This window comes from Tiliqua scincoides, chromosome 3 (genome assembly GCF_035046505.1).
Source record: "Tiliqua scincoides isolate rTilSci1 chromosome 3, rTilSci1.hap2, whole genome shotgun sequence".
Classification (NCBI taxonomy): Eukaryota; Metazoa; Chordata; class Lepidosauria; order Squamata; family Scincidae; genus Tiliqua; species Tiliqua scincoides.
Window position 1 is genome coordinate 219,819,865 of NC_089823.1, and position 288,358 is coordinate 220,108,222.

At 43.5% G+C, this 288,358-nt stretch overlaps 3 protein-coding genes across 4 annotated transcripts; 2 read left to right on the plus strand and 1 right to left on the minus strand.

Annotated features, from left to right (window-relative positions):
* Positions 1–6,453: 6,453 nt before the first annotated feature.
* On the plus strand, positions 6,454–16,171 carry LOC136644627 (UDP-GalNAc:beta-1,3-N-acetylgalactosaminyltransferase 1-like). The gene is made up of 2 exons (XM_066620649.1): positions 6,454–6,538; positions 12,808–16,171. The coding sequence occupies exon 2, from the start codon at positions 12,852–12,854 to the stop codon at positions 13,806–13,808; it is 957 nt and encodes a 318-aa protein (XP_066476746.1). The 5' UTR covers positions 6,454–6,538; positions 12,808–12,851; the 3' UTR covers positions 13,809–16,171.
* Positions 16,172–22,829: 6,658 nt separating this feature from the next.
* Positions 22,830–23,678, plus strand: LOC136645304 (UDP-GalNAc:beta-1,3-N-acetylgalactosaminyltransferase 1-like). The gene has a single exon (XM_066621538.1). The coding sequence runs from the start codon at positions 22,830–22,832 to the stop codon at positions 23,676–23,678; it is 849 nt and encodes a 282-aa protein (XP_066477635.1).
* Positions 23,679–28,885: 5,207 nt separating this feature from the next.
* PPM1L (protein phosphatase, Mg2+/Mn2+ dependent 1L) lies at positions 28,886–233,715 on the minus strand. 2 transcript variants are annotated; one of them, XM_066621230.1, is made up of 4 exons: positions 233,022–233,715; positions 88,292–88,466; positions 44,196–44,357; positions 28,886–37,090 (listed from the first exon to the last, which is right to left on the minus strand). In XM_066621230.1, exons 1-4 carry the CDS (start codon positions 233,418–233,420, stop codon positions 36,744–36,746), a joined length of 1,083 nt encoding a protein of 360 aa, XP_066477327.1. In that variant the 5' UTR covers positions 233,421–233,715; the 3' UTR covers positions 28,886–36,743. The 2 variants fall into 2 exon arrangements, with proteins under 2 accessions (XP_066477327.1, XP_066477328.1); XM_066621231.1 differs by lacking the exon at positions 233,022–233,715 and adding an exon at positions 151,777–151,847.
* Positions 233,716–288,358: the final 54,643 nt, after the last annotated feature.

Here is a 288,358-nt window from a genome sequence, read left to right on the forward strand (position 1 = left end):
AACTAAATGTTCACAAAGCGGTTTACAGAGAAAAATCAAATAACTAAATGGCTCCCTGTCCCAAAAGGGCTCACAATCTAAAAAGATGCAAAAAGAATACCAGCAGACAGCCACTAAAACAGACAGTGCTGGGGTGAGGTGGGCCAGTTACTCTCCCCCTGCTAAAAAAAGGAGCACCCACTTGAAAAAGTGCCTCTTACCCAATTAGCAGGGGTAACCTAAGTGAGAAGTAGCAATCCTTTGGCATTTTGTGGTTTCTCAGACCCAGTGGCAACAGTTGCCACATGTTGTACAAATATACCACTCTCCTGTACTAAGGACGTTTCATAATTTGCAGCAACAACTGGCTATGCTCAGTTCTGACTGAATGGAATCAGTAACATCCTAGGACTGTGTTGCTGGAGTGATGGTTCAATTATTTTTAGTATTGACTATGCTTTTTATTATTGAATGGAATTAATGTATGTTTAATTTAACAGAGGCACGTTCAGCACCTTAAACATAAAAAGGCAGATAATCCACCTGATGTATGGAAGGTGGGTTAAAATAATGCACTGAATAAGTGTTAGATGTGCTTATTCAGAGTCGCTTTCTTCCTGAACACACAGGAGGAAGTTTGGAACACCTTGATGGAGGTGGAATGCGGAACATACTGCAACTCCTGTGTTTTGAATGTCTGCTACTATTATTCCTGTATCTATTTCACGGAAGGAGCTTTAGGTTTCTTGAAGACTGCCTGGCAAGAGATTATTTTAGCCTTACCTCCCAGGTCTACTATAACATTGTTACATGACACACACTTGCTCCCAACTTGAGACAAGCCCCTACCACTTGTATTCCTCTTAAACAATCCCTTGTGATCCTGTAAAATAAGTGCGACTTGTCCTATCAGGGCAGAGTTTGGATGTGACATAGCCCCCTGGCAAATAAAAGCATGGAACAGAAGCTTTAAAATTCATTTATTCATTTAAGAATTTCTAACCCACCTTTCCCCCCAGCGTCCAAAGTGGCACTTAAAAAAAGTATCATAACATAATAAAATGGTTATAGGCATTTTAAAAAAGGGAGATGAAGACAGATGAAACCAATAAAAACCCAACCAGCAGAGAGACCAAGAGAGAGAGAAGGGCAAGGTGAGCCTTCCTAAGCACTGTGTTCCACCATTGTGGTGTGGCTATAATTACAGCTGTGTGGTCAGCTAATCGTGTTTGCCCAGTGCACTGAACACAGTGTGCCTAATTTTTAATTATCTGAATAAACACTGCTTCCCTTTATGTCAATAGATGGTGCAGTTTCCATGAGCTAAGGGCCAGTTTGGTTGTGAGGAGCCTTAAGAGTTATTTCCTTGTGCTCCTCCTTACTCAGAGAGGCAGTCATAAAAAGCATTACCTTGAGCCTATTATTGTTAGTATTTATAGAACACTTTTCAAGAAAAAGCACAAAATGATTTAGTATCCTCCAACACTTTTCCCATTTAACAGTACTTTACCCCCACTAAGTAAGGTTTTGAACCAAATCTCAGGTCTCCATATGGTAGTTTTAATTGGGGGGAAAAAAGCTTCCATTGAAAGCTAATGGAAATTTTTTCAAATAAAAATAGCGTGGAAGGGGCCATGATCAGGATCACACCTGCAGCATAGCAGAGACCAAAAGCCCCCCATCACTCTGTGGTTTTGTCACATTTCAGAGCTTCCTCTCTTGCTATTTATAAACAAAAGCAATCCCCCATTAGAGCCCCAAAGGTGCATGATTAGCCCCAGGTTAAGTTTGACCCTTAAAGAACATCTCAATTGACTTTGAATTACAGCTGCTAAGGACTTGGGAGCACTACTCTTAAAACATTACTGGCTTCACAGGCGCTTCATAAAGTTCATACACTGCAGGTGAAAGCCATTTCTACCCAATGTTGCATATATGCAACAGGGACCAAATGTGTATACCTATGGGCCAGGCAAAAATGGGTTAAAGATCTGATTGCATTGTTTACTTGATTTAATGCCTCTTTAAAATTCCTTTGCGTCATAGGGCCAAACTACATGTAATGTTGGAGTTCCATAATTGGAACTGTATCTTAATTTTGTAATTACAGATCTAGCCTATTTATACACAAATTTTTTATGCACGGATTTGACTCAACATGAATGGCCACTGCAAATGAGAAGGAATGTGCTGATCCTTGGAGAAGGGGAAAATGCACCCCTTTAAAATTAGTTTACAAAACTGAACAGTCCTTTAACAATAGCCTCCTTAATGAGAGGGGGGGCAGCTGGCTGACAATGCATCAATCCTTCTCTCCCCAGTGGACCCCTCCCTTCCCCCTGAGTGCATGAAAGAAAGGTGATCCCTTTGCATTGGTGAAGGGCTTGGGAGAACGTGGACAACCTCCCTGGCCCTTAAAAGACCTTCTAAGGCCTCGGAAACAGGCCTAAAAAAGAAAAAGGGGAAGGGTTGCGATGGCACCTCCTGCCACAAGGTGCCGCCCGGAGCATTTGCCCCTCTGACCCCCCCCTCCATATGTCAGTGCTCTCAGCTGCTAATAGGTTTCTTTGAGTAGGAGGAGAATTTGAATTGGGAGCACATCACATGCTGTGCATCTGTTTTTACAAAAAGTTACATTGGGAGATCCAACAGACATAGCATATAGTTTGGCTACCTGTTCCAACCTAATTAGTTTCTTTGCCAATACTGAATACAGCTCCAGTCTATTAGAATCATTCCAGTTTTGTCTTGTCTCCAATGAAGTGGATTGAACTTAACATTCATATTGCTCAAATAAACTGGGTCCATCCATACTGGAAGCTTATTTTAAAAGTGTACTTTAAAAAAAGCCTGTTCTGAATCATCTGCCTCTCCTCCTTCATGAGGTCACCTATGAGAGATTTTGACAACAGCATTGGCTCCTGATGGAAGTTCATACACAGAAGATTGGCTGCATTTGCATTTAACTCGTGCAATTGCAAGACTGAGGGCCCAGTCCTATCCAATTTTCCAGTGCCAGTGCAGCTGTGCCAATGGGGCATGCAATGCATCCTGTGGTGGGGAGGCAGTCACAGAGGCATCCTCAAGGTTTGGGAACATTTGTTCCCTTACCTCAGGTTGCATTGAGGCTGTACCAGTGCTGGAAAGCTGGATAGGATTGGGCCCTGAGGCTTCCTCTGTACTGTAGTTACTGTAGCCTCTGAGGCTGCAATCCTATCCACACTTACCTGGGAGTGAGTCCCACTGACTATAATGAGACTGACTTCTGAGTAGACAGGCATAGGACTGGGCTGGACTGGGCTGACTTCTGAGTAGACAGGCATAGGAAGCCCACCAAAGTTGTGGGTGAGATGTAAGGTGCAAGCTTTTAGTGTAGTTTTTTTTGTCTTAGTTTTTAGCTTTTCAACTTATTTTAGTTTCAGTTTTTAGTCATAGTTTTCTGTTTTAGTTGTCAGCATTCGTTTTTAGTGTCAGCTTTTAATTCTTATTTTTCACCCGCTATTTTCAGTTTTATTTTTTTGTTTCTTAACTTTTATTGGAGTCTTTAGTTTTGAAGCATTAGAGATGTTTTTATCCCTGAGCTGTAGTTTGGACTATGGCATTCATCCCAGAAAAATAACCGTTGTAGTCTAGTATAGAGACTTGAGCAGCTGGTAAACAGAAACTTTTAGGGCAAAATCCTAACCCCTTATGTCAGTGCTGAAAGTGCAATGCCACTCTGAGGTAAGGGAACAAACATTCCCTTATTTTGAGGAGGCCTCTGTGAGTGACACTCAACTGCAGGCTGCAGCACATGTCCCATTGGCACTGCTATGCCAGTGCTGGAAAGCACTGACATAAGGGGTTAGGATTGCACCCTAAGTCTCATAAAGCTAGGTGAGTCCCAATAGAGCAGTGGTACTCAAACTTTTCTGGCCAATTGCTCCCTTGACCCCCGTGGCTGTTGGCCATGACTCCCCATCATGTTCCTGAGGGCTGGAAGTGACATCATTAAACAGGAAGTGACCAGAAATATTAACTATATTAATTATATTAAATATAATATTATAATATATTTATTATAATATAATATAAAATATATATTAAGTATATTAATATTAATTATATTAATCATATTAATTAAATGCAGGTCTTAAAAATATATTATTAATACACAGCAATATACATGCTTTATAAATGATCAGCTGCTGATCACTGTTGGAGACAGGATGCTGAAGTAGATAGATTTTGTCTGGTCCAGGAAGACTTTTTTTTAAACTTTGTAAGCATACCAATAAGATTGTTTATCCAATGAACTTTGTGAACAACCAGTTTGACCAACATTACACACACACACACCCCTGTGGACCCCAATCCAACTAGTCATTTCTCCCATTCTCCTTGGATAGGATTGAACCCTTTATTAATTAAATTTAATTAAATTTTTCCAGCAGCTGGTGGGGAAAACAAAAATAGACCATGAAAAGACATCAGAGCTGATAAGGGTTTGGTTAGGAAGCTGATTTGTCTCCTATATTAGGAGTGCACAGCTCAAGCCTATGCATGTCTACTCAGAAGTAAGTCCCATTAGAGTCAATGGGGCTTACTCCCAGGAAAGCGTGGATAGGATTGGGCTGGCAATCACTTCAACAATGGCTGATAAGTATTCCCTTCAAATAGCAAGATTCATCACTTTAAAAATACAGCCTTTCCCTTTCCTCTTCAGTCAAACAACAAGGTTAATAAATAACTTTTAAAACAGTACCCTTTTTCTGCTCCTGGCCAAGTAAAGTGTGTCCTTCTCTCTCCTCCCCCCCCCCCCTTTGCCAACTGCATGGAAACAACTTAAAGACCTCTGGTGACTGGTAAAATAGGAAGTGTTTTGTTTGGGGAGGGGGAGGAAAGCGAGAAGGTTTGGAGATTGGAAGGGGGGAGTGGAAGAGGGAGGGGTTGAAAAGAGAGATTTCACTTTGATGAGAAGTGATCCCAAGCTGGGAACTAGGATCCAACCAGACAAGGATCAGGGAGGGTTAAGGACTGCAAGCCGAGCATGCTCAGAAGAGGGCGGAGAGGCAGCAACCACTCTTGAAGTTGAGCAACTCCAGTTTCTTCTGCTTTAAAAAAAAGCGCAGAGGATGGGCAGAAGATGGGCTCATATTCTGCCCAGGGGTATGACTGTATGGCTGCAGGAGGACATTCCCCCGCCTCCCCTTTGAGTTCCTGGCACCTCCCTAAAACTGTGCCACACAGTTTGAATAATACTGTAATAGAGTATCATTTTTAAAAAGTGGGTCTTTTTAAAGAGCTCAAAAGTTTGGGAACCACTGCATTAGTACATGTTGTTGTAAGCCAGCGAGAGGAACAGGCTTTGGCAGTGAGACTGCAGTGCTGCAGCCTTTTGTGGTAGTACTGATGCAGTTTATAAAGCACTATTGTATTGGCAACCTTCAGTCTCGAAAGACTATGGTATCGCGCTCTGAAAGGTGGTTCTGACACAGCGTCTAGTGTGGCTGAAAAGGCCAATCCGGGAGTGACAATCCCTTCCACACCGGGAGCAAGTGCAGTCTGTCCCTGGTCTGTCTCCCTGGCTATGGGCCTTCCTTCTTTGCCTCTTAGCCTCAGACTGTTGGCAAAGTGTCTCTTCAAACTGGGAAAGGCCATGCTGCACAGCCTGCCTCCAAGCGGGCCGCTCAGAGGCCAGGGTTTCCCACTTGTTGAGGTCCATCCCTAAGGCCTTCAGATCCCTCTTGCAGATGTCCTTGTATCGCAGCTGTGGTCTACCTGTAGGGTGCTTTCCTTGCACGAGTTCTCCATAGAGGAGATCCTTTGGGATCCGGCTATCATCCATTCTCACGACATGACCAAGCCAACGCAGGCGTCTCTGTTTCAGCAGTGAATACATGCTAGGGATTCCAGCACGTTCCAGGACTGTGTTGTTTGGAACTTTGTCCTGCCAGGTGATGCCGAGGATGCGTCGGAGGCAGCGCATGTGGAAAGCGCTCAGTTTCCTCTCCTGTTGTGAGCGAAGAGTCCATGACTCGCTGCAGTACAGAAGTGTACTCAGGACGCAAGCTCTGTAGACCTGGATCTTGGTATATGGCGAAGTTGGAGTGTCCTCTCCAGTGCGCGAAGCCTGGGTAAAGAAGGTATGGAGGATAGGCTGTTACCCATGCAGCAAATCCCCCTTCTCCACGTCGCTGGAATGGTCCAATGGAAAGGCAGAAGCCAATACGGTTGGTTCCAGTGGCGTCGCAGGAGTTGCCAGAACGTGACTGTGTTCAGCCATGAACTGCCTAAGAGACTCCGGCTCCTGATTTTGAGCACTGTCCCAGCATAAACAGGATGTGAAACAGAGCCCCGTTAGAACTCTTTCAACTTAGGTTTTGCTAGGGAAGCATCTTTGAGAACATGTTTGCTGAAAAGTGGGGCGTTAATGGTGTTATACCAGATGCTGCCAGCAGCTGTCGCTGCGTCCACTTCGACGACAGGCAGAGCCTTCGCAACAACCCGGAACGTTCGTAGCTTGGGCCATGCCCTCGCTTCCTCTGTGCCTGGATACCAGCAGTAGGTGAGGCTGCAGGTGAGTTTGCACGCTCAGCAGGAGCAGCGGGCAGGACCAAAGGAGGCAGCGCGCCTGGGTGATGGGGAGCAGAGCAAGAGCCAGCTTTGCAGGCAGAAAACAAGGGTCAGGGGCGAGGCTGGGGGCTGGAGAAGGAATCCGGAGTGGCTCCTTTGCCATCTAGACCAGGGCCATAGCTAGGAGGGGCCAGGGGGTTTTTCCACCCCCAGCCAGCAGTTTACCCCCCCCCCCTAGAATTTTTTTCCAAACCTGTCCTCTTTTTGTTTAGTCTGGCGTCAGTTGGGGCTGCAGGTCCTGCTGGAATCTTCTTGCATTTGCAACTTCCAGCATTGCAGGTCACTTTTAAATACCCTTAAATATGATGCACCTTGCATCATGTTCAAGGTCTGGCTGGCAGCACCTTGAAAGGGCAGTTTATTTTGGTAGGGGCTTTCATAGGAAGGCTTTTTCCCTGTATGGAAACCTGGTTCCTGTTTCTTGCATGTATTCAGACCCCAAATAGAAAGACAGCGTACCTCTCAGTAAGTTGAAGGCTTTAATCCTGTGCATGCTTACCCAGGAGTAAGCCTCCACTGAACAAAGTGGCATCTGCCCAACGATCCATATACCCAATAGGGCCCAAACATTTACATTTGTGGGCCAGGCAAAAATGGGTTAATTCTGAGAAAACACGTACACTGTGTGTATACCTTCCTGCACCTTACTTTAGATAGTTATGATCCCTGGTTTATGTGAAGATACTAACTATATGTTCCTACTTGAATCATAGCATTATTACAGTTGGAAGGCACTTAGGAGGTCATCTAGGCCAACCCCCCTGTTCAAAGCAGGCAACAGCTCAATGGATCCCTGATAGGTGATCCACTCTCTGCATGAAAATTGCCAGTGAGGGATAGCAACTGTCATGAGACAATCTCAGTGCAGGGCAGCTCTTACAGTTTTACAGAAATTCTCTGGATGAAGAATAATGTTAGAATGTTTAAAAAAGACCCCTAAAACATCTGTGTTCTTAAACATAGTACCGTATGCCAAATGCAGAAGACAAAATTAAGAAACCCAGGTTATTATCCTCTTTGCTTGTGTGAAAGCACAAAACAGATTCTCGCTGAACATACCTAGGGCTTTGGTGTGTGAGTGCACCCTTGGTTCACTCTGCCAGTAGAACTTTGCTACCCACTATTGGTCTGTGTGCATATCTTATTGTTCACAGTTTATTTTCTAGAACCCATTTTAGATTCACTTTCTTAGGGGGTTTGGGTCAGATGAAGAAGCACTTTGATCTGGCTCAGATAATACTGGTAGGGAAAAAAAAAGAACTATGCAGACAGACTAATAAAATCTGGCAACTTTGCACATGGGCACATTTTGCTAGCAAGAGATAAATAACTGTAACTGCTCTTACAGTTATTTATCTTTACTATGTACATAAAGGAACAGTGCCCTCTAGTGATGAAGGGAAAGCATTAGACACCTTCATATTCTCAGACCAGCCCAGGTTCTCAAAGGTTCAAACATTTTACTGCAGCAACCCATTTTTTAAAACAGCCTATCAGGATCCACCCTGGGGCCGGAGGTGATGTCATTAAGCTGGTGATGATCAGAAATAAGCACTTTGTTCTCATTCAGGTATGCATTCATTTTGGTACAAATAAAAACAAACTGAATTGGGGCAATTCAGTTCAATTTTTATTCATTTCTAAATGAGGGTCTCTATATGAGTCAAACTGAACAGCACGTGAATTATTAAGTTTGTTCATAACCCCTATTTGTTTTTGTACTTGGTGGCAGGAGTGGGGCTTATCTTGAAGCACAGCAGAGCAGTGGGTCTTTTATTCTTTTTAAAAGTTTTTAAAGTTGAAAAGGAGTATCAGAATTCCTCCTGGTGGCTACCTCCCAGCAATTTCCCAGAGAGCCAGGGTGGTGGTAGTGGTTTGGGAGGTGGACTTAGACCTGGAAGATCTAGGTTCAAATCCCCCCCTCAGCCACAAAGCTTCCTGGGTGACCTTGGGCCTGTCACTTTCTCTTAGCTTCCCCCAACTCACAGGGTTGTTGTGAGGACAAAAGGAGGGGAGCAGCTGTGTACCCTGCCCTGAGCTCTTTGGAGGAAAGGTGATATAAAAATGTGAAAAATAAATAAAAATAAATGTCCATGTCCCCTCCCCTCCTGCGTGTTTCATTGATCCAGGGCATGGGGGCAAGGACGGTGGACACTAACTGGGGCTGTTGTGTTTTCATGGGGGCTACCATTTTCCCTCTCACAATGTCCAGATTAAAGCAACTATGGAGCATTTCAGGAAAAAAAATAATTCTGACCCTCAGGAGGCAGCTCCCAAAAAGAACTTAGCTACTCTTTGCTAATATTGGCAGAGACAGCACAGAAAAGATGCTATCTTTTCCCTTCTCCAAACAGGGGAAAAATAGTGGGTCATGAAAAATCCAGCCCCTGAACAGGAAAAAAGAAAAGAACTTTTTCCCCATTTCTAAGGCAGGCACAGAAACAGAGCTGTTCTCCAAATAGGAAGAAAGGAGCTTGTGAGGGTTGCTGCTATGGAAGTACTCACAGAGACTACAACTCCCACAGGTGTTCACATTTGATCCATGTTGCGTATAGGCAACATTAGGCAGAAATGGCTGAAGTGCCTTCACCTTTCTTCCTGTTTGGGGAATAGCTCCATTTCTTATTACAACCCTCAGTTTGGGAAGTGCTTCCATAGCCTTTAAGCTGCAGTCTTCAGTGTAAATGCAAGATTTATATTTCAAAGAGATTCAAAATCAAATCTTCTTTGATCTGCTTTTAAATTAAATTAATAAGCTCTTCCATTCTATCAAAACTAAATAAATATTTCTCGTCAGGGCCTTCTCCAGTCCTTTCTCCTCCCTGGTTTCTCTTTACATTCTCTTGGCCTTGGCTGGGCCTCCCCCCTTTCTGGGCCTTGATGCCTTTAAGGGGGGATTGGACAAGTTTCTGGAGGAAAAATCCATTATGGGGTACAATCCATGATGTGTATGCGCAACCTCCTGATTTTAGAAATGGGCTATGTCAGTATGCCAGATGCAAGGGAGGGCACCAGGATGCAGGTCTCTTGTTATCTGGTGTGCTCCCTGGGGCATTTGGTGGGCCACTGTGAGATACAGGAAGCTGGACTAGATGGGCCTATGGCCTATCCAGTGGGGCTGTTGTTGTGTTCTTAAACTACAATTCCCAGGAGGCCTTGCAGGTCTCTTGTTATCTGGTGTGCTCCCTGGGGCATTTGGTGGGCCGCTGTGAGATAGAGGAAGCTGGACTAGATGGGCCTATGGCCTGATCCAGTGGGGCTGTTCTTATGGTGTCACCCACCCAGATTGGTTGCCATCTGGCTCTTAAGCATCCTCTTCTGAGAGGTAGGAAGGATCCTGAAGATACTTCCTGTGCCTGGCTGCTCCTCGGCCACTCCAGTGTGTGCAGGTGCTCTCCGCTCGAACACATCTTGCCCTTTTTGATCTTCTCAGCCTGCACTCAGCCATGTGCCCAGTAGGCAGTCCACTTCCTGCATCAGATAAGTCCAGTGCAATAGCATACAACAGTGGTTCTCAAACTTTTCTGATCCTTGTAGCCATTGGCCACGGCTCCCCATTATAACACCTCACCTCAGTTACCCCCAAAATGGGGATGAAGGTGTTATAATTATACACTAGAAACAAGGCTGCCAGCACTCTGATGCTGCAATCCTAACCACACTTACCTAAGCGTAAACCCCACTGAACAAAATAGGACTTACTTCTGAGTAGACCTGGTTAGGATTGTGCCCGGAGTTTGTTAGCAGCACACCTGGAGGGTTTTGGAAAGGGAGGGGGGAAGTGATGAATTTGCAGGAGGGGAAGACTTTGTTTTGTGTGTATCTGCTAATTGCAAACTGATCCAAACTGAGACATAGAGACTGTTTGGCTGGAATCCTAACCCCACTTTCCTGGGAGTAAGTCCCATTGAGCACAATAGGACTTACTTCTGAATAGACCTAGCTAGGATTGTGCCTTTTGTCTTACAATAGCAGCCAACAGAGTACCTCCCCCCCCCCAAAAAGGAGGCAGGAGGAAAAAGGCTCATACCCCCTCCCCATAAGTACACTTATGCATCTTGCCAGTCCCTTCATGGGATCTCACTTAACATACGTAGTTATGCATATACATGTGCTGTTCTATGTGCAGTTGCAAGTATAAGCCCAGAACTTACTGCATGTAGATCTGCCCGCAGTCAAACAGTGTAAACCTGTCCAAGATTAGTGGCAATGTTTGTGCGCATGTTTGTTCATGGTGAGAAGTAACCTGAAAGTACAGTGGTTTGGAGAAGACCAAAATTTTGGTCTTCTCCAAGTCATGGGCGCCGGTCTCATGGAAAATTGGTAATGATTCCTTCCAGCAAGTAAAATCCTTTAAGTACCTTGGAATCACTTTTCATCACCGCCTTAGTTGGTCTGTCCATAGGAAATTGGCTATTTTTTCAACAACACTTCACCTTAACGCAGTAGCTCGTTTCCACTTCAATTGTGGAAACCAATATATTCCTGCAGCCCTCCAGGTATTTCAAGTTAAACTCTTAGCCAACTCCTGTATGGAGTTCCCATATGGATTGAGGCCGCAAATAAAGAACTGGACCAGGTAGCGTCCATTTTTTTAAGGCGCATTCTGGGCGTGCCAAATTTAATTAGATTATTGACCATGGTCTTGGAACTTGGGATCCATCTCCCTTCCACCATGGCGTGGTCTTTAGCCTTTAAATACTGGTTGCATCTTCATTTAAACTCCCAGCCTGATCCCCTCCTCTATGACCTTTTAAAAGATTCCTATACCTCCAATTGGTTCAGACTCTTTGAAGCTAAACTCCAATCCCTGGATATTACCTTAGAATAACTTGCCGACACTAGTCTCAATCAGGCCCATTCCATCATCAAGACCAGACTTTTGGAAGTTGAAACCCAGTTATTATTTTCTAACATCAATCCCACCTGCTCCCCCCATTACTTTGGCCTGCTACCATCCTCTGGCCGCGTTGCCAATTATTTTAGGGAACTAATCAACCCAAGCAAGAGGTGGGCTTTTATGCTTGCCAGACTCAATATTTTTCCCTCTGCAGTTTTCGAGGGTAGATTCTATAATGTTCCGTTTGTTTGCAGGAATTGTAAATTCTGTTCCCTGGAACCCGATATGATGGTTCATATTCTGTGTCATTGCCCCACTCTTCGACCACTTCGTGATACCTTCCTTGACCCAATCTTGTCTGCCCTTTCTGGCTCTCCTGATGATTTTTTCTGTTCCCTTTTGGAAGACGATTTTGTGGCTACCACTGACTTGGTTGCTGACCATTTGTTGGCTGTTTTAAGGAAAACATCCTCATGTGTTCCCCCACCATGAATTTTATGTTGTGAGTAGAACCTTGTGGTAGATTGCATGTTCTGTTCACAATTGTTTTAATGCCAATAAAGGTTCTCGACTCAAAGTACAGTGGTTCTCACACGTTTTGTACCGGAATCCACTTTTTAGAATGAGAATCTGTCAGGACCCACCGGAAGTGATGTCATGACCAGAAGTGACATCATCAACATCATCAACATTTTTAACAATCCTAGGCTACAATCCTACCCACACTTAGCCAGGAGTAAGTTCCATTTGCTATCATTGTTAAAACCATGTTCATAATAGCTTGTTAAAAGTACAGATCTGTAACATTTCGCCAAATGCAGTTACATGCTATGGTGTCAAGTCTAATATATTAAAAATAAGATATTGAAATGAATGGGGACCCACCTGACATTGGCTCACAGCCCACCTAGTGGCTCCTGACCCAGTTTGAGAAATACTGAGATAGTAGCTATTATATAGTAGCCGATAGTAGCTGAAAGGCAGCCCAATCCTATGCATGTCTACTCAGAAGTAAGTCCCATTAGAGTCAATGGGGCTTACTTCCAGGAAAGTGTGGATAGGATTGGGCTGTAAGGTCCAATCCTATCCAATTTTCCAGTGCTGGTGCAATTGTGCCAGTAGGGTGTACTCTGCATCCTGTGGTGAAGGAGCAGTCACTGGGGCCATCTCAGGGTATGGGAACATGGGTTCCTTTACCAAGGGGCTGCATTTTTGGCTACAGCAGAGCTGGAAAGTTGGATAGGATTGGGCCGTAATGCATTTGCTAATGGTTTCAGACAAACCAGGTGTAAAAAACACAAAGACAGTATTTTCCACATATTAACTTGCTTAATGTATTTTTTTTTTGTTCCATTGTATTTACTGCTCTCCAGGTTCTCATCATCCTTTGAACATTTTCCAGTTGTATTCAAGACTTATGTATATGATACGGTTGAAATGGATTTTTTTGGGTCTGTCTCTTCTCTCTCTCGCATTAACAATATGGTACGTGGTCCTTCCACCACCACATGTGATAGGGAAGACAAACTCTATGTACTTCTATGAGTATGAACCTATCTACAAACAGAACTTTCTCTTCACATTGCGTGAGCGATTAAAATGTGAAGATGATACATTTTTGGTCATCTTGGTGACTTCAAAGCCTACGGATGTGAAGGCAAGGCAAGCCATTAGGCTGACATGGGGTTCTAAAAAATCCTGGTGGGGAAACCAGGTTCTGACATTGTTTTTATTGGGCCATGGAGTGGAAAGAGATGACTTAAGTTTATCAGTAGAAGATGAAAGCATTCTCTACGGAGACATCATCCGTCAAGACTTCCTTGACACATATGACAATCTTACCTTAAAAACGATAATGGCCTTCAGGTGGGTGACTGAGTTTTGTTCCAGTGCTCGGTATGTCATGAAGACCGATTCTGACGCTTTCATCAACACTGGCAACTTGGTGAAATTTCTTTTAAACTCGAATGCCTCAGAAAATTTCATGACCGGATACTTGCTTATAAATAATTATTCTGTCAGATGGTTTTTCTCAAAAGTCTATATTTCTTATGGTGATTATCCATTCAAGCTGTATCCTCCCTACTGTAGTGGGCTTGGTTATGTTCTTGATACCAGACTGGCTCGCAGGATTTATGGAACAATGAGTCACATCAAACCTATTAAGCTTGAAGATGTCTATGTTGGTATTTGTTTAAATGTACTTGGTGTTGACCTCTTTGTTCCAGGAGATGCAGAACTCTTCTTTTTATACAGAATTAACTTTGATATTTGTAGGTTTAGGCACTTGATTGCAGTCCATGGTATATCTCCACATGAAATGATTGAATTCTGGCAGAAAATAACAAAAGACACCTCATCTCCTTGTCACTGACTCCACATTATCTTAAAATCAGTTCACTTTAAGCCCCATAGTTAAGTTTTAATAACTAACAATCCAGGATGTTTCTAGTGAAAATCACTAGATACCTCACACTTTCACCTTGTTAGGGACCAGCGCATGGCTGAAAGTGAAAAAAACAAAACAAAAAAAAGGATGAATGTCAAACAGTAGCCTTATTTAGCTTATTATTTTGGTCAGCAAAGAAACCACAAACAACTATATAACACATGCAAATGTGTGTGAAACCCAGAAAAAATAAATAAAAGAAAAATAAAGATGTCGAAGAATTTCATGGAAGTTTGGAAGAAATCAGACAAACGAGGAAACCACACAGATGAAATTTGAAACATGGCTATAATTGAAAATGGCTGAGAGATCAGAGTGATGAAAGTCAAGAGGTTAATTCTAAAAATAAAATTTTAGAAAGTTGGCATGCTAGCCCCAGTCTAATGGTAACAGCGTGACAGCCTGTTGCTGCAGAATGGTTAGCAAGATAGACCCTCAGCTTGGTCTGAATGGTACTCCCTAAGTCAGGGGTGTCAAACTCATTTCATATGGAGGGCCAAATAGGATTCATGATGCCTGCTGAGGGCGGAAGTGATCTCATCAGATAGGAAGTGATGTCATTAAACATTATAACCAAAAATAAGAACCTTTTCTCACTTAGGAAATCATTAGCTTCAAATGACAGAAGAGGAATTACACAAATCTTGATCATATTTCAAGAGATAGGAGACCAAAATTTTCATGTGGGCTGCCCTTTCAGCAGTAACATCTCAGCACTGATCAGCAACTGAGAGCCTGAGGGCTGGATAAAAAGCGTTCGCAGGCCGTGTCCAGTCCCTGGGCCTTATGTTTGACACTTCTGCCCAAAGTGGTACTCCCTCTTAAAGAGCAAGTTTGCAGCTTGGGAGTCCTCCTGGACCCACACTCAGATGGCATCTGTGGCCAGGGGACTTTTACCCAGCTTCAGCTGGTGTGCCAGGGGAGGATGTACCTGTGTCAGTCGGATCTGGTAACAGTGGTCCATGTCTTAGTGATATTTTGGTTAAATTACAGTCTGCGTGAGGCTACTCTTGAAAATGATTTGGATGTTACAGTAAGTGCAGAATGCAGCAACTCGGTTGGTCACCAGGGCTTGGTGTGCTGGATCTGCTATGCTGTTGCTCTGAGGGCTACACTGGCTGCTCATTTTTTCCTGAGTCCTATTCAAGGTGTTGGTTATCCTATCCTCCTTGGGCCTGATCTGCCAACATGGGATCCACTAGGACTTGTGCTAGAAATTTAGCAGGTGCAGGTCTGAGTAGACCTGTTGCATTGCCTGGAGCTTACCCCGGGACAAGGGGATGAATGTTCCCTTACATTGAGGAGCTCACCAGAACTCTTAACTTCCCCCTCCGAATGCAGTGGAGCCTGCACTGGCGCCACTGCATCAGTGTGGGAGAGGTTGGATAAGATTGGGCTTTTAGAAGGAGACTAGCCTCGTTTCTTCACTAAGGGGGTTCAGACAAGTTTGGACTCTTCCATTTCAGAGGACATTTGGAGCAAGAGATCATCAGTTTTCCCAATACAGGTCCAACCTTGTTACACCCGGATTTTTTGTACATGGATTTGACTCAACACGAATGGCCACTGTAAATGAGAAGGGATGTGCTGATCCCTGGAGAAGAGGAAAATGCACCTCTTTAAAATCACAGATTAAAAAAAACTGCTTTTCTTACTGTTGTAGGGAGACAGTCAGGCAAGTGATCATTCCATGCCTCAGCTGAGCCAGTCAAAGGAAAGGGGTCCTTTGCATTTCTAACTGCTGACTGCCTCTCTACAACAGTAAGAATAGCTGTTTTTAAACCACAATTGTAAAGAAACACACTTTTTAATTTTTTTTAAAAAATTGCTTTTATTTAATACATTTTATGGTATCAGCAGGGAGTCCCAGAATCAAACCCCTGTGAATATCGAGACACGACCTTATTAGGAGCAATGGAGGGGCAAGAAACCTGGAAGTGGGTATTTAAATCTGTTTTTCCACTGTTTTTTTATCCACAGATTTTTTTTTATCCACTAGAGGTTCTGGAATGGAACCCCAGCGGATAACAAGACATGACCTGTACTTATCCAAGCTTTTTTGCATTCTTTGAGTGATGCATGTCTGTTTATGCTGCTGTTCTATTATGCTTTTAATTGCTTTTTATATTGTGTATATTTTTTATATTGTGTGAATTATTGTCTTCTTCACCTATGCATTGTAAACACCAGAAGATGGTGCTGGGGGACTGAATATTAATACTGAATGTTGGAAAATCTGGGCATTCATATTTTAAATAAAGCAAATAAATAATGTTTGAATGTTCTCAGTTTTTGTTTACCCTGTATTTTTATTTTTTAGTGTGCCATTCATTGGTTAGTGTCTAAATAGGAAATTTTGCTGCTGTGTGGTTATTCTCAAGTTCGCTGGCTTTTTTTTTTTATAATCCTCAGACCGTATTGGTTTTATTATTGTGTGCTGAAGTTGGCAGCTTCAAATAAAAAACTCAGGAGAAATAACCATAAAAAAAGAATCCTCAAAAGCAAAACATTCACCAAGTGATAGGGCATTCATATTGCTTTTGTGGATATTGTTTTGTACTTTGATAGCCAACTTTCTCGCTCCGATGCCGCCGCAATGCAGCCTTGAAGTAAGGGAACAAACATTCTCTTCAGAAGGTCTCCATGACCGCCCCCCCCCCACAGGAAGCAGCAAATGCCCCATTGGCACCGCTGCATTGATGCTGGAAAGTTGGTTAGGGTTGTGCTGTGAGATTTAGAATTAGAAATGCACACTCTTTACTTTCATTTGAATGGACTGGGATTGTATGCATTGTTCATAAAGGAGAACTCTATATGAGCAATCCTAGAGTTCAGAGGTCTCCAAACCTGGGCCAGATGCGGCCCGCAACGAGCTTCTATCCGGCCAGCAGCAAGCCTCTGGACCCCTGCAAGCCTCGGCCCGCTCAACCGAGTGTGACCAGAGTTGTGCTCCAGTTGTGTCTGGAGAGTGTTCTGAGGGCCGAGGAGGCCATGCGCCTCCACTCAGAATGCCTTCTAAAGTTTTCCTAAAAAACAGAAGTGATGTTATTGGGCAACCTGGAGGCCTTAGGCTTTTTGAGGCTTTCTAATGTATTTATTTAAAATTGATTTATTTTTCTGGCCCTCGACACTGTGCCAGATATTTGATGTGGCCCTCTGGCCTAAAAGTTTAGAGACGCTGTAGTTAATTGGGGGAGGGACAAAATAAGAGTATAAGTGTCACTTGTTCCCCAGTTGTGTATCACATGCTGCCTTATAGATATCTTCAGAATTGTTTGGCTTTTCATTCTGGAAGAGCAATTCTGAACAAGCATATTGTAGCTCATCATGTTACAATACATAGCACAAATTAAAACAGAATTTGGGGGAGCCTCCTGGATTAGCTACTTCAGCTTCTACTGCTACCCAAGCCACTTCTTCTCACACCATAGCTCAGATGCCAGCTGTACAGAAAACAGCAAAATCAGCATCATATTGATTGCTCAGTGCCGCTTGAGCAAATGTTTGGGAGATAAAAGGGGACTGCAGAGATTGCAGAGAAATTAAATGAATTCTTTGCATCCCTCTTCACTGCAGAAGATCTCAGGCAGATAGTGCACCCAAATAGCCCCCTTCTGAGATGGGTGACCAAAGAATTAAGGCCACAATCCTATCCCCTGCCATCAGCACTGATGCACACACACCAAAAAGCTGGCAGGCCTCAATAGGAGGAATAAAATGTCTCTTGCGAGTGAGCGACTCCAGGTCCCACATGGCTGAGAAAGTAAAATAAAGAGTAAAACAACAGGGTTTGCAATTTGCACACATTCCACACCAAGTTACAATGCCACTCGGCAAATAAAACTGCTGGGAGGAAGGTTCACAAGGCTCCTATATGACCAGCTCATGCAGCGAGCATGATAGAAAAGTACTGAGTGAAGAGTGCTACTTTTGGGTAAAGGGGGGTAACTTTGTGATTTTGAGTGTTATGTATTGCTGTTTTGTGCAAACAGTATAAAAGGTCTCCTGCCCCGGATGTTGGGGCTCCTATCCAATCTGAGGCTTTTTCTCCAAGGACCCACTTGAGACTTCAAATAAAACTGCTGCTTTGCTTTCCACCTTGGTATTGTTTTTTTTGCCTCTGCATTACACCGGGCAATTGAATCACTGTGAGGCCTGATCTAGGCCTACTTTAACAGTAGTAGGCAACATAAATTAAAGATTAATAAGTCACTGGACCATAAGAGTATAAGAAAAGCCTGGATGGATCAGGCCAAAAGCCCATCTAGTCCAGCCTCCTATATTTCACAGTGGCCCACCAGATGCCACACAAAACAACAGGAGACCTGCATCTTGGTGCCCTTCCTTGCACCTGGCATTCTGAGGTAGTCTACCTCTAAAACCAGGAGGTTGCACATTCCTGTCATGGCTTGTAACCTGTGATGGACCTTTTCTTCCAGAAATCTGTCCAATCCCCTTTTAAAGACATCCAGCCCAGATGTCATCACCACATCCTGTGGCAAGGAGTTCCACAGAGTAATTACACGCTGGGTAAAAAAACATTTTCTTTTGTCTGTCCTAACTGTCCCGACACTCAATTTTAGTGGATGTCCCCTGGTTCTGGTGCTGTGTGAGAGGGAAAAGTACACCCCTCTATCCACTCTATCCATCCCCTGCTTAATGACTTCCCCATATCATGTAGCAAGGAGTTCCACCGATTAATATTTGCTTTTGTCTGTCCTAACTCTCCCAACACTCAATTTTAGTGGTGTTGTGTAAAAGGGAAAAGAACACCCCCCCTCCATCCCAGAACATCCCCCTATCCTATCAGGGAGGCCCAGATGGCATCCTCCCAAGTGTTCTTAAGGAACTCAAGTGTGAAAGTAAGCCCTGATCTTCCGACTAAAATATGTGACTTTCCCCCTAAAACTGCCAATGTGCCAGAGGACGAGAGGATAGCTAATACAACGCCAAGTTTTAAAAAGGAGAGAGTGGGGACACAACGACAGACTGGTCAGCCTAACATATGTTCCAGGTAAGACACTGGAAAGCCTAATCAAGGATAAAATCTTGGGACACACAGAAGAACAAGTTTTGCCAAGGGAGCCATTGATGGACTCTGAAGGTCAAAGACAAGAATTGCAGCTTGGGAGCAGGCCTGTGAAGGCCCAGGGAGGAACTGGAGTGAAAGAGTCCCTCCTTTTCACCATCTCTCCAGCAAGGCCTCCCTCCCCTTTCCTGGTCAGAGCTACAGCTCACAGCAAGGGCCTTTGGGAAACAAAGTCCCATTACATACAAGTTCCCTTGTTCATGTGTAACAAGGAAGTGGTTGTTTCTGGAGTGTGTGAACTCCTGGTAGGAAACTGAGAGGTTTCCGATGCGCCATACAGTGCCAAGTTGCAGCTAGGCACATGCTCACCACGTCAGCCTCAAAAGTATGGTAAGTAAGTAAGACATAGCGGAAATGGAAAAGTGCAAAAGAGAGCAACTAAGATGATTACTGGGCTGGACACCTTCCTTATGAGGAGAGGCTACGGCGTTGGGGCCTCTTCAGCCTAGAAAAGAGGCGCCTGAGGGGGAACATGATTGAGGCATACAAAATTATGCAGGGGAAAGATAAGGTGGCTACAGAGATGCTCTTTACACTCTCACATAACACCAGAACCAGGAGACATCCACTAAAATTGAGTGTTGGGAGAGTTAGGACAAACAAAATATTTCTTTACTCAGCATGTGATTGGTCTTTGGAACTCCTTGCCATAGGATGTGGTGATGGCATCTGGCCTGGACGCCTTTAAAAGGGGATTGGACAAGTTTCTGGAGGAAAAATCCATTACGGGGTACAAGCCATGATGCGTATGTGCAACCTCCTGATTTTAGAAATGGGCTATGTCAGAATGCCAGATGCAAGGGAGGGCACCAGGATGAGGTCTCTTGTTATCTGGTGTGCTCCCTGGGGCATTTGGTGGGCCGCTGTGAGATGCAGGAAGCTGGACTAGATGGGCCTATGGCCTGATCCAGTGGGGCTGTTCTTATGTTCTAAGATATGTGTTGGCTCTTGGGATGGTGCCCAGAAGCTCTTTGGCCCCAAACCGGTAGTGTCGCACCCCTATTGGGTGAGTGTAGTCCCCTGTGAAATGGCTGGTGCAGTTGTTTATGGCCCTGTGGAACAACGGGAGGAGAGCAGATTCAGGAGACTGCAAGAGGGTTAAGATTCTGGAGTGTTGGCATCAAACCTAAGAGAGACTGCAGCCTTTGGCCATAACCCAGCCTGGCACTGCGTAATGCTACACCAGGTTGCTGCAGGCCCTGGAACACTGACGATTGGAAGGTCCTTAGTGGCTGGAGATTCCCACGGCATTCAGATGAGCTTAATACTGGCTGATGGCTTGTTGAAATATTTAGTAGATGACCCAAGACAACAATACTATAATTCAGTGGTTCTCAAACTGGTGGGTCACGACCCACCAGCCTGGGAAGCACTGACCAATGCCCCTTTAAGGGGTGGGGAAGGTGGAAGGCAGCAAGGCGATACCCAGGATTGCACTGTTGCCAGGGATGGGAGGAGAGGTTTTCTACTTATTTGCAGCCAGCACTGCAGTCCTGGGGGGTCCAGGGAGTCCTCCATGGGGCTCCCCGTGCCTGCAAACCTGAAAAATGCAGTTCCAGTTTTCGTGACAAAAGCCACATGTACCCATCCATACCCATACATAAATCATATGTACATAGCATTGATTACAAAGGTACTTGCAAAGTACCGTTTGAGATGAGGCCTACATTTACTATTTGGCCCCGGGCCTATATCCAGCTCTACATGGCCCTGGGTGATGGCACAATGGGTGCTACCACTGGCACAGGTGCTGAGGACTGGATAGGGCTGGCCTTAGGAGCAGCAGGGTGCAACTGGAAACATTTTTATGGGGCCCTAGGTTCAAGCCAAAGTCTTCAAGTAGGGGCTATTCTTCAAGGAGGGTGGCCAAACTTGCTTAATGTAAGAGCCACGTACAGATGTTTGAGTGCCACAAGAGAGAGGTTTGAGAGCTGCAATATTTAAGAACCATTTAAAATCTGAAACATATTTACTTACCATGAACATTAGTGGACTTTCAGTTTATACCTGGTAAATAAGTATAAGGCTTGAAATTTCTTTATTTAGCTTTTATATTAATTGTAATTAAAAAAGGAGCTCAATCAACATATTTCCAAGAGCCGCATATTATATGTCAAAGAGCCGCATGGGGTTCATGAGCCGCAGTTTGTCCACCTCTGGGCTAGAGCATAGGTGACTCCTCTCCCACCCCCACCCCCCAGGGTTTAGCAGAGAAAGGGGTAATGTGAGCTAGATATTCTGAATAAGGCAGAGAGAGACCGAGAGTTTGATCTGGCAGAGAGTGCAGTTGAAGCCAAGATGAAGAGTAGGCTGTGGCAGCTGCAGACATTATTTATCTCTCTTACCAATTTCATTAGTATGAAATAATAACAGTTCCTTCTAGTGGTGCACTCTATATACATACATATATTTTCATCCATCTTCCTCTTCTTCATCTTCATATATTTTCAACTTCATATTCTCAGACCTTGAGCTAAATTATTCAGTGTAAATGCTACATTTTTATTTCAAATATATTAAATTCAACACCCACTTGCTGCTTCTTTCTAATTTATGCTTAATAAACACACGTTCTTTCAAAAATAAAAAAGGCTTAAATGAGTGGTTATAAACCTACACAAATGGACTAAGATCCATACTGAGAAAAGCTAGTTGAAACTGGACTGTTATGAATTCTTAAGAGCCTTTCATGTAGCACATTCATCCTTCATTAACCTGAACTCTTTGTGTTACAGGTGAGGTGGTTACTTTTGCATTCTTACATCTCACTGTAGCAATCAGTGTAAATGAAATGTCCTCCCATATGGAGCCTCACATGGGTGTGAAACCTCAATACTATATATTCATAATGAAGTTTGTAGGCTTCCACTCCATCACTGAAAACTCAAGGTCATTATTGCTAGCAAGCCAAAGTTCAATTCACATTTCATTTACCTTAGTATGAAGGCTATGTATGCAATGGAGCATGGAGACAAGCTTTTGATTCATGTACATACTCACTGCTCAGTAGACATGTGTGTGTCATGCCAGTTCCTTTACCCTTTTTATTGATCTCACTTATGCATATACAGGTGTGCGCCACTTTACGATGGGGATACATTCTCTGATCCCCATTGTTATGCGATTAGGTCAGTAAGTGAACATTCAGTCCAATCTAGTGTCTTTGTTGTGTAAACAGACATCCCTGCCAGAGGCTAGTTGGCTGCACAGGTTACTGTAGATTGTCTCTCCTTTGCATTAAGAGTCTCTCTGTTGTGTAAACAGACACTCTGCTGCAGGCTACGGGAGACTTGATTGCCTCATTAAGAGCATCTTTATTGTACTTTGACCACCCTCATATATGCGGCCCGTTGTTAAGCAAACAGTTGTTAAGCGGCGCACACCTGTATGTGGTGTCTGTTGCGCAGTAGGCTGGGCATACATGAGTCCAGTTCTTACCATATGTAAACCCGCTCATGTAATGAAGTGTTAACTGGCCTATGGTTCTTTGCAATTTTAATGTGTATAACTCTTTTGTGATGCAATCTGACTGGACAGTAATCATTTAAAGTTACCATGCCTTTAGTAACAGTTTCAGAGATGCTTGGTGTAAAATAAACCTGAAAGCCTGTATTGTCCACATATTAACTTGCGTTATTTTCTTCCCCTCTCTCAGTCCCAGTTATTGGCTGTAATGAAGCATTCCTGATCTCACAATATTCTGAATATCTTGTGCTTGTCCTATCAAAACTGACCTATCCATGGCACACCTGAAATGGATAGGGTTTTCTGGTATGTGTCTTCTCATGCTCGTATTCATGACATGGTACATGTGCAAGGACAAGAAGGTGCCGAAACCACAAGAGCATACAGACCCTATGCATTTCTATAAGCAAGAACCTGTCTACAAACAGAATTTTTTCTTCACATTGCGTGAGCGATTAAAATGTGAAGACAAAGATATACTTTTGGTCATCTTGGTGACTTCAAGACCTACAAATGTGAAGGCCAGGCAAGCCATTAGGCAATCATGGGGTTCTCAAAATTTCTGGTGGGGAAACCAGGTTCTGACATTGTTTTTACTAGGGCATGCCAAGGAGAAAGATGTTAACTTAAGCTTATCAATAATAGAAGAAAGCATTTTCTATGGAGACATCATCCAGCAAGACTTCCTTGACACATACTTCAACCTTACCTTGAAAACCATCATGGCCTTCAAATGGGTGACTGAGTTTTGCTCCAATGCTCGGTATGTCATGAAGACCGATTCTGATGTTTTCATTAATACTGGCAACTTGGTTAAGTATCTAGTCAATTCCGATACTACAGCAAACTTTATTACTGGATACCCATTAATTGAGGCCCGTTGTTATAGAAACATTCATGCAAAAGCCTATGTTTCTCATGAGGAGTATCCATTTGAGATATTTCCTCCATACCTCAGTGGACTTGGTTATGTCCTTGATACAAGACTGGCTCGCAGGATATATGTAATGATGGCTCATGTCAAACCTATTAAATTTGAAGATGTGTATGTTGGGATTTGTTTAAGTCTACTTCATGTGGGCATCTCTGTTCCAACAGATACAGAACTCTTCCTTTTTCACAAAATTAGCTTTGATTTTTGTAAGTTCCGCCACTTGATCGCAGTCCATGCCTTATCTCCAGACGAATTGGTTGCGTTCTGGGATGTAATAACAAGAGGTTCCTTTCTTTCCTGTGACTGACTCCATCCTATTTTTAAAATCTGCTTGCTTGAAGCCCTGTCATTTTCAGTTGTGGGTCAGTGTTGGGTGGAAAACTTTCAGTGCACAGCTGCTTCATTGATCTTCTAGCTTATATTCCTTGCATTTGTAGAAACTGGCTTGGTGTTTGTGAAACAAGGAAATAGCTTTAGGAAGAGCTACGATGCACATCTGTCATCTTTCTTCTTTAGTTATGTACATATTGGACATCCACTGTGGCCAGAACAGAGCTTCAGAATTGTTCTTGTTCCTATATATATATGCACTTTGGCTCTTTGATTCTTTCTGGCTGCTGTTGAAGCAAACAAATCCAGTAGGTGCAGGAGATATTGGATTAACACAAATATCTCCTGCACCTACTGGATTTCTGTTTGCTTCAACAGTTGTATAAATCCCAACATGTTTTGAGCGTTCAGCTCTTCATTGGAAGATTAAAACCTAAAATATACAACCCTCACATCAATTACCAGTCACATCATTGGTGACTAACCAGTAAGCAACCAGTGGTTGATGGTGGTGATCTGCTTGCATTTCTGTTTATCTTGGCTTGGCACTGCTGCCCTTTTACTGTGTTCTGACCACTCTTAATCTGCTTGTCATCAGTTATTAAACAGGGACTTGTGCTACTGTATGATTATTCTCAAAGCTGTTGGATTGTGTGTATTTGTGTGTTTTTATTGCCTTTATTGTTATATGTTGAAGTTAGTACCTGCAAAGAGAAAACTCAAATACATTATAAGCATTGCCATAAAATAAAACTTTCATCATTGTAAAATTAAAAAAAGAGCTACTATCATTTCTTCTAATGCCGAACCGAAGGGCTGGGTGCTGGTATGTAGCAAAATGGACACTCACAAACACATGAGGAGAGGGGCTTTATTTGAATGCAGGAGGCCTTCAGAATTTTAAAATACTTTTTTAAATGCATTCTTTTAAAAGGGCAAACACCCTGCCAATCCATTATAGGGGACCACGCATGTATGAGTTTCATGTCTGGAACCTTCCATTTGCTGCCTAGAAAATGTAGGGATCAAAAAGATACCAGAGTGGATTCCTACAGAGCCTAAAGAGAGCTTAGAAGAGTCAGTTCTTGCCCTGATTGGATTGAGCCAACAGGAGGAGATTTTCTTTCACTATGAGTAGCATGATAGAGTTGAAGTCCTTGGAATGTAGCCAGAGGGGAAGAAATGGAGGAGATGGGGGGGAGGGGAAAGAGGCAGGGAAACATGGAAAAACAACGAAATGAAATAAAAGAGCAGGGTTGGAAACATAGTGCCCAGTGAGCGATTGCTGCAGCCTTGCAGCTTGATTGGGGTATGATTATCTTGAAGAAAGCCCAATGAATCCAGTGAAATTTACTCCCAGGAAGGTATGGACAAGAATTTGGGGGAAAAAAAAAAAAAGGATGGGGAGGAAAGAGAAACACATACAACTCTTCCACTAAGTCCCAGCAGCCTATTGTCCATAGGTATTTATTGTCCCAGTAGCCTATTGTCCAGAACATAGATATAAATATATTTAGTTATAACATGAAAATATTTAAACAAAAAAGGAAGGAAAGATTGGAAAGGCACAGATAGCTGGGAAAGGGGGGTGAGGAATGGAAAACCTGCAAGATGATTGGGGAACTAAAGAGAGAGAAAGATGCTAAAGAAAAAAAAAACACAGAGGAGAGAATAAAAAGGCAGGGAGAAAAATCTAGAAGGATTTTTCTAGATCTAGAACGAAGAAGCTGAAGAAAGTCAATGGAGGCCAGACTGAGCAGAATAATATATACAGACAGGAAGTGCATAAGTGTACATGCGCATAGACACACACAGAACTTTTGAACTATAGTCCAATTTAATAAAAAGCAAACAAATCACTCATTTTAGTTGCCGGCCCTGGCAAACTCAGGGCCCAATTCTATGCTTATGTCCTCCATTGCAATGGGTCTTCACAACAGGTCCTACAGCTGGCAGCGCCAGTTGTAAAAGGTGCTCCAACAGCATGCTACTCAATGTACTGCCAGGAGTGTCAGTGGGAAGTCCTTTGCCTTTCTGTCTGCATTGTGTTATCTCCCACCACTGCCGGATCAGGTAAATCAGCAGAACGGAGGGGTGGGGGAGGGTGGAATGGGGGTTGGGAGAGGGCAAAACATGGTGGGAAAGAGTGGGGGAGGGGTTGATTGGGTATGGGAAGGGGATGGGCTTGGCAACAGTTGTGGCCACTGAATCCTATCCCTTTTCCAGGACCCAATCCTGTAGCGAGGACTGCGCGGACCTGTATTTAGCTAGAGCAAATCTGAGTAACACCTTCCACACTAAGGAGAAGTGGGGTTCAACCTTTTTTGTCTCACGAGATACTGACAAGGTACTAAAATGGTCAAGGCACACCATCAGTCTTTTGACAATTGACAAGCACACCATGCTGTTGGTGGAGGGTTCACATCCCCCAATGGCCAACTTAATAAATGACCCTCCCTCCCTCCCAACTCCCACAGCACACCTGCAGACCACCCGTGGCACACCAGTGTGCCACAGCACAGTGGTCAAAAATGGCAGCTATGGAGGCTTATCCCTGGGTAAGGGAACAATTTATCTTTTACTCAGAGGAGATCTCTGCAACTGCCCACCACCATGGGATGCAATGGTTACTGTTGTGGCAAAAGGATTGGGCACTATCCAGGGCCTCTGAGAGGAATTTTATCAGGGGGTACAAAGTTTCTTTTGGGCCCCTTCCCAAAGGGGGAGGGGGGCAATGGGGGCAGGCAGAATGGGGGGAAGTAGGGCAGGGAGAGGGTGCTGACAACCAGAACAGTCTTTAGAGCCCAGGTCTACTAGTCTTCTTGATGTGCAGCCCAGGTCTACCTGACCATGAGGCAGTGGTAGCTAGATAAATATGGAAAACTCCTCTCTAAAATTTTTGAAATATAGAAAATCCATTGCAGAAAATTAGTATCTTCATATTTGGACTCATACTAGAATGGACAATGTGCTGCGGGCACCACAATGAACTTCTGCAGCAGCTGTAGCCCTGCAGCTGGGTCCCTGATCTCCTATACACTCCTACATGGTAAATGGATCCACAAGCCAAAGAGCTACTGTAGCAGGCCAGTTTCCTCCCAGATTTGACACTGTGTTAAGGAGGGTCATGGATGCATTCTTGGGCCTGGTGTGTATCACTTGCAGCAGCAGTTGCCACTGCATGCCCATGGTTGTGCCTTCAGCATCATGCACAGGCAGTAAGTTCAGGTGAGACAGAAAAATGTCAGATCCCAGGAACTTTCTGGGCCCCCTCCTATGACTCCTGGGCCCCCTTTCTGACCCTGGGCCCAGGTACATATTACCCCCTTTACCCTCCTCTCCTAGGCCCTGGCACTATCACAGAACAGCTTCATTCCTGAGCCTGTTATTGCAGGCAGATCAAGACTCTATGTGTACTTTCCCCTAGCCTCTTACCATGGCGGTGGAATTAGGAAAGTCTCCTCCCTTCCTTCATGTCTCTTTGGCAGAGGCAGCCCCCACACCTTTGTGCACTGCTGTTTCCCCCCCAAGCCCGGCAGCCAGCCTGCTGTTTGACATCAAGCAGGACTGTAAAAAGGAAGCAGGCAGGTGGAAGGATTCTTCTGGCCAGCTGGGAAGAATTTGGAGTAGCAGTGCTCATGGCAGTAGTTGGTGCAGCTGAAGGTACTCAGCTGGCCCAGTGTGATGGCACATGGTGCGAGTGCATCCTGTCATTTTACCTAATGTGCCATCTGGCAGTTGGGCTCATTAGAGAACCAGCCTATGTGAACTGATCCAAGCTTAGGTATACTTTTATAGGCATGGTGGCTTTGTGAAATGACCAGAGTGCCTGTTTCAAGGCTTATACATTTATGGGATGGTTCCAGAGAAACATGGGTGTACAGTATAACATTAGCAGCCAAATCCTAACACCCCCATGTGGTGACGCAGCAGTGCCAGTGTGGCTTCTGCTGTATCCTTCAGGGAGTTTTGGCAAGTTGAAGCCTCTTTGGGGTAAGGAAACATTAGTTCCTTTTTCAGGGTAAGCTCCAGCAGCTGCCATGGGACAACTCAAACCTGTGCCAGTTCTATAGCTGGCGCAAGTCCTTGCTGACACATAATGGAGTATCAGGAAGGGGGGTTAGGATTCAGCGGGCACCTTCCTCCTGACCTGTGCCACCTTACCTGCTCTGACTGGCATTGAGTGTCCATCTTCATGTGGAGCTGGCTGCTTGCCACTCACTGTCAGTTTGCAACAGCTGTAAAGCTGTTTATGCTGGCAGAACGTGTCTTCCACTGGTATAAATGGCCAATAGGATTGGGTTGTAAGCCACTCATATTTTCCATGTATTAACTTTGTTTCTTTTTTTAGCATTTATTGTCTAGTCCTGCTCTCCAGATCTCATAGAGCTTTAAAAATTTTTTTGGCTATATTTAAGTCTGCTGTGATACATTTGAAATTGATTTTTTCAATCTGTCTCTTCTCACTCCCCTGTTGACATGTGTCTTGATATCAGAGGCTGATCCTGCCAGATTCTGTGTCACGCAGGTTCCAGCAGGATCCAGCCAGACTACAATGTATGTTAGAAAGAGCAAAATCTATTTGTATACCGAAGATGTAAAGCAAATACAAATGTAAGTGCATTTGATAAAAGTGTGATTCAGTACACAGATATTTAACTAACCGAAGAAAGCTTACAAACATGTTCCTTCAGCGTGCTGGGGATTTTGTGCTGCAAGATGGATTCCAGAGGAGAAGGTTCTGGGGAATGCCTGATCAGTTCCTTGTCCACTAAGGAAATCCAAAGGGCGTTGACTGTTTTTGGTGACTTTATACATTTATACACAGCAAATTCTAGAAGGCTCAAGATCTTGCTTCTCACCTCCTTCCCTGCCATAGCTGCCTTGGATGCCCTTCGGGAAGAAAGGCGGAATACTAATACTAATAATTCATTGATAATTCATATATGTTATTATTGAAGCCACTGGAGGGAGAAGCATCATATATTAATGGTTCTACAGCTAGTAGGGAAGCCTTAAGCACTGTAAGAAGTGTGTAGGTGTATATCATATATTGGGTAGTATATAACAGAGCCTAACCACCTGGGTAGTATATAACAGAGCCTAACGTCACTCCTATATTGGATGGAGATGTGCATTCAATGGAAAATCAATCAGTGGTTTGCAAGGAATCAAATACAGAAGAAAAAAACCCAATTTATTTAAATATGCTTATTTTAAAGCCTTTATTTTTATTTTAACCATACAACCAAGGTCATATCTGCTCAGTAGTTTACACTTCCTGTAGACATGAATACAGAATCTGCAATTGCATGAAACATTTATTTTTCACACATATAAATTAAAAAAAATCTACCTCTAATGCACACACTGAAGATACCATAGTTACCTACATCTAAGTGACAGGGCACTGTCACTTTTGGATTATACTCCACCTAATGTTTTAGTATTTACATTTTTCTTTTGACCATGTTTCAAATTGTCTCTTAGAGACAGATGTAGAATAGATACAAAAGAGAACCTCTACTAGTTGCAGAATTGCTGAGGTTCACCAGTTCCTTCTTTTACTGTGGATGATGGCCAAACTGCTGGATGCTGATAGGTTAAAGTTGATAGGATATAAGTATAGGTACCACAATGGGTTTGTTTTGAAATTTGGTAACGATTTCTTCCAGAATTCTTCCTGAAGTCTCAGAGGCACAAGTCTGTATCTTAAGATGTGTGCAAAAGTAATGTATGTTCCACAGAAGAAGGCTGTTTTCTGACTTGGATTCCCGATTGATGGACTAATGACCTGTCTGGAACACAGATGTGTTTGTTCCACATTGCTAAATTCTGCCTGCCTGCATCTTAACACAGCCATGTGCGTTTTGTGTTTCCAAAACTCAAATCTAGAAGATGAGCAAAGTAGAAAGCACCTTGGGGCCTTTTCCGGACTTTTGTACCCAGTGCCTGCAATAAAAGATCATTGGCTCTTATGGAAAGGCTTTGGCTACAGTGGCACAATCATCCTTGTACACACACACACACTCTCTCTCTCTCTCTCTCTGTGTGTAAAGCACCATAAGAATGATATTCTGGTATGTTGCCTGCAACTCTGGCACACAGGTGGGAAGAGAGCTAAGCACTTCTTAATCATCCCAGGGCAAGTGATCTCTCTTAGGTCCTACTACTTAGAGATGAGTTGTCCCTGTTCACATTGGGACCTTATCATCCAGTCCCATTTGCTTCTGTATCAGCCCTGTAGTGCTGACAATCCAGCTGTGCTGTACTAACTCTATTCAAATTTAGGTTATTTGAGGACCTACAGTGACCTGGGATTATCGTGTTTGTAATTCTGGAAGCAGCAATGTCAAACAGCAGCACAACTAGGTATTACGAAGTGGTAGAACAAAGGGGGGGTCAGACTTGCTCTGAGTATCTTGCTGTTATTTGTTCTGATTGTTAACAACAGCTAGACTTTAGGCTGGAAATCTTCCAAAAATGTTTACTTATTTTAGTTCACTGAGTATCTTGATGGAACCTTGTTGCTTTTCAACAAAAACTCTGACATCAGGGGTAACAACTGCTCTAGGGAATTGTTTTGAGGCAGACACATTTATAGCTGGGAAAATTAAGATATGATTGTAATGTTAAGAGCCACAGCATCCCCCCAAATTGCTACTTTCCCCAGGGAAGTATGAATAGGATTGCAGCCTGAGTAACCTAACCAATGAATCACATGATTTTTACCCCTAATAAACTGATCTGGATAATTTTTTCTCCTGTTGTATTCCTATTTTTTGTTCTGAAGCTCCTCATTCACTGCACTCTAAGGTAGGGTACTAAGGTCCCAATCCTATCCAATTTTCCAGTGCCAATGCAGCCATGCCAACAGGGCGTGTGCTGCATCCTGCATTGGGGGTGCAGTCATGGAGGCATCCTGAAGGTAAGAGAATGTTTGCTCCTTTACCTCGGGGCTGCATTGCAGCTGCATCAGTGCTGGAAAGTTGGATAGGATTGGGCCCTAAGATATTAGCAACTTAGGGCACAATCCTAATCAGGTCTACTCAGAAGTAAGTCCTATTTTGTTCAATGGGCTTACTCTCAGGAAAGTGTGGTTAGGATTGCAGTCTTAAAGTACTAAGATACAAGGAAGGTGTTATAATTCAATGGCTGAGCACATACATCCTTATGTTAAGTCCTCCAGTTAAAAGGACCAAGTAGCAGGTGATAGGAAAGGTCTCTGCCTGAAACTCTGGACAGCTGAGGCCAGCCAGTGTAGACAGTACTTGGCTAGATAGGTTAGAGCCCTGACTCTATATAAGGCAGCTTCATGTGTTCATTTAAGACCAGTACACAATTAGACTTCCTATGTTTGTCTCAAATGAAAGCTGTGAGAGTTGCAATATCCCATTCAAGTCCAGGGTAGGCCAATGTCAGTTCAGTGTATTTAAAATAGAATATAGAACTTTAAAAAAATGTATCATTTTCAAAATCTTTTTTCAGAAATTTTTAAAATGGATCCACATGCGTTTCAGTGACCAAATGTTTGTGGGAACAGAGTGAACAAGCATCAAAAATACAGCACCCACAGGTTAGGTCTGTTTGGAGCAGGACACAGGTTATGTTTTCTTTCCAGAGAAAGTCAAGTTGATTCACATGGTTGCTTTCACACCCATAAGTGCCAGTCCTTGGGCATGCACTCATTCAAAACTTGCACAGAAATTGCACAGGGTAAACACGAAGTACATATGAACACCAGTACATGCAGTTTTCACAATCAAGGATGGGTCAAAGTTTGTGACAATTGTACTTCCATCCTACAGTATGCACCATCCACATGAAACAGGTCCATATGCATCCAAGGACGGGCATGCATGAAATTGATGCAGTGGTGCATAACCTGCAACAGTGTGAACCACCCTTATTTTATAAACACTTTTAAACACTTAAGATAGCATCCAGCACAGTGGCTCCCCTTGCCCAGATGGGAGTCTCCTTCTGGTCATGGTTATCACATCTGCCAGCACAGTTCCACTGTGCCAAAGCTCTGGATGCCACCCATAAATTCTGTGAAAACTACATGCCATTAATTTCAATAGGATATATTAAAGGTTATGCTCATCTCTCCCAGTAAAATTAATGGGGTTTAAAAGTGCATAATTTTGGCTGGATTATGCCTGTAGATTTCAATGCAACTGAAACACAATTAAGTTTCTGTGGATTGTGCATTAATCGTGTAGTGTACATCAGGGGTGTCAAACTCGTTTCATACAGAGGGCCGAAGTTAGCATTGACATTGCCTGCTGAGGGCTGGAAGTGACATCATTAAGCAGAAAGTGACATCATTAAGCAGATGAAGGCCAGAAATAAGCACTTTGTTCTCACCTAGAAACTCATTAGCTGCAAATGGCAGAAGAGAAATTGTGCAAACTTTGTTCATATTTTCAAGATATGAGAGAGCCCAATTATAATGCAGGCTGGTACACTGCTTCTGGGGGCCAAATTCGGTCCACGGGCCTTATGTTTAACACTCCTGGTCTACATAGTCTGCTAGTAGTGTTAGGAACATTGAACTAATTGCTTTAGATGTTTTCAGGGAGTATAATGGATCACAATAAATGTTGATAGATTGTTCTTATAATGAAAGAAGCTGCTTTGTGGGAATATGCACTCTATCGAGTGCATTGTACACCATGTTTCTCAGAAGGATATTCATTCTGAACAAGCTCTGATACAAGCAATTGGAAACCTCTTGCGTGATCCAAGATGCTTATAGAACTTGCAGAAGAATATACAAATCTTGTGCGTAATTAGTTGCACTTTTTTTTACAAAGCACATACAATGCCCTAAGCAAGTGTACTGTATCACTCCACCATTTTAACTCTAATAGCTGAATACATTGTCATTCCTTCTGTGTCAACTGCAAATGGCCAAGCCTTTTTACCATTCATTAATACAATACAAAAGTAACAAAAAATATATTAAGGACCATAGTGATTTCCTATGAATTCTCAGCATGTTGCTCGTACTTAAACTAATTGAAATTTATTTATGTTTAATTACAAAGCAATCTTCATCATTGTTTCACTTTCCTACCCTCTGTATCCATAAACCTAAATCATGGTTTTTATTTTTTTTACCCATGGTTAAGGATAGCAACAAATGAGGATGGAAAGCATGGTTCAAAGTGGCCTTGTAAATAACAGTTTGCACTAACTAAAATTTGGTATTACCTCCCCCAGTGGGCAAACCAAGGTTAAGGCAGTTACTTCAGTCTTTCTGTTAGTCCGTTAGCAAGCTGGTGTTGCTAATGGTTCACTATATATGCCATCCAGCATGGCTGGGTTCAGTAAGCTCTGCCATGGTTTCATTCTACACTTACAATCTCGGACATGTTTGTTAAGGAAGCTAACCATAGTTAGGATGAACTATGACTATACATTATGCCTGTATAGAGCCAAATCAGAATTAGAAATGAACTGGGATAAATATCAGTATGTCACATCCACAAATTTCTCATATGAGTAAGGTACACATCGTCCAAATGACATCAGTAAGCCTAGAATGTACAAACTTGAACTAAAAGCACCATTCATTATCTGGCAGTACTCTTATTGAACTCAGTGGCAACAAAGGCAAGCTGCTTTGTTTGTTTATTTACAAAAATATGTGTCTTTCTAATGTCCTAAAGGGGGTGAAAAATGAACACTTTTGATGTATCACTCTGTGAATGATAGGAATTCATTTTAAATCCCCTTATATATTTTGTATAAAATTATGAGATGTTTTCTCAAGTCAAACAATAGTTTATGCGATTCCATTAAGCCATGCCCTATTCTCTCGTTATGCTTTTACTTCCTGCTATAGAAGCCTTTCCTATGCTATGAATACTGTAAACAAGTCTATAAATATGCTTATGATGCTATTAATTCCTAATGAACTCATGTACAGTGCAAAACTGGGATTTCTTATTTGTCTGAGTTGCTGGGCAAACAAGGTCTTTTCAACACTTGTTTGAATGCAACCTGTATTCTGTATTTGCCAGTGGCCTAATGCCTGTTACAATGAGTTTTTCTTTCCTTACAACAGAATGCAAATTAACAAACACACTTGCTGGTTGCTTCAATATGTAATACCCTGATTTGTTTTTTTCAACTGATGTCAAATTCCTATTTTCATTTGCTCATTTTGTCCTACATTTTAATATAAAAGTTTCTGACCTTCATTTAAAAAAAACTGAGTGATAGCTATTATGTTCAGTAAAGTTGATACTTTCTGATCAAGATGTGTGATAGGTATACATTTACACTCATCCTTTCTCTAATATTTTTTACAATTTCCAAAGCTTATAGCCAACAACTAAATCTAAAATGGTGGATCAGGCCCCGGAAGGGGGCTAAGAGATGGTGAACTGCCAATTCTGCCCTCTCCAGGGCCCAATCTGCCCACCTGCCCCATTTCTTCCCAGTTCCACTCCCTGCCTGCTCTCCCCATGTTGGACTTACTTGGTCTGGTGGGGCATCTTCACTCCACTGGTGCATGTGAAAAGGTTCTGTTGGGACCTGCAATGCCCCCCCCCACACACACACACTGCAAACGTAGCACGTGGCTTTTGGAAGTAACAAGCAATGATATCATCACTGGTTATTTCAGCGTTCAGAAACCTGCGACTGAGCTTCAAACAGCGGTACGGGGGCCAGGGCAGGTGGACTTTTCCCAGTGCATGAAAACCATATGCGAGCTCTTCCTGCCATGCCAAGCACCCAACCGCTTTTTGGAGCAGTGCAGTACGGTCTCCCTACTGGGCAGAAAGCATCCCATGACACCCTAGCAAGTGATTCACAATGCCACAGTGCATTGTGATGCACAGTTTGGGAACCACTGAGCAACAGGGTCAGATCTTTATTGGTACAGGCAAACTGGTTCAGGGTTTCTCTTGTTGTGTTTTGGCATAAAATGGCATGGCCAAAACAAGTGCATTTTATGAAAGTATAAATTACACTGAACTCCCACAGTGCTCCACAGGCAAACCTACCCATCTCTTTCACCAGGACATTGTCATATGATGAGAACTGTGGGAGATTACAGCAAATTACTCCTAAATTACCATTCAGCAAATACTGAAGTTAGAAAAACCAATTTCCTAACATACAATATTCAAATTACAGCTCTATGTAAATACTTTTCATAGCTAATGCTGGCCTCTTGACTACAGTGGACCCCAGCTTCACCATGCTAATCTCTTCTGGAGGCACCATTGTATTGTGAAAATACTGATGTGAACCAAATAATGCATATTTTTCAGTAATTTATTCCAAGACTTTGGAAGTTGAAGTTCCTACCACAGTACTAAGCTATTTCCTTCTCTAAAAGGTGATTTAGAAAGGTGTCTACTGTGCTCTTTAAGAGCCATGGTTATCCACTTTCACAATGTTCTAATTCTAAAACACAAATTACAAGGCTGCATCCCTCCCTCTATACCAGAGGTTTTCAACCTTCGTTTGGGATATTACCACTTTAGGGAAGGTAGCAACCCAACTGAGGAGCTATAAGTGCTGTTAGTGTGGTACTTGTGGATTTCACTGCCACCACTATCAAATGCATGTAAGTAAAAAATGGGTTTTTTTAAATTGCACCTATGGGTCCAACCAATGACCCAATGTGATGATACTCCTTAAGGGGGTAGTGTCCCAAACAAAAATATCAATGACTGCTCTGGGGAGTCATGACCCCCAGGTTGAGAAACACTGCTGCTATCGGCTAAGATGCTACCGAACACGTGCATTTACATTACTGATTGGCTTACTCATCATCCACAAGGTGGCAATCGTAAGCCCATTGGTAAGTGAATAACGTATTATATAGTGAACCTTGTTTTATTACAACAGAGTCCACTGTAAAGTGATTTTACTGTCTGCTGAATGCAATGTAAAGCAGGGTCCACTGTATTACATCATTAAATACTAGGCCATCAGATTTATTTTTCCCTTCCCAGGTCTTTTGAACTAGGCTTTAATCCTATTGAAAAGCTAGTTTTTAGGCAGTGTGTTCTTATTCCAAGCTCATTTGCTTCATCAACATCTCTGCCTCTTGTATGATCACATCTCACTAACTGAAAAGGAATTCTAAAGTAATCTAAGAATCTCCTGTGCTAAAAACTCTTCTAACTTATTTGATTATCTTTGATGTATATATTTTGCATGGTCATGGTCCAACCCTGACACTCAGCATTTCTAGAAGCAAGAGTTAATGAACGCCACCTGTGCTATTTTTCTGATGAGTGAAGACCCCAGATGCTGTATCTGCTGTATGGAATAAGAAGGCAAAGCGTTGTTAAAAGGCAGGTGTATCAACAGTATAAACACACAGCTATGGAAAAGTTCGATAGCTTCTCCCTAATTATGTGGCAGGAAGGGGATGTTTAATAACGAAGAGAGAGAGAGAGAGAGAGAGAGAGAGAGAGAGAGAGAGAGAGAAGTCTTTTCTGTACCAACAGGCTCTTCCTCTTCATTCTCCTATGAAAGCAATTATAAATCCTTGATCTCCTAAGATCAGCAATTGTAAATCCTTCCCCCACCTCGCCTTCTTACTTCTGCAGTTTAGAAAAACAGAGTGCAGTAGCACTGAAGAAAGCATAGCAAAATGGAGATAGTTGCATTAGTGCAAAGCCCACAAAACATTTCCCATTACTTGCTTACAAGTTACCAGCCGTTCCCGGGGTTGCCCCTGCATAGCCGCTCCAAGTGCCCATTTGAAGCTCTCAGGTGAAATGGCAGGTATTCTAAATAGCCAAGCAGGAGACATTAGCCTTTAAAATGGATGAAATTTTCTAAGCTTAGAGTCAAAGGAACAGAGATGCGGGAAAATATTGTCTTTAAACAATGGTTTTGAAGGTGTTTGCTGCATAGCTCTGACTTATCAAAAAGAGTGATTTTAGTCATTCCTTTTTAGATGTACAGTCTTAACGCTAATGTGCTTGCTACAGCTGTCTACTGTGTTGAAGTGTAAGGGTTGGATGAAGAAGTTCGCCAAAAGAGAGGCAGAGACGTATGATTTTTACTGCTCTTCTGTTTTGCTGCTATTCTTGAACTTCACCACCATGACTGTTATGTTGTCAGGGCATCCTCTGTAAAAGGACTGTAGGACTATACTCTTAGCTCCAAAGTGTGGCTCATCCAAGCGTTCTTTGATGAACCGAACAGCCTCCTCGTTGCTAAAAGCATCCCACAGCCCATCTGAGGCTAAGATCATGAACTCTGGCTGGAGTTTGTCCAGGTCAAAGGTCAGGATATCAGGGTCAGGGATGACAACATTCAGGTTTTTCAGCGGATAATCTCCAAGGGAGCGGGACATCGCCAGGATCCCCTGCACACGCCAGGAACCATTAAAGCTGATGAAACCACCTGCAGGAAAGAAAACACATGCTCACACACATTGCATTCAATTGCTGCTGTATGGGATTGTTCTTAGAAACATTTGTGCCTCTGATACATTAAACCAGTGGTTTCCAAACTGGAGACAGCTGCATCCCGAAAAAGGCTTCTCCGGTGTTAACAGAACACTCCTTTCCGTCAGGGAGCCTCCTTACCGTGCCACTGATCTCCCCCAAACTGCTTGCGGGCCAGCCACTTCTGTCCAAAAATCTGGGCGCAAAGCCTGCTGGGTTGACTGACCCCAGAAGCGGCTGGCTGGCGTGCATTTTGGGGGAGATCGGCAGCACGGTAAGGAGGCTCCATGGTGGAACAGAGTGTTCTGCTCATCTGGGGGACAGATTCACATGTGCACTGGATCCACCCCACGGGACACGGTTTGCAGCGCCCTGCATTAAACTAGAAAAAGAGATGTTTTAGTTCACATTTCTTGTTACAATTTTTTCCCCATACATGTTTCACATCCTGCACCTCCTGTCCACAGAAAAGACTTTCCCATACTGTGCCGCTGAATCATAGGGTAGAAAAGACTCCATGGGGCCACAATTTGGAAAAAGCAAGGCTGAAAATATATTTTTTTTCCTTGAAGGACTATCTCATTATAACTAATTCTAATTGTGCTTCAGTTTAATGGAAGTCTCCAAGAAAAAAAAAGTTTTAGTGGTTTTGGTCTACACTGTGTCATTCCCTTAAGGTCAGAATGACAACTTACTTAAGAAAAGAGGACACTGCCATAAATGAAACCCCTAAATCAAGCTCTTTCCCCTCTATGTAAAAGCACTTACACAACTCACGATGTGATCCTGATGTGTGGTTCCTGCTTCATTTCATTGGCCAGGGAACACAGATGTTGATGCCACAACATGCATATGTTATCCAACACATTACCAGGAATGTGCGTGTGTGACTGGGAGAATATGATATTTCCATCCTAAGGCTGCAATCCTATGCACATTTACTCAGCGGGACTAGCCCCCAAATAAACATGGATAGAATTGGGCTGGAAAAATATGCGCTTTGAGAAAAAGTATACTGAGTAGCATGGAAGCTTAACAAAGCCAGAGTAAACATATTGCAAAGATAATCTCCTTAGAGTTGGATTCCCCCTCCCTGAACCTACCGGAAAATCAATTTTATAGTATGTCTCTTGAAATCTAAGGGATGCATGCAACATCCAAACATTGCTGTAAGAGCTGGGCTGTGTCAGTATGCATGCCATTTCTATTGAAATGGTTGACGCACAGATTCCTAGAGGCAAATGCTTCCTTATGTTTTTTAGCTCATGAAATGGATGTGACAAACTGCTAAACAGCCAGAGAACTCAGCCTTCATCTCAGCAGTTTGACATACAGGAAATCTTCTTGTCTGTGCTCAGACAACCCACCCTCTAGTTCTAATCAAGGCCTCCATTTCCCTTTGGTACAATTCAAGAGGAGGTTCAAGAGGAGGTTCACCACTCATTTACAAAGATTTATGAAGGAGAGGGGTCATTGGAGACACTCTTATAAAGTCCAAAATCTTACTCTAGGGCATTAAAAAAAAGAAAGCACACACAAAGTTTATCCTCCCTTCCATCAAGCAGCATTGGCTGAACTGCAGTGGTAAATGAATCAGAAGTCTTGTGAAAATAATCACCCCATATGTGGAGTTCAGCAGAGAAAATGCAAGGAGAGAAAAAATGAATACATAAGCAACAGCTTCCTTTGAATAAAGGATTCCGTGCCAGGAGGGCAAAATGCAGATAAAATTCAGTAGATTCAGTGGCTCTGACCCATCAAAGCAACATGTTGACTGCTGGAGCTGGATATATGTAGCCCTTTTAAAAAGCTACAACCCCATCAATCTGTAGTTGACAGGGAAAGAGGCGCAAGCAGCAGTTGAATCCAGGACCCCTCCTAAAAAGCCATCAATTAGATTTCAGCCATGGTTCAAAGGGGGCTTAAACTTCCTCCCATGCTGTTCTCTGATGAAAATGTGTGCCCCAGTTTGTTTTAGAGATACAGATACCATCATACAGATAACAATTTTACTTACTTACTTATGAACATAAGAACAGCCCCACTAGATCAGGCCATAGGCCCATCTAGTCCAGCTTCCTGTATCTCACAGTGGCCCACCAAATGCCCCAGGGAGCACACCAGATAAAAAGAGACCTCATTCTGGTGCCCTCCCTTGCACCTGGCATTCTGACATAGCCCATTTCTAAAATCAGGAGGTTGTACATGCACATCATGGCTTGTAACCCATAATGGATTTTTCCTCCAGAAACTTGTCCAATCCCCTTTTGTGTATACAAGTGTGCACAAATACTTGTTTGTGTATACAAGTGCTACATGTACATTTGGAAAAGTTATAGAAAAACTAGAATATGAGAGTAAGGGTGCAATCCTAAAGTGCCCTTGGGCCGGTGCAAGTTCCTGTGCCAGCCCAGGAGGGTTGCAAACGTGTTGTAAAGCACATTTGCGCCTCCTCAGGAGCAAGCCATCCCAGTGCATGGAGGTGCACTGGAGCATGGCGGCTGCATCCAGCCTCCGTGGTGGCTTGCCCTAGGTAGGTTGTGTTGGCCAAGCTCGGCCGATGCAGGGGTCTGGGGAAGGCGGGGAGGAGGTGGAGAAGAGGTGGGAGGGAGGTGGGAGGGCAGGAGGACAGCGGTCCCAGGGGTAGACAGGCAGGGAGCAGGAGGTGGGGCTGGGACTCGGCTGTTATGCCGGATACCAACCCCATTCCCCATCTCTGGAGGTGGTGCAAGTCCAAGGAGACTCATTGGGGCTGTGGTAGCTTATCCAGGAGTAAGGGGAAGAGTTTCCCCATGCCTCCGGCTGAGTCACTTTGGGGCCCTACCTTGTGCTGGATGCAGTGCAGTCCTCCTGGCCTGCCTGTTCCAGAACAAGATAGGACTGTGCTGTAAATTATTGAACTTGGCATGCACCTGTAGCAAAAGAGAAGCAATATTCAAACTTGAACCTCTCCCCTCATTTCTGTCAGGTAGGAGATGGTAATGGAACTGTGCTTATCCTAGTCTCCATAGTTAGTATTCATGCACAGAAAGTCATTTTTTGCTGCCTCTGTAGGCCAGGCTAAAATCTTAACATAGCCAAGTGGCGCTGCCTACAGTTGGATGAGAAGCATTTTCCTAAAAACGTTTCATACTTTCGCCTTTGAAGGAGCACTTAAACATTCTCATTACAAAACCAAACATTTTGCCTTCCAAGCAGCTGCTGAAGAAGGTTTTCAAAATGTTTTTGGCATTGCTGAAAGTGGTTGCTAGACGGGCTCAAGTTAGAGAAGTTAAAGAGGTTCAACATGAATAAAGTACGTTTTTATCAGGAACATGCAGCCTGCCGCTAGTACAACTTGGCATGTTGTTGCATGGTGCATGGCTTGAATACAATTCTGCACGACACAGCACAAGTGTACATGGACCCCCAATTGCAACGTAAGGCAAACAATTTCAGATATTGAAAAGTTTTCTGTCCAGCATGGAGAAGGGATTCAAAATGGTCATGAGCTTGAGCACCTTTTGTATTGGGAACTTTTATTGGTTAAAGAAAGACAATGCAAATTAATTTCGGCAATTTACAACTACAAGATATGGTGGTGGCCACCAGCATAGACAACTTTTAAAAAGCCTAATCTTGAATTTGTCTAATCTTTTTTTCTTTTTTTCTTTTTAAGATTAGAGAACTTCTTCATGGATATTAGCCATGATAGCACTACTAGTGTGTACCATGGTGTGTACTACATGTTGTGTACCATTGAAAACCAGGTGGAGGAGACAGACAGCAGGGAAGGCCACTATGCCCTGCTGCTGGAGTGGGAATCCTAAGGAGGAACTTGGGTCTGATCCAGCAAGACGTCTTGTTTGACAATCATGCAGATGAAGTATTTTATCTTGGATTCCCCACATGTTTCAGTTGGAAGATGGAACAATTTGTCAAGGTCTGGAAGAAAGAGTGGCTTTCTGGAGCACAACTGATCTCTTGATTCTTCACACAATGGCACTACTGGTGAGAACTTTCAGTATGTGTGATCAGTAGTGGTTCATTTGAGGTTGTTATCCTCCCCAGACTAACCTTCCTTCATGGGGTCAGCCCATGGTATCATCCTTTACAAGGTCAGCTCATGGTATCATGCTTCCCAAAATAGCTGACTCATAAGATCCAAAAGGTGCATCCCAGGATCTTTTGTAATGTTTCAGAGTGTGCTGGGACAAAACTCTCCAAGGTGCCATCACATACAAGAAACATGGAATATGAATCAGTTTCCTCCTAGCAGCCTTTTTGGCTAAATCAGTAAAAACACTGTGAATGATCATGTCTAATCTAGTTTGAAAACTAAAAACAGAAGACTCATAATACAATTAAACAAAAAACAAGGCCAATATAACATTTAGAGACAAAACCACATAAAATTACATTTCAAACCAGCAGGAGTGCTTTCTGCTGATTATTTAGTGAACATTTCAGAATATTCATCTCTTTAATGAGACCTTCTCTTCTGGATTACAATAATCAGGTTCAAATGTTAATTGCTAATAGGTGCTATGCTGTTAAAAGACTACTTTGTACTCTCTAAGGAAAGATAATCTACATTTTCTTCCCTCTTCCATAAATAGAGATTTATTGCCTCCTTTGTGTGAATTGTTATTACAGGACATTAAAACCAATGTTATCAAAAGAAGGTGGTGGGGTGTCTGCTTATGCCTACTGAGTCTAAAGTTTTTGTGTCAAGTTATCTGGTTTGTTTGAATCTTCCACTGAAATGAAAACTTGGAAGTTAACCGGAAGTTACAAAAGCTTGGATCTGGACATTCAGTTTATCAGCTTTACCTTTGTTCATCTGAACAGATGTTTCATCTGAACCTAGAGCTGTTGTTTATACAAACTGAGATATCCAATGTCAAAGCTCCATGCAGTGGCATAGCGCAGGTTGCCAGCACCCGGGGCAAGACAAATATTGCACCCCTAACCAGCTTCCAAGATGGTACCATCCAGCGAATTTGCCATCTTCCAAAATGGCTATCACCAGAGTATAGGGACCCACTGAAAAGCATTACTACAACATTTTTTTTCTTTTGAAACTTTGTGCCTCAAAGAATTCTGCGCTCACAGCAACCACCCCTGTGGGCCCCCCCCCCCACTACTATGGTTCCATGTCAGAGGAGAGCATGTAAGGGAAGCAAGTGGAGGGAGCATGAAGACTTGGGAGACTTTGGGTCATAAGAACATAAGAACAGCCCCACTGGATCAGGCCATAGGCCCATCTAGTCCAGCTTCCTGTATCTCACAGCGGCCCACCAAATGCCCCAGGGAGCACACCAGATAACAAGAGTCCTCATCCTGGTGCCCTCCCTTGCATCTGGCATTCTGACATAACCCATTTCTAAAATCAGGAGGTTGCGCATACACATCATGGCTTGTACCCCATAATGGATTTTTCCTCCAGAAACTTGTCCAATCCCCTTTTAAAGGCGTCTAGGCTAGACGCCATCACCACATCCTGTGGCAAGGAGTTCCACAGACCGACCACACGCTGAGTAAAGAAATATTTTCTTTTGTCTGTCCTAACTCGCCCAACACTCAATTTTAGTGGATATCCCCTGGTTCTGGTATTATGTGAGAGTGTAAAGAGCATCTCCCTATCCACTCTGTCCATCCCCTGCATAATTTTGTATGTCTCAATCATGTCCCCCCTCAGGCGTCTCTTTTCTAGGCTGAAGAGGCCCAAACGCCGTAGCCTTTCCTCATAAGGAAGGTGCCCCAGCCCCGTAATCATCTTAGTCGCTCTCTTTTGCACCTTTTCCATTTCCACTATGTCTTTTTTGAGAAGCGGCGACCAGAACTGGACACAATACTCCAGGTGTGGCCTTACCATAGATTTGTACAACGGCATTATAATACTAGCCGTTTTGTTCTCAATACCCTTCCTAATGATCCCAAGCATAGAATTGGCCTTCTTCACCACCGCCACACATTGGGTCGACACTTTCATCGACCTGTCCACCACCACCCCAAGATCTCTGGTTTGTTTGGTGATCTGAACTGGCCCTTAGACCAGTCTGACATTTGCCCTTCCCAGCAAACACAAGTATTAAAATGAAAGCGTATTGCACAGCTATAATATGTTCCAGCTGTTTTAGGTGTAAACATAAACCTTTCAAACCTAACTAACTTTCCAGTGCTGGTGCAGTCTTGCCTATGGGGCAAGCACTGCAACCTGCGGTGGGAGGGGGCGGCAGTCATGGAGACCTCCTCAATATAAGGGAACATTTGTCCTCTTACCTTGGGTGGCTCCATTGGCGTAAAGTTGGTTAGGACTGGAGGAAAATAACTGATCCTGCTCCAATGGCCCAGGCGACACTACTGGAACCCCCATGGCAAGTTTCCTAACGGAAACATCAACTATCACTAGCAGTGTGCGCTGGGGACATCTCATCTCACAGTACATTTGCCTGCCAGTGCCCACTGATCATACAGGGCTCTGAATCACAGTATGTTATAGCCTCAAATCATGCAGTGAGCAATATATTACCATAGGGCACTGGTGGTTAGGAAACACCTCAGAAATGCTATGCTCCCCAGTAGGTGTATCATGGAGCCTGGGCTGAAATAAAGATTACAGTTGATATGGAAATGTGGAATGGAGACATGTGCAATGCTGCTGGTTCTTTATTAATGGGTTTTTGTAGAAGGTAGCAATTTAAAAAAAGATGTAAGAATTCCTGATGAATTCTTCTGTGCTTTGGACAGCTGGTTGTCTACCCTCAGGATTTAGTGGCCCAACCTAGGTCTTCTTTAGTATCCTTCCTCTGTTTCTATGGTACCTTAAGACTCTCCCATTCCATCACTCCCAAGGCTCTCTCTTCACGCTCTTAACTCTGGAGGGTTGACCTCCAGAGTATGAAGTGAGCCTCCCAACAGAGCGGCTCTATACAAATGCATTATCAAAGTACTAACAACAAAAAATGGCTACTAACTCCTCCCTGTTTTATAATGCAGTTTGCTTTTTTTGTAATGCAGGATATTATAATATTTTATCAGGACACTAAAGAAAAAAACATCAAACTTTATAAGCGTACCAGCTCTTTTAATCCTCTTCCTCTCCTTCAGCTGATAGGGTTTGTGATCATGTGACAAAGGAATAGCATTTCCATCCTTATCGCACAAGACGCCCCTCGAATCGCCAACATTGGCCACCGTGAGCTCCTTATCTGACAGTAATGCAATCAGACACGTTGTACCTGAAAGGAGAAGGGGGAAGGAAGACAGCATCAAAACAATGGAGTGGAAAATCACTATAGCTCACACAACAAACTTCCCCCACCTGCGTTATCACCAGTCAGCAGCCATTGGAAATACAAGCTGCATTCGTATCAGAGCGAAACATCTAGTTCTCTGATGACAGCCTGCTTAATGGCATTGATCAAATCTGACAGTCAATTTCTTCCCCTCATCATATTTTGGGTATATTGGATTTTAGGTCAGTATTACAAGGGTCAATTCTCCAGAACAGCATTTTTCACCTGCCCTGTCATTCAGGTGTAATTTTAATTGGCTCTACTGCAGAAATCTGGAGGAAAAAGGAACTTTTTTTCTTTACAGTACAGTATATACAAATTATCCTTAGTTTTTGGAAGCTGCTAATTACATGCACAATGTATAAAATGCTTGATAAATCATGTAAAATACCACACCTTGAAGGACACCAGAAAATGGACGTTAAATTACAAAAGGAAGAGAGAAATGTATTGCCAGTGAAAACCTGACAGCTGTCTTCTCCCACTGGGCAAGAAGAGTAATAAGAGCGAAAATTCCCATTGACATATCAGCCTGTTTGTAGCCTTTCATGACTGACAGCTACTTACATTTACAAGTTGTAGGAATAAACTATATCTGAGACAGCTGTGACCTACTTGACTCCTGTCAAAGGAAGTAATGTCAGGACAGGCAACTTCTGTGCATCTGACCAGGTTAAGCTCCATCATGCAGGGTCGGTAGATTGTACATCCCCTGAACATATGAAACTGCCTTCGACTTAATCAGATCATTGAGTCCAATGCTATGTAAGCAGTTCTCCAAGGTCTCAGACAGGGCCCTTCCCTAGTCCTGCTACCTGAGACACTTTGAACTGGGGATGCCATGCTCAGAGACTGCAATTTTCGGCAAGCAAAGCATTTGCTCTAACCACTAAGTTATTATCCCTTCCCTGAAAGCTCCTTCTCTTGTTGTTCTATAGATATCAGGAAATTAAGGAAGCATCTTTGTGGAAAAGGAGAATTCAAGGTTATATACTTACAGAATGATGCAGCTTTAAGTTACTACTGTTCACTCATGAAAAAATATGAATTTGCACCCTATGGCGGGATGCAGAGCAACAGTCATGTTGTGAATTGTCCATGTAGAAAATTGTACAAGTGGTGAAGTGCACACGTGTCTCTTTTGCCACTAGCTCATGAGGCAAAACAAACAAACAAACAAATTCCATTGTTGAGGCGTTGTATGTGCAAGCAGCAAATTAAATATGTGCATTCCATCACAAATGAAACTGTAGAGACAAACAAACACATTTCCTACTCTGAAGTGACCTGTGTTATGTACGAGCATCAGGTAGCAGTGCATGTATATGTGTATATGAAAAGCATGATTAAATGTAGATGTAAATGTGGATTCCAACAAAGCAGTCTGTGCACAGGCTATTTCACGGTGTATTTAAGAATCCCTCCAGTGAACACACAGAAATAAGTGATGGAACCAACAGGTGTGATTGTGCTTTTCCCTCTATAGGGCTATTTAAATGTTATGCTTTACAGCATGTAGAGTTGCCTGCACCCTGGTATGCATTTCCATCCAAATGACTGCACTTGGGTTCATTTTTACAGACCAACAATCTGTGTATGGTGCACACAGACTGTACCCGTGTTGAATGGAACATGTGAATGATTGTACCTATTTATAGACGAATGACAATGTTGCCTGGGTACACAGATGTATCCAGGTGTGGCATTGCGTGAACAGCTCTTGTGTGATCAATGAATCAAACACTGAAAGTGTAAAATGACTATGAAGGCAGAACTTTAATTGTTTATTCTGAACACTGAATTCAGTTTTACTGTTTGGTGAATGTACAGGCTTGACTACAAAAACACTCTTTTTTAAAAAGTGGATTTAAGAGTAATCAAATGAAGAACCAAAACACTTCGAGAAAGAAGAGAATATAAAACAAAAATGGGTTACGGCCCTAGCTGACTTAAGGTTGTCTAGAAACATCATCAAAACTAAAAGAGGCTGGTTTATAGAGAGGCATGGTGATAAACACAAAACAAATTGCTGTCATACTTTGAGGCAGAAAAGCACAACCACTGAAGGCCTTTTTGCATTCTTTCCTTTTTTCAGTAATATATCTGTGTGATTTTCAGCCAGAACATGGATAGCAATCTCAAAGGATTGGACTGTATACAGATTGCAAAATAGCCTCCTTTTCCAAAATAATCACCTTTTGGGATTCCTTTTAAAAGGCAGCGAGGACACAAGTCTCTTAAAAAACAGCTATTAAATATTTCCAGGGAAGAAAACTTGACATTTAACTTGACTTACTTGAGGACTGCTGAAATTAATTTATTTTCTCATCGTCTCAATTCATGTTCCAGTTATCATTTAACGGTAAATAAAATTAATTTCATGCTTGCTTTCTTTTCCTTTTATGTGGGCTAGAGAAGTGCAAGGTGAATTTTCACCTCAGTTAGTTAATTTACATCTGATTATTCATAAGACTGAGACATTTGTCTTTGCATATAATGGAGACTTGGAAGGGGAAAGAACATCAGCTATGCAGGAGAAGATTAAGAAAACCGTTTGTTTATGAATGCATGAAAACGAAGGAAACACAGATGAACACACCTCATTTTGGGTATTCAGAGACTAAACATTGTGGGAGCAATGTCACCCAGGTCAGCGTAACAACAGAGTTTGTGTAGTGTCATCACAGTGTTACTTATGCTGCATTTTAAATACATATCTGTATAAGAGTCAAGTCAAATATATAATTTGCTTATGCACCTATGCTGAGATAAGCCTTCAAGAGCTGGATTTGCATCTACTGGATTCTATGACTTGGATGCAAATATGCCATTTTGCTCATGGAAATAAGAACATAAGAAAAGCCTTGCTGGATCAGAACAAGGACCCACCTAGTCCAGCTTCCTGTATCTCACAGTGACTCACCAGACTCCTCTGACAGCAATCAAGACAACCTGATAACTGTATCCTATTGCCAATCTCTTGCATCTGGCATTCAGAGGAAGGCTACTTCTATCACCTGGAGCTGTATTCAGGCATCATGATGAAACATATGATGGACTTTCCCCCCATAAATCAGTCAGATCCCCTTTTAAAGGCATCTAGGCCAGATGGAACGTCTGCTTCTGACGTAGTAGAAAATTCTTGAGTAAGAAAAGTGATTCCAAACTCAGATAATTTCGTCTATTTATACACATTCTTGCTGAAAACTTTGCACAAGCTCTGTTCAAGAGCTTTTAGTGGCCCACTAGGGTCTCAGAGGACCTCCTGGTCTCAAAAGGCCAATTTTCACCAAAAACCAGATGTGCCTTTTGGAGGTCTCCATGAGATCTTTAGAGGCCGCATACATCTCAAAACATCTACCAGAAGCAACTGGAAAACACTTCCTGTCAAGTCTGGGAGTTCTATGAAGGTTTTCCACATCGATGGAAATCGGGGTCCAGGAACAGATTCTGGATACCGAGGGCTTACAGTATATCGTTTTCTCCTCCTCCTCACATTTCTTTGGACACAGTCCAAATGTCTAGAACACATATTTACCAAGCCAATATTTCTTTTCTATGCACAAAACATTACAGGTAGCACATGTGTACTCGTAATTACACAGCCTTATACATGCAAAGGCCTTCTTGTTTTTGGAGAACTGCACAAACCATGTACGGAGCAGCCAGTGCATTTCTTGTTCTTCTGTGTATTGCGAAGGAGGGTGCACAAGCATGCTCCTCCACTACAGGAAGAAGACTGATGGTTGAATAAACATGTGTGCTGGTCCCAAAGAGGCAGATATATCCATAAAATACCACAGCACAAAATTGAAGTTGAACAATTCGGTTCCATCACTGTTGCATTTGTGTTCACTGAGCCAAGCAAAAATCAAGACAAAGTTGGATGTTTCAAGATAATAATTATGTAACTGGTTTTCCAAATGCACCTTCAGGAGTTTTTCTGGATGATTTGAACTGATTCCATATGATTTTACTGCAGCACTATAGAAGTTTTTCTGATCCTAAATGAGGCATGGATGCAGAAAGAGAGAACTGCAAGGAATTAGCGGGGATGGAAGTATCAGAAAATGGAAATGTGGTATATACCAGTACATTCTAGGCCAACAATAGAGGAGCAAAAAACTTGGAAGTGGGTCTTTAAAGCTGTTTTCCCACCAATTTGGTATCCACTGATTTTTTTAATCCACTGGGGGTTCCAGAATGGCACGACAATGAGGCACGACCTGAACTGTTGTGTGTACTGTATCCTGCATGGGTTTATTTTTTGTGATTTTTACATTCATTTTCACAGAAAAATAGGGTAGGAAAAAAGTAATAATTATCTCAGAGTATGGTGTGAGAGCTCACACTACAGACAGCTTGTTGAAGCTAAGCTACTCTAGGTCTGGTCATTGCCTGGATGAGGAGCCACTTGTAAGTCACCTTGAGCTCAGTGATGGAAGGCAGAAAGATGAATGAATGAACGAATGGTTTGTGTTCTATTGCTTTTCTGTTCTAACTGTCACCCCCAATGATTTTATTGTTTTTTAAATTATTTTATTTATTGTTTTTATATATTATAAATTTTATTCTTGGATCTCTGTAAGCCACCTTGGGCATTTGCTTGGGCATGGAAAAGGTGGGATATAATTTTTTTAAATAAACAATCAAATGCACACACACTATGGTAATTCTCTTATATGAGTAATTTTTGACCTACCCTTCTATTACATGTGTATAATATATTGCATAGTGATACATTTGCAAAAGGCTGCAAGAAAGGGGCAACCAGACAATGGCAAGAAAGTGACTATGGGTTCTGGAAATGGGGCACACAGAATATAGAATGCCGTTTTCCCTTTACATTTCCCTTTGGAGCAGAATTGTTTCTAAGCACTTAACATGTGGAGTAAAAGGGGAAACATCAGCAGTACAATATGTTTCAACTTGATGTGTGAAAATGCATTTTCAATCTTCTTCTGCTGAGTGAATGACAGCAGGATTAGCAGCCAGCCCCTGACCCCACATGGTAACCAGCCATCACAAGAGGAGGTAAACGCAACGTTTTTCTTTCCATCTATTGTTATTTTGTGCACTTAACCTTGTACAGCACAAGGGGGGAGGAAACCCTGTGCTCTTCTCAGTTGTCTCCAGATTTAATATAATTGCACAGTGGAAAATTCCTCACATAAAGGGTCATATTGTATTCAATATTGTGTTTAATATTGAAAACACATGTTGTGTATTAGTTCCCAGACAGCTAGCTAAACAACAACCTGGTGTACAATTTGAAAATAAAAGTTACCAGGAAATTAGAAACCTATAGCGCACTAATTTGAAGAGAACTGTTTGCTTTTCTCATGTAACAAGAGCCTGAAAATAAAAATTTAAGAGTGAAACACTACATTTTGGTTCAAGTCAGTGTCTCGTGAGTTTGCAAAGACTGACAGAACAATCCTCCCCACCTCAACCCTCCTGATTTTGTGATATGTTCACTCTTTTTTATAACTTGTTTAATTCACTTTTTGGGTGGGTTGTTTTTTTTTTTTAAAACCAGTTTATTTAATCTTAAACAAACTGTAATCACAACCAGCCTCTGAATCAGCAGCTAGAGAGACAGTGACATTACAGGTATAACCTAATTATCCAAGGATTTTTTCACCTTCGGTTTTATAAAGGGCCCTTTAAATAAAAGGAAAAAAGAAGTTTAACAATAGCCTCATTAATGGGGGAAAGGGTAGCCTGTAGACAATCCATCAATCATTCTCTCTCCAGGCACTTAGAACAGTCTCACTCACAGGCAAGTGACCCCTCCCTTCCCCTGAGTACATGAAAGAATGCAAATCAATATCACTTCCTCCATTCTTTCCCTGTGCTGGGCTCCCTGGGAAGGGAGAGATTGCTGGCTCATAGTGAAGCCTTTCTAAGCATCTGGAGAGAGACTTATTGCCTCTGTGTGTATTACAAAAGGTCAGCAAGGCTGTTTTTAAATCACTGAGCAAAAGCACATTGTTTTTTTTAAAGGGATTTGCTTTAGTGCAGAAACCTCGCGAATAACAAAATTCAACCTGTATAGCCTTATAGTGCTAAATTAATCTTTGGCATGACAGTGACTAGGATGAGAATGTGAAGAGGTGCCACATTAAGTTAAAAGGAGTACTCCAGTCTGCAGAATTACACTGGTGTGCAGTAATGTAGTTACAGGGCGGAGGTGCATTAAGTATTGCAGGTGCCACAACGCACCATTTAAGTGGCCCTCCAACTCACCATCCAACTCACTCACCATTTTGGGCAGGGACAGCACATTGCGCATTTCCTGCCCCTTGGCAAACAGTAAACTCACCTTATAAAGAAAAATACACTGAAATCCTAAAAGCTGTATTTTGTTGTTATGGCAACTAATGCTCCATAAATTACTATGATCAAGAAAGTAACACTGACCTCGAATTATGAGGAAGTTCTTCCAGCTTGGGCTCTATTTTCTAGCATACTGAACTGTCTCTTTAATGAGGAAGAGTGTAAGATGACAAAGGCAAGGAACAGAAGGAGAAGGAAGGATGCTGCAGTACTATACAGTAAAGGCAAAAACATAGGAAGGAAGCCAAAGCTATAAGGAACTAACAGCCATCCATTGATAAGGTCACTCAGGCAAAACAACAAAAACAAAAAACCAAACACAATCCCTTCATTTTAAGTTGCAAACTAATAACTCCAGTTGTAAAAGTGTTATGGTGCATATTGGTTCCAAAACATAAAGAGTTTGTCCTCAGTCTGGGCTGCTCACCAATACGTCTGCAGAGTCCAAAGCAGAGGAGTAGCACAATGGCTAAGAACGGGGAGATGTGAACCAAGAAGTTCCTTGGTCACATGCTAACTAGGGCTGCAATCCAATACAGGCCTGTCACCATATCTGTGGGGGTTCCATCCCTGCAGGGTTTTCCTGGGCCCCCTTAATGCCTTATAAGGCATTTAAAAAGTCACTTCCAGTTTCACAGAGAAACTGGAAGTTGTGTTTTTTACATTGTCGGGCTCAGAAGACCCTGCTTCCTCAGGGGACATGTGTGGGTGGCCCCCATGGATCTGATCCATGGATTCGCCCCAGTGAATATAATGGGATTTCTGAGCAGATAGTCCTAGGATTGTGCTATGGGTGGTATTAGACAACCTACCATTCTCAGCTTCAGTCCCCATCTGTAATAAGGAAACAGCACTGGCCTACCTTTCAAGACTGTTGTAAAAAACTACTTAGATAATTTCTGTTTATTTATAGGATCACCTTCAATGTGCATTGCATTTTACAGACTATAATAAGACAGGTCTTCGCCCTGAAGAACTTTCCATCAGAAATCCCTCATGGAAGTCAAAACAGAAAGGGCAATGAAATGGAGGCAAATTGGGGCCACGAATGGTCCATAGGTGTGCCACAGGAGTTATGGGGTGGACAATTTATTAGTAGGGCCATTGGGAATGCAAGCCCCCAATGCCGTATGCCTTGTGTATTGTAAAAAAACAACAACAACAACAGATAGTGTGCCTTAACAATTTTAGTGCCTTCTCAGTGTGCCATGAGATGAAAAGGTTGAAAATCACTGTTCTAATGCATCTCTGTCACTCTGCATACACTCTCTGGTGTGGCCAACACAGACTGGCCACAAAGGCTGCTTAGATGACTGAAAATTGTGACTTGGATGATTCTCAAATGCCAAACTCCAAATGTGCTTAGAAGAGAAATCCTCAGCTTTCTAGTGGCATTTGAAAAACCTGGATTCATTCTTTCCAGGATCAGCTTTTAAAAAATACTAGCTTTCTGCTCATTTGTCCTTTATGGTTTGTTTTTTACTTTAATTCCTGGAATGCCTCCAGAGAGAGAGAGAGAGAGAGAGAGAGAGAGAGAGAGAGAGAGAGCATGATAAGCACTTTTATTCCATTGGCTGCCAAATCTGAATATTAATTACAATTGTTAACATTGATAGCAACACTTTCAAATACACTGCTCTTGCATATTATTCAGTATATCCAAACTACAGTATATCCAAACACCCATATTGGTGATATTGCATTATTCATTTCTCTCTCCCCTATTTGACTGCCCAACAACATTGCAGATTAGAAGCTAATAACAAAGTAAATCTAGATTGCACTGCAGGAAGGGAGAATTGCACGGTTTGTAATCCTGCTCTTTTGAAAATATTGTCATGGAAAATTTTTATACTTGCATCGGAATCAAGCAAAAATGCATAACTGACATGACTTTTTTGGCTCAGAAATGATCAAAGGGCACATCTGAAGTCCTGGTAGAGTTTGGGGCTCTCCCCCACTGCACTTGCTATACGTCACAGTGGGCCACCCCAAGTGAAGGAAATGTGGGTTGAATCCTATCCAGATGAAACACAAGCAAAGGATTTAACAGGCTGGTGCAAATTAAAGATAACAAAAGATAATTAAAGAGGAAAAGGAAAAGGAATGAACACAGCAGCAAGGGCTTGTAGTGTATGTTACCAGAGTAAAGGGCAAAGTACCACCATAAGGGTCAGAAGCATTCCATTTTATGGTCCAGCCAAGACACCATCAGGAAAAGAGATTAGGAAGGCAATCTCACACCTTGCTTTCAGGGGCACCAAGTCCATATGCTTTTAAACAAAGCATTCTGCAAGAATCAAGAGCCTCCACGCTCTTGCTGGAGAAGGAGGTGCTGGCCCCACTCGTGCAACTGCTCCTCCTCCAGGGAGACTCTGGAAGAGAGAGTGCCGCAAACAGTGTGAAGGCAGACTCTTCCAACCTCTCCCCAGAGGAAGGGGCGGCTGCTACGGCCTCTTCATGCACCCCATTGCTTCTCCTCTGGAGACTGGGAGCCTCTAGAGCAGTGTTTCTTAAACTGTGGGTTGGGACCCACTAGGTGGGTCACGAGCCAATTTCAGGTGGGTCCCCATTCATTTCAACATTTTATTTTTAATCTATTAGACTTGATGCTACCATGGCACGGGACTGTATTTGGGAAAATGTTACAGACCTGTACTTTTAACAGGCTACTATGTAAATTCTTTTAACAATGACAGTAAATGGGACTTATTCCTGGGTAGGATTGCAGCCTAGGATTGTTAAACATTTTCCTGCGTGATGATGTCACTTCTGGTCATGACATCACTTCTGGCGGCTCCTGACAGATTCTCATTCTAAAGAGTGGGTCTCGGTGCTAAATTGTGAGAACCATTGCTCTAGAGGAGATGGAATAGGGTGCCGGAAGCAACCGCAGCGTCCTCAGTAACTAGGAGGGAGCGTGGGGCCAGTCTTGTACTCCTCTTGGTGAATCACCCAGGGCAGGTGTCCCTCAGGTTCCACCCTAGTTATGGCTGTATCATCACTGACCCACACACTCCCCTCTATCTTTCTCTTTGGTTTCTGTGCAGTCAAAATGATGACACACTTAAAGTTTCAAACATTTTACTCCTTAGTATGATTGCAGGCGTGTTAGAAATAGCTTGATTTTGATTCCTTCTCTCTTACTAACTTATCCATGTCATAAAAAGTTTGTTTGTTGTACCTTTCACTCTCGCCTCCCTTTTCATTCCTTACTAGACCACTGAGATGTGCCACTGGCCACCACACGTGAGCCCGACACATGAGACAGTTTTCCCTGTGTGCATGTTAATGCATATTTAAAACACACCTGGTAACAGAAAGTAGGATTCCATGACATTCTGATACTTTCAAACTCTATGGATTCCATAAATTTAGGAGATCTGGTTCCCATCCTTACTTTAAGTATCAGCTTTGTGTAACAGCAGGCAAAGCAATGTATGGTTTTCATTTAAAACCTAGAAACATATTTGAAGATTAAAATGGCTCCAGAGGACATTCAGGACCACATTAAGCAGCATGCAAAAAGTAGCTGAAGAGGCAGCTCAGGAGAAAAACAGATGCTTACCTGAACAATCAAGAGTGCGCATAGGTAAAGAGCTTATTATAAATCATGCAGAATCCCCCCTAAGCCACAGATTATATTAGAAACTGGGAAGGAGGGGAAGAGAAGAGACCTGCTGGCAGGCACAGTGAGAAAGTTGTTCATGCAATCATGGAACAATAAAGAGACAGCCATCTAGGTAACAAATCTGCTACAGAAAGATTAGGAAGATGGATATAGAAACAAAATGCATATCTGTGCCAGCTCCAAGGATACACTGCTTTGGAAGAAAAATTAAGTCTGCTTTGGAAGAGACTAGCTTGCCACTTCCCACAGAAAGGAAAACATGTACAACCACTGCTGTGTATCCTAGAACCCAAACCAAATATGCAACTTATCCCATGAGAAAATATACCCATAAGTCACAAGGATGTACACAAAGCCATGGCAAATTGAGAAGGCCAAAAGAACCACCCTCAAAACCTTGAGGTAGGGTGAAATGGCAACCCCCCTCCAAAGATGCCCCAATTTCAATTTTTAAAAAATTAAAGTTTCCAGGGAAAATTTAAGTTCCAAGATGCTCCAGTCCAATCATTTACATAAATAAAATCCTTGAAAATCACTCACTGGACAAATTCTGTATTCTAAATGTATGACGTTCTTGCCAGTAAATGGTGTGGTTGATATACAGGAAAGTTATGGGCATGTCCCAACTCCAGTTGTTTGCTGCCCAGGATGACCAACCAGAGTTGAGTTAGCACACCTCCTGGTCTGTTGACCTGAGAGGTTGCTAGGCTTTGATCTAAGTTTTGTACTACTTTATTGGAGGCTTGAGAAAAGCCTCAGGTCTCCATATTCGAAAAATATCCTCCTTGACCAAACTATCTGAAGGACCAGACAAACAGCCCAATTCGGTCCTGAGTATGCAGCGGCATTTGTGCAGCCTCCACTGCATGCTATGGGCTGGCTAGGAATCAAGGAATGGCAGGGTCAGTTTTTATCAACTCTACCACTGCCTAATCCCCAAAAGGCCTACTAAGATCTGTGCCAGCTCTTTGACTGGTGTAAATCCAAGTGGGTCCAAGACAGTGTGTGAAGGCTGGGCTGGGGACATAGGATATTTGCCCCTATCCCACTCTCGACACGTCCCTGGCTGGTCCTAATCCCTATCCTGATTTTCCTCTGAATGCCCCCTCTAACAGCCTACCTGCTGTAGTTGGCATCCTGTTAGCATGTAGGGCTGCCAGCTATTTGCAATGCCAGCAGCCCCGAGTTTGCACTGATGGAGCACAAGTTCCATCAGTGCAAGTCCCAAATAGGACTGGACAGTAAGGCTGCAATCCTATAAACACTAACCTGGAGTAAGTCTCACTGAATTCAATGGGGCTTACTTCTGAGTAGACATGTACAGGTTTATGTTTTAAGACAGAGGTTTGCAATCAAGAAGAGTGTAGTGAAGATGTTCTTGGAATAAAAGCGGGATACAAAGTGAAAACTAACTTACAGGGCTGTAAGTTGTATAGGGATCTACAGTTGTACTAAGAAAACATTTGGGAAATGGGATGTATCAGTAATGTAGCAATAACTGCCTCAAAGTCCTTCATCCTAAATGAAAATGGGTAGCTCATAATTATGGGGAGAGATATTACCAGTACTAAGGCTAATAAATGCTAATAAATTTGTTTTCTAGTCTCCCCACCCTGCTCTCTTGGGTTGCTGTGAATAATTGCATGATCTTTAGATTACTGAAGCTTGCAAATATTAGGTCTTGCTTAATTATGGTGTGAATTCAAGCTTGAACCCCTGTGGGGATTGGAGAAAATATGCGGAGAAAAGTTTATGTTAAGTCCACTTAAATAAATAACACACCTCATGTTTCCAACTGTATGATATATTTATTCTGCAGAGATATGATGGATCTGAATTCTTCCAGTGCCAAGAATTACAAACACAGAGAAAACCGAAAACCCATAAATGTATTTAAAAGTGCCATTTAATATATTTTTTAGCATGTTAGTATATATTTTTTTGACACAGTGTCAATCCCAGGGCCAGCTGAAACTATTGAACTAAGTGAGGCTAGCCCAATAGTGCCACCCTCCCCACTACCACTGTGCCCCTTAAAACCCGCAGATTGCCCTTGCCCTTTCCTCCACGCAGGTTCTTCAGGCAGAAAATACAAAGCACAGTGGAAACACTCCCAGCATGTTCCATACTTTGTGCATTGTTTAAAGGGCCTATGCGTAGGAAAGAGCAGCATAAGGGACTGGCTCTGCTGTTGGCAGACTGGAGGAAGGTGGTGGGCATCTTTTCGCCATTCCCTCAGTCCACTGCTTGATGCACATATCATCACTCACATTACTGATGGGCTGGCTGTGGTCAGGACTACACATATGGTCCTAAATAGGATACTAGCTCACAGTGGTAGAGCACAAAAGTTGCATGCAAAAGGTCCCATGCTCAATCCCCATCATGTCCAATTTTGGCATTTAGCGAAGACTTTGGAAAGCTTCTCCCAGTGGATGGAACCATAGTCACTAAAAGGCAGCTTAATGTATTCATATGTAAGTAGACTGGGAGTAGTCACCTAAAGCTGAAAATGTGCGCTGGGAAAGTTAACTCAATTTTTGCTTAAAACCATAGGTTGTCACAATACATTAAAAGAAAAACAACAACAAAATATATAACAATAACCAGTAAAAACACTCATCCTTAAGATTTATGGAGTTTTGCACGGATCTTTTTTGCAGCTTTGGCAAACTTTGCTACTTGATAGGTGATAGTAACATCTGTACCCGCAAGCAAACTGCATAGCTGAACAGGCAAGGGTCTATCATGCAATAGTCTTATACCAGCAAGAAATTGATTCCTAGGATGTTCATACAAGGGACAACTAAATAAATAGTAAAAGATATCATCAATAACCCCTAGTCCACATAGACAAACTCTTTGATAAAAGGGGGTATTATTTCCCCTCCAATCAGGCCGATGGCATACATTGAAAGCGAAGGGCCGTAAATGCTTTTCGTAAAACTCAATTTGTCATCCTATTTTTCTCTATATATGGGGCAGGGGAGTGCCCGTTTGTATTTTCCACCTCAGGCACCAAAATGTCTTAGGCCAATGTTTTCATGCATTATAGAAATGAAGACCAATGCTTGGAGGGGTAGTTAAAAGTATGAAGCAGACTTCAAGCTCTGGTCCATCCTTGTATTGTCTAGCAGTAGTTCTAGAGTTTCAGGCAAGAGAGAGCTTTCCCAGCTCTGCTAAATGAGAACATTTAAACTGGGATTGACCTGGAGTTTTCTACATGCAAAGTATCTGTTTCCCCATTGGGCTATGTACATTCTCTATCTGAATAATACATTAATTAGTTTCGTGCAAACCCCACTAAAACTCCTGATCAGCACAGAGTCAAGATGTCTCTGTAACATTTTCAGTGGCTATATATTGGAAGAAATATGCATACATCGTAACGATTTATGGCCCAATCCTATCCAACCTTCCAGTGCTAATGCAGCCTCAATGCAGACCTCAAGTAAGAAAACAAATGTTCCCTTACCTTGAGGAGACCTCCATGACTGCACCCACCCCGCAGGATACATGCCCTGTTGGCATGGATGCATCAGTGCTGGAAATGTGGATAGAACTGGGCCCTGTGTCTGTTTAGAATCATTTTCACCAACATCTAAACCAATGCTCTGTCTACTGTACCATTCTGCTCCGGAGGATTCAAACCATAGGATTGTCCTACATGGACAAAAAGAAATTCAGATAAGCTAGACATAGGCTGATAGATTCTTTTAAATCTGCGGAATGACCTAGAAGTAAAAGAAATGGAACAGCGATTTGCTGTACCTTTAGGCATAGTTTCCAAGGGGTAAAATGTAACATGTACAGCACAAGCCCTTAGAAAAAAGTACTACATAGGAACCAAGGAAGAGGGAAGCTCATTTTTCAGAACAGTAAGCAAGGATGTTGGAAAAGGACGCAAAAGAAACTCGCACTACTATTATGGAGTATGGTGTTGTTTAAACCCACTTATCTTCTTGCAGATTATACAAATATTTTCTTTTTATCCCCACAAGTTAGATGCTTTTCATATTAATTCCTTGAACCTTCTTCCTGTTCCAAAAAAACAAACAAAAAAACCCCCCAAAAAACTCTAGCCATGTTTATAGATTACAGGATTTATGTGCTGACAGAATGTTCTTCCATAGCTTAGAAACTGTGAACTTGGTAAAGTAAATATGGATGAACCACCCCCACTTCCCTACCTCACCGAGTTAGGTACAAAAGAACAGCTGGCAACGAACAAATCTTTTGGGTGACATTACATTTTATGTATCAAAGCAAGGAAAGTTAATCTCTGAAAAATGGAACCACTTTTGAACAGCCTCTCCATCTTCTGGACTGTTCCCTGCACTGCCTCATGAATATAATGCATTTCTCTGCACAAAAATGGATGGCAATACAGCACCAACTTCTTAACACCAGACAAAAGGAGGGTGATTAATTACTCTCCCAGTTCTTTAAAAAAAAAAGATAATACAAGAGCAAGAAACTGTGAGTTCAGAGATGTTGTTCCTACTATACAGAGAATCTCAGTTTATCCATTACCGCGTTTGCAGCCATGGTTTGTGCAATTACAGGAGAACCAGCCTGTTCAATATTCCTCATCTCTTCTGGAAATTATATCTATTATAACTTTCCAAAATGGTGGATTGGGACCCATTAGATGGGTTGTGAGCCAATTTCAGGTGGATCCCCATTCATTTCAATATTTTATTTAATAGACTTGATGCTACTATGGTATGTGACTGCATTTGGGGAAATGTGACACATCTATACTTTCAAAAAGGCTACTATATATATGCTTTTAACAATGATAATAAATGGGACTTACTTCTGGGTAAGTGTGGGTAGGATTGAAGCCTAGGATGGTTAAAAATTTTCCTGCTTGATGATGTCACTTCTGGTCATGACATCACTTCCAGTGGGTTTTGACAGATTCTCTTTCTAAAAAATGGGTCCCGGTGCTAAAAGTTTGAGAACCACTGATCGAAACAGATGTATTTTAAATTCTACCTCCTTGGCCTGACTACTTTTATCTGGCAATATCCAGTTCATAATGAATGTTGCAGCCCTACAATACAGAGTTCCACATTCCCTTCATCTACTTAAATAGGTCAGAATTAGCTTCTCTTGGTGGTTTCTTTTCACAAATAGATTTCAAGATTTTCTCTTGCTAGAAAGTGACCGTCCAACAGAAGGGTAATAAAAAGAAACAATATAAGACTGCCATCTTCCCTAGCTAAGAGGTTTTCCCCTAGAACTAGTATGTTCTGTCCTTGGATACTTTCCTTCGAAAATAAGAATCTGTTTAAATTCTATATAGACAGACAAGCGACTACCTAAGGGCGCAATGCTAACTAACCCCTTATGTCACTGCTTTCCAGCACTGACATAAGGGCAATGCAGCTCTGAGGTAAGGGAACAAACATTCCCTTACTTTGAGGAGGCCTCCGTGAGTGACACCTAACTGCAGGATGCAGCACACAACCCATTGACACCGCTATGCCAGTGCTAGAAAGCACTGACATAAGGGGTTAGGATTGTGCCCTAAGTCAACAAGTCAATACTGCATAGCCAGATTGACATGAGAAATCTCTTTGTTTATATCAGACACTTGACAACTAAATTCTCAAACCTGGGGAGCAGCCACAACTTCCTTGCTCACTTTTCAAATATGCTCAAGAGCCTGGATTGTTGGAAGACAAATGTGAGTATGAGAAGCCAGCAAATTTTCACAATTAGTCTTATCTGCCCACCCAGTGAGGTCTGGAGTTGAGGTGAACTTTAGCAAGGCCCAGAGCTGCTGTTTTCCCAAAGATGCTAAGCAGAGATGCTATTTTCCTATAAGCAAAGAGACATGCTACACATTACTGTATCTTACTACAGGGTTGAGATAAGGCAAGGACTAGACATGGAGGCAGTACAGGGCTGATCTATCTGCACAAGAAAGACAGATTTTTGTAAGACATTAAGCTTCCATCAGCTTCCTTGAAAGTGGGTATAGAACCCAGAGAAATGACAACACCTTTTAGCTGCCACTGGTGGACACAGGGTTGGTATGACCTGGAACACCATCTGCTGTTGGCTTGGGCCCCTGTACTTTAAAAAAACACACACATAAAAAACCATAACCCCTACCATGCTTGTCATGCTGCCTTGAAACCATCAAGGCAACACATATTGAGTATAGAAAGTAGGGGAATGATTTTCCCCTGCAGTTGCGAGATTGCAAAGTGGATGATTCTTGGAGTAAAGGAAGGAGGTGGGTAGCAGCTGGAGAGAGGCAGTGGTGACAGCAGACTCAGGAATTCAATTGACCCACATGCTTTCAACAACAAGGCACTCTTTTCTGTGTAGACTTTCTGCATCTCCTCAGGTTTCCAGCTTGAGTGACTGACCAGAAATTTCTGCAGATCTCTAGAGACAGTGATACCCACCCAGCTCAAATTTCACATACCAACTATATTCAGAGGTCTTTATCATTGATCTTATTTATCAACAGAGTGTTTACCTAACTCTTGTATTCTCAGTCTTTTCTCAATCTGTCAATCATTCCTTGCTTTGAGGAGATTACCAATCGTTGCTCACCCCTCTAGTATGTCGTTACTGTGTAAACCCATAAGCAATGGGGAAGATAATAGGGCCAGATACTTGGCAATACCCCTATTCCCTCTCTCCCATTCTAGAACAAGCAATAATGTTGGAGTTGGTTTTGTATCATTAACCTACTCTAAGAAAGAAGTAGGAATAGAAGTCACAAGCTGGAATTAGCAGTAGGTGTAGTCATTATATATTCTGACTCCCCTGGCGATGTGGTGTCTACGGCAACCTGCATGCTATTTAAATTATTTCAATTATAAACTGTTCAAAAGCAATGACTACAAGAATTCCCATAGGCAATATGACAAAGCAGTGATTGCTTTATATATGGTAGATATGCGTCATTCCAGCTTTGGTTTATACTCATAATTAACTTCAATCAGCTAGTAAAATAAGTCAAGTTCTTAAAACTGAAAAGTCCTACAACTTACCTTTATAACTGAGATTAGTGGTTTCCAAATCGTGGCCCACAGGGCGCCTGCAAAGCTAACTTGGGCATAGCACGGCAATGGCGCTGCAGCCTCTGTTCTTCATACCCAATCTTTGCTGGGTAGCAGCTTTTGCAGCACATTGCCCTAGAAGGCTCTGCGCCTGGATTTCCAGGGGAAACTGCTGCTGGGCCCAGCTCTCTGCAAAAACCAGGTGTGAAGAATGGAGGAGGAAGCGTAGAACAGTAAGGCTTTGCCAGAATCACTGTGCCTGAGATTATTTTGCAGGATCTGGCCCAACAGAATTCCTGTGGTTTGGCAGACTCTGACCAAGATGATGAACCTAATTTTATGGCCCTGTAGACCTTCCATCAATTGACAGCCAGGGAGTTCCTATTTCTGAGGCTCTTTCTCAATCTAATTAATCTGCTCAGTTTGGGGTTGCACCTTCTACGGTTTCAGCAGTCCTGTGATGCTGTAGATTTTATTTATTTTTCCATTTCTGCAATGTCAACATGGCTCCACGAAGTCTTCAGGGCATCTTTCATCAATTACATCCAAAACGATAAATTCCTAAAAACAAACTGAACAATGCAATAAAAACAGCAGAATAGCAACAATTAAATGGAATTTTAAGACCATGTTTCAGCACAAAAAGAAAAAAAAACTCATTCAGGCTATACTCCCAAATGCTGGTTAGAGAAAAATTGGAAGTGCTCCTCAGAAGGCCTTCTGAGATGTGGGAGGCTGTGCACAGCCTCCCCACAACTCAGAACATATCCAAATGTGACTGGAAGCAACTTCCTGTTGCATCTGGAGATTCTCTGATGGCCCATACCTGCAGATTCAATTATCTGCGGGTTTTGGTATCTGTAGGGGGTCCAGGAACAGATCCCCCATGGATAACAACTGTAATAAGTAAGGCTTGAAGAGGCTTATGAAGACCTGATTTCCATCTGTACAGTTTGCGGTGAATATCCATCCTTACAGATAGATATTCACCGTAGATATACAGATGGATACAGATGGATATACAGAAAAGAAAGAGAATAACACACATGTATGTAAAATAATAAAATCTACTGAAGGCTGCTAAGAAGCCTTCTGCTATCCAGAAATGCAACAGTACAGAGCTACCTAATGAGCTCTTGTAGTCTGACTCGGGTTTCTTAATTCAGCTGTTTACTGAACTCAGATCTGCTGATATGCTATTTGGTCCTTGTGGCAAGCAGACTTTCTGGTGAACTTCCTGTTGCAGAACCATTAGGTACAAGTTTATCAGTGCCCCCAATGGCTCAGAACTCTCAGGACCACAAATTTTGAGGTATCGTCATTCAGCAGACCCAGTTGAGGGTGAGGTGTTGGTGTTGATAAGTTCTAGTTTCCTATGAAGCTGTCTTATTCTGAGATAGACCAGCGGTCTGTAGCTTGTTGTTATATATTGACTGGCAATGGCTCTCAAACAGATGTCTTTCCCAGTCCTACTTGGAGTTGCCAGGAGTTGAACCTGGGAGATCCTGCAGGCAAAGCAGGGGCTTTGCTGCTGGGCTAAGGCTCTCAACTACATGGCGGACATTCAGCTTTTCTTTTAAAGCACTGCAAGTTTGTTTATGCTGAATTACAACTTTTCCATTGTATGTCTGGACTAATTATTGTAGTTGGAAATGGTAGCCAACACATTAGGAAATAGTTACGTGCTTGGCCATAGAAAATGCACAGCTTTGCCTTTTAAGGTATCTTGCATACGGCTGAATGGAGCCATTGCGAAAACAGATTCCAGATTTTCCTAAACCCAAACTAATCGAGATTATTTAATTATTAAGTGCTGAATAGAAGTGAAACACTGGGGATTCACCCAATTAGGAACACATTGCTGGAAAATTTGTCTTAGGTAGTTGAAGGCAGTTTTCAAAATTCCTTGGCTGCAGACTTGGGCATACAGTTTAGCAGTCCTGTCACTCTGCAGTTTATTACAAGCTTGATAGCAAAATGAAATGCTTACAAAGGACAAGATCTGAACCTCAACTAGGAATTCACCTTGCAATAAATAGCTACAGGACTGAATACATATTTATGGGCTGAAAACATTCAAATTAGAGAACTGAAAGGAAGGAAACTGGGCACCATTTAAGCTCACTCTTGTATTTGCTGCTCAACAGAACTTTTAGGTACCATAGTAATATCAAAAAGAGGTCATTTCCACTACACACACACACCTCTTTCTCTCTATAAATTTGTTTTATAACATTTTGACAGTCATGGTTTCCCTCAAAAAATTGCTGAAAACTCTCTCCCTCATATTCCATCAGAAAACAACCCCCCCAGCTTCTTAGGGTGAGAGACTGTTAACCCTGTTTAAGTCCTAATTCAAGAACGCTATACCAAAGCTGCTAAACGTGCAGAAAATGTTACTAAAATGATGTAGGGGCTAGAGCACCTTCTATACAAGTAACGGGTAATGTGTCTCAGGGCCCGAACCTATCCAACTTTCCAGCGCTGATGCAGTTGTGCTTATAGGGTGAACACTACATCCTGTGGTGGGAGTCTAGTCATGGAAACCTCCTCAAGGTAAGGGAATGTTTGTTCTCTTATCTTCAGGCTGCACTGTGGCTGCTTTGGTACTAGAAAGTTGAATAAGATTGGGTCCCGAGTCTCTTTATAAAAAAAGGTGACTAAGTGGTGGCAGGGTCGAGGCTTGTGATGTACAATTTTGTATGGTTTGAAGGAAGTCGCTAGAGTGGTTTTTCCTCCTCTTTCCTTATACTAAAAACTGGAATGAGCCAATGAAACCAATTAGCAGTTCTAGGAGAAAATACTTCTTCACAAAGTGCATCAACAATTTATGAAACACATTGTGACAGGATGTGGTGGTGGCTACAAGCTTCTACAACTTTAGGAGGGGATTAGAAAAATACATGGAAGAGAGGACCATCGCTAGCAAAAGTATTCCCATGTTTCAGAGGCAAGATCTCTCTGAATACCTGCTACTTGCAAGTGCGCAGGAAGAGAATAGCATCATTCAATCAAGGTACATAATTTACTGTGGTTGGCATGCTGAAGCCAAGGCGCCAGGAGACCGGTCAATGCTTGGATGAGAGATTGTCTGGGAACCCACATTTGACACCTGTAGTTTCCATCATGGAAGAGATAATGTAATAAATAATTGAACAAAGAGCAGATAAACATTAAATATTCTTTGTTCATGGGAGTGTGTCTTCTTTGTCATATAAAACATGTGCTGGAAGAGATGGAATATTTCTTATTTTAAAGAATGCAAAAAGAGCATAATAACAATTTTCCTAATTTGTATAACTCTCTCCCTGTATAATGGTAAAGGTTGTAAACATTATGCACGAATGCCATAAAAAGAACAAATGTAGCAAATATGAGTGGCACATTTTTCTTCCAAAATTGTAGTTCCTTGGCAGGTCTGAACACTTTAGCTATAAAAGTCAAATTATCTTAACTCAGCTGATATATGCCAATCATATGCATCATAAGCATGATGTTTTTAAAATCTACTTTAAAGGAATACGGTAAAATTTTGCTAATTGTACTTATTCCAAAACCTACTTATACTCAATGCTGAGAACTCGAGTCGCAAAAATGCATGAGTCACACTCATGGAAGACTCTGAAAAAGACTCGAGTCAGGGCCCCCCTGACTTGGCATTCATCCCCACGTATACCAACTTGAGTCTGCCTGTGTTGGGGGGGTGTTTGCTTACTGTTTCGCCACGTGGAAAACCTCTGACCAGCGAGCAGTAGAGAGTTCCAGCTGGGAGGTAGGAAAGGGTTAATGTGAGCAAGACAGAGAAGACGGGACTGGGCTCTCTTTTCCCGTCTCTGATAGGAAGGAAGGAATGGATGATCACTGGACAAAGGATGGGCATTCTGATAATTTCATTGGCTGAGGGAGGGCAGGAGGAGGAGCCAAGGGGGTTCCTGTCTTAAAATTGGCTGCAGAAGCCTGGGGGGGGGAGGCAGGGAAGGGTTCATAATGACCATGCTTTCCACCACATGGAAAGAGAGGAGGAATTCTCACTGAATGACCGGCTACAGTGGGACTACTTCCAAGTATGGCTGCCAAGGATCGGGTAGTCCTAATAAGCCTCCCAGTTGCTTCACATGACTCTCCTCCATCTGTCCCTGCTCTCTTGCACTCCCTTCTACCCTGTTTATTGATGAGTGGAGAGTGAGGAAAGAGAACTCCAATACACACACAGCGCGGCAGCAGCCCCATTTTTCCCCACGGTGGTCTTTTGGAGGGGGGGCGACTTGAGTTCATTAGAGTCTCTACAGGGTGACTTGGAGATTGGAAAGTGTCCCTGTTAGGACTCTTTTTCAAGTTGAGTCATGGGGGCCGTGACTTGGCAACTCAACTTGAGTCAAGCCACGCTGGGTTTTCCCATCCCTGTTTATACTTATTCCAAAACCTACTAATACATGAGGCTGTAGGGAACAATGAGGCTGTTCCAATCAGCCATCAGATCATACCAAAATGGGCAGCCCAATCCTCCCCAGTGCTGTCTGGTGCAGTGGTGCCAAGATGGCTAGGGAGGCTGCTGAAGGTCTCGTCGGGGGACGGGGATGTTTGGAAGAGGACGTCTCCACAGGGGAAGAGGAAAGCCCCAGGTCCCTCAATGGGACTACTTGAATCTGCGCCAGCTATTCTGCTGGCACAGAGTAGCCCTCTACCGGTCCTACCCCAATCCTTTCCCCACCCCAAAAAGCTGCACTGCTGCCCAGAGGTGCTGCTTACTGCTGATGGCTTGCCGTAGGCATTCTCCTGGCACTGAGGTCCAGCGCCAGCACTCCCTCTTCCCCTGGTGCCGTAAATATGCTTTTTGGCACATCTGCGATACCCAGAGCCAAGAGTACATCAACTACTGGTACTAACTTAGAGACCAATCTTAGACTTCCCCCTGCTGGCGCAGCTGCACCAAAAATAAGCATGGTGCATCCAGTGGGGGGTGGGGGGAAATCGGGAGCCTTCAGAGGCAAAAAGGAATTTAAATCCCCTAACATCTCTGTAAGCCTCGTGCTCTGAAATGAGTCTCCTTCAAACTATGCTAGTGATTTCGCTAGCACAAGTCTGAGGAGAGAAAGGCAGTGGGGAGGCTGCAGGAGGCAGCCTCCCCACCCCCATTATGCCTCCCCACTCAGTTTCATCCCTCCCTGCCCCCTTTCAGCCCATGCCTCCTACTGACTTACCTGGTGCAGCAGGCGACAAGGCTGTGGCCTTGCTGCCAGCATCTGCGGCAGAACGCTACTGAGCGCATTGCTGGAACACCTTTAACTACTGGCCCTTTACTGCAGACAGCACCAGCAGAAGAGGCGTTAGGACTGGGCCATTAGTCACAGCTTATCCAGGGAATCAGGGAATTAGAAAAAGGAAGCTAAAATGAAGTTATTAGAGGCAGTATGTATCCCAAACTGTTCCAGCATTAGGCTAATCGCTAGTTTTTGTCTGTGGAATAACACAGAAGCAAATTATGTTTACTTTCTCCATAAAATTCTTGATGAACAGTATTTCAGAGGTAACAAGCTCAACCATAACACACTGTAAGCAACAAAACAAAACTTTTATAGAGATTCCATAGAGGGTTATTTGTTTTTCAACCCTCCAGGGAATCTCTATAAATAGCCGACTATGCAAATATCCAAACTTCCAAGGGAGAACTGGCTGAAGTTACTGTTGGAATTTCCATGATCATCGTGTTTTCAGACAAATAACAGAGTAACAAACCCTCAGCGCCAGAAACATTTCAAGATTTCTATCTGTGGTATTCCTTTGCCTTGAAAAAAAGAAAAGCAAGTAAAATAATGACCTGAAGCAAGAACATGTTTGTGTTTTCAGCAGAACTGATAAATGCCCTCAGAGATATAGAATGACATCTTCTTTATTCTGGGCACTGATATGAAGGCCTACAATTTCCAGGGCAGAAAAAAAGATGTTTTGGAGCCAATTCCTGACCTGCAGCAGTCTGCTCTTGCCTTGTTCCCCTGACACCAAACTGCCTGATACCCTCTCTGATGATGATTTTGGCTAGAAGGCTACAGAAACTCACACCTACCAATTCTTCATGCCTGTTTCCCAATGACTTTATGCTGTTTGCTGGTAATATATAAAACACACGCATCTTGCTGAAGTTAGAAGACTTGCAATAAAATCAGCTAGAGAACGAGAAGGGCAAAATAAGACTAAAAACATCCCAAAGCAAATAAGTCTCAAAAGCTGTTTGTTTTTTGCAAAACCCGGATCACTTTATACATTCCTATGAAGTTGATTCTAATCTATACAATTAAGACAGTGGTTCGCTGAGGCAAAAATTGGAATCTGCGTGGACCACATACCATCAGGGCCTCCAAGAGGAATTTTATCAAGGGATACAAAGTTTCTTTGGGGTCCTGTGCCAAAGGGGGAGAGGAGGGGGTGAAACAGAGGGTAATGACAGGGATGGGCAGAACAGGGGTGGGAAGGGGGCAAAATAGAGCAAGGGGAGGTTGGCAATAGCAGGAAGAGTCTTTGGAGCCCAGGTCTATCTTGTTTCCCCAATTTGGAGCCCAGGTCCACCTGCCTCCGCAGCATTGGCAGCTAGATACAGTAACACAGGAAAACAAATACACTCCTCTCTAAAATCAATATAGAAAATCCCTGCAGAAAATTAGCATTATCATGCTTAGGCTCACACTAGAATGGAAAGTGTCCTGTGAATATCAATACTTGCTTCTGCAGCCACTGTGGTCCTGCAAGTGTGTCCCTGAGCTTCTATTCACTCCTTCATGATCCACAAGCCAAAGAGCTACTATAGCAGGCCAGGTTCCTCCCAGATTTGACACTGTTTTAAGAAGTGTCATGTATGCATTCCTCAGCCCAGCACATATGGCTTGCTGCAGCCATAGCCGCTGTGCGCCCAGCATGCAGGCAGTGAGTCCTGGTGAGTTAGGAAAGTATAACATAAATTTCTGGGCCCCTCCCTTTGGCCGCTGGGCCTCCTTTTTAACCCTGGGCCCCAGTACAAATTATCCCATGTACTTGCTCTCATGGGTCCTGTAGGCAACCCCCATCCCTTCACATAAAAAATACAATTAAATCTGTAATAATTAGAGAAAATTTATTAGAGATTTATTTGATATTTAGAGAGAAGATTTGTTTGAGATATTTGGAGAGAAGATTTGTTGGTTGCTGGTTTGTTTTGTTGCTAGCTACAGGCAGTTTGTTCTCTGCCCTCTGTGGTTCAAGGGTGGAGAACACTGGAAGTGATCAAAGGTAATCTTTTTTTTCCTGAGACTTTGTGGACCACTTCTCGGAGTTTCGCAGACCACCTGTGGACCTCAGGTTGGGAACCAGTGCATTAAGAGAATAAAGATGTGCTTTGGCCAGTAGATGTACTTTCCACCATCCTACAGCATTCTTGGCAGGTGATAATCATACTTGGATACATTTTAGATAAACAGAGTCCAACAGCGCAATTCTAAGCTCCCTGATGCTGCAGTGTATAGTGGTGCTGAAATGGCCATAGCTGTATCCTGCAGGGGCAGGGAAGCTGCTGGAGGTCTCTTTGGGGGAAGGGGACATTTTTCCCCTTACTCCTAGTAAAGCCCCAGCCTCCACAATGGAGCTTCTCAACTCTGCACTAGCTAAATCATTGGAGCAGACTTGAGAAGACCCGTGTTGGGCTTCCGAACCAGAAATGGGGGATAGGATCAAGCGGAAGAGGCCTCTACTGGTCCCATCCCCCTTCTGGACCAGTTTTGCCCCCATTCCCCCCCTCTCTGCCCTTCCCACTCCCCCATACTGCTTGAAACTCACCTTCTCACCAGTGGCAGCTGGGGCTCTAGCAGTAGTGTCGACGGGGCGGCACAAGCCTCCCTGCCAGCACTGATTCCTCTCTGGGTGGCACTAACATGCCTAATGGCATATTTACAACACCCACCACAAAGCCGAGCTGCAATGCCGGCGCTGATGCCCAACAGAATCGAGCTCTAAGTAACATCTGTACAGAAAGTTATATGAACCTCTCTAAATTGATAACCAGGAGGCTACATTACTTTATTTCATATAAGTTTAAGTGTTTAAAAAAGAAACAAGGAAAAAAACTACTTTCTATGTTGAACATGTGGACATGTGTAGGAACTTTTGATCACCTGAAGTGATTATATCAAGAAACAAAGTTTTGGATTTATACTTGCTCAGAAATCAATTCTACTTCTGGTTTCAATTAAAAATTGGATGTGTTATTTTTACTCATATTTGCAATTTTTAAAAAATAAGGAAGAACATAGGCCAAGCATTCCACACATAGCCAAAGCAAATAGGTTTTTTTAAAGCAAAGTATGGGAGATTGGTACTTGGTATGGCCAATTAAAAAGGAACAGGAACAAACCACGTAAGACTCTGCTACAATGGCTGAATTGATCAATTAAGAAACAAAGAAAGACAGAATGATTGTGGAAAACTGGATCCTCTTTGCTGCATTTTGGAACAACAAAATTGTGGTGCAACAGATGTATTCAAGATTTCACAATATGACAGATACAAAGTATTATATGTATTTTTAAATAAATTAAAAGCCTGTTTCAGTTGTACACAGACACGGGAGCCTAATATTCTAACCCATATGCACTATCTCCCGGTACCAGACGTGTGGGGACAAACTGAGGTGAGGAAACAGCATCTGCAGATTCAGATGTAATCTCATCTTTAATTTATCCATATATTCCTGGACTGAGCTCTGGCACTGAACCCCACTTAAACCAACCAAAGCCTGCCTGGAGTGTGCAGGCAGTGTTCTGTCCAATTGCTTTTTAAGCCATTATCCAATTACATCACTTGAAGGCAACGTGTATTTATGCTCTGGCTGTTCTGCAATGATTTCCCAACCTCTTACATCCTCTCACCCATAACATTTCTTCTTATGGGACTGCTCCATTTAAGCCCTAACTATGACCTGCCATGCTTGAAAAATTAAACGTGCCCATGTGAAACAGGTACCTTCTCCCCAATGTTCCAATAAGCATCAAGCTAGGTCCCAGCTGTTAAGTTCTTGAGTCAACTCAAGGGATTTAATTAGCTGATCCATCACAAGCAGTATAAATAATGACTAGTTTATAGATGCCATAGACAGCTCTTGATGGCTCAGTGAGCACCAGTATTAACAGGCTACATCTGCTGGAAAATCCCTTTCAGGACTGGATATTGTATTTGACAAATTGTTTCAACTACAGCCATATTATCCCTAGGCTCTGGCAATCAGATTTTATGAAGGACTAACACACATCAGCTGCAAAACCATATATCAGATGAGCAGCTAATTTCATCAGGACAGTCATAAATAACTGTCCACTCTTCTTTCTAGCTTTGCTGCACCTTAATAATAAAGATTGCTTCCATTAAATCCCTAACAACAAAAGAAGCAAACCTATTAGTGGCCACAAGGAAAGCGTTTTTTTAAACAGTTATTTATTTATTTATATGCTAAATCTGTTCCCCAAAGACAAACCATGGGGTATTATTGGCAGCTGCTCCACAATTACGGAATTCCCTTTACGAGGCTATCGCACTTTTCTGGAGACAGTGCTTTTTGTTTTGCCTACATTTATGAGTATTTTCCACCCACTGCAAGAAATCAAACAAAAACTCAATGTTGAAATCAAACTTTCTGGAGACACTTTTCTGGAGATAGTCCTTTTTGTTTTGTCTACATTTATGAGTATTTTCCACCCACTACAAGAAATCAAACAAAGTCAATGTTGAAATCACCCAAAGAAAAACACCAAGAATGTAAAAAGCAAATGTAAAAAGCAGTGCTATTTAGCACGAACCTTGTTCCCCTTCTCTCACTTTACATTGTCTTTCACTGATCATTCAAGAGACCATTTTGGAAGCTAAGTAGTTTTTTACTTTAATTGTTCAGTTATATCCCACCATTCTGGCCCGAAGCAGGCTCTTAAACAAGTTAAAAGGCTGGTTACAATTATAATTCAGTATTTTATAAGGCATCTACAGCATTTTTCCCCATACTATAAATTATTTGCCACATTCCCATCTTGGGATGGGCCTGGCTACAAGCAGCAGTTAAATAACAAAATAAGTGAGTGGAAAGATTCTGGGCACGTATCAAGCTGAAGTAGTACACACTTTGCTGAATTTGCCTACTGTCCCAAGACTATTTTTCTGGTTTAGTAACAACAGAAAAATAAAAGGATATTTTTTGAAATTACACAAGCACAAAATAAATAATCATGGTAACTGAACACAATTCTTTCCTTATAAAGGAATAAATTAATAAAAAAAACCTGTGAAATTTAACCTACTTTAGACAAAAATTTCTAAGCATGTGGTTCTGTTTTAGAATATTTGTGCTTTTCAACAACAAAATAATGCATGGGAAGTTCACAGTAAAGGAATAAGATTCCCCCCCTTTGCAGAAATGGATGAACAACAAACAATGAATATTGTCTGAAGTGCAAGCCCAGAAAAGGCATCCTGGACACAGGATGCAGCACAATAAGCTGGCAACAGTGGTGGAATTGGTTGTACCACTTCAGATTTTAATTGGGTGACACCTCTTTTTAATGCTCCACTGCATAAACAACTCCCTGCAAACAGAAAACTGCTACAGCAAGGAGTGAGCTAGGTCTAAACATTTCTCCCCAATGTACTACCTTTCTACTTTCACTGAGTTTTGTTTGTTTGTTTTGCTTAAAAGAGCATTTAAAGTGGTACCCCCCAAAACCTACAGCCTGAAGTGATACAAGTCACTTTACTCACCCTACCAGCAAATTCTTCAGCATATGTGCATTAGGCCAGGGGTCGGCAACCTTAAACATTCAAAGAGCCATTTGGACCTGTTTTCTGGAGAAAACAAAACCTCGGGAGCCACAAAACCCTTTTGACATCTAAAATGAAGATAACACTGCATATATAGTTTTTTTTTTTTACCTTTATGCTATGTATAAAAAAACTATAGTGTGTTGCATTTTTGAAATGAATGAACTGCTACAGAGAAAACAATATGTAACATATTTTAATGTTACAAGATCACCATAATCTTAAATTTAGAATTACATATAAAAAACGAAAAAGCTAAAATAAAATACATTTAAATTAAATACTAATTTATTTTCCCAGGGCCTGCCCTAGCCAATTTGGTGCTATAGGCAAGACTTGGGCTGGTGCTCTCACTAGCAGAAAATCCTGACCAACAGTAAATAGTCATCTTTGTGTCTTTTCCACAGTAATGTAAAAGAGGTACAATGAAATACAAAATCTAATGACTAGTATTTTTCAATACAATAAAGAGATTTATAGTTATTACTCCCCCTTCTATGTCGCAATTTATAATGCACTCCCCTCTTGTATATGCAACTTTTATAATGCACTCCCCTCTTACAGGTCCCATTTTTATAATGTAGCCCCTTCTTGTAGCTCCCTTGTAGGTGCTGGGGCACCTTCCTTATGAGGAAAGGCTACGGCGTTTGGGCCTCTTCAGCCTAGAAAAGAGACGCCTGAGGGGGGACATGATTGAGACATACAAAATTATGCAGGGGATGGACAGAGTGGATAGGGAGATGCTCTTTACACTCTCACATAACACCAGAACCAGGGGACATCCTCTACCTGTCTCCTCAGAAGTCAGTCCCAGAAGAGTGAACGGGGCTTACCCCCAGGGAAGTGTGGACAGGCTCCTCTGCCTGTCTACTCAGAAGTCAGCCCCAGTAGAGTGAACGGGGCTTACCCCCAGGGAAGTGTGGACAGGCTCCTCTGCCTGTCTACTCAGAAGTCAGCCCCAGTAGAGTGAACGGGGCTTACCCCCAGGGAAGTGTGGACAGGCTCCTCTGCCTGTCTACTCAGAAGTCAGCCCCAGTAGAGTGAACGGGGCTTACCCCCAGGGAAGTGTGGACAGGCTCCTCTGCCTGTCTACTCAGAAGTCAGCCCCAGTAGAGTGAACGGGGCTTACTCCCAGGGAAGTGTGGACAGGAATGCAGCTCACCTCACTCCTTCCTGCCCAGCCTCGCCTCTTCCGTTCAGCCCCCTGCCCGCTGCAGGGCGAAGGAAGGAAGAGAGCAGGGAAGAGGTGCCCGGCTGCCCCCCCCCGCACCTGCTCGCAGTGGGGCAGGGAGAGCAGGTCCAGGAGAGCGCAGCTGCCCCTGCCTGCCTGCCAAGGAAGGCGCTGCTGTGCACGCGCGGGGGGGGGCGCTTTGCAGGGAAGGAGCTGCAGCTTTGCAGGGAGGAGCAGCGCCCCGCACTCACCAGCAGCCACCTTCAGCACATCACACCGGAGTGAGGCGCCCTCGGGGCTGGGCTGGCTGGGCGGAGGCCAAGGGGAAGGGCGCCCCGCTTCCAGCCCCCACTGGGGAGCCGCATCAGAGGACTGAAAGAGCTCTGAAAACACAGGTTGCCGACCCCAGCATTAGGCCAAAGTTAAAAAGCGCAAATACTGGTGTTGCTAGGGAGGTGCAGGCTGCACCGGGTGACGTGCCAGGGGTGGGGTGATGCACCCTAGAGGGAGGACATGCTAAAATCACAGCATTAGGAGCTAACTCGTCATGCCATACACTGTTGGATGCGGAATGTCCAGCAGAGTGCAATTCAAAAAACATAACTGAAATAGCTCCTTTCCTTCAAATGTTATGGCCAAAAAACCGGAAAGAAAAAATGCATGGATCCCTATAGAAAGTGAAAGTGAGCCGTATCACATGTTTACTCATGAGTAGGCATACTTGCCATAGTCTGTTGGAAAGGGGAGGCTGAGAGGACTCCAAGGATGTCAGAATGGTCCCGATCCAATTAATGCAGCCCCCAAAAATGCAAAAGGGAGAAGGAGGTCCCTCCCTCCCAGCCCTATGGAAAGCGAAGCAGTCTCATGGTTGTGTTTACTTGCGAGTAGGCAGACGTGCCTAGGCTGGTGGTCAGGCCAGGCAAAGGGGAATGAGAGGACACCAGAATGGTCTCGATTCTGGTGCAACAAATGCTCCAGCAGTGGTAAGGGGAATGTTTTCTATTTTGCACTTGCAAAGCCAGGTGGGTCTTTATCTTGATATGCCTGAAATAGAAGAACTTTAAATTGGGCACTGGGGAGGGCTGAAGATCTCACTGATTCTTTTTTTTGGGGGGGGGGGGGTTGAGAAGACATGCATAGGATTGGCCTCACAGGCTGCAATCCTACCCACACTTTCCTGAGAGTAAGCCCCATTGACCACAATAGGACATACTTCAGAGTAGATTCACTTGGTGGAACAGGACTGGCTCCCCCTTATTTCTTTCTTTAATTTTAATTTAATTACTTATAATTATTTATTTTAATTTCCTTGATGATGTCACTTCTGGCCATGACATCACTTCCAATGGGTCCTTGAAAGATTGTCATTCTAAAATAGGGGTCTCCAAACTTTTTGGCCAGAGGGCCGCATCAAATATCTGGCATGGTATGGAGGGCAGGAAAAAAAATTTAAATATAAAATTTAAATAAATAAATTAGAGATGGAACTTAGATGAGTGAATAAATGAATGAATGGGCTCATTCATTCAACCTCTCTGGCCCTCAGAACACCCTCCAGACACAATCAGAGCACAGTTCTGGTCATGTTCAGTTCAGTGGGCCAGAGGCTTTCAGGGGACAAGAGATTGGCCGCGGGCCGGAAAGAGGCTTGCTGCGGGCTGCATCTGGCCCCCGGGCTGGGGTTTGGAGACCCCTGTTATAAAAAGTGGGTCCCAGTGCTAAAAGTTTGAGAACTGCTGCAATGAGGTGTTAGTAAGTTGACATGGGTGTGTGTGTGACTCTACAAGTTTTCAAAATCCCTAAAATCAGAATTTGGAGGAATAATACTATCATGTTATATATCAATCAATGCGTAATTTCATGCAGAATGCAATGAAACAAACCACATTGGAATATCTGCGTTCTAACAAAAGGTACAGCCAAAAAACCAGTGGGGGCGGGGCGATGGTACATCATCACGCCCACCACATGGGGTGTTGCCCCACCCTTTGCATGGGGTGATGTGCAGGCCTCCTGCACCAGGTGTTGCAAATCCTAGTGACGCCACTGAGTGCAAACTTAATACATACATAAAAATTCAGCATGTACAACATCCGTTATTTTCATTCTTTATTGGGAGCATCAATATTGATTACGAGTTTGTATAAATCAAGTTTTTGTTTGTTCAGTGTGGAGAGCCCTTGAAAAAGGCAATCACCAAAATGCATTGGCCTTAGAGATAGGATTTTCTTATAAACGCATCTTGTGTTCTGACTGTGCTGTGCTCTCTCGCTCTCTCTCTCTCTTGCAATCTTATCACAGGATGTCACTATCTGATATTAGGAATGTAGAGTTGTCCTGGCATACAGCTGGTGCCATGGTAAATAAGATGTCATGGAGGTTACCTGGGCCATCACCAAGTCATCACTTAAATGACAACCTGGATCAGCTTGCAACACCAACGCTATATCAGGTTATGGCATTATGGTCAGAACACTCCACCCCAAACATTTACTTGCCAGGGAAGCAGTATCTCTAAAGGATGCCAAAAAAAGATTCGCTAGAAGAAGAGGAACACAGTGCAATAGAACTGGTAAGAATGAGAAGCACAGAAGGTCTTAACTGCAAGGCTACACAATGGAATTGCCTTGTGATGTGCATTAATCAAACACAAAGAAAATGATGTGTGAAGTGTCAGCAGCATTCATTCATTAGTCAGCAAATCACAAATTAAAGCTGTCATGATGTTTGACTGGATTAAAGCTGTCATACTTGTTAATATTTTTGCATCCAATTTCTACAAGAACACTTTAGCTTCGAGGCTCATTTGCAACAATTTATCATCCTTTTGATCTTATGAACAGATATTGCAGAACTGAAGAAGGCCATTATATGTATGAACTTCTGATTAGCAGCTGAATTGCACTCAAAAGAAGTTGTTTTTTTACAAATCCTGATTTTTATCCCAGGAGCTTTAATATCAATGATCAAGGATTCTGGAGATGAGTTCCAACATTCTGCAACCTTCTATTGATCTCTTGAGAACAATTTCCTGGATAAAACTGACAGTTTTGTTACATTGATTATTAAGAGAAAATTCTCTACAGGGTCAGTTGCAACAAAGTTTTCGCTACTTGCCTGACAACTTTGAAAAAGTGATCCTAATTAGTACATGGTTAGTTGGGCACTATGGCCAGGATCCAAAGAACTTTGCAACACATTCTGTACACTGGAGGGAGCATTAAGCTTGAGTTCTTTGAATGACAGTTCCTCATGCTACATATAAAACCACTTTTGAAGCTGAGGAGGCTTCTAGGAGTGTCTTGTGATATTGCATGGGGGTCTTCTGTTAAAAGAAGAAGTAACAAATTCCACTGGGCATGCCTGAGCACCTTTTTGGATTCTGACTTGTAAAGGTTGCATCAGAATGGGTTGTCAACCCAACTTTTCTAGGGATTATTCTATGTGAAGGATCCTAAATTCATACTGCATAAAAACTTTTCCCCAGAATTGCCAAGGTTGAGGGATAGTAGGATGATCTCCATATTTAAGTGGCTTGGTTAAACAGCTGTGAAGATATTAGGTCCTCCGTATCCACCGATTCAGAATCCACAGATTTCATCATTCAAGGGTTCCGAACCCACATATGGACGCACTGAAGACCTTCTGGTTGTGTCTGGGAGGCTTTCTGAGGACCGCAGAGGCTGCACACAAAACAGGAAGCACATTTTTAAAGACTCCAGGTGGCATTCTGAGGCCTGCAGAGGCCATGTGAGGCCTCTATGGGCCTCAAAAGAGCTCCGAACATGACCGGAACCTTGTTCCGGTCGTGATTAGACTGTCCAGGTGGCCTGAATCCATGGATTTAAGTATCCATTGGGGTTGGATCCGCACAGATAACAAGGATATATTGTCCTGGATATATTGTTTTCATATGTAATAGATATTTTTGTTGTTGTTTTGTGTGTACAAATGCTTACTAGTATGTCTTTCATTCTCAGAATGCAATAGGCATTGGTGGTGAGAAAGCTAAACAACCTTGACATATACTTCTGGAATGAAAGATAAAGTTGGGAGCGATAAATAGAAACCATGAGTATATTTTGAGAACTGCTGTGGTCCAGGGGATAAAAACTTTGAAACACAGAGATCCAAGTTCAATTCCCATTTACAAAGGCTTTAAATAATGTTCTGTTTAGTATCATTAATGGTTACTTATGATATGAGCAGTATGAAAATTCTGTGGATTGAATATGTTTATAAATCACAACAATTAATCACAAATATGTTTGCAGGTCCAACTTTGTTATACACAGATTTTTTATACACAGATTTGACTCAACATGAATGGCCACTGCAAATCAGAAGGAATGTGCTGATCCTTGGAGAAGGGAAAAAAATTCATCCCTTTAAAATCACAGTTTAAAAAAACTGCATTTTTACTGTGGTAGAGAGAAATTCATGCAAGCGATCATTCCATTCTTCAGCTGAGCCAGGCAAAGGCAGGGGGTCCTTTGCATTTCTGACTGTCTCTCTATAACAGTAAGAAAAGCTGTTTTTAAAACCACAGTTGTAAAGGGATGCACTTTTTAATTTTTTAAAATTGCTTTTATTTAACACATTTTATGTTAGTAGGGAGTCCCAGAATCAAATCCCTGAGGATGTCAAGGCATGACCTTATTCCATCAGGAATAACGGAGGGGCAAGAAACCTGGAAGTGGGTCTTTAAATCTATTTTTCCACTGTTTTTTAATCCATGGATTTTTTTTTAATCTACTGGCGTTCAGAAATGAAAGCCCAGTGGAAAACGAGGGACTACCTGTATTTAAAAATTGCCTCTGGTGAGTAGGGGGGGTGGATTTATGCGTGCGGGAGGGGGCGGTAATAGCCCATGGGGGGCACCATTGCAGAGCTTTGCCCTGGGCGCGGGGCTGCAGAGGTTAACGGCTGTAGTGCTGAGGTGTTATTACTGAAAGGCCCCACATGAAAACTGGGCTCTCCTATATCCTGAAATATGATAAAGATTTGCGTATTTTCTTTTCTGTCATTTGCAGCTAATGAGTTCCTAAGTGAGAAAAAGTGCTTATTTTTGGTTATGACCTGTTTAACGACATCACTTCCTGCCTAATTACATCACTTCTGGCCCTCAGCAGGCACCATAAATGCTATTCGGCCCTCTGTATGAAACGAGATTGACACACCTGGGCTAAGGCGTGTGTCTACAGATTACAAGGCAGTTCCAATGTCCTAACATTCATATGCCTACTGATATTAAACTTCTTGTTGGCAACCTTCAGTCTCAAAAGACTATGGTATCGCGCTCTGAAAGGTGGTTCTGGAACAGCGTCTAGTGTGGTTGAAAAGGCCAACTTGGGAGTGACAATCCCTTCCACACTGGGAGCAAGTGCAGTCTGTCCCTGGTCTGTCTCCCTGGCTATGGGCCTTCCTTCTTTGCCTCTTAGCCTCAGACTGTTGGCCAAGTGTCTCTTCAAACTGGGAAAGGCCATGCTGCACAGCCTGCCTCCAAGCGGGCCGCTCAGAGGCCAGGGTTTCCCACTTGTTGAGGTCCACTCCTAAGGCCTTCAGATATTAAACACACGTATCCTAATCATGGCACAAGCTGGGTGGATCAGCTATGGGTCACTGTATAAGGAACTTGCGAGAATCAAATGACAGACCAGTACAATAGCTTGTTCTATCACTGCATGTATCTTGGAATGGTATGTGAATCAAGATCTATCCACTCTTACCTGGGAGCCTCATTGACCTCAGTGGGGTTCACATCTGAGTAGACAGGCAGAGAATTGCACTGCAAAATGTGATTTACTGTGATGTTTTTATACCTCTCATGTTATGAGATTCTTCCAGGTTTGGATATTTATTGTGGTCTGTTTGTCCAAATGACTCCACAATGAGCGGGTCCAAACATAGCTGTGTCAACAAAAGGAAGCCAGATGCAAGGCTTCATCCCTTGCTGATGAAAAAAGCTTATTTTCCCGAAGCAGCCACGTTCCCAGTGCCCCTTCTTGAGAGAGAAATGAATTTACTGACCTACAAGATTGACATTTAATCTCGCTTGTTTTTGCCTCCTGTTATTTTAGTCACAATCTTGGAGTAGCTTCATAAATACCCCAGGGACTGAATCCAGTCACGTTATCATCAATCTCTAAGGCTGCAGCCAGTAAAATTTAGTCATTCTAAATTTGGGTTTGAATCTGTGTTTACTAGCTGTAGATATGTGGGCAGGGGAAATTGATCTGTTACCTATAAATTTGATCAAGGGAGCAACTCCCCCTTCCACTGTTTTCTCCCCCAGTCTACTGTTTGTCTAGAATTATAGTCTGAAACTTTGTCAACTCCAGTGTCAGACATCAGTAACTTCAAGCTGTGACATGAAAACGACTAAATTTTCAGTATGTCTTTTTCCAGTTCTCCCCAAGGGGGCCACATATGAGTGAGCCAAAAAAAGAGGCGGTAATTCCCAACATCAACCAACAAACCTTGAAATTGACAAACTGCACTACAGTATAGATGCATTAAATTGCATGACTTGTTACAAACATGCTCTATTATATATAGCAAAATTTTACATATATGTGGGGTTATTTTTTATATATTTTATCTGGCTGTGCAATATATAATTAAACTTGTTTGTGGCAAAACATATTGTAATTGTATTGGCTCGGATCTAAAGAATCATGAATGGGAGCGGAAAATGTGTTATTGGCTGTTCCATAAAGTTTGCTCTTCCATAAAGCACTGCCGCTCCAGTGGAAGACTTCTTGCACTGAAGCACCACAGTTGTGCTAACAGGGTGAAAAACAAGGTGAATAAGGAAGATACAAGTTGTACTGTTAAATGTCTAGTGGGCCGCAAAAAATTCTTAAAAAGAGCTTGTGCAAAGTGTTACCAGTGGAAGATCTCCTTTGAATTTGGGGATCACTCATCTAATGCACTTCTGCTAGGTCAGAAAAGGTCCTTCCAAGAGCTACTGCTTCTCTTTCAAGAGATGAACAAACAGCCACCATTTCTGAGTTGTAGAGAGTTTTATTTGAGCTCAGCAGAGTCATTCTCATAATTTAACTACTGGGGTCTTACGTTCTTAGTTTGGCCCAGGCCCTTACATTACGGTATACCCAACATGGGAAATTTTGCCTTGACAGAGATATGGCAATTTTCTAAAACAGAAAAATTCTGCTGTCCAGAACAGAGAGGAGGCAATGTAAAAAGGATACTACAAAGTGGACAGGAAAGGTAGGTACAGAGTGCTGGCAAAAAGGCCTTATGAATCACCTGCACAATAGGTAGCACACATTTATCAGCATGGTTCAGATATAACAATATACAAAGTGTAGGAATACTATGCTATCTACTTTCAGCATTGGTGGCCCAACATAGTACAGTATATGAAGCTATGAAAAGTCAAAATGTGTTTCCATACTCCCAGTGATGACAAAGATACAAACAAGTAGCTCTGGAAACATATCTCCACTTCTACCAATATAATTGCTGACCTGTTTTGCATGATCTACTCGCTGACTGCATTTCAAGAATTCTATTGTCCAGAGTGTACTGGAGATGAAAAAGTGTCTTGCAATCAAGTGTTTTTCCATTTCTTAACTGAAACATTTTTTCTTATATCTTGCTGAAAAGGATTGTTTACTTCCTTGTCTCTAGGGTTGTGTCATCTTAGCCTTCCATCAATGCGAGACAGCTAGGCCTTCAGGTAACAGAGTTCCTATTTAGACTTGTACAGTTGTACTACTCAACTAGTGGGCTGCCAAGACACTGCCAAGACATTCTGTCTTCCTGTTCTTTTCCTTGGCCCACCACCGCTTCCCCTGAACCATGATGGGAATGTATTTGTTTCCAGATTACATTTTGTTGGCAATAAAAGCTGTAGTCTTTAGTCTTCAGTCTGACATATGTAAAGCATACAGATACTGTGACTGTAGCAGCCTCAAGCAACAATTTGCAATCATAAGTAAGTGATTACCCAATTTCAACTCAAACACAATTGTTTCAGCTAAAGCTGGTTTAAAGTAAGTTTTAAGTTGGCCCTTAATTTACAGCATCTTGATCAGAGCAAAAACAACTCAAACTGCAGTGTTCTTTGCAAATCAAAGCAAGAAACGTCTGAAGCAAAAGTACTGTTTTGATCCTGCAAAGTGCATTTCCACTTTGGGTATTTTTATATACTGTTTGGATAATTGAAAACAGTTCAATCATCATGAACTGAACACATCCAACTGGGTTTTTGATACTTTTTCTTTTTAAAGGGTAGACTCTTCTGAATCACCATCTGGTCTCCTTAAGGCAACTGCAAGTCACCCAGCGGTGATCAGAAAGCATGGTTTGACAAGCTTGAATAAAATCATTTCACAAAGACTCGCAAAGCTTCTTTATTGGGACAATTCTACAGGGGTGTTGGAGGGGAGAACAGAACTGTATGGATGGAGGCAATTGCTTGCATCTTTCCCACTGTCACCCTTTCTTCTAGCATGACTAAGCAAAAGTGTCCAAAGAACTGTTCAGCAAGAACGCCACTTAATTAAATGACAGGGTTTAAATATAACGTGATGAACTGGGTCCATCTGTTACATCTGCCCTGGCTTCCTTTTGCAACGCTTTCTTAGTTAAACTTCATGGAAAATCTTGTCAACATATGTGCCTATTTTTAGCTGAGCTCATTTTGTCTGGTGGCTTTGATGTGCTGCCTTTCTAACAGGAAACATTTACAAGGAAATATTAAGAACATAGACTCTACTGAAGACATGGTATGGTTGCAAGGGTAAATTAACATACAGAATTATATTATAGCACAAGGAGTCACACTTTCAGAGTCGGAATGGCTTAAATGACATCGAGAGTTATATTACTCTACCAGCTTTAAATTAGCCCTTAAGCTTCTATTAATGCATGGAATCTGCTATCAAAGACCTTCGGCTGGTCTGCATGCCATGGGAAACAGGATGCTGGACTAGCTGAACATGGGGTTTGATCCAGCAAGGTTGTTCTTGAGTCCATCCTTCTTTCCCCAATACAAAGAGAAATAAATTGCATCATGCTCCAATAGTTTATTTAAAACTGGACTAACAGCTAGCCATTGTGTATCCTGAAACACACAATATCAAAGCACACATTCCTTGCTTGTTATTTTCCCCTCCCATGCCGAACAGATTTATGATGCAAAAACATCTTCAATTATCCTTCCAGGGCCACAGCTTTCTAAGTCTCACCTTGAAGCCTTTGAAACTAGTAGCTCCTGAGTCGTAATGCCTACAAGATGTCGATTGATTGGCTTGAGCTAATGCAGACAGTTTAGTGGAAACAAATTACCTTGTCCAATGATACAACAAGTAGAAATATGAGGCTGTTTGGTCACATATGATACGGGTGTATTACTAAGCAACCAGGTTTAAAATGACAACTAGTATAGTGTAATGGCTGGGAGGATGAGCTATGAGCTAGGAAGTCTTGGTTCAAATCTCATTCTAGCCACAAAACCGATCAGATGACCTCAGGCAAACTACCATTTTTTTCAACCTTAGTTCCTGTCCCCTTCACCAGCTGCAATATGGGGCTTTACCAGCTACTAATACAGCCTAGTTTATATGCCATGATTCCTGAGATGACGTATTCCAACTATTCTGAACATTCTAAAGCAATAATGCAGCAAAGGGGCGGGTAGGAGGGCAGTTTGCCCTGGGTGACAGCCATAAGGGGCTGCTAACACAGGCAGCCCATCTCCATCCTGTCACTTGCCCCATGTCACTTGCCTATTGGTCCTTCCTTCATTGAAGGATGTAGGCGGCCTCTCAACGGAATGTACCGTATTTTTCGCTCTATAAGATGCACTTTTTCCACCCCAAAAAGTGGGGGGAAAAGTGTGTGCGTCTTATGGAGCGAATACTGCAAAAAAAAAAAAAAAACTCCGCCCTGGCCCTGGCCCCGCCCCCTGCCCGCTCGCTGTGCTCTGCTCGCCCGGGCAGTCAGAGGCTGAGCTGGCTGGGGGGCTCCTGCATTCCCTCAGCGCCCACCCGGACTGTGGCAGCACTGGAGGGAGCACAAGCCCGCATGTCTACTCAGAAGTAAGTCTCAGAGTCACTGGGGCTCACTCCCAGGAAAGCGTGGGTGGGGTGGCAGTCTCGCTGCCCAATCCTGTGCATACCTACTCTGAAGTAAGTCCCATTAGAATCAGGGGGGCTTACTCCCAGGGAAGCCTCTCTCCCCCCCCAAGCCTGGAGCATCACAGCCTCTCTTTCCCCCCACCCCAAGCCTGGAGCATCACATCCTCTCTCCCCCCAAGCCTGGAGCATCACAGCCTCTCCCCCCCCAAGCCTGGAGCATCACAGCCTCTCTCCCCCCCCCAAAGCCTGGAGCATCACAGCCTCTCTCTCTCCCCCCCTCCAGCCTGGAGCATCACAGCCTCTCTCTCTCCACCCCCCCAAGCCTGGAGCATCCCAGCTTCTCTCTCCCCCCCACCCAAAGCCTGGAGCATCACAGACTCTTGCTCCCCCCCAAGCCTAGAGCATCACAGACTCTTCCCCCCTCCCCAAGCCTGGAGCATCACAGCTTCTCTCTTTCCCGCCCCCCAAGCCTGGAGCATCACAGACTCTTGCTTCCCCCCTCCAAGCCTAGAGCATCACAGCCTCTCTTTCCCCCCACCCCAAGCCTGGAGCATCACAACTTCTCTGCAACACAAACACTTTCCCCCCTCTCTCACACACACAGGCTGCCCCCTTCTCTTACACACACAGATGCTCTGCCCCCCCCTCACTCACTTACACTCACTCACTTACTTACACTCACTCACTTACACAGCAGGGAAGGGGCGCTTTCACTCACCTCATCCAGCATCTGAATGTAAGCCCCCCCATCACAAAGGAAAAACTGTCTCCTTGGTCAGAATGCCAGTGTTTGCTTATTGCACAAGCCCCAGGTAAATCACCATAAATCCAGAGGTTTGTTGTGTCTTGAGAATTCAAGTTGTGGTTGGACTTTCCACTTGTTCATTTGTATTAGAATCAAGGAAGAACTGGCGAGGAGGTAGATGTGGTGTCAGCAGTGGCCCCTTTAAGGGTAAGGCCTGGGCATCCAGCAGTGTGCTGCACAGCTGCAGCCACTGGAAGGCAATAGGGCCCTCAGGGATATAAGGAGTACCTGAGGCAGAAAGGGTTTGTGGGTTTTGAAGGAGTGCAGGTTGGAGAGGAGACTGATTGGGTTTATTAAGAACATAAGACCAGCCCCACTGGATCAGGCCATAGGCCCATCTAGTCCAGCTTCCTGTATCTCACAGCGGCCCACCAAATGCCCCAGGGAGCACATCAGATAACAAGAGACCTCATCCTGGTGCCCTCCCTTGCATCTGGCATTCTGATATAGCCCATTTCTAAAATCAGGAGGTTGCACATACACATCATGGCTTGTACCCCACAATGGATTTTTCCTCCAGAAACTTGTCCAATCCCCTTTTAAATTTGGATTTTAAATATTGAATTTGGAATCTGACTGTGGATTGTGATTGGACTTGGACACCCTGATGGATTTGACTAACCTACCTGGAACCTGACCTTGGACTGTAATTTGGCTTATTGGCTCTGGACTCTGATTTGGCAACTCTGATTGATGGGAGTGATTTACTTGGCATCTGTGGACTAGAACTGGACTCACTTTTGCTTGCTGCACTGGTGAGTTGCACAAGGGGGACTGATCAGCCTTAAGCGGGCATGAGGCCCAGTGGATTGGAATTTGGCAGAACATCATTGTAGCAGAAAGATAATGTGATCCCCTATTTGTGTGCACCTGCTTTTGTGGGCTTCATAAATTCTGACTCTAGCGATGATGAGTTCTTGGGGTTTCCAGAAAACTAGAGTACTCAACCCTTTAAGTCTCTCCATTTGTTAATGACAGTGATAATGGTTCTTAATGCCACTGTTCACTGCTGTTCACTTTACATGGTTCAAATGTTATTCTGTTATAGTTTATTAAATATTTTATTACACTATTTGGTTCAGAATATTTTTTTTCCTGTTTTCCTTCTCTAAAAACTAGGTGTGTCTTATGGTCAGGTGCGTCTTATGGAGCGAAAAATACGGTAAGTCCTGTCAGCATAAGGCCCAGATAGCATTGGGACACTAACACTAATTGGGCCACTAATCAAGGGCTGCTAATTCTTCAAATTGTGGTTTGGAAACATGAGGAAACATGGGAAGAGGAGGCTCTTCCTCCTCTTCACACACTCAGATTCAATTAGTCACTCATCAAATAATAGTTTATCATTACAACTGACAACCTATGAGTTCCGCTTGCTCTCCAAACCATGGTAAAATCATGGTTCACTTGTGCAACACCAAGCTATAGTTTGGCATTACATGTAAAACAGTTTCCTGTGTTGTTGAAGGAGCATGCTGGGTCTATTGCAAATGCACATGTACCCAGCTTAACCTGAGACTACATAACCACACGCAAACATGATTATTAGTAGTACTGTAACAGATAAATTCACACGTTCCCTTTAGAAGCACAGGCTTTATGTGGATAGAGTCAGAGGTGGCTCAAGAAATTTTTGTCCCTGAAATAGTTAAAATTACAATCAAACAAATGTCAGGATTCAATTACTTACTTTACATATACCCAAGGGCTTGGCATGCCCAGCAGAATTTTTCTCATTCAACTACAGATTCCCCAGTCATACCACAATCTGACAGTCTCCTCAGCTTCAAATGCACCCTGCCACATGGCAAAATATCACTGTTTAAGAAACAAACTAATTGCATGGTTCTTTGGATCCTGGCCTAAATAAGCGACAACTTACTTTTCTGCCCTACCCTGAACCACCTGCCTGAGATGTGCCACTTCATCCTGTCCAGTTGTAAGAACATGGGTAAGAGGGAATGGCAAGAGCCAGCATTCCTGCATGGAAATTTTTGTCAGAACTGCAGATTACGAAAACCCATGAAACCTGAGGTTGCTTAATCTACATCATGGTCCCTGGTTTGAATCTTACCTCTGTCATGAGCTCAAGGTAGATAGTCATACGGTACAAGGTAGCCTTAGACAAGCCACTCCCTCTCAGCATTCCAGTTACAACATAAGGATAATAATACTTATATTACAGAGTTGTTTTAAGGATAACAAGACTTTATTGTTGCACTTTGAAGCACTCTTGAACATTTAAAGTTGTACAAAAGTGCTTATTCTCATTAGTCCTAACTTTTTGTGCTTCTATGATTTTAGTGCTACCAAGCCCAGCTATAGATCATGTCCATGGTAGATGTTCCAGCAAATCAGATTTCTCAGAGATATAACTCTACATTAAATCTCTGGCTGGCACTTAAGAGAACTCCAGCTGCTTGTGATTATAGATGTTAAGTACTTGAGAGGCAGCCAGGGGATATGTTCTGTTGCCATCCTGCTGATGCACATGAAGAAGCTTACACTTTCACTTGAAAAGGGATATAATTTGTTCCACTTTAAAAACTACGGAGTCTCTCTCTCTCTCCACCCTCAACAGCCTACCTAGTGACGTGTCAGGTAGTCCTGAAAATAGTTTGACCTTCTCATTAAAATGAAAGGACTTTGACAAAGGACTGAAGTCAATTGTGACTGAAGGAAATGTTACCTTTAGAGCTGTCATGTAACTTAATGGCTGTAGGACTTGGAATTGTGAACACCTGCTGCTATTATTATTATTTTTTTAAAGTTGCACACATTTTGCTCAGCAGTCGTAATCAGGCCTTGCTTCAGAACAGGTAGCACCATTACTTCTCTTGTGCCAAACAAGAGACTTGATTAGAATGCTAAGGCAGTCTCTCTTCCTCATTATGGACATAAATACAAGATTCTCCTTGGCACTTTTAAAAAAAATACACCACACAAAAGACTTTTTATTCTAGACTTGCTTATGCAGCTCTTCAACATGATTGCATTCCTTTAGCATTAAGATTCCAAAACATGTTTTTTGAGACATGTCAGGTTTCTTTTCCATTGTCCAAACATATATTTTCCAAAAAGGCTGTTTTTCTTTTAAATACATCTATAATTTTCCTCCAGTTCCCTCTTCTCCCTAAGCAGAATCCATGTATCAAAATGTTTAATATTGAAAAGACAGGGAAACTCTCTCTCTTTGTGTGTGTATTTATATGTGTGTATGAGAGAGAGAGAGAGAGCGCTTAAAACACACACACAGATTTTAAAAAATCTTTCTTGCATCTTTACAAAAACAATACAAATGGTTCTGCAACTATTCATATAACATGATATAAAACAGTGACGAATAGTTGCAAAACCATCAATCCATATATCAATCAATGTGTAATTTCATGCAGAATGCAATGAAAGAAGACATGTCAAAATACCTCTAATTCTATCAAAAGTTATAGCAAAAAAAATCAGCAGTGGTACATCACCATACCTACTACATGTGGAGGAGGTCCATCATCAGGTGATGCACTGGCCTCCCACACTGGGTGATGCGAACACTAGTGACAGCACTGCATTTACAGGCTGTGTGCAAATTGAGGAAGAGATGCTACGTGGTTGATGGGAAGAGAACACGGTTCAGTTATGTTAGTCAAAGGTGACTGATTATGATACAAAGCTTAGATTAACAGGAAAACAACCACCATGGTATTTCTTACATTCATGGAGGAGTGAAATTCATTTTAAAAAATGTTTTCTCTCCAGATAGTTATCTGGAGATCACCAAAAGTAAAAAAAAAAAAAAGTTACCTGTAGAATAATTGTAAGACGTGGCAGCTCTGCAGAAAGGAGCATAGATTAATGAATCATGTACATATAGGATACTTATAATTTTAAATATACCCTGTAAAATATCTGCCACAACAAAGTTAAGGAAAGATGAAGAATATAGTCGGACTTTTTTCTGGAACGGTTATCATACCTGCCTCATCATAGGACACAGTCAACTTTTCCAGCATTTCTCGGTCAATGGACAGAATCTGTTGTTCCAAGATGGTCTGGTAAGACAATACACTGTTTTCCTTATCTTTTTCATAGTCTTGAAGATGCTGTTTTAAGACTTCAGGTAAGCGAGACTTCGCATATTCTGCTGCTGACTACAGAGAAAGGGAAAAGAAAAAAAAATTTAGGGTTTTTTTTTTGTACTATATCTTATAATTTTAGTTACCTGATCATATTTCTACTTGAATCAAAGCAGAAAAGTTGTTCAAAAATGGTACTCTGGTAATATTTCATAACAACTTGAAACATTAGAACTTGGCCAAAAGTTCAAAGTCTCTTCAATGACTTTGAAGGCATTTCAATTGTCCTTTGTATTAAAATGTCTAAGAAAATGAGAAACTGAGAAATGTATGTGACTGATAAGGCATTGTGAGCATCTACCTTTCATTTTAAGAGACAAATTCTTTTTTCATGGCTAGTTCTACCATGAGAGGCAGCCCCGCCACAAGTGGTAGACTTCAGAATACCATTAAAAGGCAGAAAACATTGTTAAAATGTACTATATTTTTGTCACTGGGCTGACATGATTTGAATGATTTGACATGATTTGAATGATTTTGGTTGTACATCAGAACCAAATCCATCTCTTGAGTTTTCTTCGGATTCTAGTTATATCTGTTACCCCTCCCCAATGCACAGCTTCCTTATTTCTTATCTTTCAGATTATTACAAACATATGTTCCACAATACATCAAATATGTAATATTTGCTGTTGCAAGCTTTGTAAAATGATACCACAAGAGACTCAAGTACAAAACCAGCAAACTCTTAACACTGTGCAGTTCTTAACAACTTATCACAACATGGCTGCTCCCCTGGGCTTTAGTTCTTAGGTTCCTACTAGCATTGCAGCAGATACTCAGGAAAACAGAGCTCAAACTCAGATGTTACAGTAAAACTCATATACTGGGAAAACGTTTTGTCTTCAGACACCCCAAATTACCATATTATCACAATATGATTTATATTTTGTGACAGTCACATCACACCTGTCACCTACACATCAGTAGTGTTGCACGCTCTCTACTCTCCTGAGCAGTGAGAAATTCTAGCAGTGTTATCTGTCCTTTTGGATGAGGGCACTGGAGAACAATCATGGGGGGTTTCCTCTCTCTCTCTCTCTCTCTCTCTCTCTCAAACGCATTTGTGCGCTGCCCTTCAGCCAAGGAGGCTCTCAGAATGGCTGATATAACATTCAACAATGGCGAAATACTGTAACACAAAAGAAGTGGAAGGACATGCTTTACTTTGCTTATATCCTCTTCCTCACAGGACAGCTGGTGTTTCTGTGGCCACTTTACAATTACACAAGCAGAACACTAAGTGGCAACAAACTTCAAACTCCTACACAGTAGCAGATCTTCTGCTCCATATTAGATTATTGCTAAAAGAATGTCCACAAGAGAGAGGCCTGGCATTCACATGGTGCTTTCAGCTTTTAACTAATTCACAGCCCTCTCTGCCTGCAGTTTCACTTACAATCACTTCTTTCAGCTGTGTATCTTGTTTAAATAAAGATACCTGCAATGCTCTCCTGTCCATTAGCTCCCATTAAGGAAACATCAACCAACCATTATGGACCACTGACACATTACTTGCCTATCAAACATAGCGTCAGCCAGTATGGAAGAGACAGCATACCTTCAAACATACTCAGCATCCATACCAGGGAGTTGTGGTCAACCATGGCTCTAGGAAAGAGCTCTCCAGACTCTCCAGATTGGCTGGATCTGGTAGCCTGCCTTTTCCAACTCCTTGCATGAATGGTGCTTGCCATTCCACAGGGGAACTTTTTTCTCCTGCTGCTGATCTCCCCCAAAATGCACTCCAGCCCACCGCTTCCATTGACACGATGAAAGGGAGTATCTGAGTTTCTAGTGGAAGTGAAGTGCAGCTCCAGAAAACAATGTTGGAACCTTAATGATATCTCTGTGATTCCAAAGATCTTGGCTAGAAAGATTGAAGATTGAACAAAGATTGAACTGCTGCAAATAAACTGGAGTGCCACTGGAAGTGCTCAAGAGTGCCTTGTTGCTATTTTGTTACAGAGTAAAGAGAGCTTACACTGTCAGATTCCACTGTTCCTGAACAGCCAGTGGGTTGCTGGCTGTTTTTTGTTTTCTGCCGAATCAACAATATACTGGGATGGCTCCAGAGTTCTCCAGTTGATGGATCATTTAAGCGTCTCAGCAGGATACCCAAAGAGCAACACTTTCTTTCAGTGACTTAAATGCAGTTCATGCAATTAGTCATTGTTTGAGTAAGTTATTCAGAATAGCTTTAGCTCAATTTGGCACTTCAGCCACAAACTGTTGCTAAATCATACACATAATCAGTAAATACTACAATGCGGCATTATTTGTGCAAATGGGCTGGGAGGCATCCAAAACGTGCCAGCAATCAAAAGTTGATAAATAGGAAGGGTTGTACACAAAGCTGAATTTGCATGTAAAAGTATATGCAACATCTTGGCCATATTAGGCAAAATATGAATAGGGAAATCAAAATCTTAAAAAAAGAGAAAGTAAAACTGGTGAAGGCAGCAACTCAGAGCCCAGTCCTGAGCATGGCACTGTTGCAAATGCGTTGTAAGGCACGCCTGCGAGGCTTACAGCCGGGCCAGCATCCATGCTAGCCCAGTGCTGGGCAGGCACCTGTCCTCCGCTGCTTGGCAGTCTCAGACCGCTGAGCCGCGGCATGGTAAGCTGGGGTGGGGAGGGGCGGGGAGGAGGTGTTCTGGGGAGGGGGGAGGCAGGCAGAAGGTGGGGAGGGGGCGGGGAGGAGGTGTGACGGGGAGGCGGAGAAAGGGTGGGTGGGAGGTGTGCCAGGGGAGGGAGGAAGGCAGGTCCAGTGGAGCTCCACTACACCAGATCCAAGGCATTCATATGTGGCTCGGTACCCTACACCTTTACCTTACCGCCAACCTTTTGGTCGGCGGTAAAGTGAATAGCCCCATTGCAGGGCTGCTTCCCTTACCTGGTAGAAGGGGACGAAAGTCCCCTTCTCCTGAGGCACCACCCGTGGCAGGCTGAGGCGCGCAGGATGCAGCAGCAGCTGTTCTCGGTGCCGCTGCAGCTGTGTGACCCGGGCAGTTCAGGATTGGGCTGCCCGTAAACTAAATGGTAAAATTGTTAAAGGTAAAAATCAAAATTTATCTCTTGATTGTATAACTTTAATGAACATAATAAGCACCTCCCAGTCAAGAAAGCCACTGTTGAAGCTTGTCCTACTGTAACTAACAAACGTCAAAAGATTCAAACTGTGGCATGTGACTCAGGATTAATATTTTCACTATAATTTAAAAATAAGAACATAAGAACATAAGAACAGCCCCACTGGATCAGGCCATAGGCCCATCTAGTCCAGCTTCCTGTATCTCACAGCGGCCCACCAAATGCCCCAGGGAGCACACCAGATAACAAGAGACCTCGTCCTGGTGCTCTCCCCTACATCTGGCATTCTGACTTAACCCATTCCTAAAATCAGGAGGTTGCGCATACACATCATGGCTTGTACCCCATAATGGATTTTTCCTCCAGAAACTCGTCCAATCCCCTTTTAAAGGCGTCTAGGCTAGACGCCAGCACCACATCCTGTGGCAAGGAGTTCCACAGACTGACCACGCGCTGAGTAAAGAAATATTTTCTTTTGTCTGTCCTAACCCGCCCAACACTCAATTTTAGTGGATGTCCCCTGGTTCTGGTATTATGTGAGAGTGTAAAGAGCATCTCCCTATCCACTCTGTCCATCCCCTGCATAATTTTGTATGTCTCAATCATGTCCCCCCTCAAGCGTCTCTTTTCTAGGCTGAAGAGGCCCAAACGCCGTAGCCTTTCCTCATAAGGAAGGTGCCCCAGCCCCGTAATCAGCTTAGTCGCTCTCTTTTGCACCTTTTCCATTTCCACTATGTCTTTTTTGAGATGCGGCGACCAGAACTGGACACAATACTCCAGGTGTGGCCTTACCATCGATTTGTACAACGGCATTATAATATTAGCCGTTTTGTTCTCAATACCCTTCCTAATGATCCCAAGCATAGAATTGGCCTTCTTCACTGCCGCCGCACATTGGGTCGACACTTTCATCGACCTGTCCACCACCACCCCAAGATCTCTCTCCTGATCTGTCACAGACAGCTCGGAACCCATCAGCCTATATCTAAAGTTTTGATTTTTTGCCCCAATGTGCATGACTTTACACTTACTGACATTGAAGCGCATCTGCCATTTTGCTGCCCATTCTGCCAGTCTGGAGAGATCCTTCTGGAGCTCCTCACAATCACTTCTGGTCTTTACCACTCGGAAAAGTTTGGTGTCGTCTGCAAACTTAGCCACTTCACTGCTCAACCCTGTCTCCAGGTCATTTATGAAGAGGTTGAAAAGCACCGGTCCCAGGACAGATCCTTGGGGCACACCGCTTTTCACCTCTCTCCATTGTGAAAATTGCCCATTGACACCCACTCTCTGCTTCCTGGCCTCCAACCAGTTCTCAATCCACGAGAGGACCTGTCCTCTAATTCCCTGACTGTGGAGTTTTTTCAGTAGCCTTTGGTGAGGGACCGTGTCAAATGCCTTCTGAAAGTCCAGATATATAATGTCCACGGGTTCTCCCGCATCCACATGCCTGTTGACCTTTTCAAAGAATTCTATAAGGTTGGTGAGGCAAGACTTACCCTTACAGAAGCCATGCTGACTCTCCCTCAGCAAGGCCTGTTCGTCTATGTGTTTTGAGATCCTATCTTTGATGAGGCATTCCACCATCTTACCCGGTATGGATGTTAGGCTGACCGGCCTATAGTTTCCCGGGTCCCCCCTCTTTCCCTTTTTAAAAATAGGCGTGACATTTGCTATCCTCCAATCTTCTGGTACCGTGGCTGTTTTGAGGGACAAGTTGCATACCTTAGTCAAGAGATCTGCAACTTCATTCTTCAATTCCTTAATAACCCTTGGGTGTATGCCATCAGGGCCCGGTGACTTATTGATCTTTAATTTATCAATGAGGTCTGAAACATCTTCTCTTTTAACCTCTATCTGACTTAACTCCTCGGTTAGGAGGGGCCGTTCGGGCAGCGGTATCTGCCCGAGGTCTTCTGCCGTGAAGACAGATGCAAAGAACTCATTTAATTTCTCTGCCATCTCTAAGTCTCCTTTTATCTCCCCTTTCCCTCCCTCACCATCCAGAGGGCCAACCGCTTCTCTGGCGGGTTTCCTGCTTCTAACATATTTGAAGAAGCTTTTATTATTCCCCTTAATGTTGCTGGCCATGCGTTCCTCATAGTCTCGCTTGGCCTCCCCTATCACCTTCTTACATTTCTTTTGCCACAGTTTATGTTCCTTTTTATTCTCTTCATTAGGGCAAGACTTCCATTTATGGAAGGAAGCTTCCTTGCCCTTCACAGCCTCTCTAACTTGGCTGGTTAGCCATGCGGGCACTCTCCTGGATTTAGTGGAACCCTTCTTTCTTTGCGGTATACACCTCTGCTGGGCCTCTATTACTGTTGTTTTAAGCAGCCTCCATGCACTCTGGAGAGACTGGACTCGTTTTACCCTCCCTTTCAACCTCCTTCTAACCAGCCTCCTCATTTGAGGGAAGTCCGCCCGTCGGAAGTCAAGGGTTTTTGTTAGAGATTTGCTTGGTATTCTTCCCCCAACGTGCACATCAAAACGGATCGCAGCATGATCACTGTTCCCCAATGGCTCAGTAACGTTTACATCTCTAACCAGGTCCTGCGTACCGCACAAAATTAAATCCAGAGTCACCTGTCCTCTGGTGGGCTCCTTGACTAGCTGATCTAAGCCACAGTCATTCAGCACGTCAAGAAATCCGGTTTCCTTATCGTGACCAGAACACAAATTGACCCAGTCAATATGAGGATAATTGAAGTCCCCCATGATTACAACCCTGTCCTTCCTTGTCACCTCCCTGATCTGTTTCCTCATTTCAAGGTCCCCATCAGATTTCTGGTCTGGAGGACGATAGCACGCCCCCAGTATTACATCGCTGCACAAGCCTGGTAATTTAACCCACAGAGATTCTACGGTGGAGTCGGACCCACCTTCAATCTCTACTTTGCTGGATTCTATTCCTTCCTTAACATAAAGGGCCACCCCACCTCCAACACGCCCCTGCCTGTCCCTCCTGTAGAGTTTATAGCCCGGGATTGCGGTATCTCACTGATTCTCCGCATTCCACCAGGTTTCCGTTATGCCCACTATGTCAATATTTTCCCTTGTCACCAGACATTCCAGTTCTCCCACCTTTGCTCGTAGACTTCGGGTATTTGCATAAAAGCATTTATACACGGAATGCCCCAGGATGGGCTGCTTATTCGCTCCTTTGTCCCCGCATCCTCTCATTGTGCCAAACCGTCTATCACATCCCATCACCCTACCTTTCCCAATTTCTTCTCCTACCCTGCCTTTGTCTTGTTGTTCTCTAACCTCCCCATCCTCATCCCATAGGGATGAGGAGTCCCGAACCGGATGCCCCTCGGCTCCTGTCGGCCTTCCCCCAGGGATCAGTTTAAAAGCTGCTCTGCCACCTTTTTAATGTTATGCGCCAGCAGTCTGGTTCCATTCTGGTTCAAATGGAGCCCGTCCCTCTTGTACAGGCCCCGCTTGTCCCAAAACGTTCCCCAGTGCCTAACGAATCTAAACCCCTCCTCCCTACACCACCGTCTCATCCACGCATTGAGACCCCTGATCTCCGCCTGCCTAGCTGGCCCTGCGCGTGGAACAGGTAGCACTTCAGAGAACGCTACCTTTGAGGTCCTGGCTTTCAGCTTCCTGCCTAAAAGCCTAAATTTGGCCTCCAGGACCTCCCAGCTACACTTGCCCACGTCGTTGGTGCCGACATGCACCACAGCCGCTACCTCTCCCCCAGCACTGTCTACTAGCCTGTCTAGACGAGAAGTGATGTCCGCAACCTTCGCACCAGGCAGGCAAGTCACCATGCGGTCCTCACATCCGTCACAAACCCCCCTCTCTATGTTTCTAATAATCGAATCCCCCACTACAAGAAGCCCCCGACCCCCCTCCCGCCGAGGAGTATCCCGAGTGCGCTCGGATACGGGCCCATCCCCTGGAGAAGGGATCCCCCCTAGGGGATTGTTTCCCTCCTCTCCAAGATGACGTCCTCCAGTCCCGAGACTTCCCACCCGGGCAGCCGAGGAGCTGCACGCCTGAGGTTGGGACGAAGCCTGATCGTCCCCGGAAGTCTCCCCATGGTCCTCCTCTGGCTGCCTGCGCTTCTCCAGGTCGGCCACCAAGGCTTCAATGGAGCGGACGCGTTCCCTGAGAGCCTGGAGCTCCTTGCACCGAGGACACACCCATGACTTATGCCCCAGAGGCATATAATCATACATGTGGCACTCAATGCAGAACACTGGATAGCCCCCACCCTGCTGCTGGCTGTCTGACTGCATAGCTTTGTTGTTGTTGTTGTTGTTGTTTTATTTAGGGGTCCTTTTAAAAACCGTACACTGGATAGCAGCCCTCTTCTCAAGGGAAGAGGAAGGGCAGTGTATGGGGCCCTGGCCTCCTCGCCCTGCTGCTGAACTCGCCCAGATGCTAAACTCTTGTGCCTTACCTGGCACTTGGTTCCCAGAGGCCACACGCGTCTGCAGAGAGCCTCACGCGATGGCCCGCCTAGCTTTATACTCCTGGCTGGCTCCTCCCCCCTCCTTCCTTCCTGATTGAAAGGGGGCTGGCCTTCCCAGGTGAGTTTACAAAAGCTCAGGAAGGCAAATGGCTGCTGATGGGCGTGACCTACTCTGCAGGCTCCTGAATGGACTGCTTGGATTAGCCTAATGGGGCTCTTAATGGGTTGGGAATTGGCCCTTCCTAGGTCCTTTCCCTCCTAGTTCTGTTCTCTTAGGCTGGACTGTTTTTGTAACCTCAAGCTAGTTTTTATTTGGGTTTGTTTAATTATTTATTGCTCTCTAGATCCTGTGTCCCAATTTACTGACCTGTTTAGGTTATGTTCTAACTTAGATTAGGTTTAACCTGGGTTAAGTATAGGTTTAATTTAAACAAGTAGAAAAACCTGCTTTCCACTTTATCCTCCTCCCTTCCTTCGATTAAGTGCTACCTTAGGTGCAGCTAACTTTCAACTTTGATTTAAATGCCTGACCCTTGGGCTCTTACTCACGAGTAGGACTCTGCTCTTACTCACGAGTAGGACTCTGCTCCTGCTCACGAGTAGCCCTATGTACCTCCCTTAGGTGCTAACTTTCAATTTTGATTTTGCTCACGAGTAGCCCTATGTACCTCCCTTAGGTGCTAACTTTCAATTTTGATTTTGATAAATAAGATAACATCACTGAAAAGTTTTATTTTTTCCCTGTCCTTCCTCTGGACAGTGCACTTATATTTGTAGGCAATTGGTCCAGCTCTCTGAGTGTTTCTTTCCATGAAGCTTGAGCACTAAAAGTCTTAAGGACACTTAAAAGTCATCCAACAACATTCCTTCCCACTGTTTTGAACACCCCTGGCAGGACCTCGCTTGTCCAGCAAATGAAAGGAAAATGGACAGGCAGCAGGGTGCAATGGCTCCACAGCAACTTTCTGAGTGAAAAACCCTGGATCATTAACAACTCAAACCTAACCTGTGCTGGAACAGGCAGGTCGGCTGGCCTGCGCTGTATCCAGTGCTGGGTTGGGACTGGCTGCAGCTTAGTCCAGGGCAAGGGGAATTAATTCCCCTTACCCAAGGTATCATGGCAGCAGCCCCATGGGACGACTCAGATCTGCGCCACTTACATTGTTGGTGCAGATCCAAGCAATCTAGTGCTGTGCCAGGTGGCCCAGGTTAGGATCTGGCCTAAGTGTCAGTTCCTGGCCCCACCCCCCACTGCAACCTAGGCCACCCACAGGTTCAACTGCTCTCCCCTATCCTGGAATGCTCCCATTCCTTCCTCACAACCACCCTCCCCAAACACCTGTGCTGGACTGACTTGACTGGCATGAACTCACTGCTCTCCAAGTGCAATGGTGCCGGATTCGGTCTCCCGACTCCTGAGGTGGTGCAAAAGTGTGACACTTCTGGGCCGGTGCAAGGGACTTGCACCAGCCCAAGGGCGATTCAAGATTGTGCCCTAAGACATTTATACAAAATAATACCTTCTAAACATCTCACACAAAATAAACAGTTGTCTCAGGGACACCCCCTGTATGGAAACACAAAGAATGGGGCATAAAATTTACAGGTCAGATCTTCCTGGGGTTTTTTCTGGCATCAGCAAGGATGGCCACAAGGACACCACCCTGAGTTCCTTAGAGGAAGCTGTACACTACAGAGGAGAATACAACTGTGACAAATAATACATTATTGTCCCAAGGTAAAAATATCTGCAGCTGTCACAACTGTAAGTTGTCCAGCAACATTTCTAGCTGCAGGACTAGAAATATTCTGGAGGATGGATAAGAAAACTGTGAGCTGCTTCAAACATCTAAATTGCAGAGGGAAAAGCGGAGAGATCCAAGTGATTGATTCATCCCAGTTATACTCTCCTGTATCAACTGCATCAAGGACTTGAACAACTCTCCTCTGCGCATATTCGTGCAGCATGGCAGTAGCAACCCATTTGGGATGTCAAAAAGAAGCACTAAAGCAGGAGCTTAGCTAACTGCACTTTATTTCCTCTGGAAGTTCACATGTCTAAAACTGCTCTGTCACAAGATGGTGTAGGCAGAGCTTGCTGATGAAAGGCAGGAGGCTCCATCTGCACACAGTCTGCAGGTGTCAAAATCTGGTGTTGAAATAAATGTATTAGGGCCCAATCCTAACCAACTGTCCAGCACTGATGCAACTGCAATGCAGCCCCAAGGTTAGGAGACAAATGTTACTTACTTTGAGGAAGCCTCTAAGATTACCCCCCCCCCCAACTGCAGGATACAGTTCATGTCCCATTGGCACAGCTGTTTCGGTGCTGGAAAGTTGAATAGGATTGGGCCCTTAGCCTTTGTTGGCATCCTTCAGTCTTGGAAGACTATGGTGTCACGCTCTGAACGGTGGTTCTGGAACAGAGTGTCCTCTCCAATGCGCAAAGCCTGGGTAAAGTAGGTATGGAGGATAGGCTGTTACCCATGCAGCAAATCCCCCCTCTCCACGTCGCTGAAATGGTCCAATGGAAAGGCAGAGACCAATACGGTTGGTTCCAGCAGCGTCGCAGGAGTTGCCAGAACGTGACTGTGTTCAGCCATGAACTGCCTCAGGCCCCCTTAGCCTTTAAAATGCCACCAAGCCTTTAATTGTTTCTGCATCTGATGGACTGCAGCCCATAAGAGGTTATGCTACAATAAATTTGTTAGTCTTTCAGGTGACAGACTCTCTGTCCTTTCTGAAGGAGGTCCCATGGAGCTATGTACTAACCGTGTTACAGTGTAGAACACTAGAGTTAGAATAGAAGTCCTGGGCATGGTGCACCCTTGACTGGCTTTTGAAAAAAAAAAAATCTCTTCACTCTTCCCAGCCCCAAACAATTCACTGCTACACACATCCAAAATGGCAAAACTTTGCAATTGCCCAAACCAAAAGACAGTCATGGTTAAAGGCAATTCCCATTCCACCTAAACCTCACATTTCAACAGAAGGAACAATGAAAATGTTAATTTGAAAGCCCATTAGTATCTCAGATAAGGACTTCTCTTATCCATCCTCTCAGATAAGCAAATTGCCACTTTCTGGTCAACAGATAAATGAATTCATTCCTTGCCAGCCCTTTGAAACTTTGTTTTCTTTTCCTGTCCTGCTTCTAACAAGACACCCTGTATCAGTTAAAATGTAAATTACAAAATCTATTATCTTTTGCTTGTAAAGGTTCTACCCCTACATCAAAGACACTCTGAGTTAGATGTCTGTTACAGTTCTAAATGCTTCCTTCTTTGCAGGTGCTGAATCATCAAGATTTAAATACTGCATTTTCAATTATGGCTAGATAGCCACATTTCTATAGGAGGAAATGTATATCCTTTACAGGGTTGCCAACTCTGATGGAAGCGATTTCTGGATACTTTCTTTTCCCTGACCAACATGAATGAAATGTCACGTAGCTCAGAGAGGCCCTGTTAAAATCACTAGAATTGGTTTCAGTTGTCTCCTGGAGATTTGTGCTAATTCCAGGAGATTCTAGGCCCCTGGTTCCCAACCTCTGCTCCATGCAGCACAAGTGGACCACAAAACCCTAAGAATAGGTACATGAGGTCTCAGAAAAAAAGATTGTCTTCTATAACTTCTAGTATCTCGCTGAGTGAGCAACCCCCATGGACCACCAGAGAGGGCAGAGAACAGACTTCCAGCAGCCAGCACTGAAGTGTTGCTGCAGTTGGGCAGTCTGCTCTCCACCATCTCTAGCAGTCCACCGGGAAGCACTCACTCAGGAGACGCTTCCCGCCAGAGAGAGCGGAGAACAGACCACCTGCACCCACAGCCAGCAATAAAAGTAGTAACCTACAAATCTTCTCTGATAAATAATACTTATCATAAATCTCTTAGAAATTTTCCCCTAATTAATACACATTTAATTGTATTTTTTGTATGCAGGAGGTGGGCAAGTTGCATGCGATCCATGATGCTTCCAATTTTTGCCTCAGTGGTCTCCTAAAGGTCAGGAACCACTGAGGTCAATCCAGGAAGGTTAGCAAACCTACCACCGATACTTGGCTTTAAGTTGCTCTCACAGATAAGTCGAGGGCAGGGTTTGAGGGAAAAATCATGGAATTTTCTACGACCCTCGGATAGGGGTTAAACTTACGGGGGTGTCTGACTATAGTTTTGTCTAATTTTACCCGAGGCCAGATCCTGAAAAACAACCTACCAGTAATTGTTACCTAAGAACTGTACAATCTCTAATTTATTAAAAACATAGTGAAAGAGCCTAAGATACATTTTTATTCTTTTTAAATTCTGGTCTTCACCACCTTTATGTAAATGCTATAAGAGTAAGTGCACTATAAACAACGTACTAGTAAAACAGTGGTTCCCAACCTGGGGTTCATGTACCCCCAGGGCCACTAAACAGGATCTTTAGAGGTACTTGAAAAACAATGGAATACTGGCAGAAAAAGGCAAGTAGAGCTCCAGAATGCTTTGCAGGGCCAGCAAGGCAGGAAGGGAGGTAGCTAGTTGACTGTGGAAGCCCCACCAATAGTTAGTTTTTGGCCATCAATTCATGTATGAACCAGTGATTGAAATCCAGCACAGTAAAAAAGCTGAAACATAATATGGAAAGTGATTAATCAACCAGATTTTCTCAGGACACTTTGGGTGCAAAACAGTGCAAAGGCAGAGTCTTCTGTTCTTCAAACAGATAAAAAGAGAAAGTACTGTGATGAATACATGAAGTCTGGGTTTTCATTGGGAGAAGATGAGGGCTTGTATTATTAATTACAAATATTTTGCTAATATGAAGGGTACAATTTATGGGAATAGGCTGCCAAGGGATATGCAAGTGAAAAAGGTTGGGAACCACTGCAGGAGAATCATGAATCAAATCCACCTTTAAGGTGTCTGGTATGCTAAGCCAAAGCTCTACATATAACATACAACTTGTATCATGTAACTGGGAATGTGCAATTCAATTCACAGCAGAGAAATGAGCAAGTGCAGCTGCATATAGTTGCAACCCTTTTTACTCAGAAGTAGACCCACTGCTTTCCATGTATGTTATTCTTAAGTAATGGTGCACTGAATTGTAGCCTGGGACTTTGGAAGGAGGAGAATAAAATATTAACTTTGGCTGGAATTCCCCAGGAAGGTTACTATAGAAATAAATAGCCCACTAATGATCTCTGAATTGCTTCTAATGATCAAGTTGCTTGAAACACAACTGCTTGAAAAGAAACTCAGGACAGGAAGGAGTTGAAAAGCTCTGCCCTCTGACTTACTTTGGAGATACTGCTGAGGTGAGGTGATAATTTCAGCTTGAGTACTTGGCAAAAATTTGTCAACCTGTAGGTGAGTATCTAAGTTAATTCTTTTCCCTTCTATGCAAAGTTAAATTACCTCTCATGCAGTTTTCATGGGGAATGCATTACTAATGACCCAAAGGATCATAAACTTCATGATGACTAATTCACACAGTCTTCTTAGATTGCCAGATTAAAAATTTTACCTGTCCTGTCTTCAACTATGCCTAATCAGGACACTATAAAATAGATGCTACAACAGAACAGGCAGCCCTGTTGGATTGAAGAAAGGGCCCATCTAGTCTAACATTCTGTCTGTGACAGTGGCAAGCCAATAAAGGTGGCTCTTGGTGGATGTAGTTTTTCCAAGGCTAGGATCATCAGATCTTTCAGGTTAGTGTACCAGGGAAGGAAGTAAGACAGATCTCTTCTTCCATCTTCCAACATGTCACTGCTGCTCCCTCCACCATCTTGGTGCATCTGCTTTTAATTAAATGGGGAAGAAGTGGGTAAATTTTGAAACGAGTTTGGCTTGGAAGAGCTATTTCCAGTTTCTTGGGAAGTCTATTTTCCAAATCACTTCAAGCCTGGGGGAGGACAACCATGGTTCCTAGTTAGAAATGCATTTCTAACCATTTTCTTTTCATGCCTGGATTGCTATGAACATTTTAAAAATAATGCTTCTTTTATTTCCATTTACAAAAATTATACCCAGGCTTATATGTGAATAAGCTTATCTGTGCCATGTCCGCCTCTGTCACTCTTGTCTAAAGCTACTGAGAATTAATATACTATAACATGTGGATTGTGAGTCAACAAAGGCCTTGTGGTTGAACTAGAACAGGGGTCGGCAACCTGCAGCTCTTTCAGCTGTCTGCTGCTGCTCCTCCTGGTGAAATTGGCAAAGGGGGTAACAGGAGGCACCTGTGTTGGGAGGGCAGGCTGCTTGCCTCCACCCCCTGAGCTCACTGCCCTCTTCTCCCTTCACCCCCACCTGCTCCACATTGGTTTCCCTTTTCAATTTTGCCCGCTCTGCAGGCTTATGCTCCCTGTTTTTCCCTTCCCCAACTCTCCAGCAGGACGCCCTCCTTCTCAGCCATTGCGAGCCCTTGCAGCCCGCCTTTCCCTGAGCAGGTCCCCACTCAGTGCAAGGAGAGGCTTTTCCTGCACAGCTGAGGAGACATCCTGTGTGTCTACTCAGTAGTAAGCCCCATTACAGCAGATGAAGCTTACTCCCAGGAAAGGGTGCCTGGGATGGCAGCCTTGGAGCCGTGCCCAGCAGGTCTGTTCTCGAGCAAGCCCCGCTGTAGTCCCTGGGCTACTCCCAGGAAGGTGTGGAGGGCTGCAGCCTCAGCCCCCTCCTATGCAGGTCTACTCACAAGTAGTCAGTGAGGCTTCCTCCCAGGAAAGTGTGGAGAGGACTGCAACCTGAGAGCTCCAACCAACTTGTCTGCTCAGAAGTCCCATTGTAGTCAATGGGGCTTACTCCCAGGATAGTGTGGAGAGGGTTGCAGCCTGAGTGAGGGAGGGCAGGGAGGCAGGCAGGCGGGGCAGAAGCTGGCCTGTGGCTGCCCCCCACCTCTGGCTTCTTCTCTTCCCCACCTCTGGAGTCTGTGTCCTTTTTTCCTTCCAGCAGGGTGCCTCTGGAAGGTGGGGGGAGTTCTTTAGTATCCATGTAAGATAATCAGATGTCATAACCGACATATGTATTGGAATCCTGGAAGATCTGGTGAGGAAGTAGATGTGGTGTCAGCAGTGGCCCCTTTAAGGGTAAGGCCTGGGCATCCAGCAGAGTGTGCTGCACAGCTGCAGCCACTTGAAAGCAGTAGGGCCCTCAGGGATATAAGGAGCACCTGAGGCAGGAAGGGGTGTGTGGGTTGGAGAAGGAGTGTAGGCTGGAGAGGAGACTGACTTGCCTTATTGATTTGGATAGTCTGACTGATTTGACTGACTTACTTTGGACTCTGCCCTTGGACTCTGCCCTGGATACTCTGACTTTGTGACTAAGGACTGCTGGAGACACTGGAGTTTGGTGTGTGGCTGCTGTGCCCAAGACCTGCTGATGACCCAGGGTCTGCTGTAGTGGTGGGAGGCTGCTGGCAGGAGAGAGGACCTCTGCAGGTTGAACAGGCGAGCTACCCTGGAGGGGGGGACCAGCAGGAGTGCAAGGCAGAACCAGGGTCATTTCTTGGGGGAAAGAAGGGAGCTAATTTGCTTAAAGTGGGCATAATTCTCCAGGCAGAGAATGGCCGTGGAATCAGGCAAAACACCATAGAGGACCAGGCGTCTGAAAACACAGGACAAGAATGTATGACAAAACTAACTAAAAGCTACAAGAGGGGGCTACATTATAAAAATGGGACCTATAAGAGCATAAAGGTAAAAAAAAAAACAACTATATGTGCAGTGTTATCTTCATTTTAGATGTCAAAAGGGTTTTGTGGTTCCTGAGGTTTTTTTTCCTCTGGAAAACGGGTCCAAATGGCTCTTTGAGTGTTTAAGGTTGCTGACCCCTGAACTAGAAAGTAGAATTTAGACTCAGAGCTTACAACAGTCCTCCCTGATGATTCCTGATTGGTTTTTTCCAGCAACTCACTACCTACCTAAGGTTAAATAGGATGCCAAAAGGCAGATAGATGATCGGGAAATCACAAAGCAATGTGAAGTCTTGTATTCTAAACTTTTCTATAAAGACATACAGGATGAAATGATTTGTACTACTGCTTCTGGCTTTTGTATCCGCAGTACAGGTGTGTCCCCATATCTGTGGGCGTTGCTTTCCAGAACCCCCCACGGATACATGAATCCATGGATGGGGGGGGAGGGAACCTATTCTGAGCCTAGCAGAGACCATGTGTATCTGCCCGTAGCCTCTGCTGGGCTCACAATGACTGTAAGTAGTGAAAAATATCTCTTCCTTTTTTGGAAAACCAGAAGTGACATTTTTATGCCTTCAAAAGGCATTCTGAGGGCCGGGGAAACCATGGATTTGGCCCTCCTCCACACTCAATGAAAACAGAAAATCAGCCTCTTTCTCTGCTATCATAGGTGCAACCATAAGCACAGGTGAAAAATGACTGGAAGGGACCATGTTTAATATTGGTTCCTCCCTTCCAGTTTCCAAGGCTAACCAAGAATATAACATTTGTTTGATTTTAAGCTATTGTGAGATTTGGCAATAAATTACCTCCTCTAATCCAACAGTGCTTACATATTTTGCAGGTTTATATTTAGTTTCCCAAATGCTACAGCTAATTGTATTAGGAAACCCTAAAATATCATTGAAGTTGCATTCAATTTGTCTTGAAGCCAGGCTGTGCAGAACGAATGAAATTATTCCATCAAATGCAAATTAATTCACAACATGAGCACAAGATACTTAATGCTAGGTTTTAAATAGTCATTTGCTTCCAGCATTTGAAGGGAAAAGATACACTATAAAGTAATTGTTTTAGTCCATCAGCATACTGCTGCCAAAGTCAGCAGTTCTTTGCAAAAGGGCCAGTGACACGCAGAGGTATTCTGTACTGTCCAAGCTGAATGGGATTTCCATTCAAACATCTCTGCAGCTATGAGGACGAGCATAATACGTGGCTCACTTTCCAATTCTCATAGATTATCACTGCACAGAATACCCAATGACAATGGGTGTTATTGATGTCTCAAATCAGAACTGACCTGTGGTAAACACTGTGTATAGCCAAGCCCCTGGAAACAAATAGATTTAGACCAAAAGTCACTGCTGCATTACATTAGTGGAGAAGCCACAGCAGGACCAACTGTGCTACCAAAAACAGCAGACAAAAGAATAAAATAAGTGTTGTCATTCTGTGGCTGATAACCACTGTTTTCGTGTGGCTGAAAACTCTTTCTAAGCACCATTAAACCATATTTCTCACATTAAAAATTATATGCACTAATCACCCAAAGTTATGAACCATTCAGAGCGTGCCTAAATCTGAACATGTGAAATTTAACCACAGTCAGGCCACTGGGCCATCTAGCCTTGTTATCATCAACTCTGACTAGCAGCTGCTTTCTAAAGGCTCAGACAGAGGTTTTTCCCATTGCATACAGCCTGATCACCTTCACTGGAGATGCTGATGGGTGAGCTTTAGACCCCTCAGAATGTGCTCTATGCTACATAGCTGAGGCTTCACCAATCAATCAGGTGGGACTTTAAAAGTGTTGCAAGGTGAATGGGTATGAGTTTTTTCTTATTCTTTTCTACTCCTATAAGTTTCAACTTCTTTCAGATATGTATTACTTTATTTATACATTGCCTTTCTCATCCTTGGATTTATCTTCAGATATTACTCAAGACACTTTGTATAGGCAGGTTGTCCTAAAGACCCAACAAGGGTCTTTACAGTATTGTTCTATATATAGAACCTTTCAGTCTCCAAATGTTGTCCTTCATTCATAATCATCTTTCTTAGCTGCCAACCTTTGCTTCTGCTTTTAAGCTTCTGCATTACAAAACTGGGACACTGTCAAGCACCTAAGCTCCAGAAGAGAAGATTCTGGCTGGATATCTGGCTAATTTCTTAAAAGTAAGAGCAATTTGCAATGGAGGCAATTACCAACAGAAGTGGTGGGTTCTCCCTCACTGGAGATCTTCAAGCAGGGGCTTGACAAGCACCTTTTGGTCACACTCTAGACAGGATTTTCCTCTTTCAAGCAGGGACTTGAAGGACTGAAACTAGATAGCCTTGAAGGTGCCTCCAACTCTATGTCTTGCCAGCCACAACATGTGGCTGCTGGGTAACTCCGAGGGCCAGAAGCTATACCGGCCTGTTAGGATACATTACAGAAATTTGTGGAGCTCATTATTATAGCAAGCATACTACTCGTAGAAATATATGTGCAATACAGGTGGAACCTCTGTATTCACTCTGGAACCCTCAGTGGATACTGAAATCGGTGGATACTGGGATCCACCTTTAAATGCCTTGTAACAAAGTATAGATGCTATACTGCATACAGCATACATATGGGGCAAATAATTGCATTAGATTCCATTATTCTCCCCATGTAGTGGCTGAATGCAGGATAGCATTGACACCAACACATTCTGGGGTGACAATGGAGGAGCATTGTCTGGAGGACAATGGAAGTGGGTCTTTAAAGCTATCTTTAACCCCAAGAAACTTGCAACTGATGCAGTTTAATAGCATGAAGGTAGGAAATGGAATTTTGGGTTTTTCCCCCCCTTGCTACAAGGCATTTAATGGTGGACCTCGAAATCAGTGGATCATGAGGTCTCACCTGTACTGTATTTGCTTTCTTTCATTTAACTAATGCAATTTTATCTTAGTGCACACAGTATGTTATCTGTATTCATTTATATTACAAACTGCATAGAGTTTCTAGCAATTGTGCCACCTTCAGTCCACTTTAAGCCAATTCAGGAGACTGCTGAGGATAAATGAACTTCTGCAATGCACATTTTAATTTTACGTAGGTCTACCTTAAAATTCATCTTGATTAGTTTACAATAATTAACTTCTGACATCTGGTCTTAGGCTTTAGGCTTTGTGGAAAAGCAACAGCAATAAAGTTGGTAGAAAATAATTGTAAAGCATATTACTACAAAACACCCTCTGCTAGGGTTATTGACTACTATAGACTGATGAACTTGATTAAGCCAATGGGTGTATTTTGGTTTATAATTATTTTTCATGATTTTATAATCTAATTACAGCATGCTTTATAGCCTGCATAGCTTCAGATTTTATGGTTACAGAGAAAAACAAATTACTCAAAATCAGGAGAAAATACACAATTTTTACAAGTCTCAATATTTGAGCCAATTCTTTTTTTGGCAGACAGGGGTAGTTGACACATGGTGTTTGAATGTGTGTAACTGGAAACGGAACCTTATTAAAGAAAAAGGATGGGCTTTTTTTTTTTTTAGTTTCTGAGACCTTTAAAAGAGAGCTGTTTATATTGATGAGAAAAAGAGGGAGTAAGAACACTGGCTGAACCTACTTGAAATGCCGTACTGTGGTTCTGCAAAGATATTCAGCCTTAGCAAGTAAAAACCATGGAAATGAGTCAGACTTTCTAAAAGTCAACAACAATATCAAATCAACATCAATGACTTCTTGAGGCATATCAACATGTGGTGAACTCATCATCTGGTACCATTATGTAAGTAAAACGGCAGCATTTTATCATTTCAACAATGACGAAATCCTGCAAACCTCTTAGGGAGCAATTCCTTCAAGTAAGACACGTAAAGTTATCTCTCTATTTTAAAAATATGGATACATAAGAAAATTGGACAACTTATGTTTGAAACTACTCCTCCTGCAAAGTAGAATTAGGGGATTAATAAGAATTATTTATCAGGGCATTTATTCTATTTCCTACTGAGAATGGAATACCCAGCTTTTCTAAAGAAACTGGAGAGACCCAGTTCCTCATTCTCTCCCATTTATGGCACTGGATTTGACAGAATGCATTATACTCATGCTTTAAGGAAAACATTTTTAAACTCCAGTATCAATATCCCACTCTATGAAGACTAAACAGATCTGTAATTCAGGCTGCAAACTTATATATATAGGTGTGCCCCAGTATCTGTAGTACCCGGTATCCTTTTCATAACTCCCCATGGATACTTTTATCCACAGTTACTGGGGGTGCCCCCCATGCCCTGGACCCTCCAGAGGCTCTTTTGAACCCCGCAAAGGCTGCACACATTTGCCCGCAGCTTCTGATGATCCCCTATCTGCTGATTCACTTATCCACTGATGTGGGGGCCCCTGCTCCGGCACCCTCCAGAGGCAAGGCTAGTACAGCCTCCCCTCACCTCCGGAGGTTCTTCCGAGCACCGCAGAGATTGCACGTGTCTGCCAGCGGCCTCTGCAGGGCTCAGAATGGTCGTTTAGACAAAAAAACCTTTTTTTGGTCTAAACGACCATTCTGAGCCCTGCAGAGGCCGCTGGCAGACACGTGCAATCTCTGCGGTGCTCGGAAGAACCTCCGGAGGTGAGGCGAGGCTGTACTATCCTTGCCTCTGGAGGGTGCCGGAGCAGGGGCCCCCACATCAGTGGATAAGTGAATCAGCAGATAGGGGATCATCAGATATGGGGACCCTCTGTATTTACTAGGAAGCAACTTCCATTGATATCAGTGGGATTAAACTGATGAATAAACATGCGTGGGATTGCACTGTAAGATCATGATACATGCTGAAGATGTGAGGAAAGTTGTCTTTCATCTTTTTGCATGTATGTGCAAATAGTTAAGACCTTTTGGAATGTAGTACTTCTCTATAGATATAAAACAGGTAACTGGTGATCTATCCCTTTGTTACCTCAGAAAAACTGTGGAAAAACAGATTTAGAGAGATGGTACTCAATTTGTTAACAGTGGTGAAAATGTCAATGTTAACATCTTCTGGAAGGAAAATATTTCTAATATCTGAATGGTTTTACCAGATATTGGACACAGCAATCATGTCAGAAAAATGACTTATTAGGTACAACCTCAGGAAGACAGAGCAACTGATAATCATTTAATAGCATATACTTTAGATTTATTGATTTGACCTAAGACTCTGTAGTAAGCTTGTTTTTCTGTTGTGTTTTTCCCCTGATGAAACAAATCAGCAACATTATACACAAGTAGATATAGATCTGCAAAAATTGAGACTTCAAATCTAGGAACTGCAATAGTTTGTCCTAACATGCTTGTTTTTCATTTAGTAAATTGTACATTTCTCTCTCTCTCTCTCTCTCTCTCTCTCTGTGTGTGTGTGTGTGTGTGTGTGTGTGTGTGTGTGTGTGTGTGTGTGTAAAAATCAGAACTATTGCACAGGGAGGGGAAGGGGGTATTTGCCCCAATACAGTTCTCATGGTTACATGAACTTCCCCCATAACTGCTATTTACCAAACAGAAAAACTCTGTTTACCAAACAAACAAATTTACCAAACAAAAATTATAGACAATGTTCACTTAACATGTAGTTTAGCCCTCAGATATCACTTTCTCACCTCCAACAAATCGCACATTTGCTCCAGTCTTAATACAGTGATTTTTAACATTTTTCATCTCATGGCACTAAATTTTTCAGGGCACACCAACAGTTTTTTGACAATTGACAAGGCACACCATGCTGCTGGTGGGGGACTCACATCCCCAAAGACCCTACTAATAAATTACCTCTCCCAAACTCCTGCAGCCCCCCATCAACACCATTGGCGGCACACCAGTGTACCATAGCACACTGGTTGAAAATCACTGGCCTAATGGTTGATCACTGCTGTCTTCTTGCTTCTTTGATACCCTTCTCTTCACAGAATGAAGTTCTTTCCATCCTTAGTACTGACATTTTACTTCCTTAGCATTTACAATATTCATGAGAATTCCCCAATTCCATGGCCTCAGTGAGTACAACTACATTTGCCTCCAGTTTGCATTTTATAGGGTAAAAACTACTGAGATTCAATTTCTCTCATGTGTGAGCAGAAACTGCTTTTGCTTATGCATGATGGTGCAGATTTTTACAGATTTTGGTGGTGCAGATTTTTTAGTGGTAGCCCACTGTGACTTATGGATGTTATTCCTGGAGGGTTATCTGATCTTGGAAGGGGAATTTTTGTTGGTAGGCATAGGAAACTGCTGTTTGTATAGAGCACCTTCACGTGCCACTTTGGTGCCATGTCACTATTTTTCAGTAAGTCTACATCCTCTGCATTCATTCAACTCTCTGAGGACCAAATCCGATCCAACTTTCCAGCCCTGGTGTAGCCATGTCAATGGGATGTGCACTGCACACCTGTACCAGCACCAGAAAGCTGGATAGGGTCCTGGGTCAGAAATGGGTCCTGAGTCAGAAATGTAAGGTCTGTAGGGCAGTGGAGCTGGTCTGCAAGCATCCTTGTAGTATGCAACATCTGAGAGACACTGAAAGAGAGATATATTTCCTTGGCCAAGAGCAAGACAAGTTATTTATATATTTGCAAAATGCAAATGCATAACTTCAGTTTCATTTAGTTTGCGATTACAGTTTTTAAGCATAGAATACAATGAGGAAAACTATACATGTGCCTTAGAACTGCAAGTTCCAAGCTAGTTGATGGAACTCTAGCAAGGGAGAACCCATTCTACCCAACAGCCATACCTAGCAAGAAATAATTAACCCATTTCCGCCCAGTCTATAGGTGTACACACTTGATCCCTGTTGCGTATATGCAACATTGGGCAGACATGAATTTACAGAATTTACCATCACAACACGTGTTGATGATGGACACTTGCTTAGGTGCCTTTTCAATAGGATTAAGCAAAGTCATAGGGATATGTTTCTCAAAGGCTATTAGCCATGTTCAGAACCACGATATGTCCAAGTACCAAATGCTGAGAACAGCTATTGTCAGTGGCATAGCTGGGGGGATATAGTAAGTACTGCAGGTGCTGCAACATGCCATGTAAGCAGCCTCTCCCTCTTGCCATTGCAGCCATAGCAACACGCAGGAGATGCCATTTGGTTTGGCAAGTGCCTGCATGTTGCCATTGCTGCTGGATTGGCTCCGACAGCGAGTGGGAGGGGCTGCTTACATGGCGCGTTGCGGTGCCTGCAGTACTTATCATTTTGCCCTCTCTTCTAACTACACTCTTGGCTATTATGATCATCCCCTCTTTGGGAATTTCTAGAAGTAGATGGTCGGTCATTGCTGGGAAAGATGCAACTCTGGATGGACCACTGGTCTGATCTAGCAGTGCAATTCTTCTGTTCTTAGGACGGTCAACTATTTCAGACCAGTGTGAAAAGATAAAGTTTGACTGAAGCAGTATCAAGATTCTCGTACAGAGAAAGAGGGAGGAGGGAATTTATATATTTCAGATGGGTTCCTTCACACCCTTCTATTATATATAATCCAGCGCAATTCTATCCCTTGGAAGAGCACAGATGAGAAAATATTCTCTCAACAAGATTATGCTTTCGGAAATATTTGAGACATGTGCAACACATAACTCTGGGTGTGCTCTGTTTCACTAGTGCCTGTAAAACATTTTTCAACTGAAGCTGGAAGTTATTGACCCTTTTAAAAAAATGGGTCCAATGATGTGTGAAGAATGTATTTTTCCATTTCAATTCATTTCTCACTCTACAACGATCCCTGTGCCTCTTCAAAGCAGTCCTAGAAAAACCTCAAATAGTCATAACTTCGACTGGTTACTAAATGAAGCAGTTGTACTTAGCAGACAGAGAGGAAGATGCCTCAGAAACATTGCAAGAAAGCCTTCTTGAAAGATGCTTGAAGAAGATTTCATACAGGTCAAGGAAATATGTCTGTAGCTCAAAAATATTAGATTGGGGGATTAGGATTTAAAATTATTTTGTATCCAAAGCTGCTTCCTCTAGTGGTCAGTCCACTAATCCCAATTAGCTAAAATGATGATGTGATGTTGGCAACCTTCAGTCTCGAGAGACTATGGTATCGCGCTCTGAAAGGTGGTTTTGGAACAGCGTCTAGTGTGGCTGAAAAGGCCAATTCGGGAGTGACAATCCCTTCCACACTGGGAGCAAGTGCAGTCTGTCCCTGGTCTGTCTCCCTGGCTATGGGCCTTCCTTCTTTGCCTCTTAGCCTCAGACTGTTGGCCAAGTGTCTCTTCAAACTGGGAAAGGCCATGCTGCACAGCCTGCCTCCAAGCGGGCCGCTCAAAGGCCAGGGTTTCCCACTTGTTGAGGTCCACTCCTAAGGCCTTCAGATCCCTCTTGCAGATGTCCTTGTTTGGGATTTTCTTAGCTAAAATACACCAGTATAAAAATTAAGCAAATTCATGGAGGAGAGGTCTGTCAATGGCTATTAGCCATGATGATGGCTAAATGTAATTCTCCATGTTTGGAGGTAGGCTGCTACTGAATATCAGCTGTTTGGGATCGGGTGGTGGTGGTGCTGCCTTCTGTTCCTGCTTGTTGAGCTTTCTGGAAGCATTTAGGTTGCCGCTATGGGGGCCAAGTTGCTGCACAGGATGTGAATTTTTTGTCTGATCAACCCACCTGTCCATTCATTCATCCATCCATGTGCACACACCCCCTGTTTTCCTACATTTTCTTGGTTTTAGGCAAAAGATGAAATCCTCAAGTAACGTAGTCCTCAGTTATTCCTTGAGAGCACACTGGAGGAAATCATTAAAGTATGTAACTAGCTAACTATGAGGTTCAGCATTTGACCAGATATTGGTGATCTGACCACAACATATGTCAGTTGTTTCCTCTGAGACAAACAGAGCAAAACGAAAGCATTGCTCACTACACCACATGCTTCCCTTTCATCATTTCAAATGAAATGATGGGAATATCATATAGTACCAAGCCATTGTGTAAGAGCCTCGATCTGAAAGGTAATTAAATGTCCTTCAGCTACAGTCTATTTGCCTAGATCATGTCTTTTTTCTTAATAAAAAATCTATAGCCAAAGTAAAGGAGCTTAAAAATCCATACTAATTCATTGCTAAAGGCTGGTGTGCTTTGTGTGGGGAAGAACTGCAGGTCTAAAAGTGAATCACACTCCCTATAATTCAAGAACGGGGTGAGGGAAAGTGGGATATCTGTGCTACGAGTGTGCTTTTTGGAGCTTTCAATACTGGCAGCATGATTTAAAGAGAAATCTCATAAGATTAACAGATATAATTTATGTTCTAGTTAGCCTGTGCAAAATGCTTTCCATTCTTATTACGCCCATCCTTCTACACGACTGTTTTAACGTTACAGATAAAGAAGTAAAGCTGGAAGATAGTGACTAATCCAAGATCACTGTGGGGATCTGAACAGAATATCTGTGAGCAAGACCAACTATCAGGGCACTCTTAGGGCTGAACTTGTCCCCTGAGGGCTGGGGATAAGAATAGGCCCTCAGTTTGGCTGTACTTGTCGTAAGAGGCGACTAAACAGCCACCGGGTAGATGGGACTCGTCAGCCTGGGAAGGCAGCTCATCTGAGAGAAGGAAAACTCTGACCCCAAACCTCCACTGCCTTGTGGCTACATCCCGTTATGGAAAAGGCTTCAGGAGTCAACCTCGAGGCAAAATCCGGAGCCAGAGTCCCTGAGGCAGTTCATGGCTGAACACAGTCACGTTCTGGCAACTCCTGCGACGTCGCTGGAACCAACCATATTGGCTTCTGCCTTTCCATTGGACCATTTCAGCGACGTGGAGAGGGGGGATTTGCTGCATGGGTAACAGTCTATCCTCCATATCTACCTTACCCAGGCTTCGCGCGCTGGAGAGGACACTCTGTTCCAGAACACTATTCAGAGCGCGATACCATAGTCTTCCGAGACTGAAGGATGCCAACAAAGAGGGCTGAACTAGGCACTTAGTGGCAGATTTAGATCTAGGAGCCAAGGTCACCATCAAACAGCAAGAAAGCACAGGGAAGGGGAAAAATTTGCAACGAAGAGGAAGCAGCGCTGCTCACATTTCCTTATTCATCACTTTGCATCTCATTCTCTTCTACTCCTTTCTGCCCAGCGGGTGTTCTTGACACATTTTCCATGTCAAGGAGGAGAAAGAGAAGGAAGATTTCAAAACAGATACAACAGTATACTTCACAATTCATTTTCCCATCCTAATCCTATTTTAAGACCTATAGATGGAGCTAACTATCAAGCAGGCATGCTTACAATGGTGGACTTATTTTAATTTCCAGTTTAGCATTCAGTAATGAGAGGGGCGCACTCACTTCCCCTGGCACCGCCTAAGTTATTTGCTTGGGTGACTGTTTTGGGTTTGCATCTGAAGAATCAGAAGGCATTTGTGAAGAAAGTAATACATAGGGGTGGACCATTCTTAAGTCTGAAAATAAACCTTCTTCTGTAATAGACTAAAGGCTGTCTCCAAATTTAATGTAAAAGGGGGAAAAATTGTTCATCATTTAACAGAATTCTGAGAAACACTGCCTGATCTGTGTGCAACGTGATAAAATCCGACCTGCCATAAACCTTCATAATTGAACACAATGCAAGGATTTCATCTTTTTAAAAAATCGCCTTTTATAATCATTCCTCTGTTCTTACTGGTTATTAACAGCTGGTGAGCAACCATGAAGGGTGAATGCTGACTACACAAAGTAATTAGAAAGTAAGGAGTCTATTATTAATGTCACCTACAAAAATTTGCATGCACAGTTGACAGGGGCAGAAGTACTAATTTTAGACAAATCCAAAGCATCCAGGCTTCTCTTCGATTAAGACAACAGAGAACTGCACACAATTAACCAACAACACAATTAAGGAAAGGCTTTTATATTTGTACTTCTAAAATGGCCTTTCCCAAAACACAAATAAGTGCCAAACACGTTGGGTTTATATAGGAATAAATAAGTCCTCCAAGACCTTGGAAAAAAAATGTACCTCATTATTTGAATCAGCAGCAGAAAACCTTTATGGTAAGATAAGCACTGTCTTATATAATGCAACCTAAGAAACTAATTATCTGAAAGGTAGGTCATCATTTATAACACAAATTTTCCTGCCTTGAAAACTGACAGCATGAAGTTCCCTTCTCCACAGCCTCTGCTACAAATTTATGACTGTTATTGTTAAGGGGTTTTACAGCTCACCCTGCCTGCCCAGCAACTGTGTTCCACTACCAAGTGAATTAATTACACATTCTTAATCCAGGCACTAAAAAATTAATCAAGTTTTTTTCTGCTGAAATAAGTTTTCCTTCTCCCTATCCATTTTGCTCCCACCATTCTATTCCATCTTTTTTAAGCTACCAATTGTTCACAGTAGTCACACACATATGAATCTGCCTTATACCAACCTATTGGGTCATCTAGCTCAGTATTGCCTAGTACTCAACACTGATAGCAGCTCTTTAGAGGGATCTTTCCCAGCCCTACCTGGAGTTGCCAGGCATTGAACCTGGGACATCTGCTTGCAAACTACATACTCTACCACTAAGCTATACCCTCATTACCCACTCCCACAGATATGTCCTTACAGTATTTAGAAAAGTGCACTATATTTGTAGTTCCACCTACTCTAGGGAGACTCAGTGTGTGACCCGCCAAAACAAACATAGTCTAACTCCTAATTTCAGACATAGATAAGCAGCAAACCCATGTTTCTCAAATCCATAGGCTGATGGGCTGAGTAGTTTGCTGGGTAGATCACATAATGGACTAATTTACATGGGGGGGGGGGGAGAACCTCTGCATGTTATGTAGTGCATAAATGCAGTTTGATTATTTTTGCTCTCTAAAGTTTGGACATATTTTAGGTTTATTGTTTTTGCTTTTTCTAAAGTTTGGACATATTTTAAACTTTAGAGTTACAGACCAGTGCTTACCATTTAAAAGCAACAACAACTAGGGTTGCAACATTTATTTTCCTCACTTCTTATCTGGTTTTATTACTTTGGTTGGACCTGCACTGAGAAGCACAGGAATTCCCACAAGGCAGAAAGACACATTTTTTTTCTGTACCCCAAGGAAGTCAGACATGACTAAATCCAATTGACATTAGTGAGACTTGGGTGAGTCACATCTAACTTCTCCCACTGATTTAAACGGGGCTTAGTCATGACCAATTTTCTTTGGATACAGCAACCCAGAGATTCTGTCACCAGAGGTGATCAGAGGTCCAAAACCCCAACTTCACTCTTGCGTAATTTCGTCCTTGTAAGAAGTGGTGACAGTTAGCTCTGTTGTTCTCTTTTTGTTTCCCCAGTGTGACACTTTGAAATTGGTGCCATTGCAGTAAAATTGCACAGCCAAGAAGAACAGGTAGCTTATCTTGTCAGGATATACAATGTTTAAAGTAACATTTTAAAACAAACCAAGGTCCTAGTCAACCCATCTGATGGGATTGGCATGTGTCGGGGGGGGGGTGGGTGGGCGGGCATTCTGCTTCACCAGACTAGGTCAGAAGGCAGGTAGGGATGCCCAGATGAACATTATTATTAATTAATTATTAACAGTATTTATATACAGCTTTTCAACAGAAAGTTCACAAAGCGGTTTACAGAGAAAATCAAACAAACAACATAAAGCACCAAATAAGATAAGACAAATGATACAGTCAAACTTAGGGCCCAATTCTGTCAAACTTTCCAGTGCTGATGCAGCTGCAATGCAACCCCAAGGAAAGGGAACAAACATTCCCTTACCTTGAGGAGACCTCTGCGACTGTCCCCCCCCCCCTCCACTGCAGGATGCAGTGCGAACTCAGTTGGCAGGGCTATGAATCTTTGTTGGGCCTGTGGCATCCGGATCCTGATCGTTTGCTATCCTGATTGTTTGCTCTTTGCTATGGCTCTTAATTAACTTTTAAAAACCAATACTGCAGGGGCAACCTGCTCAATTAACATAATGTGCAGTTTCGTAAACCAAGAGTATGGGGACCCAGTTCACATCTTGCTATCCTCAACCTCCTCAGCCTGGAAACAGGCAGGCCAGTGAGCGTGGGATGCATCCAGCACAAGTTTGGGGCCCAAAGCAGCGCAGCCCAAGGCAAGGAGAAACATGACCTCGTGTTGCACTGCAGCGGCCCCAATGCGTCTACTCGAATCTGCACCACCTGATGAGGTGGCACAAATCCAAGCAGCCTGGGATTGCCCTAAGTCACCCAAGAATGGGATCAGGATCTAGCATAACTGCTGAATCCTGGCCCCGCCTGCCTCTGCTTCCTGCCTGCCTGCCTGCCACGCTCCTGCCCACCGCATGCCCTCCCCTGCCCTGAAACACTACACTCCCGCCTACTCCGCACCCTCCCCACGCGCCCCCCCCAGACATTGGCTGATCTTAGCCAATGGAATTCACCTTTCCTCCCTCCAGGGTCACGTCAGCACGGGAAGGCCTGCACATGTCCATGCACCAATCTGTCTCCTCAACAAGTGGCGCAAAAATGCTTTACGGCACTTTTGTGACATTCCTGGGTCGGCGCAAGGGGCTTTCATCAGCCCAAGTGCATTGTAGGATTGCGGCCTGACACTGTTAACATACATATGCCCACTCACAATGCTGAATGCCCAATGAGAATCCAGGATATATTTCCAAAGGTGATTTTCAGAATATATATGTAACTTGAACATGTTCATGGGTGTGTTATATATTTATGATGGGCTGTGCATCAGGTGCTATGGATGTTTATGGATGAACTGTGATGGAATTTTATTAGTGTTGGATTTTAAATTTTAATGTTTTTAATAGTCCATTATTGATTTTATATTGAATTTACTGTGATAAATCTTTGTGAGCTTTTACAGGAAAGGTGGGAAGTGCATTTCTCAAATTAATTAATTAACTAACTAACCTCTTTCAGAGAAAGTAGAACATATGGATCCACAGACAAAACTGTCCTCAGGCGTTTAAAGGGTAGCTTTGCTCTCTAAACAGGAATAAGTCGATGTTAATGGAATTACATTGGAGCAAACCTCCTGCGAATTCAAAGAAATGGCAAGCTCTTGGTAATAATTTGAAGCAAAAACTAGAATATCAAAAACTGCATATTCTTTAGAAGATAATAAACACACTAGGGATGGCATTAGGGGGAAAATGCAAGTGACATTTACTCTTCAAAGGAAAGGAATGAGTTTAAAAATACTTATGTGGGAAAAACTTCTTCACTAACAGCACTCCCTTGGTACAACATATTTTTAGGATATGTAGTATGCTGCTAACTGTTCAGAAAGGAACGAGTACTTTTCCACAAGGATGTGTTCAGTTACACACTCCTGCTTTTCACCAAGAATTTTTAATCAACTACCTGTTGGCCTGTGTCCTTTAAATGCCCTGTTCGATCAGCCTTCAGAGTGAAAAAGCTTGAGCCAAGATCTGGAATCTATTGTATAGAAATTCTCTCAAAGAAGTAGTACATAAATTCTTTCCTAAAGCCTAAAAAAAAAGGTCACCATGATCCTTGTGCAAACACTGATTCTGTACAAGCCAAAACGCTGCACTCCAGGTTTCCATTCAAATCAGAAATCATACAATCATAAGAAAATTAATCTCATTCCACAGAGACATGTGAAGTCTGAATTAGTATTCATGCTGAAGTGTCAAGGATATATAAAATCCATAATTACAGTAATCCACAGCTGCTTTGGTTGCAGAAAACAATGAATTGCCCAGTGAGAGCTGGTGTCCATGAAATGGAAAGAAAAGGCCATCTGGTGCAGGACACTGCTCCAGCTTTATGCTTCGAACACAAGAGGACTTGATCCTCCTTGACATAGTCCATTTATGGATTTATGGCTATTTGCATTTCCAGATAATTGCACCACAAATGTAAAGGTAAATGCTTATCATATGTCCAAAATGCATTCGTCAGTCCTTTTAAAGAGAGCTTCTTTCTTTCAACATAAGGAATCCGTATAATTCGATCTATAACCATTAGCTGTTATTGTTTTATAATCCTATATTAGTCACACAGAGGCCTGTTAGGAAATAAAGTTAACAGCAGAGAATGTGTATGGCTATTTGTGAGCAGAACAACATGTCCACATGTGCATCCGCTCCAGGAAAATTAAATAGATCTGGCAAAGAACAGCAAACAAATAATGTTCTGGACTTCAGCAGCATCTTTCCATCTCAAGCCTGTACAGCACTATTTTAATTATTTGTATTTACTTAAAGGATTTGCATCTTGCCATTAAGGACCAGTTCCTCACAAGGCAGCTAATGAAGAACATCCAATAGAAATAAAAACAACTAAGAAAGCAGTAAATATTCAGTCATTGAAAAATCATACAGAGGAGAAAAGTGTTAAAGCAGGGAGGAAAAGAATCTGATGGCTCTCCCTGGGCAGTGTGTTCCAAAGCTGAAGAGCAATCAGCAAGAGCAGCCCATTTCTGGTACTACTGCTATTGGGCACTACTGCCAGCAGAACTTTGACGTTCCCACTGCAGATAATGGAGAGGACCCCACATGCAATGGCAACAAAGGTGAGCCCCACCAATGCTGGTAAGTTGGCAGGGTGGGTAGAATGGAGTGAATCAGGGAGAGGGCTAGGGGCATGTCAGAGGTGGGAGAGGATGTCATCTGACCTGAGCAATCTGTGCCAGATGCTATCCCCTCTAGTGCTAGCCAACATGCCATCTTTGTCTCCTCAGACTTGGGCCAATTAAAGAGCTGGTACAGGTCTTAGGAGACCCATTAGCAGTTGAGGGGCTTGCAGAGGGAGGTGGAAGGATGGGACACAAATGAATGAAAAAACAAAAGTGTTTGCAGATGGCCTGTAATGAGCAGGGGATTGGATTAAATGACCTACAAGGTCCTCCCAGCTCTATGATTCATCCTGAAAAATCAAGAAAATGTCAACAAAAACACTGACATTATTAGCCAAAGGGGGGACCAAAATATTTATGTGACTGTCTCAATTCACTAACTAAAATTGTTATTTACAATTCGCAGCCACTTTTATGATTTGTAGCTTAGACTATCAGATAGCATTATTATGCTTAGATGCACCAAATTCTAAATGGAATGTACCATATCCCAAATTGTTCATGATAAAAATGAAGCAATGCTGGAGGCGAAAACAGATAATGTGCGATTTCTTTTTATTATCATGAAACATGCTATAATTATGGTAATAAATGTCTCTCTAATCCTGGTGATGTCATTGGGCTTGGTATTTTGCAAATACAAACCTAGCTGAACCATAACAAAACACAGATGTTCCTGAATAAAGATGAAACCAAACTGCAGGTCATTCATATATTCATACGTCCACTAGTACTAGTTTTCAGCTCTGTCCCATTTAAATAGCACTTTTTTTTAGCACATTTTTATACCACTTACCCTCCAAGGAGCTCAGAGTATTTACACAGTTCCTTCCCTCCTTTGTTGTCCTTACAACAACCCTGTGAGGTAGGTGAGACTGAGAGATAGGCAGGAGGTCTGGTCTAGAGGGTAGAGCCTCCGTCTGCCTGAAAATAACATCCACAAGGTTGCCAGTTCGAGGCCACCGGCACCATGCGACGTTGAAGCAGCTGACAAGCTGAAGCCGAGCAATTCCATCTGCTCTGAGCGTGGGAGGATGGAGGCCAGAATGTGAAGCCAGATCGGAATGAAACACCTTGAATGTAGTCGTTCTTGAAAGAAAGAACCTTCTTTGAAATTGTAAAAATCCCTATTTAATAAGGGATTTAATAAAGCCTGCCTATGTAAACCGCCTTGAATAAAGTCTTGAATAAAGACCAAGAAAGGCGGTATATAAATACCTGTTGTTGTTGTTGTTGTTGTTGTTATAGCGAGTGGCCCAAGGTCATCAGAAAGCTTCATAGCTGAGCAAGGATTTTAACCTGTATTTTCCAGGTCCAAATCCAACTCCTGAACCACTACAAGAAATAAATATTCAAGAGATATTCCATGGGATCCTTTAAATCTACTCTTTTGTTGACTTTTTCCAGAGCCTCTAGTGCAATGATTTTCAACCTTGTTCATCTCATGGCACAGTGACAAGGCACTAAAATGGTCAAGGCACACCGCCAGGTTTTTGAAAATTGACAAGGCACACCATGCTGCCAGTGGGGGCTCACATTTCCCATTGGTCCTATTAATAAATGACCTTCCCCCCCAAATTCCTGTGGCATACCTGTGGACCACTTGTGGCACACCAGTGTGCCAGGGTACAGTGGTTGAAAATGGCTGCTCTAGTTTATGAAATAGTTTTACACTGTGAGCACAAGAAGGTCCCAAGCAGAGAAGCCCAAAGATTCTGTCATACATCAAATGTAGAAATGAGGTACTAAATGGCAGTATAGGAAAGGGGTACTTAATAATCCAATCTACTTCAACACACACGCCCCAGAAAAAGTATAATTAGCCCAAGGAAGTCATAATTGCAAGACAGTTTGATGACTGCTGGAATAATTGACTTTAAAATAGACGTTAGAGAAATTCACGCAAGACTTATTTATTTAAATGTTCTATATCTTGCCTTTCCCTCCAAATAAACAGAGCATTCAAGAGCAGTCTATTAGTAGCGATTAACTGCAAATGTCCATAATCAGGGCAGTATATACCCAATTATCAGACCTTGATGAACACTAAAGAATGGCAATTCTCAGCTCTTTGTACTTGAGAGCCTCAGACATTTCCCATGGCTGGACTAGATGGATCTTGGGTCTGAACCCAATAGCAAATTGTATAATAGTTATGCATTTCTACTCCTGTATTCCAGATATACTCTAATTCCCCCCCCCCCAAATGGAGCCAATGCCATCATTATTAACATTTTTGTTAAATACATAAAAGGGAAAGGAGGGAGCACAGGAGAGGAAGGCTAAAGGCTCTGCCTACCACATTTTGCATCTTTGAAAATGTTATCTAGTATCTGTTTTTTACTCAACGCAGCATATAATCAGCAGTGCTCCTTGAACAGCAGATGTTGTTAGCAATTAAGGCTAATTTGGATGAGACCAATATACAGAGGTAGGCAAATCCTGGACATGCATACTGTGCATTACGTCTGACAAGGGAATAACATTGCTTGGGAAGGAGAAATGGCAACAATAGGTGCTTTTGATTCTGGTACTTCAGTTTAGGTGAACAATCTAAGTACTTAGTAAGGGAACCAAAACATGTATAATGGTACAAACATTGTACCACTGTCATCTACCCGGCTCTGTTTTATTAATTTGTGATATTTCTATATCCCATCAGAGCTGTCAAGATAATGGTACGTATGTGTCATCTGAGCTATGTATTGAGCAGGGCTGGTTCATCCAAGAGGCAGCAAATTGGTGAGAGGTGCCCATCTCTAACTGCCAACTTACTTCCACTGTTCATTCTACTCCCTGGGCTGGAAAAAGAAGACAGGGACAGAGTGGAAGAAGAGATGTGGATGGGTGAAAGTGCTGAGCTAGAACAGTGGAAAGTGGGTGGAGCAGAGTTTGGCATGTCAACAGGTAAGGAAGGCAGCATTTGTCATACTGCCTTAAGTATCAGGAGGTCTTCGGCTGGCCCTAGTATTGATAATGAAATATATTCAGTATTTTCATTAATGCTGCTACATCTTCTGAGGGCTGAATCAGATGTGATGTGGCAGATCCGTGATCAATTTGTCGATTTAGAAAAAGGTCACCTAAAAAGTGCTGTAGGGGCTATAGTTGGATTGGATTGGAATCGTGGCATTGATTGGAATCGTGGCATTGGTAGAAGGTCTATTTTACCATTTTGTCCAATGCTGTATTTCCCTGGTCAAAAATCACATGATCTCCTGAAAGTTGCAATCTGACCAACTGACGAAAGAGATCATTCTGAATGGCCAAACAGTCCAGGGCATTAAATCCTAAATTTAGAAGCTAATTATGGACTCAAAGGGAATCCCCTCTAATTTCTCCCACTGCTGTAGATGCTCCAGGATCAGGGCTCCAGGGCTGGTCAGCTAACCTTGTGCATCACTTTTTTCTCTCAGCATCCCCTTTTTCCTCCCAAGAACAGCAGTTCAGCTCCCTTGTCCTGCTGCCTTCATGGTAACTGTTTCCTTGTATGGTATGGCTTGCTTTACCGTGCTTTATAGCCCTCTTTCTGTCCTTGAGACCCTTCTTTGCCCAGACAGAATTCTTAGTTGGCCTTTTACTGATGTGACCCCCTCAATGCAATGATCTCAAACTTAGCAAAATACTGATACTGAACATTGGTCTGCAGCACAGCCTCTCCAAAGACCCACCATTTTCCTTGGTGTTATGTGAAGTAACATCAACTGCACACATAGTGTCTTCTGTGTTTTTGATCCATTTTCTGCTTTTCATACTGTTTGAGGAGTTGAGATCAGCCTTGGGTCTCTTTCCCAAATGAATCCCTGTAAATTGACCCCTAAATTACTCTGGAATTAGGAGACTCTCACATGCCAGTTGCAATCCTCTCCCGGGGGACTGGAGCATCAGTTACAAGTGTGTGTTTGGTGGGAGAGACCAACTCCCCCACTGCAAGTGGGTAAAGTACATCCATGACCTATTTCTATGCTCACCTCATGCCTGTAGCCCCCAGCTCAGGTTAGAGTAGGCTACTCTAGAGTAGGCTCCAACTGCAACCTTTTGCCATGACGTGACCCGCCACAATTCTTCTCCCTTCTTTCCTACTAATCTCTCCATTTTTAATCCTTTCTCTTTCTTACTTGGCACCCCTAAATCTAACTTCCTGCCTCTGGCTTCTTCTGGGAAGCCCATCTAATCTCCCCCTACATTCTTCTCCTCCATGTTTTCCTCCCTTTTCACTCTGGCCCTTCTCCTTCTAAGGAGTTCCCCTCTCTTATTCTCCTAATTGCTTTCCTCAGGGCACCATTCAGTGCGACTGTTAGCTATAGAATTCCCCTTGTCTAGATTAAGTGTATGTGAGCTACTTCAGTTAGATCCAGGTTGAACCTCCTTTGTCTGGTTTTTGAACACTACAGCAAATTTTTGTGCATCTTCACCACTGTTTCCCTTCCACCACCCAATTTTACAATTGCACCACGGGCCATTACAGTGGGTCCCTGCACAGGATTGTTTTTCCTCCATAAGCATATGGTTACAGGTGTTTCAAAAAGCACCGCCAATAACACAATTCAGAATGAATAATCAAACACACCAACTTTCAAGTGGAGAAGCAGAAGCTATTAACAACTTTTGCTTTTCTATATATGGCATTACCAGATGTTTCTTCATTTAAGAAAACGCTGCTCATTCCAGATTTGTGCAGCTCATTTTTGCAATAAAAGCCAAGAAATTCAAATCCTTAATTATTCTCCACATTTGTACAGTACTTCCTGAGTGTGCAAAGCTCTTTGTGTGTATTTTCTTAGTATTGTCCCTTCTATATTGCAGCTTGGAAGCAGTGGCTGATACGGACCCAGTGAGTTCATTTCAAACCAGGAATTCTTGATTCACAGTTCAGACTCAATACTATTTCAAAAAGTTTGGTCTCTGCTCTGTGCTCTTTCCTGCCTTTTCCAGCAATGTGATTTCAATGTCTAGAACCAGATCAATGAGATTGTGTTGCATTCAGACAACACGAGTGACCAGCATGAACATAAGACTGAAAATGCAGATGTGCTCCCATATCTGCAGGAGATCAGTTCCACAGACCTCCCATGGGATATCCACGGATACGGGATAAACATTTCCTCATGGCACACTTGCAGTCCTTTCATACTAATCCAGAGAAATATGTTCTAACACACCCTTTTCATGCACATTTTCTCACAAAGAAAGCCACCACCACTCACAATATAAGGGGGGACCAATGATCAGTCATAGCAACCCTTCAGAGGGAAATTTATTATTATTTATTATTATTATCATTGCTTTTCAACAATAGTAGTTCACAAAGCGGTTAACATAAATCAATCAATAAATGGTTCCCTATCTGCAAAGGCTCATAAGATTAAAAAATACAGAAGAGAAACACCAGCAGCAGCCACTGGAAAAGACACCATGTTGGGGTGTTGCTGTCCACCTGCTCAATAAAAGAGGAGCACCACCTTGAAAGGTGCCTGTTTGGCAGTGCAGGCCTGCATACCTAGCAGCTTCTGGGTGCTGTCACCACCTTCCCTTTGTCTTGATACACATACATGCATTCCGTGAGCATGTACAAAATAAAAACAATTTAATTTTTTCTTCTTCAATAAAATGTAAATGCTAGTAGTCCAGGCAAGGAAAGAAAACCAGCTCTCCCATCCTTCATCCGGCAACCAGAGATCTGGGGAGTGTATGTGCAGTATTTTGGTTAGTTGGCAATCCTACTTCCAGCTAAAGATTTGTAGTGTCTCTCGTGACTATGCTTGCTGAGTACAGTTAAAGAAAGTTCAGACAAGCAGGCTTTAATAGGAATTCAGCACAAGGGCCAGATGACATTTCCCTTTAGCAGTGTACATGTAAATTAAATATTGTGAAATATTGTGCTGGTAATGATTTTTCTGATTCAGTGCACTCTGCTTAAGCAGGATTATGGCCCCTTCTTTGATGCTTATTCTTCATTTCAGAATTTCCCCCGTTCTTTTTCTTTAAAAGAAATTCAGAACATTGACCTATGTCATTAGGGATGGAGAAGCTCATTGAGGAAAAAGTGCTGCTTCAATCTTTTTATCCAAGGGCAGCTGCAAATGGTTCATGAACCAACTTTGAAAAGCAAAGCCACTCACAGCCTTCAACTGCCTGCCAATCACATTCCAGGTCAAGGAAATGCCACCACAGAGTTTGAGGCATATATCACAGTTATAGGCAAGGTGGGATGCAATGTCAGCACAGGTGGAAGCAACCAAGGCACAATTTTTGTTTAAGAAGGTACGTATTATTGGTCCTATTCCTCTTGCTACTGCCAGTGCTGAAGCACAGCAAATATTTAAGAACATAAGAAGAGCCTTGCTGCATTAGGCCATAGGCCTATCTAGTCCAGGTTCCTGTATCTCTGTGGCCCACCAAATGCTTCAGGGAGCACACAAGACAACAGACAAAACCTGTGTCCTGGTTCCCTCCCCTGCATTTGGCAATCAGAGGCAGCCTACCTCTAAAACCAGGAGCTTGCACACTGCTTGCTTTTTGTATTGGCTACAATACTGCAAACTGGTATTTACCAGCAGCAATACAACAGAAACACGTATTATGTAGCTACAGATAGGAAATCTTCAATAAGAGGTATGAGCTGGGTTAGTGATATACAGTAATTGCACCATGAATTGAAATACAAATATACAGGATTTCCATTAAGCAAAGCCTCAAAAGGGAAACACCAGCAGTGAAATTCATAAATGCGGACCAAAAAAATCTTTTTTTTTTTTTCCAAAATCCATAAATGGGGACAAAAATGCCGGTAAAACAGAATACTATTTGCAGTTGGGATTCCCTAACAAGATGGATCCCATGCAAAAGTATTTCCTCTGAATGAAAACTACAGAAACTTCATACACATTCTCTGGGACAGTAACTTATACCTCCTCCCCACTGCTGCATTCAGCAGTGCACAGTTGTTTCTGGGTTGTCTTTCTGGGTTTGAAAGTTTCTGGGTTGTGTTTCTTGGTTGTTTCTGGGTTGTCTTTCTGGGTTGTGAATTTGCAGGGCAATGTACAATAAAGGAAAAAAAATGTATATATAAAGCAACAATTAGGGCAGTCCACAAAGCAAGAGTCTACGTTAAGCATAGCAGACAAAACTAGTATAAAGCTGCAATGTGCTGCAATGCTTGGGGAAATATAAATGTCTTTTCCTGGTGCCAAAATGACATCGCAGATAGTGCGACATGGGCCTCTTTGGAGAGGGCATTTCGTAACTCCTTGTACACTGCTTTCATTATCTCAGTATTCAGTATTAATGTGGATCCTACAGTTGTCTGATGTAAAATCAAAGATATGCAGATGAGCCTTCTTGGTGCTGACTCCCTCCCAGTGGTGTAGCCAAGGCATCTTACACCTAGGGGCACAACAATTTTTAACATTCCCTATTCTTAGGTGCCAGATGCCTTTTATTAAGCACCCAAAAAATGGTGTACACTTCCAGTTTTCACAAGGCCTCCAGGAGGCATCAGACTGCTTTTTTTTTTTGCCTTGAGTCTGCTGTCAGGGGTGCAGGCTGCCATCCCTTCAAGGTGCGGCACCTGGGATATTGTGCTCCCTGCCCCCCCAGCTATGCTATTGCTCCCTCCTGCACAGGAGTGGGCAGGATGATAAAATATATGGAGCTTGTGAAGATCTGTCAAAACTGGCCATTTTTATTTTCCAAAGATGCATTGCTTAAAGGGGAATAAAAAAAAAAGCAATCACTTTCACCTCTCAGGGCCCAATCCTATCCTATTTTCCAGGGCAAGTTCAGCCATGTCAATGGGGCGTGCACTACATCTTGCAGTTGCGGGGCAGTCACAGAGGCCTCCTCAAGGTATGGGGACATTTGTTCCCTTACTTCATGGCTGCATTGCGGCTGCACTGGTGCTGGAAAGTTGGATAGGATTGGGCCCTTAAATGGCTATCCCCACTGAAGGCTACCACTAACAAGGCATTGCACATTGCCTGGGCAATGCTTGAACAGATTCTTCTGTTTCTTCCCTCTTCCCCACTCTTCCCTCTCTTCCCCACACAAAGGGAACAGAGCAGACGGAGGTGTCTCAAAACTTTTTCTCCCCCCTTGCCTCAGTTCTTTCTCAAAACTTTTTCTCACCCTTCCCCAATGAGAAAAATCAGCAAAAATATAGGAAAAAAGAAATTTCAGATCAGCACTAGTAAAAATTAACATATTCCGTTCAGGGAAGGAAGATTGGACCATATGGAGTTTTTACGGGAGTTTAGTCAGTTGCCAAGTTTTTGGCTGAATATAATGGGTCTGAAACAGATGTTCAGATGGAAAGAATATTTTATGTATGAAACATATATATATATATGATTAATTGTGCTTTTTATTGAATAAGAGGCTGTTAAATGTATTTACGACTTTTACTATACATGAGATAACTAGCAGACCTGTATTTGATGTGATTATTTGTACTGCATATTTTTAGAAAATAAAAAATTGTTTATTTTTTTAAAACCTTCAAACATCAGTTATTTGAAATACTCATTCTAATTGACTCAAGGTGCAGCATTTGAGTGCCTTTTGTGTACAATTTTATTTTCTTGTTGAGCCCTTCCCTGATAAGTGAAGTGACAGAGCTAGGAATTATCAGGTTTACAAACGTAGCATTTACTGAGCATCAGTTGTGATTTTCTAGTCTCCCTTTCCTGCTCCCCTGGGAAAACTGGACATATGGCAAAGAGGACTTGTTTTTGAAAGCGATTCCATGATCATTCTATAATCCAGTGAAGCCATGGGTTTCTCAGAAACAAAACTTGCAAATGAACCAAAAGTCCAAACATAAGAACAGCCCCGCAGGATCAGACCAAAGGACATCTCTTTCCCACAATAGTCAGACAAATAACTCCAGGAAGCCCACAAGGGGGATCAATTCTCAAGGGCCAAGTTCCAACCTGGGCCACCCCATGATGCCTCCTACCTACCCCTGGTGACACATATGAACATTGAGAGTTCAGGGTGGGCACTCTAATGGGGACACCCAAACTGGCTGACTCCCGATGCCACCCCTAAGCAGGACACAACCTCCTTCCTAGCAAGTGGTATTCAGAGGTATACTGCCCCTGAATCTGGAGGTAGCAGACAGTCAATATCACTAGCAGTATTTCATGCACCATCTCAGATGCCAGGCACCTAGCTTATGAAACTTGCTCCCAAATGAGATCAGGACTGCCCTTTCTGTTCTGGAGAGCTCTTTTTAAAGCTCTTTGCATCCTGCTGTGTGGTTATCATGATCCTGAATAATTTGGTGGTATCCCCAACAACAACTAATTTGGTGTCATTGGTTTATTCTTCCAAAGACCATCATGGTCTTACTACATTGTTGACAGCAATATAAGAATGGCCACATGCGGTAAACCAAGAGTTGAAAATACCACCTTTCATAGTTTATATATCCTAACTCCATAATTATGTTTTATCACACACACACACACCCGTCCTTATTAGAATGAATGCTATGGGCATGAACACATTTATTTCAAACCAATATGAAAATGGCCCACACAAAATTAGACAGAAATATTCAGCGTTCTGTGAGCTTTTGCTTCCGTTTGAAAATTTCTAGTTATTTCTGAAAGCAGTCATAACGCACATTTAATGTCCATGAGATCGCAACAGAGAACTTCAAAGACATAACGGGAAGTTATTCTGCCTTTTCCATGAGAACCTCCTTGAAAGAGCTCCTGGTCTGACGAGATAACAGCACCGCTTTGATTTCAAGCCTTTTGTGTTGCTCACAGTGTTTGTGTATTATAAACTGACACAGCCCAAAGTTTTCATATTTCACAGCCAGTCTTGAGATTATGGAATGTATGTACCTTTATCGGAAACATGCAACAAGGCAACCGTTGGCAAAGGGGCTTAAAGCGTTGGAAGGTTCCCAGAGATGGTTAACTTTTTTCCTTCTAGAAGTTTGAAGAGGAATTTCAAACAGGTCTGAGCCAGCGTTTTCAAGTCATCTTAAAAATAGCTGGTGGTTGTCAGGGTTGCAATGAAACTTAAAGCCTGCCTGGTTTAGCACTTAAGTTGTGCACAGCCATTCCATTAAAGGAAATTAGCACTGTCATTGCATTGGCACATTTTCAGACCTATGGAGTCCATGCTTGTGGAGCACAAAATGAGTTTTACAGTTATGTAGAGAGTAAGTCCATAAGACAAGGAACCATCTATCCAATGGCTATCGATCTTCATAGGCTCATCAAATTTTCCACTGGACAGTTGCCATAAGAGCCCGTGCCCATCCAGACTTTTTCACTGAAAAATCTCAGTTCCAGTTCACAAGCCAACAAATTCTACATCAAGGAGACATCAAGCTGAAAAAAAAAAACTGGGCCTCATAGATGTACAAAACCTATATGGGAGTCAGATCAGTGGTTCATCAGAACCCAGTATTTTCTACTGTTAATGTCTCCAAAGTCCCAGGCAGAAGTCTTTCCCAGCACTGCTAGATGAAATTCCTTTAGCTGAAAAAAACATGTGCCACATCATCAAGCATGGCTCTGATCACTACAGGCCCATCTATGCAGTCACCGCATGCAGTTGCAGCAGTGGCAGGTTGTGCATGGACTGAGAGGGAGGTGGATTTGGGGTGCTTTCACCCTTTGTCTGCTGCCACCTCCACCTCACTTCCACCTCACTTCACCTCAACTTGCTGCCAATGGAAGCCACGATGATCTGTTCCTGCTAGCTTGAGTAAGAAGCAGACAGATCCCCTCCTTACCATGCGTGTTCTTTGCGCACTGCTGTCAAACTTGGAAGTGGGACTTCCAGTGTGATGGCAGTGTGCAAGGAACATGGTAAGTTTTGGTTTTGTTTCTGTAGTACAGAGGCGGTGGAGCTGAGATGGCATCAGGTGGTGTTCCGGGTTGCACCACCCCTTGCTCTGACTGCTGGTTCTGCAGTTCTGTCAACGTACATAAATACAAACATTTATAGCATTAAGCCAAATGCCTCCACTGCTGGGACTGGCTTTGTTGTCCATTAAAAGGCTGAAGACAGACATGTTGGTCAAATACAGTAGGAGAGCAGCAGGCAGCACTGGGGATCTCTACACTAACAACAGTGCATGAGCTGCTGCAGTGTGAAATAAGTGCCTTGCTCTGAAAGCTTACAAACAATATTATATAGATGCAATTGCAATGGGAAGTGAGTTATTAAAAAATAACTTGTGAGGACTAGTAGGGGATGACAAGTAGCAACCAATGGCCTGCTAAGACTGGATTCGGGCTGGGTTTTACTTAAGAAGTGGGTCTTGAAGGAGGACATGAAAAAGGAGGGGGAACAGCTTGACAATAGAAGTTCAGGCAGGAAGGCTGTTCCAGGCATACAGAGCAGGAAACAAGAGATGAATGGGGACCCACACAAGAGTGGCAGATGAGTGAGTGCTTTCACAATCTCAATAGATGAGAGACAGGAGCTTTTATCATTCTTGTATTTAAATGGAAAGAACCAGACAAAGTAACTTGCCCTGAATACACAACAGGGCCTGCTGAAGTTACAATGCATTCTTCCTGCAGCCTGGCCTATTAGCCTAAAAACAAGACTATACTTTCTTCCCAGGATACAGAAAAGCGCTGCAAAGTCAGGGTATAGATTACTTGCTTTGCACTTTGAATGAGACCTGAAGCAGACATAACAGCACAGACCTCTTAGCCACTGAGACTGGGATGTGAGCATTAATGACAGTCAACCCTACTGGATCAAACCAACAACCCAACTAATCCAACATCCTACTTCCTGCAGTGGTAGGAAGCCCATTCCATGAAGCCCACAAGGAGGACAGGAAGATAACCGGTCAGATCTACATGATGTACAGTTTTATATTAGCTTAATTGCAAATGCCAAAGCCACAGGTACTGGTCAAACAATTTTGAATTAACTTCTATAAATATTATTGCGCACAAGTTTTTCAGTATTGCCACTTCCATATTCTTTATGGCCTGACAGTCAGGTTTTTTAAAAAAAATACCTATACTGTTGTAGTCAGTGGTTCCCAAACCTTTTAGAACTAGGACACACTTTTAAAAATGAAATTCTATCGGGACCCACCTAGCTTTACAAGACTTTAAAAAAAAAAGATCTACTGCAAAAAGAAATAATTTTTATTAATTCATTTACAAGTAATAATAAAAAGATGCTCAAACATTTATCTCCCTATATTTGCATATGCTTGCAAACTGCAGGAACTTTGTTGTTTGCAGGGCAATTAGCAACCATCTAATTTTTCAATAGCCTCAGGCAATTAGCTATCTGATCTTTTCATTGGAGGCTCTTCTCAGCTGCTGCAGGACCCACCAAAAATCAGGTCACAATCCATCAGTGGTTCCCAAGCCACAGTTTGGGAACCACTGCACTGGGTGATTACCCTTTGTTAAATGTAATACTTGCAAGAAGCCAGGCAGTTGAAATTTTCTCAGCAGGAGGCTAATGGTCAGAAGATGCTTTTACTGACTGGACAATTTACTTTCAGAGTGAATCTAAAACCAGTGCTTTGCAGGGGGATGGAGGAGAGGAAAGGAAGTACAGCTGTTGACAGCTGGAATTTGGACACACAGACACCCAGAGGTAAAGAGTTTAGTGCCGCAAATGTCTTCGATTGGAAGCATCTTGAAGGGCTGCAGTGGTTCACACCACTAGTCTCTGGGAACATGATGCAGGATCAGCAGTTTGGTGCCTGCTAGAGGATGTTATCTGCTTTCACGATGTTCTGCTTGTAATAGTGTAAAAAAATATTTAAAAGCATAAAACAGTACCCAAACAGCCCAAGTTCCAATGACTCACTCATCCATGAGGACATCAAATTCTGTAGCACTACCCCTGGACTTTTCACCATTCAGGGTAGCAATTAACACTGCTAAAGCAATCCTCCCCAACTGCAATGCGCCTGAAGATCACGGACCAGTAAATGCTGCTAAGAGCTTCATTAACTTCCAAGTGGTTTTCTGCAGGCAAATTCATGGATTCCTGATATTATTCACTGCCCTGATACACATTAGGACATGACAGAAATGCGAGAGCTTATTGATTCCTTTATATAGTAGAGATTAACCCATTTTGAAGGAACTAATTTTTTGGACAATTGATTCTTTGGTGCGTATGAGCACAGGCAAACAGTGCTAAGACAGGTTTCTTTTTTAAGTAACCACCTGGTACTTTCTAAAGATGCAAGCTAGTTTTACAAGCATTTCTATTTATGTACATACAAAAATCCTTCTGTTGTCTGTGTATCTCACTACAACAAAGTCAGATTAGTTTGCCTGGCAATGGCCTTTTCAATTGAGTTTTGAGCATTTTTAATCTATCCCATTAACCAAACACACAGACATGACATTCAACAATCAAATACTGAGTCTGCATGATTTTCATCTGCAGAGCTAAAAATGTACTTAAATGGAACAAAAACCCAGAGAGAAAAAGGGAAGAAAATCTTATTAAGTAAGAACAAATTAGCATGACATAGTAAATTTAATTCAAGCATTGTTTCCCCCCCTCCTTCAAAAGTGGTTCTTTAAAGAAACATTTAATTTAATTTTCCATTTAACATGCTCTGCAAAATGTCATACAAAACAAATAAGAAGAAAAGCTCGGGAAAGTTTAATCAGCTCCCTGCTTCTGAACGCCCCATTTCGATTTACGCCATCAGCAGAGCTCACATTTAAACCACAGAGATGCGACAATGGAGAACAGAGAATTTTCAGAAACTGAAAAATCAAATTTACTGCAAAGAGTTTCTGTACCAGTCGGAGATTCAAAACAAAACAAAAAAATCCCTCCATGTTTATGCTCACTGACAGTGGAACCCATAAAAAACAGGTTTTAATGGCAGAGGCTCTCATTGCTCTTACAAGAATTTGTATTAGGTTGAAATTGCCTGGACATATGCTATAAATCATAGACAAAGACAGAATATGATTGAGATTTTCAAGAAAGAAAGGAACAATGATAAAAGAGAAGGCACAAACACAACAAGAGATCTGATTTTACGTTATGAGACACAAGATAAACTGCCAGTCTTTTTAATCTCCCACCTTGGCTGGATTTGTTCCTATAAAAATATCATTATTTCCATTGCTTAAAGCTTCACTCCCACTTGTAGCTGATAAATCAAGACAGTATCCATTTTCTTGCTATATTACGATCTTCCTGCTTATATTGCATCATTTAAGTTTCACCATATTATTTGATTTTTTTTTTAAGGGACGGGGAACTATGCTTTATTTTGAACTCCCCTTTCAGGAGCCCTCCTTTTAATGTCATTTCTGAGGAATTACTGTGCAGTGAAGCAATCTTCAACAAACCAAGTAGCCTTAAGTCCAATGGCACATCTAGCTCAGCCCTGTCTATGCCAACAGATGGTGGTTCTCCATAGTATCAATGCTCTACTTATCCTCTCTTCCTTGCTTGCCCTAAGTACTGAACCAGAATAAAAACAGGCACTCAAAGGGAATGGATAATGACCAGTGTAAATATTTGGTAATATGTTGGGAATAACACTGCTGCTGTTTGACTTTTATTGTTTATTTTATAGTTTTACTTGCGTTTTATCATTTTTATGTATATCTTTTATGTATTTTAATTGTTATTAGTCACCTTGGGTGCCCACCAGGAAGAAAGGCGGGGTTCAAATTGAATGAATGAATTAATTCAGGGCAAGCAAAAAGTACTTTTTCACATGGAAATTAATTCCATAATTAATGTATGCATTTCACTGGAAGTAGCAATTGACCAAATGACTGAATGAGTATTGGAATCCAGACCTCTATTTTGAAAGTGGCATGGACTTCGGGATAAGCTGGTGTTGTGAGGGAAACCCTAAAATTTCGAGTGTTTGAACCTATTCAGAGCCCCGTACGGGCCTTGCTGTGAGCATAAGCAGGCTGCTTAGCCAAAGTAGGCCCTATATTCAGCTGCTTGGGTCAGCAAGATATTTTAGAAGATGCCCCTTGAATGCCTTTTGTGTCTACAGGGGAAAGGGTGTTGCTGACCAAGCTTTGACCGACCACAAGAAGTTGTTTTGCAGAACTTTTGCAGTTAAAAAGAAAACAGGAAGCTGCTAGCTTAACTGCAACGGACAGGTGGTTGGAAGAAAAAAGAGACTTTTGCAAGCACGCTGTTAGCCAATGCAGAGAAGAGGAGATGGGACTTTTTGCAGCTAGAAAGATTTCACATATTTAAAGTGCCATATTTAGCCAAACATGCTGAGCAGAAATTGAGTAGTGGGATATGTGGGCAGAGACAAGCTTCGTGTGATATGCTGTTTGCCAATCAAGAGAAATTGAGTAGTGGGATATGTGGGCAGAGACAAGCTTCGTGTGATATGCTGTTTGCCAATCAAGAATGTATCCAAGGCTTTGCAATTTGCATTTTGCCAATCAGAAGTCTAGCCAATGCTTTACAATGAGGATTTGTTCCACATATCAACCCAAAAGCCCTGAGAAACCAGGTGTCACAGACTTTGGAAGCTATTCCTCTGTGACCAGCAGCCGACTAAGAATAAAAGCTTGTTTTCCTTGAAATCTCCTTGGTGTCTGCCTGCATCCTTGCCTGAACCTGCAACAGTGTCTCTGATGATTGGTATTCTGGAATTGGCTTACTCCTCATGCCTCGTAAGGTACTGTTAAATTGTTAAAAGAACAATTTAGTTCTAACACTTTACATTTCTATAACATATCACATTTTGTTGTCAAAGAGAAAAAATACTTTAAATCCTTGTGCCACAAAGACACCTGAGAAGTGACTGCAGTCTGGCAATCAACTTTGTTCAAAGAGAAAATTATGAATATAAGTATAAACTTTTCCAGGCTGAGCAGAGTGCCCTGGAGGACAGGGCTAAGCTAGAGACTCTCTCTGTTACAGTGAATGGAAACGAGAACAGAATGCATCAACCCTTAAGAATTGTAATGAGATGCTTTCCTATCGACTTCAGGCAGAAAGAACTAAATAAATCTACTACTATTGGAACAAATGAGAAATTTCTATACTTTTGATTTATAGAAGCCATTTTGTATAGCAAATAGGTGATTCATCTGTGATATTGACTTGTCCTTTAATTAAAAAACAATCCCAAGCTGTTTGATTTTTCTTCCCACGAAAGAACAAGGATTAACGATTTAGAATTTTTTTTCTAGTTGCGAGTTCAGTTGACTGTATGGGGTTCTTCATGGTTCTTTCACTGCAAAAAAAGAAGGCTGGTAAAGTCTTCAGTCTGAAGATCTGGAATATCCAAGGAAATACGCAGTTGGTCTTGTTGGCCAGAGTTCACTATTTCAGATCCAGAATTTGAAAAGTGCAGATATGTCCCAGCTCAGAGACTATATGGAAATATCATGTGTTGAACAGGAAGAGAGAATTTTAAAGTAATCAAACCTATTTCAATTCATTCTGTGCAAGAACTCAGACTCATCGGGAAGGTGCATTTGGGCTGTGAGGAAAGATATGCTGAGAAATCGCTGGTATTCTGCATCAAGATCTGATGCACGTGGCCTGTTTTATACTCATATGAATTCCACTGTGTGGAGACCGTATTAAAAGCGCTGCCAGGATCTGACACACTTGACTCTTGTGTTACTTTAAAAGTTCACAGATGTGCAGAAAAATTACGCATGAGACGGAATTGGAACCGACATTCAGTACAGAATACCCACGCACTCAGCCAAATAAAATATTCCCCAGTCCAGCCACTGAGACCTAAAAATGTGGAAATTTAGTGCATAATTAGACAAGGGAACTGGAATGGGCGTATGTATGAGAGACAAGAACATCCTTTTTTTTATTTGTCATGGTGGGACAGGATGGAGCAAGATGCATTAAACTCATAGCCTCAGTGACCAAAGTCAAGTTATACAACCCCAGCCTATACCCAGTTTCCATTGCACTGCAGTTTCAAAGCCTCCTTGCTTTCTGTGCATTTTTTTCTGAGGAATGCTACACTTAATTTCACTCTCACATTTTGTATTGGGGGTAAAAAAGGCCAAGGAAAGCAGGCTGCCCTTGACACTGCTTCTCTTCAATTTATCAGGATCACCTTAGAGCAGTGAAGTCAATCGCACTACACCTGTTGGCTTGGTGTGGGACCATAAAAACAGATTTTTAAACAGTCTCTCAGTGTTGGTGCTATATTTAAGTCCAATTGCAAATGAGTTAACAGGCTTTTCTCTGAAGAATGTTCACTTTCAGCAAATGCAAATTAGAATGGTTTTTCCCCCTCAAAGAAAGCCCTCCCCAACTGTTTTTATGGATTTCCACAAAATTCACTGTGTGTTTCCGTATTACTGAATTTGAATCTGCAGGAAGACATTTGATTTAAAAAAAAATACATCACAAGCCTGAAGTCTCCCAGCCCATCTTTAAATTATATTTCCACAGGCAAAGGGCTATAAATGTATTCTTTTTATTTTATTTAAAGCTGAAAATTTAGGGAGGAGCCTAGTATATCCATGAAGAGGACAAGCCCATACATTATCTTTGTGGCCATGGTTCCAATTAGCAACAACAGTAAACAAAAGACGACTGGATAAATGAATAGCGTTCAGAGATTACTTCATTGTAAGGACTGCCTTCACTAATAAATAGGGCTTGGACAGGTACATCAGGTCAACTTAGGGCGCAATCCTAACCCTTTGTATCAGTGCTTTCCAGCACTGACATAAGGGCAACGCCGCTCTAAGCTAAGGGAACAAACCTTCCCTTACTTTGAGGAGGCCTCTGTGAGTGACACCCAACTGCAGGACGTAGCACATGTCCCGTTGGCACCCCTATGCCAGTGCTGGAAAGCACTGACATCAGGGGTTAGGATTGCGCCCTTAGAGGTCTAACTCTCTGATCCATTTTTCGCATATATCACATTGATTAGCAGAGCAGGGAAAAAAGAGATTTACAATCCAATCCTCTGCATGTTTACTAAGAAGGATGTCACAATAAGACCTACTGTACTTCCAAATAATGGATTGAAGCATTAATGTGCTCTGAATACAAGTAAATTAACTTTTTTGTATTTAAAACCAGATACTATTTCTTACTGTGTAATAGATTTACAATAAAGGATGCTGATTAAATTCAAATTTAATGGCTTATTAATGTCATATGCCTCCAAAAGGGTGTGTTATAGTTTATTTTAGGAAATCAGGTCAAGTACTTGTACAACTTGCATGCTTAGGAATGGGCAAACTCTGTGCACCTGTTATGTTCATTTTGCCAACACTGCATTATGGATTTGTATATAAATGTGAAATAGAATCCAATTTTTTTTACAATAAAAGCACAGGATCACACTGTCAGAAGCCTCCAGGGATGCCCACAGAGTTTCTTCTACATTGCAGCAGTCTTGCATAACTGCTATCAACCCTTTATGAGCAAGCTTGTATGGTTATTATTCAACTGCAGAAGTTCTTCTCATATTTCTGTTTGAAAGTCTGTTCGTTTAGGGCAAAAAGGTCCTTCAATATCATTTTACAGTTTGACATTTTCAGCATCTCCTCAAGGACACTTCAAGTCATTACTAACTATTGTCTAACAACAGGAATCCTTCTTCCAGACGTTTAATCAAGACTCTGGTCAATTTACAGTACAGCTTCTGCCTGCAGAATTGGGACAGTCAACAATGGCTAAATAAGTAAGAACGGGAAGTAATTCTCTTAAAACACATCTTCAGGCTTCTTCAGATATATCAACAAATAGCCACTTGACTAAGGGAGAGCATTTAGGATCACAATCTGTTTCTTCATTCAGAACACACAGAGTTACTGACAATCACAATCATACTGGATGTCTGAATAGCAGAGCATGAACAGACAGAGCCAGCACATCCATGGGGCTGACTGCCTCAGGTAACAGCTGCTCTTCTGCTCAGGATAAATGCAGGCTTCATGCACAGCAGGCTAGAGGGAGCTGGTGGAAAACTCAAGGTGAAGGGTACCCCCAACCTGCCATCCTCTCGCCCCCATGCAATCTGCTGCAACCTGCATTATTTCACCTAATGAATGGGCTGTCCCTGCTTCAAGCGCTGATGAAACCACTGCTGCCCACAGAGACATGGCAAAAAGAAGAAACCACCGCTGCCACCACCATCACCAGCAGTAAGAAATTTAAGTGCACCCCCCTTCAAAGCCGGCCACCATATTTTTTTTTTTTTTTGCAAGTTGGTAGATTTCTAGTAGGGCATTTAATGACACTAGTACATCCCTCCTCATTGGCGTACTCAGGGGTGGGGGAATGGGGACAAATGCCCAGGGCACCAGCCTTGGGAAGATGGTGCCGTGACCCGCTCACCCTGCCACCAGTTTATGGTGCGATTTGGAACTGCGCCAATCTGAGGGCTACTCTCCTCCCCTCTCTTTAAAGAAAGAGAAGCCAGCTTGGTGGGAAGCGGCACTTGTTTCCTTCTATTTTGGAGGAGGCATGTGTCGCTTCAAGCTCCGATGGAGCCATTCATGCTGCTGCTAGGCAGCATGAAAGGCTCCACTGGATCTTTTTCTCGCTGGTAAAAGTGGCGCCTCGGAGGCATGTGCCACCTTGAGCAGCACAAGAAAGCTCTGATGGAGCCTAAGCCGCCTCCTTCCTCCCCCCTTTTCTTTCAAACGAGGAAGGGAGGAGGTGGTAGCACAGAAGCAATAGCGGTGAGGATGATGTCGCTGTAATTACTTCTGGGTCATGGATTCAGCAAGTGGGGGAGTGGTCCCTGGCAGGAAAATTGCCAGAACCGCTGCTGGCCAGCCTAAATGTTTGCTCCTGCAACCTTGCAAAATGCAATATCTGCCCAAGATGCATATTAGTGAGGAAGGAGTATTACAAAGACTCCTCAACCAGAAAGAGAGAAACTGCCCAAGTCATGCTTGCTTGAGGGTGCACATGCATATGGGAGGGGAGAGTGTGAAGCAGTATATGTACTTATGGCATTACTGGGCTCAGTACAGAAATCTGAAATTGACTTAATTCAAAGCCTTCATCATCGTGAATCTCTTATGACAGTAATTCCACACAGACACTCTCCTAAACCACCTTCACTTCTCAGCTGATTAATGCAACTTCTGCATGTCTTAAGGAGCTTCATTTCCACTTGCCAATGAATTAAGAAAAATAAAAAGAAAGAAAAAAGCAAGCACTAGTGAAGAGTGCTTTCTAATAAAATTAATATATACAAGTAAGCCACACGCCAACTTTTAGACAGCACTTGGCATTTCCCTGCCCAACTTTCAAGTGATTTACAGCAGTTTAAGCCTTTTAACATCACCGTCACCATCAAAACCAATCCTTAGAAGTGCATATTACTCCTACAAGGTTCCCCATTAAAAACTAGACAGACAGGATTTTTAAATACTATTCCACGATATCACTTCTAATCCAGGTCCAATTTTCAGAAGTGAGCTCCCCTGCCAGCCCCCCATATCCCAAGGAACCGCAACTGGCTGTGCCTCATTTCAGATCAGCAGGGCACCACAGGAGCGGAGAACAACCTGCTGCAAAAAAAGCCTGGGCTCCTGCAGATGTGGAGTGCATGGACCTTAGGATGCCGGGATGAGAAAGTCTTCATTTGCAAGAATTCCCTTTCTAAATTTCTGTTAAAGGTATATGTATTTGAAAGTTTTATCTAAGGAGGAAAACAACTGCTTCGGGAGAGGGGATGGTGGGTGCAATTAACCTTAAGAGAAAGGATTATTTTAAGTTACATTGCTATTTTGCCTTTCCTCCAAGGAGCTCAGGAAAGCTTGCAAAGTTATCTCCCTGATTTTATCCTCAAAATGCTGCATTGGTCCTGATCCAAATCAAAGCCTGCAGTGGTTGCTATTTTAAAAAAAATGCTAAGAGATGGGCTATCAAATCTCTAATGTCTCATTCACTCCCCCCCCCCCCATTTCCCTCTTTGGGCAGCCTGCTCCTCTAGCTCAGCTGTCTGATTCCTGCTCCCAGTGATCATCAGGTACTACCATCTGTTGCCACCTGTCATCTAAATGCTTGTCCATTCAATCCTGAGCAGGCCATATCCAAGGCCCACAGAAACCAAACAGCCAAAACAGGATGCTGAATTTGTTTTTAATCTCAGTGATGTAAAGTCTACATTAGAGGCCGGATCATCCCAGTTTTTGCCCGTTTTGCACCTGTAGGATAAATCAGGTAGCCAGTCATAAATAAATTTAATTTAGCAGGAATCAGCTTGCCCAACAGAGTAAACTGAAGTCTTATCCTCAAACCACAAAGTTGAACCACAAATGATGAGCACTGATGATGCAGACTAGGGCAGAACTACAAGCTGTCTCAGCAAACATACAAGCCCAATCTTAGCAGGAATGCATACTATTTTCTGGTGGGGTGGGAGGAAGTGGGAAGGAAGAGTTTTTGCATCCTTCCCCAGCCTAACAGGAGTTCCACTAAATAAGATATTGAGCCGTCTTGCAAGCAGTTGTTCTCTCCTTCTGGTGTTTGGTTCTGCTTCATAGTCAAATATAGGCTCAGAAGCATGAATTTCATAGGCTAGGAACATGCTTGCAATTATGTTTCAAAATGGCAGCCTGTTCTGCAGCTGACATACGGATGTTTCAAGATGCACATACACAGAACATTCAAAACACTGAACATTTCCAATTGGGCATGAGAAAAATTAGAAACCTTTAGCTCAAGATAGTACGAGGCTGGAAAAAAAAATGTGTAGTCATATGTCAAGAACTGTGAAAATATGTTCTGCAACACTTAAATTAATGTATCTGTATGTCAAAGGACATAAAAATGTAACTGAGGTAGAGCCACAACTGTTCATTCCAGATGATCCAATTAAAAATAAAGTGGTTTTACAGTATCTGAATCTGCTTGGAATATTTGCCAACAATTTCTGATGAGCTTCAATATGCTAGAAAGCTCATTCTGACAAGCGGCTGGTAGATCAGTCCAAAGTGCCAAGATTACATTTTTAAAACAGCCAGACATTTAACTAGCCACTAGGGCTTAGAAAGATCCAAAATAATGCAGGGATGCAAAAATCACCCACAAAACACACACTATCTTGTCACTTTTTCATGATTGGTAAAGACCTAGAAATGACACACTGTCTGCACAATTAGTTTTATTCTCGTGTTTTTTTGAATGTGACTGCAAAGTACTGCCAATGGCAAACAAGTGGGGCTACATTTGCACATGTGGATAATGACATTTCTATTAGAAGTGGCCTCACTGGATATGCTAAGAGGACATTCTAATATGGACATTCTACCAAATTAGAACTCAGCCAATCCTCCATTAATTCATATTGGCACAATAGCAAAGCTGAGTTCATCTCTCAAAAACAGGAAGGAAATACACCACAGATATAACTGATTGCCACAGATATTGTGTCACCTCTGACATTTATTCCTGAAAGCGAGTCTGTCCATGACCAGCACCAGAGCTGTAGCGTTGCAACTGAACATGATAATAATGAGGTTAGACTCAGAGCTGGAATAAATAAATCAGAAGATATTGTAAATCAGAAGAAGCATCTGCAATAATTGACTAGTTAATGAAACTCCAAGTGGGTGTGAATAACTATTAGGTCTGTGATGGCACATTAAATCCTGGACTCCACAGCCTAAAAATTTGGGGAAAGTCTACCTTGGCTCAGTGCCTGTGATCAGCTTTTTCCAGATCAAGGTTTGTTATACCCTCAACTCCTAAGGTGCCTAGAAGATTCTGATTCCTCTGCATCACCACCCAAGCCCTGTGGCCCTGCACATGTGAATCATGCTTTCTTCAAGGGGCTCTAGTCTTCTTCACCAAGACCAAAGGCCCTGAGGGATAGAACCTCTCTCACCAAGTTATGACTCAGGATGGCTGTCAATTCCAGTCATTCAATCCCCTCTCATTTTGAACCAACACACCTGTTGTGACAGTCAGGTAAGACCCAAGGACTAACCAAACCTCAGAAATCCAAATGCAAGCAGGGCACAGTTCACAACTCTCCCCACCCCCTCCCCCCAACCAGTACAGAATCTAGGATTGTTGCAAGGTGCAAAAACCAAGATGTTACAAGGGATCCTAGATGTTACAAGAGATCTCAGATGTTGCACTGTAATCCCAGGTACCAAAGCAAACTCAGTAGACAAAAGTGATTAGATCCAGGCTTTTATTGTAAATCCATCAGCAAAAGATTGTAAATCCATCCACGTCCCCAAAGGAGACTATGAGCATAGGAAGTGTGAGGAAGAGAAGCGTGTAACGCCTCTTTTAGCTGACTTTTATTACAATCTGGGGTTCCCTCCTTGAGACACATTTGGAGACAATTCATTGGTGGGTTCAAAACATCCGTTGTTTTATAATAGGCCATCTCATACATCCATCATATACAATATACCCCCAGCAGTTAGCCAATGGCACTGCACACAAACCTGACCTCATCCATAACCATCGGATGATGTTCTGTGGCCTTCATAAGGCAACCTGTGAAATGCAACATACTTGCTATTGACGTCACGGTGTGTGTGTTCATCTAAAAACTGCTGTGAAATGATTTTCTCTGGGAATCTGACCTTTGCAATGTGTTAATCCGGAAGTGCTTTGATATCATGTCTCTTTAAACTCTAGAATACAGTTAGTCCACTAAAACTCAGTTAAAATATTACTATTTGTTAGTCACACTTATGTGTACACCAAAACTGATTTCAAAATGAAAAACAAAGAAATATAAAAAGCTAAGCTTACTAGTGTTCTTTTATGAGAGCTGGTGTGAATACTTGCTTTCTAGCATGTGTGTGTGCAAGTGGTGCTCAGACAAATATTGTATAGCTATCTACCTGTATATGAAGTCTGAGCTTAAAACTATGCTGCTAAACATGTATATTAGAGACAGACCGAATTCTAAAAGTACCCAGAAAAGATTTTTTTTTCCTGTGGTCTGAAGACAAAGGAGCTTCTTCATTGTGCTGGCTAGTCTTATCAGTATGTCCTGAGAACAACTGTCTTTCTGCCAAGTCCAGCCAAATATGTGAGTTAAAACCGAAACCGTTTGTGAGAACCAATTTTTTACTCAAGTTGAACTTGCTTGGACATTCAGAGATGGACCATGCTATTTACGTTTCAGGTAAGCATTCTATACCATAACTTCTACTGATAACACCTTGCATCAGGATGAAGGGCAAAAAATTCCTAGAAACACCCAAAGGCAACTAGCAGAAATCTGCCTTGATTCTGGTGGAATGGCAAATGATGAGGAAATAAGATTGTAGTTTTTTAGATGGGTATGCTTTCACTGTTATCCGAATCCATCCATAATATGCAGGTTCTTGGTTGTTTAACAATTACATATAAACTGTGAGCCATGAGTGCCAAGATAGAACCTCTGTTGTGCAACAGGAATGAAACCTGAAATGGTTCAAGCTTATCTTAAATTAAACTACACCATGTCTGAGACAGAAGTATGAGACGGAGTTAGCCTGCAGCTATGTGATGAGTTTATGTGCTCTTTTGTCTGTTGGTTCCATTTGTAGGGAGCAACAAGGAGATCTCTGAGAGACATACCAGGAATGTGCTAAAACTGCTTGATTTGTGTCCTTGAGAATGCCACATTAGTCCGGTTACTATATATTTTAGCTTAGGCCCCTTATTGTCCTGGTGTCTGCCCTTTCAGAAGTCATCAATTTTTTTAGATTGCATGTCAAAAGAGAGCCTGTTGTACAAGTAACAAATGGGACTGGCAGGAAGAGAAATTGATGGTGGATATTGTCTCTGTCTTGTACCTCTGGAGGATTTGCACAAAGAGATATCTATAGTACATTCTCAAGGAGAAAAATGCTAGTTAAAATTGCCACCATAAAGAAATACCCTTACTGAGTACCATGACAGTGATTAAGGACTAGGTTCAAATGTTGTTTTGTTTTTTTCAAATGTTGGAAGTTATTCATGTGTCTACATCAAAAAGCCCAAAGTTGCTTATGGATCTGAGAAGCAATGGTTCAGTTTTCTAAGCATGCCACACAGAATCTTCATGTATTTCATTTATTGTTGCTTAAAGTTTCTACCTTTCCTTATGGCCAAAGGGAACACAAACAGCAATTTGTGGACATACCCTAAGGCTGTGGATTTCAAACTCGAAGGGAGTTTGAATCCCGCAGTAAGTCTTTGTGGGGGCAGGGGGAGGCAGCAGCGCGATCCCCAAGATCGCGCCACTCAGGGGGGCTGCAGGGGCTTGGTGCACTTGCCCAAGCCCCCTGCAGCCCCCTGGGGGTGCGGGGAGCCCTGCACAACCTTAGGCAGGGCTCCCCAGGTCAGGGAAGGTGACAGCGTAGTGATCGCGCCCCGCTCCACTAAACTGTAAGCGGTGTGCAGTCGCCCCACTTCCCTTTTGACTGGGTTGCAGGGACTGGGGCGCACCCTCCAGTCCCTGCAGCAGCCATCCCTGGCTGCGGGGAGCCGGGTGCGAGCACCTGCAGGGCTCCTCGGGTCAGGAAAAGCAGGCACTCGCGCCCGGCTCCCCACAGCCAGGAACGGCTGCTGCAGGGACTGCAGGGTGCACCCCAGTCCCTGCAGCCTGGTCAAAAGGGGAAGTGGGGTGATCGCACACCGCTTACGGTTTAGCATAGTGGGGTGCGATCACTCCGCTGTCACCTTCCCTGAGCCAGAGAGCCCTGCCAAAGGTCGCGCAGGGCTCCCTGCACCCCCGGCGGGCTGCAGGGAGCTTGGGCAAGTGTACCAAGCCCCTGCAGCCCCCCGAGCGGTACGATCCTGGGGATCGCGCCACTGCCTCCTCCCTGGCTCCTGACTGCCCCCGCCCCTTAAGGGGAAAGGGACCAGGACCCTCAGGCCGGGGTGCTGTGACGTCCCAGTTTGAATACCACTGCCCTAAGGTCATACACGGCTGTTAGAGCACAAGAAGATTTGAGGCTAAAGTGGAAAGTTGTTGAGTTACTTGGCTTATTAAAGTTGTATTTTGCTAGTCCTTATGGCTGGAATGAATATTTATGGAGCCAAAACATATTAGAGTTGCCAACTCCTGAGATACAAAATTTTGGTACCTGGGTGGCACCTGGGAGTGGTGCTGTCTGGACCATGGGTTAGAGTCCAGCAGGTTCTGGTACAGAGTTGTATCTATCAGGGATGCCCCCTTAGAGATATTCCAGGGCCCCTCTCTAAATGTTCAGCTTTCATTAACAAAAAAACAGTCTCTAGTCCTTCACTTGTGGAGATAAGGATAAGGGCGCAATCCTAATCCCTTATGTCAGTGCTTTCCAGCACTGCAGTTACTCACTCCATGAGTAACATGCAACTGCAGGATGCAACACATGTCCCATTGGCACCGCTATGCCAGTGCTGGAAAGCACTGACATAAGGGGTTAGGATTGTGCCCTAAATTTACAGGCAGGATTTGACCAACTGCACACTCTAAGAAGCAAAGTCATGAAATACTTTTAAATATCAGGCTACCTGGATTTATGTTCTGTGATTATCTCCCTTTTATGCCCCCGCCATTTCTGGCAATGTGCTTTTTCTTGTGGGGGGCAGAGCTTAGCACAAAAGTATCTATTCACTCAAGCTAGACAGCTGAAAAATAATGGCTAAAAGGAGGTCTCCCTCTCCTGCTTTCCTAGTAACGGGCCTGCAAGAAGACACAAATAATGGCTCTAACCCTTGTTTTTCCTGGTTGTTAGTCCCAATTCTCAGTACTGAACATCACTGTGGATATTTTCTACAAATGACAGCCGAACCTCCAGCACTAACACAAAGTCTTCAAAAACTAAGGAAAGTGGGTCTCTCAACTATTCTTAACCCCTTACAGAAACACACACCGAACGTTCCTTTCCAAAAGAAGGCTGCCTGGAGAGAACCTCAGTCTGGGCACTTTCTTCCCTTTCATCCATTTTGGCATTTTTCGTCGTCGGCAGCACTTGTTGCACACGATGCTTTCAGCCAACTACTACAGACCAGAGATGAACTACGGAGACTGTGCTCAAAAGAGAATACATTATAAAAGAAATACATTTTGCCGTTTGCTGTGGAAGAGTTCCATGCCCCTCAGATTATTTTATTAATCTAATCTCAAAAAGAAAAATCCATGCCAGGCACTCTACACAGAATAAGTGATCTGCACCTTCCCTTCATTAACTCTGTGCACTGCATTTCATGTCCCTAGCAGGTAAAGTAACAAAGAACGTAGGCCTGCAGTCAGGTTTAGGAAACAGCTGAAACCACATAGCTGTCTCAGTCCTAAAAGCCAATCCATTTAACTGGTGCTTATCAGGTCTGAGCCCTGTCCTGATTCTAGGGTACAATTTAGAAGCCCAGAAAGAATTAAGTGAGAGTGTCTCTCACCAGTATACAATGTATTTCTAACCACTGTCAATCCACATGCAACTGGGATTAGGGGATAAAGACTCCAGATTAAAGAGTAAGAAGTCCATTATTGAGTACCAGCGTCGCTACCACCACTCCCATGCTGCATAGAAAGTTACCACTGGGTATTGCTTAGGTCAGTGTTTCTCAAACTGTGGGTTGGGACCCACTAGGTGGGTCACGAGCCAATTTTAGGTGGGTCCCCATTCATGTCAATATTTTATTTTTAATGTATTTGACTTGATACTACCATGGTTTGTGACTGCATTTGGGGAAATGTTACAGACCTGAACTTTTAACAAGCTACTATAGTCTATACTATAGTCTTCTAACAATGATAGTCAGTGGGATTTACTCCTGGGTAAGTGTGGGTAGAATTGCAGCCTAGGATTGTTAAAAATTTTCCTGCTTGATGATGTCACTTCCGGTCATGACATCACTTCCAGCGGGTCCTGACAGATTCTCATACTAAAAAGTGAGTCCTGGTGCTAAATGTGTGAGAACCACTGGTTTAGGTGACAGTCAGTGTGAACTGTAACAAAGTTTTAAAATTCTCTCCTTGTTTATCACACTCCCTACTACAAGAAATAATTGATGTACAATTGGCATTATCCACCCTGACCCCTGGAGAGAGGGCAAACTCTAGACACAAATCAAATGCCTCCCAGCTGAATCTGTGTGACATTTGCATGAATGACTGAGACTTCAACATCTATGACAAGCAACTCTTTGATCAGCTTTGGAATATATTTTACAAGATACCAAAACAGCATGGGATCCTGCTCACAGGAAGATGATAGACCCAACACAGGGCATTTGAGCTCACGGCCTATACACCTACATTAATTAACATCTTAAAATATTAAGCGAGATTCTAGGGCTGCTATGTTTAATTAATTAGCAACCGTTTTTAAAGACTAAAAAGGCATCCCAGATTAATGAGGAACATGTTTTTTAAACACTTAATTATTTTGAATATAAATTATTTTTTGAAGAGACACTTCATTTTCTCTCTTGCATAGGAAAATCTCTTCCAAGGTGATGCCTGTTGCATCACATATGTGCACACCCAAAATCAAGGTACAGTATCTGTAGACTGTTTCCAACCTTGCCACGGATACCGAAATCTGCGGATACTGGGGTAGCCATATAAATCCCTTTAAAATGTAAACAAATGGAAAATGAAAAAGGGGCCAAAATTATATTTTTTAGCCCTGAGAGGCTTGGAAACAGCACGATTTGACCGTGCAAAGGTAAGAAATGCAATTTTGGCCCCTTTTTCATTTTAAAGGCATTTAAGTGGCGACCTTGATATCAGCTGGCATCCACAGTGAGTTAAATCATTGGATGTCAGAACTGTGGATACCACGGTCACTAATATAGGTGTGACCTCGGTACAGGGGTTTTATTATACATAAATGAGGGCAGATTCAGCCAATTTCTTTGTTTGCTCAACTAAGGGCACAATCCTAACCAGGTCTACTCAGAAGTCCTATTTTGTTCAATGGGGCTTACTCTCAGGAAAGTGTGGTTAGGATTGCAGCCTAAGATTTCTTGAATCAGGTGACAGCACTGATGCCATTGGCTGATTTCTATCCCTAAGGTTTGCTTAAAAAAAAAGAAAAGAAACTTGGGTTATGCATCACAAGTCATTTATTTCAGAATAATCTCAAAGAGATTCGGGGAGACGATTCTGCAGTAAGGGGCTTATAAATTTCATGCCACTTTTGTGATCAAGGACAACTTCCAGAATACACAGTTTCCTTGGGGATTTTATAGCATGTCCTAATTAAGATTTCCTTAATAAATAACCAAATAAACATAAATAACCATGAAGGGATAATTTTTGGAGGAAAATAGAGAAGATCAAAATCAGTGTAAATAATAATACCGACCCAGATATAGAAACATACACATATTTAGGAACGCAATTTCTCCTTCAATCAGAACAGCTTGCCCCTATACATTTCCTTTCACATGGTTATTGTAATGCTTATTATAGTTTCTTTCATTGCAGGGGCATTAGAAAAAGAGCTACAGAAAGTGAAAAATAGAAGACATTACACCCAATGCACACCCATAAATTAAAAAAAAGAAGCTTATTTATGTCTAACATTATTTTTCAAAATAACCAGAAAGGTTAGATGTTAATCCAATAGGCTGACAAAAAATTGTCAGCTTTAAAGCCATGCCACATTTCCCTTAAATAAACCACAAGCCCAAATCATCTACAGAGAAATGTAATTTATATTAATGAAGGGAGAAACATGCCGAAGGCGCTTTTAGAAATTGGTTTGGTACCCGTTTTAATGATCTGACTGCATGAAGAGGATTTTGAGCGTATTAGTGGTTCAGGATGCTTAAATGAAATCACTTTTTAATTGTAAAGAATCAACAGAGAATCACACAGCAGATTTACATCAGCTTGCTCTGGTCACATGGAGTATATAAGCAGAACCACAGCAAAAGGCACTTAAACACTAATAACTCTCAGCCTCAACTGAGAATGTTTGACTGAAAAGGTCCTACTAAGCCTTCTTAAGTCTGAAGCAAATATGTGAGCTTTCAGTAAGAGAACCACCTGCTCTAGCCTTCCTCATGGCTGGGACACACAGAACGGCGGCAACATGGAGGCCATTCTGAACTGCTTTGCCTCCTATGTTGGTTGACCATCTTCATGTCACCAACTCTTTGAATGCAGCAATCCAGTCTGTAAATTGGGAGATTTTCTGCACACCAGTAAAACCCTCACCTCCCTTTGTAAACGGGAGTTTGCAGTTTTATGGGTGTATAAAAGGCAGAATGCTTCTAATTCTGTGAAACTATGTACTACCTTTTCAGTAAAATCCATTTCCTTCAGGATTTGCCAGGGCCTTTCAGGAAGGTCTCATTTTATTTTAGCCTGCAGTCCCGGTGTGCTCTGGTCAAGGAAACATTGTCCTGAGAGGCCTGGATTAAAATTCTAATTCTGCCATCAACACTTGACCCTGGGCAAGTCATTTTAAATTCATCTCAGCTCTGCATTTGTAAAATGGGAATCTATAATAAGGGCCAACTGCAAGTTTGCTTTAAGAATTAGCAAGATAATGTAAGGCTGTGTTCAAAAACTGAGTACTAAAAGTGCTATCAAATAAATCAGGGGCATCACTGCAGTTTTCTGTGATGGGAGGATACAAAGGCCCACCAAACATCTGGTGCAAGACCGAGTGCATTCATGTTGGTGGACTGGGCCTGGGAAGGGGGATAGGATATGGCGTGCACGGCTTCCACAGATCCTGCTACCTCCTGAGCTTGATCTGTCCACCCCTGCCCTGCCCTCCCCCACCCCGTTCTACCAGGGCCTAGGAGAGGGGGATAAAGGGGGTAATTTGTACCCTGGTCCAGAGTCAGAAAGGGGTCCCAGGAGCCAAAGGAAAGGACGCAGACATTTCCTGGGATCTTACATTTTCCAATCTCACCCGGACTCACTGCCCACAGGGGATGCACATGGCAGCAACTACTGCCAGAAGCCACACACACCAGGCCCAGCAATGCATACATTCCTTAACAGTGTCACATCTGGGAGGAAGCTGGCCTGCTCCAGGAGCTCTTTGGCTTGTGAATCTGCTTACAATGAAGGAGTGGATGGGAGCTCAGGGACACAGCTGTGGGGCTACAGCTGCTGCAGAAGTGGTGCCCACCCCCATTGCCCCCCCTACTCTGTTTCACCCCCTTCCTCTTTGGGAAGGGGCCCTAAAGAAACTTTGTACCCCCTGACAGAATTCCTCTTGGAGGCCCTGCGTTCTACCTCCATGATGCTCAGAAGAGGTCTTCCCTGATCCAGCATGGGCCACTCCTTCTGCTAGTGCATGCAGGGAGGCAGAGGCCTTCACACCAGTGCCAGCAACCGCTAGGCCATTGCAAAGTGCTTTACAGCACTTTTGTGATATCTAGCATCAATGCAGCATGTGCTGTACCAGCCAGTGCACTGTGGAGGACTGGGCTGCCTGTCTCTTTTATACAAGATGAGTGAGAGCGCATGAATGGTAAGGGGAAAGTACCGTACTCCACGGTATAGCCTTCTTCTTTGTTATTACTTTGCCAGGCTTACATAATGTCTTGTAATTAACACCCCCCCCCCAAAAAAAAACACCCAGAAAAAGCAATTTTACAGACCTCCATTATAAAACGTAGCACAAAACTTTGAATCAGGGAAATCTCTAGTAAAAGGTGAAACATTATATAATATGAAGAGAAATCAGACTCACAACTGAATCACAATAGTTCCGAACAGAGATTAAGCTCTGCAAAGAAGCAGAAAGCGCCTTTCATAAATACTGCACATTACAGAGGTTATCCTGACCCGAGTATCATTATTTCTCATGACACATGTTTTATTTTTAGGGTGCCATCCATCAAGTACTGTTGCTGTGCAACTTCCATTCACTGGGCAGGCACTGTAGAATACCAACTTGGAGGCAGAACTGTGAACCAAGGTTGGTTCTTTGGTCGGTTCGTACCTCTGCCACAAAGCAAGATGTTCTCCCTCAACTCTCCCGCACCATCTGTACTATGGGCATAATAACACCAGGCCACTAAACACAACTGTTGTAAAGATTACTGCAAAAATGAGAACACTCAAAGAAATGTTAAATAAATAATATACATGTTCTAGTCAATGAAAGCTCTTTCAATGCTCAGTGCACATCTGGGATGGGGAGGGGAGAATGGGAAACCAGATTAGAGAGAAATATAATGTGGCACAGGGTTTTTCATGCAATTCTTTTCAGGAAGGATTGGGTCCACACTTACCTGCGTTATATCACCACACAGGGAAGCAGCAGACTCTTCCACAATAATGTAACCTTGGGTATGCTGAACAAGTACACCCAACATCACCCACCAGATGCTCTGTGTTTTGGACAACTATCCTAAAATTAATGTACAGGGCAACCACAAAGTCACTACGCAGTCTTAAATGGCTTCAATCCCCAACCCAAGCAATCTCACGCATAGGGACTTTGTGGCCACCTGTTCAAGACCAGCTTGGAGCTACTGAGTTACAAATCTAACATGGTAATTCTCTAAGAGAAACAAAACAGCAGTGAAGCTCCTCAATTACATGTTTGAAAAACAGTACATGATTAAAAGAAATATTTGCTTCACCACTGACTGGGACATTTGCTTCACCACTGACTAAGTAAATAAAACATGGACTCCCAGCAATTACCTTGGATCCCAAATCCATTAATTTCCAGCCTCTCTCTCCTTATGGAAAAATACACTCAGCTGACATTTACACAGTGTTAGAGGAAATAAACCTGGCATGTGCTTATGCAATTTCCCATTCTGATTCCTTCGCAGGAACAAAATGCAGGTCACATACTTAAAATCTCTTGCATGCCTGCTGTAGAGCAATCTGGCTTCCCCCAACCCCCTTGGTTCTGTATATTTTAGGAGGCATAAAATCAGACGACCTTGGTACACAAAAAGCTTAGGAGGACAATGCCAGCTCAAAAGGTAACATGAGGTAACAAATACTGCAGCCAGCTACCCTACTGCCTTGCTTTAAGGAATTGCACTGAATTTGGAAGCTTCCCAAAATACCCTGCATATTATCTGGCAGAAGTCTACCTGAACTGGAAACTTTGCCTGAATCGCAACATGCATCTCCCAAGGCAAGCAGAAATCAAAATATTTAGCCCCCACACACATACTGGGCTGCTCCCCCCCATAAAGAAATTCAAAACAATTTGTTTCTGTTTCCAAAATTCTTCATGCCCAAAAATTCCAATTACTTCACAATCACAAGGTCACTCTTTGATGCTGAAATCAATTTAACTGGAACTAACAGAGTAAAGGGTAAAATTTTGTGCTGGCTGTTTGAAGCTCACCCTGGAAAGGTTTCAGTAGAGCAAGCACAGAGGATCACAAATAGGTGGCAGATTTAGAAATAGAACTATGAAAATTATGTGAATGGTGAGGACAACACAACTGGGCTGTTGCAGACATTCACAGGCTTTAGAATGGCAGCAGCAAGAAGTTGGTTCTAGTCAATTTCATAGCTCAGTGGGCTAAATGTTGCTAACAAAAATGAGCATCCTACTGTTGGCATTCTACTGTGTAAATTTTCCCCCTCTTTTCCATAATGTGTAGAAACCCTCAGCTTGTGACATGATGTCCTTGGTTTGCACATTTCACTGCCCCTGCGAGAAATGGGCAATGACAAGTGGGAACTGGGAAACTCACAACCAGATAACCCCAAGTCACAGAGTAAGAATTTCAATTACAAGCACCATCTCTGAGGTGCTGTTACACATAGCTCTGCCCTAAACGTGCCAGTAGAAAAACTATGGACAGCAGTATATTCAAAACTGCTTTACATCTAGACTTGATTATGGCCAAAGTGCAGAAAAGCCGTATCATGTAATACTGTCCACAGAAATCACCTTCTGAAAAATCTCAGCTTTCATTAAAGGAGATAAATCAAGGACATAGTCATAATGATTGCAAAGTTATAAGAACAGCCTTGCTGGATCAGGCCATAGGCCCATCTAGTCCAGCTTCCTGCAACTCACAGTGGCCCACCAAATGCCTCAGGGAGCACACGAGACAACAAGAGACCTGCATCCTGGTGCCCTCCCTAGCATCTGTCCATTTCTAAAATCAGGAGGTTGCACATACCCATCACAGCTTGTAACTTGTAATGGATTTTTCCTCCAGAAACTTGTTCAAACCCCTTTTAAAGGCATCTAGGCCAAATGCCATCACCACATGCTGTGGCAAGGATTTCCACAGACCAACCACACGCTGAGTAAAGAAATATTTTCTTTTGTCTGTCCTGACTCTCCCAACACTCAACTTTAGTGGATGTCCCCTGGTTCTGGTGTTGTGTGAGAGGGAAAAGAGCGTCTCTCTATCCACTCTGTCCATTCCCTGTATGATTTTGTATGTTTCAATCATGTCCTTCCTCAGGCGCCTCTTTTCTAGGCTGAAGAGGCCCAAAGGCTGTAGCCTTTCCTCATAGGGAAGGTGCCCCAGCTCAGTAATCATTTTAGTCGCTCTCTTTTGCACCTTTTCCATTTCAACTATGTTCTTTTTGAGATGTGGTGACCAGAACTGGACACAATACTCCAAGTGTGACCTTACCATCAATTTGTACAATGGCATTATAATATTGGCCATTTTGTTCTCAATACCGTTTCTAATGATCCCAAGCATAGAATTGGCCTTCTTCACTGCCACCGCACATTGGGTCGACACTTTCATCGACCTGTCCACCACCATCCCAAGATCTCTCTCCTGATCTGTCACAGACAGCTCAGAACTCATTAGCCTATATGTGAAGTTTCAATTCTTTGCCCCAATGTGCATGACATTAAACTTACTTACATTGAAACACATCTGCCATTTTGCTGCCCATTCTGGAGAGATCCTTCTGGAGCTCCTCACAATCACTTCTGGTCTTCACCACCCAGAAAAGTTTGGTGCTATCTGCAAACTTAGCCACCTCACTGCTCACCCGTCTCCAAGTCATTTATGAACAGGTTGAAAAGTGTGGTGTTTTTAAGTGCTTAAGCAGAAGCACACAGAAAGCCTTGGTGATATGGCAACGGGCAAACCCTCCCTTGTTACGGCATGCCGACAGGGATGCTAGTTCCCAGGCCGAAGTGTGACAATAGCTGATACAGCACTCTGTGAAGAAGCACCCATTGTTCTCACCCCTGTATGAGATTCTAATGTGGCTTTATCTGAGAACTGAATGTAGCTGTTAATGTTGCAAGTACAATAAAAACGCAGGAGGAGGCTAGTAGAATCAGCTTTTCTCTCTCTCTGCTTTGAATCTAAAAGTCTGTCTCTCGTCTCTTCCTTGGCTCCTTGATTCTTTCCTGCACTTATCCAGCAACCTAGCCTGGGGGCTTGGTTGCTCCCCCAAGGGTCACTGCAACAGAAAAGCACTGTTCCCAGGACAGATCCTTGGGGCACACCACTTTTCACGTCTCTCCATTGTGAAAATTGTCCATTGACACCCACTCTCTGTTTCCTGGTCTTCAACCAGTTCCCAATCCATGAGAGGACATGCCCTCTCATTCCCTGACTGTGGAGTTTTCTCAGCAGCCTTTGGTAAGGGACCATGTTGAACGCCTTCTGAAAGTCCATATATATAATGTCCACGGGTTCTCCTACATCCACATGCCTGTTGACCTTTTCAGTTGAAAAGTTAATTTCAGTTGAAATTATATTATTATTATTATTATTATTATTATTATTATTATTATTATTATTATTATTATTATTATTATTATTTATATACCGCTTTTCAACTAAAAGTTCACAAAGCGGTTACAGAGAAAAATCAGGTTACAGAGAAATTAACCCCTGCTAATTGGGTAAGAGGCACTTTTCAAGTGGGTGCTCCTTTTTTTTAGCAGGGGGAGAGTAACTGGCCCACCTCACCCCAGCACTGTCTCTTCTAGTGGCTGTCTGCTGGTATTCATTTGCATCTTTTTAGATTGTGAGCCCTTTTGGGACAGGGAGCCATTTAATTATTTGATTTTTCTCTGTAAACCGCTTTGTGAACTTTTAGTTGAAAAGCGGTATATAAATACTGTTGTTAATAATAATAATAATAATAATAATAATAATAATAATAATAATAATAATAATAATTTTCAAAGAATTCTAAAAGGTTCATGAGGCAAGACTTATCCTGACAGAAGCCATGCTGATTCTCCCTCAACAAGGCTTGTTCATCTATGTGTTTTGAGATTCTATCTTTGATGAAGCATTACACCATCTTACCTGGTATAAATGTTAGGTTGACCGGCCTATAGTTTCCCAGGTCCCCCCTCCTTCCTTTTTTAAAGGCATTTGCTATCCTCCAATCCTCTGGCACTGTGGCCATTTTAAGGGACAAGTTGCATATCTTAGTCAAGAGATCAGCAACTTCATTCTTCAATTCCTTAATAACTCTTGGGTGGATGCCATCAGGGCCCGGTGATTTATTGATCTTTAATTTGTCAATTAGGTCTGAAACATCTTCTCTTTTAACCTCTATCTGACTTAATTCCTTGGTCAGGGGGAGCCATTCAGGCAGCGGTATTTGCCTGAGGTCTGCCGTGAAGACAGATGCAAAGAACTCATTTAATTTCTCTGCCATCTCTAAGTCTCCTTTTATCTTGAGGATATATATATCTTTATATATCTCCTATATATCTTTATATAGCTCCTTTTATTTTATGCAAACTTGGCCACCTCGCTGCTTAGCCCTGCCTCCAGGTCATTTATGAACAGGTTGAAAAGTACAGGTCCCAGGACAGATCCTTGGGGCACTCCACTTTCCACCTCTCTCCATTATGAAAATTGCCCATTGACTTCTTCTGCCACGAAGACAGATGCAAACAACTCATTTAATTTCTCTGCCATCTCTAAGTCTCCTTTTATTTCACCTTTCCCTCCCTCACCATCCAGAGGGCCAACTGCTTCTCTGGTGGGTTGCCTGCTTCTAACATACTTGAAGAAGCTTTTATTATTCCCCTTAATGTTGCTGGCAATGTGTTCCTCATAGTCTCTCTTGGTCTCCCATATCACTTTCTTACATTTCTTTTGCCACAGTTTATGTTCCTTTTTATTCTCCTCATTAGGGTGAGACTTCCATTTACGGAAGGAAGCTTCCTTGCCCTTTACAGCCTCTCTAACTTGGCTGGTTAGCCATGCGGGCACCCTCCTGGACTTAGTCGAGCCCTTCTTCCTTTGCAGTATACACTTCTCTTGGGCTTCTATTACTGTACAGCTTCCACACACTCTGGAGAGATTGGACCCTCCTTACCTTCCCTTTCAACTTCTTCCTAACTAGCCTCCTCATTTGAGGAATGTCTGCCCTTCTGAAGTCAAGGGTTTTTGTGTTAGATTTGTTTGACACTCTTCCCCTGACATGCATGGTGAAACTAACTGCAGCATGGTCACTGTTCCCCAATGGCTCAGTAACATTTACCTCTCTAACCAGGCACTCTAACCATTGAGTGCCACACAATATTAAATCCAGAGTCGCCTGTTCTCTGGTGGGCTCCATGACTAGTTGATCTAAAGCACAATCATTGAGCATGTCAAGAAAACCGGTCTCTCTTTCATGACCAGAACACAAATTGACCCAGTTGATATGAGGATAATTGAAGTTCCCCATGATTACAACCCTGTCCCTCCTCGACACCTCCCTAATCTGTTTCCTCATTTCAAGGTCACCTTCTGGTTTCCGATGCGAGGACAATAGCATGCCCCCCATATTATATCACTCCTCAAACCTGGTAATTTAATCCACTGTGATTCTATGGTGGTGTCGAACCCGCCTTCAATCTCTACTTTGCTGGATTCCACCCTGTCTTTAACAGAAATGGCCACCCACCATCAACACACCCTTCTCTGCCCCTACTATAGAGTTTTTAGCCCAGGATTGCAGTATCCCACTGGTTCTCCACATTCCACGTTTCCATTATGCCCACTATGTCAATATTTTCCCTAGTCACCAGACATTCCAGTTCTCCCATCTTTGCTCGGAGACTTTGCATAAAAGCACTTGTATACAAAGTCCCCCAAGATGGGCTGCTTGTTCACTCCTTTATCCTTGCAGTCTCTCATTTTGCTGGATGGGCTATCACTTCCCATCATGTTTCCACTCCCAATTCCTGCTCCTACTCTGACTTTACCTTGTTGTTCTCTAACCTCCCCATCCTCATTCCATAGGGATGAGAAGTCCCTTAAGTATTGCTTAACTATTGCTATTTGGTAATACAAGAATGGAACAGTAGTATAAAATAGGGTCAATAATAATATATTCTTATACATATCAAAATGACACTGCACAGCAGATAGCATTCAGTTTCAGTTTCCAATTCAATTCAAATAGGCACAAAATAACCCCCATACTATCAAATGTACACTGCAATTTCTGGTGGCATGGAAAGCCTTGACAATTAGTTGATGAATACAAGCAGCATGGAACTGTCGAAAACGGAAATAAAAGTTGTATCCATTTATTCCACTTCTCTGGGCAATTTGACTGCATCAAGTGGGTAGGGTTAAACTTATGGTTGGGTGCAGAAGGCTGCTGAAGAGATAACAGAAAAACTCAGATACGCATACAGGTGTGTCCCCTTGTCTGTGGGGGTTCTGTTCCAGACCCCCCCCCCCGCCCAGATAGCTGAAACCATGAATGTGGGTGAATGTCCATCCCTGCAGTGCCAGGGAACCGCCTCCCTCCCCCCCAGAGGTGAGGGGAGTGGAACATGGGAGGGGCACACTGGGGAGGCCAAACCTGATCTGCGGATAACTGAATCTGCAGATAAAGGATCCGCAGATATGGGGGCCTCCCTACACAATAAAGCTCAAGTGGGTATGCAAGATCATGTACTTCATTGTTTACCAATAACCTCTACTACTAGTGTTTTATTCTCTCTTTTCCACTCATTCTGCAAAATTAATTTTAAGCAATTAACTTATGCTTGTTCTTTACCTAGCATGCGTTATTGGGAACTCTAAAGTTTTCAGAATGAGCAAGGACTTTAGCTCAACTACACGACACTTTGGTCAAGGAAGCATCTGCACAGTAATGAATTTTCGATTATGCACGCATAAATATTTTATAATTCATTCAGTACTAATTGTGTGCACACACCTCTGCATCTGGCCATATTTAATTTAGCCATGAAGATGCTTATGGTGTTTATCGTGCACACATCTATGAACATATGATGCTGCCTTATCCCATCAACCCCTATGACTTCTTATTGTCTACACACTGATTGGTAGTGGCTTTCCAGAGTTTTGGATGACTCTTTCCCAACTCTGTTTGGGGATGCCAGGGATCAATCCTGGGATGTTCTGCATGCAAAGCATGTGCTCTGCAATGAAGCTTCAAGTCCTGTCCCCAAGCACCCCAAGAAACTGTTCTAACCATCTCTAAACAAGACAAGGCCTCTAAACTCAAAAATGAACATTAGCATTATTTTAGGAATACCAACTGTTTTGTGCATTATTTTCTGGATTTTCAGACATTCCAAGCAGAGGTGATGGCACTGTAGGAAGGAAGAGGCACTTCCTTTTCCATTGTTGTTACACAATTTAGTAATAGTTCCCTCTCAAACCACTGGAAACATGAAAGACTGCAAGTCCATTTTTAAGCCATAACCCATCTACTTCATACACAACTGGCACTGTCTATTTTCCTCTAAACAACCATTCCTGAGCACAAATATTGTGTGCCTAGCAATAGAATGCCATAATCTTGAAGGACTCCTCTCTCATCTCTGGGGCCTAAATCATGAAACAAATAGGTCTGCTTGGTTTGTGAGAGTCAATTTCTGCCATACCTGCTCATGTGGCAATTTTTCAGCTGTCTTTCCTCCAACAAACCATCCCCTGGGTGCACAGTGTTCACGATCACAGCACTTTCGGCTTGATGCCACCCTGAATGCAGAAATTGCTACCAACTGTATCGCTTGTGTATTTGTACCTTATTTGGTCGTTCTTCTACACAATATGTGACAAACAACCCAGAGTTCAGCACAAAGGGGATTTCTTTCTACAACATAATGAAATAAACATGCTAACTGCTTGGATTTCCTCCACCATATATAATCTCAGCTTCTAGAAAAAACAACATGGGGCACAATCAAGACTAGGTTAAGCACTTTTCAACTGATTCATAAAGGTGTTTATATGGTTTCATCCATCTACACAGACTAGCAATACAGTCAGCCTGCATCTTATGTGTACTTCACTTGTGTGAATTCAAGTATACACACTCAAGCACCAAAAAAGGAAAGAAAAGAGAGAGATAAAGAGCAACAGTTTAAAAAGGGTAGACAATTCCACCTGCTGTTCCACTTGCTTAGCCTGAAATGGAAAAATGAACTTGCTGTTCCCTCAGGCATATTGGTTCCCACAGATCTCTTGTACTTCGATTTTAGTTCTTAAAGAGACAGAATGTATTTTTTAGACCTAAGGTAGTTTTGGCTATATGTGATTTTGGCTTTACACACCAATCCTGGAATACAACCTTCATGTATGATGCAGGCCAACTATATACATAGATAACCAATCTCTGCCTTAAGATACTTAAACACTACATTTTGACCCAGCTGGGGTGCTTAGGATGGGCGGACAACAAATTGAGCATGGCAGAAAAGAACAAGGGAAGCAAAACAGAGAAAAATGGCAGATAACAAGGGTCAGTGTTTAATACATTTTTATCCCATCCTTATGCACAGGATGAGAATGCACCAAAACTTGTAATGCTTTTGTGAACAGCTCAGAGAGAAGTACAGTGGGCCCTCTGTATCCACAGATTTGGGACTCATGAATTTCAATATGAGTGGGCCTCTGATCCTACAGATTGGACCCCTATGGACCCTCCGGAGGCGAGGGGAGCACAGCTACCCTCGCCTCTGGAGGATTAACAAGGCCCCCTAAACCTGTGGATTTCCTTATCTGCAGGGATCCTGAAATGAACCCCCATGGATAATGCTGGAGGCCCTGTATATTAATTTTAACAAATGACAGAACAAACAACAACCTCTTGAAGAAGAAGCCACCTAACCTTTAACAAATGGGTTTTGTCTACTGTTCAGAAAAGAATCACGATTGAAATTTCATTGTAGTCCAAAATTGAAAATTGGCTTAGCTGTGCACAGAACAGCAAAGCCAAATTTATCTTACTTCAACAGAAGTGAAGGAGGAAAGAAATCTTCTCAATGATGACCTGATCTTCAGCTTCAAGTCTGAGGGCCCAAATATATCCCATTGCCAGTGAAGTTGCAATGCAACCCCTAGGTAAGGGAACAAACATTCCCTTACCTTGAGGAGGCCTCTGTGACTGCCCACCACTACCACAGATGCAGTGTGCATCCCATTGGGATGGCTGTATTGGTGTTAAAAAGCTGGAGAGGACTGAGCCTGAAGGCAGGACTTATTTTTCAGAAGAGACATACAGCCCATCATTGCAGTCTCTTAATGACAGCTGTCAGGTGCTGAATTTATTTGAAAACATGCCCACAAACCGCCACGCAACAAAAGAGAAAATTGTTGATGATGTGAAAACAACCTCCTTGTTCCAAAAGAAATGTGGAATAATGTCACTGAAAGAGACAGATGGTTTTTCAGTCAGCAGATGTTTTGCTCTTTGGACTGTACTACATGGGATGGCTGCAGACTGGCATCTTCAAATGCAGGTTTGCCCTGCCACATCTAAAGGGGGAGCCAAGGTGCTCCCTTGGTTCTTTAAAGTTCCAAAGGGATGCACAGAGGGGTACTGAATCTTCCATGTATTTACCTTCTCCATAGCTCCTTCCTCAAGTGAGCTCACTTCTGGTACCAGAGCCCTGGTCGGGGGGGAGGGAAGGACTTTGGGGTATGGGTTGTGGGGGTTGAGTATCACCCCACCCATGTGCTACTTTAAATCACATCTCCTAATTTGCACACAAATGGGATAGACCCATGTTTAAAGATACATATTACTGCTATCACCTTGCTTTGGATATCTTGTCCATCTCTCTTTTTTTTAATCTAACAAATATTTTGCCAAAGGTTTGTGTTTTCCTGATTCTGATGCTCTCAACAATTTTCTTCAGCACTTTAAAACCCTGAAGATATTTTAGGTTATATGCAATCTTTGAAAGTTCTGCTCGTTCAAGAGTAACTATTGCCAGGTCAGTAAAATGCAAGTTTGACCGAAGTCACTTGGATTTGCTTTGACTACAAAGCGCTCCTTTCTCAAGACTCATAGAATTGCACCATTTGCTACAGCTCACCACTGACTGCTGGCTAATGCTACTTACAGCAATAGATCTTTGGAGAAGGGCTCAAGGGAGAAATCAGGCTGGAGCACAAGCACATTGTGGCAGCAACGACAAACCATACCAGGTGTGACATGCAGGTCTAATCAGGCCCTCTAATCAGGGTCCTCTGAGTGCAGCAGAGGCCACAGATGTCTGTCTGCAGCTTATGCTGGGTTCAGACTGAGGCTGACAGTTAAAAAAAAAATGCAACTTTCAGTTTCTTCGAGAAACTGGAAGTGATGTTTTAAATGCCTTATAAGGCATGTGGAATAACGCCTATCCTCCATACCTACTTTACCCAGGCTTTGCACACTGGAGAGGACACTCTGTTCCAGACCCGCCAATCACAGCGTGACACCATAGTCTTCCGAGACTGAAGGATGCCAACATAAGGCATGAAAAATACCACTTCTTGGAGGAACTGGAAGTTGTGTTTCTTTTTAAAAACAGTCTGAGCCTGACACAGGTCACAGACATCCGCAGCCTCTGCAGGGATCAGAGGACCCTCCAGAGGTGAGGGGAGCAGTGCTGGAGGATAGGGACAGATGTTCGGACATATCCATGGTTTCATGTACTGTGTACAGGTAACTGTGGGGGGTTCCGTTCTGGGTATGGGAGCATGCCTGTACATTTGTAGTGTAGCTATGCTGTGTGATTAAGAAATGTTCACATGGGCCACGGAAAAGCTATGGCTTACGTCTGGTGGAAATACAGCTGGAGCTCCTTACGTATAGCACTGGGAGAAACATTTAGTTTACACTCAGACCATTATTTGTTCAGATAGCAAACATAAAATCAATATGAATAATTGGTCACAATCAGTTCTGGACAATCCCAAAAAGTGCAGTTAAAGATTTAGAAGAGAAAAGCAAGTCCATACTCTAATAGATAGTGAAACACAGTGGAGAAAACTGCTTAGTTATGCATCATAGGGATTCTAATTGTCTATGTGTCTAATTTTGGATGTGAGATGCAAGCATGAATACGTTCACATTAATTATTTCTGCATCACTGTAGAAAGGTTAACCAGGCCAGCAGAGATGGCAGCTTGCTAGCCTCTGTGATGCTCAATATTTCAGCCATTAGCAAGAAATTTAACCAGTCACCTTTGTGAAAGATTAAAGATGAAAACTGAACATTTATGAAACAGATGCAGAGAGAAAGAAGCTGTCACCATAATTTTGCTTCTCATCATCTCGGGATAATGACAGACTTTAAATGCTACTTTTGCTTTGTTCATGCCCACTTCCTGAAAGCCACAATCACACAACAATCTACCATCCAATATGCATGCTATTTGTTGGAGAAAAACTGAAAATGATGCTCATCAAGTCAGTCTAATTAAAAACAGGCCTATGTTTACAGTTGTGTTTCTGCAAAAATGCATACACGCACCTCATACAACCATACCAGTGGGGGGGGGGGAGGGACTCTTTGTTAAGCAACAAGATTAAGAACAGCTCAGATGTCACAGTTGTTCTTTCTCCCACACGGGAGAAGTCATTTCACAGTTTATCTTTTTAATAGCAGGTTAGCCAAATATTAAAACGTAACAGTCATTGTTCTTATCCAATCATCCATGTATGAAACTTCCCCCTTTATTTCCACATATATTTCCACCTTCCTGAACACAGTCAACACATGTCCAAATCAGATATATAACTTTTGCCAAGGTGAACTGAATTATCTTGAAGGAAAAAAAAAAAGTTAGCATCCAACAGGACATAAGCAAACATAAACATATGAAGAGGTCACTTAGGGCATATAAGCACTTCTAAATGAAAGAGAATTTGCAAGCTACCAAAAAACAAGAGTGCAATTTTATACCAAATGAGGTGATCCAAATGTTCATTGCATATTGAATATGTTATTCAAGATGGAAATCAAGTTTGCAATTTAGAAGCACAGTTGACAATACAGATTTGAATGGTTACCTATCACATTCTCAACTGGCTTGACACAGCAACAGCTTGCGCCATTAAGGCTAAAATCCTATACACACTGCCCTGGGAGTAATTAAGGAAAGTAATGGAACTGACTTGTGAGCAAACATGCATAGGATTGCACTCAAAGTCAAAAACATTTTTCTGACTATATCTGCAGTTCCACTGCTTATTAGGGACACTTCACTGCAACAGAGAACATGAATTTGGCAGAAAACAAAAATCACAGATTTTCACAGCATTCCTGCACCCACAACTGAACAGATGGTACTCCACCCCACCCTTTGGAAAAGCAGAACCTTTAAGAGTCATCCCATAGCTCCCATTCATTTAGTTTACATGCACAACTTTAGATGCTAGTTCCTGCATTGATTTCTGCTTTAAAAACCTGGAATGGAAATAGTTCTAGCCTAGGAAATGGTCAATGTACTGCTATAGCTAGCCCAAGAGGATATGCTGTCCAAAATGGGAGGATCTGTCACTTCTGCCAGTTCGCACCTTACCACCACCCAACTTTCAATGGCACTTGAGGCAGTGCCCTAATTTACACCCTCTCTATCTCTTTTTGCATACCCATAAATGTGCATGCCTCGCTGCCTCCTCCTCCTTGACTGCCTGGCTGTTTAAAGAAACAGTTGGGCAGGTGAGGACAGGAGAAAGAAACACAGGGCAGCAATTCCAGTGTGCCTCCTTAGCTTTACTTCCATTGTCTCCTGATTGGTCCTACCCACTCATTTTCAAACACATAGGACAGGCAGTGCAGTGAGTCCTCTTCTGCTCCCAGCATGTTCCTCCCAGCCTGTGTGTTTTCTGCCTAGGTAGGTTCTCTGCCAAGGCAGGCGGAAAGGAGCTGGGGGGAGACGGAAGAAGAGCAATCCTGGTTTCCACTCATGGAGTGACCACAAAGCAAGACCACTGTAGCACCCTGCTGTGTTCTAATCTACAGCACTGCCGCTGCAATTGCTTAGGAAGGAGTGAGTAGCCACTGCCCCAATCCTGTCACTTGTTCTCTGTGAGCAAGAAGAGGATTGGAACATAGGGTGAAGTGGCTGGGTGAGCAGCAGGTCGAAGGGGGGGAGCTGGTTGGCACAGGGTATGGGGCACCTCATCCTCCTCCAGCACACCCCCTTAAGTGGTTGCTGCAGTCTTGCTTCGTGACTAGGTCAACCTCCTGCTACTGCTCCTTGCCTCCTTGCCTGAGAGGGGACATATACAGCCACTGTGTCTTAGGAGGACTCTTTCTTGGGCTTAGAAGCTACACAGGAGACGTTACTGCATCCCTCTCCTTGAGCCCTTCGTAGATGGGGAGGTAGCTCAAATAGTACCAGGTTGCTGCTTCTGCCTCCAGGGATGAATTCAGTAGTGCTATCACAGCTTTCTTTCTTAGTCTTAAGGCCTGGGCAAGACAGCTGCACAAGGGCAGAAATAGCAGTGATGGTGCTGTTTGCAGCTATGTTTCAGAGCTCTTTATAGCTAGGAGGGGCCATAGCTCAGTGGTGGAGCACATGCTTTGCATGCAAGAGATCTCAGGTTCAGTCCTTGGCAGCATAAGTTAAAACAATCAAGTAGAAGGAGATGGGAAATACCACCCCTGTCTGAGACCAAAAACACATCTCAGGACACTACAATAGTGTTGTTGTTTTTTTCCTGTTACCCAAATAACAGGTCTTAAAAGGTCCAGCTGAGGCAGACATTCCTCAAGGTTAGAGAAAGAGACTGGGGCTATAGAGGACAATGGATGGTGAATCTTGAACACATATTGACAAGGCAAATAATAGTAAAGTAACAATGCACTTGATGGCAGCATCCATAATTTGATCTGTTGACGCCAAAAACTAAATTGCAACATACAGTGCAATATAATGAGCTTCAGAGAATAAGTCCTTAAAAAAACTAAGAACCTTATTTCATCTGAGTTAAGTGACCAAAAAAACAACAGCTTCTGGAGGAAAAACAGACCTAAGTCAATAGTGAAATGCACTGTAATGAACTAAATGGTGTAATTAGGATGCCAAAGGTTTCTTCTTTTTAAAAACAAAAGATAAAATGCACTCATTTACAATAACCTCTCTTGCACAGTCCAGTAAAAGCAAGAACAAGCTCTTGTCTCTTATGAGAAATATCTATAAAATATTTATAATATCTCTTAATGTTGAAATAATATGTCCTAAGAAATATGTTAGTATAAACTCATTTCATGGTCCAGTTCTGTGCCAAACCCAAGTCTGCAATATATCTCATGCAAGGTTTCCATTTCTATTACACCAACTCATATATTTATTACATTTCTTTCATATTTGTCCTTCCCAGAGCTGAGTCCTGCATAGACAGGAATCTGTGGCCATCCATTCAGAAAACCTCCAGAACTAGACCCACTTAGTTTCAGCAGTAAAAGTGCATTCCTTTAGATAATTTCCAGGAAAACAGCTGAATTTAAGCTGGCATTGTTTTGTCCTACTGCAATCAAACTGAAAAGGTTTAATCCGAGTACTTCATCTTAACCAGACAGTGAAAGAAACTGCTAATTTTAAATAACTGCAACTATTGTGAAACTGGGTTCTCCTATTGGGTTATATTTGCATTTATAGCCTCTGTTTAGAAATGGACAAGAGGTCCTGTTAAATATCCAGCACTTTCAAATTGTTTTGCAAGCCTAATGACCAATCTGCCCAGTGCTCTGAGGCAATATGTCAAGACAATAAAGTGAATTCCTGTCTCAGCCCAGACCTTATTGGGTATTTGGATGACCACAGAGGAATCACATTTTACAGAGAGAACAACATTCTAAAACAAAAATTTTTATTCCCTTTTAAATCAGGAAGTGTGTATGCACAAAAGCTATCCTCCCTTAGGAAGGTTGACAGTGGTGCTGTATCCAATTTAAATATGCAATGCTACTCAGGAAATATTTCATACCTCCTAAACCAAAAGGAAGTTGTGGACATTTATATCTATTGCCTGATATTTAAAATTCACCACATGGCTATAAACATGTCTTGGAAGGAAGCCAATAAAACAGTATTTTAAGGGGAAAATACCCAATAATTAGGTAAGCCAGGATATCAATAGATGTTCTGATGGCAAAAAAACCCCCATCCTTTAATTCTGAGAGAGTTTCACTAGAACAAAAAAAGCAAGATGCCCATCTTGACGTTTCTCTCAAAAGCATGGATCAAAGAGGGCTGCCGATTAGGCAGCTTCTGGATGGAATCTGTTTGCAGGACTTCAAGAATACGTCTACTTTTTAAAGAGACAGTATTTAATTAAAATGAGTACTTTCGAGCACTGTTTCCCAAACTGTGGGTTGGGACCCACTAGGTGGATTGCAAGCCAATTTCAGGTGGGTCCCCAATTCATTTCAATATTTTATTTTTAGTATATTAGACTTGATGCCAACATGGTATATGACTGCATTTGGGGAGATCTGTACTTTTAGCAGGCTACAATATATATACTTTTAACAATGATAGTCAGTGAGGTTTACTCTTGGGATAGGAATGCAGCCTAGGATTGTTAAAATTTTGCTGTTTGATTATGTCACTTCCAGCCATGACATCACTTCTGGTGGGTCCTGACAAATTATCATTCTAAAAAGTGGATCCTGGGCTAAAACGTTTGAGAACCACTGCATTAGAGGTTTGCTATGCCACCAACATCACCCTCCAGCATTCAAGGAGGGTTATCTCCATAACTGTAACTGCCTGAGGGGGAAAGGGCTGTTAACATCTTCACAACTCTATCTTGAAAATTGGTGGCTCAAAACCTGGAGCACAATTAAATAAATTTGTAAATTTAGTTACTGCAATGGAAGATCTATGCATGTGCTTAGCAAGTTCCATTAAAATAAGTGGGACTTTACAAATGTCTAACTTTGGTTGAAACGTGCTCACAACTCACAACTGATCTAAGCAGGTGTATTGGAATGCAAGTCAGCCAATTGAGGTGCACCATCAATTTTTCATGTCTTGATGCATGCCCCTCCTCTCAGCTCCTCTGCATTGTCGCTACTGCCTAGTCAGTGATATTGATACCACAAATTTAGGATTCTATTCCCTACCGTGACATTGAGCCTGTTGGGTTATTTATAAACCAAGACAAAAGCAGAAGCCAGAATTCCTCATGTGTTACCACAGAACTGCAATTAAGACTAAACTAGATTAAATCCATCTATTTCTGCTTAGCAAATTAACAAGGAGATTTGCGACACAAGTCCCTTGCATGTTTAGTACTTGGATACAGCAATGATGTTTCGGGAACTTCAGACCACACTGTATTGCAAGAAAACTGGGTCAAGTAATGGTCATTCCTTCAGTGCATGGTCTTTTGCGTTATGCAGAACCTGTATACTGCACTGTTACTATAAAGGAGTATCTCAGGGCTTTTCAAACTGGGGTGTCGCGACACCCCAGCCTTCGGACCCTGGCCTCTGCCCCCTTAAGGGGCGGGGGCAGCCTGGAGGCAAGGAGGAGACAGCGGCATGATCCCCAGGATCGCGCTGCTCAGGGGGTACGTGTGCCCAAGCCCCTGCAGCCTCCCAGGGGTGGGGGGAGCCTGGCGCGACCTGCAGCAGGGCTCCCCGCAGCAGTGAAAGTAGATGCGGAGCGACTGCGCTCCACTTCCGCTTTAGTGGAGGGAGGGCGCGATCGCTCCGCATCTACTTGCACTGCTGCGGGGAGCACTGCTGCAGGTTGCGCCGGGCTTTCCGTACCCCGGGGAGGCTGCAGGGGCTTGGGTACATGTACCCAAGCCCCTGCAGCCCCCCAAGCGGCACGATCCTGGGGATCGCGCTGCTGCCTTCCCCCGCCCCTGCTGCTTCCGCCCTCCCGCCCATGCAAGAACTTAATGGCTCTCAAACTCTCCCAGAGAGTTTGAGAACCACTGGACTATCTGATAAGGGGGGATCGCATACAGGGTCACCTGTACGGTCCACTGAAATACACCATGTTTTACATGACAGAATACTTTTGTCCCCACTAACAGAACCTTATTTTTGTCGGCTTTCATTTCCTATGCAAAATTCAACTGCTCTGAACCAGCCACTGTGGCTTTTGGGTACCTGGTTCTGTGTTATTAATACTTATTAACTCAAGTTTCTTTCCTGGAGAACCATGGAGCACTGGTAGCAACTTTCTCTTCACTGCTCCCTTTAAAGTATCTTCCAGGTTAATTGTATTAAAGTACATGGGTGCAGTTATTTCTTTAACATTAGAGAAGTAGGGACTTTGCTTTCAGGTACACTCAATAAAAGAACAACTATGTTGGGTCTGTCGAAGCATATATGCTTTGCATGCAGAGGGTCCTCCAAGTTCAATTCCTACCATCTCCATGTTAGACTAGAAAAGGCCTCTGACCCTAGAGTAGCCTTTTTCAGCCAGTGTGCCACGAATGGTCCACAGGTGTGCCGCAGGAAATTGGGAGAGGATCATTTATCATTGGTAGATTGGGCCATTGGTAGATGTGAGCGTCCTCCCCCCACTGGCAGCACAGTGTGACTTGTCAATTGTTAAAAAACTGATGGTGTGCCTTGAGCATTTTCAAGTCTTGCCAGTGGGCTGTGAAATGAAAAAGGTTGAAAATTACTGCCCTAGAGAGCCACTGCCAATCGGTTTAGGCCACTGGTTCTATAGCAGTTCATGTAAAGCTTCCCCTGCCCCTTTAAGGTATTACCTACACCAGTGGTTCTCAAACTTTGAGGGAGCATTACTCCCTCAGTAAGTATACCCTTTAAGGGGTGGGAAGAGGAGAGGCAGGAAAGCTATCCAAGGATCGCATCCCTAAGGGAGGGGTGCTTGCACTTAGGTTTATGGAGTTAGGACTGCTGGAGACTGTAGGAGGTGCAGGGAGCCCTATACAGCCCTCCACATCGCAAAGCACTTTTGGTTCCCAGGCGGTATTCTGGAATATCTCCATTTGAACATTCCAAGCCTTGGGGAGCCCTGCGGAGGGTTGCACTGGGTTCCCTATGTCAGGTCTGTGTTCTGAGGGAAGCAGAACCACAGCTTACAAGTTGGTTCAGGGAGCAGGTGCGGATTGCTGGAGTCAGCAGGATCAGCAAACACCTGTGACTGCCTCACCCTGGGTGTGGCTTAGCCTACACTGATTGGCCACTCCAACTACTTAATGTTTGGTCTGTTGAATTTTCAGTGCAGCAGTAGGAGACTACTGAACTGTTGCCAGTAACTTGGGAGGCTGGATGTGAGTATATACATGTTGTTACTGACCATGGAATGAACTTTGACTGTGTATCTTGGAAAGTTGATTTGGATTTGATGTTTATGGACTGACTGCTCATCATGCTGACTAGGACTGTTTACTGATTACTCTACCTGTGATAACCCTTGCTCTGAAATATAACCACTGCATTCAAAGAACTCTGCTGGTGTATGCTGTTTTGTGTGCCTGCTCATCCAAGGTTCCATACAACTCTTTACCAGACAAAGGGTTGCAACTCTAACACCCTGCACCTCCTGCAGCCCTATGTAAGTGCAAACACCCCTGTTTGCCCACCCCCTTGGGAATGCAATCCTGGGGATTGCTTCCCTGCCCTTGCCTCTCCCCTGCAAAGACTTACTGAGGGAGTAAATCTCCCTCAGAGTTTGAGAACCAATGGTGTAGGCAATATCAAGCTCGAAGAACCTTTCATCTGAGTCTGTGTTTTGCATGTTCCTACTATGAGGCATCAATCAAGAGCTGATCAAGGTTGGATCAAGGAGCGAGGAGAAGAAAGGCTCGATTCCCCTTTCATGAAATTTCTCATATGCATTATGGAAGCATATACAGTGCATTGATCAATTCTTCTGGTTTATGCACTCATAAAGGAGCATAAAGCAACTGAAACATTTCAGATGCAGGGACAGATCTGTATTAAATATGAATCACATACAGCAGAGATAATAAAGAATCAATCCTCGGGAGACGGATGCAGAAGGATGCAAGGGCCATAGGAAGTGCTGTGCCGTTCTGAAAAGTATTAACTTTTGAAATTGCTCGAGGAGGAAAGAACAGCAACACTTACAATAGTCGTAACCAAGACAGAACATCTATTACCACACCTGAAAGAAATTTTCTTTGTAATCCACTGTTCTCAGAGGCTAGAATGTATTATATGAGAAAGATGTAGAGAAGCTCATTCTTTCTAGCAATAATGAAACCATCCAGAAAATGTTCATTAAGAAACCACAAGCTTCAAAGGGTGGGATAACCCACATTAGAGTGTTAGCTCTGCCTTTCATGGACAAAACTGGAGGAATCTTTTGGCAAAGCAGGGGAAAAAAGCAGCTATAAGCAAAAGAGCTCTTAAAATTGTATGGCAGTTGTTTCAAGTGTCTCTCCATCCCATAACCTCCGGGACGAAAAGCTTCTCTTTCCTACTCTCAAATACAACAGAGATCAAACAGCTGTTATCTTACATAAAAATATTAATGAAACACCTTTGGTAGGAGGGGGATGACAACGGGGCCCCCTGGCATCAAAACAAGATAGAAATAACTGCCTCTTAGAAGCTGAAATCTGCAACAGCTGTTCAAAATGCACTTTATAAAATTCTAGTTACATAGAAACCATTCCTGAAGGGGGAAAGAAAACAAAATGCGGATATTATCTTCAAATGGAATCAGCAATATATTACGGTTTAGGGTCCCCTCCAAAAGATATAAATTGAAGCAAAAACCAAAAAAAGCTGAATAGAAAGAGATATTGTTTATTTGACTAGATGACTTGAATGCATCTACTATACTGACAAAAATACTGTTTCAGACTGACAAATTTTCATGGCCTTAAGTATTATCAGCTGGAATCTTTCAGTATGAAATATAAACAGCCGCTGATCTGGTCACCTGTAATAAAAGAGAATTGGTCCAGGTAACCAGGCAGGAAAGCTGTATAAGAGCTATCCTGGTCTGGATACCGACCGTTTGAAAGTGGAAGTTCCACGTTTCCAGATTTCACGGCCACATGCAAGGAACATGGTAAGAGCTTTGCTGCATTTCTTTTTTGGTAGCGCAGGTGTGGCGGACCTGAGAAAGCATCCAGTGGCGTTTTTGGGTTGTGCAACTCTGCCTTAAGCTTTGCTGCTTATTGAATTTGGAAGCATATGGTTGTTTAAGTGTAAGTATTGTAGTTATTGTATATTTTGATTTCATGTAAGCTGCCTTGGGCACCCATAAGTGAAAGAATCTTGGTGCTTCCATGATTTAGGCCACCCATTTTTCTGGGAAGGTCAAGAAAGTACACAAAGTCTAGAATGACTTTTAAAAAATGGAAAGTCAATTTGGGGATCACTGATTTACAAATGCAGAGGTGCAAAATTATCCATAGTGGTGCAGCCATCTATACTATTTTGGCACATTTATAATTCTTTATTCTAAGGAGATTAAATATGTGGTTTTAAAACTTTGATCTTATTATATCCTCACCCAACAACTCTGTGAGGTAGGTTAAGCTGTGCGACAGTGACTTCCTGAGAGTACTCAGTAAGTTGCATAGAGTACTGGGGATTTGAATCAGACATCCCCACAACCCAAGTAAAACACTATAATCTTAAGCAGTACAAATACTGAAAGTGAATCCAACTTCGATTCAGTCTCACTAAATTCATGAGTGTTTATGAGTGGCCAAACTGTGACATGGAGAGTGCTACAGATAAGCTGGGTGGGAGAGACAGAAGATTGCAGTTCACCTAAGAATGTAAGAAAAGTTCTATTTGGTCAATCTGGGTGTCCATGTAGTCCAGCATTCCACGTCCCACTGTGGTACCAGGAAACCCATAAGTAAAACATGAAAGTAATAGTCTTTTTCCATGTTTGCCTCCCAAGCAGAAGATCAGAAAGCCTGGCTATGGCATCAGTCAGTCATACTGTGCTCCTACCTGCTTTTCGTATGCTTCCTGCTCCCAGCTCAGCAGACTTGAGCAATGGCACCCCAAGGCATAGGGTAGCTGCATATGTACTGTAACCCATTCAAGAGAAGCAAATGATTGTATTTAGGACCTACCTGAGACACACATACTAAAATGGTTAGCTATCTTTGGATGTATATATGACTCATAACATAATGGCTAAGAGACTGACTTGCAAATCAGGATACCCCTGGTTTGCAGCTCATCTCTACCAAGAAATCTCACCAGTTAGGCGAGTCACTCCCTCTTAGCCTCAGCTTCCTGGCTGCAATATGTTGATAATAATACGACATAGCCAACAGGGTTGTTATAAGGATTCCATCAAGATCATACACATGAAGTGCTTGGTACACTCAAAGTGCTATACAAACAATACATGTTATTATCAGCAATATATATGCAGGGTGTATGTGCACGTGTGGAGGGTATTTTTAATTTTTTTTTTAAACACACACACACACACAGCAGCAGCCAGAAAAATGCTGGTAATTTATGAAGGTGCATTGCTACATAGGCCAGTGATAGCACCAGGTTGACGGACACCATGGGTTAAACTGCACTGGGGCCCCAATATTGCCCTTGCTTCTCCTCAATGGCACATATCACTTCCACTGTGAGTGAGGGCTCAGGGACTGATCTGGCATGGCCTGGTGGACCCCTGATGGGCATGGGTCCTCGGCCAGTGCCTGACCTCAGGAAACCCTAAATGCCACGCTGCAGTAAGCATACTGCAAAACCTTATTAAGTACAATTGGGCCGCTCCCATTATTTCTTTGCTGTTTACGTTTCCCCTCAAGTGCCCAGTGCTATTTGTATTGCACTGTCTCATTGCTGCAAGAAAGGGGTATCATCCAAACCACTAGAAAGTCAGAACACATTAACTTTCACTTGAACCTTAAACGACACATTGGAACCAAGTCTGAAAGGTGAAAATCAAGTGCGTAATAATAATAACAGGTATTTATATACCGCCTTTCTTGGTCTTTATTCAAGGCGGTTTACACAGGCAGGCTTTTATTTAAATCCCTTATTAAACAGGGGTTTTTACAATTTGAAAGAAGGTTCTTTCTTTCAAGAACGACTACATTCAAGTTGTTTCGTTCCGATCTGGCTTCACATTCTGGCCTCCATCCTCCCACGCTCAGAGCAGATGGAATTGCTCGGCTTCAGCTTGTCAGCTGCTTCAAGGTTGCACGGTGCCGGTGGCCTCGAACTGGCAACCTTGTGGATGTTATCTTCAGGCAGACAGAGGCTCTACCCTCTAGACCAGACCTCCTGCCCACAGGGGGTTTTTCAGCAACAGACCCCTTATGCCCTCAAATCTGTGTTGCCATTAATTTTCATTATATTCTGAGTACAGCATTCATGTTTTAATGCATGAAAAAGCAAAACAACAACAACTAAAATTACACCAAGCTTTTATCAAGCTGGCAAGGATTCAGGTCTCCCAAGGTATTTTCATGTTCACTGAAGAAAAAAAAAAAGCAATAGGCTGAATCACTGAAAGTGGATTTGTGTTCTTTTTATAGCAAATGTAACACAACTGTATCATATCCAAGGGGATACTAAACCAAGGGAGGCAAAAGAAATCTCATTCTCTTTTTCTTTTTGAATGTGTGAGCCCAGATTGCTCTCTCACAGTAATTACTTGTGGTAGCTTGGGGTGAAGCCTTTTTCTTTGCAAAGCTGTTTACTACAGTTAAGCTCGCTTGTAGCAACTTCTTTTCGCACATTTGGTGCTAACTTTGATGTACAACTGAAAAAGGGAATCAGCTGCATCTCTGAATGGTATTTTAAGGGATGCTCTGTGCCTGCTGACGCACTATCCTCACGAGGCTCATTTCAGAATCTTATTCACATTTTGTGCCATTTTTTTGCATATTTGTCAGTAGTCATAGTTGACAAAATAAATACTTTAAATAAGTATTTATTCAGTCAAACTATTTCTAAATCAAGTTTTGACCATAAAGTGACACTCAAGGTGGCTAACAATACCCCTCAATTACCTAAAAAAACATATCACTTTTATCAGGGAAAAATAAAATAGTATCAACAAATAAACTAGATCCAATGGGTTCAAATTGCAAGAGAAGAAATTCCAGTTGAACATCAGGAAGAAATTCCTGACAGTCAGGGCAGTGGAACAGATTGCCAAGGGAGGTGATGAATTCTTCCTCAATGGAGATCTTCAAGCAGAGGTTCAACAGGTGCCTGCTGGAGACGTTCTAGGAGGATCTGCAGGCAGGAGGCTGGACTAGATGACCTTGTAGATCCATTCCAACTCTATGATTTTATGAAACGCAGAGCAGTTCCAGCAGAGTAAAACAGCACTGCATCTATAAACTGCACAATGAAAACAATGAACATGACCCTAAACAACAATGATACAAAACAACTCTGCAATCAGTAAACGTTCGGGTTCCACAGTCAAGATGAAACCAGAGAAAGGGCACTTGCTCCAACTTGCCTAACCTACAAAAGGTGAAGAATGGGCCCAGTTTGTTTTCTTCACCTGTTCTGACCTGAACATACATCACCTACCACAAATAGCATCAAAAGTCAGGCTAGTTAAATCTAGTACACTTTAAGAATGGAGCAATTAATGAAGCTGATATGTTGCTGAGCATCTTCTATCAATTAAGAATTTTAAAAACTGGCCATACTTTTCAATATTTAGGAATAAGAGGTTCGTGACAAGTTCTGTATTAACTCTTCAATTTGAGACTCAGTTGCTTGGTGAACTAAAAAGCATTGCATAGTTTAAAGAGTGGAACTGCATACTGGTTAAAAACCAACAGAAGCACCATAACATTATACGTGTTGGGATAGAAAACATTAGTTTTCCATCATCACAAGCATAATTTAAAACAAAGCAAAGCAATACAGACTACCAATTCTAGACATAGGGCAAAGGAGAGAAAGGGCTTAGGTGATAAGGCAGAGAAATGCAAACAAGGTAAGAAGTGCAAGATTGTCAGATAACAGGGATGTAGAGCTAAGAAATTGGAGCACTGCCCACAGTACCTGCATCAGCAGAGTTCTATTTCTCCCTTTGGTGGAAAGTAGGCAGGGTCAGGCTAACCAAGACAGCTAATCTGAAGGAAGGAAGCAAGTTCAGAACTTAATTTATATCACACTACCATTTTGCACTGATCACTTTACAGGATGAAAACAGCAATATATCTGGGAGGAGCATATCCAGCACAAATGAATGGCCATCTCAAATGTGGCACAAACTATCTCAAGATTATCTTCCCCTACAATCATTAAATAGGGCCCATTGCCCCCTAAAGCCAAGGTGATAGTTCAGGGCCTTTTCTGTTGTGGCACCATGTCTGTGGAACCAATTTCCAGAAGACCCACGGTCAGCCCACTCTCTATATGGTTTTCCAGCAGAGTTTCAAAAGACATTTATTTTGCCTGGCTTTTGAGGGGGGACCCCTAGTGATCCCTTTTTCTAATTATTTTACTGTTTTGTTCTTGTTTTTATTAGATGTTGCTTTAGATGTTAGAATTAGAGGTTTTCAACACCTCCTTATCTGTATTGTTGTTTTTATTTTATTATTGTTGTTTATATATGTTTATAATTATGTGAGATGTTTCATATTAACTGTACACCACTTTGATCTTTCAGAAAAGCGGTTTACAAATCCTTTAAATAAGACAAATAAATAAATTAGGTAGTCTTATTAGATACCACCATGATGTAATCTGAACTAAATTCAAAATTTATATGTCAAGTTAGCAAGCATTAAAGGTAAACATTAAAAGATATGGGTCACTCTATAACCTGACACAAAGTAAGTACACTGAATAAAGGCTCTCTGGTAACCCATTCTCTTGTTGAGCATCATTATCTTCAATCCTTTCTCCCTGCTTTCTGCAGTCATGCCTTTCAGGAGCTGTCCAGTTGAAGCTACACTGTTCAAAGACTGCAGCTGGCTAGAAATTAAATGGGAAGTCTTGCATGCTCACAGAAACCTCCTTAATAAAATGAACATGGAAAATGAAACCATTCTGGATGTATTTTTAAAAGGCAGGAAAACTAGGGCTCTGTGACCAACTACTTAGTATCTGCTAAACTTCAGATACCATTGTTTTTTTGGTGGGCTCACTGGGAACTAGTCAAATGCCTTACATTCCAGTTTCTAAACATGTACACACTAGTGTAGTAGGGTGAAGCAGTCATAACTGCTGATAAAGATCCTCTCATTGTTAGCTGGTACGGTACAGGAGCAGAAAGGGAGAGATAAATTTTTCACTGTTTTGCACAACAGAACTATTTTTCCAAGGAAACCTGGAAAATATTCATATTTCATGCCCTCTACGTATGCTTACAATTTGTTATTTGTCAACCCTAATTTTGTTTAGGGTTGCCTTTCAATGCAGTCTTCTCTAAAACTATTATCACCTAACAACACAGGCCAGGCTTGCCAAACTCAATTCATATAGAGGGCCGAAGTTAGTATTCATCGCACCTGCTGAGTGCCAGAAGTGACATCATTAAGCAGAATGTGACATCATTAAGCAGATGATGGCCAGAAATAAACATGTTGTTCTCACATAGAAACTCATTAGCTGCGACTAACAGAAGAGAAAATGTGCAAATCTTGTTCATATTTTCAAGATATGAGAAAGCCCAATTATCACGCTGGGCTAGTACTAGTGTTTCTGCTAAAAATAGCTTGCAGACCACTTTTAAACTTGGTTGCAAACAGTGTTATTCACTGCACAGATATAACAGTAACCATGGTTATCTCCAAAAATAGAAGGGGGATGGAATTCATGCACAAGAAATGAGGGAGGGAACTGCATTAGTACAACTTACAAAGTCTGGCCCCAAAATACTTGAGCTAACCTTCACCACTGAGATGTCTATTTCTATCCTTCCTGATGGAAAGAATGAACCACACAAGGCCTGGAGAAGCAGTTCTACACAAGTACCACACTTCTTATCAATCCTGAATAAATGTGTGTCATCCAAAATTGTGAATTATCAATAAAAATTGATAGAATCTTTGATATGCTGACAATTTATAATAAATTCTAAATTAGAATTAAGTGAAGAAAGAATGGTACAGCAGGGTGCTTTCTTGGAATATTTTTTTCCTCTTTGGCCTATGAAGCCTCTTAAAAAACAACAACTAAAGGATCCCCAAAGTTTGGAGATCTCTGTATTCCAATGGTTAAATATGCATTACGACCACTATGAGCAGACAAGTAGTTTGTTCCAAGCCTTTAACAGGGAGTATTTTAGATAAAGCCTAGATGCCTTTAAAAGGGACAAGTTTCTGGAGGAAAAATCCATTACCAGTTACAAGCCATGATGTGTATGTGCAACCTCCTGATTTTAGAAACAGGCTATGTCAGATGCAAGGGAGGGCACCCGGATGCAGGTCTCCTGTTATCTGGTGTGCTCCCTGGGGCATTTGGTGGGCCACTGTGAGATACAGGAAGCTGGACTAGATGGGCCAATGGCCTGATCCAGTGGGGCTGTTCTTATGTTCTGAAAGCAAGTTTGACAATTTTGGGTTTATATATGAAATGTCAAAGTTCATCACATTTAGAGAAAATTTCTTTCCAAAATACAATGATCAATTGGTAGGTTCAACAAATATAAGAAATCTGCAACTGGTGCTTGATATCTTCAGGAAATACTGTCTTGAAGATTAATTTTGTTTTAATTAAGCATAAAGGACCTAGTTACCATGAATATTGTATTTTGCAGTAGTTTTTCTTAATGTTTCTTAATGTTTCTCTTTGCAACTTTGCAAACCTGGGAAACATCCTCTGTTTACTATCTATGCAGTGAAGACTTCAAAAGTATAGAGAGGTGGTCTTAGTGGCTGCTGCCCCACCACCCAGTTGCACAGAGACTCATGAAAGATCATGTCTGAGCATCTTCTGGAAGTATAACATAGAAAAATACCTATCTCTATATAGATACATACATCAAATTTGATATACATCAAATTTGTAAAATGCAGTTGACCAACTACTACACAAGATCACACGGGATGGCTTAATATTGTTGAGGACACCGCCATGTTGTTTCAACTGGAACCTGTTTTATAACCATGTTGCTCAATCAGTGGTGCTTGAGGTGGTGTCTGGTAGTACTTGTTGGACCAGCCAGCCAGCAGCGAGACCAGGAACACGACATCGCAAACAGTGGTAAGAGGCTCCAAAGCATTCTTTTCCATGCTCAAGAAAACCCTCCCGTCCACCCTGAGCCTCTTATTGGAGTCTGTCACATGGCATCTGGCCTCCCAACCCAGAAATAACCGGCAATTATGTCATTGCCAGTTACTTCTGGTGGTACCTCAAAAAGGTGCACCATGTGAGGTGGTACAGCAGAGAACAAACGTTGAGAAACACTGTTTTATAACATAGCCGTCAACAATATGCGGGGGGGGGGGAGAGAGAGAGAGATTTTTTAAAAATTCAAATTGGTTTTGGATAATCATAGACACAGAGAAAGGAAGGCAAAGTTTAATAAGTATAATTGGAATTTTATTACTTTTCTAGTCCCAGAACCCTTGGGATTGGCTATAATTGGGATATCCATTTCCACAGTTTTCAGCATCCTGCAAATGTGTGCAGCACGATTCAGAGCCCGCAGTACTGCTGTAGGATTCTGCTAGAGCAGTGGTTCTCAAACTGGGGCGTTGCAATTCCCCAGCTGGAAAGCTCTGATCTCTAACCTCTTAAGGGGCAGGGAGAGGGGAAGGCAGTGACGCGATCCACTGGATTGCACTACTTTGGAGAGGTGTAAGCTGTGGCGTAGCTAAAGGCGTGCAGGGGGCAGCAGTTGCACTGGGCATCAAGCTGTAGGGGAGGCAACAAGCTGAGCTTGACACTAGTGACCAAAATTGTGAAAATCTTAATATGTATGAATAATACCATCATATCATATATCATTGGAAAGGTAATTTAATGCAGAAAGCAATGAAACAAACAGCATTGGAACATCTGTATTCTATCAAATGTTATGGCCAATTAGCCAGAAAATAAAACTCAACTGCCTTTATGGAACAAAAAGTGGATTTGCTTAACTCAAAACCGACCTGTGAAACTAATTGTTCTGAGTGCCAATGAAATGTTATGATGATACAGCATGGAACCAATAACTTTTTATTTATTTACTTAATTAATTAAATCTGTCATGGAGGGGGAGCTACAAAATCTGCTTTGATTCCAGGTAGCAGACAGATGCCTTTGCTATGCCACTGACAGGGGAGGCAGCAGAGTAAGTCGGTGGTGAGCTGCTGGGGGGCAGGAGGTGGGTTCCTCCCAATTTTCTCCTTTAAAAAAAACCCGGACGTGACATCACTTCTGGTTGTGACCACTTCCAGGGCAACATTTTGAGCTTGGCACTGGGCTACATGATCATTAGCTATGCCACTGGGTTTGAGGGCTTGCTGCCACTTATCAGAGCCTGCAGAAGCCTCCTGGTGGTGAGGGGAGCCCCCATGCCAGCCTCCACAGGTCTCCCCACACTGCGAAGAGCCTCAAAATTGTGATTGCAACCACTTCTGGTTTTGCATTCATGAAACTGAAGTGGTCGTGACCATGTTTTTTACTGACTCTGCAGCATGGGGAGCCCTGCCGAGGCTGGAGTGGGGACTCCCTGCACACTTGGGAGGCTGCTGCAGGTTCTGGTAAGTGGCAGCAAGTCCCTGAGCCCCTCCAAAACGGCGCGATCCAGCGGATCACATCGCTGCCTTCCCCCTGCCCCCACACACACTTACTGTGGCTCAAACTCTCCCTCTCCCTGAGAGTTTGAGAACTGCTGTGCTAGAGCTTTCCCCTGTGAACGTGCACGAAAGAGAATAACTTGCTGTACTTTCACAATTAAATGCTAGGTTAAGAGAGAAAGAGATGCAACACAATGCATTTGTGAATGCCAAACAAGAATAACTGCTTACCCCTTCTACAGCAGCTTACGAAATGGGCACTGCCATTCCACAAAAGAATGTCAATCAGAGAAGAATTCCTTAAATGGAACAATTGCCTTCCACAATGGCAGCCAAGCTAAGTGGGTTGATTTACAATTTTTGTGTTTTTTGGTTGAACTGCACACAAAATCCATCATTGTTGCTTAGCACTCTCTTTTCTTTTTCCAACTCCAACACAACTCTTGCCTCTCCAGCTTTAAAAAAAAAAAAGGAGTCTATACATACTTGGGGGAACACTGATATATTTGTTCAATTATCTGCAGACCTACAGCCTCTTCATCAAATTAGCAGATCTCTATTTATAGCTGATTATTCTGTAGGGGTGATCTAATGAGAAACCCATGGAGTGATAAAGCACTTGTCAGGGTCTTACGTTCATCTTCCTCTCCTTTGAGAATTTTCTGCACATTAAACAGCTAAACGGCCGTTACAAGAAGCTCAGCAATAAATGCAGAAATATCCAGTTTAACACTCTGTAAATAAAGAATTTTAAAAATAACGTAACCCCCTTCAGCTTTGCAAGTGACAAACGTAACTATATTTCCCCTCCTCCACAAGATTCTGTTGCATATTTGCATTGCTTAAGTGATAAAGCAATACTGTAAATCTAATTAGGCCCCAAGTAATTACTCCAATAGTACGGAAATAAATCAGGACTTGATAAGCTGAGTTACGCAAAGGGCATTGTGTGCATACAATGTGCTGGAGACAAAGAAACCAGAACACTTGGGGATTTTTTTGATGTGGTTCTTTTTCTTTCTGTTACACACAGGAACCAACCTCATTCATCACTGTTTTGCAACTGACCAGCTAGTCATAATGGCCAAAATTCACACTTGGTGACATTATAACCTTCCTCATAGTTCTCCATGGTTGAATGACGCACACGTCCTTCAAAAAGCAGTTGCAGAGTTAAGCCATCCACAAAGAATTCCTTCTCAAATGATCTGCATGTCAAGTTGCCTTTCTGCTTCTAAAGTATACAAACTGATACTAAGCACAGACCCCTTCAATAGTTCAATGCATGGTGACCATGGTCATAAGGCAGATGTACATAGGGATGTGCTTTCTAATGCAGTTGTTGCCAAACCACTGCATTGCTTTTGATACGTATATTAAGCATTCAGAAGTTCATTCTAGTGTAGCGTTTCTCAACGTTTGTCCCCCGCAGTTCCACTCTGCATGGTCCATCTATTGGAAGCACCACTGGAAGTTATATCACTGCTATTTATTTCTAGATTGGGAGACCAGATGTGACACTACAAACAGTGGTAAGAGGTGCAAAGCAGACAGGAGGGCTTTTTCAAACATGCAAAAAGCGCGCACTGGAGCTCTGCCCATAGAGTCGAACTTTCGACCACTGTTTGTCAGGTCATCTTGCTGGTCTCACTGCTGAGTGGCAGATGTCCAGGGGTCCTACAAGTACCATCAGACACCTCATCAAGTTCCACCAGTGGTACCTGTACTGCTGTTCTAGAGCAGGGGTGTCCAAAGTTTTTGGCAGGAGGGCCACATCATCTCTTTGTGTTGGGGGACAGGGGAAAAAAGAATTAATTTACATTTAAAACTTGAATAAATTTACATAAGTTTACATAAATGAATATATTAAAGATGAACTTATATGAATGAATGAAGGTCTTGCAATTGCTCAAGGCCTATAAAAGGCCTTGCACAAAGCAAGGTTGGCCTTTCCTTTGCTGCCATTACTGCATCACAGACGTGAAACAGCAAGCAGTGGAGGAAGCCCTCATCCCACAGCTCACACAAGAGGTCAAACAGTTGCCCTCAAGCTGAGAGCAGTTGCATTGGGCCAGTGTGGGCTCCAACAAATCTCTGGAGGGCCAGAGGCTCATTGGTGACTGGGGGCTCCCTGACGGCTGCATTGAGAGGCCTCAAGGGCCGCAAGTGGCCCCAGGGCCGGGGTTTGGGCACCCCTGTTCTAGAGCAACAAAAGTTCAATTAGAGCCAATATACTAGGATGAAACAATTTTATGGCAAATTCAATCCAACTGGGCTGCCCTGCTGGCGTAATGAGTGTTTGTAAAACACACTCTGACAGTGCTCAGAGGCAAGCACTACCGGAGCATCAGCAGGAAGGCTGGATCCTTCCCCTGCATGTTGGGGGATCCCTCTGGATCCACTAAGTTGATGGGGGAGGCATGGTAGGGTAGTATAGGGCAGAACAGGGAGGTAACCAAAGGGAAGGAAGGGGGCAGGTTTGGCAGCTGTAGCAGCCATCAAATCATAGACCCCCTTCTGGACCCATATAGAAATGCACCAGTGAGTTTGCTAGCACTGGTCCAAGCAGACTCCTCTACACTGTGTGGCTTATCCCAGGTAAGGGAACATTTGTAACTATTTTGACCTTGTTGCATTGATGGGGGTGGGAACAGAATTGGGCTGTAAACTCATTTATTTGTGGATTAAGAAAGACACACTTTTGGAGCAGGAATGTGATCTAAAATAACAATTTCTGACAGAACAAAGTAACAACTTGTATTTTTACACACTATGTTTAACATTTCAGTGTTCCAACAGTTTAACATTTCTCCCAAGATAAAAGCGGCTTTCCATAATATACAGTCTCTTTAAGCCTCCATTACATAGTAGATAATGCAAAAGGGCAGGATTAACTTTTTGGAGCTAACAGAGAAACTAGTGATCTTTTACGAAAAAAGAAAACCCAAGTATTAACATCAAAACTGTTTTATGACTTATGGGCTGAAAATTTTATTGCCTAATTGATTTTCCAAGGAAAACAGATCCAACTGGGAAAAAGAGGGAAGAAGTTTATGAAAATATTGTCATCTCACGGTTTTCTTTTTAAATACACAATCTCTCCTACAATATTTTATATTTATATTAAGACAACAGCTGATCTAGTTATCACGAAGGAAGTCCTAACCTGCAAAAGCTTTATAATATCACATTGTTTAGCACTTTGAAATGGTTTTATGTTCAATTCAAGATATAGTCATGCCTCTGCATCCGTAGGGGTTCCGTTCCAGAACCCCCTTGGATTCCAAAACTCGTTGATAATCAAATCCGCAGGTCAGGCACCCTTTTGCCCTCTGAATACAACTGGAGCCAAAAACCAGAAGTGACAATTTTCAGCCCCCAGTAGGCCTTAGAAGGAGGCCAAATGCCCTCCAGATAGGACTGGATGTGACCAAGGCACTCCAGCACAGCTCCTTCCCCTGCTCCAGAGGGAACAGGTCCAGCCAAACTCGGTGTTAGATATAACCATAAGTGCCGAATCTGTGTATAATCAGTCTGCTCCAGAACTATTAAGTTTTCCTAACAATTTCCTGACAATTTTGTTTGGGCCTTACTTGCTATCTGGTTTCTGAGAGTAAAACATTATTTCTTCATCAACTAGAGCAGCGATTTTCAACCACTGTGCCGTGGCACATTGGTGTGCCACAAATGATCCACAAGTGTGCCATGGGAGTTTGGGGCAGGGTCATTTATTAATAGGGCCACTGGGGAACATGAGCCTGTACTGGCAGTGCAGTGTGCCTTGTCAATTGTCAAACTGTCAATTGTCAAATGTTCAATTTTAGCACCTTGTCAGTGTTCCATGAGATGGAAAAGGTTGAAAATCACTGAGCTAGAGACACCCCAAATACTAGCAAAATCTGAAAACAGTACATTGAGTTCTCCATTTTGAGGACACAGTAGAAACAAAAGCCCATTTCAGAAGTTACTCTTCCTTTGCTCATTCACAGTGTGGAGAGGGTAACTTCTGAAAAGGGTTAAAATTTCCTTGACCTTATGAAGACACTTCCATGCTAGCCAGGCAGCTGGAATTCTATCTCCTGCCCTTCATATTCGACAGGCCTTCATTTATTTCCCAGAGGTGAATGTATCTCATGGCACCAGCTCACTCCTCATAATGGTTACGCTGATGCACCGCAGAATACACAGTATAAGGCTGAACGGTTGGGAGAGTGCAACGGAGTATCCACACTCGAGGCAGTGGTGCCTTCAGGCTTGGGATCATGCAACACACCTGCATTGGCACACTCCAGGACAGAGATGCCCACCTGGAGGCCTAACAATAGGTGATGAAATACTCAACAGGGGTGAAGCCACCTGAGGAGCAAAATCCCAGCAGCCAAGCCAGGTACAGGAGGGGTGAGAAAGGCCGGGCACATTTGTGGAGCCTTAGAACATAAAAAGAGCCTTGCTGGATCAGGCCCAGGGCCCATCTAGTCCAGCTTCCTATGTCTCACAGTGGCCCACCAGATGCCTTAGGGAGAACACACAAGACCACAAGATACTTGTATTTTGCTGCACCTCCCTGCATCTAGCATTCTATTTACACTCAACCCTCCAGCAAAGACACCAAATTGCAATTGGGTTGAACTTGTGCTACTTTATTAAACACAGTGACCAATTTTTAATGCATGAAACCTACTGAATATACCTTCCCTCCTTCGTCAGTCTGGGGTCGGCAGAAAAACTGCCATCCACGGCCAATTCAGATAGAAAAAATGCACTGAATCTGAAAACTGAATCTGAAAATTGCTGCGTGATCCTAGGAGCCTGCAATTCCAGTAGACAAACAGCATAATGAAATTGATTCTTTTCATTTCAAAGGGGTGTTTAAAAAAAAAATACCACTAGGCAGAAATTTTGTTTGGTTCTCTTAGACTATATCCTCCAAGGAGGAAGCTCAGAACAGCATATTAATTATGCCATCTGTTCGTATTTCTACTCAATTCTTAGCATGTCACGCTTACGTTTTAGAATTGTTTTGAAGGCCATGAAACTTTAGCTCTCTCTTGAAACTAGCATAAAAGTTTAAAGTCTAAACACATTTTTTCCTAACATTTGAAAATTCACTCTTTGTCTGAAACTATAGAGTTTGGTTTACACCCTGTCCAATTCCCTCGGAAGTGGCATACCATAGAAGGTAAAAATCATACATGCATTGTAAAGTACTTTGCTTAACATTTTGGGATCTCCTCCTACTTCAGACAAGACATGCTACCACCATCAGTCCTACCGGCAATCCTGGCCCCTGTGCTGCCCAGGGCCAGGACTGCAGAATGCTCCCCCCTGCATGCAGCCTCCTCCAGCTCTCAAAGGCCTTCTGAGGCTCCAGCCTTTCGATGCCTCCGTCCAAAAACTAGAAGTGACGTTTTAAACCCTTAGGCCTCCATACAGGGCCGAAGTTGGGGGGGGGGGAGAAAGAGGATGCCACCCCTGCAGATGTGGTACACAGGTACTCAAGTGACCAATCCCAAGTTATGCTTTTTTCATGTCACCACTTTGCGGGTATTCACACTGAAAGGCAGGGTATAAATCTGATAGAACATAGCAAGCTATCTGCTTGCTGCGTTTGTTTAATCCAGTTATTTAATTCCAGGCTATAGCCACACCTAAAAAGAAAATCGGGACGTTTTCATTTCAAACTCCCCTGGCTGAGCCAGTCAGACATTTGAGTTTGTGCTTCAGGGTTCCAATAAATAAGAAATTAACCTAATTCCTTGCTGGGAGTACAACAGGCATGTTTTTAATATAATGAACATGTGCCAAAAAGCACTGAAGGGAAGAAAACCAAGAAACAACATGACAAAGTTTAAAGGATTAATGCATTTAAAATGGCAATAGAAAGCTTGTTCGCATAACAACCAAAATATACATCAAAATTACAGTGTGTGCATATTTAGTCTGGCTAACACAGAACACTGAGCTGCACATCCTCAAGTAAAGATTTGGCTAATGGAGAATAATAATTGATTTTTAACACATGACGTTGCTTTCCCAATACTACCACTTATGTTTTACAAGGCTACAGGTTAAAAATCTTCTTGCCCTTTCTTTGGCTAGGGAGGAATAGGCAGACATGATTAAAAGATGAAGAAAATGAGCATTTTCAGGCTCATAACCAAAAATGGGGTGGGTGGGAGAATATATTGGGGAGAAGAGAGGAACATTGCAATTCAATGGGGAAGCAGCACATTCCAAATACAAATGGTCTGACATGTTTCGAGTGGTTCAATGTATTAAATAACAGGAACAGAATTTTAAAAGTGCCAGGTGCTATCCTAGAGAGGGCAAGACCAATGGCTCAGCCATGGCTATGGCACTCTCAAGTCCCTTTTTATACAGCAGCTGTTTCATACACATCAGAGTGAAACCTGGCCTGCAGACCAAGGCAGAGTAAAGTGGCAGAGTCCTAAAGGGTCAAAATGGACTGTACCTCTCCAGACAGCTGGTGGTGGATCACATTTTTGAATATTCTCCTGTGTGTAAAAACTCTATGAAACACAGTATGGAATTATAGGGACTCGAACCTTTAGGGCAAGGATTCCCAAATTGTGTGTTGTGACACTTTAGGGCATTGTGGCACACGCACAGGGACACCCATGATCTCCCTGGTGGCCCTTCCTACCAGTTCCCCCAGGCACTGCCATCTTGGATCTCACAAGGCTGAGGGTCATCCTGACCCAGGCAAGTTTGGGAACTACTGCTGTAGGGATTTCACATGATGGGAGCATTAAAAAACATGTTCCCCCTTCTGCAGTGTGAAATAGTATAAGTTCACTCTAATTTTTGCTGTGTGAGTAGATCAGACGTCCCGCAAGACAAGCCAATATGTTCTGCACTTTCCAAATTAATATGCAACTCATAAATCTATTGCCAGGTTTAGCTGTTTGATCAACTTGCTGGTTACCACAGTCATGGGAAGATTCTTCTCACCATCCTGGAGAATTCTGTGATACACATCGCACATGCCTGCATGGTATATATCATTTTGTGCATATTTATGGTTATTAAGGCAGCACAAATAGCTTTGGGCAAGACCCGAGGCTGCTGGCAAACCTCTACAGCCTCCCAGCTCAGCATCAGTCAGAGGAAGTCTATCACAAAACGTTATTCCATGTCAGTCTCCCCCAGGCTACATATTTGAATAATTTCCACAAGCAAGAGAGAGAGAGAGAGAGAGAGAGAGAGAGAGAGAGAGAATTTGTACAGTGGTGTGATAAAGAGGAACATTTTGCAATGTAAGTGTTCTAGCAGGTGCCTAGAAAACACTCAGGCAAGGTTGCATATAAATTAAAATGCAATGAGGTGGAATCATGACAAATTTGTATACAATATTCTCTGTGAGTTACCAAAAGTCAACTTGTGAGACTTGCTGTTACACTACACCAAGCAACCTGCCTACTCCACTCTTTATAAATTATTAAAACACTCTCTTTCTCTCTCTCTAATCCATACTCCAATCCTAATCCAATTTAGGGTGCAATCCTAACCCACTTTCCAGCACCAACATAAGGGCAATGCAGCTCCGAGGTAAGGGAACAAACATTCCCTTACTTTGAGGAGGCCTCCATGAGTGCTACCCAACTGCAGGATGCAGCACATGCACCACTGGCATGGCTATGCTGGTGCTGGAAAGTTGGTTAGGATTTGGGCTTTAGTTGCTGTGTGAGATCTCTTCCTTCCATTCATTATCTCTTGGATCATGAGCATACAACCCAGAAACAAAAGTTCATATAAAAAGAAAAGTCCAGTTCAGTTTGGAGTTCTGATATGGAGACAAACCATGGTTTATACCATGGACGTGGACATGGTGAAAAGCTAGAGTGACTGCAAACCTGAAAGCAAAGCATGTGAGGCAAGATGGGAACACATGAGCCTGAGACAAGGTCCCGATGACCATGGTTTGACTATGACTGAGTTCTTGCTGGTTACCCTACTATAGTAGGGTAGTTCTCACTGGTTACCCTTCCCTTGATGAACAATCTTTGAATGAAGAAACTATTTTCCATACAGACAGAAGGGAGATTCAAACAGTTATCAAAGAAAGATGCTAAGTCACCAAGCCACTGTTTGCCATACATACATACATGTTGGCAACCTTCAGTCTCGAAAGACTATGGTATCATGCTCTGAAAGGTGGTTCTGGCACAGCGTCTAGTGTGGCTGAAAAGGCCAATCCGGGAGTGACAATCCCTTCCACACCGGGAGCAAGTGCAGTCTGTCCCTGGTCTGTCTCCCTGGCTATGGGCCTTCCTTCTTTGCCTCTTTGCCTCAGACTGTTAGCCAAGTGTCTCTTCAAACTGGGAAAGGCCATGCTGCACAGCCTGCCTCCAAGCAGGCCGCTCAGAGGCCAGGGTTTCCCACTTGCTGAGGTCCACTCCTAAGGCCTTCAGATCCCTCTTGCAGATGTCCTTGTATCGCAGCTGTGGTCTACCTATAGGGCGTTTTCCTTGCACAAGTTCTCCATAGAGGAGATCCTTTGGGATCCGGCCATCATCCATTCTCAGGACATGACCGAGCCAACGCAGGCGTCTCTGTTTCAGCAGTGAATACATTCTAGGGATTCCAGCACGTTCCAGGACTGTGTTGTTTGCCATACACACCCTGGCATCCCACAACTTGTCTGTTTCAAAAAACAAAAATTAGCATGGACAAGGTGTGTAAATACACTGAAGAGTGAATCCACTGTGGCTCTACAGCCACATCAAGTTAAGAACTTACGTATTAAGTTTCAAAACCTAAGAGAGTCTCAGAAGCATCAATTTTTTCCTGTTTCCAGGACAAACCAACTGTGCAGTGTGCTGACTGCATGGGCTATATGACAATCAGGGAGCCATCTTCCTTCCACTTTCTCAGCCAGGTATGCAGAGTAATGATAGGCTGCCCCGACGGCAATCATGAAACCACTCTTTTAAAATATATATCCCATAAAGATTAAAATGGCTAAACATACTGAGCGTCGGGGGGGGGGGAACCCATTAAAATCCACCAAAGCCTGCCTAAGTAGGGAATGAGGTGGGGGGCAAAAAATCCTTTCTACATTCAGATCAGGTATGTACCACAGCAAAATACTGCATTGAGTTCTGAGGAGAAATATATCTGTCATGGGCCCTGGGCCACACAATGGCCAAAAGACCATGTGTCGGCATTCAGAAAACGACCTGTGCATGCTGTGCTCTTACCCCATCGCCTTGTCTTTGATGCTCACCGCTCAAACAGTGAGCAGGTGAGATATGGGAGAGTGCTTACATCCATGTTTCGCCATCAAGAGAAGTTCACGTGGCATCACAAACGGACCCTCTTGTAGTGACGCCCGGTATCTGATTGCTGCACTCTTCTCTGCTGCCATACAAGTTTGTTGGTTCTGTGGATTTGTACTGATGGGATTGGTTATTTGATTGTGTTTATTGCTGCCATTCCTGATGATTGCTGATTGTCTGGTTCAGTTGTTTTTATGTGGATTGTCAGCTGCCTTGAACTCTTTCTTCTCAGGAGGGGAAAAGTGGGATATAAATGTTTAAACAAAAGAAGGCAGGAGTACAAACAATTGTTTTCTTGCCTTGGCAAGACAACTGGACAGATTTTGAGAAATCCTACATGATTCACTATGACACTGAAGCCAATGGAGGTATCACCCTCTTCATCCTCATGCATAGGATTTCTCTTCTCTCCATAAGCAATACTTACACAGCAAACGTCTTTCCTTCCTTATTCAATTTCTTCTTATTACATTCAGACCACTTTTCCAATTCATCAAGATCATCAAGATACCCTCTCCTGTCCTCCATCTCCCCCATCACCTTAGAGAGCTGCAATCTTTTATTTCGTAGTGAAGAAATGCTTTAGAAAAAATATTTTTATTATTGGTGTTGACATAGCCCTGCCTGAACTTATGGCACGTTTCCAGTACATCAAACATATTTTTAGTACTAGAATGCTAGACATTTATATTAAACATGATTAAGTATACTGAAAGCCTGTTAAATTTTGATATTTTCCTACTGAAAAAAAAAGGGAAGATTGGTGTTGACTGCACCAGATTACTGATGTGCCTGAAGATTAAGAACTCACAAAAATATAGTGGTAAACAACCTGACAAATAGATTTCTCTTCAAATTGGTAGACATCTAATCAGTGCAACTGGTTAAATCTCTTTTCTCAGCATAGACTTGTGATTTAGAGGAACAATTTTAGGAACAGAAATAGGATTGCCCCAGGACACTTAAATTAAAGGAAAACAAGTTAAGACGGAAATATTTGTGCCTGTTGGTGATGAGAGAATTGGATATTTTCCATGGGAAGGGGGAAAAAAGCAAGGCCTATTATCTTGGCAGATGGGAAGTCTCAACATTAGATTTCCTCTACTCACAGATTATTCCGTATTAGGCAGACACATGTGCCAAGTGAGACAAAAATAGTTTTCATGAAGTTAAAACCTATGTGGTGTAAAAAATTTGAAAAATCTTATTTCCTGATTTTAAAGTGATGGTAAAAGATGTCCCTTTAACCTCCGATATTGACAATAAAACCGTAAGTATGGACTCCATGGGTTCTGGGTGGACTATAAACAACATGCACTTAATATAGCAAAAAACACAGCCTTGAACTAGATACACTATTGACCTATTTCATGGAGAAACAAAAGAGAATCAGGATTGAGTTCTCTGGAAGAGTGGTTCTCAAACTGTGGGTCTGGGACCCACCAATGGGTGTGACTCAATTTTTGATGGTTTGCAAAATTCACAGGGCCAACTAGGTTATGTGCATCAAGGGTTAAACAAACTGCTATGGGGGGCACTACTGCCCAATCACCATTACAGTCACACCTCTTGGCATTTATAAATCAGGCAGCTGCTTCTAGCGCCTCTACAAAGTTTGGGAACCACTGCTCTGGCAGGATATAAATGAAATGAAATTACTAATATTAGATATATTACACCTGACAATATATTAAGTAGTGAACACCACGATTACCTCCATCCTTATTCACTATCTGCAATAACTACAACAGGTCCCCCCCATTCCAGACTTTCACCCCAAAACCTCCCTACAGCCAAGGTTATGAGTAGACCAAATGCTTCACAATCTAACACCATCTTGTGTCCAATTTTTCTCCTGCCAAGGTTACAAAGGTCTGGTCTAGAGGGTAGAGGTCTGGTCTAGCCCAAAACATCAGAAGGTTGCCAGTTCGAGGACACCGGCAGCTCCCTGAACGGCTGAGAATGGTGAGACCTTGAAGCAGCTGACAAGCCCAGCTGAGTGATTCCACCTTGTCTTGGTGTGAGCAAGAAGCATCTTGGCTGCCCTACATGTGAGAGATGGAGCTGCTTGTCAGCCTGTGTGGGAGGCCAGAAGTGAGACCAAACCAGGAAGATCCATTCTGAAATGTTGTTGGTTCTTGAAAGAGAGAGCCTATATGATTGTAAAAATCCCCTTGAGGGATTTAGAAATGCCTGCCTATGTAAACTGCCTTGAATAAAGTCAGATGAATAATCCGATGACCAGAAAGGCAGTATATAAATACAGAGTTATTATTATTATTATTATTATTATTACAAAGAGCCTACGTTTCTCTTCTTTCCCCTTGGGTCATCCGTCCTCCAATAAAACCTGAAATTAAAGTGGAGTGAAGGCAAAACAGCAATGCAGGAAAAACTGCCAGCCAAGGTTCCTCTGTTTCTTAATGCCACTTGTTTGATACAAAAGGTGATGTGAGTAATACAGGCTGCAAGGGATTTTCAAGGGACCAGATGAAAATAGGGGAAGGAGCCCAGTTTGGTTTACAGGTCACGTGGCTGTCTGATCCCTGAATTAAAATGTTTTCATCTCTCTTCCACGACAAATTGTGTAAGCTTCTTTATAAGTGTCCAAGGTCTGTTAATGGTTATTCCTGTAATGTGTGCCGTTAAGCATCTCCCACAAACCTTAATGGAGAAAATGGCTTGCTGCAATTTATTTCTGCAAATTGCAAACATGTTTGTCGATTAACTGAACCGAAGCTCTAATTTTTAAGGCTGCTAAGTAAAAGCTGCAGCTTAGGGGCCAGGTCTTTCATAATACATGCTTTTTGAGAAGTGTCACCCCAAATAAGGGCCATTACTCACAATTCTGTTTACATGGAAGAGCAGTACGCGACTTAAGGGAGGAAAGGTAGGGGAGCTGTTAATGAAGTCCAGAAGTCCCATCTTGACACTCCATTTCAGCCAGACCCCATACCTCTGTAGCTTCTGGGGGAGGTATCAGTAAATTAAAAGGGCCCGCACTCCTTTGCCCTCCTTTCCATAGCACAGTGTGTCAAAGTCAATATAAGGGTGTTTGTTCTTGCTCCAGTTGATTTCTTTGTGTTGAAGGGCTCTGTTTTTAAAATTGCTTTCATGTATGTCCAGACTTCAACTCATGTCTGAATAAATTTTTTTCAGGAAAGGTTGCAATCTGAATACAAAATAGACTGAAGGACCAGCTCAGCCCCTTGCATGGAGCAGAGGAGAACTTGTCCAACCTTCCCCACTTCCACATTTCTAGGCAAGCACAGCATATCTCATGTGCACAACTCTCCACTGCAGTCCATTCTCCAGATATTCCAAGGAATTAACTGCATGACTGAGGTCTACACAAGTGCATACTCTGGATGTTCTGTCCCTGTGTAGGGATGGTGGAGGTGGTGTGCCAGATGGACAGGGAAGGCAGGCATGTCATACAAAGGGCCAATTTTGTCTTTCAAGTAGCATCTGAAACAACCCCCTGAAGCATTCAAAAAACTGGTTCAACATCTGAACAGTTGAAGTGGTACTAGCAATATGACCTAGAAAGTGGCTATGTAAATATGACCCTTACTTGATCCTACCAAGCAGAGCAAGCCCTAGAAGTGTGAGGGTCCTAGGCAACTCAACAACTCAACCCCAAACACAGCCATATATTTGTCATGAAAGCACAAGGGGCAGGGTGGTTGCCCTACCCAAGAGACAGCTCTGCTACCAAAATTGCTTAACATTTGAACTAAAAGTACAGGTGTCATCTTTCGGAATATTGATTCATATTATACAGGCATCCCCCTGTACCCACAGATCCTGTAACCACAGATTCACTTATCTGCGGATCTGTGTCCCCCCACACACCCATTACTCATTTGCGTTCCTTTACTGTGGTGCCAAGCACTCTGTCTCTTCCTTTGCATAACGGTAGAAGTGGAACACAAGCAGCCATTGGGAATGCTGGGGGATAGAGACTAAGGAAACGCTAACAGAAAGCACAGAGCTCCCTTCTCCAGCATTCCAGATGGTTGCTTGCCATGTTCCTCTTCTAGCATTTATAACAGGCTGGAAAGGAAGAGACAGGACTGGTCAGTGCCACAGGGTTCCTTTTAATCCATGGTTTCAGTATCCATGGGGGGGGGGGGTTGGGGGGAATGTATCCCTACAGATACAGGGGACACACATCTGTGTATGTATCTCATTAGATTTGTTTGTCCAAACTATGTAATTTGAGATAAGTTACATGAGATAAGTTATTTGAGATAAGTTACATGAGAACTTATATTTTATCTTATATTCTTTCCTGCAAACTGCAAACAAAGCGACTGTATCACTCGAAAAAGGAAGGAAGACCTCGCATTGATACCAGCAAGACCCGGGATCAGAGAAAAGTGGAGGAATTTGTACAAGCGCTCGAGGAATCTCTTCCAGGCCCGGCCGACGCAAACGCATCCAACAGATGGGAACATTTCAAGAATACCGTTTACAACACCGCCTTGTCCATATTCGGCAAGAAGACCAACAAGGCGGCAGACTGGTTTGAAGCCCACTCTGAGGAGTTGACACCAGTCATTGAGGAAAAGAGGAGCGCTCAAGCAGCATACAAGGCCTGTCCCAGTGAGCGCAACCTGCAGGTCCTCCGAACTGCTCGCAGCAAAGTCCAACAGACTGCCAGGAGATGTGCTAACGACTACTGGCTCCAGCTCTGTTCCGAGATACAGATAGCAGCTGACACGGGCAACATCAAGGGGATGTATGATGGTATCAAGCAGGCCCTAGGTCCAACACAGAAGAAAATTGCCCCTCTGAAGTCTGCCACAGGCGAGGTCATCCAGGATCGGGCGCAGCAGATGGAACGCTGGGTGCAGCACTACTCTGAGCTATATTCCAGAGAAAATGTAGTCACCGAAGAAGCACTGAACAACATTGAGTGCCTGCCTGTGCTGGAAGAGCTTGACAGTGAACCAACTCTAGAAGAACTTCACGTGGCCCTGGACTCCCTTGCCTTTGGCAAGGCACCTGGAAAAGACAGCATCCCTGCTGAAGTCCTAAAATGCTGCAAAGAGATCATCGTCACTGAGCTGCATGAAATCCTCTGTCTCTGCTGGAGAGAAGGTGGAGTACCTCAAGACACGAGGGATGCAAACATCATCACGCTGTACAAGAACAAAGGTGACAGGGGTGACTGCAACAACTACCGCGGCATCTCTCTCCTTAGCGTTGTAGGAAAGCTGTTTGCCCGAGTTGTACTAAAGAGGCTCCAGGTACTTGCAGAGAGCGTCTATCCAGAATCGCAGTGTGGATTCCGAGCCAACAGGTCCACCACTGATATGGTATTCTCCCTTAGACAACTGCAGGAGAAATGCAGGGAACAACGACAGCCACTCTTTATAGCCTTCATAGATCTCACAAAGGCTTTCGACCTGGTCAGCAGAGACGGCCTCTTCAAGATTCTCCCCAAGATTGGATGTCCACCCAGGCTCCTCAGCATCATCAGATCTTTCCACAAGGACATGAAGGGCACTGTTGTCTTCGATGGCTCCACATCAGACCCTTTTGACATCCGAAGCGGAGTGAAGCAGGGCTGTGTTCTTGCACCAACCTTGTTTGGGATTTTCTTCGCTGTCCTGCTGAAGCAGGCCTTTGGAACTGCAACAGAAGGCATCTATCTCCGGACCAGATCAGACGGAAAGCTCTTCAACCTCTCCAGACTGAGAGCAAAATCCAAAGTCCAGCTGAAATGTCTGCGTGACTTCCTCTTTGCCGACGATGCAGCTGTCACTACCCACTCTGCCAAAGATCTCCAGCAGCTCATGGATCGTTTTAGCAAGGCCTGCCAAGATTTTGGACTGACAATCAGCCTGAAGAAAACACAGGTCATGGTTCAGGATGTGGACTCACCTCCCTGCATTACAACCTCTGAGCATGAACTGGAGGTTGTCCATGACTTTGTGTACCTTGGCTCAACGATCTCCGACACTCATTCTTTCGATACCGAGCTAAACAAGCGCATCGGTAAAGCAGCTACCACGTTTTCCAGACTCACAAAGAGAGTCTGGTCCAACAAGAAGCTGACGGAACATACCAAGATCCAGGTCTACAGAGCTTGCGTCCTGAGTACACTTCTGTACTGCAGCAAGTCATGGACTCTTCGCTCACAACAGGAGAGGAAACTGAGCGCTTTCCACATGCGCTGCCTCCGACGCATCCTCGGCATCACCTGGCAGGACAAAGTTCCAAACAACACAGTCCTGGAACGTGCTGGAATCCCTAGCATATATTCACTGCTGAAACAGAGACGCCTGCGTTGGCTTGGTCATGTCGTGAGAATGGATGATGGCCGGATCCCAAAGGATCTCCTCTATGGAGAACTCGTGCAAGGAAAGCGCCCTACAGGTAGACCACAGCTGCGATACAAGGACATCTGCAAGAGGGATCTGAAGGCCTTAGGAGTTGACCTCAACAAGTGGGAAATCCTGGCCTCTGAGCAGCCCACGTGGAGGCAGGCTGTGCAGCATGGCTTTTCCCAGTTTGAAGAGACACTTGGCCAACAGTCTGAGGCAAAGAGGCAAAGAAGGAAGGCCCATAGCCAGGGAGACAGACCAGGGACAGACTGCACTTGCTCCCGGTGTGGAAGGGATTGTCACTCCCGGATTGGCCTTTTCAGCCACACTAGACACTGTGCCAGAACCACCTTTCAGAGCGCGATACCATAGTCTTTCGAGACTTAAGGTTGCCAATACCATATTCTTTCCACTTTTACATTAAACATAATGAGTGAGTGAAGCCAGTTTACTAGTTGGGGGGGGGGGCAGGAGAAGCTACAAATCACAAAAACCCTGGTTCAGATCTTACTTCAGCTATGAAGTTACAGGGCAACCCAATGGTTTGCCTTGCCTTCTCTCTCAGTCAACAACAGAGAGCTGCACTACAAACATTACCTTGCAGAGCTACTATAGGATAACTGAGATCATATACGTGAAATGCTTTGAGCACTATATTTGAGCATTTTATAAAGCACATTTCTTAAGTATTATCAGCAACCACCAAAATAAGCTATGTATTAACGAACCCAAAGCTTTCTCTTTTCAACTTGTAAACACCACACAGGGACAAATTACATGTTGTGTTAAGCCTGTTATTAACAGATGCGCTTACTATTGGAAGTTTCTCTTTTTTTTGGATGTATCACAGCCATGTCAGGCAAGGGGATGATCCAGATGGAGTCTGCAGTGCACAGTCAAGGGAAGAGAACACTTACACTGTGAGTCAACAGGCATTTCAGGCGCACAAAGCTGTGGAGGAGAGGGGGCAATATGCTGTGGGGGAAAATGGGGAGGATAAAAAAGTGTCAACCTTTGAAATCTGCACTTCCTACATGCAGATGTGTTTCTTGCCTCAATTACTACTTGGAGGTGTCTCAGAACAGTTGTGGGATTTGGGCGAGAAAATTTCTTACCCAAGGTGTCATGGTCTTGAACCAGGAACTCTAGAAGCAAGATCCAGGCATCAAGGCTCTAGCACAGTGATTTTCAACCTTTTTCATCTCACGGCACACTGACAAGGCACTAAAACTGTCACGGCACACCATCAGGTTTTTTATAATTGCCAAGGCACACCATGCTGCCAGTGGGGGCCTCACATCCCTACTGGCCCTGCTAATGAATAACCTTCCCTCAAATTCCTGTGGCACACCAGTGTGCCACGGCACAGTGGTTGAAAATGGCTGCGTCTAGCAGCATGTCTGAGGCTACTGGCCCTTTGCTCTTTCGGCACAATTCCACTACTGCAGAAGTATCAGAGTGCTCTCATATAAAAGCAAAGTCACAAATTTTACAGTATACAGCAGTAGTTCCCAAACTGTGAACTGTGGCACCCCAGGGAGTGGCAGTGAATTCACAGAGCGGCCAACTCTCCCAGGCGCCATCACCTTGGTTGGGCCAAACCATGAATTCTGAGGAGAGTGCTAGTGACCAGCTCATTCTCCCAGTGTGGCAGTGGTGTGACAGGGCAACATGAAAGAATTCCATTAAGGGCACTGTGACCAGAGTGGGTTTGGGAACCGCTGGCATAAGATAACAACCACCACAGGGTTGCAGGATCTCTTCCCAGAGACACTGAAATACAGGAACTTGTTCGAGCTTCTTATTGAAAAACTACATGAAGGACACATTTCATACTAATGGGAATTCTTTTTTAAACTGTTCAGAAGGAGGGAATAAAGTTATCTTTATTAACTGTTCAGAAGGAGGGAACACCTGTGACTATCAACTTGAAAGAAACTAGAGACCTTCCAATTTTTGAAGTAGACTACCTCAGAATGCCAGATGCAAGAAAGTGGCACCAGGATGCAAGTGTCTTGTGTGCTCCCTGGGGCATCTGGTGCGCCACTGTGAGATAAAGGAAGCTGGACTAGATGAGCCTTGGGTCTGATCCAGCGACACTCTTCTTATGTTGAATTCAACCTGATGCTGAAACCACAAAAGTTCAGAGAAAATCCTCCTGAAACTGATGAAGCCTGGCCAACTGCTACCCAGAACAAAGGCAAGCACAAAGAGGAAGATACTGGAGAACCTGAATTTAACTCGAGTCCACAGACAAGTTCTCTACTCAAGTTCCCTGCTCCCTACAGAAATCTAAATCTGCTGCCTACGTTCTGGGCCGTTTTCCTTGTTCCCAGTGCTTGGCTTTATACCACGAGCCACTTTATTTAACTGTTCATTGATCTTCTAAAAATGGAAATCATCCTGTGGCTTGCATTTTTTTTTTCATGATTGAATGCAGATCTTTGCACTGTTCCCATGAGAACCACAATTGTGAATCTTCATGACCTTATGCATTATTAACCAACATCTCTGTGGTTCTTTGCTTGGAACTGATGAAGCAGTGAGGGACTGTTGGCTAGCCCCGCCACCACCACCACCACGGACTCTGCTGGATTTAATGGCTCTCTATGTGGGTGGCAGATGTCAAATACCTACTCTTCTGGTTGGAACCTTACATTTTTATTCTTTGTTTCTTGTTTTTTTGTTCTCTTGCAAGACATTGAGAGGCTTAATTGGAATTATTTGATCAAAATTATTCGAGCAGATGAAAATGGGTGACAATTTCCTACATGTAACTGGTCAATTATATCAAGGATCTAAAACTTAAGACTAACTCTTTCAATTCAACTCTTATCCAATTTATTTGCTTCATGAAATATGGATGCCACTCTCCCCGTACTTTTCATTTTATTGCTTGAACTGCTTGCAAATTTCTTATGGGCAGATCAGAGCATTAAAAGAGTATACCATGGAAGGCAATCTCATCTAGTGAACCAATTTGCAGATGATATTGCTCTCTCTTTTATTGAACAGAGTATGGTATCCCCAAAATTTGGAATTTTGAGAGCCTATACTGTGGCAATGGTGGCACCCAACAGGGCATACTTCTCTACCACCACCACATCCACAGAGAATCGTCCAGATGAGCTCTTTCATGTGCTTCGTAGCCTACTCCATCTGCCCTCCCCCCCCCCCACTGACAGGGTGGAGCACACAGAGGCTCGTCGAGACATGTTTACACAGCATTACACATGATCAGATCCAGCATGACTTGGGAAACCACATTAGGAGTATCTAATGATGTCCCCGGGGCTCCTGTCTACCCTTCCTTCTAGAATTCTTTTCAGCTTGTAGAACCTAAGGATGTGGACAAAATTCTCTGGAGCATGAGGCCATCTTATTGCTTGCTCAACTCTTGTTCAGCATGACTAATTAGATCTGCCCAGGGAGGGGTGGCCAAGAGGACAGAGAGTGTGGAGAATTCATCTCTGACGGAGGGGGCATTGCCTCCATCCTTGAAGCGGACGGTGGTTCACCCTCTCCTGAAGAAGCTGGATCCCACAAATTTGAACAACTTTCAGCAATTGGTCGAGCAGGTGGTCCTGCATCAGAGGGTCCTGGAGGAAGCTGATTATCTGTATCCAGTCTGGCTTCAGACTGGGGTTTGGGATAGAGACTGCCTTGGTGGATGACCTGCACAGGGAACAGATAAGGGGGGTGCATCCCTGTTAGTCCTGCTGGATATCTCAGTGGCCTTCGACACCTTTGACCATGGTGTCCTAAATTGGTTGGCTGAGTTGGGGATTAGAGGCACTGTTTTGTGGTGGTTCCACTACTTCCTAGCTGACAGATCCCAGAAGGTGGTGCTGGGGGATGCTTGTTCAACAGCCTGGCATCTTCAATGTGGACCATCGAGTGTGCCACAAGATTCCATTCTATCCCCCATGCTGTTCAACATCTACATCAAGCCGCTGGGAGAGGTCATCCAGAGGACTGGGGTGGGTTGCCATCTGTACACTGATGCCTCCCAGCTCTTTCTGTCCTTTCTTCCTGAGTTCAAGGGGGCAGTTGAGGTCCTGGATGGTTGTCTGGAGACAGTTAGGAGCTGGATATGGGTGAACAAGCTGAAATTAAATCCTGATAACAGAAACGTTCTCCTAGTCCAGAAGTCCATGACTTGGGTATTGGACTATCGTCCTGCTCTGAATAGGGTTGCACTCCCTCTGAAGGAGTGGATCCACAGCTTGGGGGTTCTCAGTTGCTCCTGGAGTCCCAGGTGGAGTCTGTGTATAGGGAAGCCTTTGCTCAGCTTCGGCTGATTCGCCAGCTGTGGCCATACCCAAGTTGCTCAGACCTGGCCACGGTGACCCATGCCCTAGCGACACCTTGATTAGATTATTGTAACACACTGTACATTGGACTGCCTCTGAAGATGGCTCACAAACTAGTTCAGAATGTGGCTGCCTGTGCGGTTGCTGGGGCTAGTCGGTTCGACTCAGTCGGGCCACTGCTTCGGTGGCTACACTGACTGCTCTTTAATTTCCAGGCTGAACTTAAAGTGCCCGAAGTTTTGACTTTTAAAGCCCTATACAGTTCGGGTTCAGGGTATTTGAGGGACAACCTTCATCCATATAATCCCACCCATCCTCTTAGGTCATCTGAGGGGGCTCTTCTGACTGTGCTGCCACCAGTAGGGGTGAGGGGGGGTATCGGCTAGGAATAGGGCCTTGTTGGTGGTGGCACCCCTATGGAATCCCCTTTCCCTGGAATTAAGAACAGCTCCCTCTCTGCAGGGCCTCAAGACCTTCTTATTCATGAAAGTTTTTAACTGATACTAGACAGGTGCATTTTAATGATTTATGTTTTAATTGTTGTGATGATGGTGATGATGATGATGATGATGATAATAATAATAATAATAATAATAATAAAAAACTTTATTTCTATCCTGCCATTCTCCCCAAAGGGATCCTGGGTGTTTGAATGTTTTCATTTGTCCTCCTTCCTTAACTTATTCTGGTTGTTACTAAATTGTATTATACTTTGCAATTTTACACACAGTATTTATGAAACTCCAAGGAACTGGTTTTTGTTTTTTTTTTAATTAGTGGGAGAATCTCTTCCTGGGCACAACATTTGCCTCTCCAAATAAATACTACATCCAAGGAAAACAGGGATAAAGGATACAGAGTGCTTCAGCAGATGAGCAAGGGTAGCCGATGCATTCTTGATCCTCCTGTAATCCCAGCCACCAACGATGGTCATAAAAATGTATCAGCTGGGCTTATCTGGAATCAGTGGTGTAGCTAGGGGGGATTCCATAGTAAGTACTGCAGGCACCACAGAGTGCTGTGTAAGTAGCCCCTCCCACTCGCCTCTGAAACTATTGCAAGTGGCAATGGCAACACGCAGGTGCTCACCAAACCAAATTGTGTCTCCTACACATTGCTGTTACTGCCCAAAGTGGCTCCAACACTGAGTGGGAGGGGCCACTTACTTGACGCGTTGTGGTGCCTGAAGTACTTACAGTGCTACCAGCCCCCATAGCTACACCACTGTCTAGAACGCATTGCAAAGGAGGCCATATGACTGCCACAATATGCCATCCAGTAGTAGGTGGAGACCTGACTGTCTTCAAAGGCCTCTGAGGAATACTGAACTGCTGCAAACGTAAAATTAAAACATGGTTAAGGGGAAAAAAAGGGAAGAGAAAAAAGGGGAAGAGATGACTTTCTGGCTGCAAAGTGGAAGGCGGCTGGATCTGTATACCCCCTGCTGTACTTTTCAGAAAAGCAAAATTGCATCTGCAACAGACCAATAAGACCATGCTTATTTTCCTGCATGTATCCTGAGAGGGAACCCATCACCAATGATTATTTTCCAGTGCATTTATACTTAGCAAAACAGGAAAAACATCACACATATGGTATCCACATTACCTTCCTAAATTACAGCAATATCAGTGTATAAAATCATAGCTGAGAAGTGTCCTTTGGAAAAGTCCTAAAATGTAATGCTTAATGGATGGAGGGCAGAAGTCACCATAGGATTTAAAACCTGGGGAGGGGAGGTGGCAGCTGTATGAATTATTCAGCCAGGACACGTCTGTATTTTTTTAAAGAATGTAGGTGATTTAAAATATTTATGTGTTCTGCTTTAGAGGGCAGCTCTTTGCAATATTCCTAGCATGGGATCAAGAAATGTTTCCAGGGCCCAGTCCATTTTTCTCTTTTCGCCAAGCAAAATCTATACAGAGAAGAGAAAATGAATTTTAGATTGCTTCTAAAAGTCTAAGCCATCAACTATACATAAATGAATGATGCAGCAGTTCCATTTCTTTAAGATTCACATGTAAGCAAGAGCAGCTCTGATGCCACGCACTGACGTCCATGTTAATCCTTAATGAAAGATTTAGAAAATATATTTCTGAATAGAAAATATGCTTATAGGCCATCATTGGGTCTTGGTGCAAAACTTCATTACTACGTTTTCTTTCACATCATTAGTATGTATGTGACTCAAAACAATATTTCCTCATAGTTTTAAAGGTGCTTGCACTAGACAAGAATACAAAGAATGCCTCGCTGCACAAGAGACTAAATACAGTGGGCCCTTCTTAACCATGGGTTCAGAATCCACGGATTCCACCATCCATGGATGTACCCCCACAGGAAGACTCTAGGACTTCCAGTTCACGTTTGTGACTTCTTGTTACGGTCCAGGAGGCCTTCTGAGGAGGTGGGGATGCCCATGGGGTGGGCCATGGGTACGTGTGACATTGAAGTAAGTGATTGAGACACTGGGACTCTGCCCACACCTGGGACTCAAGCAACTGCAGATGCTGGTATCCACAGGGGATCCTGGAACCCCCACAAATACCAAGGATCCACTATATGTCAAGGAGCATTTTCCAGGTTTTGGATACCTAGAGCACAGTGTTTTTCTTTGGTGATAAATGTAGGCACACTTTTTATTCTTACACTCAGAAAGAAAAATTCTTTCCCTCCCCCCTCCTCAGGTTGGTTTCTAGAACAATAAGCAGGCAAACTTCTTGCAACTTCAAGATAACCCTTTTGCATTGCTTCCCATGTCCTGCAGCCTTCTTTGTCCAGTCAGCTCTGGAAAGGAAACTTGGTATCTGAACAACGATTCTACTTCTGATACAAAAATGCATCTGTTCGCTGGCAAGGAAGCCCAGGGCTGCCTCAGAATAACATGACAGCCTGTATATTGGTAGCAGACAGGAGGACCAATGCCCCATTACACTTCTCCATCCAAGGATGCTTGTTACTTCCTAGTTTTTCTTAAGAAAATACAATAGTTCTTGTGTCACAATATTCTCTTTCCTGTCCATTTACTCAGCTCTTCAGATGCTACTTCTGTGCAAAAAGAAAGAAAAAAGAAAATGCTTATCTTCTTTTACTCTATTGTTTGTCCAACTGTTTTGAGTGCTCTCACTTATTTGCCTTGAAATATTGCTGCTGCCGCTAATGAGACTGTGGTTTTATGTTTAAGAAGTCAAAGAGTTAAGTCTGAGAATGCTACAATGGACAAACAAAATCTCTCCATTTAGAATGGAATATCCATTAGTGGTCACCCTAGAATCTCGGGCTTCAATGTAGCTGGCTCTTAAGAGCTAATTAAATATAAAATACATGAAACTTTAAACATATCAGACATTTAGGGGTTGGATATTGTTTGTTTGCTTTTTGTGCTGCCCAATGTGACCCCAGTGTTACCTACATAGAACATAAGCTTGGGACCATCCTTGCAGCAATTTTGGCACCAACTAAAAACTGGTTTTTTCATTTATGAGGCAGTTTGGGGCTATCTGTTTCGTTCTGGGGCTACTCTGAAGTCTTGCTGTTATTTATGCTTTTTCTTGGATGTGATGCTAACTATTTGATTGTAAGCCACCTCAAGCACCACCTAATGGGAGAGGAATACATGGGGAAACACATCTTCTAAATAAAAAAAAATGTAACTTCACCATATCATTTCTATGGGCTTAGCGGCATATTAGTGTCTCTCAACGTATGGTTTGCTAATCATTGATGTAAGATGAAATCAGTAGCACTCCCTCTACCATAATGGTGTAGCAGGAATGGAAAAACGGTACGAGTGTACTGCTGGCGCTGGGTGTCATAAATGTGCCACAAAGCATCTTTACAGCACCCTCCTTGTAGGGCCAGTTGGCGATGAGCCCAATGCTGGATGGACACCGCCCAGAGCAAGGGAAGAGCTCTGGGTAGTGGTAAGGTTTGTTGGGGAGGTGTTCCAGCAAGGGAAGAGGGCGGGGGGGGGGTCCCTGAGGAGACTGGTGGCTGCCACAGCACCCATAAGATGCAGCTTCTCCTCTGAGCCCCGGGTAGTTTAGGATTGGGCTGAAACACAGCAGCACTGAGGACAGTTGTACCAACAGGTGGTAGAGTCCAGTTTCTGAAGTTTGCATGAGGTCACAACTTCTAGTAACATGACAAGAGACACAAATACTTCAAGGGGCAGGCCACCAACTACAGTCCTAAGTGCCTTTACTTGTAAAATATCTTCTATCATGGAAAAGTAAGAATTAGGGTTGTTTCACTTTAAATATCAACTGTAAGATTTCTTCTCTTCTATAGGTGATTGACCCTATAATTGAGAACTTAAAAGCATCTGTGAGGCTAAATGGCCCCAGCTAGTAAGGGAGGTGTTGAGCTTTCCTGGGTTCTGTTGAGTCTTTTGTTAATTGTTACTTACGATTGCATTGGGGAGAAAGATCTAGTAGATGAAAATTAGTATTTTCTTATTAGTCTTTTAAATGTTTTAAGCTGCCAGTGTTCATATGGCATATTGTTATTCTGTACCTTCTTAATATTATGTAATTAAAGTTATTGTATGGAAATAAGTTACCCTTCTGTTACTGATGTTGGAAGACTTTGGGTTCATTCAGGTCCAGATTGGTTAGTATCTGAAAGTTGAATACCATTACAATCACATGGTTGCCTGGTGTAGCAGAAGGGGGCAGGTAGCGTGTGTGATATCTTCTGTTGAAATTAGCAGAATTTATTCCAAGATTTATTTTGGACTAAGGTTTCCCTTTGCAGGAGGAAAAAGGCAAGGTATTACTATTTTAAATCAATCAAACCTGTTAGGAAAAATTGCAGAAAAGCAGCAGTTAAAAAGTTTTCTTTTAAAATGTTAATTAAACTAACATACACACCCTCAATCCACAAATAGAAGCTTCACAGATACAGATTTCACAGGGTTTTTGTTGTTGTTGTAAAGCCCCCAAAAAAGGGGCCAAACCAAATTCTGAATTTGAAAGTTTCTTGTGATAAGCGGATAGTCGAGTCTAAGGTGAAGTGAATAAAATAAAGATGCCACAGAAATCGGACTAGCCCTCTAACCAGCCAAAAGGTAGAGATTGATTTGTGAACACTACAGAGAGAGAGAGAGGATAAATTGATGAGCAACAGGAACAATAAGACCCAGAAAAACCCCATTCATTTTTTTTCTGCAAGTTCCCACATATAAGCAGAATGCAATATTCTTAAAGTCATCAACTTCAAAAACAGCAAAAATAGTGAACTTCTTGTTTTCAGATAATGCAAGTAGGAACATGGTCCAAGCTTCATTGAGTGCCACAGAAAAACACTGATTAAGCAAGGTGAACAGAACTGCAGTCAACCCAATTAGCAACAGTACAGATGTAGGTTGTTGTGCAGGCAACTAGCCAAGATCTGATAGAGAAATAAATAGAATAGAATGAACTTATTAAAGCTCAGGTTGTAGTTGGTCAGCCACACAGGTGTGTGCAGTTGACAGAGAAATGGCAGGGTCAATATTTTATTTTCCTTTATTTCAAGGTGCGTAGGAGACAAACATCTATGCACACATACTTGGCACTGGGCACTTGCCAAGAAACCATGTGCCAGACTAGAGATGTGACTATTTGTCAGACTGATGGATGGCAAGAGGCTTCAAGCCACATGCCAGGAAGGCCACACTTTTGATACAGCCAGATAATCACCCCCACAGATTTAATAAAATGCTCATGGAGACTTGTTCACTTCTTAAATTCAAATGGAGTTTCCATAGGTCCAAAATTCAAATGGGGTTTATTGACTTCAAATCCTGCTGGAACATCAGATTACTTACCTTGTGACCACAGCCACTTCCTAATAGTTCCTAACATGGAAAAAGTTTGGCAAAGGGGGGGGGGGGAAGAGGGAGAGAGAGACCCCTGACTCCAACAGCCCTCACCAAGCTCATGAATTGAATTCAGAGAAGCATGTTAACAAACGAACAGACCTCCAAACTAGCCATTATACCTTCATTTGGGTGTGGAAGACAAAGGCAGAGCCCTTGATCAATTCACTCCACTTTGGATTCTACAGGGGAAAAGTCTAAAAAAACCCTAGGCCTTGCATTCTTTGCCCTCTACTGTGTTCACTGCTATCCTGCCTTGTTGTCGGTCTGTAGAGCATTAACTTGCTGGTGGTGCACTGAGTCACCTCCATTCCAGCCACCATGCAAAGACCAATGTGCCAGCTGGGACCCAGGGTCAGGAGCACCCTGTTCCCCCTTTCCTTTGTAGCCCCCCCCCATGTCTTCCCCACCCCACCAAGCATATGCAAACCTGCTGAGCCCACTTGGGCTAGTCAGTGAACATTTCTGGACCACCTCTCAACATGCTCTTTCCTTCCCATAAAGCAAGGTGGCTCCCTTACTCTGCTTCTCCCTGTGATCAAGGCTACTGCCAGAACTGCAAGCAAGCGCTTGCTTCATAACTTTCTTTCTGTGTGCAAGATTCCCACTTTTACGTGAGGAGGTTCACATAGCTTGACCCTCTTACCACAGCACTGCAACATTCTCAAGCCTTGCAAAAACGGATCAGAAACCTTTGTCCTTGCCCCAGCCACACCAATGTCCCACAAACTCCCCTTTATCATTGCTTGTCTTTTCTCGTGTTAGTCACATTGACTGTATGCTTAGTGTTTCCTGATGTCTTTCCTTTTTTGTGATTGCTGGGTCTGTGTTGTGAATTATTGTTATTTTTTATCTGTTTTTCTATCACTTTTAGGTAGAAAGATCAGCTTCCTCCCCAAACATACCCCCTTAAATGATCTTTCAAGAAAAATCACCCCTGCTTGTTGATCTCTTTTCAAAGGCTTGGGGTACTGATTAAGAGTGTCTATTCGTTGGGAAAGACCAGTCCCCCCACCGCAAGTGGGTGAAGCAACTTCACAGCCTGCTTAGAGGTTCACCCTTTGCCTGTAGTTCCTGGGTCAAGGCTGCAGTGAACTGCTCGATATCCATCATCTTTTGTTGCTGCCTGCATCTCAGGAATTATCCTCCCGTCCTCACCACTAATCTTCCTAACTTTTCCCTCTTTTCTTCCCTGCAACCCACTGAATCATACAGCTGTGCCATTGGCCATGACACAGGATCCCTGCACATGATTCCTCCCCCCATGAACTCATAACAAGCACATTTTAAAAGCACTGCCAGCAACAGAAGACCGCACAATTTAGTAAGCCAGGGCACAGTAACAACTATCAGAGCTCTAGAGAAGCATTGCCCAAATTTCCAATAGTCTACTGCTTTCACATTCCCAGGGTTTATGTTGCAGAGTTTCTCTCACTGAGGATTACCTGCCTCAGAGAAACCCACCTTGTGTTTCTGTAATCCGCTGAACTGGAAGTGCCTCCTGACTGAGCAGCAACTCATGCAATAATAATAATAATAATAATAATAATAATAATAATAATAATAATAATAATAATAATAATAATAATAATAATAACTTTATTTTTATCCCGCCCTTCTCCCTAGCGGGACCCAGGGCTGCTAACATCATATTAAAAAAACAAATTTTAAAAACATTAATACATAGCAGATAAAAACATTTAAAAACACATTACAGAGGCCATAAAAACAGTAGTCAGATTAAAAGACAGAATAAAAGAGCAAGTCACCGAGGAATCAAGCCTGTAAAAACTAAAAGATGTATAAAAATGTTAAGAAGGCCAGAAATCAGAAGGCTTGTTTAAACAACAGTGTTTTCAGGCCTCGCCGAAAACTCTCAAGAGAGGGAGCCATTCTCAAATCAAGGGGAAGGGAGTTCCATAATGTTGGTGCCACTACCGAGAAGGCCCTATTTCTTGCAGTCGCCCCCCGGACCTCCTTGGGTGGCGGCACTTGCAAAAAGGCCTTCTCTGATGACCTGAGATGGTGAGCCGGATTGTACGGGAGTAGGCGGTCTCTAAGATATCCTGGCCCAGAGCAGTATAGGGCTTTAAAGGTCAAAACCAGCACCTTGAATTGGGCCCAGAAACGAATGGGCAGCCAATGTAGCTTCCGGAGAAGCGGACTGACAGAGTCAAACCGCCTGGCTCCGGTGACCACACGGGCCGCGGCATTCTGTACTAATTGTAGTTTCCGAACCGTCTTCAGGGGCAGCCCCACATAGAGCGCGTTACAGTAATCTAACCTTGATGTCACCGTGGCATGGATCACCGTGGCCAGGTCTGCACGATCCAAGTACGGTCGCAGCTGGCAGGCTCCTATGAGATAATTATGTTGCCTCTCTGCATCAGCAGTGAGTGAAAGATCCTGTTCCACTCATGTTTGATCTGATCAGGCAATACAATGTTCAGAGGTAGTAGGAAGGACTGCTTTAGCCTGCGGATGGGAGATAACATTTCTGAATGCTCTGAATGCTCCCTTGCATCAAAAACAAGACAAAAAAACAAATTATTGGGTAAATAGGAAACCAGCACACCAAGAAAGTAAGCTGGTCTAGACTATCTGTCCTTGATGTAATATGTGCAATTCTACTTATAGAAAGTGTTTTACATGTGTAAGCAAGGCAGCATTCAAACCTGAAGTGATGTCGGATATCTGACCTCCAAATTTTGCTGCAAGTGTAGAGCAGGCTTCATTACAGAAACATGACAGAATAACCCATCCCTAATGGAGGGATGGGTCTAAAGAGAGTCTGGTCCAACAAGAAGCTTACGGAACATACCAAGATCTAGGTCTACAGAGCTTGCGTCCTGAGTACACTTCTGTACTGCAGCAAGTCATGGACTCTTTGCTCACAACAGGAGAGGAAACTGAATGCTTTCCACATGCGCTGCCTCCGATGCATCCTCGGCATCACCTGGCAGGACAAAGTTCCAAACAACACAGTCCTGGAACGTGCTGGAATCCCTAGCATGTATGCACTGCTGAAACAGAGACGCCTGCGTTGGCTCGGTCATGTTGTGAGAATGGATGATGGCCGGATCCCAAAGGATCTCCTCTATGGAGAACTTGTGCAAGGAAAGCACCCTACAGGTAGACCACAGCTGTGATACAAGGACATCTGCAAGAGGGATCTGAAGGCCTTAGGAGTGGACCTCAACAGGTGGGAAACCCTGGCCTCTGAGCGGCCCGCTTGGAGGCAGGCTGTGCAGCATGGCCTTTCCCAGTTTGAAGAGACACTTGGCCAACAGACTGAGGCAAAGAAGGAAGGCCCATAGCCAGGGAGACAGACCAGGGACAGACTACACTTGCTCCCAGTGTGGAAGGGATTGTCACTCCCGAATCAGCCTTTTCAGCCACACTAGACGCTGTTCCAGAACCACCATTCAGAGCGCGATACCATAGTCTTTCGAGAATGAAGGTTGCCAACTACTACAATGGAGGGTGATTGGAAGGAGGCAAGATGTGAGAAGTGAATCATTCAGGGGGGCAGTGGGCAGCCTCTGCTGGATGTGAACATCTAGGTTTATATAAGAACCTTAAATGACTTGATAAATCTATGATGTGATTCACTTAGGAAAGTCACTGGAACACGTACATCTTCTAACCTGAAAACAGAGACATTACATTCACCCAACCAGCTTTTCAAAGATTTGCTCAATGTCATTTGACTGAAATGATACAATCCAGCCTGCCTGAACCTCTACTGAACCAGCAGTATGCCTGACTACCTGCAAGGTTGCCAGTTGAGCAATGATCACCATCATCCAGATTTTTCTGAATAAGCATTGTGCATTATTGGTCTATGTATGTAGGAAAAGACAGGGCCAGAGTCAAGATGAGAGCGATTCTCTCACCACTTCACACAAGGATTATACACTCCTTGCCTGGTGAATGAAGAGAGATGGTTTTGTTTTAAAGTTTTCAAATTCATGTGGCAAAGTTCACCACCACTTTCTGGCTCTTGTTTCCATGACTGAAGCAGTATTGCCCTCCCCTCTCTAGAACACTTCAAGTAACTGTTCAAAGTTAATATCATTTTCTTAAGCAAAACGTACTTATATATGCAGGAAGCATTCTTGTCGCCCCACGATAACCATTTCAATATGTAAATATGTCCAAAGCCTCAGGCAAAGGTTGCAAGCTTTTTATAAATAAAAGTAATAGGTGCATTACCCGATTACCATCCCCTCTGAAGAGACACACTTGTGGAAAGTATAAATTATCATAAAAGGATCAGAAGAGTGAAAGTGGTGGGGGGAAAAAACACCCTACACATTTTATGGATGTGCAAAGGAGAGCAGAAATTGCTCTGAAGTCTAGTGACACAGGTTTGGGGGAATGGAGATTGATGGCTTTTCAAACAGAAAAACGTTCCTCTAAATGCAAAACAGGAAGACAGAGTATATCAGATCCACTGTTTGTGAATTCATAAATGGCACACACAAAATTGTGTTAATGACAGCAATCAAAATCGAGAGGTGGTCACAATGGGTAGCATGGCAGCAAAAATAACCATGCTTTCAGAAGTGTACTCTATATGCCCGGAGATTTGACCTGCTCTTTTGAAACAGATTTTTCCATACAACTCGCCACCATCTTCACCAGATACTAAAATCACAGCCTTTTGTTTATACTTCGACTGAAAATGCTGCACACTTCCAGTAGCAAAACTGACTTGATGCTGAATACTAACTACAGCTGAAGGTTATTGCATCCAAGATCCCACAATAAACATTATGCTGATATAACTTGCATATATTTACATGCCATTGCCGAGGTAGCGGATTTCTGTGTTAGTGCAAGTGTACAAGAATGGAGGAAATTAGCTATACAAATCCTATCCTGTAGTGCTTACCCCTAGGATAGTCATCATCTCTGTTCTATAGTACTTCTTAAGAACATAAGAACAGCCCCACTGGATCAGGCCATAGGCTCATCTAGGGTTTTTGTGAGAGATTTGCCCGGTATTCTTCCCCCGACGTGCATGTCAAAACGGATCGCAGCATCTCACTCTTATCTCTAGCCACTATTACCAAACAGCAATACCAAATGTGTACATAAGCCCTCATAACTCCATGGAACTTCTGCTGCACAGATCTTTAGAACTGAATTCATTTAAAAATTACCATTGCATGGAGATAATGGAAAAAGCAGCTAACTTCCCAAGCATCCAAAGCCCAATCAATTGTGCAAATATTTTTTTTCTTTTAAGAGTCACTTAAATGAGAGGTAGCCAATAGCCATTTAAGTTTCAAAGTTCTTTGCAAAATACTCTTTTCATTATTAAGTATTCATACAGCAGGAGAAGGCTGGGCTCTTGACCAACATTAAATGCATTATCACTTTCAAGGTGAACTGCAATTACCATGCTATTGACTCTCCTCCAATAAAACTTTTACATTATACAAATTGTTATATACCTCATGACCGCAATCATTAATGCTTTGCAGCTCTAATTCTGTATTTGCCAACCACCTTGATCTAGAACCTCGTCTACTGGCATAGCTGGAGAATATCATGAAAACGATGGGATGTCTACAATACTCCCAAGCAAAGGTTGTCAACCATGTTACTCTACTTTTAGCAGCAGGTTGTAACTAACCAGCAGTAAACAACTGGTCTAACAGCCAGAATTTATTTTCTTTTTGCTTTTTACAGTACTTTGGAGGTGTAGGGAGGGCTGCAGAGGGGGTTGCAGATTTCCCAGACGCTCTGGAGAGCCATAGCAACCCCTGGATAAGTTTTTTGTTTTTTTTAAACCCTTCCTGCCTGGCAGCAGTGCAATTGTGGACAATTGCATTGCTGCCAATTTCTTGGCCACTGCCCTTCAGGAAGAATGGCCTTCCTAGTTCCCCTCATTTATCCAATTTCTGAGCCTAGCCCTCCAAGCACCTGTAGGTTGGTTTTAAGTTAAACTGATGTTCTCATTTCCTGCTCCCAAGTCAGGTGATCAAAACTGGACCAACCCAGATGTGGGCTAGGTTTCAATCAAGGCTGTACTTACATTTCAAAGAGGAAGACTGTGGTGTGATGTGTGACCTAGAGCTCAGGTCAGAATGGAGAATGTGAAAGGCTGCTGCCTAAGTCAGCTTTGATGTGTACATCAAGCTGCTATTTAGGGGAAAATAAAGAGTTTTCTTTGGAGACTCTAATTGCTCATGACAGTAGTGCTGAAAAGATGACATTCTCCAGCACTCCTCATGCCAGGCACACTGCCAGTCATCAGAAAGCAGAGGAGTAAGAAAGGAGGCTGCTACCAGGGATACAACAAAGGTGAGTGGAAAGTTGCAAGGCAGGCATGTGGGTGGTGGAAACAGGAAGCAAGAACTTACGGCAGTGGTCCCCAAACTTACCACTGTCACAACATCTTTTGTGCTACAGATGTGGAGTTCGGCACCCAGAAGTAACTGACAATGAGAGATGTGACAATGATGATGCCACTTATTTCCAGGTTGCAAGACCACGAAGCAACCCTGAAAATAGTGGTAAGAAGCTCAGGGGAGGTGAGCTTTTTGTGCAGCAAAAACCTTACACATGGAGCTCTGCCTGCCGAGCTGAGCCTCTGCTCTGTGGTCTCTGGTGTCGCATCATGGTCTCGCAGCTAAACAGTTCAGTGTCCCGTGATGTCCCTGAGTGTTCGCCAAATTGTCCAGTCTAGGAAATGCTGATTTAAGTCTTTTCTAGCTTATGTTAAACAGAACTTGGGGACCCCCATTTTGAAATGAGCATTACAAGCTGCTCAAATTTACATTTTCAAGCGGGAAAATACGAATATTGGATGTTAGACCCAAATGTGCCTTCTAACTTAGTCTCAACTTTTTCAGTACATGCTAAACTTTTTCTGGCCCTCCATTTCCATCATCCCCTTCTGTCTATTGAAATGTGTTGTATGCCTTGCATCTCACCTTCATTTTTAAACACTGCCCAAGAGTCCTATACTCTTTGCATACAAAACATGATGTTATTAGATTAATCAAATCTGTGCCATCTGCTATTTCTGCTTTGGTCATTCAAGGTCATTCTCAGCAGTACCAATCATAAGTACAGCAAATTTTTTAAAACAATGTATAGCATGCGAAGGAATTCTCTAATGCAGGAACACGTAACAGCAACATAAGGGTCCCAGAACTTGTACAAGAAGATGAGTTGCCCTTTAGTTCCAGCATTGGGGTACAACTGCACTCCTTGCAATGGCACAGCAGCACTAACTATAGCAATCCCATGTCCCTAGTGCAGGCTGGGTTGACAAATTGCTGCAGCAAGAAAAAATTGTGTTGTTTCAGCGGTGTAATGCTAAGTAGGGCACAGCCACAAGCTTACCATAGGTTATTGCTTATAACAGCACAAGCCTCTGGCAAATGAGGCATCACTGGCCCAACAGAAAAATTCTGGAGTTAGCTTTGTTCTTAAGAGAAGGAACACCGAGAGCTCATATTTGCTTGTCGTTTCTTCAGAACAGCCAATGTTCAGGACATGAACTCTGACTCGGTTCAGCCATCATGCAAAAGCATGATCAAAATTTAGTGATGCATCATGAGCTCAGGCTCAAGCACTTCCCCCTCCCCTTTGCATCCAAGGGGAAGACATCTGCAACTTCCATTTTTGGATTTGTTGTTGTGCGATAACCCAGCAAACCAGGATTTGCTGCTGCATTATAACCCAGCAAATCCTAGCTAGTTCCAGCACTAGCACAAGCGCCAGCTGAGATACAAAACTAGGATTCCAGTACATGTACTATAATTCTTCCAATGTTGACCCCCTACCTCCACTACCTTCCCCTGTGATCTATTGTATACAGTAAGCTTCAGGGCAGAAACCTATTCTACTACCTGTTCTCTCTTCATCATGTACATTGATGGTGCTATATAAAAAATATTTGTATCCGTAGTTTCGTAAATTAAACACAAAAAGTCCTTTGAAATCATGGAATTCGCTTTTACCCTTAGAAGTCCCAGAACAGGAAATTTAAGAACCTTGGACTGGGGAAGAAGTTCAGACAGATTCTAGATTACATTCCATTCTCTCCCACCAGAGTAAAACAATTTTAAAATTTCCATTAAGAAAGTGTTTCTCTTGATCTTAGCCAAAGGCCAATACTACATACTGGGCCAATACTGCTGCTGTTACTAGAACAGCTTACTGCTTCTTCTAGTCAAAGAGACTGCTCAATCACATCAGAAAAAAGCTCTCAATAATTAGTATTGAAGAACTTCCCCTGTTCTTCTAAACATTCAGACATGGTTTGGATATACAAAGAATTGGATTTAAGGGATTAGGTTATTTGGTGAGATGCACTGTCCTCCCTCCCCATCCTCTCACATAAGGACGCCCCCTTTCCCCCAGTCTCTCCATTCCCTAGTATTGACACTACAGATGACCATACCTGACCCTGGTTAAACAAACCTGGGTTTGCTCCTAAATTCAGCTTAAGAAGATCAATTAAGTGTGTTTAGGAATCTATTTGAGTGGAGGGGGTTACCAACGGAATTTTTTTTCCTCATAAATTTAGTATACGATCAGGATTGGAACTGTGAGAGGGGCAAAGTGCTAAAGCCTTCCACCACCATCCCATTGCAGTATCACCTTGTTCCAGGTCCTCCCCCCCCCAGTCCTTTTGCTAAAAAATAAGAACCAACATGAACATGTCAGTTTATACATTTAATGCAACGTGTAGTTTGTTAAACCCTTAGTTAAAAAGATTTGTCATTTGGTGATTTTTTTCTTCTTTTAAATCAAGGACAAGGTCTCAAATAGCAGCTTCTCTGGGAACAAACAGTAATAAAGTTAATCTGATGCCACACCAAACAGAACTGATGGGAAGGCAAGGCTTACTTTAAATACCCTGAGCTCCTATACAAGGCAAAAGCCAAGTCCGTCTCCGTGTTTTGCTGATCCAGCAAAAGCAGCAGGCTAAGGAAGCCAATTGCAACCCCAAGACAGGCCGAGCTTTGCCAAACTACCTGATGTTGTTCAGATTTAGGATCTTAACACTTGTGCTCTGCTCAGCAGCAGCCTGTGTCAAACTGCTACCCAATATGCCTGGTGTTGCCAACATGGCTCAAAAAAGGATAAAAATAAAGACAGAACCACCATTAACCCTCTCTAGGTATTCAAAAACAAAGAATGCTATAGCCAAGTACTGGGAGAGTGGAAGCACACCAGCTCAGCACACCCCCAGAGCAAACACACCCGGTACCTTCAGAGCAAACCTCACCCCATTAACTTCCTGTTGGCTGCCCAGGGTTCCAAATTGCAGAGGGCAACTCTCCCCATGTTCAGTCCTTGTCTCTGCAAACAACCACTGAACACAGTGAGAGCAGAGAGTGTGGCTTCACTACCAGGGATGTGGCTACCTATCACACTCCCATTAGCTCTGCACCAGGAACAGTATCTTCAGATTTTGAACACCCAAACAGAACTATTCTAGAGAGAAAATAAATTAGATACTGTATGTTTTTTCTTTGTGTGGAACCTAACAACCCCCCTGCCAATGTCCCTCTTGCCACAAAAAGTCATGCAACAGAAATTTTGTAATACATACTCTAGAGGGCAGAAAAGCAAAACAGATGTTACTTTAAAGGGTTCATTTATGAGCTCGACTGATGGGGAAAATAACTTTAACTTCCAGTATCAGTACAAGAGAGAGCTTCCTGATTATCCTACTAGGACAGAACCTGAAGGACACTAGCTTCTGTACCTGTTCAATAGCTCTTGGAGGTGGCCAAGCTGTAGCCTGCGACTACCTCAAGGGCAACTTGGGTACTACTTCAATCCTCTTTAAGTCACTTCATAAGCTAGGACCATGAATGCCTAGGAGGAATGGGAGTAGGGGATGAGGGTTCTTGCATCCCCTAACAAATACATGCACATAAAACATTCTTTTAAAGCAATGCTTCCCAAACTGTGCTCCGGAACGCCTGAACTCACAGGGGCACCACGAGATGTCCCCCATGGCCTCTTCTTCCTGCTTCTCCTGGGTGTCACCATTTTAGCTGGGCAGAGATCACACACAGTTCTTGCATAATCCCAGTGGAGTACTGGCAGTCATTTTATCCTCTTGCGGTGCTGCAACAAGGGACCATGAAAGATGGTATCATGAAAGAAGGGCACCATGCTGCTTTATGAAAAAACAAAACATCATTTTTCTCTGCATGCAAACGAACATACAAAGCTGCTTTATACTAACTCAGACCCTTGGTCCCTCTAAAGAAGTCTTGTTCACACTCTTCTGGCTTCTTCTCTCTAGGGTTTCTGATAAACATCTTTCCCAGACATACCTCAAAAGACTTCTGTATGCAAGAATATGCTTTACCGCTGAGATGTGGGTCCTCTCAATGACAGTGTCCTATGACAAAAGAACACTACATAGCAACGAACCTTCTTTACACCATATGTATTGGGTATAATCCTGTCTGCAGTGACAAACACTGATCACAAAACCTTTCCCCATGATTGTCCGGAACATCTCAGAGAGGCAAACCCTGATCACAGGCAGGGCAGGCTTGCCAGAGTGCTTGCTCATCATGCTTTCTCCCACTCACACATATGGAAACATGTGAGGGATAAGACATGAAGAGGACTAGTGGCATGCAGAAAAGAAAATACGGCTCATTGAGGAAGGTACTTTATTTTTATAACAAATCACAATAAAAGGTTTTTACTGCCTTATTTTTCCCTCTCCAGGTTTTGTCAATATCCATAGTTATCAAGGACTGAAATTAGCTCTTTATTAATGCTAAGGATCTAGGAGAAAGCAAAGTAGGATGGGGGAAGGCCCAGATCCTTAAACAATATGGGACCATAAATCAGTACAAAACCCACATATAGAAGAACCCAGATACAATCCCTACAAATAGCAAGGCCAGAAAAGATGCCTATCAGATACTTTGGAGAGTTCCTCCCAGTCACAAAAAGTGCTGTGCTAGGTGAACTAAGACACTAACAGTATAAATGCTTATAAAGCTTAAAACATGCCCATTTTTGCTTACAGGGGCGAAAGCAACACAGCACGTGGCCCCTTCATCACAGGGAGCAGGTCAAGAGAAGAAGAAAGCTAAATCCCGGGTCAGAATGCGAAAAGGCCCACACCAGCAACCTCAGTGTCAGCAGGAAGAAGCAACTGTGAAATCCTTCAAATGAGGCGACCCTGAAAAACTGGAGAAAGTATTTCGTGAGCTCTCCATGACAGAAGCTGTGCACAAGCTCTGGCAGTGGAAACAGGCACAGCACGTTTATGAGTAAAGACACAGTCTACCATGGCAACGGCTATGCAAATTCACAGCTCTCAACAAGAGATGATTTAGGACCCCAACAAGAAGGAACACACTGCTAGTAAGTTCTGCAGCACATGTTTACAGTCAACAAAGGAAGTAGAGTGCTTCTTTTGGACAGTTTTGCAAAATGCAACCCCAGGTTCCTAATCTCCTTTTCAAGCACAAACTTGAACACCAGTAAAAACAACTCTACAGGGTTGTTCAGTTCTAATCACATGTTCCCTTTCAGAGGAGAGAGTCAAACCAATAGTAACTGCTGATCTCCAGTTTAGGCAAATTCTCTCACCCCACTCCTTCACCAAGCATAAACAAGGATGGAATTGTAAGGTTGCCACATACGTACAGATACACAGGAACACAACCACATTGGAATGTCATGGCAAAGGGTAGAGGGATTTCTCTACCTGCATGGGGAATCTCTACATCAGTGTAAGCATCCATAATGAGGGTACAGTCATGGAGATCTGCAGGGGTGAGCCATTTTCAAGCATTTTGGTCCATGCAGGACTGCCTCCATGGCAAACTCTTCTCAGCAGGGTTACATATGGGAATTAGCCCCAACACCTTTAGAGCCAATTTACACCTTTACCAAGATAGAAACTCGGGTTTGCCATCAGACAGGGTTAATAGATTTAAATCAAGGCAATTAAAATAAAAAATGTTCCATTGATTATCTAGATACTTCCTAAATAAAAGCGTCTACTAATTGGGTGATTGGTAGACAGACTCAAATATTTATAATTAGAATGCTGACACTGAGGAAAATGCAGAAAACAGTTTCTAGGTATAAAATAGGAGTAAAACATCATCCAGATGGATTGTTCCTGATGGATGCATCATCCAGGTGCAGGATACGTATAACGACGTGACTGTTCTTGAAACCCAATATCAAATCATAATATTATAAAGTACAGAACATTTTGTGCTGCCCCATTTTCTTTCTTGCAAAGTGCCATGGATAAGAGGCACTTTCGGAGTCATGGACTCCCAGGAGAATGCAAGCTGACCCAGGGAAGTACTAGTGTCTAGTAGTTAGTGTGCTCAACCCTATCTGCTCCCCGTTTTCCCTTTGTTGTCAAGCAAGTGAAAGGGGAAATGCTTTGGAAGAATGCATCTACTGCCATCAGTCCAGGCTATAAGACCAGACATAAGGAGGCACTGTGGGCAAACTGCTGCCTCCCCTTTGCAGGAGAACACTAAACCCCAGGGGTTCCCATTAGAATCCATCACAGTAGCATCTGCAGAAGGGGAGGAAGCGGTAATTCATTGAATCTTCCCATGACCAGAGACCAGGCAGACCAGGGTTGAAATAGAATCAGTTTTATTTTAAGTTTAAACAACACCAGGAGGAAAAGTGAGTCAAAAATATTAGAACAATGTTTCTCAAACTGTGGGTCAGGATCCACTAGGTGGGTTGCGAGTCAATTTCAGGTGGGTTCCCATTCACTTCAATGTGTATTTTATTTTTAATATATTAGATTTGAAGCTTCCATGGTATGTGACTGCATTTGGGGAAATGTCACAGATCTGTACTTGTATATATAGAGTATATAGTACAGGCTGCTATGTATATTCTTTTAACAATGATAGTCAGTGGGGTTTTCTCCCAGGTAAGTGTGGATAGGATTGCAGCCTTTGGGATGATTGGGGATTTAAAAAAAATCAGCAACTGCTTCATGGGGTTAGAAGCATTCTTTATTTTAAATTTTTAAACTTACTGCAAACGTTTAATTTATTTAATTGATCGATTTGTGTTTTGATTTTGTCATATTGGGGTGTTAAATATTTTCCTGCTTGATGATATCACTTCTGGCCATGAAATCACTTCCAACTTAATGACATAACTTCCAGTGGATCCCGACAGATTGTCATTCTATAAATTGGGTCCCGGTACTAAAAGTTTGAGAACCACTGCGTTAGAAGGTTAAAGGAAAACAAAGGAGGCAAAAGGAAACCCCAGCCCCTTTCACATGCTGTTCAGAGAGTGGGTGCTCATGTCTGAGTCCCAAGGAGTGGGTTCTTAGGTTGCTGGAAGGGAACTACCACAACTTCCTATGTGCTGGGAGTTTTTACATTTTTTACAGTTTTTACATTCAGCTGGGATTATGTCATCACACTACCTGGTTGGAGTAGTGGAACAAGCCAGACAGGATTATGAGCCAATTGGCAGACACATTACAATTTCTAGCAGGAATGAACTAACTTGGCTGGAATTGCCCCTCATGGCTGAATTGCCCCTCATGGCTTAACAGCGACTGCAAGAGAAGCTTCCTATAGGCAGATTCCAGTGCTGAGTTGTACAGATGCTCAGGATGCCTACTGCCTGGGGAAAGACCACATAGAAATGTCCTATATAAATTATTTTTAGTTTTTAAATCTTTGCCCTTTATCCATCCTACTATCAAATGTATTCTCAACAGGAAACCTCATTCAATCATGGCTCTCACAAGTGAACCTGCATGTGCAAACATGAGTTCAAGGCATTCACACTTCATATATTTGGTGTACAGCTAAAACATATAATGCAACATGATCCAAACAGAGAAAATACAGACAGTGAAATAGACTAACCTGGATCCAGACAGGGTATTTTAAGATGCTTAGTTTAGTTGACAAACACGTTTCAACGGCTGATAGAGCCATGAATGAATGTTTTATCCTGGATCACAAACTCCGCAATATATTTGGGGGTAGGAAGTAGATTAGGCAATTTCAGGATAACATCTATCGAGACTACCTGCAAATAGCAAAAAACTCATTTAAATGCAAGCTTTTATTTTCTCCCCTCTAATGCAAGAGCTGTGGCAGGATCAGAAAATACATTTAGGGGGTATGTGATTCCCCTTATCAGAAAAAATGTTCATTGCCCTCCAGCAGTATTATAACTGCCAGGGAATGGGAAAGTAGAGATTTACTAGACGAAACTTTATTGGTTGAAAGAACTCAGTCTCACACGACAGTTCTCACTATTAAAAATGGAAGCATAATATAATTAATGTTTACCCCAAAGGCGATTTAGAGAAAAAAAAGAAACTATTTGCCAATATTTACGATGACTAGAAAATATGGAAAGGATATGAGAAATCAGAACATCGAAATAAATGAAAATAAATGTTCATTTCTCCTAGGGAGCCTTGAGGTTTGCCAGAATAATGCGCAGAGGATAATTGCGCTGTCATTTAGCAGTTAAAACACGTACTTTGATTGTCTGGCTGGAGATGTCAGCTGCTCACACAGCTGTGAATCAGACAAGGTCGGATATGATGAGTGCCAGCAATGTTTCAGCATCATAATCAATTTGTATCACCAATGGTGTGATTGGTGCTCCACATGGCCACCCAGCTCTCTTTCTAAAGTTCATTAAAGTTTCCACCCAGAACTATGCATATTCATATCATCTCCACCCCATTTTATTCTACAATCCAATCAGTCTTGAGCCTTAGTGCACAACACTGACAGTTTGGTCCCACCTGGCTACTCTCTCTATCCTTGAACTGCCTTCTTGAATTTTCTATGAAACAAATGCATTTTCAATCAGATTCTTTTATTCTTAGATTCTCAGATCTTAAAATCCTATTATTAAATCTGCTGTGCTACCTCAGGCATGCAAAAGGAACTATCTGCCTGGTGATAAAGCATTTTTGCTGGTTGACCAAGAACGCAGGAGTAATTCCAGCCATCATTCAAAGCTGTTTTTACACCAAGGTACACTACTAGTCTAGTACCATCTACTCTGAGTGGCACTGGTTCCCCCACAACTCACGCAGAAGTCTTTTCCAAGATTTTAGCTAGAGATGCCAGGGATTGAACCCAAGACCTTGTGAAAACAGAGAACATGGTTTACCACCACTGAGCTATGGGCTATTGTGGTCATGAAGATAAATTTAAATGCATCCTTGTAAAACATGCACTAAAAATAAACTCCTCACACTCACCAGCATAATTCATTGCTCATTAATGTTTCTTAAGATGGTCCACAGAGGCTAGGCAAGGCCCCTGAGGTTGGAGAAAGAACACACAATGCAGACAAACGTTGTTACCTGCTACTGCGTGAAGGAAAATTTTATGTTATTCATATCGTTTACCCAGCTCTGGTTTTTTAGAAAGGTGGTATAGAAATCATCTGGATGGATGGATGGAGATCCCACCTCCCTTTAATAATCCAAGATGGCCAACAATAATACAATAAGATACATTAAAAAATTCATAGAACAGCATTAACAAACCAGAAACTACAATAAAATATAATACCAGCAACCAAGAGATAAAACGAACAACCAGGGAAGGCCATCTGAAAAAAAAAATGCATCTTCAGCCTTGTGAACCTCACAAAGAAGGAAGTTCCATAAGGAGATGCCACCACCAAGAATGCTCTCTTTTGCACCCCCAACCAGCTATACCCTAAATCATGATGGGAAATACAAAGGAGGTCCATTGGGAGACCTTGGAGCATGGTTAGACACATACACATGGTCCATCAGGTACCTTGGTCCAATATTTTTTAGGGCTTTGAAGGTGATAGCCAGCACCTTGAATTCTACTTGGAAGCAATGGCAACCAGGCAGTTGGAACAACAGAGGGGAGACAAGGCCATAATATTTTGCTCATTAGAAGTTTGGTAGCTGTATTCTCTACCAGTTGAAGCTTCCAAAGGTTATTCAAAGACAGTTCCATGTAAAGTGCATTGCAGTGGTCCAGATGAGAAGGTACCAGGGCATGGATAACCAAAGCCAGGTCTGATAGAGACAGAAGCAGGTGCAGCTGGCACACCAACTGAACCTGGTCAAAAGCACTCCAGGCCACAATTGTTACCTGAACACCCAAAAGACCTGACCTGATCTGACCTGATCTTTCAAGGGAGAGGAACCTCATCCAGAACAAGTAAACACCATTGCCAAATCAATAAACCTCCTAAATGGAAGAACATCTTTCACATCAGAATTTAAACTTGGCTTGTTTTCCCACATACAGCCCTTTTCCAATTCAAGGCAACCATAGCTTCTCCAACAGGAGATGGCAAAGACATACATCTGGGTGTCATCTGCATATCACTTGAAATCAAGGATTATTTAAGTATCCCAGTGTCCAACCAAAGATATCATGATCTATAGTGTCAAAAACGGCCAAGATGCACAGTAGAATCAACAGGGATGCAATCATGCTGTTCAATTACCAGCATAGATCATTCTCTAGAGCAGGGTTCCTAAACTTTGAGTTGCAACCTGGCCCACCCACCCTTGCCTCCCTTTGGCTCCAATTCAGAGCTATTTCGGGGAAGCAGGGAGGCCCCAGAAGCTTCTTCTGGGTTGTGCTCAGCTTGCAACCCACTCTATAGACCTCAGAATGGCCTGCAGAAGCCTTCAAAAGTTACTTCTGAGTTATAGAAGGCATCTTCCAGCTCCCCTCTGGAAACCAGAAGTATCTTTCAGAGGCTTCTTCAGGCCATTGTGAGGCCCGCAGAGCCCTGTAGAGCGGGTCACCAGCCCAGCACAACCCTCTGAGGTCTCCCCTGGCACCACCAGGGTCACTGGCCAGACAGGTGGGTCATAAGGTGGGAAAGATAGAGATCCACTGCCCCAAGAGCAGTGATTTTCAACCTTTTTCAGCTTGTGGTACACTGACAAGGTACTAAAATTGTCAAGGCACCCCATTCGTTTTTTTGGCAACTAACAAGGCACACCGTGCAGTTGGTGGGAAATCGCATTCCCTAGTGGCCCTACTAATAAATGACCCTCCCTCAAACTCCCATGGCACACCTGCATACCATTCGTGGCACACCAGTGTGCCACGGTACAGTGGTTGAAAATGGCTACCCTAGAGGGACCAAAGCTGTTTTCGTCCCCCAAACAGAAATGAAACAGAGCAAGAAACAGCACATATTGGAATGGACTGTCTTCTTGCAGTCACACAAGAGATGAAGGGCAGGACATTTGAACCAGCTGCCTTATACTGAATCAGATCCTTTGTCCATCTTGGGCAATATTGCTGGGCACTGACTGGCAGCAGCTCCTCAAGTTTCAGACAACTGTTCTCATGCAGTCACATTAGGGAGATGACAAAGAAGATGACAAAAGAGCAATGCTTGGGAAACAGCAGAAAGAGCAAAACAGATAAAACTTCAGTATCGTTGATTTTGAAAGTTCCGATGCTCCGATGAATTCATTAGTTAAAATCGTGCATGTTGTGCTTTTTGGCAACTGGTCTAGATATTAGTGAAGAGCACTGGAGAATTTTATGTAATCATGAACTTCACTCCATGAATATTTAGCCCAGCATGAACGCTACGCAAGCATTTCCCTCTAGAGGAAATTTCTATAAATGGAAAGACATCGGTAATGTCCATGAAATCTTGTTTATATTTGAGCTTTGACTGTAGGGAGGGATTATGAGCTTATCTTGCAAAAATCAAAGTGCATACTGTAGATTTTTGCTGCATAAAGTACCCAGACTCCAAACAACTAACCCCCTGACCCACTAAAAACTAGACATGAAATACAACCATTTTTAAAAGGCTTGAAATGACACAGCATGTTTAAGCAGCTAATGGAATATCACTGGGGGGAGGGGGAGAAAAAGGGCATCTCTTGTGACTAATTATATCAAAGACTATAACTAGTAGATCCCCAATGGAAAGGGACCAATCATCGAGTTGAATAGACTCCATTCCATGAACACTGCTAATTAAACCGAAACATTTTCTTACCATATATTACAAGGGGTGCCAAACTTCCTAGTTAGCAGGTGCCTAGGCTTCTTCACCCTCTGCTTCCTCCCAGAGAAAACCATCAATTCCCTTTCACTAATCCAGGGGTTCTCAAACTTTTAGCACTGGGATCCACTTTTTAGAATGAGAATCTGTCAGGACCCACTGGAAGTGATGTCATGACTGGAAGTGACATCATCCAGCAGGAAATTTTTTGACAATCCTAGGCTACCCACAATTACCCAGGTGTAAGTCTCATTGACCATCATTGTTAAAAGCATTGTTAAAAACTACTACTATACACAGTAGTCTGTTCAAAGTACAGATCTGTAACTTTTCCCCAAATGCAGTCACATACGACGGTAGCATCAAGTCTAATGTATTACAAATAAAATATTGAAATGAATGGGGACCCATATGAAACTGGCTTGCGACCCACCTAGTGGATCCTGACTCACAGTCTGTGAAACACTGCACTATTCTAACCCACCTTGCAGCAAATGGCAAAGGGAGAGAAAGGAGGAAAGACTGAGTAGAAATCTTAATAAAATCAGAGATACAAAAAATTAGAATGGTTTCCCTGAAGCTCTGCCAAGTTATCTTGAATATGATGCTAGATTCCAAGTCTCAATATTGAATCACCTTTCGTATATGCCTGCCAAATTTCCCATCCTCCAAAACAGCCGTTGCGCCCCACCCAGACCCCTATGATCTCAGCCCCAGTGCCCTACCACCACCATCGTAACCCTTTCCTCCGCATCCCCCTTGGGTAAAAGAACTGGCAACATGGGCTGCGTTATGCTGGGTGGGGGCACATTTTCTACAGGGCCTGATTCTAAATGCTTGTTGCTCTTTGCATGTAACATTTAAGGAATTTTCTCCACTGCTCATACAGCTGCTTCTCTAACTTTATACAAAATATTTCTCTTGTGCTTTTCTTGGCTGCTTTCTTCTCCTTTGGAGTTATGCTCAGCCAACACAATTGACCCTCTGACCCATTCTTCTCAAGATAACACCTGGCTGACTTCTACTACTGGGGATTTTTCCAGCAGCAGAGAGAAGTGCACATGCCTGCAACCATGGTCAGAGCCTGATTTGGGGTGTGGGAGGGGGTAGCGTCAACCCCCCCCAGTAAATTCTCGCAAGTGTAAAGAGGCAGCCTTTTATACATATTCCTGCTGATACATTTAGCCTCTACTGGAGCAGGATGCTACTATTTACATATTGGCAAGTACTATCAAGTAGCAAGTTAATTAGACAAGTACTTGGGAAAGACATGGTGGTGCAAGACAGTCAAAACCAATTGTTAGAGCCAGCTTTAAATGAGATGCCTGGCATCACAACAGCATACCTTCATGAAGACCTGCATGGCTTGTGTTATGTCCAAATGGGTGGCAGGCATTGGCACACACAATGCTGGCATGCCAAAGAACTAAAGCCCAGGAATATGCTGTGCTGGTATGCCAACCCTGTACAGGCAAGCAGAGGGACCCAGCTTAAACATGAGTTAGGCTGAGTATATCATCACATGGTATATTTTGCTTCCACGCCCAGTCTTACATTTGAATTGAATTCCGAAAACCTTTATTGGCATACGATCTTACATTTAAACAGGGTCCAAGTGAATACATCTAAAAATATTCACACTTCCTCTCCATGGCTAGGATCCAAAGAGCCACATGAGCTCACACAAAGGGCTTGAACTAGTCCAGTGCTGTTTTATTCTTTCAGCAGCTGACTCCCCCTTCTGTGTCAAACAAGAGGGGATTTTTCAAAAGCCGTCTGCTAGGCAGTATGAGGTGGGCAGCTGTTCAAAGAACCCAAGTCTAAAGCTCCTTTGGGCTTATCAAACCCGTTGCAATCAGGCAACAGCATATTTGGAACCTGAAACAGTAGAAGAGGTCAGGCAGGTACTCTAGAGGGCTTTAAGGTGCAACTGCAACTGACATGTTTGCAGAAAAGCACTAGAACGGAGGAGGAACTTAGGCAGACTTATCTTTTTCTCACTGCCACACATGGCAAGCTATACATAATGAGGATGATCACCACTGTGTAAAAGAAAAGCTGCCAAGCATTCTTAATTTGTTTGGTGATTTTCTCTCCATCAAGCCCAGGATTGAACTAGGTCAGCTGATAAGCAAGGCAGAAGTAACCAAGGCACTTCCACCTTCAAAGCCCCTTTTGTCCTCCATCCAGCACATCCATTGCCAAACAAGTCTTTCCAGAAGTCAGTCAAGAACTGAGATTGTCTTCTCATTGACCTTTGAAATTAGGAGAAGCCAGTACAGTGGCCACTTATCTAGGAAAGAGTCCTATGAGCTTTGCAACACATTGAGGAACAGCACTTTGACAAGTTCTTAAGCTTCGCTGAATATATTTTTCACCTATTCAGGCATTCAGAATTTTACACAAACATTCAATGAATAATAGTCACTAAAACAAGAGACCAAAAAATTGCCTTTTTATAAAAGAATTCAACCTGCTGATTTCCCCTCCCTGTTTGTTCAAATAAAGAAAGCTCATGAGGATAAAAGTAACTCTTACACAAATTGAAGGATTTTAAATGTCAACCACACATAGCAGGTACTTCATGCTCCGATAACGTCACTTATTTGTCTTTATGTAAACACTGGTGCCCCACCCCACCCCGCAAAAGAAATGAAAGACAGGGAAACTACTTGTGCTTGCAGTACTTGGCAAGAAGGGGAAACACTTTATAAGAACAAAGAAAGGTGAGTGTCTAAACTATTTTTATTAAAAAGTAAATAAGAGATACCATTTAACAAAACTAATCTATGAAAGACCTGGAGAGATCTTCAGGAACTCCAGAACTGCAAACTTTCTAAATGCAAACATCTCACAGCAATCTAAAATAAATGGAATGATACCAGATAGGATGAAAATATTCTATAGAACAGTACAGGAAGGAAAAAAAATGAATTAAAGATTTTTAGCATCTATCATCCATTGTCTTACCGACTTGATTTTTAACACTGTGCACGAAGCCACACAATTGACACAATTTGCTTCCACATGGTTCTAATCTGAAACATCTGAAAAATAGTTATTACCTGTCCTGTACCAATATCTGGAATCAGATGAGGTGATGGCATTGATGTAGCAAATGTCAAACTGGTTTGAAGAGTGACAGGCTTCAACTTCAACTCTACAGCAATTTGCATAAATTTCCAATTGATTATACTTTGTGAAATTGCATGGCCTCATTAGATAAACCCCTGTATTTCTCATGATGGAAGTTAACAAGGGGACAAAGAACCAAACTGAATGGGATGCCAGAGACATGCAACTATTATTATTATTATTAACAGTATTTATATACCGCTTTTCAACTAAAAGTTCACAAAGCGGTTTACAGAGAAAAGTCAAATAACTAAATGGCTCCCTGTCCCAAAAGGGCTCACAATCTAAAAAGATGCAAATGAATACCAGTAGACTGCCACTAGAACAGACAGTGCTGGGGTGAAGTGGGCCAGTTACTCTCCCCCTGCTAAAAAAAGGAGCACCCACTTGAAAAAGTGCCTCTTACCCAATTAGCAACTAAACGTCAGAATATGACAAAGTTCCAACTTACTATTGTCTGGAATGCATGTATTGAGCTATGTAAACTGCTTTGCGAACATTTTGTTGAAAAGCAATATATAAATATTCTTAATAACAATCATCTTAGGATTTCATGTAAACCATTAACACAGACACAGAGAAAGTAATAAATTAAATCACCCCACCACTATATTTCAGCCATCCAAATGGCTGTTCACCCAAGCCCACCCAAAAAATGTGATTTTTCAGCCAGGTCTGCTTGGTAACTACAGGTGTGCAACACTAGTAAACATTTTTAAAAAGGCCTAAGAAGGTAGTAGAAGCCAAAATCCACAGCCATATGTTTTGAGGAACACCCTACCTGCTACAGATGAGCAATATTCACTTCTACCACTATTTTTTACTCACTTAATAAAATATTTATTACCCACCTTTGAACTACATGGTCCCAAGATGACTAACAAAGATACATTTAACAATATAAAACTATTCCAGGTTTTTCAAAACATCCTGTAAAAACTAACTGGCAACGATATTGATCATAGCAGCAGAAACAAGAGAAGGAGCAATTTAGGGCAATCCAAAAAGCCTGCCCCCCAGAGAGGGATCGATTCACCTGACATCTAAACGCCAATTAGGAAGGAGGAACCAAGGCAAGCTTCTCTAAGTAGCTTTGGTGCCACTACAAAGAAAGCCTTGTCCCGAATTACTTTCCACAGTACTTGCATATACAGGCTATAATGAGTAGTAAGCAGAATGAACAAAAGCCCACCAAACACAAAGAAGTTAATCTGCAATGTAAATATGACCCAAGGACATGGTGCTTCTGCAATACTGGAGATTCCAACTGGAAATGCAGTGCACACAGTGTGAATTTTATCGTAAGTGTGAATGTGTGAATTTTATCATAAGTGGTTCAGCTGCATGTGAGCTCCACTCGCACCCAGGATATAGGAACTAACTATCCCATTAAAGCTTTTCCAATACAACCAAAATCCATTCAAGTAGACTATTTTCCAACTTTGTATCATAGATTTCCCACCACTGCCCTTACAGCCAACTATTCCCCTATCCGATACTTTCCCCCATCTGTTCCCAATCCTCATGATCTTTCTCCTTCAAGAGGGTGGATGACCCACTTTCGGGAAATCCCATTTTATGGCCTCATAAATGTGAAAGTATCCTCTTACTCCAGGTTAATAAAGTTAGATTCACTACCAACACCTTGCTCAACAAAATACCAACACCTTGTTCAACACTTCAACAAAAAATGATTATTGGAGGCAGTCTAAAACGGTTTTATTTTTTAATGGATGGCAGTGTTAATCTAAAAAAGGACTGAAAGTGGTGCTATGTTATGTGATTTTATTCCAAATTAATATTCTAATCAATTTTAAAGTATTTTTATTGAGCGTAATCACTGTCATACAGGCAGTATATATATTTTTATGCCTGTGGCTGTCAGCAGGCATAGCCACAGGAATAAAACAAATATAAAACACATCGCACACGCAGACACACCCAAAAAGCAGAAAGACATAGTCAACTACTTGAATTAAACTTACAGGAGCTGTTTAAGATTTACATGCTACTTATATGAATGACTACAATGAACCAAATGCTGCCAAACACAAACAGATTAAGAATCAGCGGTTCTCAAACTTTTAGCAGGAATGACTAAGAATGAGAATCTGTTAGGACCCACCAGAAGTGATGTCATGACCAGAAGTGACATCATCAAGCAGGAAAATTTTTAACAATTCTAGGCTGCAATCCTACCCACAGTCACCCAGAATTAAGTCCCATTTACTGTCATTGTTAAAAGCATATACATAGTAGCCTGTTAAAAGTACAGATCTGTAACATTTCCCCAAATGCAGTCACATACCATGGTAGCAAGAAGTCTAATATATTAAAAAATAAAATATTGAAATGTATGGGGACCCATCTGAAATTGGTTTATGACCCACCTAGTGGGTCCCGAATCACAGTTTGCATTAAGTCATTGGCAAATTAAAACACTGAGAAGATAGCAACTTGGACCAACAGAATTGAACATAGCACTGAACTGCTATGGAAACAAACTGGTATCAACATAGCAAGGAACCATTACACATTTGCTTATTCATGAGTAAACTCGACTGTGTAGCTCTGTTTTGTTCACCATAGGGTTCAATACGTTTATCAGCTTGGAGCAAGGGTGTCCAAAGTTTTTGGCAGGTGGGCCACATCATCTCTCTGACACTGTGTCGGGGGCCGGGGGAAAAAAGAATTAATTCACATTTAAAATTTGAATAAATTTACATAAGTTTACATAAATGAATATATTAAAGATGAACTTATATTAATGAATGAAGGTCTTGCAATAGCTCAAGGCCTATAAAAGGCCTTGCACAAAGCAAGGCCGGCCTTTCCTTTGCTGCCGCTACCGCATCACAGACATGAAACAACAAGCAGTGGAGGGAGCCCTCATCCCATAGCTAATGTGAGAGGTCAAACTGTCGCACTCACGCTGAGAGCAGTTGCGTCGGGCCAGTGTGGGCTCCAACAAATCTCCAGAGGGCCAGAGTCTCATTGGAGACTGGGGCTCCCTGAGGGCCACATTGAGAGGCCTCAAGGGCCGCAAGTGGCCCCAGGGCTGGGGTTTGGGCACCCCTGGCTTGGAGGAAGGAACTTCCTTCTCAAGTGTTTTTGGAACCTGTGTTCAATGGATTGGGACCGTTTTGGTGGTGGCGTGATCTTCTCAGCCTGCCCTTTCCAATGGACCAAAGCAGGGTCGCCTACACACTGTGACTCAGTTTTACTGTTTGTAGAGCTCTTTTTTGTAGAGCTGCATTTTCCTTGGCAGCTTCCGAGTATGCTTAGAAGACTCTACAGTCAGTTAAAGCAACAGAGTTCTGAGGACGTTAGGGGCTCCAAAATGCAGTCAGAAGCACTCAGGATGAGCTACAGATGCTCCACAGCCACTTTAATAGATACATGGCAGTGTTATTTCATTAATTGAGCAGGATATCACGTTTTGTTGTTTTATAAGCCCAATTTTGCATTATGGCAGTGTTATTTCACAAATACCATTTTAGACTACCCCTAATAATTATATATAAATGTACATCATTTGATATCCAGATTAATATAATAGAGACGACAGAGGAGGCAGTGGGTCCACATCTACTGACACACATTAGGGAAAAGATCTATTTCCGTTTATACCATGGCAGCAGGAACTCCGATTGTTCAGGTTTTCCACTGGTGTGGTATAAGTGGCTATGGCCCCTTTCTCATGAAAGCCAACTGGGTCACAGCCTGTCCATGTTTTCGCTGAACAGGGAGAGTATTTTATGAGAAGGAGACTTACTGTATGACTCCCCAATCAGTTCACAAACATGTGTTATAGCACAAGCCTCTGCATGTTTACTCAGAAGAAAGCACCACTGGGGTCGATGGGACTATCTCCCAGTAAAAATGGGGATTATGACTAGCCTGCTTGTGTAAATCTCCTTGAATCATCAAGAAACGTGGTATATAAATATTGTAATACAAATAAAGAAATTGATAGGTAATGTGTCCAAAGAGCCCATGTGTCCATAGGGTCCATGTGTCCATGCCGTTTGCTCAGCATAAACAGGTCTCTATAACAACATGGAAAAGTCATATGCACTGCATACACACATGCAGCCACACTTCTTTGAAACCTTAAATGCGAAACAACTTTAGTTTCCTACATCAAATATGCTCAGCATTAACTACCATAATTTATCCCTACAAGCAAAGTATCATCTGACACAAAAAAACAAGTGCAGCTATTATGCGCTGAGCCAAAGGCTAGTATTATGCCTCTATCGACAATAAAAGAATGAGTGAAAGCATAAACAGAATTCAGAGACTACTTGAGACATGACTTGACTAGCCTAACTTGATTAGCCTGTATAGATCAGAACAGCGGAGTAGGAAATGACTATAGACACACTCTGGCTATAAGCAAATGTTTTGCCAGCTTACATTTCTGCCATTTGGATTTGAGATGTAGTTGAAAATGCAATGTACTGTACAGAGACATACTACACACAGTTAAGAGGCAGAGTGAGGTTTTTTGGGTGGAGAAAGCAGAGTTTTCAACATAGTCACCAAGAATTCACCTTGAGCAAAAACACATCAAAATGAACAGGAGTTGCAAATGGACAGTAATGTACTTTTGCATGGCTCACATTCATTGCAAAGGAGGTGGTGGAAGAGCCTATGGTTGTAATGCTATGCACACTTATTTGGGACAAACTCCCAGTGAACTCAAAGGAATATACATTGAGGTTGATTAGCATAGCACTGCACAACTTGGCAACACATGGCTCCCCTTTAACGCCTTGGTTGCCACCTCCAACAAAGAAAGCATATCTGTCTTTAAGAAACGGATCAAAGCTTTTAAAAGAATTGATTTTCTTTTTCACCCACAATAGGACGATGTTCTCAAAACAAAGTTACACTACTGCCAGTTTCTCAGTTCCACTATCCCTGGAGATGTGCGCTGCAATTTCATGCACATGTACTTGGGAAAGCACCCTGCTGAACTCAATGGGGCTTGCTTGAGGGTAAGCATGCATAGGACTGCCGATTAGAGGCCATTTTCACTTAAGTGACTATCGCACAGAAGGGTGACAAAAGGCACAGCACGCATACCAGGAGTTATAGGAACAGCTGCTATCCTAGGGGGAGCTCAGCTTGTGTCTGCTCAGTGTCAGAGCTTTCCTAGCCGGCTTGACTTGCCAGAACAGCTGCAGGAAACCCAAAGACCCTCATATCCTCACACAGCAGCAAATAAAAACAAACACACATGCCAAGTGCTTTGGTGCAAAGTATTTTAACTTTAGCATGATGCCTCTCCCCTCCCCGCACCTACTGCCACTTCCCTGCAACCCCCAGTACAACACAAACAAAAACAAAGAAAAAAATCCCCCCTTATTGTATATTGCTGACTAACCAGACACAGATAGGTCCACATCTAGAATGTCACTAGCCGACCTTTTCCCTCTTTATGACTGTAAAAAGCTACAGAAAGCCTTCTGATATCAATGCAAAGAGAAGGAGAGAGCACGGCACATGGTATTTGTGCTGCTATCCAAGACAAACAGCCTGGCTCAGCAAGCAAGAGAGCATGGAAAAAGAGCAGTACACACAATGAAGGAACTTCAAAGGTGATGGTGGGAGGAGAGAAAAAAGATAAAACATAAGAATATGGTGGGGCAATTCCCAAGTTTGCGCAAAAGAAAATAAACAAAATTTCTTAGGTTTGGGGGAGAGGGATTATGTGCATCTTTTTTTTCAAGAAAGGGCATGCAATGGACCTACCCTTAACACTTTCCCTTTTTTGCAATACAATCTTGTTCTATTTTCAATGAAGTTATCCCTTTAATTAACCATTACAGCACCTGCTGAATTCAGTCCTCAACCGAAAATCATCTTAAGACCACACAGCTTGGCTATAAGAGCTTTCTCCAAGCAAGTTTGTGTTTTCAATCAATACTAGCAGAATGCTCTGTCTGCAGTTTTTTTCCCCCCAACAGAGGAATTCTTTCTTCATGTTCTCACGGTGCACCCTACCAGAAAGGACAACAACAAAAACATCAGGAAGGCTACCAGTTTAAGCCAAGGAGCTTGCTGCCCCCCAAACAGCTGAAAATTGCAGAAAAGTTTCAAAGCAATACCACCCAAAACAAAGTCTCCAACTTGCCTCTCCTCCGTGCCCATCAAATATTCCAAATATGGAAGGATGGGACTTGTTCACCAGGTCAGTGATGACTTCGAACCTGTCCTCCATGTGGTCTCGTCGGCCTTGAATCGAGTAGACGGCAACATTGTGGTTCTTAAATTCCCAGGTCTTGGAGAACTCTGCATCCAGCACATCCAGACCCCCAAGCCTATCGTTCTGCATGATCTCCGCCACCTTGCCTTTCACCATCTTTACAGCATCCCTGCTGGACTTGACAATGGTTTTCACTTCATCCGTATGGAAGAAGTAGCTCCACAGGGCCAGGCTGATGCATAGCAGGAAGAGGGTCTCTGGTCTCAGCAAGAAGTACCGCATGATCCGACCCAACAGAGAGAGCAAAGTCATTGTATCCTCTATCATTTATTACAGAGGCAGTGGTTCCCCCCTCCCCACACCATGCACCACACACCCTGATGACTGGGATGGGTCTAAAGACCAGGCAGCAAATCAGTGCATTCTCTGGTAATACAAACCCACTGAGGGCAGGGTTATCCGTTGCTGCTAAAGCTGCCGCCTCCTCCTTGTCCACCACTGCTTCAGGGAGCTCAGTCACAGATGGCTGGAGTGGCTCCGATGTGAAGCAGCACAGACTGGAACAACCAAGGGCAGGTTGATCTGCCTCCTTGCCTTCCTCCTGCTGTTTCCAACCAGCGAGCAGCAGACAGCTGAAGACGGTCAGCTACAAGACAGCAAACATCAGCACATGAGGGAATGAGCATTACAAAAGACAGCAGCCAGAGAAAGAGCTGCCAGCCCCTTCCTGAATGCTACTGCTCAGCACTCACAGCCTGGACAGAGGAGAGAATCAAACAACACATGGGCAAGCTAGCATACAAAAGGATTCTTCCGCCTGCTCTCCGTCTTGATGCCGTTTCCCAGACACTCACTCCCAGTTGCCCAGGGTTGGCTCTGGAGAAGTCGGATAATAAATCAATTCAGACCCTGCTTAATTCAACTCCAACTAGAACCTACTTCCCTCCTGCTGCAGCCCAGCAAAGGGCTAGCGCAGGGTCTAAGAGCATGATTAGAAAGTACCACAGTGCAAACGGCAGAAGGCAACTGCCCACCGAGAAGAAGGGAACAATAAACATCCCCACAAGCCGTAAGACACAGCCATTGCACTGGCATCAAGCAGAGAAGCACTGGACACACTGAAAGCAGGACCTCAAGAGAGGAAGGACAGCCTCCAGCAGGCAGGTGAAGGCAGCAGGAATAAAAAAAGGGAATTTGCAGGGAGTAGAGATAGGCTGGCAGTTAGGTGCTAGGGCAGCACTAGAGGGAGAAAGTGAGTCTCAAAAAACAAGCCATGTACACACACACAGGGTAGTACAGTATGCTGCAATAAGGGACGCCCGTTAGACTCTCCAGGGCTGACAAGTTGAAAATGAAGGAACAGGACTGTCAAACAAGGTCAGGCTGGTAATCCTGGCAGAAACCTGACAGGCAGCATCCCTGTTCCTCCCTGGCAAGGAGTTACCCCACCAGTCCATCCAGTTCTGACTCACTGCCTTTCAGCCTTTTTTTTTTTCTCCTAGCAGCTCCACATGTCCTGTTCAGGTCTCCTGGAGCCCTTATCGATTGTCTTCCACCTCCCTAGGGTGACCAGACACAAAGGGGAACACAGTGCCTATAAAAGGTTATATATATGCAATGGTTAATTGCAAAGAAGAGGGAATTTGCAACAGCTCAACATGCAAGGGTTTAAAAAGCTGCACCTGCCCAAATTCCCTCTTCTATGCAATGGTTAAAGGTATAAACACACTGTCCCCCTTTGTGTCTGGTCACTCTCCTCCCCCAAAACTTTGGGGCATCAAAGTTAAAGGGAAGGGGGTCACCCCACCCCCCTCCAAAACTTTGGGGCATCAATTATTTTAGCCAAGGGGAAGGGGGTCACCCCACACCCTTCTAAAACTTTGGGGCATCATTTGTTTTAGCTAAAGGGAAGGGGGTCACCCCACCCCTGTCTGAAACTTTGGGGCATCATTTTGGGACATCAATTACTTTAGCCAAGGCGGGAAGGGGGTCACCCCTCTGAAACTTTGGGGCATCATTTATTTTATTTAAGCCATGGGGAAGGGGGGTGGGGGAAGACTGCTGCTCCTGGCAGTGGCTTGACTTTGCAGGGCAATGAAGAGGTGCCATGAAATCTGGGACTGGAGCATAAGAAGGTGCAAGGTGCATGGGGGGGGGGGCTGCTGCTGCTGCAGTTGCTGCAGAGATTTTGATTGCAACCCAAAGCACACTTTCCTGGGGGTAAGTGTCATTGAACACAATGGGCTTACTTCTGAGTAGACCTGCCTAGCGCTGGGCTATTGCATGCCCACCCAGAGAGAGCAGCACAGCCCTCGCGCTGCCTGCCTTCCACTGCAAAGGCTGCAGAGAGCCACGCTCCCTCCGGCTGCCAGCGCAGGGCCGGCCAGCCGGCCGGCCGGCTCGCCTCCCCTTGCAGATTCCCCGCGCCTGCACACGCGCTGGCCGCCCGGGCCCCGGTTGTGCTCCGCTTCTCCCCCCACCCCCTTCCCCGCCGCCCCTTCCCCGCCGCTGACACACCTGCACGGCCACCAGCCCGCACAGTACCTGGCTGTCTCCCCTTTGCTCAGGCGCCGTCCCTCCCACTGGGCAGGGCTGCACCGCCGCCGCGCCGCCTCTTCAGGCCGCCGCTGCCTACAAGTCCCGGCAGCCCTCTCCCCGCCACGCTCTCGTGCGATTGGCCTGTGACAATCCCACGGGATTCTGGGCTTTGTAGTTTTTCCCCGCGTTCTCAGTACTGTCTTGCTCTCTTGCGCCACCTTCTGCCAGCCATTGTAATAGTCCGAAAGAGAGAGAGAGAGAGAGAGTGTGTGTTCTCAATGGAGTTGGACTCAGGAGGCAGTGGTCTTTTCTTCCTCCCCTTCAATTAAATGGCTCCCTGTCCTCAAAATGCTCACAGATGCAGAAGAAACACCAGCAAACAGCCACTAGAAAAGACACTGTGCTGGAATGAAGAGGGAGAGTTACCCTCCCCCTGCTAAATATAAGTTGAGCTCCACTTGAAAAAGGGCCTCTATGCCCTTATAGCAGAGGTAAATCTTTTTCATTGTTTCATAAGACTAATCTGCCTGCCTGCCTGCATGCATGTATGTATGTATGTATGTAGTCAGGCGACTAAACAGCCACCGGGTAGATGGGACTCATTAGCCTGGGAAAGCAGATCATCTGAGAGAAGGAAAACTCTGATCCCAAACCTCCAATGCCTTGTGGCTACATCCAGTTAAGGAAAAGGCTTCAGGAGTCAACCTTGAGGCAAAATCCGGAGCCAGAGTCCCTGAGGCAATTCATGGCTGAACACAGTCGAGTTCTGGCAACTCCTGCGACGCCGCTGGAACCAACCGTATTGACTTCTGCCTTTCCACTGGACCATTTCAGCGACGTGGAGAGGGGGGATTTGCTGCATGGGTAACAGTCTATCCTCTGAGAGGCCACTCTGTTCCAGAACCACTATTCAGAGCGCGATACCATAGTCTTCCGAGACTGAAGGATGCCAACAACAATGTATGTATGTATGTATGTATGTATGTATGTATGTATGTATGTATGTATGTATGTATGTATTTTTTACCATATCCCACACAGACAAAACATATTTCCCAGATCAGAAAATGAGGGTGAGACACTCACCTGAAGCACAATAAATTTATGACACACACAGTGATTATTTATTTTATTTATCCAGGGATTTATACCCACCTTTATGCCTCCAGAGAAGCCCCTAAATCTCCATCTACCAAAGTGAATAAATGAAACTGATATTCAGTGTGGGAAAAACATATCTACAGTTGTGGGGTAAAACTTAATAAAACACCTACAAAGGGCGCAATCCTAACCAACTTTCCAGCACTGACATAGCTGTGCCAATGTGGCATGCACTGCATCCTACAATGGGGAGGCTGTCAAGGGGGCCTCCTCAAGGTAAAGGCACGTTTGTTACCTTACTTTGGGACTGCATTGCAGCAAGGTCAGTGCTGGAAAGTTGGTTAGGACTGAGCCCTTGAACCAGCGATTTTCAACCTTTTTCATCTCATGACACACTGACAAGGTGCTAAAATTGTCAAGGCACACCATCAGGTTTTTGACAATTGACAAGGCACACCATGCTGCAGTGGGGGGCTCACATCCTCCATTGACCCTACTAATAAATGACCTTTTCCCAAATTCCTATGGCACACCTATGGACCACTCACAGCACACCAATGTGCCACAGCACAGTGGGTGAAAATGGCTGCCTTAAACAATCAAGCAAACTAACAAAAGTTTTACTTGATGATGAAAAACTATCAGTGAGGGGATCAAATGGGCCTCCAAGACAAGGAAATCCCAAGGCCCAAGGGACTATGACCAAAACGCACCTGTCACAGACCCCCTTCCTCCCCAACCAAGCCTCAGAAAAAGGGGGAACACAGAGCAGGCTCCTGATGTTGAATGAAGTGAATGGGTAGATTTGTATGGGGGAGATACTGCCCGTTAAATACCTTGGTTCCAAGCCATAAGCAGTTTAAAAGTTATAAGTCATAGTTTGAACCGAGCCCAGAAATACACTGATAGTCAATGATATAAAATGGGAGTGGTATGCTCCCATGCAGAGGTTCCCACCAGAACCTGAGCAGCAGCATTTTGTACCAACTGAAGTTTCCAGCTGTCTATTCCTACTGGACTATGCTAGAGCTGCAATCCTATGCACACTTTCCTGGGAATAAGCCCCTTTGAACAAAGTGGGACTTGGTTCTGATTAGACGTACATAGAATTGCAGGATACCTCTCTTGTGTTGCAAAGTAGGTACAATGCTGCCTGCAGAACACTACAGGACAGTGTATTATCCAGCATGCAGATGACTCAGAGACTACCTGTTGTCTTGAACACCCCTGTGAAGGGGTGTTCCTACCTTGCTTCTTTCTCTCTCTCCCTCCCCCAAGCTGACCTTGCAATATATAGGGTCTCCCTCCATGAATCTGCCATCTACATGGAGTCCACAATGCCATGATCATCAGAAACATACATGTTTGTAAAAGGCAAGTAAAGTGTTTTTCTGACATCCTTTTACAGCCTCTTCCCTTGTTTTGATTGTGAGCAGCAAACTAGATGGGGAGCAATCGTTAAAAAGGATCTTCCACTCCATATGACTGCTTAATTTATACCCTCAGCTCCCTTTTTTCAACATTCTGTGCCTAGATACTTAATAAAGCTTAGCATCTGAGTAGCACTTTCAAGTGTTCAAAGACTTTCACTTGTATTATCTAGCTAGCTCATTGGTCTTCAACCTTTTTTGTGCCAGGACCCCAATAGATAAACTGTGAGACTGAGGACCCACCACCAATCCTGCTCCCCTCCTGGGACTCAAGTTGGTGGAGCGGACTGGAATGACAAAAACAGAGGGTCAGGGTGATGCATGGTAAAAGGATTGTTAGTTATGGTATAGTATGCTTACCTGAAACGTAAAGAGCATGGTCCATCTTTGAATGTTCAACTAGAGTAAAAAAAATGGTTTCCTTTTGAAAGTCAGGCGTTTGGCTGGACTCAGCCGCATGCCAAGTTCACTGCAGAACAATGTTGATACATTCGAACAAAGGCATTTGAATGAACAGGCCTTTGTGTGCAACAGATAAGGAGAATGTCCTCTCTGAAGAAGAGAAAAAAAACACCACAATTTTTCCTTGGTGCTTTTGAAATCAGTCTGTCTTGCTTTTCAACACACAGGCTCAGTACTTCATATAGGTTCTTTAGAGCTATAAATTGCACACACATGCTGGAACAGTATTAGACACCAGATCCACCAGATATATTATAGAAGATCATTCCTCTTAGCTTAACTTCCTTTATATTTCTTGTTCTTCATTTTAAAACCAGTCTTGGTGCATACACAAGTGTGACTAGCAAATAGTAATATTCTAATTGAGTTGTAGTGATCTAACAGCATTAAAGGTTTAAGACAACATATCAAAGCCAGTTCTGGTCCACATCAAGAAAGTGGTTAGGAGGGGTGGGGCCAGCCCAAGAGGGAAGAGGCCTCATAAGGAGCCTGGAGAGGGAAGAGAGAGGTTGCTCCTCTCCCGAGGGGAGTAAGGCCCAAGGAAAGCCAGAGGGAAAGCAGCATCGCTGCCTAAGGGAAAGGAGAGAGGCCTCCAGAGGCAGGGGACGGGCATCCGCCCTGGAAAGAGGAGGCTGGGGGGAAGACTTCCCTGACCCAGGACCCTCCTGGCCACAGAGGGCGACCCCTAGAGAGATGGGATTGTGGAGATGGGGCATTGAAGCCCACTATACCCCATGGGGGCCAGCTGGCTGGGGAACCAGCACAGAGACAGCAGGGGCCCTCCCAAGGCCAGGCAGCCTGACCCCGACCAGCAGGAGTATATCCTCCAAGAGCCCTGACCTCGGGCCAAGGGATTCAGAGCTGAAGGCTGGTGCTGAGAATGCCCAGAAACGGGGAGGGTCGGGTCCAGAGAACTTCCATCATCGGCGCCACCAGTCAGCATGATGTATGTAGGTCTGTGAAGTAACAGTCCTCATGAATGTGAAACAGCTGATGCTATTAAACCGCCTGTGTCAAACAACTGTACCCGCCTCCCGTCTGTTCATCCGTCGCCGACCATCGTTCAAGGACCAGGTAAGTCCCTTGCGCTTGCCTACAACCCCAGGGAAGGGGCCACCTCCCGCTATGGACATTACAGATGGTTAGGGGTAAGATCATTGTGAGCGAAATTGAAGTGCAGTGCCATTTGCTGACTGCTGGGGGTATATGAATTGTATATGATGTATGTATAAGATGGAACAACGGATGTTTTGAACCCACCAGTGAATTGTCTCCAAAGAGAAATGTATGTGTTTCAAGGAGGGAACCCCAGATTGTTATAAAAGTGAGCTGCAGAAGGCGCTCTGGGCTTCGCTTCGCTTCTCCACTCCCACTTCTGACTTGTACACACACTCTCTCAAAGCTTCGCGTAACGTTGGTGTGATTTCTCTCACTTTGGATTTACAATAAAGGCCTGGATTTGATCATCTTTGCCTACTGAGTTTGCTTTGGAATCTTGGGATCTCTTGCAACATCTGGGATTACCCTGGAACATCTTGGGTACCTTGCAACAAGGGAACAAACATCCTCAGGCTCTAAAGCCAAAGGTTTTTATAGATTTTTTTCTCCATAGGATCCTATGGGATTCTTGATAGAGTTGATTCCATCAGACTCTGTTGCTGGTTGAAGACCCCTGCTGGGTTCTGCCTTTGTTTTCCCACCCAGCTGAGTGTGGGTGGGTGCAGTGGCTTATTCCTACATTGAGCTTAATCATAGGGTTGCTGAGAACTATTGGAGGTATGAAACCTTTCCTTTGTTTTATAAAAGTTGTGTTCTCCAAACTCAGGAGTCCAGGAGGATGACTACCATCGCAAGAGGCCAAATATGCTGTCCCAGCAGGATTTGGAACTAATAGGCTTCACCTGAAGTTTGGAAGCATGAAAACTTCATTTGAATCTAAGGAGTAAACAAATATCTGTTCAAGTCTGGAGCATTGAATTCCATAGCTCAGTTCAGGGGGCTAGGGACAACATGGTTCAATGAAAAATGTAGCCTTCTTGCCAGCAGTCCTGTAAATGAGCACACTACTGGTTTGGCCCTTGCTCTCCAGGCAGGTTCTGAGTACCACATACAAGTGTATAAATGTGTGTTTCCTACATGACTTGAACTAAACAGAAACAAAAAAAAATAAAGTATTGACCATGTAACACAACTTCTCCTGATCTCTCCCACATCCTTCCCACATCTTCCGCATTTGGGGTGTGTGCACAGGCAAGAGTTTCACTGGTGCTGACAGTACATCAGCATGGTACTACACCAGCATCTGTAGCTTCTTTGCCCATAGATCTGGGAGCTACAACAGCAGGGTAGTTGTTGCACTGGTGGCACTGTCATTGCATCCAAGGGACTATGCCATAGCCTAGGCTGCTCAGGCTGGCATCGCAGAATAGGACTGAGGCATACCTGACATTTGAGCCCCATTAATGTCTATAAAGGGGAGCTAAAAACCCTTGCTGAACTCGGCCATTCCCATTTAACACATGAAATAGACTTCAAAGTGTTTAACTTTGACCAGATTGTGCCCTCTGTTTACAGGAAATCAGCCGTCATAGTAAAGAACTTCAAGTTTATTTATACCAAACAAGATAATGTTGGAGCCGCTGACATCTTTATGAACACAATGTGGATTTTTGTGTTGCATCCAGCTCTTCTGAGAAAAATGTCATGGAAAATGTCATTATTTTTTTTTTAGGGATGATGACAGATTCAAGCAAACAACACCCACCCAAAGAGAACTAGTACAGTTTTATGGACACTTGCAAGTTCACCAGTGCATACGATTATCTTCTATTCAAATCTTCTCATGTCATGCCTGCCTCTTCTGTATCTGAGCAGGTCAGTCAGAGCATGCCACTATTTAGAGAAAATGAATCTGCAGTCTCGACCAGCTTCTGTTTTTTATCAACTGAAAGAAAATGTGCTAATTTTTCTAAGTAAAGGCTGATCTCATGTTATTTCAAATAAATCATCACTCTGAGTTTTGTTCTCTCTTTATACACACGCACACAGGTACTCTGAGGCCCATACAACTCCTTCCTGCCCCTGTTACCGACCCATTCCGCCCTCCCCTCCCCCATTCAACCCCCTCCAACCCCCTGCATGGGCTTACCTGCTCTGGCAAGTTTCCATGCTCATTGGTGGAGGCTGCTTTGCCACTGCTCTAAAGCAGCCTCCACCAGCACAATGTTAATTATGCCAAGGGAGGAAGGGTCATCAGCCTGGATTTGTCCATCTCTGGAAGCAGACACTATTAAAAGCAGCAGAGTGCTGCAAGGCCAGGTGGGGTTGGGATGTGATTTGCTACCCTCTTTTATACAACAGATCTTCTAGCTTTACATGTAAATAGGGATAACCTGTACAGATTTGTCCTCACCCTTGAGACCAAGATGAAATCAGGCTCTGTTCTTTACTCAAGCAAGCCAATGTCTCATCATGACATTCTTTATCACCTGTGCTAGCTGAGTCTTTGAGTCATCCTATTCATCCGAAGATCAGAAAGTGTTAACAGATTACTGGATGGTTACATTTCATAATTACTTAATTCGCTACCTAAATTCATCTCTTCTTCTGATCACTGTGTCATACTTATTGCACAATGTTCCTGTGAACAGCACTGGTCTTGCTTGACAGCTCCTCCTACTCCTATTATATGCAAATAATACTAGGGGTATGTTTCAATAGATATCAAGCAGTTTTTAATACTAAACTGGGTATTTATTTATTTATTTATTTATTTATTTATTTATTTATTTATTTATTTATTTATTTATTTATTTTTCCAATTTTTATACCACCCTTCCTCCAAAGAGCTCAGGGCAGTGTACAAGCTGCTCCCTTCCTTTTGTCCTCACGACAACCCTGTGAGGTAGGTGAGGCTGAGAGAAAGTGACTGGACCAAGGTCACCCAGGAAATTTCATGGTTGAGGGGGGATTTGAACCTGGATCTTCCAAGTCTTAAGTCCACCTCCCAAACCACTATAGATAAGACAGTGATGTCTTATCAGGTTGAATAGAAAGATAAGATTTATCTCTTGAGAGACAGTACTGAGACAATCTCTTTTTGAACCTGTAAAATTTTTATCTTAACTTTTTTTTTTTTTTAATTCTGGGTTGTGATTATCACTCAGCACTGATTTTTATGATAAGCAGAATCCAATGAATGCCTAAAACAAAGAGATGAAACAATTTGCTGTACTTGTGTTGCATTTGTGTGTATTTAACGCAAAGCTCATAAAGTTTGCTTCCTACCTGCTGTTCTGAGACCTGACTTTTGGTTCCCTGAATATCAATTAAAACATGCATGAAGCTAATTTTAATAATCATCATAATAAAAATGCAATTCCGTTTCATTTACTTTGGGTGCTCAGTGAGGACATTATTATTTCACTCTAGGGAAGACTTGTGGAAATAGAATCTTTAATCTCTGTAAATTACAGTTCAGCATTAGAGACAGCTGAATATCAATTTGTAGCAGTCCAAGAAAAACTTTCAGCCCAATTCTATCTAACCCCACTTATCCCCACTGATGCAGCTATACCACTGGAGTGCATGCTGGATCCTGCAGGGAGGCGGTTCCAGAGGCTTACAATTCCCTTGCCCAAGGGTAAACCTCTGATGCTGTGATGGTTTTACTCAAACCTTTGTGAGTGATTTTGCTGGCAAAAGTTCAAGTGGACCCAGGAAGGCAGACTGAGGCTGGGAAGGGGGATAGGATGTTGAAACCTCCTCCTTCCTGGTCTTGACACCCCCTTCTCCCCTTGACCTGCTCCACTATGCAAGTCTGGTGGCAGTGGAATACAAAGACTTTTCTCCAGTGGCATAGCTAGAGGGGGTGCAAAACACTAACAGCGCAATCCTATCTTGCGCTGGAACAGGCAGGCCAGGAGGCCTGCATTGTATCCAGTGCAAGATAGGGCCCCAAAGTGGTTCAGCTAGAATTATGAGCTCCAAAACATGTGAAAAGGCAGAACAGTCCAGCTTTTCCATTTCTTCTGCTGTGTGGATAAATACAACAAGAACTTTAAAACAATTTAAAAAAAAAAAATGCATTCATTAAAATGGGATTTCAGAATTTACAGGGTTTGTCATCTTTTAAAATCTGTATGAATAAATATGCAAACACGAGGGCAGGGTTAATAGCAAATTAACCGGTGCAGCTCAACTCACTGGCACCATCTACCTGGTTGTCAGTTGGAAGACCAGCAAAGACACACCAGGCCGGCTGGGGTGAGATGGTTTGTAAACCCAACTGTGTGCTCCTCCCTTTGATGCTACTCCCTCTTTCCCCTCTTTCCCCTCTTTCCTGGTGCTTGTTGTCGCTCTGTTAGCTGATAAGGATCGCTTCTTCTCACCCAAGTAGTTTCTTATCTCAGCTGGCCTCGGAGTGAGACTCTGCCAGAGTGGGGGAATGAGTTGCCTCTCTGCTAGCAGTCTCCTTGAGGATCTCCACTCTCTGGGCCCAAGGGGGAAGAAAGCCCCTCACTGTCACAATTCACTTCTTCATAATTGCCATTGTGCAGGAGGCAGACAATTTCAGAGGGGGAAGGCAGCAAGCTGCCAGCGACTGTTTCAAAATGGCTGCTGACGGTGTACTACATGTGCTGCCATACAGCCGTACAGTGGAACTCTGCTTCACCATCCTAACTCTGTAGGTAGGACTGCATTCACCTTTTTCTTCTATGCAGCAATTTTTGTCATGAGGCAGGAATTTCACCTGGTAACGCTCTCGTAGAAATGGTTTTCGGGATGAAATCGGAGGTGGCACAGTCTCTGCGTGAGGACTGCAGCGCTTCCATTATGCATGGCCTTCAGAGGGACACAGCCGACAAAGAAGCGAGTCCTCTGGAGCTGCAATTTGCACTTTGACCACCACAGCAGGCAGTCCCTCCATCTGCAAGATGCTATTGATTTTCCATTGGCTTGTAAGATCAATCCCTCCATGCAGTCATTAATATTTTAGCTGCTTCCTGCCATTTGTTTCCAGCTACTTATTCATTGGAGGCAAGTACAAGATAGAGCTATCATTAAAAAAACAAAAAACAAAAAGAACCCCCTGGCTCAGGCAGTCATAGAGTCATCTTCTTCTCGGGTTCTAATGCATTCTAACATATGGAGACCTCCTACGGATCCACATTTTATTCAGCTGACACTTGGTTCATTGCCTGCCTTCTGGGGAATGCTTGTAATATTTGAAAGAGATTCCTATGTCCATAAGCATGCAGTAGAAGCCTTCCAGGGAGCTTAAGTCAATTACTGTTCCCAGGAGTGTGGCCATTCCCTGCAGCTGCTTTTAAACAAAAGCACAAAACTGATAAGAGCCTATTCAAGGGTCTATTTAGGTCTCAGTTTGACCCTAAATCAGTGGTTCCCAGACTGTACACTGCAGCACCTAAGGGTTAAATGCTGGTCTTGAAAGCCTTCGCTCTTTTCAGAAACACCCCTGCTCCATGTTGAGTGACCTGGTGAAGAGGAGTGGAATTGGGCCCACTAACCACACCCACTGGCTCCATTCCTGGGTGACTCTCTGAGTCATGGGCATGATCTGCTCCCCCTCATACCAAGGGGATGGTCCACATCCAGTGGAGAGGGTACAGCCACCCCTAACCTTGCCTAAACGTTTTGTTAATTCTAAAGTCAGTTTGTTTAGGGAGAAACAGAAGGTAAGGAAGAGGGTGAGGAAACTCAACAAGGTTCAGGTCTCTACAATCTGCTGGTTCTCTGATACTCTTGGCTGTTGCTTCACTCCAAACATCCTTGGGTATATGCAGAGGCCCCACGCTGCCAGGCTCACTGGGGACCAGCTGATGTGCCTCCTCATGTAGACCTCCAGAGCAGCCGCCACACAGTCCACCCAACCTCTGGAGCTACTCTGGATGGAGGACCATCCTCTGGTGCCTGTTGTCAGTGCTACAATCCAGAGTCATCCAAGGATTGTTCATATTCTATGGAGCTCAGGGATGGCTTAGTTCAGTGGGCTGGCTTTCCCTCTTTCTTGGCCCTTGGAGAGGCCTCTTGCTTTCCACCCTTGATAGTCCGGCTGTCACCTTCCTCTGCCTTCTATCCTATCTTTTTCCTTTCTGGATTCTTGGATCTTCTTTCTCCTTGTTCCCTTGAGTTCATCCTCCATTCTCTCCCTCCCTCCTTCTATTTCACATTTTTCCATCCTCCTTCTCTCTCACCAGCTCTAACTTCTTCTCCTTCTCCTCCACCTTCTTTCTCTGCCCCTCCTTACCCCTCCTCTCCATCCTCTTCCCAGCCCTCCAGTCCTTAATACCAGCCCCTCCCAGCCCTGGCAGCTCTAGTCTGCTATCAGCTGCATGACTGACAGCATCTCCCTATCCAATGATACCATCACCAGGGTTTTTGAGAGTTGGCCACTTGTGGCAGTGTTTCCAAAAAAAACCACTTGGTGAAGCGGGCATAGTCAGCAAGGGGTTCTCTGTATGTACAATTTGATGTGTGGACATATCTTCTCCATGATTTAAACCCCTGGCCAGTGGAACCCTGGCTGCTGGTGGGCCATGGTTAGTGGTTGCAAACCCATCTAGCTTCTAGTGAATTTACTGAGCACATGTAGGGGTGGGAGATCTGAAAAGAGCTATTAGCATACTGGCTCATCTATGAGCTAATATGCTAGGATTGTTTGCTATGAACTAATTTGCTATTGTTTGCTATTAAATAAAAACTTGAACTAGATGTAGTCTGGTACAGTCCGATCTGACAATGCATTATCCCAGTGTACTAGCTTGTTAAATATTTAAGCACCAAAACACTGAGAACAAATCTCTGGAAGGGTACAAGAACAACATTAGCATGTGAAAAATGACTCAACAAGATGAGGAAATAATCAAAGCATGTTAAGAAAATAAAAAGGGAAACAGTGATTTACAAGCACCCTGAGTCAACCATAAAAAGGCAACTTTCTCACTCAATCTTTCACTGCTTGTACACAAACAGATTCAAATCAGCGACAAGGAATTTTTATTTTCTTCTTCTTTAAGTTTCACTTAACACAACAGATGCTCTCTGTATTGTGTGACTGAGCGTGTGATTTATATTTAAATATAAGAGATACAGAAAGTTGACTAGAAAGTTGAAATCAACACAGCACTGAGCAGAGTTAATGGAAGGACTTAACAAGATGCTGATACAATCACAGCTATGGGAAATGCAAAGCCTATAACTTTGCACCACACCAAATCTCAAAGTGAACAATAATAACGCTTACAACTGATAGTCTGTTATTGCTTCACACAGATTATCTCAGGAATCACTGCAATACTCCTGGAAAAATGAGTCAGTGCTATTGCCCCATATTGCAACTGGGGATCAGAGGTGTGTCTAGGATTCTTGGTTCAAGAGAGTTCATGATCTTGGTGATATTCACCTGAATTCACTTGTTGCCATGCCGCAGCAAATGAATACAAAGTGTGCACTGATTGCCTCAAACCCTCAGTGATCATCAGCAAAGCCCTAAAAGAAGAAATTCTCATGTGGCTTGTCCTTTGGTCTTTGAATGGTTATGTGTGGACTCTGTGTGGGTGTTCCTGCTGTGAGGATTAATGAAACTTAACAATAAGAAAAACACCACTACACAGAGGTGACCTGTAAGCGAAAGACAGCCAATACCTCACATGCTGCTGTCAGAGCTTATCACCCTCCAGCAATTCCCACTATCCCTTTCAAAACCAAAGAGTTCAGTAGCCTCCATTTGCCCTGCAACTCCCCACTTCCTCACACTAAGTGAAAGTTATCAGCAAAGATACAAATCATGTTAATGTGTCATGTTTATTTGTTGCCTTATAGGTGTGCCAGAGAATACCCATACACCAAATGGAAATTAATCTCTTTTCTGGAAAAGGACTATAATTATCATCACTGATACACACACAATTCTGCTATGGTGCTGTTATTCGAGATGTCAACAGCTTTGGTCCCACCTTCTCCATTGAGTTCAGGCCATTGCTGTTGATCTCGCGCCCTTAATCTGCTTTATGCGGTATTGAAAACAGGACAGTATCTTTGTTTCAGTGCTGCGCTCCAGGTGGATCTGACAGCAAAGATTTATTACGTTTATTATGTGGGACAGCCTGGATGCTCAAGCCGCATAGGATTGGCTTTTACAGTACTAAATGTACTCCTCACCTCTATACTGCTGCACATTGCCCCCTCCAGGTCCCTGTTGATGAATTCAGTGACATCTGGATGATCTGAGAAAACTACGACCACATTATAACATATGACCACTGATACAGAGGAAGAGGAAAGGACAATAGGCAGGAACCTAGAGAAAAAGAATGAGGAGAGGAAAGGTGGACATTTGGGAGTTGTGGATGTGAGGGAAAGACAAAAGTTCATATATTGATTTGAATGAACTAGTCAAATCTCTGGCTGCAAGTCTATCCTGCAGCATAATATGACTTCTTTTTTCATTTCAAGTGAACTGACAAACCAGTGTATGCTCTGATTTTATTGACTAGTTCAGTGATTCCTAAACTGTGGGTTGGGATCCACCAGTGGGTGGCAACCTGATTGTTGGTGACTCGCAAAACTGACAAGCTGATAGCTGTCAAAGAAAATGTATTGAGCCCTATGGAAACCAACATGAAGCAGCATGTGTGCATTTACTCATGACTAGGCAAACGTACTTCAGTCCACTTTGAAGGGCAGACTAAGGCAAATACAGTGCCACCAGAATGATCCTGATCCGATGGATGCAGGCCCCAACTAACACTTGAGAAGGAAGTGTCCCCCCAAGCTGACAATGAAAATATATTCAGCCTTATGGAGCGAAACTGAACCACAAATGTGTGTTTACTCAAGATTAGGCCATTGTTTCTCAAACTGTGGGTCAGGACCCATTAGGTGGGTTGCAAGCCAATTTCAGGTGGGTCCCCATTCATTTCAATATTTTGCTTGTAATATATTAATGCTATCATGGTATGTGACTGCATTTGGGGAAATGTGACAGATCTATACTGTTAACAGGCTACTATGTATATGCTTTTAATAATGATAAATGGTAAATGGGACTTACTCCTGGCTAAGTGTGGGTAGGATTGTAGCCTAGGATTGTTGAACATTTTCCTGCTTGATGACGTCACTTCTGGTCATGAAACCATGTCCGGTGGGTCCTGACAGATTCTCATTCTAAGAAGTGGGTCCCAGTGCTGAAAGTTTGAGAACCACTGGATTAGGCAAATGTTTCTCAGCTCTCATTGAAGGCCAGACAAATGGTGACACAAGACCACCAGGATGATCCTGATCTGATGAATGTGGAGTTCAACAAACACTCCAGAATGCCCACTCCACCATTGCACTGTAAAGGAAAAAAACAGAGGCTTGAGGAGCTGGTAAAGTGAAACTTCTTTTAAAGTGTTCTAAAGGTAGGTGGTTCCCAATAGAATGTCATTTTAAAAAGTGGATCCTAAAAAGTTTGGGAACCACCTGACTAGTTTGTTTCTGTATGATTTTAATGGGGTTTGCTTCGTACTGTGGCAGATGTTATTGAGAGAAAACTGTACAGAAAGGTTGACTGAAGGTTTCTGTCTTAAGAAATGAACCACCTGATTCAGTTGATGTAGGATAGAAGGTCTGTTTTTATTTAACGAAGTTTGAAGTCTTTTATTTAAAAGATTTCCTTAACAAATAGAGTGTTGTTCACATGTACTAATTAGAAACCTCTTACAAATGGGAGTTTTCGATATTAATCTTGTAATGTTTGAGACAGAAAATAAGGTTCATTTAGAGAAGAAACAAGAAAAGACTTTGTAGATCTCATGCACCATGAGAATAATTTGTCACAATACTTTGCTTGTATGCCCTGTATGTGCCAGCATGTTCTCCCACTTGGCTCTTTGGCAATTCATCTGTTCTCTTATTGCATTTGACCTAGCTTCATGAATACTTTGGGATAGGAAAACAAGAAATCAGTTTTCGATAATTCCAATCAGAATAAAGGCACAGCATAAACTAAGAAAAAAACAAATTTGTCAGCTACTGCACATGTATTACATATGTAAAATAAACAGCTCAATCCTATCCTGGATTGGGCTGCCAGGCACAGCTGATTACGATAGCAGAAGTGACTTCTGCTGTTGTAAAATGGCTGTCTATGGCTTGTGTAGCCTCTGTCAGTGGCCATTTTGTGTGTGCTACTGCAGGAGGCCGCAGGGCCACAGCTTTGTCAAGAGAGACTGCCATGTCCTGACCTGGTAAGTCAGCAGTGGGGGAGGGCTGTGAACTGTGAGGGGAAGAGTGGGAGGACTGGGGGCATAACTAGGCAGAGAGGGGGAAAGAACTGGGGACGGGGAGGATGCGGGAAGGGTTTTCACCAGCAACAATGGTGCGTGCCAGATCCTATCCCCGCCCCTCCTTGGGCATACGTCACCAAATTGGTGGCATATGTCCAAGGAGACCTATGGGCAGCCCCCAAGCTTACTTGTATAAATATTTTATACTTACCTCCCATTTGCCCTTGGGTTGCCCTCCCCCCACCATGGATGCAGTGTGTGCCCTTTTGATGTGGCTGCATTGGCATGGATGGTGGGATAGGATTGAGGCAAAAGGCACATTTATAAAATAGCAATTCTAGGGGGGAAAATGTTACTGCAGGGTGGGCCTTGTTATACACAGAAGTTCCATTCCCGGAACCCCCACAAATACTGAAATCCACGGATGTTCAAATCTGTGGATTTGGGCACTCTAAAGCTTCTGAATCCAACTGGAGTTATTTTGGCTGAAAACTGGAGGTCATCCTTTTTGGCCCTCAGAAGGATCTCCAGACCCAACCACTCCAGTCAACTACAGAGGGCTACAGGTGGTCCATCCCACAGGTTTGGGACCTGTGTATATTCAAATCCACATGTACCGAACCTACGACTAGCGAGGGCTGTCTGTATGTACACATGCAGCTGCATTATACAAAGTCAGACTATTGGGCCACTTAACACTGTGTTGCCTGTTCAGGCTGGCAATGACTTTCCAGAATCTCAAGGGTTTTCTTAGCACTGATGAATCTCAGGAGTTGAACCTAGGACCTTCTGTATGCAAAATGTGTGCTCTGTCATTGATTTATTGTCCCTCCCTTAGATTGACTTGTCTACTTAGCGGCTTCATAGGTGAGTGGGGGCTTAAGTGAACCGGAGAAAAATGTTTCGCTTTTGCGGCAGAAGCCCATGTGAGTGGTTGGGCCTGCATGACTTCTTCAGGGACCTGAAAAATCCTAGGCCCAGATGGACTAGAGACACTGCTCAGATAATAATGGAGATGCTAGAGATGTGCTCTACAACTGAGGTATATCAAAATGTCCAAGCCACCCACATTTTTTTGCTTTATGACACAAAACAATGAAGAGGGGGAAGTAAGGAAATGATACCCCTCCAAAATGGCACTCCAGTGCAGATTGTTTAATATTGTTTAACGACAAGATCAGCTCCAATTTTATTTACAATTAACCTTTACGGTTTAGTAAAGCAGAAACATTCCTCAGGAAGCACCATTGGATGCCTAGCGCCATAGCCTCCAAAACCTCGTGAATTTATGAGCTGCTATTCAATTAACTTTGAAATTCTGTTCCTCCATTCAGCTCTCCATCATTTGTCAGTCTACCAAATGATCATAAAAATGTTCCCGACACTGACACTCCAAAGAGACCTATCGATTCAGGTGTACGGGCAGGCTTCGTCTTACAGCTCATTTCACGTTCCATAAATTTTTAGATCAAATGTTTGTCCCTGACATGTCTTCCCATGTGATTGACATACTGGACCTCCTTTTAAAGATAAATGGAATCTCCTTACAGGACCACATGCTGTTAAGTAAAGCGTTGCTCTAGGAAATCTTCCTCTGCACAAGGCTTTCTGAAGGTGAATGGGGTTGTGTCCACACCTCTCTCTTTAAACGACAGCCACTTCCTCTCACATTTACTTCTGCAATAAACTGTTCCACTTCTCCATTGGTTGCACAGATACTCCAGTGGAGATTAAATGACTGCTTGTTCTTCTCTGAACAAGAAGAACTTCATTAAGCTGAGAATGAAAACAGAGGCTATCTTATATTCTCATACGTTGAGGAAAGAGAATGTTGCATACTTTACTTCTTTTCTCAATAAGTAATACACATTTATTTATTTTTTCCACATATTTTTATACCGCCCTTTCTCTAAGGAGCTCAGGGTGGTGTACATGGTTCCTTCCCTCCTTTTGTTCTTCACAACAACCCTGTGAAGCTGATGAGGCTGAGAGATAGTGACTGGCTCAAGGTCATCCAGGAAGCTCCAAGGCTGTTCAGGGATTTGAACCTGAATCTTCTAAGTCCATCTCCAGCGGTATTCAAACTGCGGCGTTGTGACACCCCAGCCTGTGGGTCCTGGCCTCTGCCCCCTTAAGGGTCGGGGGCAGCCAGGAGACAGAGGGAAGGCAGCAGCGCATCCGCAGGATCGCGCAGCTCAGGGGGGCTGCAGGGGCTTGGGTGCACTTGCCCAAGCCTCCTGCAGCCTCCCAGGGGTGTGGGTAGCCCTGCACGAGCGCCTGCTAGGCACCCCAGGTCAGGGAAAGTGAGAGTGGGGTGATTGCGCTCCACTTCCGCTTTTGTGGAGGCAGAGCAGATCGCTCCACTCTCCCTTTCCCTGAACTGGGGCGCCCTGCAGGCATTCGCGCAGGGCTCCCCGCACACAGGGATGGCTGCTGTAGGGACTGTTGAGTGCATCCCAGTCCCTGCAGCCCCCTGAGCGATGCAATCCTGGGGATCGCGTCGCTGCCTTCCCCTGCTGCCTCCCCCTCCGCCCCCGTAAATACTTACTGCAGGTTTCAAACTTCCAGAGAGTTTGAAAACCGCAACACTATACCATCCTGGTTCTCATATGTGTGTGGGGTCATTATTTAAAATACTGATACACCACCTCACTTTGTCATTTGCTGCAAATTCAAATGTTGAAGCCAAACTGTATTGTCCAGTTCTGTGACTTTCATCTCAATTGCAGAAACATAGGAGCCACAGATGACTAGCCAGGAGGGAGTGACAAGCAACGCCTTCTCCACCACTAGTCCTCTGTCTGGAAGTCATCTGCGGCTCCTTTGTTTACCCAACAGGGATGAGCCAGTAGCTCAGTTAAGGCCCAATAGCACTGAATCTGGAGCCCAGTGCTGGCGCTAGGTGTCGTAAAGCACGATTACAGCACCGCGGGAGTAGGGAGTGCCTGCACTGGGCCAGCACCAGTTGGCACTAGGCCCAGTGCTAGGAATATGGCCCCTGGGGGTAAGTAGCACCACCAGGCAGTGGTGCAGCATTTTGGGGTGGGGGAGAGGTGTTCTGGGGTGGGGGAGGTTTTCTGAAACCGGAAGTATTCTTTAAGATTGTGTCAGAAGCCTCAGGAGGTTTCTGGAGTTATTCAGAGCGCTGTGCAGGGCTTTTCCTGCCTACCCAATGGCTCCAACGGGCAGGCAGAGATGGCTCAGCAGGCAGAGGAGGCAGCAGTGGGAGTGCAGTGGACACGGTGTCTGGGGCTTTGGCCCCCCCTGGCCCCCCAAGTCTACCACTGCCTCTTAGCTTCATTTCTCCCCATGGGTGAAACAATGCAGATATCTGATATCTTTTCTTCTGCAACCAAAAAAGCAACTTGGGGGGATTTTGACTGGAAAACATCTGGCAGGGAAAAGGTTAAGTAGTCTCTTTCCCACTGCCACACAGTTCAACTACAACCCACAGTTCTCCCCCCCCCAAAAAAAAGCAGAAAAAGAATTCAGAACGACTTGTAAAGTGTCATTTGACCCTCAGGCACCATCAACTTTTGTTTTAAAAGGGTACATTTGTCATTCACTACCCTTCTCTCACAAATTTTTATTTTATTTTATTTTTAAATTTATTTTACTCTGTAAAGGCATCTGAAATTGGGAAGCAAAATAAGTCTCCAGGGCAAGTAAGCAACAATAGTTGAAACATGCAAAACAGCCTGAGTTTGAAGTGATTTAACTGGTGCATCTTAACTTTAGACTTTAATTAATATTCATTTGCCAGAGGCTTTTACTTGTCAGTTTTAAAGTTTGGCTCATTCCATTTTAGAATTAAAATGCAAAACATGCAGTTTTGCCATTATTATTCCAAAGTCTTGAAGAATCTAGGACACAGTAAAGCACACGGTTGATTTTGATACACGTTTGCCACAGTGCAGAAATTAAAAAAAATTGGTTGCTACATATTTGTTAGCAGAAAATGCACAACTTGACAAAATTTGCAATGTACCTAATTTGAGGTAAACCATAACAAGAAGACATGGCAGGATGTTTCTGCTATGATTAATATTCAAAAGTTTGAAATTAGGCAGGCGTCACCAAGATGAAGACATGTCACTGCTACCTTAAAGCTGTTGAGTTGATCAGTGGTAGCAACCTTCCCTATGAGATTCAGGTCCCAGCCACAAGGACGGAAGTGATGACTCCATCACTGTTTTATTAAGGGCAACTGAATTTGTATCTCTCTGCCACTATTACAAGGGATGGGCAAGTGAAGCACTGCATGACTTGAGCTGAATCACGAGTCTCTTCCCCCTGTGATTGGAGTCGAAAACGTGTCCGAACTGGCAGACTTTTTGAGTCACAGAGAGCATTTTGGCGAATCAAAAAGACTCAAGTCACTTTAGAAACCAGCTGCTGCTGCACAGAAAAAAACAAAGCCGCTGCTGAGCTGTGTGTGTGTGTGGGAGTTCTCTATAAGCACTCCCCTGCTCTCCCCATCCCATTTGTAAACAAGACAGAAGGGAGTGAGACAGACTGCATTAGAGCAAGGACAGAAGCAACAAGTGGGAGGAGAGTCACTTACAGCAGCTGGAACTTACCAGTATGACCCAATCCTTTGTAACACTACTCAGAAGTAGTCCCATTTGCTCCAGTTGTTCAATGAGGCTTCCTTCTCCCAAGTAACAAAGGAGCCATGCAGCTGGAAAGCATGATCGATACAAACTGCCAGTCCCCTGGCTTCCCTGCCTCCTCCCCTTCCTTGGGCTTCTCCACCTAATACTAAGTCAAGAACCCTCTTGGGCTCCTCCTTCTGTCCTGCCTCATCAAAAGAAAAAAATCAAATGGCCCATCCTTCGTCCAATGATCATTCTTCAGAGTTTCTTCAGAGACAGAAAAGAGAGCCTGCTCCTGCCTCCCCCCATCTCCTGCTCAATGCAAAAGAAAAACATTAACTCTTCCCTGCCTCCTGGCTGGAACTTCCCTGCTGCTCGCCCAGTCTGAATGATGGCCCCACAAGGTCTTTCACGCTGCAAAAAAAAAAAGTAAGCAAGCACACCCAGACACAGACTCGAGTCTGCACGCGTGGGGACCAAGTGCCAAGTCAGTGGCCTCAGACTTGAGTCAGTGCCCGAGTCATCGACGCAGGTGACTTGAGTGTAGTCAGCAAAAAAACACATGCTTTTGCAACGAATCACCTAACTCCAGTTCCCATCCCTGTCTATTGCCGAGTTTGGAGAGAAGGCCTCACAAACGAGTCCGCTTAGCCCTTTTCAGGTGTTATGAAAGTAGGTAAAAGCAGCGTAACCAAGAAGAGAAAGGGATGGGACTGCACTGGCAAGTCATGCTTCTCCATGCACCAAGGCCATAAACCCTGTTCTCCCTGCATTTCAGCAATTGTCTGTAGAGGGGGATGCAGAATGAGGATGGAACAGAGACAGGGTCACAAGGCACATGGACACAGAGGACATAGCTAGGCACTCCCATACTCCTTCTACTCAGGTACACTGTGCCCATTTTTATAATGCCTGAAGAGGCATCTATGCTTTTTCTTTTCTATTTGTTACATTAAACCAGGGGTCTCCAAACCAGGGCCAGGGGGCCAAATGCGGCCCGCGACGAGCCTCTCCGGCCCACAGCCAGCCTCTGATCCCCTGAGAGCCTCTGATCCAGTTGACCAAACACAACCAGAGTTGTGCTTGTGGGGTGGAGGAACGGGGGTCCATTTAAGTGTGTGCTTTATTTCTTGGGATGTGTTCATGCTTGGAGAAGTCCTGGATGTTTGAGCATTTGATATTCCTTTATTCATTCGTTTAAGTTTCATCTCTAATGTATTTATTTAAATTTAAATTTTATATTTAATTTTTTTACTGGCCCTCGACACTGTGCCAGATAGAGACCCCTGCATTAAACCTTTCACAACTGTTAAGCTATCTTGCTCCTGTTCCTAGTGAAACTGATAAATCATTCCCCTCACTGCAGAAGAAAATCAGCCCTTTAACATTTCAGAAAGGCTTATATATGATCATAATCTCCAATGTGATCAGCACTGCATAGGGAGGATCCTGTTCACACAAGAGGCTATCTGCAGGGGGGCTTGCACCACTCCTTTACCACATTATGAAAACTCTACTCCAGATGGATATATGAAACGGGTCAAATAGCAGACTTCTTCAGCTTCAAGACTTGTCTGAAGTGCATTCTTTTCTAATTTTGAAGAAAATTTGTCTTTAAAAAAATTGATTTGTAATAATTCCCTGTTGTTTTTCTAGAGGGGTATGCGTGAGCACCTGTCATCTCACCATCCTTCTCCCAGGGAGCAGCTCTAACTTGAACCCTTCTACTGAGCTTGGCATGTGCCCACCAATTAAGCAGTCAACCCACCTGTCTAATTAAAGAGATGGGATGAAGAAGTCAGATAGTTTCCTCTCATCCAATCAGTTAATCCAAAGACATCATCAAACCTAAGTTGCTTAAGATCACTGGTTCCCAACCCGTGGTCTGGGGACCACAGGTGGTCCATGAGATCCTGAGAAGTGGTCTATGAGGTCTCAGAAAAAAAATTGATCTGATCACTTCCAGTGTCTCGCTGAGTAAGCAGTCCCCCATGGACCATGAGAGAGGGTGGAGAATGGACCATCTGCAGCTGGCAGGAAAAGCAGCAAACCACAAATCATCTCTATAAATAATAAATCTCTAATAAATATTTTGTAATTACAGGCAGCCTGCATTATCCACAGGCTTGGTACCTGTGGATAAAGAAATCCTCAGGTACCAAGCCTGTGGATGTAGGCTGACCTGGAGGCAAGGGGAACTGTGGTTCTCTCAACTCTAAAGGCTCTTCTGGTGCCTGCAGGGGCTATGCGCATCTGTCTGCAGCCTCTGTGGGCTTCAGAATCAAGGCTGGAATTGTTTAAAGGTGACTTCTGGTTTTTGGTGAAAACTAGAAGTCACCTTTAAACAGGCTTCATTCTGAAGTCCACAGGGGTTGCAGAGGGACATCCGCAACCTCTGCAGTCTTCAGAAGAGCCTCTGGACCAACTGGAACTCAGCTCTGGTTGGCTTGGGGGGGGGGGAACTGCGTGTTTCGACTACCCATGGTTTTCCTTATCCACAGGGGTTCTGGGAACAGTTTGCTTGTGGTCCACAACAATTCCTATTTTTACCTCAGTGGTCTGCAGTCTCCTAAATGTTGGGAACCACTGCTTAAGATCAAACACAACAATGCTTGAGTGGTGTTTTTCCAGGTGTGCCATTAGAACCACTTGCTGGTCTGTGGAAGGCATCCACTTACTCTCCTGTAAGTGCAAAGGTCAGGATTCCTGGGAAATATAAAACTTAGCAATAGGAACTGTGTTTCTAGATATTCATGTTTAGGGAATGAATTTTGATTTGTGTGCTCTTATCACCGAAAGCCAGCCACTGCTGGGGTTTTGTGTAATTTTCTCTCAAGTAGTTGCCTGGCTCCCTCTGCTGAGCATTACGAATCACCACATCCAATTTGCTCAGAGTATTGCTTTGTGTCCATTCAGTCGCCAGACAAGTTTCACCAGCCTGCTTTTGCACTTTTCTCTACGCATTTCCCATATTTGATTTAATTCCATTTTCTTTTGGGTTTCTAATAAGCTGGTTATATTTTGACTCCTTGATCATCTAGAGCCCATGTCCACAAGATATTCAGTGGGTTGTCACATCTGACCACTTTTTGACACTACTGTGAGTTGCTTTTAACCAAGACTACTTGGGTTCTATGCTCTATTGGAAGGGGCAGTTATTCCTGACGGCACTGCCCCTCTCCACCAGCCTGGTTTCCTTTGCCTAGGATGGTAGATGTACCTGTCCACATCACCCCTTCCCTTCAGCTGCTGGCCTAATAAATCCAGGGAGCAGAGAGCAGGAAGTAGCACACTGAGAGCTAACTACTGGATGCTACTCTCTGTGGTCAGCCAGCCTCCAGCTTCCCTGACAGAAGGTAAGAGTAAGATCTTTCTTTCTTCCTTTTCAAGGGTGAAAAATCCTTTACTGCTCCCTGCTTTCCTCTTGTCTTTTTTTAAGCCAGGGGTTATATTCAAATTTGAAGGGGTTTCAGTTCATGTCTCTTTGAACCCCATTCTTAAGGGTTTCTTAACAATGGTGTTACAATTTCTAAGAGTGCCACTGAATTTGGGGTGACTTTTACTGTGAATTGATCCTTCACTGACCTTTGGAAGACACTGGAAAAACTGCACCTAATTAAACTGCACACAACAAATTAATAATAAAATGGTGTTAAACCTTTGTAAAGACAAGGTGAAAAAAGTGAGTGACACTGAACATTGGCAAAGAAAATGAACTTTGTATGTGTTCAGAGAAACTATTCTCTAGTCAAGCTTTAAAAAACACACCTGCGTGCCAGTATGAGGGCGCTTCTGCACTTCCAGTCAAAGCCTGGCCTGCTTTTGGAGGAGAAGCTATTTCTCCTATCCTCCTCCCTGGCTTCTAGAGTGGTTGCTTCTGTTCCATGATTTGGGAATTTGCACAAAGCAGGTTGCCCCTTGCTTGCCCTCTCATGCAACACTCCTGGCAGAGGGGGAAAGAAGACCCACCCCTTATTGTCCATTCCTACTATTCCCTTTCTGTTTAATTTTCACAGGAGGGTATGGGTGGTGTTTGCCAGAAAAGCCTAAATTGCAGGAGAAAACAGCCTCCCCTTCATGGAAAGTGAGGAAAAGGGGAGAGGTAGCTTCTCCCCACTAAGTTAGGCTTTTGCAGGAAGTGTCAGCTGTTATATAGTGGGCCCATACGAATAAAGGAAGGCATAGCAATAACAGCTCAATACATTTATTCCATCTTCAGAACAGGACCTAGCAATGAATCTGACACAAGATTCTGACTCCTGGCTTTTAGCACCCTTTAGCTCCACCCAGACTTCCCATGATTGGTGCAGTTGAAACATTAAATAGAGGGCCAATCAGATGGTAAGATTTTGATCCCTCACCTGATTGGCCAGCAATAAGTCTGAGCCAATCAGTTATGCAGGATTTCGATCCTGCATAACTTGCATACATAACACCCATGCCATGAATCAGTGATACCACGGGGTAGGGAGAAGGCAGGGGTGGGTTAAGGACCTCTTTGTAGACTAATTGGTGGTTATCTTCTCAGCTGCTAGGATCATCAGGCTGCAGGGTGAACTCATGCTGGAGCAGGTCATGTAGAACTGCCCATGTGAGCAGCAGTCCTCCTTCAAGTCAGTCCCTGCCACCTTCAGTGACTGCCCCTGGAACTTTTTGCTTTTTTAAAAAAAAATGTTTTTTCCCCCCCTGTGGAGATGCCCCTGCAGCAAACACAGCTTCTGGTTAATATGTTTTTATTTGTTTTTAAATTATGTTTTTATATGTTGTAAGCTGCCTTGAGTCCCTTTGGGGAGAAAGGCGGGATAAAAATAAAGTTATTATTATTATTATTCTGGTCACTCTCCACCCCATGTTCTGCAGCTTGGGAGCTTGGAGGGGTGAGCTGGAGGGGGTGAGTGCAGTCCTGTGGGATACAAGGAATGTTGTTTTTGTAATAAGGATCTATATAATATGGATAGCTTTGGCTGGATAGCAAAGCTTGACTTGTAGTTGTTTTCACCATAAAGTTATATGCAATTATATGCAATTATATGCAATTATATGCAATTATAACCAGCTGTTAGAGAAAAAGGGGAACCATGTTGAGTCTGTGACCGTAAAGAATGAATGAAGGGGAACCAAAGGTGGTGAGTAGGAAATTCTAGCCAAAACTAGACTTGTAGGTGAGCTTGAAATAGGTTATCTAGCTTCAGCAAGGGGAACAACCACATCTGCATACACAAGTGGAGAAGGACAAAAGTTCAAGTTTAAATGCGCGTGCTTAAATAGAAAATTAATATTTTCTCACGTACCCCTTTTAGCTGATTAGGGGTACAATCCTAACCCCTTATGTCAGTGCTTTCCAGCTTTTGTGCTTTCCAGCACTGACATAAAGGAAATGCAGCTCTGAGGTAAGGGAACAAACCTTCCCTTACTTTGAGGAGGACTTCGTGAATGACACCCAACTGCAGGATGTAGCACATGTCCCATTGGCACCACTATGCCAGTGCTGGAAAGCACTGATGTAAGGGGTTAGGATTGCACCCCAAGTCTTTTACATGAACATGGGACATATGTACAGGGTGGGGGAACATATTAAGGAGTTATATGTTGTAGGCGAGCAGAAAAAAATGTAACCTAACTAATAGGAAACAAGGGAGGGAAAGAATAAAAACCAATATAATGATCTCTCTGTGTGTCTCCCCCCCTGGGCGGAGCACCTATTCTTGCAAGAATGAAAAATAAAATTATTTTTGCTCCTTCACTTGGAGTCTGACCTGAGTCTTTGCAAAAGATAGATGCATTTCTCCCAGTCCAGATCAGTCACTTGCAGCCCAGCAGAGTGTCTCCTCCAGCAGGGTCCTGGCAGTCCTGTGTCCTCCAGCAGAGTTCTGGCAGTCCCCTTCTCCCAGTGTGGGTCCGTCCGGGTTTCCCTCTGGGTCAGCTTCCTGCTTCTGGGTCAGGGTTCTCCCTCTGGCCAGCGTCCTGCTCCTCGCTCTGGGTCAGGGTCCTGGGTCCAGGTAGCTCTGTTGCCTTCCAAAGCTGCCTTTTATCCTTGGATGTCTCATGATCCAAATGCAGCTCAGCTGTGAGCTACCTCATTAGTTCCAAATTAGGCTCAGGTGAGCCGTCCCTTTAGTCCATGTCCATTCAAAGTCTCATCAAGGTCAAATGAAGCTCAGGTGTCTATCCAGGTCTCCATTGGCCTTGATTGATTACAGCTGTGGAGCCAGCCCTGCCCTTCCCAGAGCTGTCAACCAGTTGTCAAAACAGGGAATCGCTGTCAACACCACATCATCCACCTGATGATCTTCTGATCTTCCATTACACGAACAGGCCTTCCTGAGGGAGAGTCAGCATGGCTTCTGTAAGGGTAAGTCTTGCCTCACCAACCTTATAGAATTCTTTGAAAAGGTCAACAGGCATGTGGATGTGGGAGAACTCGTGGACATTATATATCTGGACTTTCAGAAGGTGTTCAACACAGTCCCTCACCAAAGGCTACTGAAAAAACTCCACAGTCAGGGAATTAGGGGACAGGTCCTCTCATGGACTGAGAACTGGTTGAAGGCCAGGAAGCAGAGAGTGGGTGTCAATGGGCAGTTTTCACAATGGAGAGAGGTGAAAAGCGGTGTGTCCCAAGGATTTGTCCTGGGACCGGTGCTTTTCAACCTCTTCATAAATGACCTGGAGACAGGGTTGAGCAGTGAGATGGCTAAGTTTGCGGATGACACCAAACTTTTCTGAGTGGTGAAGACCAGAAGTGATTGTGAGGAGCTCCAGAAAGATTTCTCCAGACTGGCAGAATGGGCAGCAAAATGGCAGATGCGCTTCAATGTCAGTAAGTGTAAAGTCATGCACATTGGGGCAAAAAATCAAAACTTTAGATATAGGCTGATGGGTTCTTAGCTGTCTGTGACAGATCAGGAGAGAGATCTTGGGGTGGTGGTGGACAGGTCAATGAAAGTGTCGACCCAATGTGCGGTGGCAGTGAAGAAGGCCAATTCTATGCTTGGGATCATTAGGAAGGGTATTGAGAACCAAACTGCTAATATTATAATGCCGTTGTACAAATCTATGGTAAGGCCACACCTGGAGTATTGGGTCCAGTTCTGGTCGCCACATCTCAAAAAAGACATAGTGGAAATGGAAAAGGTGCAAAAGAGAGCGACTAAGATGATTACGGGGCTGGGGCACTTTCCTTATGAGGAAAGGCTACGGTGTTTGGGCCTCTTCAGCCTAGAAAAGAGATGCCTGAGGGGGGACATGATTGAGACATACAAAATTATGCAGGGGATGGACAGAGTGGATAGGGAGATGCTCTTTACACTCTCACATAATACCAGAACCAGGGGACATCCACCAAAATTGAGTGTTGGGTGGGTTAGGACAGACAAAAAAAAAAATTTCTTTACACAGCGTGTGGTCGGTCTGTGGAACTCCTTGCCACAGGATGTGGTGCTGGCGTCTAGCCTAGACGCCTTTAAAAGGGAATTGGACAAGTTTCTGGAGGAAAAATCCATTACGGGGTACAAGCCATGATGTGTATGCGCAACCTCCTGATTTTAGAAATGGGTTATGTCATAATGCCAGATGCAAGGGAGGACACCAGGATGAGGTCTCTTGTTATCTGGTGTGCTCCCTGGGGCATTTGGTGGGCCGCTGTGAGATACAGGAAGCTGGACTAGATGGGCCTATGGCCTGATCCAGTGGGGCTGTTCTTATGTTCTTATGTTCTTACTATGTACGTATATACTTTTAACAATGATAGTCAATGGGGCTTACTCCTGGGCAAGTGTGGGGAGGATAGCTACCTAGGATTGTTAAACATTTTCCTGCTTGATGATGTCACTTCCAGTCATGATATCATTTCCAGTGGGTCCTGACAGATTCTTATTCTAAAAAGTGGGTCCCAGTGCTAATAGGTTGAGAACTACTGTTGTAGGAAGTTCCAAACCCCTCAAGCTCTCAGTAACAAAAGTAACAAAACTCTGTAAAACAGCTGAGAGAAGGGAAACCACCAAAATAATATAAACTCTAACAAATCCTAACTATAGATTCCTGGAGTAGTCAGAAATGAATAAAAGCGCTCATCACATTCCAAGTCACAGGAGTTGTTTTGAGCTCTCCCTGAAACGATGTCTGAAGAGGAAGAAGGCAAACCCACTCCACTCTCTAGTCTAGAGAATTTTATCCTCCCACTAACAAGGCATCCTCCTGCTTTCTAATTAATACTTCCTAATCCCACTCAGTACTACTTACTAGTAGTAGTACTACTTAACAACTTCCACTTAGGTTACTCATCCTCACCTGAGGCTTTACACAAAAGGAGTCATATAAATGAAATAAACCAAAGATTTCCTGGGAAGCTCTACTAAAAATGCAAGTAGAAAAGAAAAACCCAGCATGATACATAACAGTTTCATGACAAATATAAACCATGCTTGGGAAAGGGAATTCACTTAGTTGAAAAGCCATCCCAGTTATTTCCAGCTCATCAAAAATTTGAGATGGTCCTCACTGGAATGCTTGAGAGAAACATGCAACCTATATAAGAGGATATTCATGGAAACGCCTCTCAGTTATGAATTTGATTGTTAATGCAAGGATTACAATAGCAAGCTTATGCAAACCAGATCAATCCCCACTAATTCAAGTCTGGGTGTGGAAATGCAGACCCATTATGGTTAGAAGTAATTACTGCAGTAAAAAAATATAGGGATGGAGAAAGCATCAGATCATTTTAGGAAAGCATGGCTTCTGTTTATAAAGCACTGAAATGAGATGCCAAACAGCAGAAGCTCAGATGTGCACATGGCTTACATATATTCATCATACATGTTATAGCAAATACACAGATGAGAAAATAATTAAGGGAAACACTGAGTTACAATTTATGTTATAATCTAGAACAGGGTGTCAGACTCATTTCAGACACTGCTGAATTTGACCTCTTGCTTTAAAAGCATTGCTAAATCCCTCCAATTTGGTTCAATTTAAGTAAGTGTGTGTGTGTGTGTGTGTGTGTGTGTGTGTGTGTGAGAACGAGCACTGTTGGCAACACTTTCCATTTCTCCCTCTCAGTACCATGGCAGAAGTGGAAGGGTGGTATCCAGCCCACAGGCCCTATGTTTGATACCCCCTGGTTACATAAGAACATAAACCCTGCTAGATCAGGCCAAAGGCCCATCTAATCTAGCTTGCTGTATCTCACAGTGGCTCACCAAATGCCTAAGAGAGCACACAACAAGAGACCTGCATCCTGGTGCCCACCCTTGCATCTGGCATTCTGAGGTAGCCTACTTCTAAAATCAGGAGGCTGCACATATCCATCACAGCTTGTAACCTGAGATGGTCTTTTCCTCCAGAAATTTATCCAATTCCCTTTTGAAGGCATCTAGATCAGATACCATCACCACATCATGTGGCAAGGAGTTCCACAGATGAATTATACGCTGGGTAAAGAAATATTTTCTTTTGTCTGTCTTTACTTTCCCAACACTCAATTTTAGTGGATGTGCCCTGGTTCTGGTGTTGTGTGAGAGGGAAAAGAAAACTGTTCTATCTATTCCCTGCATAATTTTGCATGACTGAATCATGTCCCCCCTCGGGCGCCTTTTTTCTAGACTGAAGAACCCCAAATGCTGTAGTTTGGAATATGTAGTCCATAATTCTTTCACATTGTCTTATATTGTTTTATAATTTACAAACCCTTGAACACAAGATGGGCACAATTTAATACTCTTAGGGCACAATCCTAACCGGTCTACTCAGAAGTAAGTTCTATTGTGTTCAATGGGACTTACTCCCAGGCAAGTGAGGTTAGGATTTCGGCCTTAGTAATGTCTAACTCTGATGACTATATAGTATTTGATAACAATAATGAAGGGTTACATTGGATTATCTAGTATAACAGATTATTAAAAGGGCAATGGCTTACTAATAAGGATAGACAGCTTACTGAACATGCCTTCCTCTCAATGGGATGTGATTAAATTTAATTAATTATTTTTATTATTTGAAATGCTGAGAAAGATAGTTGGGATGTTTTAAAGTTACATTATGTAAAATAGATGTGACAGCTACTTATGTTGCAAAAATAGTTGATGGAGCAATTAAACAGATTTAAGGCTGTGTATGTTCAGATATGATCATTTCATCTATGAGAAATCTATGAGGACTATGAGGAACACATGGCCAGCAACATTAAGGGGAATAATAAAAGCTTCTTCAAATATGTTAGAAGCAGGAAACCCGCCAGAGAAGCGGTTGGCCCTCTGGATGGTGAGGGAGGGAAAGGGGAGATAAAAGGGGACTTAGAGATGGCAGAGAAATTAAATGAGTTCTTTGCTTCTGTCTTCACGGCAGAAGACCTCGGGCAGATACCGCTGCCCGAACGGCCCCTCCTGACCGAGGAGTTAAGTCAGATAGAGGTTAAAAGAGAAGATGTTTCAGACCTCATTGATAAATTAAAGATCAATAAGTCACCGGGCCCTGATGGCATCCACCCAAGAGTTATTAAGGAATTGAAGAATGAAGTTGCAGACCTCTTGACTAAGGTATGCAACTTGTCCCTCAAAACGGCCATGGTGCCAGAAGATTGGAGGATAGCAAATGTCACGCCTATCTTTAAAAAGGGAAAGAGGGGGGACCCGGGAAACTATAGGCCGGTCAGCCTAACATCTATACCGGGTAAGATGGTGGAATGCCTCATCAAAGATAGGATCTCAAAACACATAGATGAACAGGCCTTGCTGAGGGAGAGTCAGCATGGCTTCTGTAAGGATAAGTCTTGCCTCACGTACCTTATAGAATTCTTTGAAAAGGTCAACAGGCATGTGGATGTGGGAGAACCCGAGGACATTATATATCTGGACTTTCAGAAGGCGTTCAACACGGTCCCTCACCAAAGGCTACTGAAAAAACTCCACAGTCAGGGAATTAGAGGAAAGGTCCTCTCATGGATTGAGAACTGGTTGGAGGCCAGGAAGCAGAGAGTGGGTGTCAATGGGCAATTTTCACAATGGAGAGAAGTGAAAAGTGGTGTGCCCCAAGGATCTGTCCTGGGACCGGTGCTTTTCAACCTCTTCATAAATGACCTGGAGACAGGGTTGAGCAGTGAGGTTGCAAAGTTTGCGGACGACACCAAACTTTTCCGAGTGGTGAAGACCAGAAGTGATTGTGAGGAGCACCAGAAGGATCTTTCCAGACTGGCAGAGTGGGCAACAAAATGGCAGATGTGCTTCAATGTCAGTAAGTGTAAAATCATGCACATTGGGGCAAAAAATCAAAACTTTAGATATGGGTTCTGAACTGTCTGTGACAGATCAGGAGAAAGATCTTGGGGTGGTGGTGGTGGTGGTGGTGGACAGGTCGATGAAAGTGTCAACCCAATGTGCGGCGGCAGTGAAGAAGGCCAATTCTATGCTTGGGATCATTAGGAAAGGTATTGAGAACAAAACGGCTAATATTATAATGCCGTTGTACAAATCTATGGTAAGGCCACACCTGGAGTATTGTGTCCAGTTCTGGTCACCGCATCTCAAAAAAGACATAGTGGAAATGGAAAAGGTGCAAAAGAGAGCGACTAAGATGATTACGGGGCTGGGGCACCTTCCTTATGAGGAAAGGCTACGGCGTTTGGGCCTCTTCAGCCTAGAAAAGAGATGCCTGAGGGGGACATGATTGAGACATACAAAATTATGCAGGGGATGGACAGAGTGGATAGGGAGATGCTCTTTACACTCTCTCATAACACCAGAACCAGGGGACATTCGCTAAAATTGAGTGTTGGGAGAGTTAGAACAGACAAAAGAAAGTATTTCTTTACACAGCGTGTGGTCGGTCTGTGGAACTCCTTGCCATAGGATGTGGTGATGGCGACTGGCCTGGACACTTTTAAAAGGGGATTGGACAAGTTTCTGGAGGAAAAATCCATTACGGGGTACAAACCATGATGTGTATGCGCAACCTCCTGATTTTAGAGATGGGTTATGTCAGAATGCCAGATGCAAGGGAGGGCACCAGGATCCAGGTCTCTTGTTATCTGGTGTGCTCCTTGGGGCATTTGGTGGGCCGCTGTGAGATACAGGAAGCTGGACTAGATGGGCCTATGGCCTGATCCAGTGGGGCTGTTCTTATGTTCTTATCTGGTCCAGTTTTTCTCCAACTGTGTGTTGCGAGCCAATTTCAGGTAGGACCCCATTCATTTCAATATGTAAATATGTAATAAATTAGACTTGATTTGGAGAAATATTACAGATCTGTACTTTTAACAGGCTACTATATATATGCTTGTAACAATGATAGTCAATGGGACTTACTCCTTGGTAACTGTGGGTTGGATTGCAGCCTAGGATTCCTGGTTGATGATGTCACTTCTAGTCATGACATCACTTCCAGTGGGTCCTGACAGATTCTCATTCTGAAAAGTGGGTCCCAGTACTAGAAGTTTGAGAACCACTGATCTAGCTTCATATGTATTTAAAAACACACCATTGTATATTTATTTTTATTTACATTTATTAAAAAAAAGCCAAAAACTTCCTCTAGTACAGAACCCCAGGATATATCCAGATTGTCAGGGGAGATGTACTATATTTTGCTAGATCTGGTCAGTATATTATTAGAGGTACTTGACAGAGGACCTACTTTTCAGCTATAAAGAAAGAATCTCCAAATGCCTGATGCAAGGGAGTGACCACAGGATACAGGTATCAAGCAAGAAGCAAAGCATTGCAGATTGGATTAGCAGGAGGTTGAAGGGAGGCGGCAGCCACAGACTTGTGGTGAAAGGCACCCTGAATCCACTGCCCTCATTGACCCCTTGCAATCTGTTGCTGATACGATACAATACAATACTACATGCCACACTGTGAAATAGCACTAAGTTGAAAGGCACTGCCCTATACACAGAGAGAGATATACACAGAGTCATTCTCAAGTGTAGCAAGTTATCTCCTTGCCACCGGAAGTGATGATGGCATCTGACCTAGATGCCTTTAAGGGGGAGATTGGACAAATTTCTGGAGGGTTACAATTAATGATAGGCAGGGCTTTTTTTCTAATGGAACGCACTGGAACGGCGTTCCTGCACCTTTTTTGTGCAGCCCCCCTCCCCCGCAGGAAAAATGCATGGAGCCCTATGGAAAGTGAAAGTAAGCTGTAGCGCGCGTTTACTTGCGAGTAGGCGTACTTGCCATAGTCCATCAGAAAGGGCAGGCTGAGAGGAATCCAACGACACCAGAATGGCCCCAATCCAATGAATGCAGCCTCCCAAAAACACCCGAGAATGTCCCATCCCTCCCAGCTGTGAGTCTGAGCCTGAGCCAGAAATGAAGCCACTCAGTGGCCGTGTTTACTCACTAGTAGTCCATCAGAAAGGGCAGCTGAGAGGACTCCAAGGACGTCAGCATGGTCCTGATCCAATGAATGCAGCCCCCAAAAACACAAAAGGAAGAAGGAGGTCCCTGCCTCCCTCCCAACTGCAGTCTATTGAGCCCTATGGAAAGCAAGCAGCCTCACGTCGCGTTTACTTGTGAGTAGGCAGACATGCCTTGGCTGTTGGCCAGGCCAGGGAAAGGGGAATGTGAGGACACCAGGATGGTCCTGATCCTATGGAGATACTCCAGAAGGCAACCTCTTCCCCCCCCCCCCCACTAAAAAGGACAAAAAAGAGGCTTCAGGTGGTAAGGGGAAAGTTTTCTATTTTGCACTTACAAAGCCAGGAGGGTCTTTATCTTGATCTGCCTGAAATAGAAGAACTTTAAACTGGGCACTGGGGAGGACTGGAAATCTCACTGATTCTTTTGGGGGGGGGGGTTATTGCAGGCAGGCTACAGAGTAAGCTCCATTGACCACTATGGGACTTCAGAGTAGTATTGTATTGGCAACCTTCAGTCTTGAAAGACTATGGTATCGCGCTCTGAAAGGTGGTTCTGGAACAGCGTCTAGTGTGGCTGAAAAGGCCAATCCGGGAGTGACAATCCCTTCCACACCGGGAGCAAGTGCAGTCTGTCCCTGGTCTGTCTCCCTGGCTATGGGCCTTCCTTCTTTGCCTCTTTGCCTCAGACTGTTGGCCAAGTGTCTCTACAAACTGGGAAAGGCCATGCTGCACAGCCTGCCTCCAAGCGGGCCGCTCAGAGGCCAGGGTTTCCCACTTGTTGAGGTCCATCCCTAAGGCCTTCAGATCCCTCTTGCAGATGTCCTTGTATCGCAGCTGTGGTCTACCTGTAGGGCGCTTTCCTTGCATGAGTTCTCCATAGAGGAGATCCTTTGGGATCCGGCCATCATCCATTCTCACAACATGACCGAGCCGACGCAGGTGTCTCTGTTTCAGAAGTGCATACATGCTAGGGATTCCAGCACGTTTCAGGACTGTGTTGTTAGGAACTTTGTCCTGCCAGGTGATGCCGAGAATGCGCTGGAGGCAGCGCATGTGGAAAGCGTTCAGTTTCCTCTCCTGTTGTGAGCAGAGAGTCCATGACTCGCTGCAGTACAGAAGTGTACTCAGGATGCAAGCTCTGTAGACCTGGATCTTGGTATGTTCTGTCAGCTTCTTGTTGGACCAGGCTCTCTTTGTGAGCCTGGAAAACATGGTAGCTGCTTTACCGATGCGTTTGTTTAGCTCAGTATTGAGAGATAGAGTGTCGGAGATCGTTGAGCCAAGGTACACAAAGTCATGGACAACCTCCAGTTCATGCGCAGAGATTGTAATGCAGGGAGGTGATTCCACATCCTGAACCATGACCTGTGTTTTCTTTAGGCTGATCGTCAGTCCAAAATCTTGGCAGGCCTTGCTAAAACGATCCATGAGCTGCTGGAGATCTTTGGCAGTGTGGGTAGTGTCAGCTGCATCGTCGGCAAAGAGGAAGTCACACAGACATTTCAGCTGGACTTTGGACTTTGCTCTCAGTCTGGAGAGGTTGAAGAGCTTTCCATCTGATCTGTTCCGAAGATAGATGCCTTCTGTTGCAGTTCCAAAGGCATGCTTCAGCAGGACAGGGAAGAAAATCCCAAACAAGGTTGGTGCAAGAACACAGCCCTGCTTCACGCCGCTTTGGATGTCGAAGGGGTCTGATGCGGGGCCATCAAAGACAACAGTGCCCTTCATGTCCTTGTGGAAGGATCTGATGATGCTGAGGAGCCTGGGTGGACATCCGATCTTGGGGAGAATCTTGAAGAGGCCGTCCCTGCTGACCAGGTCAAAAGCTTTCGTGAGATCTATGAAGGCTATAAAGAGTGGCTGTCGTTGTTCCCTGCATTTCTCCTGCAGTTGTCTAAGGGAGAATACCGTATCAGTGGTGGACCTGCTGGCTCGGAATCCGCACTGTGATTCTGGATAAACGCTCTCTGCAAGTACCTGGAGCCTCTTTAGTGCAACTCGGGCAAACAACTTTCCTACAACGCTAAGGAGAGAGATGCCACGGTAGTTGTTGCAGTCACCCCTGTCACCTTTGTTCTTGTACAGCGTGATGATGTTTGCATCCCTCATGTCTTGAGGTACTTCACCTTCTCTCCACCAGAGACAGAAGATTTCATGCAGCTCAGTAGCGATGATCTCTTTGCAGCACTTTAGGACTTCAGCAGGGATGCTGTCTTTTCCAGGTGCCTTGCCAAAGGCAAGGGAGTCCAGGGCCACGTGAAGTTCTTCTAGGGTTGGTTCACTGTCAAGCTCCTCCAGCAAAGGCAGGCACTCAATGTTGTTCAGCGCTTCTTCGGTGACTACTACATTTTCTCTGGAATATAGCTCAGAGTAGTGCTGCACCCAGCGTTCCATCTGCTGCGCCCGATCCTGGATGACCTCGCCTGCGGCAGACTTCAGAGGGGCAATTTTCTTCTGTGTTGGACCTAGGGCCTGCTTGATACCGTCATACATCCCCTTGATGTTGCCTGTGTCAGCTGCTACCTGTATCTGGGAGCAGAGCTGAAGCCAGTAGTCGTTAGCACATCTCCTGGCAGTCTGCTGGACTTTGCTGCGAGCAGCTCAGAGGACCTGCAGGTTGCGCTCACTGGGACAGGCCTTGTGTGCTGCTTGAGCTCTCCTCTTTTCCTCAATGACTGGTGTCAACTCCTCAGAGTGGGCTTCAAACCAGTCTGCCGCCTTGTTGGTCTTCTTGCCAAATATGGACAAGGCGGTGTTGTAAACGGCATTCTTGAAATGTTCCCATCTGTTGGATGTGTTTGCATCGACCGGAAAGAGAGATGTGTGAGTGAAACAGAAGATGCGGGGGGGGGGGGAGAGCATTGTGGGCACCTGGAAATTGGAAAGAGAGATTCAGAGTAGACATGCATAGGATTGGGCTCACAGGCTGCAATCCTACCCACACTTTCCTGGGAGTAAGCCCCATTGACTACAAAGGGACTTGCTCCTGAGTAGACATGCATAGGCTGGGGCTCTTGGTCTGCATTTGTCCAGTGTTCTTCTCCCCCTCCATGCACTCTTCTTCTGCAGCATCCAGGCTGATCTGCTTGTCTTCTTTATCCCAGTCTGTTTCTGCAGCAGGTGCTGGCCTGGCAAGCCCGCCCCTAACCAACTTTCTCGCACCCATCCAGCCCATCAGCACATCCTGTCCACACTTTCCTGGGAGTAAGCCCCACTGACTCTAATGGGACTGACTTCTGAGTAGACATGCCTAGGATTGGCCATCACCACATCTTGTGGCTGCAAATTCTATACATGTGTGTAGAAGAACTTTCTTTGGACTGTTCTGAATCTGTTGCCCTTAATTCAGTGGCTGAATTTTAGGGGTTGGAACACTGAGTGTCTGTGGAACTCCTTGCCTCAGGACATGGTGATAAATACAGTGAATAGGGGGATGCTCTTTTCCCTCTCGCACAACACCAGAACCAGGGGATGTCCACTCACACTGAGTGTCTGTGGAACTCCTTGCCTCAGGACATGGTGATACGGTGGATAGGGGGATGCTCTTTTCCCTCTCGCACAACACCAGAACCAGGGGACGTCCACTCACACTGAGTGTCTGTGGAACTCCTTGCCTCAGGACATGGTGATAAATACAGTGGATAGAGGGGTGCTGTATTCCCCTCACAGAACACCAGAACCAGGGGACGTCCACTCACACTGAATGCCTGTGGAACTCCTGACCACAGGATGTGGTGATAGAGTAGGCAGGGGAATGTTCTTTTCTTTGCACCAATCATGTTTCAATGTCTTGAGCCAATAGAGAGTGTGTGACCACATGATTTTTGATCCATAACTTGTTTATTAATCAATTAATTAACCCATCTTTTGTGCCCCCTCTCCCCTGTGTGCTAATTGATTTGGGTTCAAACAAATCTGTAGAGTGATGTAATGTAATCATTTTTTATATTTTGCCTTCATCAACTGTTTTAACCAATATTTATTAAATGTTTTAAAAGTTTTATTTAAATTTTTTGGTTGTTACATATTTGCAAATACATGCAACAAGCCTTGATATAATCCTTGGTGTGCGCTCCCAAGGTGGTCCGTCTCTTTTTGTTCTTCTCTCTTGAAGATCTCCCCTCATTTTCTAGTTCTTAAGTAGTTGGGGAATGGGGATTTAAAGAGAGAGAAATGAGATGAATACATAAATGAAATAAATAAATAAATAAAAGATTAACAAGTCGTGAGTTCCTGCACTTTTTTTTTTTTTTTTACAAAAAAAAGCACTGATGATAGGTATATGCAAGCTCCTGATTTTAGAAGTAGGCTACCTCAGAATGCCAGATGCAGGGGAGGGCACCAGGATGTTGATTGTGTCTTGTTGTCTTGTGTGTTTCCTGATGGGCCACTGTGAGGTACAGGAAGCTAGACTAGATTGCCTTTGGCCTGATTCAGTGGGGCTCTGTTCTTATGTGCTTAAGTTAAGAGATTTCCATACTTGCCCCATATACCTCTATTATTAAATTGTACAATGCTGTGCATTTTAATTGTAAACCGTGATTTAATTGTAAACCTTGGGGAGAGTCAACCTTGGTTGAAAGCAGAATATAATTATACTTTATAAGAGAACTGTCCCCTCCCTCCCTCCGCATCCAGCCCATTCTCTAGTCATGGAATGCAAGACAGACAAATTTTAAAATAACTCGAATTTATTTTTGTTTCTGCAAAACAGCACATGTTCAGATCTTTGAAACCTTCAAAATAGGGCGATGTGACAGAAACAGCACCTTCTTTTTAGCATGCAGAGTGGAGCTTTCACTCGCAGCACACCAGTGTACTGCAGCATACTGGTTGAAAATTGCTGGTCTGTAATCACAAAACATATTAAAAAGTGCTTACATACTTCTACTCTCCCTTACTAAATGGGCCATCATCTTAGTGCCAGGGAGTAGAAGATTGCAGAGCAGCTGTTTCTGTGGGTTTGGCATCTTTGACATCAGTTAGCCTCTGAGGCCACCTGCAGTGTCTTCTGCCCCATTTTTGGGAGTAGCCATGAGGCCTGGACTGGTGTCTTGTACCAGGAGAACATGCAGAGCAGGTCTGGTGTAAGATATCATGCAGAGCAGTTGCAGGGCTGTTTTATGGGCTGGCATCTCTGACATCAGCCAGCTCCTGAATCCATCCACAGCTAACTTCCATAAACAGCCCATATAATTACTTTGCTCTTTTCGTGCCTTGTTTTGCATCTCAGATCTTACTAGCCTTTAAAAGAATTTAATTCACAATGCATAACACTGAATTGTGGGTAGAAGCTTGGATCTTATCACTTTTTCAGTATGTGTTTGTGGGAGAAAAGGCAAGTTTAATTCATCTTGGTGACTGTGGATACTGAACCCCCTCATTGTGATCAATATTTTGCATTAACAGATGTAAAACAAGGGAGGATGTTCCCAGGTGGGGCATTTCCTTTTTCTTCACCATTTGGGAAGAAAGCCTTGGGAAGCTGCCTCAAGGGAGCTATTGGGAGAGGCTGTTTGCATTTATAAATCAGGCAAGAAACTGACAAACTAGCACTTGTATGTACTGATTAAGTAAATTAAAGTTCTTACTGAAACAGCTGTGATCTACTGATTTGCTCTGACCAATGGTAGCTAGACAGCTTACCATTCTTTATAAAACCACATCTGAGGAATATCAATTAGACCAGTGGTTCCCAACCTTTAGGAGCTCAGGGACCACTAAGGCAAAATTTGGAGACACCACATTTGGAGGACCAAATGCAACCCACCACTCCTGCCCACAAATGCAATCCACCACATTTGGAGGACCACATGCAACCCACCACTCCTGCCCACAAAAAAAGTCAATTAAATTTGTCATACATGGAGAAGATTATTTAGAATTAATGTGGTGGTTGTTCTTGCATTTGCTTCACTAGCTGTGAAATTCTTGGATTTATACTGCTGCTCAAAGCCATGCACACGTCGTCACTAGTGTCCAACTGATACCAAGCTGCCTGCTCTCCCCTCTGCCATTAGACTGTGGAACCCCCTGATACAGGATGTGGTGATGGCATCTGGGCAAATATCTTTACAAGATTGAACAAATTTCTGGAGGAAAAGTCCATCACAGGTCACAAGTCATGATGTGTGTGTGCAACCTCCTGATTTCAAAAGTAGACTACCTCAGAATGCCAGATGCAAGGGAAGGCACCAGGTTGCAGGTGTCTTGTTGTCTTGCATGCTTCCTGAGGCATCTGGTGGGCCTTGTTGAGATAAAGGAAGCTGGACCAGATGGCCTTTGGTCTGATCCAGCGGAGCTCTTCTTATGTTATAAAGAGCAGAAGTGCTGGTGGCAGTAGCAACAAAACAGCCCATTGGCTGCCAGGAGGGGTATGGGGTAGAATGCGACTGTTGCTTGGGTTGACCAGGCTGCCCAGCTTCAGTCCTCACTGGTTGAGCAAGTAGGAAGTTGCTCTGCTTGCCTTCTGGGGCTACTGCCTTGGCTACTGGCCCTTTAAGAGACTTTCCAGGAGACAAGCAGCAGCCTCACCTGTTTAGCATGCAAGGGGGGGACAGTCGCAGTTTGCCTTCTCAGACCCCTTCACTGGCTGAGCTGCGAGCCTGGTCTTCCCTCACCACCTGGGAGCACCTTTCCCACTACATTCTTTTCTACCCTCTGCACCCCCCCCCCCCAAAAAAAAAACAGGCTTTGCACTCAACAGAGAGGCTGGAGACCCGAGGCAACTAGGAACAGGTTGAGCAAGAAGTGGCTTCCCCATTCACCCCTCACCCACTCCACCCAAATTATTCTCTATTCCCTCCTACTTTAGTTTTCTTACCCAACTGGCCAGTTCCTCCCTGGCTGCTTCTGAGTGCTTTTGACACTGCAGTTGAGTGGGACAGCCTCAGGCAGCCTGTCCACATCCTTGGATTTAATGAACCTGAATGTATCTGTTAAAACAGGACAAGCAGGTGCTGCAGGCACCCCACACCATCATCTGAAGGAGAGCGTATGACAGAAGAGATGCAGGTAACTTTGGACTAAATCCTATCCAACTTTCCAGCCCTGGTGCAGTCATGTCAATGGGGTGTGTTCTACATCTTGTGGTGGGAGATTAGTTACAGAGGCCCCCCCTTGTCTTGAGGCTATACTGTAGCCGCACTGGCACTGGAAAGTTGGATAGGATTGGGCCCTTTATCAGCAAGGTTCTAGCAATTTAGTCCCCATGGGCCTTATGTTTGATACCCCGCGCTCTAGCCCATGCTTACGCTTGCAACAAGCAGTGTTGTGTCAAGGTCATTTGGCACCAAATGACCAAACTTGCTGAACGTATGAGTCTCATCTGATAAACTTCAGATGTTTGACAGCCACATTTAAGAAGCATTTAAAATCTTAAATATATTTACTTGTCACGAACATTAAGGGTGCAATTAGTGGTGTCACTAGGATTTGCATCACCTGGTGCGGGAGGCCTGCTCATCACCCCATGCAGTGGGCGGGGCAATGCCCCAGATGGTGGGCATGGTGATGTACCATCGTCCCACCTCCACTGGTTTTTTGGCTGTACCTTTTGTTAGAACACAGATATTTCAGTGTGGTTTGTTTCATTGCATTCTGCATGAAATTACACATTGATTGATATATAACATGATGGGATTATTCCTCCAAATTTGGATTTTAGGGATTTTGAAAACTTGTAGAGTCTCTCACACACACACTCACACCCGTGTCAACTTACTAATACCTTATTGCAGCAGTTCTCAAACTTTTAGCAACGGGACCCACTTTTAGAATGACAATCTGTCCAGGACCCGTTGGAAGTGATGTCATGGCCAGAAGTGACATCATCAATCAAATTAAAATAAATAATTATAAATAATTAAATTAAAATAAAAGAAATAACTAAAGAAGGGGGAGCCAGTCCTGTTCCACCAAGGGAATTTTCTCTGTAGTCTGCCTGCAATAACAACTCCCCAAAAAGAATCAGTGAGATTTCCAGCCCCCCACCCCAGTGCTCAGTTTAAAGTTCTTCTGTTTCAAGCATATCAAGATAAAGACCCACCTGGCTTTGCAAGTGCAAAATAGAAAACTTTTCTCTTACCAGTTCAAGCCTCTCTTTTGTCCTTTTTAGGGGGGGGGGAGGCTGCCTTCTGGAGCATTTGTTGCAGTCAAGTTCCCTAGGATTGGGACAATTCTGGAGTCCACACATTCCCCTTTACCTGGCCTGACCACCAGCCAAGGCATGTCTGCCTACTTGCGAGTAAATGCAACCGTGAGGCTGCTTCGCTTTCCATAGGGCTCAATAGACTCGCAGCTGGGAGGGAGGGACCTTCTTCTTGGGTGTTTTTTGGGCTGCATTAATTGGATCAGGACCATTCTGATGTTGTTGGAGTCCTCTCAGCCTGCCCTTGCCGACGGACTATGGCAAGTAAGCCTACTCATGAGAAAACATGTGATATGGTTCACTTTCGCTTTCCATAGGGCTCCATGCATTTTTGCCTTTCTGGTTTTTGGCCATAACTTTTGAACAAAAGGAGCTATTTTGCTGTGGTTTTTTGCATTGCACTCCGCTGGAAATTTCACATCCAACAGTGTATGGTATGACAGGGTAGCTCCTAAAGCCCTGATTTTAGCACGTCATCCTCCCCTGGCACATCAGTCACCCGGCGCGTCACCTGGTGCGACCCACACACCCCTAGCGACGCCAATGGGTGCAGTCCTTGGGCTAGCACAAGTCCCTTGCACCAGGCTAAGAGGGTCGCAAATGTGCTGTAAGGCACATTTGTGCCTCCTCAAGAGTCGGCTAGGTTGTTGCGGAGGCCCGTGGAGGTTGAATTCAGCCTCCGCACTGACATGGGGAAGGAGATTTGCTTTGGCTGAGCTCAGCTGATGCAAGGCTCCAGAGTGGGCCAGGAGAAGGTGGGATGGAGGCGTTTTGGGATGGGGTGAGGGTGGGCAGAGGACAGTCCCAAGGGTGGACAGGCAGGGTGTAGGAGACAGGGCTGGGACCCAGCAGTTATGTTACTGTCAAAGCCTCCTAGAGTCAAAGAAGCTTAATTTTGCCTTTAAAAAATGGTTCTTCCAAGAACAGCAGGTCTTTTTGGCATCTGGTTTCTCGATCCAATTCACCCCCCTTTTCTGTTGAACAATGTCCTATTTCTGCTTCCGATTGGGTAGCCCATTTTTCCAATATTTTTACCTCGCCCTGTTTGACGCCAACTTTAGTACATGCTCCCCATGATCTTCCCTCATGGCCCCCGGTCACTAAGGAGGAGGTGGTCAAGTTAATCAACTCCCTGAAGACTGGGAAAGCCTCTGGTCCGGACGGTATATTGTGTGAATTTCTAATTCATTATCCTAGCTGGTGGTCTGATTCCCTAGCGAATCATTTCACCCTGGTTGCTCAATCAGGGTCCTTTCCTGAGTCCTGGCTTTCCTCGACTCTTGTTCCCATCTTCAAAAAAGGTGATCCCTCCTCTCCAGGCAATTACAGGCCGATTAGTCTCCTCTCTTCCGTGGGGAAACTTTATGCCAAACATCTGCTGAACAGGCTAACTGCCTGGGCTCGGCTGAAGGCCTTGCCGGGGAGGGAACAAATAGGGTTCTGTCCGGGCTCTTCTACTCTTGGCCATGCTCTTTTATTATCCTTTCTCGCAGAGAAATATTTAGTCCACCATAAGGGTTAATTATTTGTGGCCTTTATTGGCCTATGTGGAGCCTTTGACTCCATCAATAGGGATAGTTTATGGAGCAAATTAGCTTCATGGGGGATTGACCCCCAACTGCTATTCCTAATCCAGAGACTTCATTCTTCCAATTTTTGTCTGGTTCGTACAAATAAATCTGGATCCCTTTTGGATAGGATCTTAGTTACCAAAGGGGTATGTCAGGGTTGTATTTTAGCCCCTCTCCTATTTAATTTATTTTTGGCTGACTTACGTTCCTGGCTGTCCCACGGTGATCGTTTTGCTCCTGTCCTTAATGGTGTCCCCCTCCCTATTTTACTTTATGTTGATGATGCCGTTCTGCTATCTGTGTCTAGACCAGGTTTGCGTCACTTATTGACGAAGTTCCAAGCTTACTGCTTTTCAAACGATCTGGTAATTAATACGGAGAATCTTCTCCAAGTCTTGGGAAGTCTTTGGACTTCTTCCAAGTCTCATGGAAATTTGGCAATGATTCTTACCAACAAGTAAAATCTTTTAAGTATCTTGGGATTACTTTTCATCATTGCCTTAATTGGTCTCTTCATAGGAAATTGGCCATTTCCTCAACAACACTGCATAGCTCGTTTCCACTTTAATTGTGGAAACCAGCATATCCCTGCGGCCCTCCAGATATTCCAAGCAAAAACTCATAGCCAACTCCTGTATGGAGTTCCTATTCGGATCAATGCTGCGAGTAAAGAACTGGACCAGGTAGTGTCTACCTTTTTTAGACGAATATTGGGTGTGCCAAATCTAATCAGGTTATCAACCATGGCCTTGGAACTCGGGATTCATCTCCCTTCTACCATGGCATGGTCTTTAGCCTTTAAATATTGGCTGCGCCTCCATTTAAACTCCCAGCCTGATTCTCTATGATCTTCTTAATGACTCTTATACCTCTACCTGGTTCAGACTTTTTGAAGCTAAACTCCAATCTTTGGATATCACGCTAGAATCTCTTGCTGACACTGATATCAACCAGGCTCATTCCATCATTAAGTCCAGACTTTTTGAGGTTGAATCCCAGTTATTGTTTCCCAATATTAATTCCACCTGTTCCCCCCATTATTTTGACCTTTAACCATCCTTTGGCCGTATTTCTAATTACTTCATGGAACTAATCAATCCAAGTAAAGAGGCGAGCTTTTATGCTCGCCAGATTTAATATTTTTCCTTCTGCAGTTCTTGAGGGGAGATTCCACAATGTGCCGTTCGATAGCAGATTTTGCAAATTTTGTTCTCTGGAACCTGATAAGATAGTCCATATCTTGTGTTACTGCCCTACTCTTCAAACACTGTGCAGTACCTTTTTAGACCCAATTTTGTCGGTCCTCTCTGGTTCACCCGATGATTTCTTGCGTTCCCTCCTGGAAGATACCTCTGTGGCTATCACTGATTTAGTCGCTGACTATTTGCTAGTTGTTATAAGGAAACTATCTTCATGTATCCCATCAACTTAAATTTTTATGCTGTGGATAGAACCCTGATGTATAGTTTGTGTCTCTTGTGTCCGCTATAAACTGTTTTAATGCCAATAAAGTTTCTTGAAATTGAATGTGTAATTATATGAAGAATATAATGAAACAACCACATTGAAATATCTCTATTCTATCAAAAGTTATAGCCACAAAGCCAGTGGGATGGGGTGATGGTGCATCACCATGCCCACCACCTAGGACATTGCCCTGCCCACTGCATGAGAGGAGGTTGATCATGGGGGTGATGTGCTAGCCTCCCAAACTGGGTAACACAAGCTCTAGTGATGCCACTGGGGGGATACTAGGCATACAGACAGGTCTGAGATGAGGGTGGGGATTGGTGGAATGGCTGCTGGTGTCACAAAGACATTGATATTTCCATGTGTAGCTCTTAGGGAGAAAGGATCCCTTCCTAAATGAAAGGTTGAAGGATCCTCATAGTTACTGTTCCTTTCCTATTATTTTTCTACTGCTCACGCTGGTAAACTGGATCTGTGGGAAGACAACAATTAGCTAGTGCTTTGGCATTGTGACCTTCAGATCCCTCTTGCAGATGTCCTTGTATCGCAGCTGTGGTCTACCTGTAGGGCACTTTCCTTGCACGAGTTCTCCATAGAGGAGATCCTTTGGGATCCGGCCATTTTCCATTCTCACGACATGACCGAGCCAACGCAGGCGTCTCTGTTTCAGCAGTGCATACATGCTAGGGATTCCAGCTCGTTCCAGGACTGTATTGTTTGGAACTTTGTCCTGCCAGCTGATGCCGAGGATGCGTCGGAGGCAGCGCATGTGGAATGCGTTCAGTTTCCTCTCCTGTTGTGAGCGAAGAGTCCATGACTTGCTGCAGTACAGAAGTGTACTCAGGACGCAGACTCTGTAGACCTGGATCTTGGTATGTTCCGTCAGCTTCTTGTTGGACCAGACTCTCTTTGTGAATCTGGAAAATGTGGTAGCGGCTTTACCGATGCGTTTGTTTAGCTCGGTATCGAGAGAGTGTCGGAGATTGTTGAGCCAAGGTACACAAAGTCATGGACAACCTCCAGTTCATGCGCAGAGATTGTAATGCAGGGAGGTGAGTCCACATCCTGAACCATGACCTGTGTTTTCTTAAGGCTGATCGTCAGTCCAAAATCTTGGCAGGCCTTGCTAAAACGATCCATGAGCTGCTGGAGATCTTTGGCAGAGTGGGTAGTGACAGCTGCATCATTGGCAAAGAGGAAGTCACGCAGACATTTCAGCTGGACTTTGGACTTTGCTCTCAGTCTGGAGAGGTTGAAGAGCTTTCCGTCTGATCTGGTCCGGAGATAGATGCCTTCTGTTGCAGTTCCAAAGGCATGCTTCAGCAGGACAGGGAAGAAAATCCCAAACAAGGTTGGTGCAAGAACACAGCCCTGCTTCACTCCACTTTGGATGTCAAAGGGGTCTGATGTGGAGCCATCGAAGACAACATTATTGTTTTATTATTATTTTATTGATTTGTACCCTGCCTTTTTGCCCAATGGGCACACAAGGCGGCTAACAAACAATTTAAAAATACAACATAAAAAACAGTTAAAAACAATTTACAATGATTAAAAAGCTAAAAACAAAACAACCCCGTGAATTTTCGTATAAAAAGCAAGAACGCCAGCCAGCCTGTCAACAATTAAAAGCTTTTTGAAATAAAAAGGTCTTCAGTCCATGTTCTGTACTAGTTGTAATTTCCAGACCATCTTCAAAGGCAGCCCCACGTAGAGCGTATTGCAATAATCTAATCTAGATGTCAGTAGGGCATGGGTTACTGTGGCCAGGTCCGCGCAGCTCAGGTACGGTTGCAGCTGGCGAATCAGCCGAAGCTGAGCAAAGGCTCCCCTGGCCACCGCCGCCACCTGGGACTCCAGGAGCAGCTGTGGATCCAGGAGAACCCCCAAGCTGCGGACCTGCTCCTTCAGAGGGAGTGCAACCCCATTCAGAGCAGGACGATAGTCCAGCACCTGAGCTGTGGATTTCCGAACCAAGAGCACCTGTCTTATCCGGATTTAATTTCAGCTTGTTCGCCCACATCCAGTCCCTAATCGCCTCCAGACAGCGCCTTTCATGTCCTTGTGGAAAGATCTGATGATGCTGAGCCTGGGTGGACATCCAATCTTGGGGAGAATCTTGAAGAGGCCTTCCCTGCTGACCAGGTCGATCTGAAGGCCTTAGGAGTGGACCTCAACAGGTGGGAAACCCTGGCCTCTGAGCGGCCCGCTTGGAGGCTGGCTGTGCAGCATGGCCTTTCCCAGTTTGAAGAGACACTTGGCCAACAGTCTGAGGCAAAGAGGCAAAGAAGGAAGGCCCATAGCCAGGGAGACAGATCAGGGACACACTATACTTGCTCCCAGTGTGGAAGGGATTGTCACTCCTGAATCGGCCTTTTCAGCCACACTAGACGCTGTGCCAGAACCACCATCCAGAGCGCGATACCATAGTCTTCTGAGACTGAAGGTTGCCAACAACAATGGCATTGTGACCTATCTAATGAGTCTCGACATTGTGACCTATCTAATGAGTCTTGACAGGTCCTATCAACAAGGAACATGGAATGCTTGTTCTAGTTCAATTGTACTAGTCCCAGATTGTTTCTGGACTTGATTCAAGGTGCAGGGCCTTCTGTTCCCTTTCAACACCTCACAACCCAAAGCCAGTTCAAGAAGGTAAGAATTCTAGGATAAGCAGCACCCTGGGCAAAGGATGCCCTGGGAAATTTGGAACCTCACCAGTTGCTCTGCTGATGCAAGATTTAAAAACCTAGTTGCAGGGCCTCTTAAGCCTCTGAGAAGCTTGCAGGCAGAATGCTAATTCTATGGCCCTTTCTCCAACCCATGCGTTCTCTTCACTGCATCATCTCTGAATGTAATGTTTTTCCTCATCTGGAAAAAAATATATTCATGTCTGAGCACATACACACCGGGCCAGCAAAGAAACTGGAGGCAGGTGGATGAGGCCCTGCCACCCATGGAAGGAGTTGCTGTGCTGGAGCAAGCTCAAGGAGGCCCAGTGCCAGACCCTACGGTGCAGGGCATGCTGGGGTGCTACTTAGCCTGAACAGTGGCAGTGTAAGCAGGTGGTGGGACTGGATGCTGCTTGGCATGACTGAGAGGTGACTGGCTCAGCCCCTGCCCTCACGGAACAGAGATGGCTAGGCCTATTGGGATTGGGGACACCTGGTCCCTGATAATGCCAGGGAAGTGGGACAGGGGGGATGAAGGGGGTGGTGACAAAGGGCCAGTTCCCTTTAAGCCTGTGAGACAGAATGGAACAAGTTGGCCTGGGAGGATATAGGCAGAGCCATGAGGAGACCAGACCTCCTTGAGGGCTGGAGCAGTGGCATACCTGGGGGTCCCAGCGCCCGGAGCAACCCCTGGTTTTCTGCCCCCCCTTTGCCTGCCCCCCACCCGTGACCTGGAAGTAATTGCGGTAACATCATTGTCACCGCAATTACTTCCGTGCAGCTACCTCCTCTGTTCCCCCTTTGGAAAAAGGGGGGGAATGAAGGAGGCAGCTGGGTCCCTGATGGAGCCTTCCACGCCACTTATAAGTGGCGTGGAGGTCCCCTTTGGAGTGGTTTGGGGCTGCTGGAAGCCCGCCTGTCTGGAGTGCTGCTTCCAGCAGCCCCAGACCGCTCCAAAGGCAACCTCCGTGCCACTTACAAGCGGCACGAAAATCTCCATTGGGGCCCAGGAAGCCTAGAGCGTCAGCGCGATGAGAGTTGCTCTGACGCTCTAGGGTGCCCTCCTGCCTCTGGAGGAGGAGGTGAGAGGGGAGGGGCACCCAGCCTAGAGCGTCAGCACAATGGGAGTTGCGACTCCCATTGCGCTGCCTCTCTAGGGTGCCCCTTTCCTCTCCTCCTATAAAGGAGCTTAGTCACTGGCGGAGAGGCACCTTCTTACTGCCTCTTCCCAGCAACCCAAGGTGCCTCTCCTTCATCAGGAGGAGGCACTTTTTTTTAAGGGACAGAAGCTGGCGGAGCTGCTGGCTTCTCTCCCTTTAAAGGAAAAAGCGGACGAGCGGCATGGGTGGGTGAGGCTTCAGGAGGCGCCTCTGGAGGGTTGGCGCCCAGGGCATTTGCCCCACTTGCCCCCCTCCAGGTACGCCTGTGGGCGGGAGGCGACATTGCTGCCCCTCCAGTCCCAAGATGGAGAAGCAAGCCTGGGAGGAGGACTAAAGAAGTGGCAACCCCCTTCCCCCAGTGCAGAACAGAGCCCTCTCTGCCTCTTCCTCGGCTGATCTCACCCGAGGTTACACCCCAAGCCCTCACCCAGCTTGCCCCAGCACCCCAAGTGGCTGGAAACAGTGGGCGACGCAACACAAGTTTCCTGGAGCTGGGTTGAGGGGGCTCCTGAGCTCTCAAAGAGGACAATTAGATATGCATCAGGAGCATGCAGTGCGGGGCTAGCAGGTGAGGCAGAACCACCCCATAGTAGTCCATGGAAAAGAACAGCAGCTGCCCTGCCTGCTTACACCTGAGGTGTTTTTCCTTACACCTGAGAAAGCTGGTGTAAGGAGAGCCTCCTTGGGTGTAAGCAAATGGGGCAGCTGCAGTGCTTTTCCATGAACTATGATGGGGTGGTTTACCTCAACTGCCACCCCCGCACTGCATGCTCCTGATACATATCTAATGCTAATGCTAATGCATATCTAATATGCTAAGCACTGATTTCAAGCACGTGTGGGGCCTAAGGCAATTGCCCCCTCCCAGCTCTGCCTAATAGTGTAACTGTAACTGCACTATAACTGTCAGGCTTTTCCAGTCATGTCTATGAAAGCTCAGAACAAATTGCCTGTCCTGGCTATTTTTCTTCGGTGCTCTCCTGCTTCGGTGTTGGGCTGGCTTCCAATGGAGCCTTCCTGGCTGTAGTTCATTCTTCCCTCTCTCCAGGTTTTTCTTCCCATTTCTTTTTTCACCCTTGCCAATAGCCAGGAATCAGGATTGCTTTCTGTGAGGCAGGTGGTGACTACATCAGGTCCTCCATGAATTTCCAGCATTGCAACCTGGTGAGGAAAAAAATAGCTTTAATTAGAGTCAGCACCCCTGCTTCCCAGAGGCAGAGCAGGCCCAAGGTGAGGAAGAAAGTCCTGTTGGCAGAAGTAGCCTAGCCCACTGTTTCTCAAGGTTTGTCCTTCGCCGTACCATTTCACATGGTCCACCTATTTGAAATACCTCTGGAAGTAACTGGCGGTGACATCATCGCTAGTTACTTCTTGGTTGGAGGGCCAGCTGTGACTTGACAAACGCCAGTAAGAGGCTCAGGGTGAACCAGAGGGCTTTTTTTGAGCATGGAAAAGCATGCTTTAGAGCTCTGCCCGCTGAGCCTCCTACCACTGTTTTGTGTCATTTTCCTGGTCTCGCTGCCAGACAGTAGGTGTCCAGGGGTCCAACAGACACCACCTCAAGTACCACTGTGGTACCCATACCACTGGTTGAGAGACATGGGCCTAGCCCTATTACAGCAGAAAATTGATTGAATAAAGGACATTCTTGAAGATCTTTACAGTTTTGTCTTGTGTGCTCCCGGAGGCATCTGGTAGGCCACTGTGTGATTCAGGAAGCTGGGCTTGATGGGTCCTTGGCCTGCTCCAGTGAGGCTCTTCTTATGTCCTTAATTTTCACGGCTTGACTGGCATATTTGCAAAAATGCCCTTTAAAAGTTGTCTGGAGCTCAAAAGAGAAAGTGGGCAGCACAGCAACAGATCCAACTGCAGAAGGATGCAGGTAGTTTACAGAAGTGCCTTCAGCCTGCTGAAGCAGTATGCTCTTCAGCCATTCTCAACCTTTTTTGGGCTATGGCTCCCAGGAGCTCTTTTCAGGTTCCAGCCCCACACCACCCCTGTCAAACAAGGATACAACACAAACAGATAAACATAAGATTGTTTATTATTAAGCACCAAGAAAACTGGAACGTTCCAACATACTGGGAAAATTGTCTGAAATTAAACATCTATTAGGCCTAATGTGGTAGTTGGGGTTTCTGCTGCTGCCTGCCTCCTCTGATCCTGCAGCACATCTGAGGCAGCCTTGCGGCACACCAATTTACCGCATTGGACTATGCCATAGCCCTAGGCTGCTCAGGCTGGCATTTCAGAATAGGACTGAGGCATATATGAGCCCCATTTGAGTCCCATTAATGTCTTTGAAGGAGAGCTAAAAACCCATGATGAACTGAGTCATTCCCATTTAACACATGAAATTGACTTCAAAGTGTTTAACTTTGACCAGATTGTGTCCTCTGTTTACAGGAAACAGGACAGGGAGGCAGCTGGAGATCTCTCCAGGATAAAGGAACCAATGTTCCCTTACCCCATGTTGGGCCATAGCAGACCCATGGTGTACTTGGATCTGCACCAGGGCAGCTCAAAGAGACCCATGTAGGCTTTGAGGTATGGGAGGGGAGATAAGATAAGATAGCAGCCTCTGCTGCCACCCCCACCCTCCTCCTGGGTTGAAACTTCCCCTGGGCTGCTCTCTCCCCCCCAGTCACACACCCTTCCCTGTTTTGCCCTCCCCTGCTTCCTGGTGGTTTACTTACCCCAATGTTCCAATGCCAGTGGAGGATTGCCCTATAAAATATGTCTGTCAAGAAGTTTTTCTCCATGCTCTTTATCAGACGTGAAGGAAACTATGGTGTCCCAGAATGTAAAAGAATGTCAAAGACAGTTTCCCTTTGAAAGGCTTTCTAGATGGGCCATGAATCATCTGTATCCACCAACCATAGAAGCAAGTATATTCTCCATTGAAATATTGTTCTCACTGAGGGTATAATCCTATCCATGGCATCACCTGGCAGGACAAAGTTCCTAAAAATACAGTCCTGGAACGTGCTGGAATCCCTAGCATGTATGCACTGCTGAAACAGAGATGCCTGCGTTGGCTCGGTCATGTCGTGAGAATGGATGATGGCCGGATCCCAAAGGATCTCCTCTATGGAGAACTCATGCAAGGAAAGCACCCTACAGGTAGACCACAGCTGCGATACAAGGACATCTGCAAGAGGGATCTGAAGGCCTTAGGGATGGACCTCAACAAGTGGGAAACCCTGGCCTCTGAGTGGCCCGCTTGGAGGCAGGCTGTGCAGCATGGCCTTTCCCAGTTTGAAGAGCTTTGCCAACAGCCTGAGGCAAAGAGGCAAAGGCCCATAGCCAGGGAGACAGACCAGGGACAGACTGCACTTGCTCCCGGTGTGGAAGGGATTGTCACTCCCGGATTGGCCTTTTCAGCCACACTAGACGCTGTTCCAGAAGCACCTTTCAGAGCGCGATACCATAGTCTTTCAAGACTAAAGGTTGCCAATACAATACTCCCAGAAAAGTGTGCATAGGGTTGCAGTCTCAAGTAACTTTGTACTTAAGTAACTTTGAACTTCTTCCAAAATAAGCAGCCATTTGAATCCTTCAGGCAAACATCTCTTCCATCAGATGGTTACCAGTCCAGAATCTTACATAAGCCATGAGAAGAGTATTGTTATCTTGTAAAGCAGTTTTATCTAATTACAAAGATAATCTGCTGGTGTTGCTGCTTCTGTTGCATAACCCAGGCACTGCCTGTTCTTCTGCGGAGTACTGGGGCCAGTACTGCCAGTAATGCCAGTACTGGGGCACAGCTGCCCTGTCTGCTTGCACCCAAGGAGTCTCTCCTTACACCTGCTTTCTCAGGTATAACTCCTTACATGTAACCTCCTTGTATGTAACCAGGTGTGGCAGCTGTGGTGCTTTTTCATGGACTACTATGGGGCAGTTCTGCCTCACCTGTCATCCCTGCACTGCATGTCCCTGCAATATGGGGATTAGCTGCTTTGAATGCCCTTCGGGGAGATAAAGTAGGGTATAAATTTTGTAAATAAAATAAATAAATTTTTATTTTGCCATCACTAGGCAAAATCATTATGTGGCATTTCAGAGGGGACAATTCTGCAAGGAACTAAAGAAATCTGTGAAATTTTGCCAAAGATATTATCAAAAATCAAACACAAACACATAAAGCCATAGGCAAATGAACAACTGTGGTTCATACAGCTGGGCTGAACACAGCCTCTGGCTGGCTATGTGGAGGATTATGGTGGCTGGTTAGATGCCTCTACTGAGCAATTTACTATCTTTGCATATGACTTTAATTACTTAGCATGCTGTCATTACACCATAGATGATGAAAGCCTGACAGGGAGGTGGAGGCTCTTCAGAATAAGTGGCATTGAGATCTGGGCTCACACCTCACAGTGCATTTAGATGCTGAGCAGCTGATTATCAGTCCATCCACAGAAGCATTCTCCTGTCTAAACGAATATTTTAAAAAGAGGTGAGCTGAATATTGATATTGCATGGGGAAATGGTCACTTTTTTGATGCAGCTTTCTTACACTTGAAAAAGGAATTGGCTTCCTTTTCTCGGGGGGGGGGGGAATGTCAAATTGATGTGTGTTTTTAATGCATTTCTGTTTCATTGGATGAATGAAGCATTACCAAAAATAGGGCTATAGATGGAATTAATGAGGAAGAACATTATTGGGTGTTGAGATTAAATCAGTTGATCGTGTAAATGCAAAACTATGGCTCCAATTTACGTTTCAGTTCCCCTCTTCCCTCCCCCCCCCAGTCTTGTTTCACATCTGTCAAATGTGATTCTGAAATCTTGGCAGGGCTGGGGCTATGATTAGGCTAACTAAGCAGCTGCCTAGGGTGCAGTCCTCAGAGGGGTGCAGAACTAGTTTTTGGGGGGGCACAGTTTTATACAGATCAGTTGTTTCAACCCATGTAAAATGCGACTCACAATTTATATATATATTTGTTTTTATTTTAAGATAAATACCACAACAGTGCTATGGAATATAATTAATTATAAAGTGTTACGAAAAAAATTTGGGGGGTGTAAGTGGTTGGCCTTGGCTAAGGTGCAAAACAGGTTGGCACTGGCCCTTTTTCTGGATAGCACACAAAGAAATGTCAGCATTCACATTATGAGATTTTGCTCTTTCACTTTAAAAAATGAATTGATGGTAGTGCAGAAATGCCTGGATGCATTTTTTTAGCTGGCACAAGTTCAAGGAGATGTCCTTGGAATGTGGGCTGGCTCCAAAAGAGATACCATCTGGCACAAGTTGTCCCTGCTGGATGCCACCCCCCACCACTGCCGACACCCCCCCAACCCACCCTGCTGACTTATCAGCATTGATAAGCATTTTTCCAGCATTTTTCTTTGCCTGTGTTGTGGCAGTGTCCTAAAAGTGCATGGCTCCACATGCTTCTAGTTCCTAATTTGTGACGCTGTAAAGCATGCTGCTGGAATGCTTGTTCTGGCAGAGAT

What these genes read in the sequence shown, in the direction of transcription:
- PPM1L (XM_066621230.1), bottom strand. Translation starts at nt 233,420, where the DNA reads ATGATAGAGGATACAATGACTTTGCTCTCTCTGTTGGGTCGGATCATG. An exon ending in TTGATGGGCACGGAGGAGAG is followed by an intron (nt 88,467 to 233,021) that starts GCAAGTTGGAGA and finishes CTTTCTCTGTAG; the next exon opens with TCAGCAGCAGAATATGCGAA. An exon ending in GAAGAGGATTAAAAGAGCTG is followed by an intron (nt 37,091 to 44,195) that starts GTACGCTTATAA and finishes TCTTTCCTGCAG; the next exon opens with GTGGTTTCATCAGCTTTAAT.
- LOC136645304 (XM_066621538.1), top strand. Translation starts at nt 22,830, where the DNA reads ATGCATTTCTATAAGCAAGAACCTGTCTACAAACAGAATTTTTTCTTC.
- LOC136644627 (XM_066620649.1), top strand. Translation starts at nt 12,852, where the DNA reads ATGTATATGATACGGTTGAAATGGATTTTTTTGGGTCTGTCTCTTCTC.